The 288,358-nt window shown below is 32.8% G+C and overlaps 5 protein-coding genes across 6 annotated transcripts; 4 read left to right on the plus strand and 1 right to left on the minus strand.

Moving 5' to 3' along the window:
• Window positions 1-13,817: 13,817 nt before the first annotated feature.
• Window positions 13,818-40,254, plus strand: LOC118181406 (blastula protease 10-like). Its single transcript, XM_035350534.2, has 10 exons — window positions 13,818-13,971; window positions 17,966-18,155; window positions 22,690-22,816; window positions 22,908-22,983; window positions 25,032-25,226; window positions 27,345-27,477; window positions 30,609-30,761; window positions 33,888-33,991; window positions 35,270-35,412; window positions 40,049-40,254. The coding sequence occupies exons 1-10, from the start codon at window positions 13,864-13,866 to the stop codon at window positions 40,182-40,184; spliced, it is 1,365 nt and encodes a 454-aa protein (XP_035206425.1). The 5' UTR covers window positions 13,818-13,863; the 3' UTR covers window positions 40,185-40,254.
• A 12,443-nt stretch (window positions 40,255-52,697) lies between these two features.
• LOC118181403 (blastula protease 10-like) lies at window positions 52,698-84,334 on the plus strand. Its single transcript, XM_085812887.1, has 11 exons — window positions 52,698-52,854; window positions 56,645-56,692; window positions 58,850-59,018; window positions 60,844-60,970; window positions 61,817-61,886; window positions 63,602-63,796; window positions 66,159-66,291; window positions 70,080-70,223; window positions 73,279-73,379; window positions 78,707-78,849; window positions 84,144-84,334. The coding sequence occupies exons 1-11, from the start codon at window positions 52,804-52,806 to the stop codon at window positions 84,271-84,273; spliced, it is 1,311 nt and encodes a 436-aa protein (XP_085669013.1). The 5' UTR covers window positions 52,698-52,803; the 3' UTR covers window positions 84,274-84,334.
• An 8,896-nt stretch (window positions 84,335-93,230) lies between these two features.
• LOC118191496 (blastula protease 10-like) lies at window positions 93,231-143,097 on the plus strand. The gene is made up of 14 exons (XM_035362303.2): window positions 93,231-93,391; window positions 95,983-96,068; window positions 106,134-106,214; window positions 110,419-110,565; window positions 113,585-113,635; window positions 115,286-115,460; window positions 121,645-121,771; window positions 123,327-123,402; window positions 125,863-126,057; window positions 130,933-131,068; window positions 132,918-133,064; window positions 133,186-133,289; window positions 139,897-140,039; window positions 142,581-143,097. Exons 2-14 carry the CDS (start codon window positions 96,003-96,005, stop codon window positions 142,705-142,707), a joined length of 1,575 nt encoding a protein of 524 aa, XP_035218194.2. The 5' UTR covers window positions 93,231-93,391; window positions 95,983-96,002; the 3' UTR covers window positions 142,708-143,097.
• Window positions 143,098-153,216: 10,119 nt separating this feature from the next.
• On the minus strand, window positions 153,217-206,236 carry LOC118191499 (RCC1 and BTB domain-containing protein 1-like). Its single transcript, XM_085812888.1, has 15 exons — window positions 206,130-206,236; window positions 205,579-205,815; window positions 194,933-195,174; window positions 191,321-191,411; window positions 185,705-185,772; window positions 181,968-182,075; window positions 181,314-181,456; window positions 180,144-180,334; window positions 175,684-175,739; window positions 174,202-174,272; window positions 174,025-174,078; window positions 173,776-173,873; window positions 169,803-169,933; window positions 166,953-167,130; window positions 153,217-158,708 (listed from the first exon to the last, which is right to left on the minus strand). Exons 2-14 carry the CDS (start codon window positions 205,799-205,801, stop codon window positions 166,990-166,992), a joined length of 1,617 nt encoding a protein of 538 aa, XP_085669014.1. The 5' UTR covers window positions 205,802-205,815; window positions 206,130-206,236; the 3' UTR covers window positions 153,217-158,708; window positions 166,953-166,989.
• Window positions 206,237-206,512: 276 nt separating this feature from the next.
• On the plus strand, window positions 206,513-221,800 carry Aptx (aprataxin). 2 transcript variants are annotated; one of them, XM_035362306.2, is made up of 8 exons: window positions 206,513-206,647; window positions 209,390-209,553; window positions 212,097-212,248; window positions 213,375-213,493; window positions 217,049-217,102; window positions 217,195-217,298; window positions 221,414-221,498; window positions 221,613-221,800. In XM_035362306.2, exons 3-8 carry the CDS (start codon window positions 212,105-212,107, stop codon window positions 221,701-221,703), a joined length of 597 nt encoding a protein of 198 aa, XP_035218197.1. In that variant the 5' UTR covers window positions 206,513-206,647; window positions 209,390-209,553; window positions 212,097-212,104; the 3' UTR covers window positions 221,704-221,800. The 2 variants fall into 2 exon arrangements, with proteins under 2 accessions (XP_035218197.1, XP_085669015.1); XM_085812889.1 differs by having other exon boundaries at window positions 206,551-206,677.
• Window positions 221,801-288,358: the final 66,558 nt, after the last annotated feature.

Raw genomic sequence — 288,358 nt, forward strand, 5'->3', positions numbered from 1 at the left:
AATCATTTTTCAAATTGTTGCCACCAAATGCTATCGCTTTGTATTGTCTTTAAAGAAATTAAATAATGAAGAAGTTGCATAAATGTTCCTCGAATTGTAAAAAAAGCGAAGGTACCTAGAGCCATTAAATTTTGAATAACGTTCTCCTCCACTCGAACATGTGCACGTGGAAGCCCGAAATTTAAATTTCCGATTTTATATTTCATATTTTGTAAAACTTTAATGAATTTTTGATTGACAAACTTACCGATTTCAAAGCGATCAGTGGCAACACTGTACGGAATAAAACATTTTTATCTTCAGGGCGCGAGGCTGTACATAGAATTCTAAAGTATGTTATTTTTATCTATTTTGTGATTTTGCTGTTGATTTGAATTTGAAGAATATGAGATTTTATAAATAATGCTAACACAAAAATCATTATTAATAAAAATACAAAAAAGAAAAAAAATGTTTTACAAGTCGTCTTACCAAGAAAACTGAACATTGTTATGATGAATTGAGAAAATATTAAGAAAAATATAAAAAAGTACGCCAACAATTAACATTGCATTGGATATTCTAAACATACGTTATTATGCTGTTTTTAAAATTTTTGTCCTTTTTCTCGTTGAATTTCATATGGCATAAATTCGATGATGCTTACTAATAAAATGGTGCTTAATAATAAAGAGGCAAAAAACAAAAAAAAAGTGAGTTAGCAGGAGTGAGTACTATAGCAGACAGGTAGACAGTGAACTCAACAAGAGCATAAAAACCCTGAACAAGTTCTTTTGGACAATCGATAAAATCTGAACCCTTTCAGAATATTTTTTATTTTATTTTTTTGTATTGAATCTTCAATGAGTAGTAGCTTTATTAATTTTAATTAATACAATATGAATCACATATACTATTTATACTTTATTAACTTACAATATATAAACTAAACTATTTACAATTTAACCTTTAGGCTTCAAAGAAGAATTCTGGTCTCAGGTTTTACTAGTCTCAGCGAGCTGAATGTAGTATAAATTAGCATAAATTAGAATTTATTCTAATTTAATTAGAACAGTAGCATAAATTAGAATTTTTTCTAGACCACTTAATCTGCGAAACGAACTTAACACATATTTACTTTTACTGTTCCTGAAAATAACAGATAACACGTAGTTTCGTATTATATACAGTTCACAAATTAAATCTATCATAATAACTGCCTCGAAAAATTTGACGTATAAATTACCTGCCATGCAGTACGCAGAAAGAAAGACTCAGCAGATCAAAGGTTTCCTTCTCCGCATTAGATATACCCAGAGAAGTTGCTTTTAGGTTCGGCCGATGTTAGTCTCTTATTGCCTCTTACCTCAGAAATCGCACTTTTGCTGTCAAAGTTGGAAACACCCTCTCAACTACTAGAAATATTACTGCAGGTGTCCCTCAAGGCTTCATTCTCTCTCCTTTATTTTACAATATTTATACTTAAGACATTTGAAATGAATCTCATATTTCTATCGCCTTATTTGCCGACGATACCGCTATCCTATCTCAAGCTTCAACCATCAATACTATACAAATTTTTCTACAAAACTATTTGGAGCTTCTTGAAAACTGGATGACGATGTGGAGAATTGCCGTTAACACTGACAAAAACAAAGCCATTATTTTCAGAAATGGACAAACAAACTTCCTTTCGTCTAATCCCATCTTCTTTGACGACGAAATTCAGTGGACGGATCAAGTGAAGTATCTCGGAGTCACACTTGACAAAAAACTATCTTTTCGGAAACATTTACACGAAACTGTCAGGAAATTCAATATCTCAATAGCTACTATGCGTCCTCTCCTCGGCACACATAGCAATCTGACTATCAACAATAAGCTTATTTTATACAACTCCATCCTTAGACCTACTTTACTTTACGCCAATCCGGTATGGGGACACGCCGCTAAAACCCACATGAAAAAGATCCAAGTTATTCAAAATAAAACCCTTCGTGAAATTATTAATGCACCCTGGTTCATCCCAAATTCATATATTCACAGAGATTTTCAAATTGATACTATACAAAATTATATAAAAAAAACTTGCAAGAAATTTTTTCCTTTCTGAACTATTACATCCAAACAGCTTGCGATGCTCACCTTTTCCTAGAGCTCTTTGCGATCAGCTCTTTGCGATGCTCACCTTTTCCTAGAGCAAAACACAAATATCCTTCGGATATTCTAACCTAACATTTTGTTAATTATTTGAAGTACCTACTATCTTACTGATCCAACTTTTTTTCACATTGCTGGTCTATTTTCATTCATTTCATCTTTCTTCGCCGACTGATGGCGGCTAAGTGAAATATCTTATTCACCATCTTGATTCTTCATATTTTCTTTTTGTTGTTCCAGACATTCTTTTATCTGATACAGAGTAAAAGCGCGCTGTCACTCTCTTTGCATTCGACACAAGCCGATGCTAGTCCCTTCTTTCTTGACGGAGATACTTCTTTTTTTAAAACACGTTTCGTGTACATATTCTGGTGGAAGTAGAAACAGTAGAAATGTAGAACAGATTTAACATAATCACAATCGTGTTAATTAAAACAAGTCTTACATGTCTACCGTAAAAATGTGGATCATTATTTATGAGGAAAATACAAAATAGTATACCAAAATTTATCTTCATTCTATTAAATATGGTTTACGAGTTAGATGACTCTCGTATACGTTAATTAATGTTCCGTTTAATGGCAATGAAGAATTCGTTTCCTGCACTTGGCAATAAAAAATCTATAAAATGGCTTTCTCTGACAAGTAAACCTTCTTTCCTTTGATACCCGTTTTCCGGGAACCCAAACATTACATTTTATATCACAAGTAGAAAAACTGTGAAGTCTTAGTGGCAGAGGGACAAGCGTTTAGGATCTATGGAACCCACAAAATATCACTTAAGTGTGTATAGATGGACATGTTTCGGTAATGGCGTCTCTATTTCTTGTATGTTCATGCATTGTCTGCTTCCGAAGTACCTGATGGTAAAGTCCTACAGAAAGAACTGGTACCTGAAGAATTTACGGGAAAGATCCAGTCACAAGATATTCATTTTTCAGACACTACAAGTCTTTTGTTCGTTACATAACGGGCACAATTGTTATCGAGACACAGCAGCACATTTGGCATCGCGATAGTTTTCTGGCCCTGCAGTCCTTTTCACTATATCAATTCAGCGCTCCTCATTTTAAGAACTTGACTAAGTATGCTTTTTTATAAGGACAGATACTTGGACAACGAACCTGGAATGTGGATTGTGCCAATGGATTACTGCTTCGATTCGTTGACAAATAATGAGTGTGCGAAGTGTGCGGCTATCGCTTTTGTAAAATGTGCCCATTGTGAACTGTTTTCCTGCCTGTCTTCCTGTTTATTGGATGAAATGCACATTGATTGTTTCTTGTAATACAAGGTGTGTTCGAAAAGTTCGGTGATTGGTCTCATAATTAAAAAACCGCACTGGTTAGGATCTTGCACTCACGCAGACGCAGTGAGAGAAATGTCATCTAAAGCCATCTAACGGCCATTTTACGACAGATAAGAGGAAGAGCACGCTATGAGCAGTTTAACACAGTCAGTGTGAGAAAGATTGTCAGTGTGACATGGAGCAACGCATAAACATAAAGTTTTGCTTCAAGTTAGGCAAAACGGCGACGGAGACACATGACATGTTACTGAAAGTTTACGGTCAGGAAATCTGCTCCATGACAACACCCGGCCGCACACTGCGATCCATGTAATCCAATTCCTCGACAGGCACCAGGTTCCAGTTTTGGATCACCCTCCATATTCTCCAGATCTGGCTCCCGCGGACTTCTTCCTGTTTCCCCGCCTCAAAGGAGTTCTGAAAGGGCAACATTTTTCCGACATTACTGAGATCCAACAACGTGTGACAACGGTGCTTCGAGCCATACCGAAAGAAGCGTTTGCAGACAGTTTCCAACACCCGATGTCAAAAGTGTATTGTTGCTAATAGCGAATACTTTGAAGGCCAGTAAAGCTATTTTGCTTGTTTCTCTTGTTTCCTTTTTTTATGATAAAATTCATGGAACTTTTCGAACACACCTTGTAGATTTTATTTGAAGTCAATAACAAGTCACATTTTCGACATCCCAACGTATAATGTTTCTTTTCAACGAGTTGTTTCTTCCTTCATATTGAGATACCCACCTTCTTACCATATTTATTACTTCATATAAACAAGCGAAACGATCATTTTAGCGAATTTGTTGTCACGTTTCCAACATTTTTCTGATATTTTGTGGGCCCTTTAGCTCCTACACGCTTGCCCCTCTGTTCTTAAGATTTCATAGTCTTTCTGCTTGTGACATAAGCTTTCAGAAAATGTACGGTTTTCCGGGAAACCGGTGTCAAAGGAGAGAAGGTTTATTTGTGAGTATGACATCTTATGTCCTAAGTGATGGTAATTCTTGTTATTTGCACAGAAAATTTAGATTTATTTCTGAAAATAGTATTCTTTTCATTTATTAAATTTTCTTGTTTGTTTAATTGTTTATGGGAAAGAATACGAGCGCTTTGCTAAAGAGCAAGATTCCTTCGTGCAGAGCTTTGTAGAGGGAACGGCTGGCATTCACGTTACAAGTGCGGAAAACCGTGAAACCTTCATGCAATCACTTCGTTATCAGGGCTTCAAACTCAGGTTGAACTGGTAGTTCAACGGTCTCATCCATTAAGCTACTGGTAAACCTTAGTTAAGACTTGAAGAGAAAGGCGTCGTAGAAAAGGCATGCAAATGTCTACCTATTTTTGAGTTTTTTTCATAACAAGGTACCCTTTGATATTTGACAGGAAAACTATACCAAAACAGCATACATTTATTCTTTGAATGCAAGCAAAATAAATTCTGTAACTGTTCGTGTTTGGGTATTGGCAATGAAACGGAAGACCATTCCACAAATGTCTCTGATGTTAAGATTTTAACGCTGTTGGCTTCTATAGCTTTATTTATTTTAAATAATACAGTATGAAGCAGATGAAAACTCATAGTTGAAGTGAATAATAATTAATGTCCATGGTTTGTCCTTCTTCTTGTCCTATAATTTTAAAGACATGAGAGCAACGCAGACAACAGTACTACTGAATAATTACCAAGAAATTTAACTTCATGCACAAAATTTGCATAACTTAAACAATATATATAACAGAAGAATTTCGAGAGAGTTCTCTGAGGATTTCCGATAATCGCGTACTATTGAGATTAGCCAATAGTTTTGCCCGGTCACCAATCCGGGTGCCGCCAAAGGGGACTTCCTGATTTGCCCGTACACCGCTCGGGCAGTATATTTTGCTACACCAATCCGGTGATTTGCCCGGCTTTTTCACTTTTTTTACTTTGCATTATAGCTAATAGATGTCTGTAGCAGTTCAGGAGTGACTTGATTGGGAAACCATTTCAAGGACAGGTTTTACTGCTTTTCATAGGCTTTGTGTCTTTCCCGAAAAGGAATGATAGCGGAAAACGCGTCAGAAAACGAAGCAGATATATTTGTTCAGGTTGTGATATTGCATTCTGTTTATCTCCATGTTTTAAAATACACCATACCAGAGGTGAATTTTGGAAAGAAATAAAAATGTAAGCATTTTAATAATACATGTTTTTTTTTCCAACTTTTATCTCCTGTAAAGCGTTCTTTCCAATATCGCACTTTATGGAGAAAAAAAGCCAGCTTTAAGTAAAATACCTTACATTCACTGTAATTCAAATTAATCTTAAATTAATAAATGCAGGATTAGACTGTTGATCTGAATTCATGAAATCTATCTGAATACCAAATTGTTCATACGCTTACTTTCGGTCATAGTATGGCAGAAAAATGAAACTGCTAAATAGTTAAACCATCTCATACCGACAAGTGCATCTTATTAGCCCTTACAATTCTAGTCACACACACAGCTACCTTACCCACTATTTATCAGCCTTTGAAACAGAATAAGTTAATTACAATAGCAAAAGGCCGTTAATAAACTAAGACACAGTAAAAGTTTTTTGATAAGAGTAAGTAGAAGAATAAACGAAAAATATCTACGAAGCAGTGATAAACAGTATGTACATATACGTAATGAAAATATTCTAGTATTTAACTAAAATCCAGCCTGTTAAGCAAAATCTTAAAAATATATTACGTTTGATGAAGGATAAAAATAAGAAATATTTGATGAGTTCTGTCAGATGGGATATTACTCCTTCCCCTCCAGAAAATAATTAGTAATTATTTAAACTGGAAAATTTGGTAAGTGCAGAACAGATAAGTAAGAAAAGGAGCAACGCTCTGTTAAAAGAAGATTTCTTAAAGATAATTCTTTCACTAACATTAAAAAAGTTGCAATGTGTTTAAATTTTCTAACCACTGTTTACATGTAACGAAATTTTTTAAGAACTGTAGGGAAAATATTAAATATGAACCATGAGTGAATCTGCGGTAGAAAGTTGTCAGTCTGCATTGCAGATTTTGGTAAAGAAAAGGGTCAAATTTCGTACCATTTCTGCTGATAGAAGAGATAAAGTTCAGAAATCAAATAAAAAGTTCAAAGATTCCCGTTACACCACAGCAGACTGCAAACTTTTAATACTTTTTACATAAGTATTGTGTTACTGTTGTTATTACCAATCTCGCTTGTATTACAGTGGCAATGTTACTTGCACAAACCCACGAAATCTCGAATATAGGCATCTCGAATATAGAACTTTCTTCATAAAATCCTCGTCCTATCACCTAATGTTCCTTACTAATACCTTTTTAAGGAATAAGCTCTTTTCAATGCAAAATTTCTCACAAGCAGTACCAAAGTTTTTCATAATTACAGATGTAGGTGGTGCGGTGTATTTAATTATGGCAAAGCACACTAGGGCTATCTGCCTAAGAGGAGGGATGCCTTTCGTGGAGGACTTTTTAAGGGAAACTGGCTCGTATACACGTTACACATGGGGAAAACCACGAAAACACCCATGCAGCCAGCCCGTTCGCGGGATTCGAACCTCGGACCGAACTACCAGTGTTCAGCGACTTTACCGCTCGGCCGCTGGTGGGTTAATTACAGATGTAAGGGCATATAATAGGAACACTACACATATTTTCGAGGACTGTAATTGAAGATTAATTTTACAGTTTTTAAGACAAAAATCTCCAAATAATTTGAATGATTTTAATTCATTCAAATTTTCCTACGTCACATATTACCTAGTACAGAATACCCGCCTTAGAACAATTACCTTAACATAATATTAAGAACTAAATACGAAGTAAACCATGTTCCACTATTAAATTCCACCACAGAAAATTTACTGTTTTAACCCAAATCAGAATAAAACCTTTACTGAATTTAAATTATTTATTCAGAATTTCAAACAAGTTTTAGGAAATATGCTACAGAAAGCAATTATATTTGCCTAAAAAATGAGTATTAACAGATTCTTATCGACTTCAGATTTCCTATAACTGGGAAAACCTGAAGTTTACATGTAAAAGTCATGCGAACATCAGCCCACATGTAAAAGTCATGAATAATTTTATACTACAGTCAGCACTTCAAATACATTTAATACTGATTCAACTAACATTAATTAAATTTTAATCAAGATTTTTTAAAAGGTACGTATATTTATGCCGCATATTATCAGATTAGTACCAAGCATTATTGGAGGAAAATGCGATTAAGTATGCAATATCCGCATACACACTAAGGAAACACTAACATAACTTTACCCAAATTGCAATGAACTATAAAATCTTATAATACATTATTATAAACCCTGAGAAAGGTATTATCATCTATAAACAGTATAGGATAAAAAATAGTATTCTTGTGCTAAATTATCAACACTTAAAAAATAAGATTAGGGTAATGAACCAGTGTTTTTAGAAACTTTCCTTCATTTTTTAAATCTACCTCTTCATATGAAAGAGAAAATTCAGTGAAACTCTCATTTTTCCTAAGAAGGTATTTACATTTCCCTTAACATGAACATTGGAATATTTTACCCTTCCACAGATTTAGTTTTTGACATACTTTCATCAGAAAAGAAAACGATTTTACTTGAAAAATAGGATATCTCCTACTAAAAGATCTTAAAACATTCACGATCAGATATCTATTTATCGCTGAACAGTTCCGTTTTCAACCAAATATTGATACTTTTTCAATCATATATGCAATGATTTACAATTCCGACTTAAATTTTATGAATCTATTACAGATATTTCAGTGGTTTTCATAGTCATATACAGTAAAAACATTCTCGTTTCGACTATTTTAATTTATATTATTGAGAAATATATTGATTATTTTTAAAACTCATATTTCAGAATCATATTCTAAGACTCTGAAGCATATGAGTAAAACACTTTCTACTATAAAAACAACCAGCTGCTATATTATATTTAATAAAAACATGAAAATTTTACCCAATTCGTATTCTAGAGATATCAGTAAACTCCGGTACAGACAGAAAATTTAATTCACTTCATTACTTTAGACACTATTTGAGAAGAGGAAAAAAACTCTCCACATATGTACATTTCATTATATTATAAGGTATTTCTCCCGCCTTCTTAGCATGCCTTCGTGGTGCGATGGCCAGCACACTCGGCGCGTATTCGAGAGGTCTGTGGTTCGAGTCCCGGCGAGGGCATTGCTCATTTTTCACATCTCCTACTTCAGAATAACCTAATGCCTCTACAATATCATCCCATACATTTATTTAAAAATTTAAACCAGTTTTAATTACGCGAATTATCAGCCGAGTTTTAAAATAGGGATATATAGAAACTGCGTAACACGTGGTTCTTTTATTTCAGAATCGTTTAAATTATTTCATATTAATTTAATCAATTAATAAAATGCTTGACGTTTCATTGAAATTTAGTGCATTTATTTAATTTCTTAATTTATAAAATCAGAAATATTGAAAATAATAAGAGAACAAACATTGCTATTTCCCAATTTAGGAAGTGAATTTCACAAACGAGAGCGAAAATATACTGAACTCCATATATGATTTTTTACGGTTGTTTCATCGTTTTTACACAACATTTCAATATCCTGTAGAAAATATTCTAATCTTCTTTAAAGAATGTATACCATTTCATATTGTTTAAGGAACTTTAGAAGAATTTATACCGTTTCATATTATTATACCATTTCATCATATTATTCACGCGTTTTATTTCAGATATTTGCTTTAACAAACTAAAACTTTCAAGAAACTACTAAAATGATATGACACTAAAACTTTCGAGAAGAAATCAAGTATTTCTCATCTTCTCCCTTACAATGTTCCTCGGTACTTTGCCTATTCTGAGCATAGGGAAACCTAGTGAACTGGGTAGCGACTTAATGCTCATTTTCGAGTATCGAAAATGGCCCCTTCTTGGGCTTACAGGATAGCCTCCACTCGAGCATTTAAATCAAGGTAAGGAAATAAGAAATCAATCTAATACTAAACTAAACAGACTGAGCTAAACACAAATACCTAACATAGTTGGCCCTTAAATTCACCTAGTCGGCGATTATCAGCAAACATGTACAATCGGTTGAGTGTAGTAGATTTAAGAACGAAGTAGCCTGACAGCAAACACGCGCCACTAAAGACTAATAAGCTCTCTCTAATTGAAGTAAGCTGAGCCTTCCTCAAATATTCCATTCAACTCATAAAACGCGATACTAAAATCTCATTCTGATAGGAAACAGTAGTTGGGAAACGAGAATGTTTAAATTTAAAATAACTTATTAGAAACTTAAAGTAACCTCTACAACCTAACAGATTTATAAAAATTATGAAGTATTACAATATATCATAAACGTTTGAAGACTTCACATGCTAGGAAACAGCTTTTAAACCATTAAAATATTTCTTAAATCTGGATTTCCATAGAAAAATTTGGGTATTTTCATAATATTTCCGCCGTTATACCCCTCCAGTCAAACTTAAAGGCATCTTAACCCTTTCCGGCACGCTACCTTTTAAAGTCGGAGTTTTGATTTAAAAAAAAAAAAAAAAAAAAAAAAAAAATCTGAAATTTTTCAGATTTTAAATTACGTCCAAAGGGGCTTTTTTTAACGTTTTCAGTGTTACCTTTATTTATTAAATATCATGTTCTTTGCACTTAAACCATAAAATTCAGTTCAAGAGCAATATCGCAAAATAATGTTAAATTAAGCATATCTTTAGAATTTCCGATATACACAGTCTCGCGAGCTGGAGATAAAAGTATTTTTTTTCTATATAACGTTGCCATTTCTCGCTTTTAAAGCATTGAGTTTGTAAATCAAAAATTCGTTAAAGTTTTACAAAATATAAAATCTATAATAAAACAAATTCCAAATTTGGGATTTCAGATGCCCATATTCGCAGTAGGATTTCGTCATTCAAAATTCGATGGCTCTATGTACCATTGTTTTATCACAATGCCAGAAATAGACAATCATTTATGAAGATTTTTCATTATTTAATTTCTTCAAATATAATGCAGGACTCTAACATTTTGTGGCAACAGTTTGAAAAGTGAACCGACGTTTATGAGTCCGACGCAAAATGCCAAAACGAAAGCAATAGTCCTTCGGGACTGAAATCCCTTTGGACTAAAAAAAAAAAAAAAAAAAAAAAAAAAAAAAAAAAAAAAGTAGGCAGTCTAATTAGGCCTAGAAGAGTACACAAGAAAAATTTTGTGAACATAGCATTTATCGTTTTAATTCTGTGGGTGTCCCAAAGTGGCACACTGATTGCATAGAGCTTCGAAAAGAGTGCTGAAACGAGCATTGTTGTCAATCACCTGACCGATGAGATGCGGAGAAATAAAGAATACAGACTCTCAGTTGTATTAGATGATCGGTGAGCCCGGTCTGGGCACACCTAGGGTTAGCCGTTTGATTTTAGGCAAGATTTCAAAGTACAAATTTAAAACTAATATAGAATAAGGATATTAGTATACATCCCAAAAAATAACATAGAAATTTCTTTTCAAACAATTCCTTTTATACCCTAAAAAAATTCTGGAAGATTTCTTTGAAAAATGAGGGTCTTAAAAAACTAAACATGGCTAAAATATATGGACTGGTTTGTGTTGAGCTGCCATCTACTATAAATAAAGAAGGTTCAGAGTAACCTACAGTAACCTATAAATCCTTTTTCATTCAATTTTTCTGTGCTTACAGAAGGAAATTTTTAGGTGTGTCCAGACCGGACACACTGTGCCACAAAGGGTTAACCAGCTAGATTGATTGACTGATATGATTTGATACATTTCTCGTATTTTTTCCGAAAACAGAAGTTTGTACTTCGTATATGCAAACTATTTACATTAAATAAATTAAATTTTAAGCTCATATAACTTGGCACTTTTAGACTGCAAAAACTATTTTTTAAGTGCCACATTCGGTGTTCATATATACTCTTTATATCTACAAATCTCGCTTCATTGTACAGTTACACAACGCGAACTCGAAAAAAGAAAGCTGAATAACTTTTATCATATACAGACTACAAACTATAACTTTTAAGAATTACTTTAAATATACATTCAATTATAGAAAAGGTAACCATAGTTTATATAATCATACAGAAGTTTCTTATATTCAGCACACTTCTGAATATATAGTTACAATTGGTTCAGGATTTTTCTAAAGAAAATTAGTAAAGGCAATTACTATTCACATGATTTGTAACGTTATACTTATAGACTGTTAATTATTTTATCAAAGAGGATAATCTCTGTTCATACGTGGTAAATAAATATGATATTGCAATACACACCAGTCTTGGTGTAGAATTTTTAAATTGAAAGCAAGACTGAATGCGATGTTGCAATAGACATCAGTCTTGGTGTAGAATTATTTAAGAATTTAATTTGAGGTATTTGAATGAATATCCGTTAACAAGGATAAAAAGGTTTATTGTAATGCTGCAGCTTGATTTATATTTTTGTTTCATTTTTAGGTAGCAAATAATACACGGGAAATAATCGCTTACAAATTTTATGAAAGTGCCACGTATTACAAATTGTAGTAAATTAATTATCATTATTACATAGTGATGTATGCTTTGATTTCTTCAATAATGAACGAATAATATTTTAAGAAAACTTATTCGAAAAAAAAGAATAACTAATATTGAGAAACCATTTATAGTAAATGTTGGAGAAAGTATAATGTGGAACTAATTTGTTCCCTAAATATAAATATTAACTTGAAAAGCGTGTACGAAATCTTAAAAAATAGGGGGTAGGAAATGAATACTGCACCAATAAAATGTCTTGAATCTCCATATAGGTTTAATATTCTTGTTTACGTGTAGCAATCTTCTCATATGTAATACTTCTTTGTGCATGTTCACATGAAATCCTTCAATAAATGAAAAGGGGAAAATATTCATTTTTTTTTACTTCCTTGTACGAAGTATAGGAAATATTGTAATCGTGGAAATTTTCGGGTACCATATTTCAATGAATCTATTTTTATCACTATTGACTGCAATTAAGGATGTTTTTGCGTGATATCTGTATGTAAGGACAGAATAAATGCGTACGTATGTATGTATCTCGCATAGCTCAAAAACGAGTAGTTACAGAATGTTGAAATTTTTTATAGAGGACTACTATAATATGTAGATGTGCACCGCCCTTTTTGGTTGCAATCGGCAGCAGTTTTAAATATATATATATGTATATATATATATATATATATATATATATATACCCACTCTGTTACTCGGCTCCATGAGCTCAGTTCTTTTTATTCTTACATGTTGGTAAATAGCGCATTTTTTCCTTTAAAAATTATTGAATTATACTGTTCTTATCTTCTGGTTAAGGTTTTTATACCTTTAGTATAAATCTGCATGCAATAGTTGTAGAACTATCAACAATTTGAAAGTTGTTTAAGTGCGGCTAAACCTAATTTTTTACCATAGCAACCATATTTGTTTACATTTGAAACTTAGCAGAATAATGAATTACGTTCAGTTGCTGCACCTTCAGTGTTTTTGCCGAGTGGAACCTAAATGAAACTTTCAGTTTTGTGCACCAAAAACCCTCTGGCCGAACTGCTTGCTTTTGCGTAAAAACTCTAATTTTAAATGCAAAAATTGTTTTTTGATTTGTTTTAATTGTATTTGGTGTTTTATATTTTTCTAGATTTTCAATTTTTAATAAAGATATTCTGAGATTTTATGTATTTTTGCCTTGTCGCGAAGTGAGAACTGAATTTATTGAATGGAAAATATATCTCGATGAAATAAGTTTCGGAAATTCGAGGAAATAAGTTTAAATGAAATGCAGGGGAAAATGATTATAATTTTATGTTCCGTAGGAAGTCATGTGGTGTACACAACAGACCTTTTTTTTCTTTTCAGTAATTATTATTATTTTTTTTTTTTTTTTTTTTTGGCACAGATAAAAGCTTAAAAAAATCGAGTTTAAGAGAGAAACTGGATCTATGGATGTATAAATATACATAATTTCAAAAAAGCAGAACTAGCACATAAAACACATTGCATTGCACACATTTCCGTCCTAGCTTTTCGTTGTTTTCCCTCATGCTGTCAAAAATCGGAAGCCTTAAGGAAAGGTAAATTCTGACTTTGATAAATTGCGCGAACAGTGCACTGACAGCAAAGACATAAAAGCCGACCACCTCTTCCTTCGTGTATCATCTTCCCATAGCCCAATTACTGTCGATATAAACCACCCTGTTATCTCCTTAATGGTTCGAAGTCCTGATAAGAACCTTGAATTTTGCATTATGAGGGCTTTATGACGTCACTTGTTTAAGAGATTTGGGACTTAAATAATTACTTAGTCCCTTTTTTTAGGCAGATGCAGAAAGAATATGGACGCTGCGTGGATATTGGCCTTGTGGATTCTCGGAAAATCTGTTGGCGGCGTCTGGTTGCAACCCATTGATAGTTTAGACGATGAATTGCCTCTATCCGACATGGTAGGTAATTGCACTGTTATTTATATTTTTTTTTTATTTATGATTTTTGTCCTACAGAAACCTACGTGAGCAACATTTGATGAGTGATACTCAGTCACGTGCGTCCAAACGCGTATTATTTGGTTATCTTTAACTTAAAATGCAGACGCCATATTATTTATATCATACCAGCTTAGCTGTATCATTTTTAATTCAAACTTTCACACAGATATTTATTTCTATACACTTCTTTGTCAGCATTTTAGCCTGGATACTCAAGCAAATCTTGGAGTATCGACTTTCATGTATTTGTTGGTTTCGTTGCTGTTTTCCCGTAAATATATTTTCTTATGAAATACCTCAGAAGTGCCAGAAATCTTAAGAATACAGCAAGATGGTCGTGTCAATTTTTCGGAATTCTGATTCATTTGTAAAAAAACGTTTTTATTTGACATTGCTTCATTAAAAACACTCTGTATGCAGATAAACAGACACTAGTTTCTTCTGAGGTCTATAAAATGGATTATTAAAATTATCAGTTTCAGAGTTACAATTTTTTTTCAGAAACGGTAGTACATGGAAAGATGGGAATAATAATAATAACAATAAAACAATCTGAAAGCTTCCAGATTTTATATTACGCCCAAAAGGTTTTTTAACGTTTTATGTGTTATATTTATTTTTAAATACCATATTCTTCGCGAATTCTTCTTAAAAAAAGCATATCTTTAGAATTTCCGATACACAGTCTTGCGCGCTGGAGATAATTTTTTTTCGTACAGTGTTGCCATTGCCTTCTTTGAAATCGTTGAGTTTGTTGATCAAAAATTTGCTAAAGTTTTACAAAATATGAAATAGATAATGTAACAAATTCCAAATTCGGGCTTCCAGATGCCCATATTCAAGTGCAGGACAATTATTCAAAATTTGATGTCTTTAGATACCGCTGTTTGTTCACAGGACGAGAAACATACATACATTCATGCAGATCTTTTATTATTTAATTTTTTTAAATATAATGCCACGCTCTACTATTTAATGGCAACAATTTGAAAAGTACAACGTTTAAAGTTAATCAACGTAAAATGCCAAAACGAAATTATTAGCCCTTCTTGTCGAACATCCTTTGGGCTAAAAATAAAAATCTGAACGCTTTGAGATTTTATATTACGCCAAAAGGGACTTTTTTAATTTTTTTTCATTTTGTGTGTTATCTTTATTTATTAAATATCTTGTTCTTCGTACTTAAACCACATAAAATTCGATTCAACAACAACATCACAAATTATTTAAAAACAGCATATCTTTAGAATTTCCGAAAGACAGTCTCGCGCGCTGGCGACAAAATGTTTTATTATTAATAGTAGTAGTAACAGTGTTGTCAGTGCTCTATTTGAAATTGTTGAGTTGGTTACTTGAAAATTCGCTAAAGTTTTACACAATGTGAAATAGATAACACCGTTTTTTCACAGTACGAGAAATATACCTACATTCATCGACATTCTCCCTATTTAGTTTCTATTAAAATAATACAGGGCAATAATATTTGGTGTCAACAACTTGAAAAGTGATTCAGCCTTTTACAGTGATTCAACGCAATTCTTGTTTCGAGACTAATAACCCTTCTGAGATCACGCTCTTTTGAGCTAATAAAAATTCATTCACTCCTGTTCTTGAATGCTTTCTATATTTTTTTGATACGTATACATCTTTTCGGGGATTCAAATATTTCTTTAAATTTACAGCTTCACTGCATAAAAGGAACGATGGATTTGAAATTCTCAGTTCCTTCTATATGTCTAAAGCTAAATATTTTTCTTAATGTTTGCATTTCTATGCTCAATTGTCATTCGTTACTTTAAAAATACGACTTCCTGTAATAAATATACGGGTTTATTTTCTTAAAGAAAAGCTTTAACTAAAGATTTAAAATCGCTTTTTCCTAGTGAAGGTTCAGTAACATGTTTACAGGAAATAATATATTAAATATAATTTGTTTGATTGTAATTTGCCTTCAGTTAACCGGTTACGGTTTCATGTTCTTCTGCATTTTACTTTCTTGTTTCTTACAGCTCATCGGTCACTCAAGTGTTAGTATATAAATTAAGTAAGTATGTAACACGTAAGTAAGACACGTAAGTATATAACACGTAAGTATGTAACCGGTTAATGTTTTGTTCAGTACGAATAAATAAACTTTTATGTCAAGAAGAGTTTATTGAGTGAGACTTTACTACATCATATCTTAGGAATTGAGAAACGTTTTCAGTTGTACGTGGCATGAGCTTGCTAAATTCTAGATCCTTGTTTTAGAACAAAAATTACTAATCTAACCTCAGTAGAGCAACAGCCCGAGTGGACCATGGCCTGCAATGACCCGATATCTGCTTTCCTGACCGTGGGCCTCTGGTGCGCGCGCATATGCCTTGAACAAGTGGTCAGCTTTGTTGCAGGACACTGGACATGTGGTACTGCTGAGCGATGCGTTAGCTACTGCGCCACCGGACCTTAGAACAAAAACAAGAAGCAGTCATCATTTTTAGTTTTTAATGGTACTTAAGTATTATCCCAACTACCTTAGTATAAATCGCAATGCCTCAGAATACATCGAACTCTGGTAATCCTGCGGATTACAGTTATTCAGGCAACCCTGCGTGTGACAAATATTCAGTTTTCAACGTAACCATTTTCGTATGCGTTCTTTTTGCAGTACTCCAAGTTCCAACTTCTTTTATGGAAAATTTATGATTATTTTTCGTCTAGAACTCGATTTTAAAATTCGTGCTTGTAAGGTATTCCTATAATAGAAGAGGTGAAATTTCTCCAGAAATATATTATTTTGCCGCAAAATCGCTAAAGGATCAATACTTCCAATCCTTTATTAAAGCAAATTTCCACCACAACAAAAGCTCGTTTGCAACTAGGTTTGCTGCTTATCTTTCAGAATAAATATATATAGCTAAAACATAGAACTTGTATGTTATATGTTACCTAATTCTTTACAATAAAAGTAATTGTTCTTTTTCTTTTGTAAAATTCGCCAAAATGCACCAAGGTGGTTTCGATAATATGTAAATGTATACATAATTTTTTTTACAATAAAAATAATTGTTTTTATTCTTGAGTAAAATTCGCCAATGTGTTTGCGATAACAGGTAAATGTGCACATGATGTTTTACAATAAAAGTAATTGCACTTTTCTTCCGCAAAATTCACCAAACTTCGGCAAGGTTGTTGCGATAATACATAAGTAAACTAAGTGGCGCAACAGGCCTAGTGGGCCATGGCCTGCAGTGCCCCGAAACCTGCTTTCTTGACCTTTGGGTCCCGGAATGCATCAGCATATGTTCTGAACAAGTGGTCAGCTTGTCGTAGGACCTACCCGGTGTTTAGTACCCAAAGGAACTCGGTACTCATTTTATCGACCCACTGAAGATATGAAAGGCTGAGTCAACTTTACCCAGCCTGGCGATCGAACCCCGGACCTGCGGTGCAGCTGCGCCACGCGGTAGCCACTGCGCCACCGGGCGGTCAATATGCAAGTTGTATGTACATTTTTCATTATGTCCCCAAACAGTGACAGGCAATTGAAGGATATAAATTAAGGACTAGGGACTCCATAGGTTCCCCCGAAATATTATCTGAAAGGGTGCTATATCTGCAACCCTATCAGCACTCTTAGAGAACAGAGAACAGTGGATACGAAGTTTATGGGTTCAGGTTTAAATCGCAAATGAAATAAACGGCTGCAGCGTCTATGCAACATGGGATTCCGAAAGTCCTTTGCTGAGGTGGTGGTATAAGAAGAAAATTATCAAATATTTGATTCCATCGACAGGTGGCAACGAACTAATCTGGGATGGAGCTGATGCTGACAGCCCTCGTTGCTCCTTTTTCGGAATAACACAATTAGAAATTTAAATGTTTAAGGAATGACGCAGACAAAGACTAAATTCATTATATCAGAAAGGAACATTTTCTAACACTCTTCCTTTATTATGCATTTTCTTTTCAGGATATTCTTACCGAAAATAATCCTTTGGAAACTGATGAAGGAGACCCTCTGATTGAAGGAGATATGGTACTACCCAAGTTGCCCGAGGATGAAGAAAACGAAATTGAAGATGAATTACAAGAAAGAAAAGGACTGTTAAATATATTATCACTATGGCCTAGTGGACGGATATCATACAATTTTCATTCATGTAAGTATTTGCATTGTGTTTTTCCGCTTTTCGCTAAAAATTTTGAATCTTCATTGTTATATATATTGTCCTTTATTAACAATTTGAAAACAGTTTTTGTTGTACCAATAAGTATGTTGTTTTCTGAAATCTCCTGTTGTTACACCAATGAGTACAATTCTTATAAATATTCTTATTAAGTTTCGTTCATGAGAGATACGTTATTGCGATATCCCATTCATGGAGCCCATTAAGTTTTTTTTTCAAAAAATGAGGTGCACATTTGTATTTCCGTAAATAACCACTGATAAAAAATGGATAAATAAGATGGAGATAGTAATAATGGTTGAATTTAATTCCTCTTCTACAATGGTACTATAGTCAAAGACCTATAAAATGAAGAAAGTATATATAAAATAAGAACAGTTACTTTAACATATAGAGTAATTTTGAGGTAGTCTAGATTATGCTGCAGATTTTAATTAATTTCAGTATTTGTAGATTTAATTTAAAATATAGCTGATTTAGAAATTATTATGCGCATCCTTGAATATTAAGATAGCTTATCATATCTAACCTAGAGATAGGCCTTCTAAAAATAAGTTATTATCGCAAAAAATTGTTTCATCTCCAAACTCTATGCGTTTCTAACTATCAGCAAAAGAAAGACGTTTAACTGGCTTATAATCTTTTTAAATATTATTTTTGAATTTACCTGGTAGCATAAATTTACTTTATCGTCCATGACTTGATAGTATAACTTTACTTGACATCCTCTAGAATGCTGTTTAGTTATCTGGTAGTCGGTGTCTATATTCCCATTCACGTAATAAATCTTATTAGTATTAATAATAACTGGCCACTTCTAACTTTTAATAATAAGAACCATTTCTTTTTGTTAATGTATTTAATCATGTGAGGTGACAAAGAATTTTGAGATTTTACGTTTTCATCGATTTGTGTTACAATCGCTTATATTGCTGACACGTAGCTTTGAATGCTTGTAGAGACATTAGGTACAGTTTTGGAAGCAGGCAAGATGAAAAATAGCAAACGCCTTCACCGGGAATCGAACCACGGACCTCTGGAATACCGGACCAGCGTGCTGACCACTACACCACGAAGGCACGCTAGGGAAGTGGGAGAAATACCTTATATGCTTTACTGCGGCTTTCAACGTTTCTCTGCATCACACGCTTTTTAGCAGTTCCTACAACTCCTCTATCAAAGCAATACCTTCCGTATTATTCTTAACACTAGTTAGTAAACCGTCAACGTTAAAATCTCTTAAAACCACATTCTTTGCCTTTGAAGAATTCAACCATCCTCTCCTCTTCTTCATCAGTCGCTTGACTTATTCAAAACTTTTCTTCACAAAGTTTTTCTAACTTTTCACAAATATCAAACATCCTAAATATTTGGGCTACTTGCTTGATCAGGAGTTGATGAGTAATAAACGCGTTGAAAATCTGATTTTGAGTTCTAGGAAAAGACTTGACATCCTTAAGCATACACCTAGTACCGAGTAGGGGCGGATTCATCTACTCTCACATCTACATATATGTCACGAATAAGACCCATTTTGGAATATGTTTCGTAGATCTCCTGTGCTTCGCTTATCAATTTGGCCAAACTTGAGCGTGTTTAGATGAGTGCGTCCCTTCTAACTGCAGGTTTACGCAACAGCTGTCGGCTGAAATGGCCCTCTTCGAATGCGATATACAACCGTTGAATTTCAGACGCAAAACTAAACTGTCAAAATACTTTAATAAACTATACAGTTATGGTACTCATAAACAAACCTCCATACTTCTGCATGATTGGGCTTCTAATCAAAGATTAAAATCAAATACTTTCTGTAGTCTATTTTCATACAGACTTAACCCTTTGCGATACAGTGTGTCCAGTCTGGACACACCTAAAAATTTCCTTCTGTAAGCACAGAAAAATTGAATGAAAAAGGATTTATAGGTTACTGTAGGTTACTCTGAACCTTCTTTATTTATAGTAGATGGCAGCTCAACACAAACCAGTTCATATATTTTAGCCATGTTTAGTTTTTTAAGACCCTCATTTTTCAAAGAAATCTTCCAGATTTTTTTAGGGTATAAAAGGAATTGTTTGAAAAGAAATTTCTCTGTTATTTTTTTGGTTGTATGCTAATCTCCTTATTCTATATTAATTTTAAACTTTTACCTTGAAATCTTGCCTAAAATCAAACGGCGAATCCTAGGTGTGCCCAGACCGGGCTCACCGATCATCTAGAACAACTGAGAGTCTGTATTCTTTGTTTCTTCGCATCTCATCGGTCAGTTCATTGACAACAATGCTCGTTTCAGCACTGTTTTCGAAGCTCTATTCAATCAGTGTTCCACTTTGGGCACACCCACAGAATTAAAACGATAAATGCTATCTTCACAAAATTTTACTTGTGTACTCCTCTAGGCCTAATTAGACTGCCTACCTTTTTTTAATCAAAGCTCCGACTTTAAAAGGCAGCGTGCCGAAAAGGGTTAGCCTCTTATACCACAAAAAAAAACGAATTTACCAGATTATCTTTGGCAGATTGCTCTGGAAACTTTAAATAGCATTTTTTGTAATGCCCTTCAGATTTTCACCGATGGCAGTGAAAAAGAACATGGGAATTAAGGTAGTGGAATTTTCATTAGAATACCTATTAATAGCTTTAATATTAATACTAGAAACAATGATCACTGTTCTGTTTTTCATTATGATCTTATAGCAATTAAACCTTAAGGCTGCATGCATTTGCATTGCCTACAAAGATACCTGGATTTTGACCAATAGTCGCAGTTCTAGACAGCATCTGCAAAATCGGCCTCGTATTGGTGATAATATTTCACTGTCTATTTTGGTTTTGCTACAAAAACTCTCATCTTATCAAAATGTACATCTGAAATGGATCCCTTCATACATTGGCCTCAGTGGTAATAAAATGTTGATGCCCGTTCTAAGGAAGTTATTTCAATGACTCTCACCACTTGCATCTTTTTGAATCTGTCCATTCCCTAATGGACAGATCTTCAAAATCTACTGTTTCCTCTTCTTGGCAAAAGTTGTATCTACTGTTTCCTTTTCTTGGCAAAAGTTAAATCTACTGTTTCCTCTTCTTGGCAAAAGTTGTATCTACTGTTTCCTTTTCTTGGCAAAAGTTAAATCTACTGTTTCCTCTTCTTGGCATTATCCTTCGACACATGACTGGTACTTTAGCAAGCATCCGGCAGGTGCTATTGCTTTTGAGAGTAACTGAGCTCAGCAGACTATTTTGAGGAGTCTACTAAGTCGAATCCTGAAATGCCTTAAATTTGATTGGGGAAATGATATCTTATCCCTCTGTAGGATGATCATTTCACTCCTGAACCAATCCTCGACTGTTTGGGACTTCTAAAAGAGGACCTATTGAAGAGGCCTGCTTTCGTTTTGGATTTATTGATGATTCTTGGACTCATGGATTTGGTCTAGCTTAATAGCTAACCAAGAGAAGAGTTAGGTTAAGTAACAACAACAACGTTTATGATTGTTAAATTATGTCCTTATTATTCTTAAATACCCCATTTTTATGGGTAGCGTAAAATTAATGCAAATGTAAAAACAATTAAACATGGTGTAGAATCATTAGGTTATACCAATGCTAAAACGAGAAAGAAAGCGATCGCTGGGATTCGAGATCCAAACCTACAGAATACACGTCGAGCGTGCTTCCAGTTTCACTAGGAAGCCATGCGGAAAGAAGGCAGAAAATACCTTATATACTCTCCATTTAAAGGGCGACTGGGGATGAGGGGATCCAATAGTCCTTATAGTGACGAATTATTCTCCACCGCTTTTTTTCAGTTCGGTACACATGCAGAGTCTTAGAATTTTTCAGTATCGGGAAACTGAAGAAATCCGCAATGCCCTCGCCCGGATTCGAATTCGTGACTTCCCGATTACGCGTCGGGCATGCTTTCAGTTACACCACAAAAGCATGCGAAGAGAAGGAAGAAAATCCTTATAACGTATTAGCCGTTAACAACAAAAGCAGCACCAAAACTGGCAGTCCCAAACATCTAAAATAATCTAAACTGTCGAACCTGCTGACGTAATAACATTTGCTGTCACACGCATGTGCAATGTCGAGTCTCAATTTTAACGGTTTAAAAATTATTACATTTACCTTTCATAATTGCATATTATTACGGCATAGAACATGTTAACTATATTTTTATAGTTGCATATTATTAATAACCACCATTTATGTGATTATTTCGAACTAACTAATCACTTTAATGTTTTTAATTGGTTATTATTAATATGAGTGGTTATAATTAATACAGAATAAATCGATTAATCAATCGCTTTAATTGAACATCAGTATCATTGTTCCGATATATAACAATAACAAATGATAGCCTAATGGTATAATATAGAATTCAAAAGTGCGATATTCGTATTTTAATTTGAAGCTCATGACATGATATCAACAGCAAGAAAATCGTACTTCATTTTGAATATCATTTTCCGTCAACTCGTGAGGTTTGTTTTGTTCTTCCAGCTGTGAATAAGCAGACGAGAGAAAGCATTCGATCCGCGATGGACGACTGGGAAAATAAGACATGTCTGCGTTTTCATGAAACTCTGTTCGACTTTTCTTATATTAGATTTCGAACTGACACAAAAGGGTGAGTGCAAAAATAGTTTAATATGTTTTGAAAACGTAAATAATTATTCTGGTATAAAAATTTTTACTTCAAATTTTTTATCTCCTTTCAGGTGTTGGTCCTTAGTCGGAAGGCAAAACCAGCCTTTTAGAGGTCAAGATGTTTCAATAGGTCCCGGATGTGAAAGAGTTAGTTTTTATTAATTTAGATTTCTTTTAATTGATAAGCATAAAGTAACCAAAGCAACATGCATAAAGAAACTAAAAACCTTTCATATGATTAATACCTAACGCCAAAGCTTGAAACGTAAATACGAAATCCTTAAATATATGCTGCTTTTCTACTTTAATGAAACAAATGTGAAAGATAAATAACTACAAAGTGATATAGCACATTTATATGGATATGTTATATAAAATCTAGTGATTGTCAAAAACTATCATTTTCAAAATTAGGATAGAGGATCATGGTTTTGGACAGACAATATTTTAAATTTCGAACAGATTTTGCTGAAAGAATATCTGATATGTGGAAATCATTAGTTAAAATGAATCCAATTCGTGTGTCAATTATAAATTGGTCACTGAGCAGTGTTTATGAAATTGTTTATTTACGATATTAAATAAGCATATACAGGTTATCAAGGAAAGCTCCAACGCTTTGAAAAATATAGGAAGTTTTAATTTTCCCATGTAGCAGGAAACTCTTGTAGTGATATTTGATGAGAACCAGCTTTCTGGATTTATACACATTTTTAAGCATTAAATGCATTATGTCTTTTCCTAGAGGTAGCGGATAAATAGTAGTTTAAAATGTTGTAAAATACTTCAATACTACAGCAAAATTTCTAAATCGCTTTTCACAATAATGATTTTCAAGTCTAGAAAATTTTACAATATTATGAGTTTAAGTTCTTCTGTAACAGCAACATATTTATGACAAAATTGAACAAATTTACTGGTGAATAAAATTAGTGTTTCCACGCTTGCTTCTTAAGTTACGTTAAAATACTTAGATTTGAATTAACAACGTTATCCTAAGCAGATATATTTTCGGGTAAGGAAAATAGGAAAACTTAAATGTGTTCTCGAGATTTGTATTATGGTTCTTCCAATTTGTTAATTGGTCGTGTAATCAGAATAATACTGCGATAATTCTTTAAAACATAATGGTTTATACTGCATTTTCCTTCTAATAGGCCACACTAGTTGCTGAGTGGTTACGATCGCTGAATACTGGGAGTAGACCTGGGTTCGATCCCAGGCGAACGAGTTGGCTTATAGTTAATTTGTGATTTTCCTCGTGTGTAACACGAACACTAATCAGTTTCTCTTAGAAAGTTTTATATGAAAACATCCTTTCCCTTAGGTAGATAGCGCTTATAGGCTTTGAAATATTCATCTAACCTAACCTTCTAATAAAGAGGAAAATAGCTATCTATCCTTAAACAAAGATTGTCTCGTCTAGAATTGCCTTTTCATACATCGATACAGGAATTGACTGTTGACTCTGATAGCTAAACGAACTGTAACCTTCTCCAGATATTGTCTTGGTCCATGACCGTATCTTGACATTCTGCATGTTGCTGATTTGACCATTGTCTTCTAGTAATGCTATAATCATCATCTTCTCTAGAGTATTTTTGGCAGTTATAGATCATCTCTATTTTTCTTATAGTTAGCTTCTAAAAATTTTTTTAAACAGTACACTGCTGCCAGACCTAGGCTTAGAGAAACTCTTACATGTTAAAATGTCCCAACCCCTACAGGCGATCCAAGGAGGCAACCCAGGAGGACAATTTTGATGCACACAATCTGGGAATAAGAACACAAGTCAATGGGGGACGGCAAGCATCCACCAAAAACAAAATGACTGCTCCCTAGTGTTGACCAAGGGGAACCAAATCCCCAAGGACAACATTCGATATCAAACCATGTAACGTCCACACAACTATTGGACAGACCAGACAGTACCAGAGTACGGTCCCTACCGAGACTGAACCTACCACCGAATAAACGATATTTCTAGTCACTATAAAGACTGGTTATTTACCCCAGAAGTCGAGTGTGTCTAAGAACCAGGAATCCCGGTGTCTAAGAAAGCCGGAATCGCCCCCCGCCAATCGATCCCCAGAGGGGAATGATTTGAAACAGCAGCACCAATCATAAATTGTCTTTTTTTGCCTTTCTCATACCTATATGGAGCAAATATGTAAAGCCTTTCTATTTCTTTATAGATTCCTGTCGTAGTCCACGAGATAGGTCATGCTCTTGGCATGTTTCACGAACAGTCTCGCCTGGATAGAGATGGCTATGTCACAATTTTATGGAATAACATACCTCCAGGATTACAGTCGCAATTCTCAACTGGCCTCGATTATCCTCGTGGAGTGGAATATGACTACACATCAGTCATGCATTACAGTCCTATGGTAATTATAATTTAACTGCATTTACTAAATTTTAATGTTCTCTCGAAAGCTTTTAATTTATACAGTTATTAGGCTTGTCGACGCAGTTAAACTGAAAAATGGGCAGTGCCCTCTATGGAACTCGAACTCCGGACCATTCGATTACTAGTCGGACGTGCTTTCACCACGAAGACACGCGGTAAAAAGGCAGGAAAGCCTATTTCTTCACCACCCAAAAGATGACTGGGAAGGCCGCGACCCAAATGTCAGCCACGGTGGTGTCGAGCACTATTTATAGAGTCTTTAAGTTTGTCGAAGCAGGAAACGTGAAAAACATGCAATGTCCTCGCGGAGACTCGAACTCCGGATCTTCTAATTGCTAGTCGGACTTACTTCCCAATTACACCACGAATGCATTCAGTAAGGAGGGAAATAAACCTTACAAGCTAACTAAAATATTTCTACGCGAAAATATAGACATTTTATTACAATAGGTCTTCTTAGATATTAAAAGTATTCACAGCCAATTTATTACTTTTTTATATTTTAGGAACATTTAGAATTGTGAGATAGTTTTTATGCTTTTTATAGTATATCAATACTTTAATGTATATAAAACTGTGCATCGTATCTTCAAAGTTTTACGAATGGACATTTTGGACATTCAATCACTAACAAGAAAACGGTTACAGCCGAAAACATCGCGGCAAAAACATCGCGGACGAAAACGTCGCGGAGAAAACAACGCAAGGCGAAAACGTCGTGCTACAAAACATCGTGGGAGAAAACATCGCAAAGAGAAGACATCGCAGTTCTAAAACATCGTGGTACAAATCATCGTCGTCGAAAATAAAGCGGTTCAAAAACTTCGTCGTCGAAAATATCGTGGTACAAAATAAAGTATCTACAAATTATCGCATGACTATAACATCGCAGACATGCTTTATTCAGGCTTTAGCATGGCATTTTTACTTTCATATTTTTTATTAACTAATATTTTTTTTTCTGAGAAAATAAGAAGGAAACTTAAGCATAGAAAATTAATGCAACTTATAGCACTTAATGGAATTTTAAACTGACATAGTTAAGTAACAAAGACCATTAGCAAATCATTTTTTATAAAGTTTTTACTGGTAATGTTTCATGAGAAGTACAATCTATAAGTTGCATTTAATTTTCTATGCTTAAGTTTCCTTCTTACTTTTTCAGCAAAAATTTATTAGTTAATAAAAAAATGTGAAGGTAAAAATTATCCTTCTTTACATCTTGCCCTCCCAAATCATTATGGGAATAGCCATTTATAATTATTAAAATTTGAGAAAAGCATGTCTGCGATGTTATCGTCATGCGATGATTTGTAGATACTTTATTTTGTACCACGATATTTTCGACGACGATGTTTTTAAACTGCGAAGTTTTTGAACCGCTTTATTTTCGTCGACGATGTTTTGTGCCACGATGTTTTAGAACTGCGATGTTTTCTCTTTGCGATGTTTTCTCCCACGATGTTTTGTAGCACGACGTTTTCGCCTTGCGTTGTTTTCTCCGCGACGTTTTCGTCCCCGATGTTTTTGCCGCGATGTTATCGGCGGACACCCAAGAAAACAGTGGCAGTGATTAACAAATCTTAACTTTTATTCGTGAAAATAACCTTGAATAATGTTTATTAAGTTTAAGAAGAATTTTTCTTGATTGTATGAAGCTGTTGAATGTTATTTACTTATCACAGAGAGCAATGTAATTTTCTACGAGCAATTACAAGTACTATCATGTTGTTTACTGCAATGAAAAGTATAATCATTGCACAAAGTTTACAAATTTGGTTCCCAACATCTCTTTCCTACTCCCTGAACTAAAATGTCTCTTAAATATGGCGGTCTTTTATTTCAAGTAGAGAATAAATATAAGCATAGTTTCATAGTTAGAGAAAAGTAACGAGGAAACTAAACGTCATCCAACAGCCGACTCTTCTGAAGAACCTCAAAAAGATGATTCGAGTTAAAAATTACACTTGCAGAGGTCTTCCGATTTTTTTTTATGATTTTATTTTCTAAAATTTACAGACGCTATGCTGAAACTTTTATGATTAAATATAGATTGTACCTTTCCATACTGTGTATTAGCTATTATTCTTTTCAGGCCTTCAGCAGCAAGCTGTTTGAGAGGAATACTATCGTAACAAAGAATCCCCATTACCAACGCCTCTTAGGGACAGGGAGAGTTATTTCTTTTAGGGATGCAAAACTAGTCAACAAGATGTACTCCTGCAATGGTAAGATTTATTTATTTATATTTTTTTTTTATGAATGATGCTTTCGGACACAAATTTTGAGCATGTCAGAAGACTAATAATGAATTAATGACACCAAAGAATTCTAAGAATATCTGCGAATATGTATAAAACAATGAATAAACGTTAACATAAAATGCAACTTTTATTCACATTTATTAGTTTGGAAACCAGTAATAATCTATGCATTCCGTCTGTTTGTCCAGCAGTAATTCAATCAGGATAAAATAACATTGTTCCACAGATTTCGCAGTTTTCCTATTAATGAACTGTATGAATTATACTCTTATTATTGTAGACTGTATAAATTATATTCTTTAAAATTATCACAAGTTCATTGCTATCCCCATTTCCGATCGCAACTCGTGTCGCCATCGCCGCACAGCACCTATTTTCTCCACCTCATTTGGGGCTGCAGCTCATTTCAGCCTTCATTCCCGCGTTTTTAATGAAGCAATTGCTATGTTTCAGTTTGATTGTGGCTTATCTCAAGGTGTTGGTGTATTTAATTATGGCAAAGCACACGAGGGCTATCTGCCTAAGGGGAGGGATGCCTTCGTGGAGGACTTTCTAAGGGAAACTGGCTCGTATACACGTTACACATGGGGAAAACCACGAAAACGCCCATGCAGCCAGCCCGTTCACGGGATTCGAACCTCGGACCGAACTACCAGTGTTCAGCGACTTTACCGCTCGGCCGCTGGTGGGCGGCTTATCTCAAGCGATCGACAATAATATCACGTCGGGTATCTGATATCAGAGCAAGCCCATGAAATTCATCTCGCAAGGGGTCAAGATTGCGCCTGCCGTTGGAAAGAGCCTTAAAGCACCATCTAGGTGAGGGTTTCTTAAACTGTGGGTAGCGACTCTCTTGTCGCCAAACATTTTAGCAGTTTTTATATTCTTTAACTTATCTTAATAAATTTACAATTACGAAATATTTTTACACAATGTATTTGTAAATAGACAAAGATAAGACGAAAACGTTTCGACGCATTCTTTTTATAATATAAACGTTCATTTTCCTTGCTTTGCACGTGACGCTGTCATTTCGTCTGTTACTTATTTAAAATTTTCTTGTTGCTCTATATCAAAATTAGAGATTAAAGTTAGTGACCTAAAACTGCAAAAGTATATTACAGTACAAGTGAAAAAATTGACAGTTTCATTCACGCTATCAGGTTCAGTATTCCTCCTTACTTGCTTTGGGAACATTAAATGACCTGACTCGGAACAGGGAGCTTACTAAAGCTATGTTCAATAAATGTGGGAAGTAGACAAGATACACAGGAAGGGTATACGAAACCCTTTATTTTTCTCTCTTTACAATGATTTCCGGACTTCGTAATACAGAGACCACTTGTGGTCTGAACGTAAGAATATAAAAATATTAACTAAATTCTAACTAAACTAACTTTGGATTAATAAACAAGTGTCTACTTGAAGATTGGCCGTATATTAACAGAAAGGCCGTATGTAGTACAGAGAACTGTTAACACTATTTAAAAATTATCAAGAGGATTAAACCTCTGGCCTTGAAGGCAACCAGCAACCGACTAAAACTGCAATGGCAAGCGGCCTGCTCCTAATCACTCCTTCCTCTCTCTTGCTTGGCAAAAAGCCACAACTTAAGTACTTGGCGTTCGCATGACAAATTTGCATAAATAAGTTAACGCTTTTAATTCTGGCCGGAAGTAGAAAATAACAAGTGATAGTAAAGATTTAAAATAAAATAAACGTTAGTAAAACTTAAGATCCTTACAACGCGTGTGTCGGATTTACGCAATACTTATTGTTTGCCACAAAATTTTTGTAAATATTATGGGGTCCTGGATCTCACGAAAAAAATCTCAGTGATAAAAAGGAGTCGCGACTGAAAAAAATTTAAGAAACCGTGATCTAGGTCAAAATACGACTTTGCTCAGTCCCCCCCCCCAATTTTGAAGGAGAGCACGTGTCCGAGGGTCTCCCACCCCTCTTTTCCTACCACCAATCTGTCGAGAAGACTTGCGGCTAGCCGAATATTTAGAGCGCCGTCATGCCGCACAGACACTATACATTTACAAACATCCGTGTCATCTGCGGAATTTGAACCCAGGCTCTTCGGTATAGCTGTCAGCGTCGTTAACCACTATTCCGGTTAGGCGACTTTTCTTTCTGTTAATTTCATTATATTAAAAGAAATTGATATAATGATACAGGGCTATCTACCTATAGGTAGATAGCAAGGGCTCCGTCTACAGAATACCCTGTATCGTCGCAAGGGCTGTCGTTCTAAGAGGAGGGATACCTTCATTTTGTAATGGAAACTGGTATGTATCCACATTACACATGGGGAAAATCACAGAAACGCCAATCACGAAAAGCCCTGTTCGCTTGGAATCGAAGGTAAATCGAAGTCGAATCTGTCTAGATATTGACCTAGACAGAACGCCGGAATGGCTTTCAGTCGACCTCCCGAGAGGAATATTAAGATAAGTATAAAGTAGACCTCCAGAATACTCGTCGACTATTCTTCCAGTTATACTACGAAGTAATGTGGAAAAGAGCGGAAAAATACCTTGTAACATAAATAATGTATATTATTGATACCGAGAAGTTTCCGGTTACACATGTATACAGAATGTTGCAAAATAAAATCAAGCGCCAAAACTGCATTTTATGGCCAAAGGTAAATGGAAAAAAGAATCCCACAGTAATATAACGAAAAACGGATTACAGGATATTGAAGACAATAATAAGAAAATGCGGAGAGAAACTGGTTTCTCATTTTATTATCAATGAGTATCCTCGAACATAATTATTTTAAACATCCAGACACCTTCCCAGAATTCCAGAAGCTTTACTGAGGACTTCTCACATGTTTTGCATTTCTTCCAACAAGAAAGCAGCAAGCTTTTATATACGCTTTTACTGATGTATGACATCTCGCAAACCGTAAGTTATGCATTTTTGACTATATATTCACAATACTTTTTTTGCTTATCTCCGTCTACAGAATACACTGAAGATGTTCACATTTTATTCTCAACATTCCATGTGGAATGAACAGTGCCTTTTGTATTGGTTTCTTATATATTTTAGTAACACAGTTTTTTTCCCTTTAATTGCAGCTTTCTGTCCCAACTTATTCAATGATACGCAGCAATGTCAAAACGGAGGTTATCTTTCTCCGTACAGGGAAAACGGTAAGAACTGCCACTGCATCTGCCCACCTGGCTCTACAGGACAATACTGTGAGACAGTTTTCTCACGCAATTATTACGGTGAGCTCTAAAACACAACTGATATCTTTTTTCTTTCTTTTTCAAGAAATTAAATGTAAAATGTTTCTAAATGAGGAAGCATAAAACAGAACTATGTTAAGCAATTTTTAGAGTTGTGTTTGCTGTACAAAAGATGAAAATTCAGTTGGTGTTGGTGTATTTAATTATGGCAAAGCACACTAGGGCTATCTGCCTAAGGGGAGGGATGCCTTTGTGGAGGACTTTCTAAGGGAAACTGGCTCGTATACACTGAAAATTCAGAGTATAGAAATTCTGATTACCCTTTTTGAAAATAGTATTTTCGGCCTTAGAGACAACGAAGTTCCAAATATTTTATATCATCTTTTTCGCTGTACTTGTCTATTTACATACATGCCACGTAGAATTTACAAATGCGTGCGTTTACTACAGATATTTGTAAAACCTTAACTAAGTCTACCAGACGAACACTTTTCGGTTTAATTTTGGTTTTTTAATTTTTGCAATGAACTCAAGGGCTTTCTGCATAAGGGAAGGGATGACTTTTTGGAAGACTTTTTAAGAGAAATTGGCTAGTAAACACGTTACACATGGGAAAAACACAAAATCGCTCATGCATCCAGTCCATTCGCGGAAATTGGAACCATGGAACAAACTGTCAGTGTTCAGCAACTTAACTATTTGGTCGCTGGTCGACCACCAGCGAATACTTTTCGGAAATGTTTTGAAATGGAGACATGGCTATACCGCTTGGACAGACGACCACAGAAGAATTCTGCATCTCGTGACACCCAATTTTCCGCCAGATCCACCGATCTAAGGTGATCCCAATTTCTCCCTTTGAAGACACTTAAGGATAAGGAGTGGAAAATGTGAAAGAGCTAAAGAAAGGAATCAAGCGGGAAACTGAGCATATAACACCAGATATCTTTGATCGTGTCCGTAATCATCTTGTACAATGCGTTGCTGAAAGAGATGCTGCTTTGGCAGACGTATTATTTCACAAATACCTACAACAAATACTCACAAAAAGTAATAGTAAAATCTACCTGTCATGAATATAAATGGACAAATGTAACGAAAAACGTTTAAAATATTTCGAGTTTTCATTTTCCCTAGAGGCGAGTATAGTACTTTCAAAATGGGTAGTTAAAAATCCTCCATCTTGTATAAAGAAAACAGCGAAGGGGAAGAATTTAGTTAAAATGCATTAACTTATAAACCTGTATTTTAATAAAATTATTTTATTACATTATAACAAAAATTCTGCACTGTTTCAACTAAAACAACATAAAAATTTTCTTATCGGTTAAATAATTCACTTCTAAAAGAGAAGTTATGGTTATAGCTAATATTATATAATTCAAATCGAGTTTGATTGTTGCTTCTGCTTTCAATAATATTGTTGCGTGCGTACGGGTTCGCTATGAAATGAATGCACAAGTCCCATGAAAAATGAACAAAAATTTATTATTATCACAACAAAAATGCTTAAATTTTCTCAAATTATCATACAGTATTACAATATCTCACAGTAGTTATCTTTTAACTACTCAAATGTCCAATAGAATGTAATTCAAAACAGCTAAAGAAAGCTAATCCGCGAACTCGCTACAATCAACAAGAGCAGTTTTCTAAACAACAAACTAAGCAACTGCAACGAACTGAGAGGTTTTCCTCCTTTTATAAGATTTTTAAATTTTCTGGTACTTTCTCGAAATCAAAAAGACATATTTATTTAATATAAAACTGTGTTACTGTGTTACTGTTGTTAAAAAAAAAACTGTGTTACTGTTTTAAATGCACGCGCTCTTGTATTTTCAATTTTCCGGCTTAGCTTTCTTTTAATATTCGTCACGCGCTGCACTGCGCGGGAAATAAAACCGTTTAATTTATAATTGAACTAAAATTAGCTTTTTAAATACCAAATTCGTAACAATATCAACCGTAAAAATATGATCTTTCTATTCTAAAAGGTTAAACTTCATGGCTATTTGATAAAAAATGTTAGCATTATATTATACATTATAATTAATATAATTAAGTTTATTTATTGAAAGCTTTAAATCCACTGATTTATCTTTGGAAATACAGCTTTTAAGAAACATAGATATATATTTTACAGGTTCCAAGGTAGTCAAAATATCAAGATGTGCACTTTGATATTTTGTTTATTTGTAAATGTATTTTGGGCAGAAAAAAAACGAAACTTATTTACATTTTATCGCGTATCGATGGCTTGTAAAAGCTACACAAATACAATAATATAAACAACATTTTCTCTTTAAATTTTCCAAATAGAATTTTCTCTTTAAATACTTCAGAACATATTAAAAAAGAAAATTAAGAATCGAAAGTCAGAAGCGGAGTGACCCCCCCACAAAAAACAAAAAACAGAAAACAAAAAAAATTGAGTTGACTGAAAAATAAAAGTCATTTCTTTATTTTAATAAGATTAGACGTTTTAATGCTCATAAGTTGTTTATTACCAATTACTGATAAAATATGCTCGGTCTCAATTACAAGAAATAAAGCCTCAATAAATATATAGAGTCATTAGGTTATATTGATGCATGGAACATGAAAAATGCGCAATGCCCTCGCTGGGATTCGAACTCCGGGCCTACCGATTACTCATCGAGCGTACTTCCAGTTACACCCCGAAGGTATAAGCAAATGAAAGAAAAAAATACATTATATAATCTCCCTTTTAATTATATAACCTCCTTTTGGTGGCTGAGGGCACCGTCACCAAATCTTGATGGTGATAGACTATCGTCAATCACTTTTCAGTTCGGGCGCCACTACTTTTAGAATTTTTTTCGAATCAAGGAAACTGAAGATATCCGCATTGCTCTCGCAGGGATTCGAATTTTGGATCTCCAGAATATGTGTCGAGCGTGCAGGTGCACCATAAAGGCATGCAAAAAGGAGGGAGAAAATACTTAAGAAGTATTCATTTCATTTCTGGGGGAGGGGACCTAAATCTCTGCCATCAAAAAACAACAATTATTAATAATTTCTTCTGAAAGCAAGCAGTGCAAAATCGATCAGTAAGAAAAAAGAAAAAAGGATAACAAAGGTTAGCTGTAACGTTAACAAGAAGGATTTGAAAACTAATAGAATTTTATTTTCTTCCTGATATAGAGCCTCCCATTTGTGGTGGTAATGTAACGGAAGAGACAGAGATTGAAACACCAGGGTATCCAAAAAGAGAGCTTCCGAACGATTCTTGCAGCTGGTGGATACAGGTATCATTTCAGGATCTATTATCTTTAAACTGTACTGTTGCTTATTCGTTCAATTACCTTCATTTTATTTCCTAAACTCTTTAATTCAAAAAAAAAAAAAAAAAAAAAAAAAAAAAAAAAAAAAAACTATTTAAAAGAAAGTACGTTTTTTTAACCTGTGTTGTCTTTTACGGGAGCAGATTTTTCTCTTTTACTTAATTGCAGTTTTTATAAAATACCTTAAGCCTTTGAATGATTTTTTCTGAATGAAATATCAAGTTCTATTTAAATTTGATTATATGTCGTTACAAATATATCGTTACAAAATGTTAAGACGCGGTAAGACAGCTTCCCTGCAAGGCAGGTCTAGGGTTGCCATAAAATGGCAAGGAAAGACAGTGTTGCCATGCCACATTTGCGAGAAATCGCCCATTTGGCGATATGCTATGAACGAATGGAGAATCATCTGCAACGAATTCTTACTGGTCTAGCCCAGAATGTTCTCCAACACAAGTCAAATGCTATATAAACCCTGCTGGTATGTGGAGAGTCAGTCAGTTAGTGTCTTGCAGTCAGTTAGTCCTTGCGGAGTCGATCGAGTTGACAGTCGATCAGCGAGTGCCGAGTGGGTCGTCGAGTGCACCGAAATAGTCTCTTAGTGTATCGCGGTTAGTGCATCGTCGAGAGAATGTGTTGAGCTCCGGCAACGACTGAACCGAGGAGTCGGGAGCTGTACTCAAGTGTATCGTCGAGTGCATCGCGAGGTGTAGCATGGAAAGTCTCGAGAGTACGTGAAGTTCCGAGAACGACCGAGCAAGAGTCGAAAGCTGTACTCTGGTGCTTTGCAGTGAAGCTGTCTTCACCGTGATAGCCTGATAGACTGAAGGCTGTGTCGCTGACTGTTCCAGGGTGTTTATAGTAGATCTTCGAAGACTGTAAAACTTGATTTTGGAGCTGTCTTCAGAATACTGGCCAATAAAGTGTGTTTTGACGCTTCATCAAGTAGTGTTGTCATTATTCACTTCAAATCCGCACGGACGAACGTTGTTAATAACAAATATCGGTTAATTGTATAGGCAAAAATTTAGAGTACTGTGTATTCTGAACAGTCCACGTTATGTTCGTACCCACATTTTTACAATAAAGTTTAGTAAGAAAAAAAAATTGCACATCATTCGGGTCTATACGGTAAAGATTTTTGTGAAGATTTGAATAATTTTTCCTCAATATTTATAATTCCAACGACGTTAAAATGATTTGTATCATAAATAAAAACATATTATTGTTAACTAATTTCAGGCTCCTCCGAAAAAACGTGTGATGGTGACCTTTATGGACTTTAGTTTCTATCCCCGTTTGGTCTCGAGGTCAAGCAAGTACAGGGGGAGATGCCTACAGGAGAGAGTAGAAATCAGAACAAGGAATATGGCCGAAGGAAACATGTACGAGATTATTTACATTTCTGCTTTTTTTCTTGGCAAACTATCTCATTGCCCGTATTTTTCTCATTGGTATAATTGCATACATAATTAGACGGTGGCTTTTCTTCCTGGCATCCTTTCTTATCTATGAAGAGATATCATTCCTCAATGCATACGCTCTCGAAGAATAACAAACGAGATATACGCATTAAGTACAATGACATGCAAAAGGAATGATTCGGTCTAAAAGTACGACTGCTTTAGTGGGATGTTAGCTTGCCATATGCAAGGAATTCGAAGGAGGTTACTTACTATTTCGTTTACTTAAATATAGATTATCGCCATATACGTCCAGACATAAAAATTTTTAAAATAAGATTTCATGAGAACAGTTTTAAAATTAAATATGACAAAGTTTTAAAATTAAATCTAACATTTACTTGATTTAACATCAAATAAATCTAACATTTACTTGATTTCCATAAAGCAAAAATTTAAGGTAATTATATTCGTTATGTATTATTGGGGCTAAAAGCAAAACTTTCTATATTTTATAAGCAAACATCATAAAAGTATATGTAGTAAATATTTTCAAGGTTTCAGACACAAATTTAATAACAAATGCTTCAAATCAGTTTCTTTAGAAAGTCTTCTAATTAGGCGTACCTTCTCTTATGCAAATAGCTCTTGTCCACTTTACCATTTCGAATAACCTAACCGTGATTCTCCTTTTGGAATTGCTATATTCTGACAAGAGATTTGTATATATTCTCACATTGAGTGGATACAGAACCGAAAAGCATGTCACGTAAATCAGCTGTTCAGTTAATGGTACCAGAGAGGTTAATATTTACGAATGTAATGTCACAAAGTCCTAACTTCTTTAAATAGTTACGTAAAAATAACTTTAATCTATCAAAAAGTAATTAGCCCAAAAGGCGTTAGCACAGAAGGGCTATTAATTTCGTTTTGGCGTTGAAAACTGTAAATGGCCGTTTCAATTTTCAAACTGTTGCCACCAAATATCATTGCCCTGTGCTATATTTAAAGAAATTGAATAATGAAGAATCTGCATATATGTATGTTTCTCACATTGTGATAAAACAATGGCACCTAGAGACATCAAATTTTGAATAACGTAATCCTCCGTAGAATATGGGCATCTGGAAGCAATAATTTGGAAATTGTTTTATTATCGATTTCATATTTTGCAATACTTTAACGAATTTTAGATTAAGAAACTCAACGATTTAAAAGCGAGCAATGGCAAACCTGTACGGAAAAAAAAAAAAAATTTGATCTCCAGCGCGCGGGACTGTGTATCGGAAATTCTAAAGATAGGATCATTTTTAAATTATTTTGCGATATTGCTGTTGAATTGGTTTAAATGCGAAGAAGGTGATATTTAATAAATATAGGGATCACACATAACGTTAACAAAATTCTTCTTTGGACGTAATGTAATACCTGAATATTTCCAGATTTTTTTATTATTTTTTAGCTTAAAGGAGCAATTTCCTAGAAGGGCTATTAAATTCGTTTTGGCATTTTTCGTTGATTCACTATAAACGGCGAATTACTTTTTAAATTGTTGCCACCAAATATTATCGCCCTGTATTATAGCTGAAGAAATTAAATAATGAAGAATGTGCATAAATGTATGTATGTTTCTCGCATTGTGATAAAACAGAAATAACGTATGTCTCCATCCGAATATGGGCATCTGGAAGCCCAAATTTGGAATTTGGAATTAGTGTTAGTGTTATTATCTATTTCATATTTTGTAAAGCATTTATGAGTTTTTGGTAATCATGATACAACCAATAATCATGTTACAACATTATTAATTATCCAAACAACTGCGTTGAGAGCCGAAACTAATTCATTTTCAATTACAATTTCATCCTGAACGCAAGACACTTGCTTTCTGCACTTCGGCTTAGATAGAGTGCTGCTTGCTGCTTCTCTTTTCATCGCAAAGTTTTCCAAAATGTAAATGTTCTTGTAAAAGCACGAGTAGGGTGGCAATTTGTTTGTGGCCGCAAATATTTTCTGAAATAAAAATAAATATTTTATCTGCTTTGGCTACCAAGTTCCTCTTCATTATGGATCAACATTACAGCGTTTTACGCCATCAGCTTATCCTAGAACATTGCAGCTAAGCTTGCTTCATTACACGCACACATACCCACACATATATATATAAATACGTAATTAAGTGTGTGTGTAATAAAAATTATTTCGGAATTACTGATATAGAAGCATTAAGACGTGCAAACTCAAAAATACTAATTGAGTACAGCGTGGATCTTTAGTAAAGAGGACGAATTCTGATTACGTAAAGTGCTAAAATGTTGAATCCATGATGACTAGGAAATCTGGCAGGCGAATAAGGTTAAAATGTTCATTTTTATTTCAATTGACATTTGTGGCCCAATTCACTTGGTACTCTAATCGCACCTATTCAAGTATATTTACATTTTTGGTACTATTGCGATAGGAAAAGAGCAGAGTAAAATAACGTCCAAGCGACAACAGAAGATGAAGCAAAGTGCGCAATTTTCCAATATCGAAGCTCACCAGGAGAGTGTTTTGGTTTAGGTTACAAAGTTTCAGTTCTCAAAATTTTGAGTTTCAAGTTCTGAATTAGCTGCATCATCAGCGTTACGCAAGACATGTGACACATATTAATCTAGAAATGGCACAGTCCAGAAAAATTATTATTGCTTTTAGTATAGAGAGAGGAAATAACCAAAATTAAAACGAGGAATTAAGAGGATATTACTAAATTAAATTATACAATCACATTTTTATTATTTACATTATATATATATTAGTATTTTTCGTTTATGTAAATTATATTTGCTGAAACAGCACATATACTTTTTCTAAAGTTGTTTCCTTTTTTATTTATTTGCTTAACTTCTAATTCGATAGGCTACGTAAGGATATAAAACTGCACAAGCTAGGAGCTTTAGAATCTCGTTTGTGCTGAATATAGTCACAAACTATGAAACAGAATAAAGAAATTATTATATAGTTTGATAAGCCCGGTTGTACTGTTTGCTTTTCCCCATAAATGAATTTTACATGGAGATACTTTGGAATTTCTGGGTGGAGTTCTTATGCAATTAAAATTCTGGAAATATTTGAAAAATAAATTTATATTAAATTATTATCACGAATACAGTTTTCGTTAGTGGTGTTTAAAGTTCCTCATAGTACGCTGTAAATGTATTGGTAAATTTTCAAATGCATGTTGTGTGAAGTACTTTATTGTATGAAGCATCTAAGAGCAGATACTTGTGAGATGAAAATTTAAGCAATAATCTTTTAGTATGTTTGGCTAAGGCGTTCTTCGGTTAGATTTTTGAGTTACGCATAATTCTAGTACATTTTTATTGCAAAAGTAAGAAATGGCAATCTCAAGAATACGACACAAGAGAGCATCCACTGGATACATAAATAAGATTATATAACAATTGGAGACAAAAAGTTTTGTTTGTTCAATCCCAATACTTCTACATGAGGCTCACGATTGATGCGGATGGTATATGATCAATATTTGATTTCTCTCCAGGCATCCTTTGACATCTGAGATACTTTAGCGATGAAGAATGTCTTCGGTAAACATTGCAGGTTTGAGTTTATCGCCGAGTTTTACTTGCAAGTGCCTAAAGAAAAGATTCATGCATAGAACAACTGCAGTTCTATGCGTGAATCTTTAGGCACTTGCGTAGCACATTTTGTAGCACCAAGCTCACGTAACTTCATACAAACGAATTTCTTAAAACTTTTTGAAAACGAACCTGAAATGCAATTAACAGTCTCCTCTGATGTTCTTGATGATCCACCCACCATACCTTTTAACAACAGCTACTTTCTCTAGAAATGTTGGTTTCTATGCTATGTTTCTCTTAGCATCGGAGGCTTTTTATGATATTCCGCACGGAAACGTCTGGAACTGCAATAATAGACCCCATTTCCGCACACTACCACACGGTTTGTCCTTTTCAGCATTCGTTGCCATTTTTCAGGTTTTTTTTTTTTTTTTTTTTTTTCAAATTTTTTAGTTTTTTCGGTTTTTAGCATATTTAGTAAAAATGAAATAAAAATGAGTTACAAGTACAATCATCAAAGAAACCTGCTAGAACATTTTAAATACAAATTTCCACAGCTATTCTTTTATCTCACAGCTAAAAAAATTGTATGGGTTATTTATTATGTTTAGTATAAGTATTTCAAATTAATGTGTTTCGTCTCGGATACCATGTATATGCGTTAAAAAATTAAACAATCAAAATCATTCTTTGATTTTTTTAACATCTTATACAGAGAGATACAGAGAGAGAGAGATGTTGCCAAAGTAATGTTCCTCCTTCGCCAAAGGAATACAAATTGGCTCCGATTACAAATAGTATATATATGTTTTCATTGTAATGCATCTTCTTCGAATCAGAATTTCTGCACCAAACACACTAATTTGCCCATTTTTAACTGTTTAATCTATCTTCTGAGCATTCTTAACACCTTTTCATAACTAAAAATCATTAAAAAATTGTATATATACCAATGTCATTGAAAAATATTAGATGTAACTGTTTTTGCCATTTTACTCTAAAGCTCTGATTCCATGTTTAAAATATTTAACTCATAGGTACTGCGGAGAAGACATTAAGCAAGGAATGAATCTGGCATCCAGCGGCCGACAATTCATGATCATCATCACAACGAACAGCGGAATCAAGACGACAAGAGGTTTAAAAGCTAAAGTCTCCTTCATTGATCATTGAAGAATTGTAGAAGTTGTTGTTCACCTTCATCATTTGTCATTAGTCAATAAAAATAATTTCTTAATTATAATGTCGATACGCTTCTTTATTACCAATTTTTGATTGTTTTTACATATGTTTTGACAACTACTGGAAAAATATTAAAGAATGTACAAAAGATCCACGAAGATTTTATTAGAATCTTAAAATGACTTCTAGGTTTCAAGCGTTATAGAAGCTGAATATACAAAATTTAACTTATCACTGGAATTTCCTTGATTTTTATTTCTAATATCGTAGCAGATTACCTGTTTATATTTCATGCGCCTTTCGTTTTAAAAATATTTAAAACTGTGATAAAGATATACAGGGTTTGTCCGTAAAGTAGTAGGGTTGAATTTTTTTAAAAAAACTTTATTCACAGTTTTGACACATCGACTTAATAGTTTTCAAAATATGCCCCATGCCTCCTCTGCATCAACACAGCGTTTCAAGCGATTCTGCCAATCACTGAAGGCTTTCTGGAATGCAGAAACTAGAATGCTCTTTAGCTCTCTCGTTACGGCCTCTTGAATGGCCTGTACCGAGCCGTGGTGCCGTCCTTTCATGATCGTTTTCACTCGGAGGAAGAGGAAGAAGTCAGTTAGAGTGATATCTGAAGCCCAGTCTGAACGGCCCTTTTAGGCCCATATCACACGGCATTTGTTTCACACGAACAACTGTTTCGGACAATTTTTCTGCCTGGTTTAAAAGAAAGACACGCGACTTTTTCCTTCCTTTCCAAAAAAATTGCAGGTTGTTCGTTTTCAACCAATCAGCTATCAGCTTCGAATGCTATCAACTTGTTTGTAATGCGGAACCAGTTTCCCCTGCGTTAACCCCAAAGCGATCTGTGATGATTGGCTGTTGTGACAAATCGGAAAAATTGTTCCAAACAGTTGTGCTTCCAAAACAAACCGACGTGTGATAACAGCCTTAAGGGTCCTGATAGAACCCAGTCTGAACGGCCCTTTAAGAAGTTTGGAGAAGCTGGGTGATGCCATTGGTCAAGAAGTCCATGACAGCAAAGGCGATGTGACTCGGCGCATTGTCGCGATGGAGCCTCCATGATCTAGCGATGGCTCGACAAACGCGGTCAACTCAGAGTTCAAAAGATGTCCACACCTTTCACTAAGTTTTCGTCACTTTTTTGCCGTCGAAGGGCGTCCTGACCGTTGCTTATCTTCAGCTTGCTCTCTTCCTTCCCGAAACAATTTATGCCACTCAAAAACACTTGATCGACTCATGGCATCAATCCCATAAGCAGTCTTGATCATATAATTGGTCTCACTCGCAGTTTTACCCAGTTTCATGCAAAACTTCACCGCGTAACACTGCTCTAACAAACGATTCATTGTGGAGATGACAAGGCACTTTGAGAGGGGTTCACTCTAAACTCGATATACACTCCGTTAAGGCTTGGCGACGACTGGCATCTGGTGCGTTGGTAGCCAAAATCCAAGTCTTTCACCCAGTTCTAGCGAGAACAAAATCAGTCCTACTACAAACCCTGCATGTAATCTGTTGAAAGATATATAAAGAGGTATATTGAGAATCAAAAAATAACAAACAAAAAAGTCAATACATTTCATATATACAAAAGGAACGAAAACCGCGCATAAATATCTACAAAAAGACTCATCATTTGAACATTCAATCATTCGTAAAAAAATAATTACTGTCATATAAATAAGCAAAACAAAGTTGTAGGTATACCATGACATTCAAATCTGCATACTGAACGTATTAAGAGTGCTGTTTTGGACGTATTAATGCTTTTTACGTAACGCATTTTACTTGCGTAACGATAATGAACGTATTAACGTTGTTTTGACAGAGATGTCAGGTTAAAAACAAAAATATTATAGCTAGTTCATGTATTTTAAGAACAAATTCAGTCAAATTATAATCTAAAATGACTTTAAAATTAAAAATAAATATTGAAAATTGTGGGAATATAAAGACATTTTGAATAATAAAAATTAAAAAAAATCGAAATAAAACAGTTAATGTTTTTAAAGTATATTAGCATCATCATGAAGGACTGGATAATAATGATTTCTGTTTAAGCAATCGTTAGTTAAAAATAATAAAATAAAAATTTAAAATAAATTTAATTAAAATAAAACATAAATTTTTAACATTCCATCTTAATATAACATTCAAAATTTGAAAAACCGTTTTTTCAATAATACAGTACACATTAGTCCCATTTTATTTTGTATTTGTGAAGTATTTTTCCTTTAAACATTGATTGGGAGGGTATTTAGTTACTTTTTTCCTTTGCGCAATCATTACACTCAAATTTACATCACAAAATGCTTTGAAACTTGTAAAATGTTCTTTTAGCTAAAATATTATTAACTTACTACTATTAGCAAAAGACCTTAATACAGTAAATAAGTTTTGCTGTAGATTACTTGAAATCAGATTAATTCATGGTTTCAGAAATAATAAAATATACTTAATTGTGCTGCAATAACAGCTAAAAAAATTTTTTGCACCTTGCGAGATAACAAGAATCTTTATAAATTTAAATCATTATTTATTATAATCATATTAATAATTTACACTGAAGATACACATATTATTTGTTTTGTGGAAAAAACAGTATATATGTATACATGAGGCCTGCAGTACAATCAGAAGTCTCGCTTACATTAACTTAATTTTAAATTATTTTAATCTGAATTCTGCTCTTTTATGATGAACAGTAAATTTCTTTATAACATCTTCCTAAAATAAGAGTCATGCTTTAACTCTCAGATGAAGTTCTTTCTCGACAGATAATATACTGAGCGTATTTGTAACATAATTTATCTTGTGACTTATCTTGTCACAATTTATCTTGTGACTGCTTTGCTCTGGTCTAATACAATTATTAATTCTTCTCATTGCTGAAAATGATCATACTGCCGATGCAATTGGAGATGGTACTGATATAATGAGTGAAGATAATACGTAAGTTTCATTTAATTAATGCTACGAATATTTCTGGTATTTACATGTGAGCCCTAGGTTTATTTTTAAACTCCGCAGAAGAATATAAAGCTTTCAGCTGATTTCTAAGCTTTACAAAATCAAGAAATCTGCAACATGGACCAGCACTTTATATAGCAGTATTTCGGAAGTTAGAATTATAAGAAACCTGATAAAAAATAAAAGTTAGTTTTTTTGTAAAAAAAAGGTCATAAAAATTTCGCCTTATTCAGTAGAGTCATTAATTCAAGTTCACTAAAGGAACCAAACCTTTCGGATGTTTGATTTAATATGATATCTAAAATCTCAAAGTAACGTGATTATACATCTGTCAACATAATTCTGTTTGCTGACCATTCCTTTGTCTCTTTTTCCCTGGTATTTTCCCGTACTACTTCAAAATCATTTATTTCTCTATGACCCAAGCACTAAAGCACATATTGGAATTTCACGATCTCTTTTTCGCAGTAAACAATATTAAAGGCTTCTTTTATAAAATCTCAAGTTGTATATTTGAGTGATAAAACATCATTGCAAACACATCGAAGGGAAACTGATTCTTACATTCAGCCAAGAATTTAATGAATCCTAGCTTTCTATGTAGTTTCTCATATTTTTTGAGTCTGTAGACTCATCTCTTCTTCTGTAGACTTATCGCTTCTTTTGCTGAGAAGCATACACAATCTACCGGTCATTTTAAACTATACTTGCCTTTTGTTGCAATATTCGTTGTGAAGCTTTATTTATATTTGCCTCCATTGATTAAGCTGAGATCTACTCTTTACCGTTAGTGTGCGGAAAGTTTTAAACTTGTATGATATGAAAAATAGATTTTTGATATTTTGAGATGGATATGATAATGATTCAAATTAAAATATATATCCTTAGTCCACACACTTATTTTCTCAACACCGAGCACCAGACAAGGCCAGCAGAACAATCTTTCTTTAGCACCACAGCCAGCTATTCAACTAGTTTTCTTATACGGAGCAGCTTGGAAATGGTTTACAAATTCTTGTTTTTTATTCTAGAAATTCACGTTTTTTAACCAACATAAACTGATTAAAAAAGGACAAAATCTATCTTTTTTTAGTCCATAGGGATTTGAATCCCGAAGGACTATTAGTTTCGTTTTGGCATTTTGCGTCGGACTCATAAATGTCGGTTCACTTTTCAAACTGTTGCCACAAAATGTCAGAGTCCTGCATTATATTTGAAGAAATTAAATAATGAAAAATCTGCATAAATGTATGTATATTTCTCGTATTGTGATAAAACAACGGTACATAGAGTCATCGAATTTTGAATAACGTAATCCTCCAACGAATATGAGCATGTGGAAGACCAAATTTGAAATTTGTTTTATGATCGATTTCCTATTTTTTAAAACTTTGACGAATTTTTGATTAACAAACTCAAGGATTTCAAAGCGAGCAATGGCAACGTTGTGCAGAAAAAACATTTTTATCTCCAGCGCGTGAGTCTCTGTATCGGAAATTCTAAAGATATGCTCGTTTTAAAACTATTTTGCGATATTGCTGTTGCACTGGATCTTATGGTTTAAGCGCGAGGAACATGATATTTAATAAAGAAAGGTAACACACAAAATGTTAAAAAACGCCCCTTTGGACGTAATTTAAAATCTGAAACATTTCAGATTTTTTTTTTTTTTTTTAATATATATTTCTTTTTTTCTTAAAGAAAAACGAAGTCTAAATGGTTTTTGAAATTATATTTTATAACACACCTTCCGTTTCTTTTCCACCATTCTTGAAATGTTTTTTAGAAAAATTTAACTATTACAATTTTAAAACGCTCCGTTAAAGATAAAATAATAATGCAACCAGACGACTGCGCGTTTGCAGTCGTTTGAATTCTTTCTCCCGGCAGGCCTTGCGATAAATGTTCATAAAAAAAAATTTTTAGAATTCTAAAATATAACGAATATTTTTGCTTACTAGGTTAGCTTATTATTTCCTTTTTCTCGGATGAATTACACTTGGATTATTTCAATCTAGTATGCTTTTGTATAACATGTGATGTGAATAAAAATAAGAAAAAATTGGACAACATTCCAGAATCTCATTTATTTCTCTAGTGTAAAATATTATTTTTTATCACGCTGTTTTATGAAAATTCGAAGAATCCAAGTAATAAAAAAATTAACTGACTTGAATCAAATATTCATTATACTGTGATAATAAACTTTCAAGTAAAAAAAAATTGATAAACGTAACTAAAACGTAACGGTAACTTGCACTGAAGAGAACGAAATGACAATCAACTCTCTTATCTGTAGCTGCGGAGCTACAGCCTATACGTAAATCGAAATTTAAGGCTTCTTTTTAATAAAGTACTTATCTTTTCTAAATAATGATTTTTTCCGCCAACACTTAGAAGATAGGCAGTTTCAGGTGGTGAAATTTCCCGACGCTGATACTGCCCCGGCAACCCCATATAAAGTCTTCTTGAAAGGGGATAGAGTCCTCGAGCAAAAAGTACTTACTCAGTAATATGTTTATTTCGTGACTGATGCTGTGAATTTGGTTATTTTATCTTCAGTCCAAGCACTTGTTCTGTCACTACTAGACAACTGAAAAGACACCAAGAGGAAGATTTTTCTTTAACATAATTACTAACCGGCTAATTTTTACTTGTGTATTGTTGTTGTGTATGTGTATGTGTATGTTGCTTTAAATTTCTGGCAAAAATATTTCCCTTAGTCTTGAAGTATAATACTTTCTCGAACACTTGAAGTATGATATTTTCTTGATGTCTTCATGTATAATACTACTTCATATGAAGAATCATACTTCTTTCTTGAACTTTATAGTTTTCTTGATGAAATATAATACTTTTTCCTTGAACTTTATACTTTGCTTGAACTATAATGCTCTTTTTACTTCCTTGTACGAAGTAAAAAGGAAATATTATAATCGAGAAAAGTTTCAGGCAGCATATTTCAAATAAATCCATTTTGACCGCTATGGAATGCAATTTAACGATGTTTTTGCGTGATATCTGTACATAAAGACAGAAAAAAAAGACTCGTTTCCTCCAAAAAAAAATTACAAAACTACTTTAAAATTAATTCTGAAGAGAATTTTTCGTGGCGTCTGTACGAACGTATGTACGTACGTACGTATCTCGCATAACTCAAAAACGAGTAGCCTCAGAACGTTGAAATGTTGTTATATAGGACTGCTGTAACATTTAGATGTGCACCTAGTATTTTGTTTGCAATCGGCCGCACAAAACGTATATAAATATTTATATATATATATCCACTCTGTTACCCGGCTCAGTGATCTCAGTTTCCTTACTCTTATATGTTTGTAAATTGTACATTTTTTGCTTTAAAAATGATTGAATTATGTTGTTCTTATCTTCCTGTTAAGGTTTTTATGCCTTTAGTAAATCTGTATGCAATATTTTTAGAATTATCAACAATTTTAAAGTTGTTTAAGTGCCGCTAAGCCTCTTTTTTTAGGGCGGCCATTGATTGTTTACATTTGAAACAGCAGACTAGTGGATTTGTTGCCAATCTAGAGAAACTTAGCTCCGCAAGAATAAAGATAACGCCTTCATTTTTTATTGCCGATTAAATCATGCTTAATCCTTTCTGGAATTTTTTCGAGGAAATAAGTGTTTAAGATTTACTTCGTAATTTTTAATATAGATATTTTGAGTTTTTATATATTTTTGCCTTCTCGCGAAGAGAGAACTGAATTCATTGAATGTGAAATACTCAATCGTCTGTGAGAAACTGTTTCTTTTTTGTTTTGTTTGCTTAATTTCTTTTATACATCTTTCTAGCTTTATTATAGTATTTGAATAGAACATGTTGCAACGATTAGATAATTCTATTCTTTAAATGATATAAATTTTGTGCATTCTGAGTTATAATATGAACGAAATATAATACTGTTAAGTGAATCTAACTCCAGTGTGTCGCTATGGTAAACAAATACTAGAGTGAATTTTAAAGAATGCATTTATTCTATTGTGGTTTATGCGCTGTCGGCGAAGTAGATTTAATTCAATCCAATAAGTTTAAATGAAATGCAAGAAAAAATACGTATAATTTAATATTCTGTACCTGGAAGTCATGTGATGTACACATCATATTTTTTATATTTGAAATATAATACTTAATATGAAACTTTGAAAGAAGTATTGATTGAGATTTAAATTAAATGCATAATACAACGCAAACCCTGAAACAGAAAGTTTGATTCTGGCGTACTAAAAATCAATAATTAATTGCTTTAAATTCAATAAAAAGCTATGGAACATTCTCTGTTTGTAGTTATGTCGCGACAGTATGCTAGAGCGATAAATTTAGCCAATTTCTCCTATTGCGCGAAAAAAGAGGGAAATTCGCTCTTCAGAGGATGTGATTCCAGTTATACCACGAAGACGCGCAGTAAGAAGGGAGAAAATGCCTTACATATTGACTTGCCTTAATCATCAAGCTTACCGTTGTATAGCATTTTAATGCTCAGACCATCATTGTTTTTAAATATTTCTCGTTTTAAAAATCAATAAAAGCATAAATTACTATATTTTAAAATTGCTTATTATTTAATCATATTGTATAAAAATTCAGTTAAAATAAAATTAACTTAAATTCAGAATTTCACAATTTTAGTCTATTCTTTTAACTGTTAAATTGGCTGTAATAATTTTCATATGCTGTTTCACTATCTACACGTGAAAGGTGGGTATAATGGTTACTGACAAACTTTGGAAAATTTAAGAAATTTGCGAAGAGATCAGAATATATGAAATTTTATATATAAATTAATGGTTTCCAAAGTAATACTAAATTAATAAAAGCCTTTAAAAGCAAAGAACTCTGCGTGGATTCATTAATTCTTTAATTCAGTGTGGATTTGATTGCATAGCTCAATGCATGTTGAATTCGTTATAGAATTTGGGTTGCAGTTCTTAGACGCAGCTTTTTTGGCCATTTTCATGACTGATGACAGTATCAAAAGTAGCTCACAGTTACTTTCATTTTGTCCCTTTCATGAAGCATTTCCTGATCCCGCTATAGTTCCTTACATTCATAGGAGGCTTCTGTTGACTCAAGACTATTTCAGAATCAAGGGCCCCCTGTCCAAAAGCTGTCATCTCAGTACATTTTTTATATCTTTTATAAATCTTAAGAACCATTCTGGAATTTTAAAGCTATTCCAGCTACAAGATGAAAAAAGGTAAGTAATTAGTTAAATTTGACATCAAAAAAGTTATTAGTTTTTTATGTTTTTAACAATCAGTTTAATGCCTTTTGCCGCCCAGCCGGTACAGTGGTTAGTGACCCTGACTGCAGTAGCGATGGACCCGAGTTCGATTCTCGGAGAAGGCATGACTGTAAGTGTCCATCACTTCACAGAAGGCCACCACTTCTGACCCTTCTAGTGGTGCAAGGTTTATTAATCTATTAAATAAAACGCCTGGCCATTAAATAAAACGCCTGGCCATTAAAAAAAATAAATAAATAAAATCTGAAAGATTCAAGATTTCATATTACACCCAAGGGGGGTTCTTTTTAACGTATTGTGTGTTGTATTTATTAAACATCATGTTCTTCGCATTTAAACCTCATAAAATTCAATTCAACAGCAATATTACGAAATATTTAAAAACAGCATACCTTCAGAATTACCGATAGACAGCCTCGTGCCCTGTAGACAAAAATGTTATTTTCCGTACAGTGTTGCCATTTCTAGTTTTGAAATCATCGAGTTTATTAATCTGAAATTTTACAAAATATGAAACCAAAAGGTCCAAATTTTGGCTTCCAGATGCTCATTATTCAAAATTTTATGTCTCTAGGTATCGTTGTTTTCTCACAGTGAGAGAAACATACATATACTCAAGCAGGTTTTTTTATTATTTAAATTTCTTTAAATATAATACAGGGTGCTAACATTTGGTGGCAACAATTTGAAAAGTGAGACGGGCATTTTTAAACAACGCAAAATGCCTTTTCGAAAATGATAGCCCTTTTGGGCTACTGCCCCTTTGGACTAAAAGGAGTTTAATTCATTTCAAACTTTCTTATCAACAAGCGGAATTCAGACTTTCGATTGAAACCGCTTACAGCATTTTAATTATATTATTTAAGGATCTGTAAGATTAACAGCAAAAGAAGTAGAAAATAGAAATGGGTTTGACCATAATATCAATAGTTGATACTATATAGGATAATATAATATAGGAATAAATCACATAATTTTAGTTAACGTCGTAACATAAAAAGTAATATTCCCCATTCTTTAAATAGTCGTTACATTTCCTAGATGAGATACATCACTTCTTTTAGAGAACACTATTGAAAAGCTTTAAAAATACTGCACCTGTCTGCGTATAACATGTGCAAAAGCAATGGTTGCAGACTGCGGGTTTTGTTTCCTTAAAACAGTGATTATCCACATGCATGGTTGGTTACAAAGAATTCTCAAAATAAAATAAAGAAGTCTAAAAAACATCCTCAAACTAGTATACACAAAAGGTTACTACAGCTCTGGAAAAATGTTATTTTATAAATACAAAATTTAACTTTTTACATCACTTTCTTAGATAAACAGCCCAAACTGTAACATGCTCTAACAAGTAAAATGTAAAAATTTTCATAAATATACGTGCAGGTTTTGCTAAGATATTAAAGTAAAATTTACCAATTCACTATTTCAATTTCTAACAGATTTCGACCATACTAAAGGGATAAACTGCAAAACAAAAATTCCTCATTTTGGCGAGTAATGATTCCGCTTCAGAAAAAAAAGCACTCGTTCTTAACTTCGTAGCTGAATCTATAGCTGTAATATTTTTAAATTCCTCACATCTCTGTAAATTTTGGGTAGTTTTATTAAACTGTTAAAGAATACTAAACAGTTTACTGTTTGAACGCTTTTTGTATGGGAATACAAACGCTTTTGTATGGGGATACGAAAATCAAAATCTGTATTTACGAACCCCTCTTACAATCAGTAACGAATATGTTTTCATAAAAGTATCTGTACTATTTTTCGAAACATTCTGTACGGTGGTATATGTCTAGAATAAATATTTAAGGAAATGAAGTCTGTAGTTACTATTTTAGGAAACATAATATAACAATTAAATGTGCCGCCGAACCTAGATAGTAATTAGCGACTCTAACCGTCGTACCGAAGGACCCGGGTTCGAATCCCTGAGAAGCATGAGTGTTCGAAAATCATAGTGTCTGTGTGACATGGGGCGCTTAAAATATGCGGCGAGCCGAAAGTCCTCTCGAGAGATTGCTGGCAGGGAAGGAGAAACCCTCAGACCTGTGCCCCGAGATGCTCTCCTTCAAAATTGGTAACGGAACTTAGCAAAGTCATACTGTCTCCTGTATGCTGCTCAGGTTTCTTGCCAATGATAGGGGCATTATTGCTTGCTTGCCACGATGAATTTCATAGGCTTGGTCTCATATCAGACAAGACAGATTTGTTACAACAACAAAACCAATTAAATGTTATTTCACATTTTTACTTTCTTGTACGAAGTAAAAAGGAAGTTTTGTAATCGCGAAAAGTTTCAGGCAGCATATTTCAACGAATCCATTTTGACCGTTATCGGATGCAATTTAACGATGTTTTTGCGTGACATCTGTACGTAAGGACAGAATAAAAGACTCTTTTTCTCCAAAAAAAATTATAAAACTGCTTTAAAATTAATTCTGAAGAGAATTTTTCGTGCTGTCTGTACGTACGTAAGTACGTATCTCGCATAACTCAAAAACGAGTTGCCTCAGAACGTTGAAATTTTGTACATAGGGCTGCTATGACATGTAGATATGAACCTCGTATTTTGGTTGCAATCGGCCGCACCAAACGTATATAAATATATTTATATATATAGCCACTCTGTTACCCGGCTTAGTGATCTCAGTTTCTTTACTTTTATATGTTTGTAAATTGTGCATTCTTTGCTTTAAAAATGATTGAATTATGTTTTTCTTATCTTCCGGTTAGGCTTTTTATGCCTTTAGGAAATCTGCAAGCAATATTTGTAAAATTATCAACAATTAAAAGCTGTTAAGCCTAATTTTTAAAAAACAAAGTGCTGTTAAGCCTAATTTTTAAATAACATGGCGGACATGTTTGTTTACATTTGAAACAGCAGAATAGTAGATTTGTTGCCAATCTAGAGAGACTAAGCTACGCAACAACAAAGATAACGCCTTCATTTATTATAGCGAATTAAATCATGCTTAATGACTTTCTGGAATTTTTTCGAGGAAAGATTTACTTCGTAATTTTTAATATAGATATTTTGAGTTTTTATGCATTTTTCTTTGTCGCGAAGTGAGAACTGAATTAATTGAATGAGAAATACTGAATAGTCTGTGAAAAAATGTTTCTTTGTCGTTTTGTTTCCTTAATTTCTTTTACACATCGTTCTAGATTTATTATAGTATTTGAATAGAACATGTGGCAATGATTATATAATTCTTCAAATGATATAAATTTTGTGCATTCTAAGTTATAATATGAACGAAATATAACGCTGTGAAGTGAACCTAGCACCAGAGTCGCTACGGTAAACAAATATAGTGAATTTTAAAGAGTGCGCTTGTTCTATTGTGGTTTATGCGCTATCCTCGAAGTACATTTAATTAAATCGAGTAAGTTTAAATGAAATGCAAGAAAAAATGTATATAATTTAATATTCCGTCCAAGGAATCCTGTAGTGGTACACATCTGAGTTTTACATTCAATTTTAAGACATATTGAATGTAATAAACTAAATGTTCTATGCATCATATCAGAAAAGAGACATAGAGAAAGAATTATCAATCTTTATATTCTTGTTTGAAATATATGCCGACTTATTTCTGGATTTAGCTTAGAATCTTTATTTCACTATTTTTATTTTGTTTCTTTTGGCGGCATCTGTAAACAAATAAAAACAGCGAAGGCTCTCTAACGAAAAGCATCCACAATTCTAGTTAATTTAGGTCTTCCATGGAAGTCGGGGTCTTAGAAAAATAATTTTCAGTACAGGTGTTGGTTAATGATTTTCCGAAATACTGGTCACATTTAAAACCGAGCGTTTTAAGCTGATGGTCGTTATATGAAAGTGCAATGTATTTTCAATCAATAACGGAAACACTAAGCTACAAATCTTCAACCTATGTTCACGCTGTCTTTGAATTCCTATTTAAAACTGTATTTCTTACATTTTTATATGCAATATTCTTCATTACCCAAGTTATTGCCCTGTCTTACCATTATTTATTATGTTGTATCTACCGTACATACACGCAAGCAACCCATCCGTTAGTAATAATTTATGAGAGTCTTCCGTACTTGCTGACTAGACAATCAGTCATCATAATATGGGTAGTTACGATGGCTCCACTCCCTTCTGCCACAAAAGGAATAATGAACTTTTTTACCATTCAATAAGCATAAAAAGTGTAAAAACAAACCAATATTACAGACCCCTATATCTCCGAGATTTATAAATGAGAGATGTAGCCTTGAGAGATATCTTCAGAATTTGGTAGCCATCTGCAGGTGCTCCGTAGGTTGAAAACTCTTGTCTTTCGACGAGAACAACAAAAGAATTGACACTGCATAGAAAAATGGACAAACTGAAGCTTCTGGAGATAATATCCTGCTTAGTATTCTTGATGGTAATATTTGTTTGGATTTCCTTTTGTTTACATGAACCGGGTTCAGTTGATAAAATCTGCTATGAGCTGTTATTATTAGAATTTATTACTAAATGCATTAATATATGAACCCTTTTATTGCTGGTAACTCATAATTCAATTATTTCACATATGTAATTGGCCAATGGGCTTTTATTAGAAAAGAATTATATGTACACTGCACAAAAAAATGAGACAGTTCTATATCTCCCGTTCTACTGGGGCGATTGACAAAATTCAAATTGCGTTTTTCATATCTCGAAAGCGCGACTTAGGATATGTATTAGATTTACATATATATAGCACTGTTCTAACAAACATAGATATTTTGACACAAAATCAAACTTTTCCTGAAATAACATACCAATTTTTTTCCATATTTCGGTTCTACGACTCAAATTATGCCTAGGTATTAAATTTTGTAAAATTTGGTGTGAAACTTACGGAGAAATTCATAAACTTACCTCGGCACATTTTTTTTTCAGTTTGCGCCAAGAATAATTCACTTGGCGAACTTTTTAATTTATAGTAACTTATTTTCCTTTCCTTTTTTACATTGCAGACAAGCCGGAAAAAGTACAATAATTCAAATAATTTTAACAAAGTGCGTAAAACACATTTGGCATTATTATCGCTTATAACAAATATGCCAAGTTTCTAAATGCGCCAATATGTAAATTCATGTATATATTAGAAAAGTTTGAATAAAAAAATCTAATTCTTTGCAGGTGTGCCTAGAAATACATATACTTTAAGATGATGTTAAAAATTTTATAGGTTACAATAAAAAATATTTTTTGAAAAATCTATAAAAAATATTTTAAAATACAAATTTTAAAACTACATCATAAAAAATGAGCGAATTTTATTTGGAATGAACCTAAATATCGAAATTTGAAAGGAAGAATCAAAAAGGTTGAATAAAAAGAGAGATATTAATAAATATATATCAAATTCAATTAATACTGAGAAGCTAAAATTTGAGAGCTAATTTTTAAAAAACTACTCGTGCGAATTTTACAAAACTTCGCAGTCTGACATAATTTGAGTCGTGAAATCGAGGTATGGAAAAAAAACTGGCCTGTCATTTCAGAAAAAGTCCGATTTTGTATCAAAATACTTATATTGGAACAATGCTATATATAAGTCTAATGCATATCCTAAGTCGCACATTCGAGACATTAAAAACGCAAGTTGAATTTCGCCAATTGGCCCAGTAGAGCGAGAGATATAAAAGTGTCCTCTCCCCCTTTTTGCCCAGCGTACCTTAATTTGCATTGAAATTTGTTGCATACGAATTATAGTACATTTGTATTTGAAATATGTACTTTTTTCACATATAATAGAAATATTCATGGTCATGATGATCACCGCATAGCAAAGAAAACCATTTTAGAAAGAATTTTTTTTTTTTTTTTTTTACAATTTGTCGCGAAAGCTATGAAGAGGAATAGTTATTTGACGGCATAACAAGCTCTCGTAGCAAAATTATAACATCAAAAACGATTATGATTTTATCTAACTCTGGTGCCTCATATAAAAACTTCGTTTTTAGCTAAACATATTATTTAAATTCAAAATGAAGCTTAGGAGAAGGCGCCAAAGATGCTGACGTCACTACTGGGTAGCTGATCCTGTGTACAACTTGGAGAACAAAAAAAAAAAAAATGAATGTTGTTAATCAAAGTCATATCAATGTATTTTAGGACTACCAACGGCCGAGCGGTAAAGTCGTTGAACTCTGGTAGTTTTGTCCTAAGTTCAAATTCCGCTAACGGGCTGATTGCTTATAGCGGTTTCGTGTTTTTCCCCATGCATTACTTGTATACGAGCCAGTTTTTCTTAGAAAGATCCTGCACGAAGACACCCCTCCCCTTAGGCAGATAGCTGTCGAGTGTTTATCGTAATCACATAAATCAATCAATCAAGTACAATTATAAATACTTTTATGTTCTGGTAACGAAATTTCCTCTACATTATTATATTTATTTTGTTCAATGAAATTTCTCTTCAATGAAACATCTGTTACGAAATATGTTATAAAATACATCCAACGCTTATGTCTGTTGAGTTTCCGACTAAGATTCCATCCTAGTTTTAAACTACACTGCTTGCTATAAAATTTTCTGAAGTCCTTCTCTATGCTATGTGTAACGTGTTTACTAGCCATTCTCTCTCAGAAAATCCTCCACGATTCCTCAGAAAGCACTCGAGGGTTATCTGCTTAAAGGCATCCTTCCCTTTAAGCAGATAACCCTCGAGTGCTTTGCCATAAACAAATAAACCAAAGAAGATATTTTCTCGCCTGAGGCAAATAACTAAATGCGGATCTCTATATACAATCAAATCCATACACGTCTACATTCAGTAAAGGTAACTATGCAAAATCAAACTATAATAACTCGCATAATATTTTTAATAATAATTTTATGCATTACTGGAAATATTACTGGATGCCCATTGGTCAATCCTAGAAGCCACACCTTCGGTGGCTAAACAGATGTGCACTTGTGAAATATGCACCCCGAGGTGTTCCCTCAAAATTGATTGGGGGTAGAAGTAGAAGTTCAACCTCCTTGAGGTTATGGCAACCATTTTTCTATGGACAAAATAGAAACAACAACATTGCTTACAATGCGCTACTTCCAAATGGTGTTTCGCGATACGTTTGAAAAACTGAAAGCTAATAATCATAATTTATTTTTAAATGCATGCCTGTACTATCGCAGTTAATTTGGCGTCCCTCTCACCATTCACCTGAGGCAGCTTGCCCCAGCTCTGTTATGAATTAGTATTTCTTTTGGTGAAAAAACGACTGGTACGGAAAACAGTAGAGTATGAAATTATAACTCTTCGAAATGCATAAAGCTGTGGAGTAGCTTCAGATCAACTAACATTGCCGCGTTCTAGAGAAAGAACTGAGTCGCTGTTTCAAGGAACGGTTGTCAACAGTTGGAGGAATTTTGTTATATCTTAACCAACTGCATTCTTTATTATTTATGGTTTTTCTTAAAAATAAAATTGTGAAACTTAGCGAATGAGAATATTAACGTTAAATAACAAATTAATGGTAGGTAATATGACCTAAATTGTAGCTGCATTACTTCATAAGGACTCACGTGAATCGTTTTATTTGGTGCTGAATTTATTTCCGCGCATATGAGCAAAAGGATAGGAGATGACTCTCACAGAGCCTTGAATCAGACTCGATAACCTTGAACTCTTAAATGAACTCGTCCTCCGAAAATGCTTTCTTGCACGTGTCATTTTCTAGGTTATCGATCTCATTTGTTAAAATCTGGCAGGATACTCATTTTTTCGAGAATTCATTTATTGCGGCAGGATTGAGTAGCAGTTTCAGTCGCAATTTTTTTAAACTGTACAAATTTCATTAAAAATTTCCGCTGAATTTTTTCTTTCTTACACTCTTTCACGATAGTATTTTCACAAACGAATGAGTTAAAACCAAGAAATTTGTATCAACCGAGGAATTAACGACTCAAAGAATATTTCACTCAAACAGTTTTTGTAATGAGTAATTTGGTATTGTAATTTAAGTGCAATTTATCCTATTACTTATAGCAACCTCTTTTTACCGATTTTTTTTTTACTTTAAAATACTCATATTTAACTCTAAATACACACAACTTAATTAAAGTGTATAACATCGGAAAGCTCTAAAATTTGGATAAGCAATATCTTAATTAATAAAAAGAATATTCTTTTGTAAAAAATTTATGTTTTATAAGTAAAGAATTCCATCTTCTTACAGTTGAAGTCGTCTTTAGCTGGAAATGATCTGAATGACTTAGATGATGAGGTAAGTCTGTGATATTTTTACAACAGAACTTCTCTTCTTAAATTTAATATGTTCTTTTTCGGTTAAATGTGGAAAAGAAAACTATTTCAAAACATTATTTTTCTAGGTGTCAATAAAATATTATTTTAGCAAATAACTTCTAAATACAAAAATTTAATAAATAACAAACTCGTTGTTCAGTAAATTTTCTTCTTTCATTTTTTATATTGATGCTTACGTGCCTTTTTTTTAATGTCGTGTTCAATTAATTCAATGAAATTTCTTGCGGTTATTTAAACATTATTAAATGCATATGCTACAGTGAAAGATCGAAATTGGAGAAGATCGACATTCCCCGGTGAATGTCAACACGTACTAAATACGTCGGCTAAAGACCGAATATACATTTATATATTCTTATGCATCTGGTGACACCGACACGACCAAGCGTAGATATGTTCTGGTCGAGGTCGAAACGAGAAGCCGAGTAGACAGACAGGCGTTCTAAAAACAAGGAACTCTTGTGTAATTTAAAGTGTCATAATAGTTTAAGTTGTTGCAATAAATAAGATTACATAACGTTGAGTAATCAAGTGAATTTATTATTAGCCCAAAGGGCATTAGCCCAGAAGGGCTATTAGTAATTTCGCTTGGCATTATGCGTTGGTTCACTGTCAATGTCGGTTCATTTTTCAAATTATTGCCATCAAATGTTATCGCCCTGTATTATATTTAAACAAATTAAATAACGAAGAATCTGAACAAATGTATTGTGATAAAACGATGGAACCTAGAGACATCAAATTTTGAATAACGTAATCTTCCAACGAATATGGGCATCTGGAAGTCCTAATTTAGAATTTTGGAATTTGTTTTATTACCGATTTCATATCTTGTAAAACTTGACTAATTTTTGATTAACAAACTCAATGATTTCAAAGCGAGCAATGACAACACTGTACAAAAAAAAAAAAAAAAAAAAAAAACTTTTATCTCCAGCGCGTGAGATTGTGTATCAAAAATTCTAAAGATATGCTCATTTTAAAATCATTTTGCGATATTTCTGTTGAACTGAATTTTATGGTTTAAATGCGAAGAACATCATAATTAATAAATAAAGTTAACACGCAAAACGTTAAAAAAAAACCCTTTAGACGTAATTTAAAATCTGAAACCTTTCAGTTTTTTTTTTAATTGAGCATTAAATACATGTATATCACACTCGTATTAAAGGAAAATGGGTTAAAATTGTCTGGATCATCATTTTTTATATAAAGCTGGGTATGGGTCATTGAGACACATTCTGTGCCTTTAAGAAAACAAGAGAAACTAACAATCTTTACTGCAGTATCTATTTCTGCGTTTGAAGACATCAGATGGATTAAATCCGTGTGGTGTTACTATTAATTAGTAATTTAAATTAACAAAGCTTTCGCCGGGAATCGAACCACGGACCTCTGGAATACCGACCCAGCGTGCAGGAACACTACACCACGTACACCACGAAGGCACGCTAGGTAAGTGGGAGAAATACCTTATATGTTAATCAAAAATTCGTTACTGTCTAACACAATATGAAATAGATAATAAAACAAATTCCAAATTTGGACTTCCAGATGCCCATATTCTGGTGGATATGTACGTTATTCAAAATTCGATAATTCTAGGTACCGTTGTTTTATCCCAAAGCGAGAAACATACATACATTTATGGAGATTCCCCATTATTTAATTTCTTTAAATATAATACAGGGCTCTAATATATGGTGACAATAGTTTGAAAAGTGAATCAACGCAATATGCCAAAACAAAATTAATAGCTCTTCTGGGCTAATAACTATTAGTAAAAATAATAGAAAACTTATATCCGTTCCTGTTCCTAATGTACATTTTTTTCGATATGAAACCAATAGAAACTAAATTTCCTAGACTAAATTGTCTAAATGAAATATTTATAAAAACTCAATTTATATGTAGCATGAAAAGATACAAAATGTTTCTAGCACGGCTTCAGTATACATTTCAAGATTTTAAGCTATTTGGAAACGTAAAAAGACTCAAAATAAACAAAAGAATTTATAGCTTAATATAAAATATGATACTGATATTTTAAAATGCGGTTAAATATTTTTGCATTATACTCATATAAATGTAAATTTATAATTTTTTTTTTATCTAGCTTCTCCTCACACTTCTTACTCCGACTAAAACAGCCAGCGGTCAAACTCTTTTCGAAGGAGATATTGTACAGGATGTGCCAAAATACGACGAAACCCCTGCAATGAAAGCTCTGCCAAATAGAGGAGGATTGTGGACTGACAGAGTTATACCCTACGTTTTCCATCAAAGTAAGATATTATATAAATTACTCAAAGATGCTGAATAGTTAAGAGAATAATTAAGAGATATAATTTTCAGTAAAAAGCAGTTAATTGACATTTATAACAAATTTAGGAAAACCGACTTTTATGATTTTTTTTGTTAGATTCTTAAATTTGCCGCTTCTTTTTTGACTCTACCATTTTTGCGTCCTTGTACGAAGTAAACGAAATATTGAAATCACGAAAAATTTCCGGGTATCATATTTCAACGCAATATCCATTTCAACCATCCTCGAAACCATTTGAACGATGTTCTTGAGTGACATCTGTACGGACAGAATAAAAGACCCCAAACGGTTTGTAAAATGGATTTAAAATGAGTTCAGAAGAGATTTTTTTTTCGTGGCATCTGGTACGTACTAATGTACGTACGTACGGATGTATTTTCGCATAACCCAAAAACGAATAGCCTCAGAACGTTGAAATTTTGTATATGGGACTGCGATAACATGGAGTTGTGCAACTCCCATTTTGATTGCAAACGGCCGCACCAAATATAAATATGAATATAAATATACCCACATTGTTATATATATATTATCCTGTAGCTGTAGCGCAGGAAGGGTATAAAAATTTTGTTTTTAATTTTTAGCCTCTTATTATGTTTCTTCTTCTTATTATTATTATTATTATTATTATTGTTATTATTATTATTATTATATACACTCATAAAACAAGACAAAAAAAAAAAAAAAAAAAAGACGCACCACGACGCACCGAGAAGATATAAAGCAAACTGGACACAAATTGATATGCATACAGGTTTCGACGGAAAATGCAAAATTTTACATTTTGGCTGCCAATAAATGAACGATTGTCGCTACAGCGCATCTGATCTGTGCAACTGCCAGGATATTTAAGAGGAGAAATTATGATTCCAGGCCATAAATTCTTCACGAATTTCATTCCGTGTACTCTGGACAGCACTTATGCCTCGCATACAGGTGCGCGAACGATATGCTCTCATATCAGAATTTGAGAGAGGTCGTGTAGTTGAGCTCAAAGAAGCTGGTTGGTCTTATCGGCGAATATCTCGAAATTTGAGCAGGAGCGATGCAACTATTAGACGATGTTGGCAGGAATGGGTGAACCATGGCCGCACACAGCGTCAAGAAGGAAGCGGTAGACCTAGACAAACGACAGAACGTGAAGACCTAGCAATCGTCAGAGCGGCACTTACAGCCCAAGATGCATCATTATCATCGATTGTTCGTGCAACTAGTGCTTCAGTGACCGCAAGGACCATTCATAGATGGCTCACAGAAAGGGAGCTGAGGTCACGGCGCGAGGGGCGCCGACTACCGTTGACCTCTGTACAACGTCAAGCCTGCTTGCAATGGTGTCGGACTCATTCGCAACTGGAATGTTCCTATTATGGTTCTTATGTCTTTAGTTAATCTGTATGCAATAGCTGTAGAATTATCAACAATTTAAATGTATTAAGCCTAACAAAACCGCGTTTTGTTTAGTCTTCAGTGTCTTCTTGCGGAGTGGGACAAAAAGTAAATTTTCAGTTTTGTGCATCAAAAAAAATCTGCTTTCTTTACCGCTGGCCTATTTGTTTGTTTTTGCGTATGAACTCCAATCGTAGCTGTAAAAATTGTCTTTTAACTGTACCTTGGGTTTTATGTTCTGTATTTTACAATTTTCAATGAAGATATTTAAAGTTTTTTGTATTTTTATGGACTGAATTGATTGAATGAGAAAGATATCTGAAATGTACTGAAAATGCAAAAACAGTTGGATAACGTAGAAAATCTTATTTTTATGTTTAATTCATTTTTATTTTCAGCTGTCAATAAATCTACTGGTAATATGATTCGAGATGCCATGTCAGAATGGGAGAAACGAACTTGCCTCACTTTTGTTCCCAGGACATCAGAAAGGCAGTATCTTCGTTTTCGCACGGATGGCAATGGGTTTGTTCATCTTCTGTAACATTTTAGTACAGATTTATTGTCTTTCAGTCGCATTTATCTAATTAACTAAGTATCTGAAGCTTAATCTCACGTATAAAACGATTCTTAACTTCTTTTTATTTTTCTTAGAGCTAAATAAAGTAAATGCTTTGTTTTACATACTTTTATGGATCAATGATGATGCCTTCCTATTAACAGTGACTAACTTATAATGAATTACCAAAATAGCTTAATTTTCTTCAGTTATTAGTATAACACAATGCAGTAAACAAATAAGTTATTCAAACCATTAATTTTGTAATAATTATTAGTTCTGTTTGGCTGTTAATTAAGATATAGCTTTAATCCAGGAATCGACAAACATTGAAGATTTCATATTTTCTAGAGTCATTAGGTATACTGGAGACGTGAAAAATTACAGTGCCCTCGCCGGGAATCGAACATCGGACCTCTCGAATACGCGCCGAGCATGCTGACCATTACACCACGAAGGCATGCTAAGAAGGCGGGAGAACTACCTTATATACTCCCCCTTTTAAAGGGCGGCTGAGGATTAGGGAACCCAATCGCCAAATCCTGGTGGTGGAGAATCATCAGCTTCGTCTTTTTCTTCAGTTCGGGCGCCACTGTACAGTCATTAGATTAATTTTAATGCTGGAGATGTTAAAAATGAGCAATGCCCTCTCCGAAACTCGAACCTCTCAAACATGCGCCGAGTGTCTTGACCACCACGAAAGTATACTAAGAAGGGGGGGAATATCTTATAATTTTAGTGATAATCTTACTCTATTGCATTTTCTGAGTATTATTAAATTGTATTTATTGCATTTATCTATTTAAACGTAGGTGTTACACGTACGTTGGTCGAAAATACTCGGAAGGACAGGATGTTAATCTTGGGCCTGGATGCGAGCACGTAAGTTAGTGATTTCTTAAAACTTCTTCTCTTGTTTCTCTCGTTTAAAATGTGTGATATCAACCAATCTTATTGAGCTTACAGTTTATAAATTACATTTTCGTTTGCGTACTAGTCATATCCTGCACGAGATTTCCTTTTGCTTACATAGTTATATTGCAAGTCGAGGCAGTTTTAATTCCATTTTTATTTCCAATTGATATTTGTGGCCACAATCACTTGGCACTCTAGTCGTGCCTTTCCACACAAGATTTACATTTTTGATATTGTAGGGATAAAAAGCAAGCCAGCGAAATTACTTCTTAGCAGAGTAGAGGGCAAAAGCTGAAGTGCGTAGTTATGAAGGATGGAAGCATGCGAAGAGAAAAGTTTTGGTTTACAAGGACAGTTTCTGTTCCCAATGATTACGTCATCAGAGCTGCGCCGATCATAGAGTGATCTAGAAATGACGCAATGCAAAGAAGTTATTACGATTTTAGAATAGAGAGGAATAATTAATGTTTATAGTTTAATCTATAATTTTGATTCATATATTTTTATCTTACATATATATATGGACAATAACAGTTTTAAATATCAGATTTCCTTGTAAAATTACGAGACATTACGAATTTTGAAACCGCCTATGGAATGAATAAATGTTAACTTTGTAAAACGCTATATTTTAAAATGATATTCATACCTTTTTACTTCCTTGTACGAAATGAAAAGGAAGTATTGAAATCGCGAAAAATTTCGGGTATTATATTTCAACGAAAATATTAATTTTGACAGCTATCGAATATAATTTAATGATTTTTTACGTGATATCTGTACGCACAGACAGAATAAAGGACTCTTTTCCTCCAAAAAAATTATAAAACTGATTTAAAATGAACTCGGAAGAGAAATTTTCGTTGTATCCGTGCGTACGTACGGACACATGTGCGTATGTATCTCGCATAACTCAAAAACGAGTAGCCTCAGAACGTTAAAATTTTGTATATAGGACTGCTATAACATGTAGATGTGCACCTCCGAGTTTGATTGCAATTGGCCGCACCAAAAGTATATATATATCCACTTTGTTACTTGGCTCAATGATCTCAGTTTCTTTATTCTTATATGTTTGTAAATTGTGCATTTTTTGCTTTAAAAATGATTGAATTATGTTGTTCTTATCTTCAGGTTAAGGTTTTTATCCCTTTAGTCAATCTTCATGCAATATTTGTAGAATTATCAACAATTTAAAAGGTGTTTAAGTGAGACTAAGCCTAATATTTTTACGATAGCGGCCATATTTGCTTACATTACATTTTAAAGCTTAGCCAAATAGTGGATTTGTTGCCATTCTAGAAAAACTGAGCTTCGCAACAACAAGGATAACCCCTTCTTTAAATTTTGTGCATTTTGAGTTATAAAATGAAATGGGGAACTGGTAACGTCGCGCTTCGCGGTAATTCGATGAACCATTATTCATCTTGGTTTCAAGTAGTTATAAAATGAATGAAAGGCAAATATAGTGAATTTTAAAGAGTGCATTTTTTCTATTGCAATTTATGCGCTATCGACGAAGTAGATTTAATTCAATCCAATAAGCTTAAATGAAATGCAAAGAAAAAAATTCGTATAGGTTAATATTCCGTACAAAGAACTCACGTGGTGAACACATCAGATTCTTATCATTATTAATGTACAAAAATGTTTTATTTAAACTGACTATGCCGATTTTATAGTTGCAGATAGCAATGCACGAGATCGGACACTCCTTAGGATTCTTTCATGAGCACTCAAGACGAGACAGAAGCACGGTTTTAAAAATACTGTGGCATAACATTCAGAAGGGCATGGCTGGACAGTTTAGTCCTGGAAATGATGATCCACGAGGAGTGCCATATGACTTCACTTCCGTTATGCATTACAGCCCTATGGTAAGTGAAATAGCTTCTGCTTCCAGTCATTTTGATTCATCAGTATCGAGATTAGAAATGCGCAGTAAAAAAAAAAAAAGTCTTTCACAACATCTTCCTGCTCATCACAAATGCTTGGACAGATAATTCGACTTTCTCAAATATTCGGTAACATTTAGACTTCTGTCGTGGTGCTGGAGAAAATTTCTGATTAGCATTAAATACGTTTTTTTATGCGAGTGCGCGTTGATTTATCACATCATTGGATTTGTTTGTGCTATAATTAACTTGGGGTAAATTTGCAAAGCGCAATAGCACTGCTAGGGAAGTTATCTTTTGACACTCCAGAATGTGTAGCTAAAAGATATACAGTACAATTCCAATTATTCGAACCGCTGATTATCCGAATCACTTTTAGAATCTCAGACTTTTTTAGAATCAACTAAAGACGAGAAGGAAAAGGAGAAAAAGGAAAAAAAGAAGCTCAATAAAAGGAAAGGGGAGAGACAGGAGAAGATGAAGATGACGTGTCACGTGAGAAATTAAGAAACTTTCTTTTGAAAATTCCTGGATTCCTGGAAGTTAGTGCTGAGGATACAGCAGAATGGACGGTAAGTGATTCGTCAAGTCCTGGGTTTCAAATTCTAAACGATGATAAACGTATTGAAAGTGTTAGAGAAGAAAGTGACCTTAATAACAAAGTTGAAGCAGACACGGGACCATCAGCTACTGAAACGTTTGCCTGCCTTGAAGTGGATGGAGCGTCAGCCCGAGTGTGACCACATGCAACTTCTCATCGTCAAGCAGATGAAGAGAGTAAAACAGCTTACTTTGATCGAGACATTCAGCAAGCAATGACTTTCAGTATTTGTAAGTACTGTACAGTACGCTATATAACATGCACGTAAAAGTGTTGCCTTTTCATTTTAGTTGATTAAAACTTTTCTTTCTTTAAAAATAGTTTTTCTCCCATTTTCAACATACAGTATTTACAATAATTAATTAAAGTGTACGTTCCTTCGGAAAAAATCCAATTATCCGGATGTTTGATTATCTGAATAAGGTCTGGTCCCAATTGGTTCGAATAATTGGAGTTCTACTGTACTTGATTAAATATTTAAAAGGTGAATAATTACCAACAAAACTTTCAGTATCCTAGTATAGGAAAAAGGTTAAATTTCTTCAACTGAAATTCATTTCCAAAAATCAGTTATAATGACTATTTGATTTAATGCCTGCAAGCTGAATAAATTTCGTAACCTTCTAAATAGTTTAAGCTTTTAGACTGAAATTTCAAGTAAATTCTGAGTTTGAATAACCCTTGAAACTTGCGACTTATCTGTGCCCCATCTACCTGTTAGTCTCGTTCATAGTGGATTAATATTAATTCCGGTGATATATATACGTTCCGCTTTTTATTAATTTTAATGCACATATCCGTGTCAAATTTGAAAGATATCAATTAATAGGTAAAACAACTTTCCTAAAATTTAACATCAACTTTATTTAGACTTGAAATATTATTAATATGCTGTAAATCCTTGTGCTAGTGTTCTGAATGATTTTAAATAGATTTAAAATTAGCAAAGCGACAAACTTGTGTTGAGCGTAGATTTAGTCAAGAATTCTATTGATTTCGAGGGTAAACAGGTACAGGTCCCTCCTCATCAGGAGCAAAGAAATCTGAAAACGAAAAGATAGGAATAATGAGATCGAAGAGATTAAATCGATTACCTGTGAAAACCCTCAATCGACATAAATGACTGTGTTGCCAAATAATATTTCTAGCAATCACTGAAGTGAATTTGTAAGGAAGACATGCTGAAAATGATGGATATAATAATAAATTAATAAAAAAAATAATAAAATCGAGAAAAATTGTTGAAATAATGCAATATTTGATTTGTAAATGTAGGTAATGTACAGTCTGTCTATCATAATAAAAGCTCTCGCCAATTAGTCTGCAGCTGTCTGTTGCCATAGAAACGAGTCTCGACCCATTTTCCGTACGGGTGTCTTGAAGACGAATGATAAACTCTTTTTCCTTCAGCAAACAGGTGCCAAAAACAAAATAGCAATGAAGCAACCTTTGGTTCGGCCCTGTTTGAAATATACTAGCCCTGTTGCTATAGCGACCGCCACCCGCCAGACACTGTGGCGCTAGCTATTCTCGTAGATAGACAGTACTCACAACATAAATAAATTTCAATAAAATTAGCTCATTGGTAAAAACTACTGGCTATTTTACATTTTTCAAATAATTTTTAGTGACGTGAGTGAATTTTGTCACTACCAATTAGGTTAAATATATATATATATTTGACTTATTTTATCTGTTGATTCATATTTAATATAATTATTTATTAAAAATTATTTCTTACAGTCCTTCAGTAGCCAGTTATTTGAAAAGAATACAATGGTCAGCCTTGATCCGAGATTACAGCCTTATATAGGAAGAAGTCGTGGCATCACATTCAGAGACGCCAAATTAGCTAATCTTCTGTATTCCTGTGATGGTTGGCATTTAAAAACTCAATTATTATCTCTTTATTTTACTTATTCTCTTTTATTATCCTTATTATAGTAATTTGATAAAAATAAAATATTTTAAAGTACTGATATATATTTTTATCTTTGTTAATATTTATAAAATAATTTTAAAATTACTAGGTTTATCAAGATTAATTTCATAGAAAATTTTGAATTAAAAGAATACTTGCATTCATTTTGACTGAAATTTTTAATAAAAATTTAATTTTTAAATAAATTCACAAATTCTATTAAACTTCGATTTTCTCCAATTGACGAATTGACGACTCCAAATTTAAATATTATTGAAAATTTATACGTATGGCAGGGTTGTCAAAATTTTATACAAAGCTGCTAAATGAAAAGGATAAATACTACTATACTTTTTTAACGGAAGAAAATAATTTGCCTCCAAAATGATCCTTTCTTATGATTATGAGGCAATGTTATTCAAAATCCTGATATAAAAGAGCTAAAAAAAAGAAGAGAACAAAATAATTGTATTCTCTTAATTTTCTCAAAATTAAGAATTAATTCTTTTTTTTACTTATTTATTTATTTTTATAACCAAGGCGTCATTAATCTAAGATTTGTTAGGTTCTTAAATATTTTATTCCTATATTTTAAAACTAACATTACACTGGCGGCATGTGTAATGTTATTATGATAGAAAACTTCATGTGTAAAACGCATTCATATTTTATTATTCACATTATGAAAAGAAAGAATTACCAGTCATGTAAAAGCCTGAAGTCGGAGATAAAACATCCACAAATCTCCTGCCCCATCAATAACACTTATCTTTCGCAGTATCTTCAACATCTTTTCAAACGTTGTTTATCTTTATATATTTTGTCATTTACTGTTATTTTATTTTTTTCCTATTAAGCTTTTTATTACTGTTGCCATTTGCCATTTTCTGAACTCTGTCTTGCCGTGACCACGTGCTTGAAAGCCACTGGGTTACATTTATTATTTTTGGACATAATTACACTTTCCCTTCAAAATTATCTGCATCAGGAGCGAGTGGTTAAGGCCAGGATTCGATTCCTGACAAATAATCTGGCTGCATGGTTGATTTTCGTGGTTTTCCTAATGTGTTAGGAAATACCAGCCAGTTTCTCTTAAAACGATCTGTGCGAAGGTATTCCTCCCCTCAGGCAGGTAACACTCATAAACTTCGCCATAGTTATATAACTTAACTTTTCTTCCAATGTTTTGTTAGGCATCCTTGCATGATTTCTTTCTCTAAAAGCTAATTAAAATTTAAGAAGATTTTTAATTAAAAACAACAACTTAAGGGATATAAAAATATTATTGTTTTAAGATAGAATTAACTCAATCATTTTTCAGGTTTCAGGTGCTCACTCTAAAAATCAAAATACCTATTGTATTTCAATGCATTCAATTAAGAGACCCAGTCGCCATATCATGAGGATGACGAATTATCTTCCGCCACCTTTCTAGTTCGGGCGCCACTTGTTGAGTCATTAGGATTTATGAAGCAGGAGACGTGAAAAATATGCAGTGCCCTGGCCCGGACTCGAACCCTGGACCTGTCGAATACACACCGAATATGCTTCCAATTATGCCACGAAGTCATGCAGAAAGGAGAGAGAAAATAACTTATACCTTTTTTTTTCTGAATTCATTTATTTATGCAAATAATTATAACAATAATCACAAAGATATTTTTTCCCTTTCTTTTTAACTCCAAAACGTAAGTCGCGTACCCGTACTTCGCATTTTAGGCAATGAATAATATTCTCTTTGCGGTCTTCTTCACAAATATTACAGGGAGATGAACACGATGTGAAACAATATGGTTTCAATAACTCGCTTTGCCAGATAGGTGTAGTTGGCGTGCAGCTGCGACTTATGCGGTAGTACAACCTGCGCAATCTTACTCTATAATGATGCTAAGTCATCAACATTCCCTAGTAGGTGCAGACATGCTCGATGGGAGAGTGATCTGGCTGGCCAAGGAAGTGTTTGACAAGCTGTAAGCTAGTTCATAGCAACATGTGCCGTATGTGGCATTATCTTCTTACTGAAAAATAAGGCCAGGGTACTGTAAAAGCCTATAGTGATGCTGTTTGTATTTGTTAGTTTTCCATGTTAAAATCAGTCATGGCAGAAAAATATTCTATCTGTCTTCAAAAATATTCCTGAAAATTTATATTCTGCTCTGAAAAATTGACTTTAAAGAATTTATTTATCTTCTTGTGTATAGATTCTTCCTTGTACGATATCATGCATGATAAATATAGTTTAAACTTTGTTTCTTGTGTTAGGGCTATAACATAACAATGCTCTGTGTTATGTATACTTTTTTGTTGTTGTTTGTAAATGGGTCTGATTCTGCTTCTTTATAACAATTATCACTTACTGATGCATGAGACATCAAATTTCATAGCAATCAAATAGCCGTAACTCTGTATTGTTACGAATTTTGTACTTAAATAATTTTAGTTGAATTATAAGCAAATTTGTCGTATTTCTCTGTGTAAAGCAGCGCGAGACAAATTTTAAGAGAAAGCTATGCCGGAAATGTAAGAATACAGCAGCAAGTGCATTTAACATTGAGTAAATAGGTATCTCGGTAATTTGGCGAGATATCGCCAAGCTAACAATCATTTTGGCGACTTATTTTGTCACCAAAGATGACGAGAAATAAGCAAAAGTACACTAGGACTGCAGACCGGGCGACAGTTTGGCGACATTTTGGTCCGGTCCCTGCATAATCTTAACATGTACTGACACTGAATAAATGTAATAGACCACTGTGTTAGCTATAACCGTAATTCGCCCCTTGTATTGCTTTCCAGTAATTTCGAGAAGCAGAAAGTACTAGAAATATCTCGCGACCGGTTGAAAACTATTTAAGGCCGAAGAGAAAGCATCTTCTCTCAGTTGTTGAGTTAGCTGCTGTTTTTATTATTGTAAGTTCAGCGTCAGATCGGATTAGCTTTCTCCATAGATGCGCATTGCATTGCGTTGTGTTTAACGTTCTTGGTGGTTTGAAGTGTACCTACTGATTATAATGTATGATACTGTGAACACTGGTACGAATATTTCTATGGAAAATTCCAGAATTCTGAATTATTTCTTTTGATAAAAAAATAAATTTTTAATAACCTGTTACTTATTACGAACCCATACACACGCAATAGTATATAGATAGCGGTGAAGATTTTCATTTTGCATATGTTTGGACTTTTTTACAAAGTCAAAAAGACATTCTTTATTAAAAACACTGTGGGGATCTTTCCAATTTCCCTGATAGCGATGTGTAAAACATTGCTAAATTCCATTCCACTTTTTTCTATCGACCACATCTAAGAAGTCATTATAACGAGTCTAAATGCGCTTTATAGATTTTAGAAGTTAATTGGGATAGTTCAACACTGGAAGGAGGGAGTTGACTATATGATGTCTTCAGCTACATGCTGTAACTTTTCCATTCTTATTGCTTTATAACTCAGATAACAGGTATACGAAATAAAGTAAGAGAAAAAAGTTATTTATGCAATAATTTGTGCAGTAAAAGAAAAAAATGGTATAACATTGGAAACTAATTAATTACCCTGCTAAATATAAAGATTGTATTATTTTTCACGGTTATTTATTCTTTTTATCTTAGATACCTATTAGTTCTTTTCTTCATTCAAGAAAGGAATTATCCTGCTCTTAAGCGCATAATTATATTTTCGTCATGCTTATTTTTTTTTCACTCCAAACTAGTACTGTACAATAACTGTTTTCCTCCTTTTAGATGGCTGTCCCAACAGAGGTACTTTGCATTGTCAAAACGAAGGTTATTTGTCTCCGCACCGAGGTGGGTCTAAAGCATGTTCCTGTGTATGTCCTCCTAACACTAAAGGGGAAAAATGCGAAGTAGTAACAGGAGATTATTATGGTAATATTGACTTTTCTCATTTATGGTTATTAATTTACGCATAGCTCTTAAAAGCATACGAGAGTGAAATATCCAAAACTGTAACTGATGGCGCAAAATATAGTTTCATTTTGTTATTTCGAATACGTGGAAAGAAAGCCAACGAAATAAAAATGTTGGTGTTGATAACACAATAGGAAAATCCAAAATAGTTTGCTGAGGTAAAAATACAATTGCTTTAAATGAAGCCGCTTAATAATCTGCGACATGTCCACCAGCGACCAAGCGGTAAAGTCGCTGTACACTGGTAGTTTGGTCCAGGGTTTGAATCTCGATGAACGGGCTGACTGCATGGGCGTTTTCGTGTTTTTCTCATGTGTAACGTGAATACGAGTCAGTTCCTGCAGAAAGTCCTCCACAAAGGCATCCCTTTCCTTAGACAGAAAGCCCTTCATTGCTTTACCTTAAACTAATTAAACCAAACCAAATCTGTGACACTGTTTAGCATTAACTTTTTACCCTACTAGGTTCGAGTTCCAGCGATGGCATTGCACATTTTTTATATCTCCTGCTTCCCCCCCCCCAAAAAAAAAAAAAAAAACTAATGACTCTAAAAAGTTATATTCACTGCGAAAAAAAAAAAAAAAAAAAAAAGAGGAGGGGGACAGTTCTATATCTCCCGTTTTACTGGTCCGACTGACTAAATTCAGATTGCTTTTTCATGTCTCAAAAGCTCGATTTAGGATGTATATTAGATTTATATATATACAGCATTTTTCAAATATAAGTATTTTGACACAAAATCGGACTTTTTCTGAAATGACATCCCAATTTGTTCCCATATTTCGATTCTACGATTCAAATTACGCCTAAATATTAAGTTTTGTAAAATCTGGTGTGGAATTTATGGAGAAATTAAAAAATTTACCTTGCATTTTTTGCAGTTTGAGCCAAGATTAATTCACTTGGCAAACTTCTTAAATTATAGTAACTTATTTTCCTTTCCTTTTTTTTTTCCATTGCAGACGAGCGAAAAATAATGTCATCGTTCATACCTTTGAATCATATTAACGTAAATTAAGCGCGTAAACCACATTTGGCGTTATTATCGCTTAGAACAAATATGCCAAATTTCAAAATGCGCCAATATGTAAATTCACGTTATATCTTAGAAAATTTTGATTTAAAAAATTCTAATTTTTTGCAGGTGTGCCTAGAAATACATCTACTTTAAGGTGAAGTTAAAAATTTTATAAGTTACAATTCAAAATTGTTTTCGAAAAATGTATTAAAAGAATTCAAAAATACAAATTTTAAAAATAAATCATAAAAAGTAAACGGATTTTATTTGGAACGAAGCTAAATTTCGAAATATGAACGAAGAATCGAATAAGTTTAATAAAAAAGTTATATTAATAAATGCGTATCAAATTTAATTAACACTGAGAAGCGAAAATTTTGAGAACTAATTTTTTAAAAACTACTTGCGCGATTTTTACAAAACTTGGCAGTTTGGAATAATCTGAGTCGTAGAATCGAAATATGGAAAAAAATTGGCATGTCATTTCAGAAAAATACCGATTTTGTGTCAAAATACCTATATTAGAACAATGCTGTATATAAATCTAATACATATCTTAAGTCGCGCTTTCGAGACATAACGCAAGTTGAATTTCGTCAAGCGGCCCAGTAAAACGGGAGTACACAACTGTCCCACTTTTTTTTTTTTTCGTAGTGTACTTGAAATCAATAAAATGTATTTATATTGTTACGAAATGTACAGGCGCGGTAAGATGGCTTCCCCGCAAAGCAGTTTTAGGGTTGCCATAATGGCGAGTGAAGGCAGAGTTGCCACATTTGGCGAAAAAACGCCCATTTGGCGACAAGGGTCGATATGCCATGGACGGATGGAGAACCTTCTGGAAAGAATTCTTACTAGTTTAGCCCAGAATGTTTTCGAACATAAGCCGAAAGCTATATAAACCATGCTGGTCCGCAGTCAGTTAGTGTGTGCCTCGTCTAGCGAGCTGATAGTCAGTCATTGAGCGAGTATCTCGAAGTCTAGCGCCGAGTTGGTCGTCGAGTGCATCGAGAGAGTCTTTTAGTGTTTCGCGAATTAGTGCATCGTCGAATTTTGTCTTAGACTGTGCTGAGTCGAGAGCTATACTCTTGTGTATCGTCGAGTGCATCGCGAGTTGTAGCGTGGAAAGTCTCGAGAATACGTGGAGTTCTGAGAACGACCGAGCAGACGTTATTATCGTTTAATCTGGTGCTTTGCAGTGAAGCTGTTTCCACCGTTATTGCCCGACAGTGTGAAGGCTGTATCGCTGATTGTTTCAGCGTGTTTATTGTAGATCTTCGACGAATGTAAAAGTGTTTTGGAGCTGCCCTTGATTAATATATTGGTAAATAAAGTGTGTTTCGATACTTCATTAAGTGTCGTCGTTATTCACTTCAAATCCACACGAACACCGTACGAACGCGAAGGAAGAAAATAACGTAACGACTGGTGTCAGAAGAAAAAAAAACGTAACAATATATATATATATTGTTGATGAACTGATTATCAGTGTTATGATATTAATTTTTAGAGTGCATTTGTTTAATAATTAATTTCTGTCATTACAGTTGATAATTTTTCTATGTAAAAATATTTGTGTTTCTAAAAGAACCGTCTAGTTATTAAGACCCGTAAACTGTTGCGGCGAATCCCATTTTGCAGTAGAGAACTACTCAGCCTATAAAATTTCCTTCTTAAAAGCATAAAAAAAATCTTTTTCACTATTATTCGTTTCCAGTTAAGAAAGGGGGTAATTCTTTCGGAATACGGAATATTGTCAAAACTTCTAGTAAGCAATTTCAGGCTTTCTGAAGTTTGAAGTATATCTTACAATGTATAGAAGATTTCTAATATACAATATATACAAGATATTTACAATATATACAAGATACTTATACACAAGATTTCTGAAGTTTGTAGTATATCAGTTTTCTTGAATGTAAATAATTCATGTAAATAAATTACAGAATACAAATGATGATCATAGTCATAATAATAAACACTTTTAACGTTCAGGTGCTTTTTCCTGCGGTGGAGAAATTACTCAAGAAGGAAAAATAGAAACCCCTGGCTACCCATCTAGAACTCCTAATGAAAGCTGCACATGGCAAATAAAGGTAAATTTTGTGTTTCTGAGAGAAATAAGACATTCTAGACTTTTCGTAAACCAATTACTTTCAAGTCAATTTTGCCTAAATAAATGTCCATATTTTAGTAACTTTTTTTTTTTTTTTTTTTGCAAAACGTAACGTTATGTTTTGAAAAAAAGTGTCATCCGCTCAGCCTGGCAATTGGTCAAGGTATTGCCATTCCATAATGCATAAAATATTTTATTTATTATCGATGTGGCCTGGAAAACTGCTGTTTTAAGATGTGTTAATAGAGTATTCACATTTTCAATTTTTATTTCAAATTATAAATAATTACCGTCTTAATTTGGAAGATGAGTCAAATATTTGGTGACATAAAAGCTATAAGCGTACTCCTTAATTGTTAGATTATTGGAGACTATTGAACTACCAGAGCTCAACGATCTTATGCATTCGGCCACTAGCAGGCAGTTTCCAAAGAAATGCACGTAGATTAAGACTAAACGAAAAAGCATTAGCTGTATTTTTCATATTATTACGTTTATTTTTATTCGAAAGAGAAGCTGTTTTAGTTTATCCCTATTAAAATCATTTGGCAACTAACAGAAAATGAATTGAAAACAAAATGAAAATGGAATTAATATTTTATCTGAAATAATAACCACCACATTCTACAAGCATACAATATATCTCACATTCGCTTGTACAGTTGCGCGCCTCCAACCTATCTATCGTAATATATTTTTTGCCTATTTCTTGCCGTATCCGAGCTTTTAAGCGCCTTTTATGTAGCCATCCCAGCGCTTGTGATGTGTGCTAACGTAACTCCGAATTATTTTTACAATGTTTTTATTAACTCTTTCTGCTATGTTTGCCTGTGGTTTATACGGAACCATTTTGATATGGCGTATGCCAAGTCCAGTGCCCAGTGCATATGTTTTCAAATATTTGACTAATGAATTTTTTACCGTTATCGCTAATGACTTTTATCGGTGCACCGTATTTTAAAATGTATCTGTGTAAGAATGCATCTGCGACTGTTTTGGCTGACGCGCGTTTAAGTGGAACAATTTCTGTCCATTTTGAAAAATGATCTACAATTACTAAAAGAAAACGATTTTTATTTAATTCGCTCTGGGGGAAAGGACCAAGAAGATCTATGCCTAAAATTTCATTCGGAAATGTAGCGAGAATGCTATTTAAGTACCCGGCCGGGCTGTAATTAATATCATTTATTAACTGGCATTGATTGCAGGACCTGACATACGCAGTTACTATTTTGTATAATTGCGGGAAATATACCGCCTCGCATACCCTTTTTAAAGTCTTTCTGACCCCTAAATGACCCGCTGTTTTCGCGTCGTGTAATTCCTTCAAAATGCTTAATCGAAGCGAGGCTGGGATGACTGGCTTATACTCAAGATTTTCGTTTGTTGTTTTCGTATAAAAAAATAAATTATCTATTATTTCATAGTTTTCTGCTCTATTTCTTATCGCATCGATATCTGTGTGCTCAAAGCTTTCGGGGTCTTTCAAATATGCATAGATACTTCCAAATTCAGGATCAGCTTTCAGTTCAGCGATAATTGTATCTCTAGAATCTAAAATTTTTGAAGTAAACACAGCGCATTTAAGTTCATTACCTTCATCGTCCAGTTTTATACGAGAAAGAGCGTCAGCTACATTGTTTTCCTTACCCGGTTTATATTTTATTATTAGATTATATTCTTGGAGTTTCAAAGCCCATCTTATTAACCTGGGCGTTAGGTTTTTCCCCGAGTAAAGTCTACCAACAGCCGCATGATCCGAAAAGACTGTTACTGGCGCTTTGCCGAAATAAACTCGAAATCTGTGTACAGCCATTAATACGGCTAATGTTTCTCTCTCTGTAGCTGTATAATTCCTTTGTGTATGATTCAACGTTTTACTAAAAAATGCCAAAGGATGGCTATTTTGCATAAGAAACGCACCCACCGCATAGTCCGACGCATCTGCTGCAATTTCCAGGTTTTCGTCCCCCTCCGGGAATTTCAAAACAGGGGCATTGATGAGCGCTTCTTTTAATCTTTCAAATGCGGTATTTGCTTCCGCTGTCCACGTAAATTTACTTTTCTTTCTTTTAATTACTAACAGTGGTTCAACAATATTAGCGAAATCTTTTATGAATGACCGATAGTAAGAACATAACCCAAGGAAAGAAGAAAGTTTCTTGGCGGTGTTGGGCGGTGGGAAATTCTTGATTGCTTTTATTTTTGAATCTTGTGTTTCTATACCCTTTTGCGAAATTTTATAACCCAGATATTTAAGTTCTTTAGTTGCGAACTTGCATTTTGAGGCGTTAATTGTAAGACCGGCCTCTTTTAATAATTTAAACACTTCTTCTAGATCTTTAATATGTTGTTCCAACGTACTACTCGTTATAATTATATCATCTAGATAGATTAAAGTCGATTTTCCTAGGACAGGCTTTAGAACAATGTCCATAGCTCTCTGGAATGTTAATGGGGCCCCACACAACCCAAAGGGCATGCGTAAAAATGCATAAGTGCCCGATTTTGTTATAAACGCGGTTTTATGTATGTCTTCGGGTTTCATAGCTATTTGATAGTACCCAGACGTTAAGTCCAAAGTAGTCATGTATCTAGTAGATTTAATGTTTCTAATAATTTCCTCTATAACCGGCAAAGGGTAAACTGGGAATTTAGTAATACTATTCAGTTTTCTGTAATCGAAAGCAAACCTCCAAGCCCGTTTATCCGAAGGAGGAAACTCGTTCTTTTTCCTACATAGTACGACTGGACTCGCGTACTCACTATTTATGGGCGTTATTATTTTGTTCTTTAACATTTCCTGAATATGTTCTTCGATGATTAGGTCTTTTTGTTTACCATAACGATACGGTTTAGTCCTACAAGGTTTTTCGGCAGTTAACTGTATCTGATGCGTAACTATTTGACAGCTACCAGGCCTTTCTGAAAACAAGTTTGAAAAATTACTCACCACTTGCTGGATGGCTTGACTTTCATGGTCATTCAAATGGCTAAGGTCAACTTGCGGTTGTTCCACAGGTTCCACCACCCTCTGGTCCATCTCCAGCACAATAGAACTGTCCTGAAAATTCAATTTGGCCCTCGCGGCCCTTAAAAACTCCATACCTAAAATAAGAGGATTTTGCAAATGTTTTACTACAAAAATTAATACTTTGAGGCTTTCCTCTTTTACCTGTATATTTAATGATAATTTCCCGATATAATTTCTGTGTTTTTGTTTTTAAATAATCGTAACCTATAAAAATTCTTTTTGAAAAATGTCTCACTCATAAAATTACCTTCTGCTCCTGTATCGATGAGGGCTTGTACTGGTACATCGCCAACCAGGACTTGTATAATTGGTAGATGTGAGTTCTTTACGATGACCGTATTTAAATGTCTTTTTGAGGGTTTTTTTAAAACTTCCGGGGTCTGGACCCTCGCTTTCACAGGCCCCTCTACTCGTTTAAAGCTTTCCTTTCAACTTCTGCCTTCTGGGTACGCGGACGTTTGTTTTCGAATTTCCTTTTTGGGCCTTGACCTTCGAGGTTCGATGAGTTAGCTTGATAGCTCTTTCCCCCATAAGAGCGGTTTGCATTTCTGGTCTGCTCATTTGAAGATTGCCTTCGGGTACTTTGAGAATACGATGCGCCTCTAGCTTTTTCCGCTATTCTGCGATTGTGAAACTTCACCGTCAATTCGAAGAGCTCCTGCAATGTGCTTGGGTTTCTAATTTCGAAGTAGTCTTGAACAGCAGGTAACAATCTTGGTAAGATTATTTCAATAATCTCCGCGTCGGGTTTCTTCCCATACAGCATATCCGTCAGTTTAATTTTTCGCAGAATAAAGTCCGTCAACTCTTCTATATTCCGTTGATAGAAACTATATAGTTCGGCTTCTAGCCTTGCTCGATCTTTCACTATGGGGAAGGCCTTTAATAACGATTTTTTGAAATTTTCAAATGTATATGTCTGGCCTCCAAATTCCCCTAAAAAAAAATTTGCCTATATTCTTCCACCATAGCGCGGCCTGTCCTCTTAGTGCAGATGTGGCGATGGCAACTTTTTGTCTTTCAGGCACAGGGTAGAGCTGAAAGTGAATGTCGAGGCGTTCTAGAAATATCGCCACCGAATTTTTTCCGTCGAAATTGACGTTTGGCTTGATTGACGCTCTCAAAGTCTGGACCAGGTATCCAAATCCTTCCAATTGGCTTGCCATTTCTTGTTGTTGTCCCGCGGCTTCCATCCGATTTTCGGCCATTTCAGTTCGACAAGTGTTCGGGCGCCAATGTACAGTTGCGCGCCTCCAACCTGCACGCAACAAAGTGGTGACTGCTGAAACTGGATATTAGACAGAGTCTTGAGTAGGGTTTAAGTCCCTTTTTATTCAACTTTAGAAATTACAAATGCGTGCTCTTGACGCTCACAAACTACGCCGACCCGGCGGTAAAATAAAAATAAGAAACTAAAAAGAGAAAATAACAAGAGACTAACTACGAGGCTCTCTAAACGTAACTAACCTCGCCGCGTTCTAAAGTACCGCTGATAATTCAGCAAACTCTGAATACCACGTTGAAAGATTAACAAATTGCCGAGGCAAGCACACAGGCCGAAACGCGTGGTTCTTCAATTTCTGACTAACTACCTCCGCGCTCGTGAAGTAAGAAAAGCGCACTTCGAACTCGTTTCCTTTCTATTTAACTCAGAATATTTCCGCTGATAATTTGAATCCTTGCGCGTTCTACTAAAATTTACATACTCTGGCATTGGCAGTTCCAGGGGAAAGTAAGGCTTGACAGGAAGGATAGTTTAAACTTAAAATAAATGTTAGTTAAAATAAATATAAACCCTACACGCTTATCATAGATACATATTTTCCTGAATGCAGAGCAATAAGTTATTTATGTGTGTTTAAAAATAACCATATTTCCTAAACCCATCCTTGTTAATTTATAGCAAATATTTCTTTCTGTTAAAAAACTTCCGTTTACTTCTTTTAAATTAATAGAAGTTTCTTATTGCGACTTTTATCTGTTCCTGAATTCTAATTAAGTCTTCCTGGCTATTACAAACATGAAAGTTCGTCACCCTTGCTCTGCATTATGACTTCTCAGAAGAAAGTAATTTTTAGAATATCTTTATAATAAAGCTTACATTTAATTTTGTAAAATATATGGACTCAAATTTTAAGCTTAGAAACTTCACTTTCGTAATTGTTTCGAAAAATTAAATGAAAAATAAACAGTGAAAATCAAAAAATTTTTAACTTTCTTATTTCCCTCTCTTTCTGGGTTATTCTATTATAAATTAATGACATATTTTTCAGGCACCAGCAGGTCGACGAGTACGTGTGACGTTCGAAGACTTCAGTTTTCGGCAAAGAATGGATAAGCCTTCTAGCCCGTATAATGGAAAATGTGTTTACGAGCAAGTGGAAATTAGAATTACCAACATGGACGAAGGACAGATGTAAGATGATGAATTATTCAGAGGGATTTAAAATGATTGATTTCAAATGACTCTGTTTTTGAAAAACACGAATAAGTAATTTAGTGGATAAAAGAATTTTCTTCTATGTTATTTTCTATAATTGATTTAAAACTAGGTAGAACGCACTTTTTCTTTACTTTTTATTATTTATTTATTTATTTATTTATTTTTGGCTCTTGAAAGAAGAAGACCTTGTTTTGACCACCCTCGAAATTAACAGATTTTTTTATTCAAAACGTACACTAAAATTAGATTCCTGCTTTAAAATTTTACATTGGTGTACTTCTCATCTAATTTTATATAATTGTTTTAGCTAAAGTGTTTTGTGAGAGTTCTTTTAGTTATGCCATTAAAAAAAAAAAGATAATAGTCTTATTCTCGCCGCATTTTTTCTATGTTACTTTTATCTATGTTTAGTCTCTACAATAAAAGAAATGGGAGTTTGTTAACAACTTTAGCTAAGGAACAACAATAACATTTCCTGCCAAAAAAAATTGCCTGATATAAGATGACCAAGAAAAAGAGACCACCACTCTATTTTCAACAAAATTTGTATAAACTTAAAACCAAATTTAAAAATTTCAGTCCAATTTGATACTCCTATATTTTTCTTTCCATTTTTTAATATAATTTTCTCTTCTCTGTGTGTTGTTGCTGGCCGTGATCGTATAAAAGTAATTCTGTGTTCTCACACTCTGATAATTTAATAATTTCATTTTCTCATTTCTAAGATTTAACCCTCCTTTAACTAGTATAATATTTTCTTGTTTTAAATATTTACTGAATGTGAATTTTTTTAATTCGAAAATAGTATTATTTTATCAGATCCTGGTTTTAAACCAAAATCTGTTATCTCGTTGCCGAAATTCCAAATCGTCTGGAGGAATTATGTAACTAATTTCAATGCTAAAGTATTAGAGTATTATAACTACTGCCTAATTTCAATTAAAAGCCTAAAGTATTATAACTACTGCCTAATTTCAATGCTGAAGTATTAGAATGTATTACATTTAACTGAAATCTCAGTTTCGCATGCTTAGCATTTTGAAGTAAATTTTATTTTTGTGCATACCATAGCAACTATTCGAAAGCCCCCTTATTTTCTGAAAATTTAGATGATTGACTAAAACTTTTACGCTTCAAGTTTCACTGAATTTCTTAATCAAAACTTGGACGCAACTAAACAAATTCGTACTGTCACTGTTGCTGCTCAGTGTCGAAACATTAACGAAATGTCTTTATGATGCATCGAAGAATATTCATAAGACTAGACATAGTATTAATAATAATAATTATAATAATGATGATTCGACGGCAGATATTAGCCCGTTTTAAAAAGAGACTACGAAGTGATTTTGTAAAGAACGAAGATATGAATCAACGAAACTCAAAATCATTTTCAGATCTTTAGACATTTTCTAATCAAACAGGTTAAAGGTAACATTGCACCTTACTGAAAATCAAATGGTTATACGATGTAGGCATACCTCAGAAACAGTTCGTTTTCCAAGTACTTTCAAAATCACTTCTTGATCCTGAATGCTAATCTTTACTAACTGCAATAAAATAGACTTATTTAAGTATCATATAAATGCCTTTCGTATTCTTCAGCTACCATCCAAAACTTATTAAAATACACATTGCTCTTTTATACTGATATAAGTTCTTTCACATGGAAAATAAACAGTAATATAATATTCAGTTCTTAAATCCCTTGCTCGCTGTTTCAGATTCGTACGCAATATTACCAGGACTGTGGAGTCGGAGTCGGAATCGGAGTTAGTCAGAATTTTTGGGTAAAAGGATTCGGACCTGGAGTAGCTAAAAACAAGTCGACTCCGAATCCGACTCCAGCTTTTGATGGACAGTTTCAATTTGAAATTGAAATGAAATTGAATTGTGAATTGAAAAAAAAATGACAAACTGAGTTATTATTTTTTGGACTATATACATTAATAATATTTAGTTATTTTCCATTTGATTTACATATTAGTAAATAAATATAAGAGAAGAGGGTGGATGAGATATTCGCCATTATTCATTAAACTGAATCATTTAGTTAATTCTACAGCTCTTAAGTGGCATTACTGGTGCATAATTCACAATAAGAATGCATCACATGCTGCCATCGTGGCTGCAAAATGCATCACAACTGCAAATCTCATTGGTGCCTATGCTGCAAATCTCATTGTTAAATTTAGGAAGGCAGTGATAGCAACAAGGACTCCCAAAAGTGATGATATTGTTAGGAGGTGAGCAGAAAAAGGAGCAATTACTAATCAAGCAACGCGATGGAGAAGTATGTATATATTTGATGATAAAGAGGTTGTTAGGATTAAGAACTTTTTAGAAGATGTAGATAACCCTAATGTTTCACTAACAGAAAAACTGTGGAATGATCTTACAGAATTGGAAACTCTTCTTTCTACACCGTATATAGCAAAAAAAGTTACAATCTGAAGAATTAACAGGAGGCTTGTTTCTGCGAGAATTGAAAAATATGATGTTCTAAAATAGGACGGCTTATTGTAGAAGAAATCCTTTCCTCAATGAAGAAAAGAGAAACTAATTTGTTAGACAATGATATCTTGATGGGTTCAATATGTATAGATCCAGAACACCGAATTTTGTTGGATGACAAACAAATTAAATTCTCAGAACAACTGGAGTATCCATATCAAGACAGTTAGACTGCATACATTACAGCTGAGTCTCTATCATCCTCTTCCATTGATTAATTAGATTTGGGGAAATATTTGGATAATATTGAAAAGGCTAAGGCAAAGGCGAATGAAAATAAAGAACCAAGAGACTTTAGATATAAAAATGAAAAAATGAAAAAAAGATTTCTACACAGCCCTTAAAGAAATAGAGAAATGTGTTCGCTCTTGCAAGACACCTCTTTTAGAACTTATACAAATTTATCCTGAAAAGTTAAAAGAAGCAGCCCTAGCAGTAACAGCTCTTCCTCCTACTGAAGTTGATGTGGAAAGATTATTCTTAGCTCTGAAGTTTATCAAATCGGATTTACGGTCCTTTATCAAAGAAGTTCTTGCCGAAGCTACGCTATTTCTTAGAAATTACTAATGCCAGTTTTTCCATTTCATAATAAAGGCTCATTAATATAAATAATCTGCTGTGCCATAATTTTTTTCCTGTAGCATCTATTACTTCTTTTATATTTAACAAAAATAAGCTGTAACGCATGTGTATATGTTTATATATACACTGAAAAACCACTGAATTAGGGATAGCTAGTCAATAACGAGTTGGGCCTTTTCTGGGCTTTATAATGGCTGTCAAACGACATAGCATAGATTGAATAAGTTTCTGGAAGCGTTCTAAGGGAATGGCTTGCCACACATCGGATAGAGATGTCTATAATTTAGGAAGACTCGCTAGTGTTGTGTGATGAGGTTTTAAACCTTTCGCCAAAACGTCCGAAAGATGCTCAGTAGAACTTAAGTCATAGCTTTTAAGTATTCAATTTATGATAGAGAAGTCAGAAGAACGCTCATCCAACCAAGCAGTAGCCAACCGGGATCTGTGAGAGGTGAAGTTATCTTACTGAGATACTCTTTCCGTGTGAATGACAGGACAACATAAATGGATGGAGATGATCGCCCAGCAATTCTACGTACTGAATCATATTGAGGGAAGTTGGAACAAGTACCAAAGATCCCAAACACTGTCAAGAGAAAACACCTTAGACCATGATTAAGCCACCATGACTTTGTACAGTTCCAATCTGCCATACAGAATTCATGGCTTCTTGAATCTGACGCCATATTCTCAGCATCTCATCGGTATTAATTAGTCGGAATCGAGACTCATTACTCCTTGCTACTCATTTCAAGTCCATTAGAGTCTATTCTCTTGCCCAGGTAAGAAGTGCAGCTCGATGGCACGCATTCGGCAAAGGTACTCTCGTGAATCTACGGCTTCCGAAGCCCATATGGTGAAGCGAGCGTTGCACGATCCTTTTACTGACTGTACGACTGTCACCATATGGTGAAGCGAGCGTTGCACGATCCTTTTACTGACTGTACGACTGTCACCATATGGTGAAGCGAGCGTTGCACGATCCTTTTACTGACTGTACGACTGTCACAATATGGTGAAGCGAGCGTTGCACGATCCTTTTGCTGACTGTACGACTGTCACCATATGGTGAAGCGAGCGTTGCACGATCCTTTTACTGACTGTACGACTGTCACCTTGATTCAGCTGAGTGTTAATTTGAGATAATGTTTGGCTTCGTTGACTATGTACAATACGGCTGGGTCGTCTCACACTACACTTGTTCTGGGTTAATTGCCCTTTCCAATTTGCCCGATCGCAAGTTCTTTTCCCCACCACCCGTATAGTCTCGGTATACGCTTGACTCTGTCAACCTTGAAAATTCTAGACCGCTGAGGATTTTGGAAACTGAATGGTCCAAGCGTCGAGTGCCTACTATCTGTCCGGGATCGAAGCTGTTTAAATCAGAAGTTGTACTCATACTGGTTATTGAAAAGCCTGATTAACAACAACCAACATCTATATTTAAGCTATATCTGCATTTACCTCAAGTTCCTCACGTGAGCACAGATGCGGTTCAGCACTATAAAATTTGAATGGTCATGTCTATCCCTAATTCAGTGGCACTTCAGTATATGAGGAAATCGGAGTCTTTAAAGTTCTAGGTGTCAGAACCGGAGTCGTCATTTTCCCTACCGACTTCACAGTCCTGAATATTACTATGCATTTTCCTTAACACCAAGCAAAATTTGTTGAACCTATTTTTATGCATTTTTCATCATACCTAATAATTATTTCTACCCCCTATTCATTACAAACTTATAAGTATATTTACTAATACTTGTTATCTTTCAGCTACGCAAAATGCTCATGATATTCCTTATCCACCGTTTTTCAGTTTGTAACTGTAAGCTACGTATTATAAATATTAAATTTAAACTGTAACAGATGGTGTGAGTCATTTTTCAGGCAGAACATCTGCTCTAGGCTACGTGATGAGAGATTCACGCAAATATAAACCTTCTTTTCTTTTCACGTGTCATGTCACACAACGAGCTTTGGTTACAACTTGGAACACTCCAAGCGAGCAATGTAGCTAAAGTCTCTTGTTTTTTATTCTTTTGTGTGTGTTACTTCTTTAACAAATGGATGTTCCTTATGCTTAATTGTCTTAATTATTAGCCTGAGATATCTCAGTTATATTGAGAAGAAACGAGTGTTATAAAACATATTTATGAACATATTTTTTGCAGCTATTGTGGTGAAGATATTCAGAAAGGAACAATAATGGAATCATCCTCCAACACATTTCTCATTATTATCCGAGCAGACACAAAGGCACAAGGAAGGGGTCTCAAAGCATCCGTCAGATTCGTCAAATAATTTATTTTGAATTTTTTGTAATGTTTTTGTACTTTCATAATAAAATTATTTTGTATTTTTATATATTCGATTTTTTTATCATTATTAGTTGTAGCTTTCATGCTGGTAAATGAATCGAAAAAGCACATACTGAATTTCAAACATTCTGTTCTTGCAGTCCGATTAGAATGAGTAATAAAAAAAGCTGATGTGTACACCACATGACTTCCTTCTACGGAATATTAAATTATACTCATTTTTCTTGCATTTCATTTAAACTTTTTGTATTTAATTAAATCTACTTCGCCGACAGCGAAGACACAATAGAATAAATGCATTCTTTAAAATTCACTCTATTTGTTTACCATAGCGACGCTCTGGTGCTAGGTTCACTTAAGAGTATTATATTTCGTTCATATTATAACTCAGAATGCACAAAATTTATATCATTTAAAGAATTATCTAATCGTTGCCACATGTACTAATTAAAGATAAAGCTAGAACGATGTATAAAAGAAATTAAGCAAACAAAACGAAAAAGAACAGTTTTTCATAGACGATTGAGAATTTTTCATTCAATTAATTCAGTTCTCACTTCGCGACAAGGAAAAATACATAAAAACTCAAAATATCTATATTAAAAATTAAATTACTAATTATTAAAAATTAAGTAAATCTTAAACACTTATTTCCTCGACAAAATTCCAGAAAGGATTAAGCATGATTTAATTCGCAATAATAAATGAAGGCGTTATCTTTGTTGTTGTGAAGCTACGTTTCTCTAGATTGGCTGCAAATCCACTACTCTGCTGCTTCAAATGTAAACAAGTAATAACCGCCATCAAAAAAATTATTAGGCTTAGCGGCACTTAAACAAGTTTTAAATTGTGGATAATTCTAAAAATATTGCATTACTAAAGGCATAAAAACCTTAACCGGAAGATAAGAACAACATAATTCAATCATTTTTAAAGCAAAAAATGTACAAATTCAGAAGAACAACAAAAATCAGCGTTATATTTACAAAATTTTCACAGGACTAGTTTCGATGGTTTTACCGAACCATCATCTTCAGCTGCAAAACCGCAAATGAACAAGATAGGAAATAATGATTAGATAAGATAAGAAAGCCTGGACAAGAATAAGCAAGTGGCGCCATCTGTTGGCGAAACGAGAACTAAAACATAATTTCTCTAAAAGCCGAAGGCAAATTTGGATTGGAATTAGGATCGTTAACTAGAACAGAAAGATTTTTATGAATGTGAAATGCCTCTAGAAAATCCAGTTCTCCAATGGAAGATGTTTTTTGAATAATTTTGGCAGCAGAAAAATTGAAAGTGTGATTTTCGGACCAACAATGTTGAGCTACAGAAGACTTCTGTGTTTCCTTTTTTCTAACATATGCCTCATGTTCTTTGACGCGAAATTTTAAGGCTCTCTTAGTTTGGCCAATGTAAATTAAACCACACTGGCAAGGAATGCTATAAATACCCCAGGAATTCATATCTGGAATGGGATCCTTGAGTATAGAAGTTGGAATTTTATTGATGGGAGAATAAACAACCCGAAAGTTAAATTTCTGCAAAATATGTGCAACTTTATAGCTAATTGGTGGAAAGAAGGGAATGACAACAGAATTTTATAATCTCCTAAAATAAGAGTGTGGCTTTTAGTGTGTTGAGATGAGAATTTTTTAACTGCTTGATTAATAATGTTGGGTGAAAAGCCCCTGTCAATAGGTATTGCTTTTAAATAATTTAGTTCTTCATCAAGGGCTAGTTTGGAGGAGCAAACTTGAAGAGCACGGAAAACATAGGAATAAAATGAAGCTAACTTTTGTTTAGTCGGATGACATGATTTAAAGTGTGGTAGAAGGCAAACAGAATTCTGTTAAATTGCAAGCTTGCCTTACTTCGGTCCGTGATAAGGGATACACGTCAACAATTGTCCAAAATTGAACATGAACTCTATAAGCTTCATCTGGAACTCGCTAAATCATATCCAAAATTCACTGCCCTTGAAAAAAAGTCTTGGTCTAGAACGGAGAATGCAGTTAACCGTCATAAAAACACCCTTGCAGTTAAATTCTAAAAACTTCTTTTACAGTCTTCCAGTTCAAGTAGCTCAAAAAATCTTCCCATTGTAAACATCAAGCCAATAGTTAATATTTCTAATGTTACTCTTTCAGAAGAACAAGAGAGAATTCTAAAATATAATTTTAACTTCTCACAAACCTGTAAACCCTGGATTTCAAAGATTTTGGCTCCTATCGAAAAAGCTTTCAAGTTCAGTAAAGTTTCAGATTCACAGAAAGAAATGATTAGGCATCTTATCGCTCATAATGTGAAATTCAATAATAAACCTTTGAAACCAAATCTAACTGCGAGAGAAAGAGCTACAATGCGCGAAATTCATTCTAACCCGGATATTATCATTTCAAAGGCCGACAAAGGTGGCCAGATAGCCGTCATGGATCAGAACACTTACATCGATGGTGTCACTAAACTCTTAAACGAAGGACCATATAATCCGATCCCTAAAGATCCTTCACCTTCGGACTTATCCAAAATAAAAACTGCGATCAAATCTTCGCAAATCATTTCAAGCAACTTAAAACATTCGCTTATCCCATCTGTTGCGAATTGTGCCAGATTATATGCTCTTCCCAAAATTCATAAAAGTGGTATTCCTTTCCGCCCTATTGTATCAAATTTAGGTACTGCCTCGTATCTATTATCTAAATATTTAGTTTCTAGATTTTCCACTCTATTAGACAATAACATTTACACCATAAAAATTCAACAGAGTTTGTAAAAAAGGTTAAAAACATTTCTCCTAGTAATTTACTCATGGTTTCTTTTGATGTAAAATCATTATTCACGAATGTCCCAGTGGAGGGTGCATTAAGATGTCTAGAAACCAGACTTCGCGAATTTCATTTCTCTTGCATCGAAATTGATGAGCTAATTTCTCTCACTCAACTCTGTTTGAAACAAACACATTTTGTTTTCCAAAATAAATATTACAAGCAAACTGAGGGATTAGCCATGGGAAGCCCCCTCAGTCCCATCCTGGCTGATATCTACATGCATTATTATGAATCAAAATTGTTTGAAACTTTAAACTTCCCGGCATGGTTCCGCTACGTAGACGATACTTTTACCCTGTTTGAAGGTAATAAAGATGATTTAAATAAAGTTCTTTCAACAATGAATTCTATTGATCCTGCTATTCAGTTCACTTCTGAACTTGAGACTTGCAATTCTCTTCCGTTTCTCGACATTCTGGTCACACGTAACACATCCAACTTCAGTACTACAGTTTATCGTAAACCTTCATCGGTTTGCCTTCCACCACACTTTAAATCATGTCATCCGACTAAACAAAAGTTAGCTTCATTTTATTCCTATGTTTTCCGTGCTCTTCAAGTTTGCTCCTCCAAACTAGCCCTTGATGAAGAACTAAATTATTTAAAAGCAATAGCTATTGACAGGGGCTTTTCACCCAACATTATTAATCAAGCAGTTAAAAAATTCTCATCTCAACACACTAAAAGCCACACTCTTATTTTAGGAGATTATAAAAATTCTGTTGTCATTCCCTTCTTTCCATCAATTAGCTATAAAGTTGCACATATTTTGCAGAAATTTAACTTTCGGGTTGTTTATTCTCTCATCAATAAAATTCCAACTTCTATACTCAAGGATCCCATTCCAGATATGAATTCCTGGGGTATTTATAGAATTCCTTGCCAGTGTGGTTTAATTTACATTGGCCAAACTAAGAGAGCCTTAAAATTTCGCGTCAAAGAACATGAGGCATATGTTAGAAAAAAGGAAACACAGAAGTCTTCTGTTGCTCAACATTGTTGGTCCGAAAGTCACTTTCAATTTTTCTGCTGCCAAAATTATTCAAAAAACATCTTCCATTGGAGAACTGGATTTTCTAGAGGCATTTCACATTCATAAAAATCTTTCTGTTCTAGTTAACGATCCTAATTCCAATCCAAATTTGCCTTCGGCTTTTAGAGAAATTATGTTTTAGTTCTCGTTTCGCCAACAGATGGCGCCACTTGCTTATTCTTGTCCAGGCTTTCTTATCTTATCTAATCATTATTTCCTATCTTGTTCATTTGCGGTTTTGCAGCTGAAGATGATGGTTCGGGAAAACCATCGAAACTAGTCCTGTGAAAATTTTGTAAATATAACGCTGATTTTTGTTGTTTGACTTCTGAATTAGTATTTATTCGGCGTGTTATTGTTTCTTAAAAAATGTACAATTTACAAACATATAAGAGTAAAGAAGCTGAGATTACTGAGCCGGGTAACAGAGTGGATATATTTATAAATATATTTATATACGTTTGGCGCGGCCGATTGCAACCAAAATGCGAGGTGCACATCTACATGTTATAGCAGTCGTATATACAAAATTTCAACGTTCTAAGGCTACTCGTTTTTGAGTTATGCGAGATGCGTACGTACATACGTTCGTACAGACACCAGGAAAAATTCTCTTCAGAATTCATTTTAAAGCAGTTTTATAATTTTTTTGGAGATAAAGAGTCTTTTATTCTGTCCTTACGTACAGATATCACGCAGAAACATCGTTAAATTGCATTCGAAAGTGGTCAAAATGGATATTTTCGTTGAAATATGCTGTGTGAAACGTTTCGCGATTACAATACTTCCTTTTTACTTTGTACAAGCAAGTAAAAAGCGTGTTACTTCTGTTTCGAAAACTTAATAAAAAAAAGTATGATTTGAAATTTTTACAAATTTTCCGTAAAGGTGTAAGATTTAAGTACTAAATACAAAATAAAAGTCAAAAATAAAAAACACTGTTTATTTAAAATACACTACTACTCATATTTTTTAAGTACGCTTTAATCAGAATACCTGAAAGGCTTAGCTCTATCTCAAACAGCTATAAAAATCCCAAGAATTAATATACTTACTATGGTGTGTATTCATTAGGCAAAGCGATTTTTTTCACAAAATTTTAAGCTGGTGGCTAGCTAGCTTAGTAGGTTGCAGAATCGTTAGGTTAATTTGAAGAAGATGTGAAAAATGTCCAATGCCCTCGCCGGGGCTCTAACCTGGACCTCTCAAATACGTTCCTAGTGTGCTTACCGTTACACCACGAAGGCATGCTGGAAGGAGGAAGAAAATGTCCATAAGACAAACTTGTTTGGTTGGGTGGTTCGGGCTGTGCCGAGTTCTGTTACCTTCTATATTCCTCCTTTTAAACAGCGACTGGAGATTAGGGAACTCAGTCGCCAAATTATGGTGGTGAATAATCATCATCCGCCACCTTTTTTAGTTCGGGCGCCACTGTAGAGTCATTAGGCTTTTTTTGAAGGAGTACATGAAAAATGAGCAAAGCCCTGGCCTCGACTCGAACCTGGACCACTCGAATACGCGCCAAGTGTGCTTCCGTCGCACCATGAAGGCATGCAAAAAGAAGGGAGAAAATACCTAATAAGATGCATCAGAGTAGTTTTTCTGTCTTAATGTCATCTAGATGTCTGTTTTTGATTACTTACAACTGGTTTAGACAATATATTAGGATTATTGAACTAATTCTAAGCTTGTTTCTGCGAGATGAGGAAGTTACTTTTGCATCATTTTTAAGTACGTTTTACATTTCATCATTTACCTTACGAAAAATGGATATAACATCTAGTAAAGAGAGCAAAGATTATCGCACGTAACACATTCATGACTGTAACAAATATTGCTTTCCCGGCTGGTTTTGAAGAATTGAGTATTTCTCGAATTCTCTGGAGACACAACGAATCTGGATGATTTTCTTCCAAAAGGAAGGGCAAACGTAAGAGGAAATAGAAAACAACTCCAACATCTGATCGATTCCCACTCCCAAAGGGAATTATTAATACAATAAAAACTATTCAAGACCTTAAAGAGAAATCTATTAGCTAACTGGTATTCATATTCATGCTTCGGACATTCAACGTAGACTTCTCACTGCTGATTGGAAGGCTAGAAATCCTATTAAAAAGCAACTTTTGACACATCAAATGATGCAAAGTGGGCCGAAAAGATACAAATCTTGAACCACAATTGAATTGGGGAAAAGACATTTATTAAAATAAAACCGATTTATTTGTTCATGGTTACACACCTAACATTGTTAGACGAAGCAAGGGTGAATCAATAAGAACTCAACTTAACCGACAAACCGTAACATTTGAAACAAATCTCAAAATTATTCATTCTAAACATATTTTGATCACTTAAGTTTAGTTTAGTTTAGTGACGGAGGACGTGGGCACCACCCCTTTACCATTATGGTTAATTGGTTTAGCGCCACGTCCACCCTTATCTAAAGCTGACTCATGTTAGAGCCACACGAGATCCACTTATAGGGCACATTGAAATGTTGAAGTGACAGTTATCAAAATATATTTATGGTGAATAATTTTTTGAGATTTGCTTCAAATGTCAAAATTTGCCCTCACGGCTCTTGTGTTAAATAAATTAATTCAAATGCTATTTAATTAATTTCGGTTTAATTTTGCACTCTTTCTAATTTTGTTAATAGTGTTTATTCGTTCCAACCTTGTACAGCTCTGGTTTAAGTGCTGTACAGAGTGACTTTTATTTAGGAAGAAAATAAATCAAGAAATAAAATAAATTAGCAAATATTATACTCATTTCACTAGTTTTACTTTGGTTTGATTCCCACTGGATTTGTGCTCAACATGTGAATTGATAACATCAAGTGTTTTCTGAAACGAATGAGCGATAATGGTAAAAATTTTGCAAAATTATTAGGAATGGAACATTCGAATCCTCTTATTCTGAATATCTTAAAATATTCAAGACTTGTAAAATAAAACCTCCGTGCTTTTCTGATCCATCAAACTTTTCGTATTATACCTAAAAATCTTATGTGTGCACCACATGACTTCCTCATACGGAATATTAAATTATATACATTTTTTCTTGCATTTCATTTAAACTTATTGGATTGAATTAAATCCACTTCGTCGGTAGCGCATAAACCAGAATAGAATAAATGCACTCTTTAAAATTCACTATATTTGTTTACCATAGCGACACTCTGGCGCTAGGTTCACTTAACAGCGTTATATTCCGTCCATATTATAACTCAGAATGCACAAAATTTATACCATTTGAAGAATTATCTAATCGTTGCCATATGTTCTATTCAAATACTATAATAAATCTAAAACAATGTACAAAAGGAATTAAGCAAACAAAACAAAAAAGAAACAGTTTTTCACAGAAGATTCAGTATTTCTCATTCAATTAATTCAGTTCTCTCTTCGCAACAAGGCAAAGATACATAAAAACTCAAAATATCTATATTAAAAATTACGAAGTAAATCTGAAACACTTATTTCCTCGAAAAAATTCCAGAAAGGATTAAGCAGGATTTAATTCGTAATCATAAATGAAGGCGTCAATCTTTGTTTTTGCGAAGCTTAGTCTCTCTAGATTGGCAACAAATCTACTATTCTGCTGTTTCAAATGTAAACAAATATGTCCGCCATGTTATTTAAAAATTAGGCTTAACCGCACTTAAACAGCTTTTAAATTGTTGATAATTGTACAAATATTGCTTGCAGATTTACTAAACGCATAAAAACCTCAACCGGAAAACAAGAATAATATAATTCAATCATTTTTAAAGCAAAAACATGCACAGTTTACAAACATATAAGAGTAAAGAAATTGAGATCACTGAGCATGGTAACAAAGTAGATATATATATAAATATATATATATAGTTTGGCGCGGCAGATTGCAACCAAAATACGATTTGCACATCTACATGTTATAGCAGTCCAATATACAAAATTTCAGTGTTTTGAGGCTACTAGTTTTCGAGTTATGCGAGATACGTACGTGCGTACTTACTTACAAACGCCACGAAAAATTCTCTTCAGAATTCATTTTAAATCAGTTTTATAATTTTTTGGAGGAACAGAATCTTTCATTCTGTCCTTACGTACAAATGTCACGGAAAACCATCGTTAAATTGCATTCGATAGCGGTGAAAATGGGTATTTGCGTTGAAATATGATGCCTGAAACTTTTCGCAATTATATTAGTTTCTTTTTACTTCGTACAAGAAGTAAAAAACTGTTAAACCTTTTTTATTCAAAGCTTTCGAAAATTTTTCTTTATTGACTCTCAATAGAAGGGTTAATAAAAAAGAGCATGATTGTTACTATTTCACTGGTTCCCGAGTCACCTGGATTTCTATTATCTTTTAAATTTTACTCTTTCTTAAAATAAATAAGTTTTTTCCTTTCATTCTTGACGAAAATTTAGCGTTGCATAATTAGTGGTTACCTACATTAATTCTTGAAATAATCTTCTCACCCTATATGCTTGCTTTTTATTTTAATAAACTCCTAAGACATGTACAAAATTTGAACTGTTATTCTATTCTTTATCAAATCATATTGAGAAAATTAACTCATAAAAACATTTAACATTAAGTAAAAGATTTTCTCTCTTTTTATTATTATTATTATTATTATTATTATTATTATTATTATACAAAGGATTTGAGAAACTCAGTATTTGAGAAATACGGAGAGGATTTCGAGAATATTTCAGGATTCATACCATTTCTAAAAATATTTTTAATCTAAAATTCTTAAATATTATAAATACTTTTAATCTAAAATTCTTATAAAATTCTTAGCTAGTTAAATCCTGTTCTTAAGTACTTTCGTATCTGTTTTTCCTACCAAATGTACAATTTATGCATAGTAGTAGTACATGAAGAAAAGCATAATGAGTTATCAAATACTAAGTGGAGAATTTTATCAGCATTTTTGTTTTTCTTTTTTCTTCGAGCGCATGGTTTTGGAAGAAGAAAAAGAGTAACGACTTATGCCATTCAAGTTTTTATTTTTTATTTATGCGAGTATGAACTGGTATTGCTAGTTGGGCGCTTCTTTCAGAGGCCCCTTGGGCTGTAATATGTTTGCAACGAAAGTTCAGTGTTAACAAACTTCGTGAACTCACTGTAAATACTCCATGCTTGTCGGGCTTCTGTTGTGCATTGTAAATAAGTTATAACTTCCTACTCTTACTTTTATGGCATTTACCTCAGGATATATTGAATAATTTAGAAAGTACGTTATATTGTAAACTTTTTGTGTATTTTTATAAGTGTGTGTTTTTTGTGCCTTGATTTCTGTTAATATAAACTTTAAACTCAAAATTGAATATAGTTTTTAATGTCTTAAAATTTAGGAAAATAAGACCATATTATTAATTTTATTTTAATTTAATTCAGTTTTTATAAAAAATATTTACTGTTTAAATGCTTGCAATTTAGCAGCTTGCATAAGCAGCATATGGAATTTAAACAATTTTTTTGGAATAATTTCATTTATTACCGTCTGCTCTTAATACATAATTATGATACATGTGAACTATTTTAAGGATCTGGTTATATTGTATTGTTTCATTCTCTGAAGTCAAATAGTGGTATGCTGAAGATTAAATTTAATTCTGATACGTATCTTGATTGAAATTCCTGCAGACATATTTTTAAAAAAAATTCTGGTATTATGATATTTAAAATAAATTAGCTTTAATTTTAAATGCATATAAAAACTGATTGACTTTCCTTCTGTTTATAAAGACTGACCATTTAAAGCAAATGTTAAAAAGAAAATTACTTTCAGCTAAAATTGTTTTTACATTGAATCAGAACAGTTTATTTATTGTATGTTCTTAGTTTTTTTGGCCTTTGCTAATGAATAACTACTCACATTCAGAAAATTAATTTAACTTTCAAATCCTAATTTCTATGCAAATAAGTTCGCTATTTTACTTAACAAAGTGTAAACATCATTTATTTTTATACTTATCAAACTTTTTACTTTGAATCAGAGCAGTTTATCTGTGGTATGTTCTTCAGTTTTTTCCCTTATTATGTAAATTTTAAAAAAATAAATTGCTAATAAATAACTATTCACATTCAAAAAATTAATTTAACTTTCCAATCCAAATTCATATGCAAATAATTTCGTTGTTTTACTTAATTAAGTTGTGAAAATTATTTATCTTGATACTTATCAAACTTTTTATTCTACACATACTAAATTTCAGCATTTTTTATTGTAATAATAGTTTAATTTCGTTTCTTTTAACAAATAAATTGTTTCATAGTATGAAATGAAGAGTTTCAAATTTGCTACACTTCTAATAGCAGGGTAGCCAAATTAGATCTGTCATTTCTACTTAATATAATTAGATTTATTGTAATAATATATAGGCGCTTATGCTATAACATCAATTCCTTTGTGTAGAAAGCAGTTTTTGTTCAAGGGTAGAGTTTAGCAGTTTTTATAACATTATTTTACTTTAAAAGAGATATAATATTAGTTTTATGAGGCTGTAATAATAAGAAGAAAACACGTGTCTTTGTTTTATCTTTTAACCGGTATTGTATTCTGTTGAAAACTTATCCTTCAGTGCTTGAAGCATCGAGTCCTCCGTGGCCTGCCCTGCTATCGCTGATGGATGGCATGTTAGATTTACTGCTGACAAATCGTCTAGCTATTTCACCACTCTAATCTTCGAGCCTGACTATTCGGAGGTGTGATCACTCAGCTTCCCGGTAGGTGGTTATCCGTCCTTTCTAGAACTCCCTCAATTACCGGAGCTCTCGTTGGGTGGATCTCCGAGACATTCTTTTTGGCTACATTCAACAGTACTATCCTTGAGAAAAGGGTCCAAATTTACACTGCAGGCGAGTTCTGAGACTTTGATTTTTGCTGGCTTTTTCCTTTCCAGTGCACCGTACACAAGTTCTGGACATTCAGGCTGAAGTATATACATCTGAAGCGTCGTTACGTTTCACAGATGGTAGATTGGCGTTTATTACCAAACTGTTGAAGGCCTGAATTTTGGCTGGACTTCGAATGCTCAACTTCCTGTTTCACAAGCAGGTGGCATTCACTTGCTGAAATACCCAAAGCCAGAAAGCAGTTCAGATAAATCCTGCTTATGAAGGAACCTCAAAACTTCAGACTTGATAACACGACAGTCTGACATTAGTCCATTAAATCAGTAACTGGAAGAGTGTATGCTTTAGACACCTTTCTGTTTGGCACAAGAATGAAATAGATCCCACCCGGTTGCAGCGGCAATCCTTTCTTCAACGAGAGTTGTAACTTAAACGGTAGGTAGCGAAATAACTTGAACTGAGGCAGTAGGGGAATTTAAATTCGGAATTTTATTGATCCTCGGATAGAGTGATCTTACTTTTTAGATATGCGAAAATGGCAAGCTTTCAGCTATCCACTGAACTATCTGTCCATTACCACCAGTTTTCGTTATATTTTACTTAAAAATTATTGCAAAATGTCTTTTAAAAATATGTTAAACATTGCTTAAAGCTCTTATATTTACTAGTTTAAGAGTTGCAATATGATGTATTCAGAGTAATCAGTGTGATCAGTATCCATATATTAGTTAGCCATTACATCATCAAAAACAAGGTGAACTACACAGGCGAACGGCTTTTCACTCGCGAGAATTGCTGTCTTAAATATATTATATGTACTGAGATGGGGAATATTTTATGCGTAATTTACTTTAGAAAGGAGGAAACCATTTATATGTATGCTTGCATCTCGTTCATAATTACTTTTGCAAAGATATAATCATTCGTAATCTTTTAAATACTTCTTCTTCATTCTTTTTCCTCTAGAATCCTAAAATTTCTGCCTCATGGTTTTCATTATGGGAAGCATTCGGAGTAATGTTTTTCTTCTGCTGACTGTACTTTTATTTTGGGTAAGTTATAAAAATTCCTCAAAAACATTTATACATGTTTAAAAAAATATAAAGGCAAAAATTTACTTATAATATTTATTTTTTAATTTTTGAAATGATTTTGAGAAGAAAAATGTTTTAACAAAAAATTTTCATATAAAATTTTTTTAATATTTTTTAGTCCCTCCCATCCCAGGGGAATGTCTTATAAAATTTATTATTATTATTATTATTAAAAATAATATAACGTTAGATCTATGTAACGATCTTTTAAATCTGCGGAATAATTTTAAATATTCGAAGCAATACTAATTAACGTTATTTAAGATCAAATTAAATACAATAATGCATCGCTATATATTCATAAAAATCGCATATATTCTCTTGATTTATTTTCAGCCAAATTTTATTTTTTGTGTTCAATCTTACCTCCCAGGTTTACGAACTGTGAAAGGGAGAAAATGTCTCCAGAGGGCAGAACTATACCAAAAAAGAAAACTAGTAAGGGTGTTCTCGCTTTTGTGGCTTGAGTATTCGAAACTTATGAGGGTTATGATATAAATATTACAATCCTAACATTATAATGTGTTTAGACATTTTATTTAGTGAGTGTGAGTTATATTAAATTATCACATTGTTTGAAATATAAATTTAAAGAATAGTGGTTCTGTCTTCTCCATTCGATCAGTCATCCCAAAGAACTACCAAAGACTGGGTTCTAGGACTCTTTTAACAACTTTATGATTTTTGTTAAAATTATGCAGACATCGAAAGCAACTGTTTTGAAAAATACAAATGAAAAAGCATTTTGTTATGTTTTTATGAATGAAAAAATTTTGAAAGCTTTTCAATGATATTTTGAATGTAAATATCGTACAAACGAGTATATTATGTAGTATAAGTAGGTATAGTTCGACCCTCTCAAGCGCAACCCTGGTTGGCGTTCTGCCAAAAAACATAGACTCGCCCAAAAGGGGTGGTATTACTCGCTGCGACGTGAAAGGTCTTCTCTTCTCCGAAAAGAGCTATGCTGAAGGGAAAGAAATTCCCGATCCTTCCACTCTATTTTGAGAATAATTCGGTCCAAATGACGCATGCGTGTTTGCGCTCGTGGTCGCGGATGAGGCGGTCGAACTATATATCAACGTGTGCTAATTTCAAGCACGATGGTATAAATTTATTGATTATGTATAAAACCCATGATTCCTCCAAAGCATACTATTTTCTGACGATCAGCCAAACGTCATTATTCATGCACATTTTCCTTTTCGAAAAACAGCTATCTCATATATTTCAGAGACCAATCATTCTTACAGTTATCAGAGCGCCATTATTTTTCCAAAGGTAAAATGAATGGCTGCTTTAAGTTGTATTTGATAATTGTGCATGGAACCAAATGACTCTCTATTGACAAAGGATTGAAAGGACAGCTCAAAAATCTGTTTCAACTTTATGCCAGTGTCGATCCTATACATAGGCATCCTAAACGAATAATAATTTAATCAAATCATTTCCCTCTTGATTATGTGCTATTGCGAATTATAGTCTTCTACAACCTTATCTAATGGCTATTGCCTGCCCATGTCGTTCCTACGCCTTGTCGATCCTGCGCTGGTTCGACCATATGCAGTGTCCATTGTATATGTGTGACAACTCTGTGCGGGTGAAAAATGTGAATTAATCCTTTGACTCCTTACAACGTCTCTTTAAAATTTCTATTATACCGTGTTGCTCGTATGCCGGTAACTGTCGTTCATATGCCAGTGCCGATTCTATGGCGTGACTGACCTACGCAAAGTCTATGCAGTGTCGGTTCTAGACAGTATCTGTCATAAGTAAGGCTTAGAGTTATATAAATTAACTTCAAATTAAAAAATCAAACATATCAATCGGAAGATGAGAAAAGTCGTAAGCAGAAAATCAATATATATACGTATATATGCAGTGCACCGGGAACAACTCCAAGCGTCTGTGATAAAACATCTGGTAATTTAATGTAATGTAATATATTATAAAAGTCAAGATGAGTATCCAACCAATCAGTAAGATGACGTGAATTCCACCAAGTATTTTTGTTATACATTATAACAATAAAGTAAAAAACAAGAATACTAAAACAAATAGTGAACCTAATGCGTAAAGTATAAAAATAAAAAATAAGAAATCACAAATACATGGATTAATCTCCCTTGCCTGGAGCTTCACAACAGAACTCGTCAAGAGAAAAGTGTTTTGAAGCTCCATACCAGGTTGATCAACTAGATAGCTAAAACAAGTTTCGTTCCAACTAATTCACTGAGACCTGGAAGCGTAGAACTTAATCAAATAGTCAAAGAATTAGTAAAATTAAGAGTCTCATTGAATTGTCTCTTTCCCCTACCTGTTTTAGCTGTCTAACAACAAAAACAAGTGAATTGCGAAAGATATTTTTAAAAGACAAGTTATACGAACAGGCCTTTAAAAAAGAGTATCTATAAAACGTGAAAATCGGCGATACAAAGCCGAACCGCTAGAAACACTCAACGCCATTAAATCAAATCACTAATAATCACAGCACAACTGGCCTTGAATAGGTAGACACGTTCTAAAAATCAATTTCTGACACTCTTGTTTTTAAATAGCACTTCTTTCTATCTTAATATGAATAAACGCTCGCTGTCTCATTTGTATTCTGGCATGAAAAGCGTGGGTGAAAAGAGAGTAACAGAAAAGTAATCATATTAAAATGAAATATTAGATTACAATAAATAAATAAACCTCACATTCTCTTACGACGTGCTGTTACATGAAGTAATTTAATTCAGCTCTGTTAGTTTAAGAGATTGCTTGGAGAGATAATGTTGCAGTATAAGAACTAAACTTTAATTTATAAGTAAACTATTTTATAAAAATAGTATTGAAGTGTATTAAATGTTTTATCCTTTCTATTGATATGAATTCAAAAAGGATACACGAAAATAGAAGCGTATGTTTAGTGGTTTGAATTAACGCATTTGAGCACAGAGAATGGATAACAATTACCACTTTACGCTATTTTATCTTACTTACAGAGCAGCTGGTTCACTTGGAGATAGTGCTTATCAGACTGTTTAAACCAGTGGTTCTTAACCTTTTTGAGCCGCGACCCAAATTTGAGAAAAATGTTTATGTCGCGACCCAAAAATAGTCAATATTTTTTCATTGCTTTATTTTAGAGCATATTTGTAAAAACCTTTAATCTTACAATGATGACTTATTTAACTTACAATTTTTTTATTTTTTTATAATAATAAAGTTAAACAAAAGTACTTTTGATCCAACAAAAATTTAATAAATAATCAAGTGTTTTTAATATTTTTATTGACCAAACTAAATAAATTTAAAACTTTTTAAAAATAATTGAAATTTAATCTTATAATAATATTTTATACGCTTTTAATGAGAACCTTGTGCTTGAATACATTTTGAAAGATCTGCAAACCTGGGTTGAATGCTTGTCAAGGAGCACCTTAAATCTATTTCTGGATTTAACTTGTTCCGGTGGTTGTTTTTGATTACACAGAGAGCCGAAAAACCAGCCTCACACATATATGTTGTTGAAAAGGGCAATAATACTTTTAGGGCTTCTTTAACAATTATTGGCTTTTCGGTTTTTAGATTTAACCAGAAAGCACATAAAGATTGAGTGTTTTTGTAAAAATTGTATCGAAGTGCTTGGTCACTTTGAATTTCTATTAATTGTTCTGAAATTGATTAATATTAACAAATTCCTCATGCAAATCACTTACGTCAAAATCAAATAACATTCGAACCCAATTATAATAAAAAACATGGTCTGCAGGAAAATACCGATCAAAGTCTGCTATTAGTTTTTCTAAATGATTGATAATAATTTTCTGTATTTCAAAATCTGTGATATTAATATTCTTGTCTTCAACAAGTAAATTAAGAGTCGGAAATGAAGCAAGTTTCTTTACTTCAACCTTATTTCTCCATAATTTGAGTTTATTTTTAAAACATGTAATTTTTTCAGTTAATTCAATAATAGTATGATTACGTCCTTGCATAGACGTATTTAGATTATTTATTTCAAACAAAATATCTGCCAAATAAGCAACTTGAGTAATCCACTTCAACTCGGAGAATTTAGATGCTAATGGGTGTTTCTTTTCTCTCAAAAAAAAATTCGACTTCTGTCCGCAATGATAATACTCTTTGAACAACTTTGCCCCGAGACAGCCATCTAACTTCAAAGTAATATAATAAATGTTCGTATTCTGCACCAACTTCTGAACACAGTTCGCGGAAAATTCTACAGTTAAGAGCTCTTGATTTTATAAAATTGACTACCGTAACAATTTCATCCAAAACGATACTTAATTCGGGCGATAAATTTTTTGAAGCAAGATTTTGTCTATGTAAAAAACAATGAACCGATAAAATTTGTGAATTCATTTGTTTTGCTCTTGTCGAAAAACCCTTTTGAGATGCTGTCATGGCAGCTGCACCGTCGGTGCAAATACTGAAACACTGATTCCAATTTAATCCTTCTTCTTTAAAAAACGAATCGACAATGAGAACTTCACCTCTAGTTTTTGTTGACATTGATTTGCAAAATAAAAAATCCTCCTGTATATCTGTTAACCCTGGATACCGCACGTAAACCATTAGTTGAGCATCGTTACTTACATCTGTCGTTTCATCCAGTTGAATACTAAATAAACCAACAATTTTTATAGCAGAAATAAGTTGATTCTTAATATCAAACGACATATCATTAATTCGTAAACGAATTGTATCATTTGATAATGGTACCTTTTGTAATTTCTTTGAAATTTCATCTCCGCACATGATACGTGCCATGTCAATGGCAGCAGGTTTTATAAGTTTTTCAGCAATATTATGGGGTTTCTTTTGTCTTGCAATATGCCAAGCCACATAAAAAGAAGCAAGTGTAGCTTGTTTGCTAGAAATTAGAAAACTATTACTACTTGGTGCATCTAAACACTGTCTTTTTAAATCAGCTTCTTTTCTTTCGAAAAAAGTACGATCTTTTCCCTCAAAGGAAAAATTTTTATGTTTTGCATCAAAATGTCTTTTAAGTTTGTTCGGTTTCATCGATTCATTACTTAGTATTTTACTGCACAAGACGCGTTGCGGCTTGTTCATTCCTCCATCATAAATGCAAGTAAACCCTAATTCTAAAAATGCTTCCTTGTATTCACGTTTTGCCATTTTAGGGTGATTACAATTTTACAATACGCACTGCAGCTTGATCACTCCACTTTTAATAAACAGACAAAAATTGTTTCTAAAATGCTTGTATTCACGTTTCAGGATTATTACACATTCCACTGTTATTCACAACATAATACACAGAAACGAGTTTTTGACAAAGAACTTGCAGCGGAGTGCAACTTTTTTACGTAAATATCATTAATATGCAAACAGAAATTAACAGAATACAATTTTCCGTTATTACTTCTTTATTCACACGAGTTAAATCGATAATATCTGCTTACATGTTTACAACCAACGGAAATTCCCCGGTTTCTTAAAAGTCGAAGTAAAAGTAGCTGATTGAAAGCGCTTTTAATTTTTACCAAAAGGTGTCACTACCGGAGAATGACTATGTTACCTACAACCTTATTGTGTCTGCGCGCACGTAAAGCAATGGTGTGAGTATTACCAACACCTCATAGAAGAAAGCTATAAGACAGAAATTGGATGTCACTTCTAGAAGGCCATTCGCGAAGAGCGGTAAAACCAATGCATTGTTTTAGAGAATAACTTGTATTAGAAAAAAACTCTTCAAGTTTTCTCTTCTAGTAGGTGTTGGTATTACTTACTTTTGTATATTAAAAGTTTTTTTTTTAATTTGACTTAGCGCGACCCAAAAAATATGCTTCGCGACCCATAGGTTTAAGAGCCGCTGGTTTAAACCCTGCCAATGATTTTAATTTTGTTCGTTAAGTAAAAAACAAAACTTCGATTGCAAGATCATTACATATCTCGAAAAGGAAAGTAAATTGTGACTTCTAAATTGAGCTTATGGAAGCCCTAGTTGCCGTTAGAACTACGGTTATAAAATAAAAGTGGCCAATCAAAAATTTCCAATATTAAGGAAATAAACTTAGAGAAAAAAAAAAAAAAACAAATTTCGGAAATAACCATCAAGTTTCTTACGGAAAGCACAAATTGCTATTTCTTATTTTAAGTGAAAGCTATATATTTACCTGTTCTATGATGCATGTGTATCTATTAATATGCTTATTAAAAATTACAGGAAAGAAGAATTTAATAACACAATGATTATTCAAGACTGACTCGTTTATTTCTCTTTGTTCAGACTTTGAATTAATGCTTATTTATGCTTTAATTTATGCTTACTATTTAGTAAATATCGTTGGCAAATAAATTGAGTTTAAACTTCTTTCCTCAAACAAACACTGTTTTAAAGAAAGTTCGAAATCGAAATCGAGTGAATGGTTAGGCGGCATTTAGTAGCCTCTTCTACTTTAACAGTGTCTGTTGGAGATATGCCGTAAGGCGTTGGGAAGAATTAAAAATTAAGGTGATTTATACCGCACCGACAAAGGTGAAGCAGGAACATGTGCTAATGCACCTGAGTTGGTCAAGTAGACTTTGGAGAAGGAGAGTTCAAGCATCTTGGCCGCCGTACACGCTGTGATGTACCTTCACTAGTTAAAGAAAGATGATACGTCGAGGCCAGTCACGTGGGTGGTCATCCACCCAAGTACTGACTCCGAGCTCTGCTGCTGTAAACAGGGGAACCTGTGTGTTGAAAAACTGAAAAGAAATTGTAAACATAGTGAAATTCCCTCAAATGCTTCTAAGCTGGTGATTACTCTTCACTTTCAGCAAATCTCATCAGTGTCATTGCTGCTTTGAACTCGGCAGTAAACTTCTCAGCCGTGGTTTTTGCAGCGCGGATCTTCTCAACGTGCTCAGCCATACTGTTCAGAAATTTTTTGATTTTAGGATCTTGGATCCAGTTTATGATATCCTTGTACTCTGTGTGTGGGTTTTTCAATTTTTTCTTTACTCTATCACTGTAGAGAGGTTTCATCTGGGTTTTACTGCTGTCTTCCTCTGTTTCGATGAATTTCGGAAAATCTGCCGGCGTAGGGATCTTAGCTGCTGGCTTCGCCTGCTGCTTCTTTGCTTCATATCGCTTCTTGTACACGGGGCAACCCCTGTATGAACTTACATGCGGGAGTGAGCACTTAGGTTTTTCTTCTGGCTTTAGAGGGCATTCTTTACTTCTATGGTGCTGTCCACACTTGCAGCATCGCTCAGGATTTGAGCAAAGATGTTGCGAATGTCCATATATTCTTGACATCTATAGCATCGAATTACGCGTTTTTTCGGGGCAAACTTCTCGATCTTGACATTAACACTTAACATATTGTTGAGTCCATGAATTGCACGTCCTTCCTCCGTTTTCTTCAGCTCCAACAGGAAAATCGGAAGTTTCTCGATAGCGTCTCCTCTTCGTCTGGAAAACTGCTTGACTTTACTTATCGGGAATTTCCTTCTCTCCAGATCTGCCTTCATCGTGGATGGGAGGCCCTTAAGAACAACCTTAATAGGTTTTTCGCTGAATAACTGGAAAGCATGAAATGGTATATTTCTTTTCTGAAAAACCAGAGTTGCTTTTCTGTAATCGTCTACTGACTTTAAATTAACATATAGTAGTTTCATTTTCATATCGGCTTCGAATTCTTCACTGCAGGTATTGATGAGGATTTCATGAATTTTAGGCCAATCCACTTCGCTTTGCTGGAAAACTATTGGGGGTGGAGTTTCCTCTTTTTCGGCTCCTCCTTCTTCTTCCATACCTCAAATCGATTAGCTGCTCAAATCGATTTTCCGTCTTAACTTCCATTGGAGCTTCGTTTTCTGATACTTTCGCGGTTTTCTTAGGAGAAATCCATTCTTGTTCCCTGCTGTCTGTTCCTCTTTCAGTTATCTGCCCTGGATAAAATTTTTTCGTGAATGTCTCTACATCCATCTCACCAGAGTCGTAGCTAGGGTTTTCAGCGCCCAGGGACAACTGAAGATTTCGCGCCCCCTACTGCTTGCCAAGGATGGAAAACATTTAATTCTAACATGTCGTAGCATCAGTTTGGCGCCCCTTGGATTCTGCGCCCGGAGACAGATGCCCCCTTTGCTCCCCTCTAGCTACGCCCCTGCATCTCACCCTTAGTTCTTTTATGAAAGTAATTGCAAATTACGTCAAATCCAAATTCCGCAATCTGGTCCCGAATTTCTTCTTCAGAACATGACTTGAATTTTGGGATGTCCTCATCATTTCCCATTGATAAATCTTCTGGTGTCTGTTCATCAGTAGCTTCTTCATTCGGTGTTTGAATGTCTCTTTTTTCCTTACGAGGTTTAACATCTTTCTTCTTACTTGGTTGTTCGCTTTCCGTATCTGACATAGTTTTCGCCTTTTTCGCTTTACTTTTCTTTTCTTTGGCCATAAGGATGAAATCCTCTTTCTTCAATGGATAGGTCTTGTTGGTTTTGGACGAACGTTCGCTTCGGTAGTCCTCTTCATCAGAACTATCGAGTGGTGTCCTATAAAAGGACATTTTTGTTTTTCGGTTTCGCAAATCAATGACTTATTTATAGACACAAAATTTTTAACTACACATCGCAAAGGAAAAAGAATTCGTGTCTCACTACAATTCTTTCATTCCATGCACTTTAAAAAAGTTTAAAGAAAGTAAGCTGAAATATCTTTATATAGTATATAAGCGGCTAAAGTGTGTGTCGCCGATAGTTTATTGTTGCCACTCGGAAACATGAGCGCGGAAATTAACGTTTCCGCAGTTTTTAATTAATATCTCGGCCGATTAAAGTCGTACGAAGATGAGAACGGTATCGATGGGTTCGGAGAATTTTTCTGAAATCCGAGGATACGCGTCCCGAATTTCAACTCGGCGCCGTTCCGTAGATATTCTAGAAAAAAGAATTTGGCACGTAGCCAAATCCCTCTAATAGGGAAAACCCAAGAAAGAAAGTGAAAAATGTTGGGAAAACGTAGGGGAAAATTAGATTTTAATTATTATCTCGGCTAATTAATGTCCCAAGAAGACGCGAATGGTCAAAATGGCGTGCCGCGGACCTGCGGAATCCAACGGTGTGCTTCGCTAAGCCAGGGAGCCAGCCGTTTCGGAGGAGATGATGTCACTTCACCCCATGTTGTTACCATGCGGCTTAAGTGTCTGTTTGTCGCCGATAGTTTATTGGTTGCTTGCGTGACTGTACTAGCCAATGGGATGAAGTTGCCACGGCACAGTGTTGCCGTTTCAATTGAGACATAGACAATTTCCTGTAAAACTTGCCTTTGCTATGACCATCAATAAGTCTCAGGATTAAACGCTTAAGCGTGTTGCCATTTTTTTACCTGAGCCTACATTTGGAAACGGTCAACTTTATGTTGCCTGTTCAAGAGTTCGTGAAAGAACTCTAAATTAAACGTAAACTAACGTAAAATTTAAAACACTTTATGGTCCTCTGCAAGGCGAGCTTAGAAATGATGGAAAGATCTACACAAATGTTGTGTACAAAGAGATCTTTGACATGTGAATTAACATTTTATTATTTAAATCACCTTTATTTGTTGAGTTAGCAGTGGTTCTTAAGAAATGTACCGTCAGTGGTTTCCTTCATTGCCCTCTACTTCAAACAATTAAGCAAGTAGAAGGGGAAACCCCGTGGGGCAGTAAGCAAAGGGGCGTCCTCGCCGCCTACCCTGGGTAATTCAGTTTAAATTAGCAGACACCTTTCCACAAATCATTTTAATTACAATTTATAATATCTAGAACAGCGGTCATTTCGTGTGACCGCCGGGCTTTCTAGTACGTATATAAGTCATCACCGTTAGTTTCTATTCTTAACTCCACTGTGATTACTTTAAAAAAAAATAAGAACTTCTAGTAATCTTGTGCATATTTCTTATCTGACCTTTTTAAGGTCTTAATTTCGGTCTAATTGGTAGAGTCTATATAGTAATATTTAGTGTTATATATATATATATATATATATTATAAAATTAATCAAATTTGAATTTTCTAGACTATTCTAATGACGTCTGCTACACCTGTACTGAATAGCATGAATGAAGACGCACTGGAAGACGTAAAAGAAGAACCACCGGTAAGTCTAGTAAAAATATTTTAATTAGAATGTTCATTCCTTTGGAGAACAAGGATATTATCTAATTTCAGTGAGCATAGTTTGTAAAATTATTTATAAGGTATACAAAAAGGATAGTTACATGGTTTACAAAAATAATTATAAGATAATTTTTTAAGCTTTTCATGCTGATGCACAATTTTAAGTACAAAAGTAGAGAAATAGAAGTAATCTGTTGGTAAAACATTTTTTTCTACTCGTAGCTCTAAATTGTTTCTGTTAACTTGTAAAATAGGCAATTTAGATAATTTCAGATAAAATTTTAAATTCAGCAATCTTACTTCTACATGCATTAATAATAATGCTTAACCTGCAGTAATGCTGAATAGTATACTTGGAAATGGCATCGACTATTTACGTCTGAAAGAAAGAAGCGGAAGTTTACAAAATCTCTAATGTGAGTAGCAACAATGTATTTCAGGTCTTCATAAACCTGAAATCATGAAAAAAGAAAATTTAAAATTATACTTAAAGAATAAAAAGTGCAACTTAAAATTAAGGAGTACAACGATTTCCTTTAAAAATTTGGGCCCACCAGCGGTCGAGCGGTAAAGTCTCTGAACACTTGGTAGTACGGTTCGAGGTTTAAATCCTGAGAACGGGCTGGCTGCATAGGCGTTTTCGTGGTTTTCCCCATATGTAACGTTTATATGAGCCAGTTTTTCTTAGAAAGTCCTTGAGGAAAGCATCCCTTTCCTTAGGAAGACAGCCGTCGAGTGTTTTGCCATAACCAAATAAACTAAACCAAGCCTCCGAAATGTTGAAAATGCAATAATTTGTTGAGATTGTAAACTCCTACATTAGTACTTTAATTTAAAAATCAGTAGAAATTAAATGTACCTCCCTCAAAAAAAAACATACACCATGTAACCCGTTTCTGTTCATTACAACTCCTAAAACATGTGTTGATTCATCAAGAAACACGTAAAAGCATTAAATCTCTTCCTCTGCTTTTCGCCAAGTCTCCAAGAAGTAAAACAAGGCTACGACATACACCAATTGCTAGCTACTACATAAATCATTATCAAAGAGAAACGAACCTTTCGCACTAGCATATCTTTTTCCAAATAGAGATCATAAGATGACCAAAAGGTCTTACAAAGGAGAAAAAATCTATGCTTACTATTTAGCTAAACATTTTCTATTCAATTTTCATTTAATAAGTTTAATTTCATTCAGTTCTCTCCTAAATAAAATGTGTTTCGGAACTGAAAGAATTCAATTCGTAATTGAAAGAACCCATAGATGTCATATAATTAACTGAACACAAATAATGTATAATACAAATAAACCAAAAGTATCTTACAATCATACAGGAAATATGCCATTTACGAGTACGAGCAAAGGACGTCTGGTCCGACTGGAGGTCCGTAACATAAAATTCTTTTAATGAGGAACAGAACATAGTGAAATGAATGACATAACGCATATCTGTAAGGACATTACAGTATAAGCCGCGAGCAATACTGGTATAAAAAAAAAAGTACTTTACCATAAATTGGTGCTCAAAATGTCCAGGAAGTTGAGGATATAAACGACAGCATTTTCAATCCACTGCTTAAATTCGTTCGGTATAGCAACGAATAGAACACAAACCTCTGCCTTCAACGGAATGCGGCTTTGTCGGAATATCTGTCAGGATTATGTTCTCTGATAATATTCTTCCTTTTAAATGAAAATGGCTCCTTTGTAAATGAAACTTATATTAATATATTCCAAGTCTCAATAGAAAATGTATTATAACTATCTACCGACTCCTCACTATGACCTCCGGTATCTGCAGTTTAAAACAATTTATCCTGTATAGCATTCTCAATAATCCATAATTTTATACCCGTCGCTCTACTGAAAGCGGCACGCCGTTACGTTCTTTCCGTTTCAGTACCTTAACTGTCATACTCGTTGAAACTCGAAACGTTATAAACATTCTTGTTATCTCGTCTCTTTTTCTGTATAGTTAAACCATCTAACTTCCACATCATGATCGTATTAATATCCAATGTCCTGTATCTCGTAAACTAAGTGTTTCCGGTTATATGTAAATGAAATCAGGACCGGTGCCAGAGCGTGTGCAGCACCGGCTTGCAGAATTTAGGGGAGGCAAAACTTTTAGAATTTTGGAAGGAACTAAGCCTGTTAACCTTTTAAAAACCATCTACCTTTAGAACTTTTGGTTAATTTACTTTTGGTTTATTAGAAATATCAATAGCTTCCCACCTTTCGCAACACATTGTGCTTGTTCGATCGTTGATATTTAGTGGACTGTGTTCTGTAGACTTGCTGTAGCACACCTTCAGTAGAACTTAAATCTCGAAAGATTAATCTTGACTAAAATTCTTTTATTTGCTTCTTACAAACGTCATGTAGGCTGAAGGATAGTAACTCAACAAACACGGAGAAAACTTGAATTCTACCTTGCTTCATGAAGGCACGCCTCAAAAGCACATCTACGCCGTTGGAGCTACAGTAGCTACCAGCTGAAGCTCTAAGCGATAGCTCAAAAAAATCTAACTAATTTGTATTTGTGCCGCTTCTCAACTCAGTCACTAAATTTGCATAACATCGAACGTTATTACGTTCACGTCACATTATTCTAGAACAGCATTATTCATTGATGTTGTCTGATGAAATTTCAATTTGGAAATATGTTCTCAAACTAAGGCAAAACTTTAATTTACATTTCAAATTACAGCGAAAAATTGCCAGTCAGAATAACAAAATGGACGATTTAAAAAAATAGTACACTACTTAAATTGTATCTTTCTTTCTACATTTTTAATGACACAAAAATGTATATATTATTTGCAATATATACATATGTCTTGCTAAATTTTATAAATATTCACAAAATTTCAGTTAAAAGTCTAACTAAACCAACATCGTATATTATTCAGAGCACATCGTATCATTTAACATCGTATACTATGCAAAATGATATTTTAAATTTATCTTTCAAATTCTAATAATGTATTGTTCGTCGCAAAAATGCTTTGACAGATTTAGAAGCAATACACATACTTTTCTAATATCGTTTCATGCAGAGATTTTTTTCATTGTAATATTTTTGCACGATTCATCATTTGAAGTGCTTAACTGCAAAACTATACATCTCTATGACGTTAAGAACAAAATAATAGAGGCTTATATGTTATTGCAGCGCAAATAAAGAAGGCTTTTACATTTTTCTGTATGACAGCACATGTGTTAGGCATGTAGGGTTAGCATAAATGATTCATTCATTTTGAAAGGGCTATATTTTCAAAAGTATTACGGGTACGCACATTAAAAACATTTGAAAAGAACCACAAACTCACAATTTTTTTTTCAGTATTTCACCAAGTTTCCCGGATACGTGGAATGTTGCTTCATCGCTGAATATCATATTGGTCAAATCTTCGCCCTCCAATGTTGAAGCAAAAATCTATTCGACGGACGTAATCCTCCGGCTTTAATTGCTGCAGGAGCTACACATGGTACGGTTTTAAAATGCAACCGTTGACGCAAAAATCTTCCACACAGATTTTTGTGGTATTCCGAATATCGTCAATTGACAGGACGGGCATCTGGACAACACCCAAGGTACGATTTGAAATGCAACCGTTGATGAAAAAATCTTCCACACAGAATTTTGTGGTATTCCGAATATCGTCAATTGGCAGGACGGGCATCTGGACAACAAACATGGTTTGAAATGGAACCGTTGACGCAAAAATCTTCCACACAGATTTTTGTGGTATTCCGAATATTGCCAATTGACAGGACGGACATCTGGACAACAATGCTACAAAATGTATGGAGTGAGCCTGATTATCGTCTAGACGTGTGTCGTGTCATCAAAGGAGTACATACTGAATATTTGTAGAGGGTATATAAACTTGGTGAGTTTGTGGTTCTTTTCATTAATCTTTCATGTGTGTACGTAAAATACTGTTGAAAATATAGCCTTTTCAAAACGAATGAATCATTTAAGCTAACACTGTAAAATAAATTACTGGTGTCTATATTTAAATGAATTTAGTCTGTTCTTTTACTCGGAGCAATTATGCGTTATAACTCAGATACATTAATGTAATTATATCACAAAATTTTAGCAATTCGCTTACAGATTAAATGTCTGATTTCCATATATGAATTTAATCTGCATTATTCTGTTATGCAATCATAGATAAGACTTGATCTGCCTCCCGAAGTTTATTTACCACCAAGGCAAAGTAACAGCTGCAGTGATGCAGGACACCAACATTACAGTTCCTCCCAGGAAGACAGGGAAGATGATTATGTCATTTTAGATACAGAGGACAGAGAAGCAGAGGTAAAAATTTCAGTTTCCTGAAACAGTATACTCTTTTTTCCATTAAATTACTATGTTTGTTTCGTGATTCGAATGTAAAAGTCTACCAGGATCAGGAATTATGTAAGAGTAATGAATCGAAGAGAAATAATTCCCTTTGAATACTATAATTAATTAAAGCTGAACTTTGAATTAAATTGTGTTCATCTGCTACATTACATTTCATTAATGCGGTTATTATGATTAGAAAAATTATTTGCATTTAGAGAAACATGTAACAAATAAATAATTAATTGAGAAATTTGCAAAACAATTGCGGCGCCATTTAATGAATAAAATATAGAATGGAGTAACATTTTTTTAAACTAAGAATCTGTCCCTTCTTAAAAAAGACCCAGAGTGTATTTTGTAAGAATTTGAAAGGAAACAGGAAAAACTAAAAAATTTCAGTTTCAGTATATAACTGAAGTTCACCAAGCATAGTAATTCAAAAAGTCTAAAATATCTCCTCACATGATCAGGCAATTTAAAAATGAGACCGATACTAAATAAAAACAGAGAATTCCCGTAGAAAATTATTTAAAATGCTTACTTATAATCTATATCATGCGAAACATGAAAAACAAGACTGATGCTAATTTAAAAAAAAAAATCTGAAAGCTTTCAGATTTTGCATTACGCCCAAAGAGCGGCGATTTTTTAGCGTTTTTTGTATTATGTTTATTTATTAAATATCAAATTCTTTACACTTTAACCATAAAATTCAATTCAACACCAATATCGCAAAATAATTTTTTAAAAGAAGCATATCTTTAGAATTTCCGATACACAGTCTCGCGCGCTGGAAATGAATTCCCCCCGTACAGTGTTGCCATTGCTCGCTTTGCAATCGTTGAATTTATTAGTTAAAAATTCTTTAAAGTTTTACAAAATATAAACTAGATAATTAAAAAATTCCAAATTTGGACTTCCAGATGCCCATATCCAAGTGGAGGACTACGTTATTCAAAATTTGATGTCTCTAGGTGCCGTTGGTTTTTCAGAGGGCGAGAGCATACATTCATGCAGATTTTTCATTATTTAATTTCTTTAAATATAATGTAGGGTGATAATATTTGGTGGCAAAAATTTGAAAAATGAAACGCCTTTTATAATAAATCAACGCAAAATACCAAAACGAAATTAGTATCCTTTCTGGGCAAATTGCTCCTTTGGGCTAATAAGGAGTTACTATGGGAAATGATCAAAAATATGTCCTCAATGCGGAATTTTGTAAGTGACCTCCTTTCTTACCACATAGGGACAGTGCCCACGTCCACCGTCACTTATCATTTATCACTTTCTTACCACATGCCTTCGTGGTTAATAGAAAATTACGTACGTCCGGCTAGCAATTGGAAGGTCCAGAGTTCAAGTCGCGGCGATGACACTGCGGTATTTCTTTGGTTTTCTGACTTCAAAAAATTCTAAATTTCATTTACAGTTTTAAAACGAGACTGATGCTAAATAAAAATAATGACTTAAATCTAAATAATTTATTTGGAGCGATTATCTCTGAAACTTATGTGTTACTGCGTATGACTTCAAATTTTATGGAATGATTGCTGATATTCAATTAAAAACAATTCTACTTTCAAAACGTTCTTCGCAATTTTCTGCATTGCATATAAGTTATAAAAACCGCATATTTTTTTTAAGAAGTGGCTTTAATTTTGAGGAACAGTAAACTGTGATATGGTTACGACGAATAAACAAAATGTGATAAAAATTGTACATGCTTTTTGGACAAAAACTCTCGAATGACGAGCTCTGCGAAGAAGGATGTTACAACTGTTTTATTCCGTGTTTCACAGAAATGCACACTTTGCTCACTGCGCACAAATTCTCCATGCGCAATTATTTTGTAGTCGTACAGTACATTGAGCATTGTTTTTATTTTCTATTAATGAAGTTTTGAGCTTCAGGATATTTACCAAATTTTTCTTTTGGGCCTAGAGTTTTCCTTTTAACGTAAAATATTTTAAAAACCAATATTTTTAAGCTTTCCAGGGCATTATTTAAGAAATCTGGATATTTCTCAGTGCAAAAATTACGCATCTTGACAAGGCAATGTAACATAAATTCAATTTGATTTATTACATTCTAAAATAATCGACCAATGATATCATCTTTCCAATACACGCTCTCTAAAATTTATTTCCTTTCCAGTTAGATCGTAGATAAGATAACTATATTTCACTCCAATAAATCAATCAAGTTTTAAATTGCATATTATATTCTGTTTAAATTATTATAATAAAAATAATATCTATTAAAAAAACTGAAAGGTTTCAGATATTAAACTACTTCCAAAGGATCGGTTTTTTTTAACGTTTTGTGTGTTACCTTTATTTATTAAATACCATGTTCTTTGCACTTAAACCATAAAATTCAGTTCCTTAGCAATATCGCAAAATAATTCTTAAAATGAACCTATCTTTAGAATTTCCGATACATAGTTCCTCAAGCTGGAGACAAAAAGGTTTTTTTCCCCGTAGAGTGTTGCCACTGCTCGCTTTGAAATCCTTGAGTTTGTTAATGAAAAATTCGCTAAAGTTTTACAAATATGAAATCGATCATAAAACAAATTCCAAATTTCAAATTTGGTCTTCCACATGCCCATATTCGTAGGAGAATTACGTCATTCAAAATTCGATGGCTCTAGGTACCGTTGTTTTATCACAATGCGAGAAATATATATACATTTATGCATATTTTTCATTATTTAATTTCTTCAAATATAATGTAAGACTCTAACACTGGTGGCAACAGTTTGAAAAGTGAAACGGATATTTATAGTGATTCAACGCAAAATCGCAAAACGAAACTATAGTCCTTCAGGGACAAAGCCTCTTTTGACTAAAACTGCATTTTTTTAAGTTATGTTTTGCATTAAGCCTTTTACATCATAAATGTGCACATAATTTAAACTTTGATAAAATATGTAAGTCATTAATAGATATATCTAATGAAATGAGCCTTAAAAGGTTTTTTTGTTTAGTTTCAGAATACGAAAGCCAAAGAAGATCTCAGAGAGCTATCAATTGACAAGGTAAGAAAGAATTTAACTTTCCAATCAAATCAATAGCCGCCAAGAAATTAACAGGATAAATTAAAAATTTTCAATTCAAAATTTATGTGAATGACTAAATTAAAGCTCGATATTCCATCTCACAACACTGAATCAAAATGAAACTCGACTTTGGAAGATTAAATAAACATTACTCTAATTTCATTCATTTTTTTCACTTTTTTTTTTTTTTTTTTTTTTTTTTTTTTTGCGATTTTTTACTAATTGAAAATTAAAGTGAGAAAAACCGTTAGGTTTTTTACGTCAGTGTTATTCCCATACCATTTTTACAGGTTTTATTGATTAACAGAAGACGATTTTATAGAAGTGATGACTTTATAACTCAAGATAAATGTTTTAAAATAGAACATGCATGTTCTAGGTTCCATAATTCGGAATTGTTCTCAGTAATAATATGCAAAATTTTTTCGACGTTGCCTCTTCCTGACATTATCCTCCGACTGGTGATTGGTACTTTGGCAGGCAGCCTGGGGTTGCTATTGCTTTTGGGGGTTATCGGGTCCAGCAGTTTAACTTTGACAATGCCATTTAAGTGGACATCTGAAATGCCTTAAATTTGAACGGGGAATTAAACCCCATCTGTAGGAAATGTAATGCTGATCATTTCACTCCTGGACATCTTCTCACCTGCTTGGGACTTATTTCGTTTTGGATTTACTGACAATTCTTGGACTCATGGATCTGGTCTAGCCTAGCCCAATGGCTAACCAGTTAACATCAGTAACACCAAAAACAACAACAAAAATTTGTTTTCAGTAAAATGTTAATACTGTAAAACAATTTTTAAAAGTGCTGAAAGAATTCACGATTAACTCCTGGAATTATTAGTTGTTCTGTTCTATAAAATCAAAATATCAAAAATTATTAATTTTCTTGGCTTGTTGCTGTCATTGTACTCTTACATCTCACCATTTTTAGCTGCCTGTCAGATTAATCTTAATCAAAATCGTCTGTATCATTTTTGTTTCTCCTCTTCAATATCTTTTTATTATTGTTGGTGAAATTAATTTCCGTTCCTCCGTGATTTTTATTAACTCTTTTTTCCAAATTTGAATGCTACATCATCCCTCTGGGCATCAGGATATGATTATCTAAAGTTATAAGATATTTCTGCCGCTTTCTTAGCATGCCTTCGTGGTGTGGTGGTCTGCACGCTGGGTGCGCATTCCAGAGGTCTGTGGTTCGATTCCCGGCGAAGACGTTGCAAATTTTTCATCTTTCCAGCTTCCAAAAAAATACTTAATGTCTCTACAAAGTCATTCATTTTGTGTAAATCTTTTGAATCGCATCTTTGAAAGGCTAAGGCTTTTCAAATTAAAAGGTCAGATGGTTGCCAGATATCACAGTTATATCTGTTTGTTTTTCGCAGAAAAATGTGTGGACTTTTCCGTTTAAATGAACCTTGTTTAATAAACTTGTATTTTAATATTTTTGTATTTCGCATCCGGAAAATATGCGGACATTATTTATTTTTTTCAAAATATCTCATAGGGATTAGGATGTTACAGGTATGTTGGTAAAATTATGCATGCAATATTGCTATATTGAAGTCTTTGTAAAAGAAGAAAAGTTTTAAATATTAACTAAAGTTACGTAATTAACGTTTTTCAGTTACTTCTTTTCGGAGGAAATCCAAGCTTTACAGAGACAGGGGAGAGAATCGTGGAAGGAGACATAGTGGTTCCAAAATATGCAGATGACCACAAAGAACTTTCCCACCGGAAGGGGACCATCAATCTTCTCGCACTCTGGTCACGTGCTACCGTCTATTACACGCTACATTATTGTAAGTACATAATAAAATTATTATTAACTAATCTCTAATTCGCTTTTAGCCCTGATATTTGCAAGAAGGATAGAATTAAAATCGCAGTTATTCTTACACATGGGCGTCTAGGAAGTGTACCGCTCTTTGGCATCAGGTCAGAATCCATCCCTGTGATTTCAAGGTTTATAAAATAAGGAATGTTTTATAAGAAGTCTTTATCATACTAAGATGTTTGAAAAAGAATTTTTTTCGTGAAACCTTGCCATCGGCATATCTTTTAACCTCTTGGATAAAAAAATTTGCAAACTGTTCATTTTTTCATTTCATGTATGAGGCATTTTCTCCCTCCATTTTACATGCCTTCGTGCTGTAACGGTTATCACACTCGGCGCGTATTCGAGAGGTCCAGGATCGAGGGCATTGCACATTTTTCACATCTCCCTGCTTCAAAATAACCTAATGACTCTACAGTGGCGACCGAAGTAAAAAAGGCGGTGGATGATGATTCTCCACCACCAGGATTTGGCGATTGGGTCCCGTAATCTTCAGTCGCCATTTAAAAGTGGGAGTATATAAAGTATTTTCTTTCTCTTTCAAGCATGCTTTCGTGGTGTAACGGTTAACACACTCGGCGCGTATTCGAGAGGTCCAGATTTCTAGTACCGGTGAGGGCATTGCCCATTTTTCATTATTTCTGCTAAAATAACCTAATTTCTCCACACAGCTAAGATTAAGGTTGGCCTGTTTTGAGGTTTAGTAACCTATCTTCTATGAAATTAACACAGCGTATATTTCTCTAATCTTGATAATCTAATTACTACATAAGGTAGTAGACTGTTCACACATTTTGCTGGGGGGGGGATTTGAAAACCGTTCCAATGCTTCGCTATTCTTGGGAAGCTGGAAAAGACAATGAAATTCTTCCCACCAAGGCTACATAAATTTAGTTAACTGAACATGTCCAGAAGTAAATTACAAAATATATTGTTTACTAGTTTATAAAACAAGTGACAAAATAAATGTTAATGTATTTCACGCGAGACTTCAACACATGCGCACTAAAGTATGGACGAAGCAACTTCTCAGTAATACTTTTTATATATCCAGAAGACCTTTTCAAAGTTCCCTAAGCTCTACAGAAATAATCGATGTTCTTGCTTAATTTAACTAAGGAGTTAGAATACGACGAAAACTTCCATAACTCTCCACAGCTACTGAGAAAAACGTAGAAAGGCAAATCTCATACCGAAGACTAAGACAGTGCTAGCCTGTACATCAAGAGATTAGTAGTTTTTTGTATTCTTGACGTCTCCTCACTAGAGAATTTGATGTTTGCATAGGTGTAGTCACTTTTACTTTTTAAAGAGAGAACAAGAAATATGATATCATTCATCAAATATGAAAGAATGAGTTTTCTTTGTAGGCGATATATTAATAGTGTGTAGTGGTATAATATTAAATGGCTCATGTTCCTCCTCATATCCATGAGAGTCATATAAATCCGACACTCTACAGAAGATCGTATGTCCTTGTGTCAGGGAGACCCTGGGGAGTCCCTTGCCCCTGGGGAGAGTTACTGGTCCTGAATTTTCGTAAATGGATAACAACTTTCGCTCTTACAGGACTTGTCTTAAATTTATACAAATTGAAGATTTTCTTAGAAAGGTCTGACTGAATTTGAATCCTGCGAGTAATGTCTGATTTTCGCAGACAAGCAAGAACTGGCGCCCACCAGCGACCGAGCGGTAAAGTCGCTGAACACTGGTAGTTCGGTTCTGAGATTCGAATCCTGCGAACGGGCTGGCTGCATGGGCGTTTTCGTGGTTTTCCCCATGTGTAACGTGTATACGAGCCAGTTTTCCTTAGAAAGTCCTCCACGGAGGCATCCCTCCCCTTAGGCAGATAGCCCTAGTGTGCTGTGCCATAATTAAATAAACCAAACCAAAACCAAACGAAGCAAGAACTCTTTTCCTATACCAAACAGCTATAGCCCTCGACAAGATAAGAATAATTCTTCGAAGATGATTATTCTATGAATTTTAGTATAAGTAATTCCATATTTAAGGATGTTTTTATATTCTAAAGCTATTTTTGCCTTTTTCTTATATCATTTTGCATATAAAATGTATGCGCAGTTTTTTTTTTAAATTATGGTGCTCTGATTTCTTTCTTAATTAAATACATACACAAAAGTGTAGCAGTTTCGTAATTTACTTGCTTACCTTGGATAATAATCGATCTGAATTCGAAATTTTGAACTCGAAATTTGAACTCGAAATGTAAAAATGTTTTTTGCATTTCCATTTCTTTTTTCATTTTGTAAAATAAAATACACATAGTCTTTTATCTATGTAGATAAATTATTTTCAGCAAAATACGACTTATCTACAAAGTTATTTTCAGCAAAATACGATTTATCTACAAAGTTACTTTCAGCAAAATACGATTTATCTACAAAGTTACTTTCAGCAAAATACGATTTATCTACAAAGTTATTTTCAGAAAAATACGATTTATCTACAAAGTTACTTTCAGCAAAATACGATTTATCTACAAAGTTATTTTCAGCAAAATACGATTTATCTACAGTAATTGAAAAGAGTAAGTGAAGAAATCTAGCAGCAATTTCCGATAAATATATTTATCTGGATAACCGATGAATGGGCTTGTTTTCATAAAAGATACAGATGGCGCATTCCCGCTTACATTATTTTTTATCATTTATCATAACTGCATTTTTGAATACATTATAATGCATTCATAATGTAATTCAAATCTTAATTTAACATTATTATTTTAATGCATTTAAATAAATTAAAATAAACTGCGAAATTTTCATTACTTTAAATTAAAATTTTATTTAGATGTCATAATGGAGAACAATATGAATCTGCAACAGCATAATTCAAAAAAGATTCCTGAAAACTTTTTTAACATCATATTCGATAGCAATAAAACGGCAATTATCACAGAGGGATAAGATTTTTGTTATAATTTAATGATATCATTAAAGCTTCAATTTTCTCAGTTTGTTTTTTGCGGAGATCTTTGTTTTCTACGGTATAAATTCTAATCGAAATAATCCAGCAATGAACATAGGTACTCAAAAAGGATATTTTCAGGAAAATGATTTCACAGCCTACTATTCTCACATATAAATACATTTATAGCTCTTCTTTACATTACGTATAATGTAAAATAAGTCTTTACTTTGATTAGAGAAAATATAAGAAAAATATCATTTAACCGGACGGGTTTCGTGCCTATGATTCATTATTAGTTTTCATAACTGTTTCGGTTAAATGTTATTTCAGTTAAGAAAGTTTCGGTTAAGCAGCTTTTTTACTACATTTCTTTATAGCTTTCTTAATACACTCTTTTGCAAAAAAATCGAAGCAGCATGAAGGAAGTGGTTGTTTTTGATGAAATTGAATATGTGTATAACTCATACACATATTCAATTCAAACACAGATAATAAAATAATTACACAGATAATAAAATAATTAAAAAATCAAGGTCAGAGTACCTGTTCACGGATCACAATCACCCATTAAGTGTAGTTGGTCGAACCGGTGCTGGCGGCAATGCATGCTTAAATTCGCCGAAGCAAGGTGTGGTAGAGGTTCTTAATGTCATCCTGCAACACATTCTACCAGGCATTCATCAGTTGTCGCTCCAGATCTGCGATATTTTGTGGTGCCCGAATCTGGCGGCCTACCATGTCCCAAACATGCTCGATTGGTGAAAGGTTGGTAACCTTGCTGGCCAAGGAAGAGGATCAACCGCACGAATACAGTGCAGAGATATGCGAACGGTATGTGGTCTGGCATTATCTTGTTGGAAAATGGCACCAGGATGACGTGCCATGAAAGATAGTGCAACCGGTCGCAGGATGGTATCAACATATCGTTGAGTTGTTAAAGATGTACGGAGGATGAGTAAAGATGACCTGCCATCATAAGAAATAGCATGGCCTGGTGAACAATCACCCTATCTTGCCTCGCATCTGTGCTCCTTGGTCTTCCAGAGCCTTCATTTCGTCGGCAATTTCCTTCTAACAACCATTGCTGCCAACAACTTTGCACAGCAGTGTTTGTACGCTGCAGGTGGCGGCCTATTGCTCGGTATGACCACTCAGCTTCACGCAACCTACAATGCAACCATGTTTGAAGTCGTTTAGTTGTCTGTAAGGTCTTCGATATCATCGTAATGGCATCTTTAGTTGCTTCTTTACGGATTACAATGGCAGCAACAAAAAAAGATAAATTCCCCGCTTCTTTTAATGGTTTTATACTTTGCGAATTGCGCACTAGAAATGCTCGCTACGATCGCAATTCCTGCTCATTTGCATATTCAATCAAGATGTTTTTTTGCATACCAAATTTCATCACGATCGCAAAAGTCCTTCTTGGTGCTTCAATTTTTTTTACAAAAGAGTATATTATTGTATGCGGTAGTTTCATAGAGATCTCTTTAATATAGCCAGATGGACATCAAAAAATGGCTCTTCATTGAATGGCATACCATCTCGTACAGCAAAATAAATAACGATAAGCAGTCTAAAAGATAGAACAGATATACGGCAATGTCTCTTTAATACTCAAAGACTATCGCAGATCACTGAAATCACTCACAAAGCAATAATCATCGTAAAGCAATAATCACTGTAAAACAATAATCATCGAGTAGGGAGCTACGGTGACACGATTCTAAAACGAATAGCTGCACTAACTGAATCACGATTCCAACACAGTCGATACTGGTATTTAGCTACTATCGCAAACATCTTGGCGCAATAGGGCGACTTTTTATGGATGAAAATGTATAAGCTACTTAATATGTGCAAATTGGCGGTTTTCGCGCCTCCTTGTATAGAAAGATTACCAAAGTATTGATATTTCTAGTAAGTCTGGTAAACAATATCAACACAGAAAAAGAAAACATACTTTAGCAGTTTAAAATACAGATTTGAATTATTAAATTATTTTTATGTCATATATAAAAAAAGTAAAATACTTACATTCTTCTTCGAATCTTTCTGTATTTTTTTTTTCGTTATTCTTCTCCCGAAGTACACAGCGATCTGTTGTTTTTCACTTAAAAAAACATCAGAGAGAAACATCAGACCGACTTAGTGCATTCTTCGACAGCAGCGACTGTTTAGAAAATGCATTTCTTCGTTGTTCCCTTTAGAAAATTTTCAACAAAATTCTGCATTTACTGCCGAAATTTTACTGTAGTTCCATTGCTGGCGAATTCCCGAAGCTCATGTTTTAAAACTAAGGCAAAAAATATCACGATTTGCGTATAAAAACTGTTGGTTCATGGAATACAACAAAATAGAACTCATACAAAAATGGCGGCGTTACTTAACTGAAACGATTGCTATGAGCATGGTTGCCGGAAGAATGGCTATGCGCATGGTTGCCAGAGTTTGGGACTTTCTGAAAATTTGGCTACTTCTGTTAAGATGGTTGCGATAGTACTTAAGTACCCCGATATTTATAGGGTTTTCAAAAGGTAGAATAAGCACACCTGGGAATTTCGAGAAAAATCGTTCTTAAAGCTTCAAAAACTCATTTTGCAAAAACTTGCAGAATGTCGTCATGTTAGTTAAAATCGCCACTCAGGTAAAAATTGTTACTAAGTCCTAGTGGGAGAGTTTTTGCCCATAATAGCTTTCCTTCTCTTTGAATTATGCTTACATTTTAAATGCCGATCGATTCAGAAGTATAAGATTTACAACATTATATACATAATATAAACGCAATACGTGGCCACAAACTGGAAATTAAATGAAATAGGTAAAAAATATATTACACAAAATGCACTAAATATATAAATTTAAATAAAAACATCAGTATAAAAACACGATAAATCTAAAACAAATAAACACAAAAGTTTGTAGATATATTAGGTTAATTGGAAGTAGGCAAGATGAAAAATTAGCAACCGCCTTCGCCGGGAATCGAACCACGGACTTCTGGAATACCGGCCCAGCGTGCAGAACCACTACACCACGAAGGCACGCTAGGAAAGCGGGAGAATAACCTTATAAGTTTACAACAATATGCTTCAAGAAACAGTCAAGTTGAAATTGAGTTTCCTGTATTGTGGTAATGAAAGTTTAATCAATTTTACAGTGTGATAGCGAATTTAGATTTGTTATTATCTCATCGTAATGAATTATTTTCCATTCAGCCTTAAACCCCCTCGGGCGCCGAATGATAAGGGAAGCTATGGAACACTGGGAGAATATGACCTGTGTCAAGTTCCAGGAAAGAACTACACAGCTGTGGTATGTGCGCTTCAGAGGTGACAGGAATGGGTGAGTAGAGTTTATAATAAAAATCTTACAAGTATTTTAAGATTTAAAAATTTCTTAATTCATGAAACAATAAATTAATGTTGGCAAAAGTTAGCTAGCATAATTGTAGATTTATATAAATGTTGCATAACCACAACAGTATAACTGTTAACTGAAGAATGTCGCCGTTAAGATCAATGTTAAGTCTCAAATCTCGAATCATCAAATAGAAATTATTTACGGAAGTGTAGATGCTAAGAACAGTGCTTTCAGGAAAATTTTGTGTGAAAATTCCAGCCGTCAACCAAGCCGTTACATCTCCATTTTCCTTGACGAAGATATGATGACTTATATGCTATTGATATTCAATCATTTAAACAGATTTAAATTAACAGCAGTTCTCGATTTACCTGGCCAATACGGAGATAACATCCACAATTAACTGAAATCCGTTAATCCGAAAACTACTAAGAAATACAGGAAAGTGGCATAATGTATACTATCACTAATAGAAAAATACTATTAAATATTTATTTGTATTTTCAAGCAGTTTAATCTTATGAGTACATTCATTCGCTACATAAATTAAATCAGTATTCAAAGCAAAAAGAATACACTATGATAACATCAAAAAAACTATATAAAAAAACTGAACTGAACTTACTAGTACTACACGAGATTACCTGCATAAATATGTGGAGGCTTACCGGACGATAGTGTTACCTATAAGTTCTAATAACTGAACTAGACCTCAGTACTTAGAACTTTGGAAATATCCATGCTACATTTAAGAAAATTATCACACAAATTAAAGTTGGTATAGCTTACTAAAATTCAATCGTGGCTTCCAAGTACATAACTTTGTTCTTTTGTGCCTGCATTATTTTATGGCCTTATAAAAAACCACGTTTCCTGGCCGAAAGCTTAAAAGTCCTCATTTTACATAAGGGTTAATATTTGACTTGGGGAGGGCAACCTGTCATGACGGTCCTCCACTATCCACATACAACAACTCCCTGGAGCCGCACAAGGTGCTTTCTTGTGCGGCTCCAGGGAGTTGTTGCATCTGGATAGTGAAGGGAGTGGGACATATGCCTGCTTACCCCTGTTAAACACCAGGCGTCCTCGTCTTCCGTCACCTGCCATGATAACTTCTTACAGAAATGTTGGGTCCTTCTCCTTTATTTCATTAAGGACACCACACACATCCATCCCCTCATCTTTGACGTCATTAAACTCACGAGACGATACTGCGAAAACGTCTTCGACAGTTGCCACGAAAGAGTTCCAAATCATTTGAAACAATTGTTTTGAAAGATTCAGGATTTGTATTTTACTTGTCTGAGGTACATAACTGAGACATGATAGTTCATAACGGATGGCCATGCTGTATCAAATGAGCAAAATAGTGTAAATCCCAAACTTTGGGATAGACGATTAATCAATCAATGAGATAAATTAGCAAAAGTTATGTTTACACTGTCAAGCCTATCCTAACTTAATATTTAAACATTTATCAGTTAAACAATTCTTTTGTTACTTACTTTACAGCAAGATTACTGCTCTTCTGTTTCAGATGCTGGTCCTCAATGGGAAGAAGTTTATTGCCCCTTATAGGTCAAGATCTCTCGATCGGGAACAGATGCGAGAAGGTAATTCATATTTCATTTGTAATTACGTAATTATAAGTCAAGTATTGTTACATCTTGTGTGACAATAAGCTAAAATTGCTTTTAAAAAAGGATAAAGGCTAGTATAATTGATGACACAGCTCATCAGTAGATTTAACATAAGTAATGGTGGTCCTTTAACCAATGCATGGCATAAGAAAATTAAAAAAAAAACTATTAATCATATATCTATTACATGGCTGTCATTCTACTGCCGAACTATTTTTTGCCATTTATTCTTCACCACCGCGTGACTTCTACTTTTGAGCAACTGGAAACTGGCTCACGCAGTGATGTCACAAAAAAAAAATCTCTTAAATGTTGATAAATGAAGCTTAGTGCTTTTATTAGATTATGATATGCAATGCTGCTTTTGATACTTTACTTTTGCAGCCCTGAACTCAAAGTCTTAATGTCAAATTTTATAAAAATTAAAGCTGTAAGTTGGGTCACACAAGTATCAGGGCAAGTTTTCACCAGCACAAGAACATAAAGCTTACAAAAGTCCAGTACTTGTGGAATGAAATTTAATACAAATTACAGTACAAATTAAAAAGCCTCTATCTTGCGTATAATTACAGCTGACATAATTACGATTTAACTGCTTAGTCAGACAGACGCATATAGAGGAACTGTTTCAACATTTACTTACCAATCAAACAAAAAATTTCAGGCAGTTTACAGTGTTTAATATACAATCAGTCCCTTCAAAAGCAATGAAGGGAATGGCATGAGAGAAACATCAAAGCTACAAGTTAAGAGATTTGAAGCTTTCATTAGTGCTTGACAAGCAAGTCACTAAAGCGGAAAATAATTTTATGTAAGTACATGGTGGGGAGTAAAAAATCTTCCCCGGTATATTAACCAACAGTGGCCTATGCGTTCAACCAATCGAAATGAAATCTAAAATACTGTTATTTGAAGATATGCGCTCGATATTTTGATGATTTAAAACAACAGAACTCTCACGGTTGCAATTATAGTGAAAACATGTCTAAATTTTCGAATGACAGCACCCACATGTTTCCTGGGCAAATTGATCAACGCACTGAAAAACCATAAATGGCGCTAGAGCAATACTCATATGAAGAAAGTTTTCGGCATAAAACATTTGCAAAGAGCATTGTAAAGGACAAGTAACAACATAGGATAGGAGTTGGGGAGAAAACTTTTTCTGAAATTGCAAGTTTTCAACGTGTCCACTTTCGTAGACGATAACTTATTGCATACGGGAGATTGTTGACAATAGTGATGAACGTAAATTGAAGGTAGTATCTGTATAACTTCACTTTTATGGTATCATTCATTTCTGAGATATCTCGTTCATTTGATGTGTATTGTGACGCATTTCAGATAACACCAGAACCAGAAAGTCCATCGAATTGAGGCAGTAGATTGCAGTGGTCACAGAACTGCAGATGCTAGTTAACGGCAGATGACTGTATGTCTACAGTACGTTGCAAGACTTGCCGAACACATGGGGCGATAATGGAGGAGCACTATCTGGCATCTCTACAATGCCATTAACGACATCTTGCTGTTGCAAATCTGGAATTGCATAATCCTGCAACATTGTTACATACCTATTACTTGTGATGGAGCATGTTTTCATACCTGTGAAAGTAAATTTTTCGAAGAAGTATGGACAAAGAAGGAATGTCCTTCTGATACCACAACGCACAGTCCCTTTAGCTTCGTGTAAAGGCGCGGGTGCCACATTGTGAGGATTTTCAACAGGCCAGTGAAAGCTTCTACTGTGTGTGCTTGTGAATTACGCAAAGTGCATCGATGATCACCTGGCCTTTGATGTTATTGGTCCTTTACAAAGCTCTTCTTTGCAAATGCTTTATGCCGACGATTTTCATCACATGTAAATCGTTCCAACGTAATTCACGATTTTTCAATGCGCTGATCGTATTGCGCAGAAAAAAATTGTTATTATTCAAAAATTTTGAAATTCTTTCACTGTAATTATAACTACCAGAGCTCTATTACTTTAAGTCATCGCAATCTTGAGCAATACTGTCGAATAGCTATATTTGAAATATCATTTCGATTGGTTGAGAAGACAGGCCACGATATCGGGGAAGTTTTTTAATGAATGCCCCCATGTAAGTAGTTAAGAAATCGCACTATTTAAGCTTCATTCTCAAACTACTAAAATCTGCGTTGAAGGTAGCTTCCTATCGGATGAGTAAAGAAAACCTGTTCTGAATCTTAGTTTGTTTCTTTCAACAATTCACTACATTTTGTACTTTGAGCACTGTAACATCTCTTGCATTTACCATCGTAGCTGAACAACAAAATTAAATTGAGATCCACAAAGCTGCAATTAGCGATAAATTTTATTTATTTGTGTTAGTTGTTACACTGAACTTCATTTAATTAAATAATATTCACTTTGTTCTCTTTCTTACTGAAATCTGAATATTTTTATTTCAGCGTTATGTTGTTGTTCACGAAGTAGGTCATGCTTTGGGCCTTAATCATGAACAGTCCAGGCTTGACCGGGACAGGCATGTCAGAGTTCTCTGGCGCAATATAGCCCTAGGTGGCAGACCACAGTTTTGGAGAGGTCTTGACAATCCTCATGGTGTTGAATACGATCTTACATCTATCATGCATTATCATCCACAAGTAAGTGCATTTAATACTACCATTAGTTCCATAAATATAATAAAAATTATTTACAGAAAAAAATGAGTAAAATTTATAAGCTTTATATATGCAACAAAACTTTTAATTAATTCCCAAAAGATATTCCAACAAACGTTTTGAAGTATATATTTTCAGTGATTTATCTTTTTCACGATGTCATTTCCAAGACGCATTTGGAAGCAGTTTTCTTAGACTCGGTAATCTGTGTGATTATTAGCTTTAAATATTTACCTTTATTTTGACTTACAAGTAATTTTTACATTATTGAGCAACCCATTTTAAATTGCATAAAATTAAATGATTCCGAGATTTCAAGAGAGTCTAAGTATCTCAGTTAAATAAATAATTAACCGCAATTAAGACATATACGTATTGGCAGTTATGTAAGCACTATTTACATTTATTAAGTTTTACATTTATTAAATTACTTATTTATTAAATTTAATTTAAATTATTTATTTATTAAATTTCAACTTATTTTTTTAATTTCCTGTTTCGGTAAAAGATATTTTAGGCGAAACTTGGCGAGAGTTGGCGATTTTTGGCGGTACATGGAGGATACCGAGTTTCTGCTATTCATTTGTTTGTTTGGCAATTATTTTGGCTTGCATTTTCGGCCAAATATAGCCGCTACACAAAATCAAAATAACAAGAAAAAGAATTGCACAAACTCGGTATCATTGTACACATCCACCTATTTTCAATTTAAAAAAAATCCCCGAATTGCACAAAAATGTCATTGCGCACTCCCTTGCCTTTATCCACGTACACGTCGACACGACGATCCATGTACTTTTCACTGAACAAAAATCCAAGAATTGCAGAAATTTGCATTGCGCCCTGCCTTCACTTTGTCCATGTACACATCGATATATTTTCACTTAAAAAGTCAAAGGAGCACCCAATTCCACAATACAGGCAAACAAAAAATACATAATCTCAATAAACTCTACAGTTTAAACCAAACAATAAAATAACATAAAAAAGGCAAAACATGTTATACATTTAAGCACCACAAAAAGCAAATATCCACTTACCCTATTTAGAAGTTCCTTCGTCTTTAGTCTGTAGCACACAAAATTCCTTAAAAACATCCAAAAACTTCCTAAAATTATCTGAACTCGAATCCGCGTCGCATATATCGGCGTCGCCACATCTGAACCTTTCTTCCTCCAAACCCATTCAAATCCATCTAAACGGTTTTTACGTTCGACTAGATGCATATCCTTCCTACATACAGGACGCTTATAATGGTTACTAAGTAAACCTTCATTTACACACCAGTCAATTAACGCTCTTTTCCCCTTTCGTTCCAAATCGTACAGAAACCTCAAGTTAATCTAACTACATTTAGCCATTCTACCGTCTAAACAATAAAACCAACACACACCACAAAAGCGCTTACAAAACATCCCATAATTCAAAATTTCCCACAATCATGCACCTAATTACGTCACAATAGGGTTTCCATAACATTCAACTACTCAGGCTACCCTAAATGAAACAACAACTTGGCGATAAATGAAACAACAACTTCGCCATAATGCAAGGGGTACGTTAAAGTCTACTCTAACCCCTGTTTCTTAGAAACGGATTGCTATGAACCTATACCCTATGGTAAAGAGTTACAGGATCTGGTCTTCTTCGAGAGCGTGCAATTAAACCAGATCTCTAAAAGACAACTAATGACTTTCCGCTGTGCCTTATAAATACCACAGAGACAGAAGAAGGATGTAAAAGACCCATTTAGTAATCCAAACAAAGTTTAACAGACGGCACTAACTTGTGCTTACAGAAGCCAACACTTTTGGCTTAAAATCAAATATAACGGATAAACTTAAAATTAATGAAATTTAAGTAGATCCTAACAGCTTCACATTTAACATGCAAGCTGGCTCTGACCAGAGTCGGCGTAAATAAGCCTAATGGCAAAAATAACTTGCTATGAACGCCGCAGAATACTAAACGAGAGAACCAAAGTTAGTAACGTAGCCTTCAAGCAGGCAGAACATGCTCTGAACTGGTTTAAATATGATAAAATAGTCCTTCATTAAATAAAAATAAGTTTAAATACAGTGGGTACAAAAAGTATTTGCACATTTTTGTTCACAATTTATAAGAAAATGCATTAAGAAATACAAAAATTGGCATTTAAAAAATAGAATAAGCTTATTCGTTTAAATTAATTACAAAAAATACAATAATATTAATAAAAAACATTTTTTGCAACCATATTAAAATAGCTTATGTCAAAAAAGTATTTGCACACTCAACTCAACTATAGCAAATTTGCATTTTTATGCTATTATTTGACAGTCATCCCGCAGTAAATAACATACGTAAGACGACTATAAAAAGAGATGTTGTCGAAACGTTGGCAGTTGATTGTCGATTTCAAATTGTAATGGCACCTAAGAAATCTGAATTGCCGATTTCGTTGCGAGAAAAAATTGTTTCTCTACGTGAAAATGGCCTAAGTTATCGAGAAATAGGTAAAAAAGTAAATGTTTGCTTCTCTAGTGTTCGGTATATTATAAAACGTCATAAAGAAAGAGGATCTACATCAAATAACTTGCGCTCTGGACGCCCAAGGAAACTTTCACTGCGAATAAAGCGAAAAATCGTAAGAGAAGCATCGAAAAATCCATTTGTTAGTGCAATTACTTTAGCCAATGATGTCGCTTCAACATCTGGAGTTCAAATCTGTGCCCAAAGTGTTCGAAATGTCCTGCACGATGCACACATTTATGGGAGATCTCCAAGGAAAAAAACCTCTCATAACTGAACGAAATAGACTGAAGAGACTTGAATTCGCTAAGGAATATATAAATATGCCAATCGATTTCTGGAAAAATGGCATATTCTCCGACGAGAGTAAGTTCAATATCTTTAAATAGGATGGCAGGAAATTAGTTTGGAGAAAACCTTGTACTGCTTTTCATACCAAAAATATGTTACCTACAGTTAAACATGGAGGAGGTTCTGTTATGATTTGGGGGTGCATGGCTAGCAAAGGAGTTGGTAATTCGTGTTTCATTGATGGGAATATGACAGCTCGAACCTATATTGATGTGTTGCGAGATAACTTGCCACAAAGTGCAATAAAATTAGGTATCAGTAATTCGTACTATTTTCAGCAAGACAACGATCCCAAGCACACCGCCGGTATAACACGTATGTGGTTGCTTTATAATGTACCCAGAAAACTTGCCACTCCACCACAATCATCAGACTTAAATCCTTTGGAAAATTTGTGGAATTCTTTGGATTTAAAAATAAGAAAAATGAAGATTTCAAGAAAATCTGCCCTTAAACAAGCCCTTATTGAAGAATGGTCGAATACTGACCCTACTGTTACAGAAAATTTAATTAAATCAATGCCAGCAAGATTACAAGCAGTAATAGATGCTAAAGGAATGCATACTAAATATTAGTTATTTGAAATTTGCTTATATATTTTATTTCTTTTGTATTCATGCAGGTGTGCAAATACTTTTTTGATACGAGATATTTAAATTTTGTTACAAAAAAGCATTGTTATTTATATTATTGTAATTTTTCTGTTTGTTTTGGATGATTAAACTTATTCTGATTTGGCAATACAATTTTTTTTATTTCTCAATGCTTCTTTTTATGAATTGCAAACAAAAATGTAGGTGTGCAAATACTCTTTTTACCCACAGTATAATGTCCTCCCATATCCATTACCTTTGCCAAGCGTCGAAAAAGAGATGAATGCCACCAGTAGAGCTTTTTGAATGATGTCAACACATAACCACCCATAACTTCGAAATTTTTCTTCTTGAATTGCTTCTGGAATTTTTATTTGCGAGAAAAAACTAAAAACGCATGTTTTTATGCTTGGAGAATTTGAAGAATGATAGCGAAATTTCCACTGCTGCCATATGACGAAATCCCTAACCAACAGCACCAATAGTCAAGCAATGAGCATCATTTTTTCGGACTGTGCTGCTTCATGGGCAAAGCAGGCAAAAGATATCTTCCCGGAAACACTGCTAATAGTACCTTGTATTCACTGTAGTGCTCAGAACCTGAACGATGAAGAATCATATCCTGTACATCACTCATTATTACAAAATCATTTGGAGATTCTTGAGCTCTTGCCTCTAATTTTTAGCTGATGGATTACAAACATTATCCACTCATGGGTGTTGTCATTATCTGTGTATGTATTTCAATCTGTGTTATGCCAAAACTTTGAGCTCTGCCCCCAAACCGAAATAAATATTGAGAGAGAGAGATCGTTCCACCTAACACCGTAAACTCTGCTTGTTTTTAGTAGTCTCTCAGAAACCGACTTTAGTCTTAGAATCTAGGACCTTCCATTCACTTGGCAGATGGTCAAAAACACAGAAAGAAAGCACATTGAAAGGACTAAAATTCCTTCCTTTTTAAAGAAAAATAAAATATTCCAAATCAATTTTAAATATCCTAAATAAAGGAATATCTTAAATAAAAATATTTTCACTATTTATAGCAAATCTTCGAATAACAGCATAATATTGTTATATGAGCAAACTACGTTGTAAACTCTATCTTCTGAGAAGACAAAGAACTTCCTGAAAACGTACATTTACAAGTTGGAAAGACCTTTCTGATTCTTTCCGCAGAGTGAAAAAAAACCTGCGTACAAAAAAAAAAAAAAATTGGCAATTACTTTTTCAATATTAAATCTTCAATTTAGTTAAGGTAAAAGATAATAAACTGTAGTTGAGACAACTTTTATACAGAAAGATACTAATAACTGAAATTCCTTTTTCCAGTTTCTTCTGTAATTAACAGTTTATTTGAATAATCTTTACGAATTTTGTTCTTTCCTCTCCCCTTACGTAGGCATTCAGCAGTCGAATGTTTGAAAGGAATACTGTTGTAAGTCGTAATCCTCATCATCAAAGACTAGTTGGTAAACGGCGGAACGATTTGAGTTTCAGAGACGCGAAGGTTGTAAATTCTATGTATCGATGTGACGGTAAGTTGCCAATATTTTTGTATAACTTGTTGCGATTTAATTTTGATTATCACTGAATGTCAACTGCAATAAATATAAAAAGGCAAATTTAAAAAAAAAGAAACTACCTTTGTTGATTATTTCAGAAAGTTGCCTAAATCCTTGCATTTTCTCTCTCTCTCATTGATACATATATAAATAAGAAAAGGATAATTTCTTTCATGTATTTGATATATGAATTAATCAATTAAACTGAATGATTTGTTTGCGTTATACTCGTAAATGATTGAATTTCATCCAAACATACGAGAAGGACAGCACACGATCAGATCTTATCAATTGTTGGCGATCCTATCGAGAACGCTGATTCTTCTCACAAAGTCAGCTAGTTTTCGTGGAATTAGAATTAATTAAATTTGTTTTTATTACTTTTTAAATAATTTTTATAATTCTTAAGCAATTTTTCTCCAGAATGAAATGACAAATATTACTAAGTTTTAAAAATATAATAGTTCATTTGCTAAGAATTTACTCTTTATTAAATTTTGTACTACAAAAAATTATAATCATCTCTTTCCAAGGAGATAATCTCTTTTAATAATTTCATTAAAAATTAATAATCTTAGCAGCTTGAGCTCTAGATTTAGGCTTTGAAGGTCCATTCTTATTTATAGATAGATAGATAGATTTTTTTTTTTTTTTTTTTTTTTTTTTTTTTTTGTGTGTGTGTGTGTGTGTATAAGATAGAAAAATAGGAATCTCAAAATTCTAACTTAAATTAGCAACAGCCCTTTAATTCTCCATTTTAATATGGCTATTTCCCCCTATTCCAGAAATAGCAATTGCTTATAAGAACTTTTCTGTAATGCATCATTTCTAGATTTATCCATGTCATATGACTTTACATAACGCTGATGACGTAAATGGAACTAAAGCAGCCATCGTTAATTTTAAACCATTATTAATTATTCAATGGAATGCATTGATTAAGCTTTCGTTCTGAACACAGCAGGTTGTTTCTGCTTTTGTTGACGCTAAGGCGCTACCGCGTTGTTTTTTTCCTACAACGATAGTGTCAAAAATGTAAATGTTACGTTCTGGAAAAGCACGATTAGTGTATTTTGTTTGTCAAAATATTTAACTATCGCAAAATGCATAGCTAAAGCCATGGCTGCAAGCTTATGCTTTTTGTGCTTCAGTATCTATCTGCGTCACAAAATTAATGTAAATTCAAAAATTAATATTTACCTCAAATATATATATATATAAACCAATAATTTATAATAAGAAATATATATATGAAGTATTTGTAAAACGGGAAACACATCTTACATTGGTAATCTGTTTACTTATTTAGTTGAAAATCTTGCTGAAATTTGGTAGCCTGTTTGCTTAGGAACATGGCAACTTTTAAATACTGCAAATTCTAAATAGTCTTTTATGCAGATTAGCCTAATTCATATAAAAAAACCCACAAAAAATTCTTCAATTTCAGATTTAACACTTTTCTATTAATTTTTTAATTTATATTAATTTTGTGATCATTAAGTTTAAACTTTTTTCCAGACTTTTAATTTCCGATTTAAATTTAGACCAGTACCAAAACACATAAAATATTTGAAGACTTTACAAAATTTTCTAGATTTGCTCTTTAATCAGATACCCATTAATGGTGAGTGTAATGCAGTTATTAATATAGTATTAAAGTATTTTAAATATCTGAAACAATTAAACAAAATTAGTTATTTGAATATTTGTTAAATCTGAAAACATTCTATGTCATCTAGTTCAGTTCTGCTGTATAGCGCATGTTATGCGAACTATGATGTTCTTAAGTTCGTTTCATATGAAACCTCATATATTTTTGCAGCTAAGTGTCCAAACCGTGGCCAGTTGCATTGTGAGAACGGTGGATATCTTGGACCTTTCAAAGAAGGAGACGAAGGCCCCTGCCCATGTGTATGTCCCCCACACACACGTGGAGAAAGATGCCAAGAAATTGTGCGAGGATATTATGGTAAATATTAGTACACCGCGTTTTTTATAAATATTTGTTTAAAACTAGATTCAATGCATGTTTGATTATCATACTTTTATAAAATGCGAAGAGTGAAATTGAAGAGAAATTGGCTTTCTAGATGATCCTCCTTGTGGCGGAAATATAACTGATGAGGCCATTATTGAGACACCAGGTTTTCCGGAAAGAAAAGAACCTGAAATGAGTTGCAGCTGGATAATAACGGTGAGTTTTATAAATAATTTTACAGCATAAATGGTCACCATGTCATTTAAAAACATATCCCTACCATAAAGAATGGCATTTTCTCATTTGTGTGTTATATTGTCTTATTTGCTATTCTGCTATATTTTAATCAGAGATTATGATGTCAGAGAAGTTATTATATTTTAATATTAACATTTAATACATTATTTTTAAATCTATGTAATGTGTATCTATAAATTTAAACATACTTTGTAACCAACACGTATACAAACATCATCCGCTTTTCGAATAAAACTACGTAGAACTAAGTAACTGCCACACGTACCACTTTCTCAGCCAATTTCGTTTATTTCCGGGACCACATATTGTCTACAACCATACATTGTCCGCTCACTCGTAGATTCAAACTGAAGATTGGAAGAACGAGTTGGCCTTCCCAAGTTGGTGCAGTGCTTCGAAGAAAGTCCAAGATCTCACTGAGAACGGACCACATAATGTATGGTTATGCAATGTAAAATAAAATAAATGTATGGAAATGAAGCAAACTAATTAAATAAATAAAAAATTTATTGCATTGAAAAGTATATTAAAATAATAATATAATGTAAATTTATTACAATAATAGTCGAATTGATTAATAGATAACTGCTACCTGCCACTCATATCAAATAATCCGTTTTTCTCTGCCCTTTCCATCGCACTGGATTTAAGAAATGCTTCAGAAGGTTTGATACCGTTGTGGAGTCATTAGCTTATTTTGAAATAGGAGATGTGAAAAATGGGCAGTGTCCTCTCTGGAACTCCAACCTGGACCTTTCGAATGCGCGCCGAGTGTCCTAACGTTATACCACGAAAGCATGCTCGAAGGATTGAGAAAATACCTTATACCGTAATTAATTGGAATAAGAAGGTTGGACTATTACAGTCTATGTAGGAAAAAAAATTTGTATTTCATGCTTGGATTTTCAGTCCTTTATTTATCACATAGCGTATGGTATTTAATCTTCTATTGGTATTATTAATTGTTTTGTTTAAATTTTCTAAATTATATAAATTTTAAGTAGTGCACTCAAAAGTATCTGGGAATGGTTGATAATATGTCATGCGTTGCTCCCATCTTTCGGAGATACAGCGCATAATAGACAGTTTCTACTACCAAAAGTTTTTAATCTGTTGTTTAATATTTCAATTCTGCATTTTACAATTCGCCATTTCGTAAAAATATATTTACGGGTATCCCTTAGCGAAAATCGCCGGTTTTTAATTGTACATGGATACCGAGTTTGTGCAATTCTTTCACTTGTTATTTTGGCTTGTGTAACGGCTTTTGTGTGGCTTGTATAAAATCGCCGCTACATAAAGCCAAAATAACAAAACGAAGAATTGCAAAACTCAGTATCAGTATCCATGTACACATCGACTTATTTTTACCTGATAAAAAAGTCAGAGAATTTCACAAACTCGGCATTGCGGACTCCCTTGACTTTACCCATGTTAACATCGACCTATTTTCACATAAAAAAATCAGAGAATTGCACAAACTAGGCACTCGCACTCCCTTGACTTTGTCCATGTACACATCGAACTATATTCACTTAAAAAGTCAAAGGAGCAGCCAACAAAAAAAATAGATAATCTCAATAAACTACAGTTTAAATCAAACAATGAAGTAACATAAAAAAAGAAATTCATCTTTGCACTACACAAAGGAAATATCCACTTGCCTTATTTACATGTCATCGGTCAACAAAATTCCTTAACAGCATCCAAAAACTTCCTAAAATTATCTGAACTAAAATCTGTATACTGGCGTTGCCACATAAATTCACAAAATAAGAGCAAAAAATATCCTCCGTAGAGACATTCGAACATACGCATTTCCTTCCTACAAACAGGACACCTAATAATGGCTACTAAGTAAACCACCAGTCAAGTAATCTCTTTTCCCCTTTCTTTCCAAATCATACAGAAACTTCAAATTAATCTTACCACATTCAGCCATTTTACCGTCTAAACCACAAAACAAGCAACATACTTCCTAACCAACACGCACACCACAAGCCCTTACGAATTTACCGCAATCATGCAACCGATTACTTCATAATAGGTTTTCCATAACATTCAACTACTTAGGCTACCATAAATGAAACAACAACTTGGCGATAATACAAGGGGTACCCTTCTCTCCGCTCTAACCCGCCATTTGTCAGCATATCTTTCATTGTCTGGATGATTGTTGCAATGTCAACCAGTGCTTAAATTGTGAGGTAGCCCACCGGAACCTAGCTCCAATACTTCTCAGTTTTTAAGATAAATTGTAATTCTAGCTGGAGCACAGCGGAACCATAAATAAGGTGAGCTCCGGCACTTCATTTTCTTAAACTGAACTATAATTTCAGAAGAAAATTTTATTCAATACGTGAAATTTTATTTTAACAATAAGTAAAAACTTGCAGTCCTCTATTTCCTTACGATACAAACTCATGAGTAGAAGATAAGACGCTCAAGAAAACCAACACCCCGACAGAAACTTGCAAAAAAAAAAAATCGAAGTACCATGTAGGAAGTGGTTGTTTTTGATGAAATTGAATATGTGTATAGCTCATACACAGATAATAAAATTATTAAAACATCAAGGTCAGAGTACCTGTTCACGGCTCGCAATCACACATTGAGTGTTCGAATTACTAGTTGGGAGAACCGCCCCTAGCGATAATGCATGCTTGAATTCGTCGAGGCAAGGCGTGGCAGAGGTTCCTAATGTCATCCTACGAAACATTCTGCCAGGCATTCATCAGTTGTCGCTCCAGATCTGCGATATTTTGTGGTTACCGGATCTGGCGGCCTACCATGTCCCAAAAATGCTCGATTGGTGAAAAGTCTGGTGACCTTGCTGGCCGGGGAAGGGTATCAACCTCAGGGAGACAGTCCAGAGATACGCGAGCGGTATGTGGCCTGCATCATCTTGTTGGAAAATGGCCCCAGGATGACGTGTCATGAAGGGTAATGTAACTGGCCGCCAGGAGGATATCAACATATCGTTGAGCTGTTAAAGATGTACGGAGGATGACTAAAAATGACCTGCTGTCATAAGAAATAGACCCCCACACAATCACACCAGGGGTTATGTCTGTATGCCTTTGTAAAACAAAGGCTGATTGGAACCGCTGGCCCCGTCCTCTCCAGACACGAACACGGTGGTCATCTGCTTCAAGAGTGAAGCGGGGTTCATCACTGAACACAATACGATGCCAGTCTGATGGCAGCCATGATGATCGGCTGCGATACCACTCCAGACGACTCTGCCGATGTTGTGGCGTCAAAGGCAAAAGTCTTAAAGGCCTTTGTGAGCGTAATTCCGCCTCAGACAAGCGCCGTGAGATGGTGGACGGTACTACGGGAGGTATAGACGTGGCTGTAGTGCGTTGAATAGTCGACATTGATACCGTTGGGGCGGTTCTGGCCTGGCGAACAATCATCCTATCTTGCCTCGCATTCGTGATCCTTGGCTTTCCAGAGCCTTCATTTCGTCGGCAATTTCTTTATAGCAACTATTGCTGCCAACATCTTTGCACAGCAGTGTCTATACGCTGCAGGTGAAGGCCTGTTGTTCGGTATGACCACACAGCTTCACGCAACCCTACAATGCGACCACGTTTGAAGTCGTTTAGTTGTCTGTAAGGTCTTCGATATCGTCGTAATGGCAACTTTAGTTGCTTCTTTACGGAATTACCATGGCAGCAACAAAAAAAATAAATAAATTTTCCGCCTCTGTTACTGGTTTTATACTTTGCTAATTGCACTCTAGAAATGCGCGCTATGATTGCAATTCCTGTTCATGTGTCTCAAGACATTGATCATTTGTGTGTTCGATCAAGATGTTTTTGCGTACCAAATTACGTCACGCTCGCAAAAATCCTTCTTGGTGCTTCCATTTTTTCTTTTTTTCTTTTTAGTCCAAAGGGATTTCAGTTCCGAAGGACTATTGCTTTCGTTTTGCGATTTTGCGTCGGACTCATAACCGTCGGTTCACTTTTCAAACTGTTGCCACAAAATGTTAGAGTCCTGCATTATATTTGAAGAAATTAAATAATGAAAAATCTGCATAAATGATTGTCTATTTCTCGCATTGTGATAAAACAATGGTACATAGAGCCATCGAATTTTGAATGACGAAATCCTACTGCGAATATGGGCATCTGAAATCCCAAATTTGGAATTTGTTTTATTATAGATTTTATATTTTGTAAAACTTTAACGAATTTTTGATTTACAAACTCAATGCTTTAAAAGCGAGAAATGGCAACGTTATATAGAAAAAAAAATACTTTTATCTCCAGCTCGCGAGACTGTGTATATCGGAAATTCTAAAGATATGCTTAATTTAACATTATTTTGCGATATTGCTCTTGAACTGAATTTTATGGTTTAAGTGCAAAGGACATGATATTTAATAAAGAAAGGTAACACACAAAATGTTAAAAAACGCCCCTTTGGACGTAATTTAAAATCTAAAACATTTCAGATTTTTTTTTTTTTTTTTTTTTTTCAAAAGAGTGTATTTAAGGGATACTACTCTCATCCATATATCGAAAATTGTCTCTCCTAAGAAGGTAAACAAATTTACTGCAGCGTGAATTTCTCGTCGTGCCATCGTTTCTAATGTTATCGATGATTACTGTTAGTTATCCTCGCAGGAAAAGGAATGTATATTCTTAAAAGCGTTTTAAGTGACATCGAGCATGATAGAGTGAAATACTGAGATAAACTCCTCAAACACGTCCTAGACACGTTCTTTCCTCATTATTCCATTAATGTAACCAAGTATGTTGGACAGAAATTGTCACTTATGCAGAACTTTACGTTCGCTCTCATGAGTAAGATCCCAGTCACATTATGTTTCGGGTACGCGGGACTTGAGAATTAAGGGATAATTCTCAGAACCCGCACAATTCCAGGAAACACACGTAGCTAGGTTACTATTCTCACTTACTACAAAGACTTGAACGGCAAACAGTAATCGATTATCGCTCAAATTGGGATCACGTGATCCTACAGAAGCAGAACTTTCGTCTGATTGGTTGTCTCTAGCCGGGACCCGATGCATTTTCGGTGAGGTTTGAAAAAATCCCGCGTAGCCTCAACATTGCTTCCGTAACTAGGTGGGACTTCGCCTCCAGAGGGGCTCTTTTTTCTAGGAATCCTCCCATTTAAACCAATGCTACCAGAATCTCGTTTCTCAGAAAAGTCCCGTCTAGCAGGCACTGTAGCCATATGTGATAACCTCTTAAAGCGGAATGTTTGTCAGGGGTAAAACCACTCCTGAATCTTAAGAGGTTATCACACATGGCTACAGTCCCTGCTAGACGGGACTTTTCTGAGAAACGAGATTCTGGTAGCATTGGTTTAAATGGGAGCATTCCTAGAGAAAAAAACCCCGCTGGAGGCGAAGTCCCACCTAGTTACGGAAGCAATGTTGCGGCTACGCGGGATTTTTTCAAACCTCACCGAAAATGTATCGAGTCCCGGATAGAGACAAACAATCAGACGAAAGTTCTGCTTCTGAAGGATCACGTGATACCGATTTGAGCGATAATCGATTACTATTTGGGGTTCAAGTCTTTTTAGTAAGTGAGAATGATAACCTAGCTACGTGTATTTCCTGGAATGGTGCGGGTTCTGAAAATTGTCCCTTTCGACGTCAAGGTCCCGCGTAGCCGAAACATAATGTGATTGGGACTTCGCTTGATGGAGACATGGTCAAAGAAACGCTTTCTCTAACCACGATTCCTTGCAACTCCTGGCCCATCCCCGGCCGAGCTTTATTTTAGAGTCTTTTTTTTTTTTTTTTTTTTTAATTATTATTTTTCCCTGTCAGATTTTAACCATCATTCCTAGCGGTTTAACATTGGGCTCTGGAACATCTAATTTTAGAAATTAAGCCCTGATGTCAACTTGTATTTATATGTTTTAAGTAAAACTAAGATTCTAAGTAGTACTGTATATTCACATTCTTAGGCTTCTGTTTTTATGTAAATTTAAATTTTTATCAAGATGAACTTAAGATTTAAATGATGAACGAATTTAAATATGAACTTTAGATTTAAACTAGCATAACTAAGAAATTATTATATTAGTCTTAGATTTTCTCAAGACATCTTGCAGAGACATTAAGTTAATTGGAAAAGCCGGAGAGATGAAGAATGAGCAATCGTCTTCGCCGGGAATCGAACCACGGACCTCTGGAATACCAACCGCCCAGCGTACAGAACCACTACACCACGAAGGCACGCTAGGAAAGCGGGAGAAATACCTTATTATCTGACCATCTCCATAAAATTTTAATTAATTTTTTTCATCTTTTTAGACATTCCCAAAGCAGCTAGCAAAGCTAATTATAAATGTTACTGCTGCCATAGGTACAACACACATGTGCATGAGTAAGTGTGCTATTGCTTCCAATACGGATTCCATCTGAAAATTATTTTCAAACATGCTTTCAATCTATTGTTGCCTCCTCCCCGTAAGAAACAATAACACTTTTGAACTGATCAAAATGCATTTATTTATAAATTAATATATTTCTGATATGCTTAGAAATCTATTTTTGTGTATTCGAAAATAGGCTCCAAGCAGAAAAGAAGTGGAAGTAGAATTCTATGAATTTAGCTTTCGAGAAAGACTGCAACAGCAGTCAAGTTCATACTACGGCAGATGCGTTCATGAAAGAGTGGAAATAAGAAATACGGATTACTACTCTGGTACATTGTAAGTATTTTTGAATAAGATTTTGATTTTTTAGTTAGAATGTGAGAACCATGAAATATGCCTTATTATTAGCCCAAAAGGGACGTTGGTCCCGAACGATATATTAGTCCGCCATTTTGTATTTAATCACTATAAACGGTGTATCGCTTTTCAGATCGTTGCCACTAAATATTATCGTCTTGTATTACATTTAAAGAAATTAAATAATGAAAAATCTGCATGATTGTATGCATGTTTCTCGCACTGCGAAAAACCAACGGTACCTAGAGCCATCGGATTTCGAATAACGTAGTTCTCTACCCGAACATGAGCACCTGGAAGCCCGAATTTTGAAATTCGATTTTTTTTTTATTATTTATTTCATATTTTGTAAAACTTTAACGGATTTTTGATTAGCAAATTCAACAATTTCAAAGCGAGAAGTGGCAGCACTGTAAGGAAAAAAAAAAAAAAAACATGCAGCGAAGCTAGACTTTATCGCGAATTCTAAAGATATGCTGTTTTTAAATACTTTGTGATTTTGATGTTGAAGTGAGTTTTATGTAGCGTAAGCACCAAGAACGTGCCATTTAACAAATAAAGTAAATACACAAAATGTTAATAATTAAAAGATAGGAAAAACGGTTTTGTAAAGCCAATTTAGTAAGCAAACTGAACATTGATATGCTGAGCTGAGAAAAGATTGGGGGGGGGGGATAGAAAATGTATGCTAACGCTTAACACTACATCGGGAATTCTAAACGTATACTGCTATGCTGCTTTTAAAATTTTTGCAAATTTGCTGTTGAATTGTATATGGCGTAAGTGTGAAGAAAATGCTACTTAATAATAAAGCTGAAAAGACAAAAAAAAAAAAAAAAGGGTTAGTAGTTAGTTGTAACAGCAGACTAGTAGATTGCGAGCTGAGCGAGAACATAAAAAAACCTTAACAAAACCTTTTCGTTTACCTTTAAAACTTAAAACCTTCAGTTCTTTTTTTCTTTCTTAAATTTTCACGCGCGAGGTGTGTTTATGTGTAACAAGATTGTTGCTAAGAAAATTATTTGAAAGAAACTTATATACTCGTCACTTTCTAAGTAAATTATTTCTTCAGCCGTCAGTGTCTCGAGCAGTCCAAGTGTGGTCAACTTCTGTTAGTCCATCACAGTTGTTCTGACTGTATGCACACTGATTAAAGTAAAATCAACTCTCGGAGTAACGGTTATTAGAGATTCAAAATATATATTCCGTTGGCGAATTAGATTTTCTAGAGGCGTTTCATATTCATGAAAAGCTTTCAGTTCTAGTTAATAGTAGTCCAATTCCAATCCGACTTTACTTTCAGGTTTTAAATTAGTTACTTCCGAGCTGTTTTCATTTTTCATCAACAGATGGCAACAGTAGTTTTGTTTCCACTTTTTTATTAGAACTTTTTCGAATTTTCTCTTCACTGGTATCGCATGAGCACAGGCATCACCTTCATCACTTTCACTCCTGGGGGGGGGGCAGCTGAAAGACAAAATTCTATAGGCATACTTTCGAAATTAGTACTGAAAATTTATGAAAATTACTGCTGATTCCTTTACATCTCTAATAATACATGAACGCTGCCGTTTCGCAGTCATATTATATAACACAAGATTTGCCATCGGCTATCAGTCTTTGAAAACAGTTTCATCATTTTCCATGCTGCTGCAAAAAACCTTGACATTTATTTATTTGTTCTGTTTTTGCTACATGATGGCAAAAAGCTCATACACATCATCACCATGGCCAAATCTTCTCTCATGATCTCGTGAAGAATAAATAAAACGATTGAAATTCATTAGATATTAATAAGTGTACTAATCGTTCTCGATGTTAATTCCTGATCTGATCGTTAGTGTTCTAACCTTTCTACCTAAAGAAATCTTTTACTTTAATGTCCCACACTCTGTTGTTTCCAAAATAAATAAATATTTTTAGCCCAAAGGGCGTTAGCCCAGAAGAGCTATTGATTTCGTTTTGCGATTTTGCGTTGAATGACTATAAATGTCCGTTTCACTTTTCAAACTGTTGCCACCCAATGTTAGAGTCCTGCATTATATTTGAAGAATCTGCATAAATGTATGTATATTTCTTGCATTTTAATAAAACAACGGTACCTAGAGCAATCCAATTTTTAATAACGTAATCTTCCACCGAATATGGGCATCTAAAAGCCCTAATTTGGAATTTGGAATTTGTTTTACTATCGATTTCATATTTTGTAACACTTTAACGAATTCTTGATTAACAAACTCAACGATTTAAAAGCGACACTTACAACAACACTTGGCAACACTGTACGGGGGGGGGGGAATTATCTCCAGCATGGAATACTGTGTATCGGAAATTCTAAAGATAAGCTCATTTTAAAATTATTTTGCAATATTGCTGTTGAATTGAATTTTATGGTGTAAGTGCAAAGAACATGAAAGTTAACACAAAACGTTAAAAAAAATGTCCCTTTCGGCGTAATATAAAGTCTGAAAGCTCTCAGACTTTTTTTATAAGTTTTTTTTAATCTGTTTTGTTTTTCAGCTACTGCGGAACAGATATCGAACCAGGAACGAAAATGACTTCAAAAGGTGGAACATTTATTATTCTTATAACAGCAGACGATGAAATGGAAGGAAAAGGGCTTCGTGCAAGAGTTCGATTTGTGTAAGAACATATTACTTTTCAAAAAAGCGCTACACGAGGAGAATTACGAAACAATTCAGTAAATTGAACATCATATAACTGAAACAAGATCTGAAATGGGAATTTACACAGCAGATACCTAATCTGCGCTAAATGAAATCTTTTGTTACTATGAAGATTTCTACTCCTAGCAAGTCAAAGAGTGATAATTCCAAAATAATGGACATTTTAAGTAACAGTTAGTACAAAAGGAAATGTATTTATAAACAAATAACATTGTAAATAAAGTTGGAATTTCCACTATCAGTGCACTTATCGGCTTTTTCATGCATATATTATCTTTAGGGGTAAAGAAAAAAAGCACATTTTAGAATGTAATAACGAATGAATAAAAATAAACAATTATAATTAACAATTAATTATCAATAAATATGAAATTAACTTATGATAGCAGAACCACATTAAATAAATTTGAATAAAAAACTCCCAAAACTTTTTGCGTTGTGGAGTCACACAAAATTGACACAAAATTGACAGAACTAAGCTTTGGAACCAAGTTCAACTGTATCAGCAACTACACAGGAAAAGTGTAAAAATACTCTTTTATTCAACCGAAGAACAATATTTGCAGTTGGCACTGCAGCTGCTTACAGGTCCATGACAATACTTTTGGTGGCAACTCAGCCCTACCACCGGCGCAGAGTAATTGGCAGTTAATATGCAAGGACGTAAAATAGCAAGCTTAACTAACAAATAAACATCGTGGCCGAAAGGCAGAACACGCTCTGTCTGAAGTCACTCAGACACCCGCTTAAATAATAGCTCTTTCTACGTAATTTTACATAATGTGCGGAATTGAAATCTCATTCTGGCAAGAAAGCATGGTGAAAAACAAGAGCTATAGGAAAGATTGCTTCCAAAATAAAATTAATTGTTATGTTATAACACATATACAGGATGTTTATAAAGTCCTGGACCCATTTTGATGTTTAATAACTCATAAAATAATAAAGATAGACTAAAATTAATAACATAAAGGGTTAGACTCAAAAAGTTTCATGACCCTTGTCAATGAACCTCCACGTGTGCCCCCTTCGAATATCAAGAATATCAAGTCAAAATCACAAAGAATATCAAGTCGATATTCAATTTCATGCCAGGTACCGGCAAGCATGTCGGCATACATGTCGGCATACACATTGCTGTTGTAATTCTGGCTTTTAGGTCATCCATGTTCGACACTCTCCTCCTGTAAACGTTGTCCTTTACAAATCCCCAAAGGAAAAAGTCCAGCGGCGTTATATCAGGTGATCTGGGTGGCCAAGGAATTGGACCTCCTGGCCAAATCCATCTTCCTGTAAAATGGTCATTCAAAGAACTACGAACGATGGTACCTCAATGAGGTGGCACACCATCTTGTTGCAAAAAGACATACCAAGCTGAAGCTCTTCTAGTTGTGGAAATGCGAAGTTTTCCAACATGTCTAAGTATACGACTGATGAGACCGTCTTTCCTGTAAAAAAGGAAAGGCCCAATGACTCGGTCATGCATTAGTCCACACCACACATTAACCTTTGGGGAATCCCTTTGTGCCTCACGGTATTCATGGGGGTTTTCAGATCCCCATATGCGCATATTATGGCAATTAACAATGCCAGAAACACGAAAGGATGCTTCTTCTGAGAACATTATGCACTTTTAGATTATGCAGACGATATTTAGAAAAGTACAAATATTTAGACTGGAAAATGAAATTATCTGAAATTAACCACACGCGCAGACGATATTTACAAAAGTAAAGATATTCAAACCTGAAAAGGAAAATATATAAGTTATTCCATCAATAAATGCCAAAAGTTTGTTTATATCTTCATTATTTTATGAGTTATTAAACATCAAAATGGGTCTGGGACTTTATAAACACTCTATATTTCTTCTTATCCATTATTAAAGAATCTAGGGGCTAATAATGAAGACAATTAAGCATTTATTTATAAATGAACACGCAAAAGAAATAATAAAACTGAGAGAGTTAGTCTTAAACGTTTAACAAATGAAAGAAAACGCTAATTAAAATAAGCTCTACTAAAAGGGGGGGGCGGCTTGTGAGATAAACTACTTTCCTGGTACGTTGATAAACGTATTCTCTAAATTACATATTTTCTTTAAATACCTCTCTAAATTCCAGATTTTCTGGTTGTTTTGATTCCGCCCAAATTACAAATTTTCTTGCAATTTAAACTATATCTAATTTTCCTTCTGATACGATTAACAGCAGAAAGTTACAGGAAATAATTAGCATAAAATTAATGTGTAAAGCTCACACACACACACACACACACACAAAAAAAAAAAAAAAAAAAAAAAAAAAAAATTATCTTACCTTTCAAAAATGTCAAATTATATATACAACAGAAATTTGACATCTTTTGAAAATCTTTACATTTATTTCTAAAATTCTCCATTTCTGAAGTATGTATTACAATAATATACATTTCTTTGTAATGTGAAAAGCAAAATTCATTCTATTTGTTTCATAAATATATCTGATACATAAAAACCTTTTTTATGTATTTAATGTGAATATAGAGAAATCAAAAATTCTTTTACATGCATGTATATATATATATATATAAGTATGTACAAGGCATGAAAAATTTCGTAATTTATTTGCAGACTGAGGTCCTACACTGACTACCAATAAGTATTTGGACACCCTGTGATAGAAAAGAAAAACTAACTTTATTCAAAATCAATAGTTGCTAGAGCCTCCACGAGAGGTAATTACAGCGTGGACCCTCCGGGGCATACTTTCCACAAGTCTTTGTATGACAGCTAGTGGTATTTTCTTCCACTCGGCTTGGAGAAGACATAGAAGTTCCTTCACCGATTTTGCACGGGTAGTGCACCCCTGAATTCGGAGATGCAACTCGTCCCAGAGATTCTCCATAGCGTTCAGGTCTGGACTGGTCAGGCCAGTCCATTCGATGAACTCCATTGGCACCATACCAAGCCTTGGTTAACGTCGAAACAGGACAACTGGCATTGTCGTCCTGAAAGTAACAGGGGTCCAACCCGTAAAACTGCCACAACGTAGGAAGCACATTGTCATCCAAAATAGTGCAGTAGGCATCGGAATTGAGCTTACCATGAATGGGGACCAAGGGTTCCAGCCCATACCAGGAGAAACACCCCCAGACCATAATTCCACCTCCGCCGAACTTAACTGTTGGCACAATGCATTCTGGCAGGAGACGTTCTCCAGGTAGACGCCAGACCCAGACCCTGCCATCCGAACGGTAAAGGGTGAACCTTGATTCGTCCCTCCAAAGAACCCGTTTCCACTGATCTACGGTCCAATTTCGATGTGCTTTGCACCACATTATCCGAGCAGCGCGGTTGGACTTTGTGATCAAAGGCTTATGGGCAGCAGCACGACCATGAAAACCAAGCAGATGTGCTTCCTTACGGATGGTATTCATTGAAACAATAGTCCCGGATGTCTGTTGAAACTCCTCGCGGATGAGGGCCATCGGTTGGGTTTGGTTCTTCGAATTTCTCTGGACAGCACTCGTCGGTCTCTATCTCCGAGTGTCTTGGTCTGCCGACTCGGGGCACATTCCGACAATCACCGCTCACCTTCCACTTCTTAATCACATAGGCCACTGTCGATTTTGGGTACTTCAGATCGCTATATATGTCCCTTAAGGATCGGCCACATTTGTGATACCCGATAATTATACCTTTCTCGAAATCAGAGAGCTACGAACTGCGAGGCATCTTGCATGCAACGATAGCGGATGCTGTTTCCTACACGATATGTACCGGCGAAGTCCGTGACGTACCTTAGGACCGCATATATCGTCATTTGCATAGGTGTCCAAATACTTCTTGGTAGTCAGTGTATATCCACATGTATCCAAAAATGAAGCATCTGAAATGGGAATTTACACAATAGATGCTCAGTATCTCTGATAAATATAGCTTCTAAAATATTGGAAATACATAAAATTACTGGGTTAAAGGTTTATTAGTCTAAATGAAAAAGACTAACATCTTTTCTTCTATTTCGATTGGCATAAATTATTTCATAACTGTCGTCTAGAACTTTCAAAACTCTGCATATAATTAGTTAATTTCGTACTCCTGAAAAAGAATTCTAATAAATATTGTATTTCTCAGATTCAAGATACCAACAGAAAAAGAGATTTAGGCATATAAAATGCATAGAATAAAATATTAAAATACATCTAGTCAATATTTTTAATTTTAATTTGTTAAAAGAAATAGTTTGCATATTTATGTTAATAATTTGATAAAGATAATTACTTCGAAATAGTTAGTAATAAGGAAAAGTCTGTGAGACGCATCCTCTTATTTATTTACATGAAATGTAGAGGAGGAAAAAAGACGTGATCTCGAATTGTAAAAAAAAAATCATACTACATACATAAAATGTATGCTTAAAAAAAATGATTCCTGCTTACAACATTAGTTTGTCCATTCCCATTTTATGAATTCTTATATTCATATATTCTTAATAATTAAAATATTGCTACGTTAATAGAAAAATCATAAATGTGACAATCGTATATCATCATACAAGCATACATTCTTCGAAAAAAACCCAAATAAAAGATTTGTTAATATTGCTAATAAAAAAAAATAGTTTGTCACTACACACCCGAATGTTCCCATAAAACCGGCCAGTCTTTATCTGCATGGAAACTTGCAAGGAAAACAAGTAGTAACCTATAATAATATGACGAAATAATCTCAAAAATCAAGTTACACTGAGAATAATTGACTGACGTGCCCAGTTCTTTAGCAAATTAATTCTGCATAGGTGCATTATGTGCTATATCATCATAAGTATTACTATTATTAACGTATTCCGTCCCAAGGCACTACACGGAAGGGAGGATGCCTTCGTAGAGAACTTTCTAAGAGAACTGGTTCGTATTAACACGTGTTACACCTGGGAAAAACCACGAAAACGCCCATGCAACCGGCCAGTTTGCGGCATTGGAACCTCGGATCGAACTACCAGTGTTCAGGGATTTTACCGCTCTTCCGCTGGTGAGCCGTACTTATTTCATCGGTCGAAGATTCCCACATGGAAAATCGGAAGAAAGTTGGAAAGTGTGAGATAAATTAATTATCTGAGATTTTGAAAGCTCAAAAGAATTTCAGAATGAGAGGAAAATTAAATTGTGATAAGACTGAGCAGACTAAAAAAAGGGTCTTAAAATATTTCAAAACGGTACTACAATTTTAAAGCAATTTTGGCGTGAGAAAAGGCATTGGCTGAATTCCAGCTTAAGAAAATGTTTTTTTTTTTTTTTTTTTTTTTTGTTTTGTTATAAACAGCTCGGGCACTTTATTCAATATTTATATACTATTATTTATTTAATATATACATACAATTTAATATAAATTTATATTAATTTTTTTATTTAACAATTTCGTAAACAGTTTATTTAAAATAAACAAAATATATAAGCATACTCGAAAATCCAATTTTAACACACTTTCTGTTGTCACAGTTCAGTAATTGTTGTTAAGAATCCATCAAACATATTATCACTATCGACGTGATGCCTGAACATGAATTCTACTAAGTACGACTCTAAGTGACGTCGAAGCACATCCTATGTTTTTTTTTGCTTCGTCATTTTGTTAACTCACATTAGCTTTCTGCTTTCTGGCCATAACATCTTTTCTGTTGAGGGTATACTGAAAATAGAAAGCATATTAAACACTGTTGCAGTTTACGGGTTTGTGGATTTGGAATGATAACACTTGATGAAGAATCAAAACACAATTAATGCGTCGGTATTACACAGGAGGGTTCTAAAGACATGTTTACAGCCGTTGAAAAACTACGATAAACACGCTGAAACAATCAGCAACACAGCCTTCAGGCTATAAAAGTGAAGACAGCTTACCGGCAAAGTTTCCGACTCGGTCGATCGCTCTCGAGCTAATCTCTGAATTCAGCATACTATCCTACTCCACGTACAGGCAGGATATATATAGCTTTTGACCTACCTTCGGTAACATTCTTGGGAAAACCGGTAAGAATTTGTTCTAGAATGTTCTCGCTTAGTCTATGGAATAGTGCCAATTTTGTCGCCAAACATTGCTAAATGGGGGATTTCACACCAAATTTGGCAACCCTGCCTTTACTTGCCACTTTTTGGTAACCCTAAACCCGATTTGCAGGGAAGCTATCTTACCACAGCTCGCTATTTTGTAACATACTTAACAAAGAAAAACTGTTATATTTTAAATGGAAAAAAATTCCCTAGTTGAAGAAACAAAGGCAAATGCACATGCGCAAATCGGTAATCGTTTGTTCCTTGCAAGGTAGAAATGAGCTTATTAAGTACTTAACAACCACAAATCTCACAAATTACAGGCTTATCAGTCTGCTGTCTACTCAGGAAAACTATTTGAGAAACTTAGTCTCAAACAAATTAATAGCTTAATTAATAAGCACCAAATTATTACACCTGTGAAGTTTCGTTTTGGACATGACCATTATACTACTCATCAAATTTTGAGGATAGCTCAAACAATCTATGAAGCTTTGAACAATAAAAATGCTATTGCGTAATGTTTTCTAAACTTCGAGAAAGCCATCGATAAGATTTGGCATGCAGGTCTCATCCAAGAACTTATTGTTTATAATTTTCCAAATGCAGTAATTCATATAATAGCAAAAAAGACCTTACAATACTGCCTTATTTGCAGATTCAGTTACAACTAACCATGCATTAATGAAGACGCAAGAAAGCTTTGACAAATTGCGCAACATTATGGAGATTTAAAATAAACCCAGATCAAGGCTATTTTATGCTTTTCCACAACCACAGAATTCGACGCCCAGTTAACACTAACTTTGAAAACATCTTTGGATATTACTATGTTTGGGAAAAACATCACAAACTCATCTTCAGCCAAGTATTTAGGAGATGCCATGTATCACAACTTTTTAAAAACACATTAATGATGTTCTCAACAAAGCGATGCGACTCTCATGAGTAAAACTGCAGTGTCAAAAAAAAAAAAAAAAAAAAAAAATTCTGTTTTAACAATAGACTCCAAACTTCCACATAAAACAATTATGAAGCCTATTCCCACATATAACGCACTAGCCTGGACTACAGCTCGCGCAGCTCATCATAAAAGGCTTCGAGTCTTTCAAAATAAATGCCTACATATACTCTTTTTTTTGGGGGGGGGAAGAAATAGTATGAAATAAAACTGTTTTAATTGAAATTAAATATGTGTAAACAGGTAATAATATACAACAGGTAATGATATGACTAAAATTTCAAGGCCACAGAACACATCAGTGGCTCACAATTACTCACTGAATGTTCAAATCATTAATTAGCGATACATTTTGCTAGACATTCCTCAACTGTTCCTCCAAATCTGGGACATTTTGGGAGATGCTGGAATCTAGCAGCCTAATATATCACAAATATGTTCAATTGGTGAAAGGTATGATGATCTTGTTGGTCAAGGATATCAACAGCTTGGAAACCTACATACCCGACTAGTATCTCAAGACTGCAATATTCATGGCGCAAATTCAGCGAAAACAGTGCTCATCGAAAGGAGCCAGAGAAAAGAATTCTTCGAACCGTACCTCGGTTTTACGTGAGGCACTCTCAATGTTTCATTTGTGAACAGAAGGAATGAATACATAACTACAAAAGACAATGTGAATTTCTTTTTCTTACTAAAATCTCTTTAAATTAATCTTATTTTCTTTAATAAAATGCTGATTGTCATCATACAGGATTAGCCTCGGGAAAGTCCTTCAGTCGTATATTTGCTGACATTGAACAAATGCTATCTGCCTCCTTACCACAGCCTTTCACTCACTGTGATGATATGGAGAAAATTTTGCGAAATAATTCCATAAAAGGGAATTTTAAAATACTCAGTGAGTAACAATTTTTGATTGGAGAAATGAAAAACATATCGGCCGTATAAAATTAAATAATTTTGAAAAGCCGTAAACAGAGCTAATCGCAAATGAAATCAGATTCTAAAAAATACAGCAACAAAATAAAAGATAAATATATACATATATCTGAGGAAAGTTACTTGGTTACCGCAATAAATTCCTACAATTAAATTTTTCGCCTCGAAGGATTTTGTAATTTTTTAATCAGTTTTCATTTAACATTTGTTATTCATATTGTCGTCATCTAAGGCTAGATCATCATCATCTTGAAGTCATTTAAATTTTACTTAACTTTTGTCGGACGAAAAGGAGCTAAAAAATTTAAACACCCCCCCCCCAAAACCTATCTGCACCTTTTTTTTTTTTTCCTTAAAAGTCTCAACTGCATCTTTTTTATTGTACACAACTTATGGAAGCGCTTTTATACTTCTTTTCTTCAGATTCCTTAGATAGTTTTGCTTAGCCCCCCCCCAAACAGGAAATTGTACTATTAAAAAACATATGCAACATGCCGACTTCATAATTTTTTCAGCGGCCAGATCCTGTAATTTTCTGTGTTTCTGCTTCACTACTAAATAATAATATTGAAAATAATACTTTTCTTCTCGCATACGTTTTTAGCACAGCAATATTTATAATATAAGCAGATAAAACTTATTCTATGGTGATATCATGAGGTTAGTTTCCTCATACAGAATTTTAGCACACCTTTTCCTTTTTCTTGCTTCATCATCAAATTCCTTCAGTGAAAGCTTTTTATTTGGATTCTGGAGTCTTCTTCAACTTTAGAGTTTAGTTTCCCTTCTTTTGGTACTTCTGCATCAGTACCTACTAAGGTTGTGTTAATGGGATATTTAAATACTCCTTTCCCCAGGTCAGATTCGTCACATATTTTTTTTTTTTTTTTTTTTACTAAATTTTGTAATAAATTAGCTATTATGATGATTTGTTAGATTTCTTTTAAAATAATGAAATATTACAAACAGCATAAAATTAAAACAAACACAATAAGTTACAAAATGTTATTTTATTTTATTTACAAAACAGTAAAAACAAAATTTTAACTTTCGTATAAACTCATAACTTAATATACAAATAAAATATTATATACACTCTCAGAAGTAGACATAATACAAAAGGAAAAAAGTTAACAAAATTCATTCAGTTTATATGACACATCATTATGTACATTTTCCGGCACTAACCTCACTGGTAATATCCAAAAACTCAAAATATCAGAAGAAGTTAAGTAAATCTTCTTACTTAAAATATAAAATGTGAATGTTGTTATACAACAACTCAATAACATTCATACTTTATAACTCTTTTACTTTCTATACAATAAAAAATATTCTACACAATAATACATTTCCCACATATTTTTTAAACCGAACACATCTGATTTACATTTCCAGCAATTACTTGTGCAAATATGCTTGCAAAACTTATCTAAAAAGAGCAATACTTTTATTTTGCTTTTCATGTTTTATAGAAATACTTTCTAAAATGTAAAAATTATCAAATAGTTATATAGCACAAAATGTCTGCTGTGTGACCATTTTACATATTCTTAACCTACAGCACTTACAAAATATATATTATATAAAATAAATAAATAAAATATATTTATGTTGTTGTTTCAAACTGACCAGCTGCATCTATTCCATAGACAGCCTGTTTTAATACATTTAACAAGACTTTTTATACATTGATATTTACTATATAAGCATATTAAATTTTAAATCACACTTAATGTAATTGAGGTTATTTATTAAGGCAAACCATGCTTGATATAAAGCTACTTTATAAAAAACATGCTTGATATACAACTATTTTATAAAAATAACATGACTACTAATTATTTTCTACAACAGTTAGGGCCAATGTCATCAGAAATTAAAAAAAAAAAAAAAAAAAAAAAAAGAGTCAACTGTTACTAGTTCAATAAAACATTTCTAAAATCAAATTATGCCAAAATATTTCATATATTTTCCTTTAGGTTAAAGGGCCAAAAATCAGAATAATCAGTGTAAATTAAGGGAAAAACACTCTTCAGATACACAACCCACCAGTGATCATGCAAATAAATCGTTGATTGCTAGTTATTGGCCTAAACACAGTTTTTAACCAACAGGCTGATTACATAGAAGTTTTATTCCGTTCTTTTTTTATCATGAATATGAGCCAGTTTCTCTTGGAAAGTATTCCACAAAGGCAGCTTTCCTAAGGCAGATAACCTCGCATGCTTTGCCATAATGAATTAACCATTACACATGCATATTTCAACATTGAAAGCTCTGCCTATTTATTAAGTTCTTCAATACATACACCCTGTACAGATTATTTCAGAATTTTAAATGACTGCTCCATAAACCACAAACTACATTAAACATCAAGAATTTTAACTCTCAGCATAAAAAATAACCTGAACGGTATTGTGATACTGCGTTCTATTTTTGATAACAGGAAGAAGGGGGCGAAGACAAGAAGACTAGCTTATAGCCTTATAGCCTAGTTTTCCTGTTTTTCTCATCAAAACATTACATCATATTTTTATATCATCTTTTTTTTTTTTTTTTTTTTTTTGTCTTCACTTTACTCTTAAAGTTTTTAGCAAATTACTAATGTATCATAATATCTTCTGCTTAAGCATCACTTTATAATAACAACACATTTTAATAACATGTACACTAAGGTAAATGAAAATTAATAATAATAATAATATAATAAAATGATACCTTAATAAAAAGGTATTTCTAATGTGTATGTGCATATATATGTTTATATATATATATATATATGTATAAGATATATCAGTTATGGAATTTTATGAAGAAATTTTCTCTAACAACAAAACAAAGATAATATTAAACAAAGAAAAGATTTATATGTTCCTTCGTTTAAATTAATAGAAACAATTCATACATTAATTAATTTCAATTACATAAGTTTTCCTTATCAGACCACACACGTACGGTAAAATGGTTTTAAAGTAAAAATATTACGTAATATGATGAGTTATAAATAAAGAATTAAAACTAACATTTAATGAGCTGTTTCAAATCAAATATTGATTTCAAGCATTTAGTTATGTAAGTTCCTGCTTATAACTAAAATAAATTATGTAGTACATCTCTGTGAATATATTTACATATAAATTTATGACTGTTTCATCATTATCATTGATGCAACTCTATTCAAGCTACTAAAAGCAAAAATAAATTGTTTATTTCAAGTAAAATTAATTTAAAATAAGAAGGAGAAAAGGGAAATTAATTACAAAGAATTAAACACATATTTAATTAATAATAAGTATATTAATATGATATGTAAACAGAGAACACTGCATATTTTGCAATACTAATCCTCAAAGGAGATAATCCAAAGACCCTTCATCTGCTTTACTTTACTTAATTCAAGAACTGACCTTCAAGGAATGCCACTAATAATTCTTTGGTTGTATTATTTGTATAACAGACAAAAAGCACAGACAAAACAGCTTCACTTACACCATACAAAAAGCTTAGAAAAGCGGTTTTGTAATAAATGAAAAAATGTCAAAAATTAATAAATATGACAGGGATATAAAGAGCTTCTCCCTTTATTTAAGCTAAGATGAAACATTATGAGCTTACATCACTCACATATACTATTTACTAATCACTATTACAGTAAGCAAAAGCAATTATTTTGCATGTACAGTGCAAAGATATACAGAGTTGAAAATTTACTGTGCACCATATCAAATTACAAAATTAAATGCAGTGTAACAATAAAAATCACATAAATTAATAAAATTGCCTCATATAAAAATATTAAGTAATAAGAATACAGCTTCCAGCTGCATAGCACAAAAAATGATGAATGTCATCAAGCACCTGACAGACAATATGACATAAAAGACACATTAATTGTATTGCTCAAATAGAAAGTCACTTTATGTTGAGTTATCATAAACTGTATATCAATGTAGTAACATACAGGGTTTATTATTTACAAGCAATTTTTATCTTTTTCAAATCATCACAACTTTCTCTAATCCAGGTGATAGGAATAAATAAAATTATAAGATTTTTTTTGGGAGGGGGGGTAACTGCAGATTAAATTCTGCCTTTGAAAGACATGAAATACATATTCAATTATAAATTTATCAATCTTTAACTTATAAGAAAATGTTGTCATAACCTAAGTGATTATCATTTCATAATCTACAGCAGAGAATTTCACATTAAAAGCAGGGGGAAAAAACTCACATGAGATATGAATTGTAATTATCACACAGTTTATCAGACAATGTAACTTAACATGCAAATGAAATGCTACTGGCTTTTAACAATCTATAGTTTAAATGTCCACTTAGCATTAGAGAAAGTCTAAGGACAGCAGTGAATTTGGTCCCACAAAGTATATAACATTCATATTTAATTTACAGCATTTCTGATACAAGTTTTCAAGTCATATAAAGTCTGAATGCTAAGCATTATATAAATTATGTGAAATGTTAAACTTTCAACATATTTGTTGATACAAACAATATGATATTTAGATTATTTAGATTAGAACAATATGATTATTAAACAATATGATATAAATATTATGAGCTTTTATTAAACTCTAACCATAAACATTTTAAAGCCCTTTAAATGAATATTAATTTTTTATAAGATTAAGCATCAACTAAAATTATCCATACACTCTGCCCCCCCCAAGGTGACTGGATACTTCCTTATAAACATCTGTTAGAAATAGCCGAACCCATATGTCATTTAGCAAACTCACCTTCATGATACTACTACGGGTTCTTTGGGGATGGGGGGGACACCTACATACAGATAAGCCTTATGTGGGATTCAAACCCACATCTTGGTTTCAAACTAGCAAACATTCTACTAGCTACTATACTGTTCAGGATAAAACATCAGTCAAAAGTTAATTGTGCAAAAAGTAATGTTTCTTCTTAATTTCAACAAGCAAATGGAGTTAATATATTTTTAAAATAAATTATTTGAAACAAGCATCTCTGATTATACTATAAATAAGTTCCGAAGAATGATAAAAGTCTAAGAAAAAGTATAAGGCCAACAATATATTTTTGCAATCATATTCCTTGCTAGAACTGGAAGAATATCAAATTATTTTTTATATATTAATACCAAATTCATTATTCTATCATGTGCACTGTATCAATCAAATAATGTCATAATCATACATGAAGTTACAATAATAAATACTGTTGGTCACTTTTTTAATTTTTTTTCCTTAATTAATTCTGAATAAAGAAAATGAAAATATCTGAGATCATAATTTTTTAGAATAATAAAATAATAAGTTCATACAGAGAGATTTTAAGAATAAATAAATGTAAAATGCATAACAAACTGCAATCAAATATAAAATTTACATACACACATTTAACTCTATTATTTTTTGAAGTAACAAAATTTGCAGAAAATAGAAGGGACATATAACTGGCACTAGTGTGATATAGTCCAAAATTTGGCAAATGCAAAAGTTACTTAAGTATATCACACTAGGGAGAAACGGAAATCTAAATTTTATTATAGATTAAAAATACTTTTCTTAATTAACTAAAATAAAAAATTGCACTATTAATTACTAATAAAATATATTATTCTTACATATTTCAAACAACTGAAGATATGGCAATGAATTTCAAGACAGTCTTCAATATTCCTTATTCTTATTCAGTTTGCCTAATCATATTCAACTTAAATATAAAAATGAAAGTTACATAACCCCATTTTATTATAATTAAATAATTTCCTTGAATTTACTTTTAATTAATAATTTGGAGCACTTAGCAGTAAAACAAACACCTAAATCTACTAAAAAAATATATTATAACAATGATGGATTCAGAACAGATGTTAAACTGTAACTTAACTGTAATTACTTCAGGATTACTCTTAAACTGTAACTATTTCAGGAAATATTTATAAAAACTATATCTTGGGCAACAAATAAATATTTTCAGTACAAAATGCCATGCTTTCCTTCCTTTTGATTCAACTGCCTCATACATAATAGTACAAAAACTGAACTTCTTTTACGTTGAAATGTTGTTAAGTAATTAACAGACACATATAAATTCTAATTTACATCATGTGAGAAATTAGCAATAATTATCTCACAAAGCAGAACAGTAAATTGTATTATCCTGCCTTTCACAGGCTTAGAAATTAAACGATAATTCATAAAAATGGAAAACAATATCTATTACAAAAAGGAATGATTTCATTTGTATCAGAAATTTATCAGACATTTCATTCCCTGTTTATATATGTGCAAAAACCTATCATATCTATACTGCTCACATTTGTTTGATTCCTTCCAGGTATTTAATAATTTTTAAGATAGCCATATATAACACAAATTTTAATTAGAATGTGCAGTAGCTGCAGAATATAATTTACAATTTGCTACTCTGGGTATCTTTCTTGGCCTATATTTTTAATTTTGTCTTAATGAATACATAAAAAATTTTTAAATAAAATTAAACCTTGAAGTATAACTACAACTACGGATACCATACCATGGCCACCATACCATGGATTTTTTTTAAATGCAATAAACAAAGCTATGCAATCCATTTTGTGCAATGAAAGTGCAGTTTTTAATAATTAAATATATTAATTCACTGTAGCACACATTTTTTTGTACTTTGCCATTATGCTGCGTTATCAGAATTATTGTATTATAAGAATGTACATCTGAAGCAATGAATTAAATACTGATTCAGTGCTTCAGAAGATCAATGCTTCATTATTCAATGCAGAATTTACATATGCAGTATTGACATTAAAATACCTATTTAAAGCCTAGACTTGCAAAAGCATGTTTGTTTGAATTTCAAGAGCTTAAACATTACATACGAAACTGGCTTATAAGAAATGTAATTTTGAAATACTCTTCAGTTGTTCTTAATTGCTTTAAAAATGGCTGAAGGTTACTTTCAAAATGTCTTTAATTGCCAACTTTCAGCTGGAAGACAAACTAATTTTTTATACTAATTTTGACATTTTATACATCATATATGTGCCATTATAAATTCCTTTTCTCCTTATAAAATTTTATTCATAATATATAACAACTGTATGGTTATAAAACATTTGTATATAAATTATTACAAAACATTCTACTTTGTTCAAAAATTGCCATAACATAGAATAAAAATTGTGCTTCACATTCTCAATACCAAGGTGATTTTTCCCATTGAAAATGCCAAATTTTCATTACAAAAGTTTATCTTGGAATATCAGTGATAAACGCCAAGAGTTCTAGTGTAAGATTAATAATAATAACAAAAATAAGTCTTATGACAAACACACTCTTATTCCACAATCTATTCAAATAGAAATTTTTTAGCTTTTTAAATCTTAAACTCAGAAAACATCCTTTTTAAATATTTTTATAAACCAACAAAAAAAAAAAAAAAAAAAAACATGTGAAGACTAGCTTTAGAATAAAACAAATGTTTCGTTTGATTGCAAAATAAGATGTTATATGCCCCATGGACATTAGTGAAGATATTTCTAGTTCAATTATTAAGGCTCAATCTCAAAAAATATATTATACTTAATTATGTTAGCTTAAATTTATCAATCACCCATTTATTGTTAAAAAAATTAAAAGCACACAAAATATTTGAATAAAAAATGCATTAAAAATGGAAAAAAATGCATATTACAATCCAAAATAATAATAATTCACTACAATCATGCTTCACTGTTCATCTGTAAACATACATGTGCCATTATTATTTCCTTTTCAAATAAAATAATTTATAAAATATGAATCAGAGAATTTAAATGGTAATTTTCATAATTCAACTACTCTATTTTTATAAAGAAACAAATGGCAGAATACAATGAAGAGATTTAAAACATACTATTGCTTTTAACTTCACAAACCTAATTTGAGTCCACAGAGACATATTTACTACAATATCAAAATAACTATTGCTTTATGTTACATACTAAGTTACTGCAGGCAAGAACAGCTCTTGAAATGTCAACATGAATCTGAAAAATAACAAAATTTAAATACAACAAAAATAACTATAATAAAGAGTTTTTCCTTACAAAATAAACTAAACTGAAAAAGGGAAATTAATGAAAAATACATCAATACAATTATATTTAAGTTAATAAATGACACACAAAAAGAAAGGAATTTTTACAGTAGGAGATAATTCCATTGTTCTGTCAAGTTGCTATAGAAATTTACTAAATGTTGATGAAAAAAATCTACTTTGTGAATTTTCAGATTTAAGAAATAACTAATATTTTTGACAAATTCTTCATATCATAGGGTTTCAATACCATTTAATAAAAGAATATTATAATATGTTTTTATAAGTTTTTCCTTCTCTGTAACCTTAATTTGGGCTGGGCTAGGCTGAACACATGTATCATTTACTTTTTTGGGGGGGAAGGGTATGTACGACAATTACATGCTACTGACTTTTTCTGTCTTAATGAAGAACATGGCCGACTCTATCATGGCCTTGAAGCGAAATCAGTTTCGTAAGGTCATGTGATCAGAATAGATGATCTTTTTCTCTTCACTATAATTGCAAAGTTTAACTTGCTGAAAATAATAGTTTTCTCTTAAAATAAATATAAGTAAAATTAATAAACGTGAGTAGGTCATATGACTAGCATTAAATTTTTCATTGTGTAATATTTTCACAGGCGCTAAAATGCATATCTTCAATAATTTTTAAAACCAATTGTATTTTGTTTATATAACTAAAAATATCATTGAGAATCACCACATACAAACTTTATTTCTGCAATTTTAATAAAAATGGAATCCATTTATGTAATCTAAATAAAAAATTTTCATAAAATAATATAAAATCCACAAAAGGGGGAAAATTCAATAGATTTATGGATGTAAATTTAAATATTAAGAGCAGAATATTTCGTAAAAATCAATGCCGCTACCATCGCATCAGCTATATAAATTTTTAGAAGGCAAATATCCATAGTCATCTCTTATCACTTTATTTACTAATAAAAACTTGGATATCACAATTTTGTCAAAACAGCAAAATGAATTAAAAATTCCTTAAATGCTAGAAAATTTGTGTATGAAGATAAACTTATGCATGTATGAATGATATGAAGATATGCATGTTATGCTATAAATAAATCTTTCAAGAAAATTTCGAAAAATGAAATGCTAATTACATTCATAAAAAGGAGAGCCTTCTATTTGTGCCAGCTCCAATTTTATGTTGTATCACTTTTTCCAAACCACCTAAGAGGTTAGTGATTAAGTTTAGTTATTTATTTTTTTTTTAAAGTGGTATTCCCAAATTACAGGCCTATTCCACTATCAAAAATAAATTCATAAAACTTGCAACTGTACCATATACACGCATCCTACGTATTATACATAATTTATGCAGAAGCATACATAAAAGTAAACAGTTGCGACTTATTAACTGAAATCAATTGGTAAATTTTTTAACTTTTTCATATGAACATTTTATATTAATTTTGTCATTTTTATATTTTGTATAATTATTTAACAAGTTTTTACAAGTTGTCAAACAGATATTTTCTAACTGAGTTTGCAAAGTCATTCCCCAAGTGCAAGAATCTGTTAAGTTAAAGTTAATTTGACCTAACTGTATGCAAGATAACTTATATAAAATACCCAATTGCTTTCCTGATATAAGAAATGTATCTTCCATGTTTTTAAGAATTTCACCAAATAAGAAATGTACAATTGAAGATGTTAGTAAAGCAACTTCAAAATGTAAAATTAATTTTAGAAACTAGTTAAATTAAAAAATTTAAATTAAAAACTAAATTTCCCCCTATTTAATTCTTTAAGAAAACCAAAAATATCATCTGCTATATCTACCGAATGAACACTTTGCCACCAATTCTGGAAAATACTGCATTTTACCACCCTTAATCTTTCATAGAAGCATAACCTGAAACATAAACTAGCGCTGGTAAAATATCAGAAGGAACATTTTCTATAGAAAAATCATTAATTAGTAAATTTGAATAATCATCAATATTCACAAAGGTAAAGATTATATAATCCTTATCATAATCTGGTAAAAGAGACATGGTACTTTTCCGTTTTGCCGGCGCAAATCTCGCCAAGCAGGCTTTATTGGCGACAACATACAGTATACACATAAAAAATATTTAAAAAATTTTAGTTCTAAGAATTCTTTTTTTGAAGGCATAAACATTTTAATATCGCTTAAAACTTAGTAAAAAGACAATAAATAAAGACAATAAATTTGCAAAAAGACATTAATTTAAGAATTTACTATGCTTTCAATTTAAGAATTTACTATGCTTTCATGGTTCAACATCCTAATTCGCCGGTTCATATCACGTGACCCCAAGCGATCTCATCTCACGTAAACTACTCTACAAAAATCTAATGCTCTCAGTAATTATCTACATTAATTTCAAATTAAATCTTTATTTCAAACACAAGTTTAAATGCAAGAAATATTTCAATGCGTACGAATAGCTTACTCAGAAATTATGTAAAACTGCAGTGCTTTACTTCACTAATGCATTCTCATCAGAATTGATGAATTTAACCCTTGACTTTGCCTTTTCTATATTTTCGGCTTCCGGTAAGCGCTGTGATTGCATCCTATTTGACTTAATTACCGAAAATGGCCTTAGACATAAAACTGAACTATCTGATAAAAATTATACGTAATTGTATGCCAGTATTGAAAGAAACAATCAATCTGATAAGAAAAAGCTGCGACTTGTTTTGAAAATGAGGCGTAAAAGGTTACCAGTGAGAATATTCTGTTTGACATCGGTTGTACCATTATTGGCGACTTTATCGCTTGCGCCGGCAAAACGGAAAAGTACCAGAGACATTAAAGGGACATTGATATTTGATGATTAAATTATAATATTGCTTTTAAAACGAAGCTTCTTCTCACTTTCTAATAATTACCTGAGATTCATCAAAATGCTTTATACAAATTATGGGGTTTTTTAATTTACTTAAATCTTACGGAATTTTCCTTAACTATTCAGCTCTTCTTTTAGGTGATTTAGGTAAAGAATAAGTAGTGACATTCTCGTTTTTGTTGTAATTGGATTAATTTGCAACCAAATACACTGCAGTGTCGAGGCATTCTGTATTCAAATATGTTGTTAGAAAGACGTAATCAAAATAAAGAATTCCTAATGTAGTATACCAAACAAATATTCCAAACAATACTATGCAAAATGTTAAAACTAGAGTAAATGTGTTCGATGCTAAAACGAAACACCTGGATAAGCTTGAGAACAGCTATAAATTTTCCCAAACAAATCTAAAAATTAAAAAAATATAAACCGAAATATAGATAAAACTATTAAACTATTGCATAAAGCTTAAGTTATTAAAATCACTTAGAATAGCAAAATAATCTACTTACATAACACTATTGGCATAATATATATCCAAAAAATTCATGACCACGGATTTGCAATCACACACTACCACAAAAACACATCAACCATCTGGATCACGTGATTTTTGCACTTCAAGGCCATTATAGAGTGGGCTGTGATGAAGAACCACAAGGAAATCTGTAGAAGTTCTGCTTTTCTCATACTTTCCAAATTATATACCTTTGTAACTTATACAACTTCAATGGAAGCTGAGTATATTACCTTATTTAGACACACCATAAGAAACAAAATAGGTCCAGTCACAATTTGCCTGGAACCTGTGATTTCTTATGACTATTTTCTAACATTTACTCCATTTCATCTGTTTCATCTACTATTTACTTTCTTCTGTTTACTCTGCAATAATATGAAATAAAGTTCTACACAACACTTTTCCACTCAAGAATAGCAGAATAATTTCTTCATGCTTTACAATTTTAATAACAGGAAGGAATACACTTCAAAATGATGACCTACTGAAAAAAGAAACATAACAGAACTGATACAGTAGTAGCAACAATGCTGAAAGTAATCAAATCAGTCATGACTGATCATACAGATTCTTTTAGTAATGCCATAACCTACCTCATCTATTCTCCAATCTTCAGAAATGGAGCAAATTTGAAACTAAGAGAAATAAGATTAGCTTTGACATGATTTTCTTTAAACCATTCAAACTGCTTTACTTTTCTACTAAATATGATATTTACTGCAGGATAGCAGAAATCTCTCTGTGGGCAGAATATGGCTTACATGCTGTTAACGATAAAGTTCTGTTCAATGCTAATGATATTTGCAAGACTCTGCAATACATACCCAGAGATAGAAGCACCAAAGATGTGTAGTTGTTTTTAATAAAATAAATAAATAAATAAATAAAACCATGCAGTTTTTCATCACTTTTTTTTAATAATGTGTGCATTAAATATACGAGTCAAACTTATAAAATGCTTTTATTTGAGATATAATGAAATTCATATAATCATAATTAACAACTAGCTTCATCAAATAAACCAATAACTAGTTAAGTAATCCTTTACATGCATATATATTTTTCTCTTAATAAAACTCAAAATCATTACATGTTACAACATTAACACATTCTTTTTATTTCAGGGTAATCTTGAGTCGGATTTCTGCCATCTATGAGAGTTTACACATTCTCTTAAATTATTCCTAAATTTTTCATTGCTTTCAGTTTTAAGTCTTTAACTTCCAATATCTGTAACAGCATGAACCATCTTAGACTACAACAAACTCTTGAAATAATTTCCTTAAATACTACAAGTTTCCCATTGGCTGCTTTTTAATATTCTTTATTCCTTTTGTTTCCTGCTTTTTTTTAACCTTTGTATTTAGAATTATTAAATTGTATTTCATTACTATTAGGTATTTAATTATTATTACTATGTTTTATTAAACTGCATCATCTCCTATCCAATGTGACAATTTCCTCATTCTGCATCTTTAACAATCCTACGACATCTTATGGAGTCAACACTTATAAATGCTCTTTCAGATATTAGCATTCTGTTATTGATTAAAAACCTCTTTCATTTCAAGCCAGTCATTCTGAAAACGTTAAACAGCCATAACCAATATAATTCGAGACAGGTATTTGTGACACTGGACATTGATGCCAATTAAATTAAAGATACGATTCCAGTAACAGTTAGCAGATTCTATGGCTTTATTCATGATGGACCTTCTTCATAAAAAAACTATCACTAATACATTAAAACTTTACTTCCAACAAGTTTATTCACATATATATTTTTAATAGAACTAAAGGTAACAGATTTGCAAGGCATCTTACAAATGGCAATGTATTCTTTACTGATTCCTTCCTTATCACTGAATTTTAAATTTATACATATTGCAACTATTTACTTTTTAAAGACAGCTCTCTTCTTATGTAGTAAAATCTAGTATCAGCCAAGTATTTTGCTTTTAATTCAAAAAGCAATGAGGAGAAAAAGTTTTAAACATTACTCTAAATATCAACATTTTACATTAACAAATAAATCTGCCTTTATCTTCTTTTGGAAAATCATTTTATTAATAAAACACCTCATTAGTCTCATCAGTAGGTTTGGTAATTTGCCACCTAGTACATTATATAAAGTGTTGATTTTTTTTTTCAGCATTTTTAGAAACTACTCAAATATAAAACAAACATAAAATAAGAACAGAGTGTGTAAATACAATAATACTATGGGAATGATTAAAATTTTAACTATACTGAACAGTGGTTTTTTCCCCCCTTTTACTTAAAAAATCAAAAAATATATTTTTAAAAATGGCAAATCTAGAGTTCTTCACGTTTGATAGAAGAAAGCACAGCAGTATATTTTTTTAACAATAGATACCAACAACCTGAAAATCTTAATATTTTTCATGCAAAAATTTCTGATTTCTTCACCCATGATGGAAATTTAGCAAACCAATATACAAATACTTTCTAGAAATTTAACTGCATTTGTAAATGGTTTTAATTTCCCATCATTTCTGAAAAAAATCTGCAATAATAGTAAATTACAACTGTTAACATAAAGCAACCCAAAGCTTCCATTCAATTTTCTCTTCAAGTAATTAAAATACAGCTTAATCAACATTGGAATGTTCTAATCACAACACCAGCATATAATTCAAATCTATATCTTATGATGACAACATGGATTTTATGCTCACTGAGTGTCACACCAATTCATTACCAATACAACTAACTCTTTGAAATGCAGCTCTCTTTTGAATTTTAATGATACAAATATAAATTTAATTGCTTTAAGTTCTGCTCATTCAGTGGCCCACCATAACAACGAAAAATTGTACATTCCTTTCAGGATTCATCAGTCATTTTAAGAAAGTATGGGCCAAGTCCATGCAATGTTACATATGAAATCCTCAATGAACTTAACAACTTTCCTTGTGGCAAGGCCAAGTCTAGGAACTTTTTTTTGCAGAGTTTTAACAGAGTTACATAATGAAAAGAAATAATTATTTACTATTACACGGAGGATCCACAAAATTTCAGCTTGGTTCACTTTAACATTTTCATTTAACATCCAGGTATATATCTTATGTATATCTTAGAAAACTGCCAGAAACCATCATGGCCTTGCTACAGTCTATCAGTCGTCAAGTGGAAAAGACCACTATACACTGGTGTTCAATAAGGGTTCAGTTCTCAAGCACTGAACATGGCAGCTGCAAGGTGTTTTTATGGTTGTTTCCACATCTACAATAATTTAATTAAATGTCATTTAAAAAAATCTTCAACAAATGAATTCTTTTCCCAGTTGATAACTTTCAAGGGCTACACTATTTCCAATAACCACACAATCATAGTGGTTAAAAATACAAACACTTCTTGACTGATGTGTGTGAGTAAGATACAATTTTACTTCTAATTTTTAACATCCCCTAAAGCTTCTTTTATTCGGTTATCAATCCTGAAAATAATAAATACTTTTAAAAAATCCTTCTGAAGTGCATCATTTCAAAACTAATCCCTATAACATGATTTTTATATAATGAAAATGATGCATGCTACACAACAGCAAAAATAAGACCAAAGTCTTTTACCCAGAAATGATCTAATATACTGTTTGTCACTTCTCTTAATCATCACCTACACTTTAGAAAGGTAAAGCCAAAGACTAAAAAGCCAGTACACCAAGTAACCAGTCCTCTATTACTTCATTATATTTTATCTAACGAATTATGTCTAAAATAAAGATATGTTTTAAATGTCTATAAGCATTTTTCTTTAAAAGAAAAACTTATGATGTTAGCATCACCACCCTAAATTTTTGATTTATGCATGCATGTGATGATTTAGAAGTTAGCTAACTGAATGTATTTTATTTCTTCAGCAGCAGATTCTTAATTTGAATACACAGTGCAACACATGCAATGCATGCATTCATGAATGATCACATTTGAGACTTCTCAACACCTTACCTTTTATTACAATTACTTTTGATACAAAACACAGCAGTAAATTTGCAATAGTGAAGTAAGAGAAAATGCAATCCAACTAACACATATATGTATATATATTATATATAATGTAACAATACTCTTATTCTTTTCATTCCTTTATAAAGTAGTCACAGTTAATGAAATTCATTTGATCAATGCCATTATACCTTAAGCTAAATTTAAACTAGCTTTAATTTCTTTAAATTGCAATACTATGAAATATAATGATTTTTTTTTTTTTTTTTTTAATACTGAGTTACGATTACTATTTTTACTGCACTGGACATGATCATACACTTAAAGTTACAGAATTACAAAATTTTTCATTTTTAAAAGAAATTATTGTAATTCAAGACTTGTACAAAAATTAGATATCAAGGATAAAGATAGAAAAATCAGACACATTTCTCTTAAACAAATCATATTAGTCTAAACATACAATTAAGCAAAACACTAAATCTGATAAATTAAAAAGAATGCAATGTACTAAATAAGAAAATTATTTTATATCCAACCACTACTTATTTTATAATTAAATTGCTAATACAATTACACTTGAATTTCAGCAATGATGAAACTATTACTGCATTGTACTTAGTGAATTTCTTAATTAATGTTACCTGCTTTTTTTTTATGGACTTAATAAAAAATTAAATCTTTTTGCTCTAACTGTTAAATTATCAAAAATTCGTCTGAAGAACATTATAAAGCTGTTAAACTAGATGCAATTTAATGTTTAGATATAATTTTAGCAAATAGAAACTTTTTATTTACAACATGCAATATTATATGAGAACATGTTACTGAATATACAATTGTGAAAAAATTAAATACACATACTTCATAACATGCTGCAAGGTCTAAATTAAAATCTTTGTCAGTATTTAAAGGCTCCATGCCGTGCAGCTTTCAATATAAAATTCTTTACAGTAGGTTCATCTAACTTATTGAAAGCCTCTGTTTGGGCAACTGCAGTAAGATGGTTCAAGGCAAATCCAAAACAAAAGTCCTCAAGCTCCTGAAAGAAAACACAGACAACTTTCAGCTACTCTGTTTAATAAAGAAAAGTTAAACTATAATTGTCCATCTGAACAGCCAATTGGCATGAAAAAATGAACAAATATATCAATAAAAAAAATCTGAAAGGTTTCAGATTTAAATTACATACAAAGGGGCTTTTTTTTTTTTTTTTTTTACATTTTGTGTGTTACCTTTATTTATTAAATATCATCTTAGTTGCACTTAAACCATAAAATTCAGTTCAACAATGTCGCAAAATAATTTTTTAATGAGCATATCTTTAGAATTTCCGATACACAGTTTCGCGGCTGGAGATAAAAAGGCCCCCGTAGAGTGTCGCCATTGCTTGTTATTAAATCGTTGAGTTTGTTAATAAAAAATTCGTTAAGGTTTTACAAAATATGAAATCGATAATAAAACAAATTCCAAAATTCAAATTTGGGCTCTCAGATGCTCATATTCACAGTAGGATTATATCATTCAAAACTGGATAGCTCTAGGTACCGTTGTTTTATCACAATGTGAGAAACATACATACATTTATGCAGATCCTTCATTATTTAATGTCTTCAAATATAATACAGGGCGATAGTATTCGGTGGCAACGATTTGAAAAGTGATACAGCCTTTTAAGGTTTTCAATGCAAAATTGAAAAACGAAAACAATAGTCCTTCAGGGACAAAGCCTTTTGGACTAATAAATTTAATTTTAGAAATTTATCACTTGGGAATGGAAAAAAATAACATAAAAGACACGAAATATATGAATAATATAATAATTCATAATAAAATATATGAAATGAGAGCAAGTAATAATAAAAATGGATAACTTAATAGTCTACATACCATTTTTTATTGAAATTAGCTCCTCAAGCATACATTTACAATCTTTTTGGTTACATTGGTTACATTTTAAGCAAAAAAAAAAATTTGCTTAAAATTTTTTGCGAACTGAGATATAATAGCTACAAATCCTCCACAGATGTTGTCACCTTCCTTCCAACTATAAGAAGACCTCAGGGGTAATGTGTGTGTGTGTGTGTGATTATGGCAAAGCCTCGAGGGCTATCTGCCTAAGAGGAGGGATGCCTTTGTGGAGGACTTTCTAAGGGAAACTGGCTCGTATACACGTTACACATGGGGAAAACCACGAAAACGCCCACGCAGCCAGCCTGTTCGCGGGATTCGAACCTCGGACCGAACAACCAGTGTTCAGCGATTTTACCGCTCGGCCGCTGGTGGGCCCTCAGGGGTAATGAAGGAATGCCCAGTTCTTTGTTTGTCATCTATGCAGTTAGTTACCTGACGATAAGCAAATATTAAAGTAGAATGAAAATCTCCTACCTCATTAAGGGATAATTCAAACTGCTAAGACAAGAAACACAAATAGAATGTAGAAGCATATTTATTATTAGCTATAAAAATGAAAAAATAATGCACAGTGATATTATCAACTCTCTAACAGCATAGTGTAATAAGTTATGTAAGAGATAGTTTCTGCCGTTTATTTTCAGTTAAGGATGTGAAGGTAATGTCTGCTAGGGAGCTTCCTCGCTTTCGTATCCAGTACAATTCTACAAAGGGAAGTCGTTAAAACACATAACCTTAAGTGCTAAATCAGTTTTTCATGTAACATTCTCTTTTTCTCTTCTATTTTTAAAATCTTTTGTCTATTTCAAGACATTGGGTATATTTCAAGAATTTTAATTAAAATATTGGCTAAAATGTATGATAATTTCCCCCCTTAATGCTCTTATGAAAACTCATACTTGCACATACAGCTTAATTTTAAAAAGTTCATTAAGACCATTTAATTATTTCCTCTTTAAATTACAATAAAATAATAAGCATAACCAGAAAGCTCTTATATATTTGGGTCAATAGAGTAAATTATCCATAAGATGAATAAATAATGAATTAACAAAATCTATTAATTTTACAAATAAAATCATTCACAAATCAGTTCTTTCTACAGTCACAAATAAATTATTCCACAATTTACCAGCAATTTATAAATAAACTAACGCTCATGAACAGGAAACAATCATTACTGATACCTTTCAAGCTCAACCAAAATTTTGAGAATTTTTTCGTACTTCTTCCTTCCTTAAGAATGCATAACCATTTCATTCCACGCAAAGGAAGCATTATCTTATTTGATTTCCAATTAATTAGTCTGAAGAAAGTTATACGAACTTTGAGTGAAAATCAAAATCTGGCTAGGTAAAATAAATATAAAATACAGCAGAAAAGATTTTGTAAATGTCCTTCCACCCCCTTTTTTTTAAGCTTAAATTTTTATAAGGCAATTAATATAGTTCAAATTAATTGCACAATTTGATTTTCGTGAAATATTTTAAGCTACATATAATTACCAAATCACAAACACACACACTATCAAAAAAAATTTGCTTTAGGTGATTTGAAGCATAAAAAAACTTTGATGTATTTACATTGAAGTTAGAAAATGAATCAAATAAAATCACTATACAATCAATAAAATAAAATATATTTACATGATATGTTTTCTCATTGTAAGAAAATAATATCAGAAATGAAATAAACCTTTTCATTTCCAAATACTCAAATTTAATTGCACATAAGGATTTCCTAAATTCTGCAATTTACACTATTCATGTAACTATAATCTAAAATATTTATAATTATTACCTTTGCAGAATATTTAAGAGCAGCGGCATATAACATTGCTACATTTTCTACAGTTATTCCATGTTTAATGATGCACTCACAGTGCCTTTTCAGTTGCACTTCACAATAGGAGTTGGCCAGATCTAATAAACCTATAAAACATTCAAAAATTGTAAACTAAACACATTTACTAATAATAAAGTTATCATATTGTGGTTTAAAAAAAAATAATGTTGGCATTACCACAATAAGATTCAATACAAATTCATTAAATATCCACATACTTTACATAAAACAAATACATAAATACCACATATAAGCAGAAGATTATCAAATGACTATGTAAGAGAAAACATTGCATCATGTTTAAAACGACTAATAAATAAAAAAAAAACTACGTTAAAATACTAGCAAAAATATTAAAAACTTAACAAGATCATTTTACTGAATATCCTCAATGTAAGATGATTATGATAATAAATATTGAACAGTAATCTAAAAGTCATGGAAAACAGTGCCTTGCACTAAAAATCTATAACATGCATTGATATGGGCAGTTTTTAATAATACCTAAGTTATGCTTCTCTTTTCTTCTTTCTTCCCCCCACGAATATATATAAATTAATCCAAGAAGTCTGATCAGCTTTGCAAACAGAAATAATAATAAAAAAAAAACTTTTTAGTTATGCATCCTGAAACTTAAAAATCCAGTTTGAATATGAAATGATTCTGCCTTCATGTGAAATTAAGATTTCCCAATATATTTTTCTGAATGTTAGTGGAAAATGCATCCTAAATTATATGGGAGTAGATAAAATATCAGATTACAATATTATTCCTTTCTTATAATGCAGTACAAATTATTATTCGAGATATCATTTGCATCTATATTAACTGGTAATATGTATCCCATTTCCTCTTACTCTCCACGAACCATTTATACTATCTTTAAAATTCCCATTACCTGTGGTTTTTTTTTTAATATGAAAAACAAACAAGATATATGTAATAAGTTTGAACTCCTTAAGTGTAAAATCTTCTCTGAATATGTATTTTTAAAACAAGTCTAGTGCATTCACAAAGATTTGAATTATTCTTCTTCCGCTAGAAATCTTGTTGTTGTTTAATAAAATCTCAATTTTCAAAAGAAGTTACATTGTGAACTAACACTGATTTTGGCACATCAACTAATGAAACAGTTATTAAACAGATTTGAATCTGCCAGCCAATGCTCAACAAAATACTGTACTTTGAGAGATAAGACATTATTAGAACCAATCATTTGCCCCATTTAGAGGAAAGAGGAGGGCGGGAAGCAATCAACTTCTGTAATCACTGCATATATGTTGCAATATTGGGATCAGCTAAATGATTAGATTTTAAATAATCAAAACCATAATTGCCCAGTACTACACAAGATAAATGCAAGATTATTTTTTTAAGAATATACATTTGAATTTACATTTTATTGTTATAAAAGTGATAATTTATGATAAAAATTAAATTTATATAACCTTTTACAATCACCATTTTCATGGTGCTATTATGTATTCAAGACCATCTTCTTTGAGCACTACAGTTCTCAAACTATTCATATGTAAAGAATAATTCAGATTCGCTATCTAATAAGCCTTTCTGTCAATTTAAGCCAGTTAAGTACTTCTACATCCCCACATTTGTACCTCAATCTGGAATTACAAGTCTTTTGGCTAATTGTATAACACATTTATTTCTCCCAAATACTACTTGTTAATGATTGAATATGTCCATACTCTATTATAATACTACTGTAAAAATAGTCACTCACCATATGTAACCAGAATGGAAATCACTGTCATAGGTAAAAGCAAATAACAATGATTCTGGAAATTTCAGTTCCTATTTTAACATGCAAAACTTGCCCATCAATGCTTCATAATATGTTAGGCTTCATAACACTCTCATATTAATATCTTCATGTAGAAAATACTTACGTCTTTTTAAATGGAATATATTACATAATAATTTAGAATTAGCGTTTTTGATGAAATGGAGTATAAAGAAATGAAAAAACATAATGTCTGTTCTCTTACAGGATTCCTTTCATTTGTAACACACATATTCTTAAGATTTTATATAAACCTTAAGAATTCTTAAGGTCCTTAAGAAATCTTAAGGTTTTAAGAAACCTTAAGGTCTTACATTATATACAAGCTAATATTATATATTTAAGAAAAGTCTTTAAGTTTATGCAAATGTACAAGTTTCATGAAACCAATACATTTAGTAATTTATAGTTAAAATTCTATAATGTTTCAGAACTGCAAAATTGAACATAAAGTTTAGTTTTTAGTTTTAAGTTCACTATTTACAAATATGATCAACTTAAAAATGTTCAAACACTATTATCATGCAGTGGTGTCTTCCCCCCCCCCCCGTACAAAAAAAATTTCTTTTAATGTTTAAAATAAACTGGTGTTTCATTAACTCTTTGAAATCCAGACCCTTCGCTAAACTGTACCCTCAAAGTACCGAACTGCCCGAAAAACTTTTCTAGTTTCACAGCAATTTCCTCCCCTCCCCGTCCATTAACGCAGAAAATAGGTGTGAAGATTTCGAGTGACATCCTTTGTACTTTCTAACAGATTCCATTACCCTTTGACCTCATTCTTTATAAAACTATTCTGAAGGTCAGACCAACAAGCTTTCTGGCTTTGTTATGATCACATCTTAGATTTGGTTTATTTCCGTTATTTTTATAGGAAGGAATAAATTGATTAAAAATAAATATAATCCTTAAATTTTTAAACTGCAATTTTATTGCTGTTTAAAGCTTAAAAGCACACTGTACCACAAAAGAATCAACAACAAAATGACATGAACAAGCAAAAGATAAGAAACCTTTTAGGACAAGCTGTCTGCAGTAAACTGATTAAAAAGGCATTTGGGTAAACTGCACCTGCTACTGCATACCTTAGGAGGAGGGAAGAAAACAAGATTACAATCTCGGCCATTTTCGGACGGTTCTGGTTGTTTCAATGTAGGGCCGTATCGAGTGGATTGGTTGTGAAAGAGTTAACACTTACTATCAATCTCCATATTCAAAGTTTTTGTGATAAATTGGTTATATCCTACTGAATACTACAGAAATTCCTAGAAATTTTTTACCTCCCTTAACTTAAAATACCATGCATCTTACTTGCATTTTCATTTTGTAATTTCCTAAGCTGTTAATAACAAAATGTAAAAATTTCATCCTATTTACATTTCATGCTTCTACTTATTTGTAATTATCAAATATATGATAATTACAAATATTTCCCTGATGATGAAGCACTCTCTATATATGAATATAACAGTCTGATTTTTCTGGTTTACAACTTTCAGTTCACAATTAATAAGGAATTTATGCTAACTTTTAACTGAGAAATACATTTCATTTCTTGAAAGAAATAACACTGCATTTCAAAAGAAACACTGCAATAAACTCCCTTTCTTGGTAGCACATTCTTGGTAATACATTAAATCAGAATAAGTTTCTTGGTAACTTATTCTAATTTAATGTATAAGATAAAACTTCGTCATAACCAAAATTAAATATTATATGATATTTTATATTAAAAGTTTTTCTCCTGCCCCCCCCCCAAAAAAAAACATACAAATCATATATATACATATTCGCACAGCAAAATTATATACAAAATAAATTTCATAAATTAGATGTTAATTTAGTCAGAAAGTTTAATTCCTCATAAAAAGTAAAATAGTAACATAAAATTTAAAATTTTAGACCCAAAACATTTTAGAGGTCAAATTTCATTTGGTCAGTCAATTACTGATTACTTTTTTACTGAAGTTTCACTGAAGACTAAGTTTTCCTCACACTGCTCTCCAACAATTTAATTCCCAACAATGCCTAATAACATAAAATTTTGCACAGATATTTCACATATTTATTTAACAACTCAAAGCTTATTATACCAAACTTTGAAACAATTAACTCCAAAGCACATACCAATAGCATCCTCGGGAGGTAGATCTACTTCATCAGTGTATAAATACTTCAGGAATGCTCGATAAACAGGATATGAAAATTGAGTTATATCTATTGTGCTAAAAATTTAAAAGAAATGATAAGATATCAGTTCTATTTTAAAAAGAATATAAATTACAGATAAGCTAATACACATGCCCACTTGTTAATAAAAATATGAAACAATTGAAAATTGATAAATATAAGAAAAGGGGTACATAAACATCTTACTCTTTTTCATCTTCTCCCCAATGTGCTTGAAACATAGACCTAAAATGTTCACACCTAAAAGCAAAACCATAATTATTACTCATAAACTTACTGAGGTAACATAAAAGAAAATTAGTATTTCATTTAAAATTGCCATGCTATATCAGTGTAAATACATCAGTTTGTCTTATATCTTACCTGATTTTCAGTATAGCTTTATGAACATATATCAATTTGCCATCAACATTAAACTTCAAATCACTTGATTCCTAAAAAGAAACAAGAAAAATCTTATTTCCAAAGCATCTAAACAGAAAAATTATGTTAATGAAAGTAAAAGAGATAACAATTTTACTTCATTAAACTAAAAAGGTATAATAGCCATCACCAAATTTAATAAGTACATAAAAACCATTAGGAAAACAATCTGTAATTAACCAGTAAAATTATTTAGTAGCAAGATTATTTCATACATATTAGAAATTTCCTAGAGTATTTATTTTCTAATTATCTTACAAATACTTACACAAATAGTACTGAGTATATATATGTATCAATGTATAGAAGACAATGAAATGAAACTTAAATTCTGGCACTAGCCCAGAAGTTAGGTTGAAAAATAACTCCTTTTGTAGACTCCACATTAACTTGAATAGTGTGATTTTGCTTAATGTATCTTACAAAAAAGACAGCAACTTTTTAATCAATTGGTTCATTCTGAAATAGAAATAAGATGTAAGACACATACGATCATAAAATAAGAAAATGTGTCACTTGGCAAGAGTTTCGGATATTCTAAACCAGCGGTCGCCAACTGGTGATCCGCGAAAACTCTTTGAAGGTTTACAGAACAATTAGGACATTATTTATATTTTCATGAAGATTCAGTTTAAAAAATAACGAGTAACAAAACTTATTATAGGATATGGATTATACTTTTTTTTTTAAATTTTAGCTACTACTTTTAGTGAAATTCCTTTTGAATTTAGCGACTTTTTAGCTGCTTTTGCAGGTGTATCTAGCCACATTTGAAAATGAGAGTTGATATCCATGGATATGCTGCTGTTATCAAGTGCGAATTGGAATTCCCTTTCCTTCTGAATTACAAACATGTTGTAACCGCTATTCTAAACTAACTTACAGAACTCACTGTCCACCTCTACAGCTTTTGCTGCTGTCTGTATACTGGGTCCTTTACTGTCACTCAGTCCATTGTTGCTATCTACATGCTATTTACCGCTGAATGTCTAAGAATTCTCCTAAAATCTGTAAATTGCATAAGTCAACATCTCTGGACTCTATATGACATTTTTTTCACTCCCTTCTCTTGGCTGCATTTATAGTGTTTTCTATATTTATGAAGCATCAGCTACATACTGACTCACAAGGCTACCATTTAGGATACACAGTAGGACCACTTTAGGATATACAGTGATGAGCAATCTAATTAAACTCAGGTCATTCATGATAATGACTCAAATATGGCGCAACTAACCAGCCTGTATTCTACTGATTTACATAGTTTCATATCTGTAGAATGTTTTCTTCTTTGTGCCAAAATATTATTGTTCCATAACCAATTATTGTTCCATAAATAATGAATATAAAACAACAATTATTGTTCCATAAATAATTAATATAAAACAAGCAAATAATTAATAAAACAGACAAAAAAATTACCTCTTCATCAAATGATTGTCTCAGGCTATCACTTACTCGGTTTGTCAAAACCACATCTGAAAAGGAATAAAATTTTTCTTTTTTTTTCCAAATAATTACATACACATAAAGAGGTAATTTATACAACAATTAATTTTTAAAGAGAATTTAAATAGTCAATTGCAAGTTAGAAAAATTAGGAAATAAAATATAATAACTTAAGTATTCAATAACACAGAATAAAGGGAGTTATGAAAGTATGGTCTAAAAAAAGTATTTAATGAAAATACAGTATTAAATAACATAATGCAACAAACAACATTTGTGTAACCTTTTAAATTTTGGTTTGTTATCCATGGAATGTAAAAACTATCTGTTTTCGCTGGATAAAAACAAATATTTAAATGAATTTTATTTACTATATTCTATATAGTGGTTTCAGTTTATGTTATGCTGTATGCATTTTGAAAAGTCATATTTCTAATATACAGGTTATACATAGGTAGAAAAACATATTCTGTGCCACTTCGTCAAAATTTCATCACTTAAGATAAATAAAATAAGAATAAATAATTATGGTACCATCTATTGAGGAAAATGGGCAAATATTACACAAGGAAAGATACACAAGGATATACTTCTGAAAGAACAGAATCAGAATTAAAATCTTTAACTAAAGTTGATAGACTTTAATGAATGCTGCTTCAAGGATATTTAATTCAGCAATTGAAAAAGTACTATGGAAAAATTTAGAAGAAAATCGAGAACAAATAACTGAAGATAAAAAAGTGATCAGCAATGAAAGATATTTTTTATTTTTCTTCAAGAAAAGTTACAGAATTGCTGTCCAAATGTCACCATCTAAGTTATGTTTACTTTTATTAAAAACACTTACAGTTTAGTTCTTAAATTTTAGCATATCTTAAGTCTTGATCTTAAATCTTAGATTATGCATATCTTAGATTCAGTCCTTCCCACAACAGTTTAAGATAAATAGTCAAACAAATAGAAATTTAAAGTTTGCAATAATTTTAAAAGCAGAAATAAATTTTAAAAATTTGCAATAGCTACTTTAAAATAATGACTATTAAAAAATTTGTTAATTTAATATAAGTTCATATATGGATTTACTTCAATGACACATAATTAATATTATTTTATTTAATAAATAATACAGAGCGAATCCTCACATAGGAATTAATTACTACAGAAGACCACTTCAAAAATGACCAACAAGTCTAAGAATTCAAATTAACATCAACATTAATAATTATAATACACTTCTCTAAAAAAGAGAACTCTCTAACTTGAACATCAAATAAATTTATTTGCAACCACCAAAATGCTTTAGTTACAACATTAAATACTCAAATACAGTCAAATACCGAAAATCCGGCGACCTGAAATCCGCATTGCCTCTCAAAATATAAACATTCAGTTTATAGGTTCCGGAAACCGCAACATTGAGTACGAAATATCGAAGAAAAAATACTTACTGAATAATGACGTCATTATTACCGAATAATGATGAGTCATAACGGAAATACCAAATTATTGACATAAAAAAAGTTTAAAAAAATAAGATAAAAGTTTTTTCCCCTAATCTCTGCATCGAGGTAAAAAAGCAGATGATTCACTCAACTCTTCATTCAAGTTCACGATTCACGTTGTTGTATTTTCTGAGCTTAGTTATTTCACAAAATTGTTTAGTGCTGCCTATTTTTTAATGATGATATTTTGTGGATAAATTAAGAATATTTTAAATTTCAGCCCTTTTTAATACAGTGACAGATAAGAAACACACTCATGATTTTATTGCTTGCAATGTTGAAAAACGTAAACACGTTGCATTGACGGTAACGCAAAAAAGTGCAAATTCTGCAAAAGATGGAAGCAGGTGCTACTCCTCTATTTATAGCAGAATGGTATGCAATTGCAACACAATTGTGTATGATATACGGAAAAATAAAGAAAAGCTGTTGAAATTTTACCGCAACAGTGATTCTAACACCGGAATCCGAAACCAGAAATCTTTGCATGAGAATCGGCAAACTTCGAAGATGTGTACATATAATACAATGAATAATATAATCAATTTATATATGTAATAATACTATAATAAATTACTGCAATAATGTATATAATAATTTAATTAAATGTATCTAATACGCCTTATTTATTTTGCACTTTTAGTACGAATATTATGCTTTATCTTTTCTGTCCTGAAATCTGCAAAATCCTAAAATCCGCACAACCTCTGGTCCCAAGCTTTGCGGATTTCTGGACTTCAACTATACTACACAAAAAGGAAATGTATCTCTAAAAAGAAAAACTACTTTTCTATGATGATAGATATTTTATGCATTTCTTAGACATAAATTTATCCTTATCTCAATGAAAAATAATTTATTTTCATTTATAACACTCCAAAAGAGGGATTCTCACCCACGGAGCTTCTTAATTCAGTTTTAGTTAATGTATAAAACTACTTTTTTCAAGTTATGATACTCACCAACACTTTCTGTACTTTTTTGTCTAATTTATAAAACACTTTAGAAAATAAACTAAATATAGATAAATGCATATTTTTCAAGTTTGGAAAAGGAAGAAATGATTGATTTTCTAGCAATGGTAAAACGGATACATGCAGCAAAAAAAGCTGAAAACCATTGCTCTAAAAGATTCATTACATCATTGAAGTACTTTTTTATGTAGCAGACAAAGTAAAAGAAATCGGCATGTAATGGCAGTTCATTCTCTGCTTTCCAGATTACTGCAATTGGCCACTTTTGAAGTTGCAGTTTTATGAATGCATGTATACAGTAAATTTTAAGTAATCTTACATTAAAATACCTGCAAAACAAAAAGTAAAAATACTGAACTTGAAAACAAGATTAAAAGTCACTTTGGATGCTGTTGGGAAAGATAGCGAGCAGAAAATACCACTATAACAAAAATGCAAATCCAAAAAACTTTTAAAGAAAAGGAAATATTTAAGAACCTAGAATTATTATCTGAATAGTTAGCATTTTTCAAATTATTCATTAACAATATTTGAGAAAATTAAGTGTAAAATAAATTATTTCTATGGATTGCTTTTTGCCATATTATATTTTGTGATTAATGTGTAATTTTATTAAACATTATTAATATAACACACTTTTGCTACAGTATTTTGTTTAGTAGACTCTACAATTAGCTTTTAGTTCAGTGATTCTCAACCTCTCATGCATCCCTTTCACTACTGCTGGATGATCTTTTTTCCTCTCATCTTTCTAAAGCTAAAAAAATACATATACATTTATTTAAATTGGTTATTTTTAATGTGTTTCATTAAATTAAACAAAACAAAACAGAAAATATTGCTAAATATTGAAACCTACATAAAACATTTTTTTATATTCATAAACTAAATACTTCACAATTAAATAAAAGATTAACTGCATTCCTCCTTGAAGCTATGAAACTCCTCCCTGGTTGAGAACCCCTGTTCTCGTTTGCTTTTTTTTTTTTTTTTAACAGGCTATAACAGAGTAAATTACTATGCATATCAATAATTGTACCCATCATTAGACATCTTAATATCACGGATCAGCTCCACAGAAAAGCAAAATTCTCTGGAATCAATGATCTTCAAGAAGTTTCAATGCATTTGATTTTAAATATCAAACACAGTATTATTTTATTATATCAAAGTTCAGAAATGCTATCCACATACAAGGAAAAAAACAGGGTATGCCCGGGAAGTAACGAGCCCCACTTGACTCTGAAGCGACTGTACAGAGCCGAGTGGCGCTACCGATGAAAAGGAGTGGGAGGGGCCTTAAGCTTTCCAACAATAGTGGGGTTAGTAGCTCTCGTGCTCTCATCAGGTCAGGAAGTGCTGTAGCGTGAACTACTGTGTAGTGACCTTGTTATACTTACGATGCAGAAAAAGTTACAGCAGGGTCACCAAAGTCCAAAAAGCGCTCCAAGGGTCATGGAAACTGCATCATGATAATGCAACCTCTCACAACGACTTTGTTGTGATGTCCTACCTGACACGGATTGGCATAGCAATGGTTCCCCACTCATCCTAGAATCCCATCCTATCCCTACCCCCAGACTTTTTTCTCAATTGACACAGGTGATTAAAAGACATCATTTGGGCACTGTGGAGAGCATCCAAGCAAACACGACAGTTCTTTTAAAAGACATCCCAGCCAAGGACTTTCAAAAGACATACACAGAATGGGCATCGTGCTGCTAAAAATGTATTGATGCAGAAGGTATGTACTTTGAGGAATATTAAGTTTTTGTATGTGCACAATCAAGAAATTGTGATAGAAAAAATGAAGCTCATTACTTTCCAGATAAAAAAAAAAAAAAAAAAAAAAAAAAACTAAAACAAGTAATAAGTTATATGAAAATTAGAGTAAAATATTCTAACAGTTGGCACAAACACAAAACCTTTAAGAAAGTAGTATTAAAATAGTTTTTACCTAAATCCATAGGTTTCCATGTTACAGCAGGAGAAGCAAAACATGCAAAAACATCATGTAGAGAGTGGAATGGGGTTTCTGCTGCTGATGTAACAGCTTGGCCACGGCATTGGCCCCACATATAAACTTTTGATGTTTGTGTTAATGCAGCTGATATATGATTGTAATGAGAGGCAGCAATTTCCACAACCCTGGCAGAAAAACAGTCACAATAAATTTACTGCATCAGGAAACATAACAAATGTGCAAATATCAATATCTGGAACTTAAATTACCAATGATAACAAAATTTTCAGGATGAAATTAAAAACAACAAAAAAAATTAAATACCCTTTGCTTGCAAAAATATTTTCTCTAGACAATTAAAAGAAAGGAAAAAACATGATAATTTATAGACTTACAGCAAAGTAATAAATCAATATAAAATCAGCTTCAAAAGTCTCAACAGTTTAAAAGTCTTTTCAATATTTAGATGCCACAAGATTAATGTGATGATAAAAAATTTGAAGTTAAATTTCATTACATGATACTGAAATATCATAGTACTCCATACAAATTAAACAATATATTAAAAAGATTTCCAAATAAAATAAAAATGATATAATAATAAATGTTTAATAATTTCTACTTTATCACTTCATTGAAAGGTGGCACAGCAACATACTAATATGCCATAGCAAGTTTTGCTACAGTATACTGTTATTAATTTCTTCAAAAATATACAGAATAAAATACATCCTTTCAAACAATAATGGGGACATATTTCAAAATGCAGCGAGTCTGAAAATGAAAATCATGATTAAAAATGAGGTAGTTTCCAATCAATGTAGTAAATGATTTTTACAAGTGAACTCCACTAAAGTTAAAAAAGTAAATTTTTATTTTAAAAGAAATTATAAAAGCAAATACACTATTCAGTCATACATCTTTTAACTGAAATATCAATCTCAAATCTTTATACCATTCAATTGTATAGCAAAGAATATTAAAAACTGAAAAAGATTAATGATTGGGAAGGGACAAAAAAAAAACAGGCTGCACCTACGAATTTCTCTTTAAATTGACACACCTTATATTAAAAGTCACAAACAGTCACAACTAGTCACAAAATATGTATTCATTTAGATACATGGAAAAAGCAAATAAATATTGCAGAAAAGAAATAGCTACCTTCCTATTTCAGATGCTATTCTCACTGGTAATACTTGGTTAGCTTTGTTTCCAGTACCTAGTTGCCCGTATGAATTAGCACCCCATGCATACAACACACCTTCATCAGAGAGTGCCATTGTATGAGCATAACCACATACAACCTAAAATTTAGAAGAAAATGGAAAATACTTTATGTACTCAAAACTGAGCTCCATTTATTTTTCAAATTCAATCCTTTAACAAAGGATAAAATCAGAAAAGGGGGAAATACCATCACAGAAAGTAAGATTTCATAATTAATTTTTTAAATCATTTAAAATTAAATCTTTAATATATCTGAATAAACAATGTAAAGAGTTTAAATACTTATTATGCCTTATATCACTGGCTACTTAGCACTGATATCAAATCAAAGTGGTCATATTAATATAACTTGACCCTGTATATTTATGCCATTAAACACATATAATTTGTCAGAGGTGGCATGCCTTGATTACTAAACTAAAAAGTTAAGAAACATATCCCTTTACCAGATTTCAAAATTCATATATTGAGATATTAAATGTACGAAAGGAAAACTTTTAAATAATTTTTTATCATATACCAAATGAGAAATACTAATAACTTTTTTATATTTATGTATATATATTTTTAAGAAGCCAAAGTATTTACCTTCTGAATTACTACACCTTGAAGATTAGAAACACGATATGGATTAGCTTGATTGGCGTTACTTCCTATGCCAAGCTGTCCATTTCCGTTATATCCCCATCCATAAACCTAAAAATCAAGGCATAAATCAATAATCTGTCTAATGATTAAATGCAAATTATTAGACATTATTATAATTATACATAAAACAAAAACTTTCCAAATTTCTTTTTAAATACTACATTTAATAACTCAGATATTCTGTAGGAAAAAGCAAACAGATTTCATTCACGATTATCTTTAGAATCCAGATAACATAAGCTATTACTTCTGAATATAAAAACAGTAAATAATAAAAGTTGACATGTTAATAGAGAATGCTAAAAAATAAAGTAAATAATTATTGATGTATGCAATTTAAATACACAGATTTAATTTTTTTTTTCTTTTTTGTGCATAACAGTCCCAATTACAGACATAAACAAGACATTTATAAAGTTAAATATTTATATAGAAAATTCCTATGACAAAATTGAAATTTACATCTGTATAAATAATGTTTGGCCTTTACATATTTTCTGGTGGACAATTTTTGACAATCGAAAACTGTCACCAAATAGTGAAATTTAGTGCCCTTAATGGATAAGTGTGATGTCACAACATACTCATAAGATTTTCACTTCAGTTTTATGTAACCTTGATTACTCCTTGGTAAGCGAATTTCATCTTCATAACGGAGGACAGAAAATAATTGCTATTTCCTTGTTTTTCTCTTGCATTTAAAATAATAATAATTCAAATTAAAGCCTACCTTCCACAAAATAGCAAGAAATGAATCATTGATTAAATTTCAAGCTAATGAGAGTTTATGAGCTGCAAGATTTGAACATTTTAAAAACAACGGCTGATATAATTTTGTAGATCCTGATATTGATGCACATAGTCAAAACATTAAAAGACTTAGGTTCAGCAAAACAGCCCAACAAAAAAACACTGCAGAAATGTGTGACATAGTTCAGATTTTTATTTAAGCAAATGCATTTACCTATTTATGAAAAATAAAACCTTGACATCATTTTTATTTATAATTGAGCTATAAATGAATTCTGTTAATATATTATTCCATCTCATGTTGTCACAATCAACATGTGATAAAGCAAATTACAAAAATTTCTTGATAATTTATCTATCTTCATTTCTTCTAAAAACGTTTAGGTTTGCTGTTCTTTGATAAAGGTGAGGGAGAGAAGAGGAACTTGCTCCCTCTTTAAGTGAATTACAAATTTTCAAATAAAGTGAACAACAGTCAAAATAAATTATATCAAATTCTTATTTCATCAGGCACATAACAAGATATTCTAGTTCAGTCTCAAATTGATTTTAAATAAATGATAAATAGGTATCCTATTTTATATACATGAGTCACAAAAATGAAACCACTAGGATAAAAACAATTAAATAAATAAAAACATAGCTTTTATTCTCAACTAATAATAAAAAATCCATTTTTTAAATACTGAAGTAAAAGGCCACTAAATCAAAAGAAAGCACGAGAATGAGTTTAATATTTCATCTCAGACTTGAAAATCTCCATTTCATATATAAGATGAATATGTATAAAGGAAAACAAAAGCAATTTTTTTTTTTTCTTTTTTTTAACAGAGTCATATACTTTATATATGTGAAATGTGGTAATATTTCCAACAATTGATTAAAGGTATTTTTGTTGTGTAATACAGACCTTTCAAGTCATGTTGCATAATAGTGGTGCTTTCTGATTATCTGCATTTCATAGAAATGATAGGCACAAATTAAGTCACCAAAAGAATTATGTGACAACCCTTGATGTCATCAAAAAGTGTTTATTTTAGTAACCCAGATATATGCATAACACATATCTGTTAAAAGTATATGCGAATTTGCATCTTTGAATTTCAACCATCATTTTTATGATTAGTGGCACTTGTTTTTCTCATAACAATATATAACAGAATATATAACTGTGGAGTTTGTCGATCAATGAAAAAAACACATTTTTTCAGAATAGAGAATACAAAGATTCACATTCCATAAGTTATAAGGTATTTCTCCCACCCTCCTAGTGTGCCTTCGTGGTATAGTGGTTTCGCACTCTGGGCCGGTATTCCAGAGGTCCGTGGTTCGATTCCCAGCAAAGCCGTTGCTCATTTTTCATCTCTCTGGCTTCAAAAAAATCCTAATGTCTCTACAGTGGTCCCGAACTAAAAGGGTGTTGGATGAGGATTCTCTACACCTAGGATTTGGTGATTGGGTCCCCTAAAAACTCCAGTTGCCCTTTAAAAGGTGGAGAATATAAGGCATTTCTCCCACCTTCGTGGTGTAGTGGTTCTGCACGCTGTTCCAGTATTCCAGAGGTCCATGGTTCGATTCCCGGCGAAAGTGATTGCTAATTTTTCATCTTGCCTGCTTCCAAAAATAGCTAATGTCTCTACAAAGTTATATATCTTAAATGACCAAATTTTATGGAAATGCAATGCAAAAAATTGCAAGCAGTGTGTTAGAATATGGATTAGAAATTGGTGTGAAGATAGTTGTACCTCGTTTAGTGCTACTATTTGCTTTATTTATTGTTCACCAGTGTGAAATGCTCAAATTGTGCACGATGCTAAATCTGTGAAATTCTGCCTCCCCCCTTTTTAAGCGGAAACAGATTGTTATGTATATGGAGACAGCTGCTCAGGGAGAATAGTGGTTAGTGTCTCTGACCGCTGTACTGAAGGGCTCGGGTTTGAATCCCGGAGAAAGCATGAACATTTGTCAGCATACAGTGTCTGTGCAGCAAGGAAGCACTCAAAATACATGGCAATGGAAAATCTCTGACAGCTTGGTAGCAGGGAAAAGGGGTGGGGGACCACCTAATCCTATGGTTCTTCCTCAGAATTCCTTCCTTAATGAAACCTTAGTAATTACCACGGACGTCAATACCTAATATGCCTATTTGGATATACAGGTGCTGGCCTTGCTTTAACCTGTAGCTATATATGGATAAAATAACAGTACAGAAAATTACACAAGAATTTCTTAAAAAAGGTAGCCTATTCAATTTACTACCAATGTTCCTTGCTTTTTTAATTTTATTCCTTGACTGCTTTTTTACAGAATCCATACAGTAACCCAATTTTGTAAATGGCTCTTGACACTGGCACATTAAGCTTGGCATAAAATTAGTTGTCAATCAGTTTGTGAATGCTCTCCAAAGTTGCTAACAAGTATGCTACTTTTTGGTGGGCGTGTGGACACTCAGAACATACAAAAATTACTATGAAATATAAACTTTGATGCTAGTATAAACAACTTTTTCACACACTTATATTATGCCTTTTTAGCATGCCTTCATAGTGTGGTGGTCTGCACACTGGGTGCATATTCCAGTGTGCAGACCATTACATGGTTCGATTCCCGGCGGGAGCGTTGCTCATTTTTTATTTTTACGGCTTCCAAAAAATACCTAGTCTCTACACACTTAAGACAAAAAACATCAACATGAACTAGAACACAGAGTTTTCATGGTTTTTCCTATGCATAATGTGAATATGAGCCAGTTCCCCTAAGAAAGTCTTTTATGAAGGCCTCAATCTTAAAGTAGTTCACTATATGCTTGGCATAATCAATTAAAAAATCTAACTTTCAATACTGAAATTGCATTCATACATTACATCAAAATATTACTGAATATTATTCTACATATTATAAAATGTTATCTTATTAAATACACCTACCTCTCCATTATCTAAAACAGCCATGGAAGATGTCTGTCCACATGCTATAGATATACATTTTCTTGAACCTGGGGAAAATTATATCATTGAAAATTTTAACATACCTTCATTAAGTTACATGGTATTCACAGAAAACATTTATATATAGCAATCAAAGCAATAGCTTAAGGAAATATCAACAGTTGACATTTCAGATGAAAATAAAAACATTTTATTCAAATAATAGTCAATATAAAAAATAACAAATCTGGAGAGAGGCAAACAGAGTTTTAATATAATTTCATACCATAAAAAAATCAGTACATATAAAAATTCAAGTTTAAAGGAAAAAATATTCAATTCAGATTCTTCATGAGGCTCCTATTAAATATTTGTTTAGTCATTCAAAGACATTTAGATAAATTTTTGAGAATAGTAAAAACTTAATACAAAAACAAAGGAAAAAAATACGTAGTAAAAGCCTTAGCCAGGATTTAGCTAACTAAGAAAGCTCAAATAACAGGAATATTTTAGAAAGTTTTTTTTTTTTTTTTTTTTTTTTTTAATGAATAAGTGAGTAAATGAGACACTGAGAAAAGTCATCATAAAACCTATATATATATATATATATAAGACTATTATTTGGAACTCTGTTTGTAACTAAAATGTGAGCACAAATACACTGCTCTATTTTAAAAGATGTTGACTTATGAAGATGTGACTATAATGTAACTTCCACCATCTATAATGTAACTTCCACCATTGCATCATCATTTTGTTCACAGAACTCATCCTCTAAAACAAACACTCCTCTTCCCTTCTTGGACACAGAAATGCACAGTTAGTAAATAATGAGAACATACCCGAGATTTTAAAGTTCAGCCAGGCATTTACCAAGGTCACAGCATAGGGTGAAATTTGGATAAAGTGACTTTAACATTTCTACTTAGAAAATTGCTTTTAATACCATGCATTTGAATCAGTTGATTTTAAACTGAACATCATATTGGTAAAAATTTTTACACTTTTGGATATCTTTTTAATGTGAAAGAAAAGTTATCTTGCATGTATTTTAATTAATTTAATCAATTATCTATATGTAAAAGAAACTGATGATAAAAGATAAAAGGAAATTTCATTGACTTAAAATTTTCATCCAAATTTTATCAAATAAAAATGGAATATTCTTTAGCACCTAAAAGACGAAAGAATGTTGTTTTTATTAAGGTACCAGAAATTATTTACTGTCCTGAAAAAAGCAAAATTCAATAAAATTTAATGAGAGACTAATAGTAGGTCATTCACAATTTATGAAATTATATCTTGGGGAGAATTCATGAAATTTGTTCCCTCTGCAGAAAGTAACAAAGTTCCTGGTGAAAGGAAAACTTTGAGGCAGCCTAAAAATGGAAACACTGATAAAGTACTCTATGAGTGTTTTATACTAAAACAAAAAGAAAAGATTTCTGTTTCTAGATTGATGCTTATTTAAAAAGTTGGAGATTTCTCAGAAGAGATAAATATTTAGAAAGACTGAAAATTTTCACATGAATGGCTTGCTTATTAAAAAAAAATGTGTTGGAATTTGCAAGGGTTAAAAATTTTTTGACTGTAGCTTTGTCCAAAGAGTTCACGAACAAAAAGAAAAGAAAATGCGTGGTTAGAAAATGTTTGTGACTGTGATGAAACAGGTCTGCTATTTCCATGCCTCTTGACCTTAGCAGGTGCTAATGACATGTCTGCTCATGTTTTAACGAAAGGGAAAAAAAAAAAAAAAAAAAAAAGAGCAAGGAAAAACTGACAATTCTTACTTGTACCATTGCAACTGAACTGCATAAAATAAAAGTTATTGATAATCAGAAAATCCAAACATCCTTGAGCATTGGCCAGTATTACCTTCCTGTGGAATAAATAGAAAAATCGAAAGAATACTTTGGTATTTTCTTTATAGGTTCAAAAAAACTTTGGTGCCACTTGTTGTAAATGAATTGAAAATTGCTGTCTCATCGATTAAGAACTACTGAGCACATGCCAGCAAAAACAAAAATAGAATTATACTTCTTACCCTAAATGTAACCGTTTTAATTTAGCCAACAGATCAAAGAATTACCTTGAATTAAAAAATGATTTACCAAAACAGTTTTATGACTTCCTTATAACTGCTAAAAGTTTATTTGTATTTTACAGCCTAACAATGCAGGGCCATAGAAGATTTATTTGATTTCTTTTCTTGATCAAAAAATTAAGTTCCCCGATGTTAAATTTTACTGTTTGTTTTGTATGCCTAGTATATTCTAAGCTGCAATGATGAGGAATGTTACAAATTCCCTAAGCAACCATGTCAGGAATATAACTAACATAAAAATCTAGTACAATGTTTCTTAATCTTTTTGATAAGTGGAACCCTTTTTAATGCTCATTTTTATCATGGAAACCCTGGTTTGCCTCAAAAGACTAGTTTAAAAGCAAAATTTTGTAAATGGATTATTTGCTGCAAAAATGACAATTATTTTATATTTCATTTTTATAGTAGTTATTTCATATATTATTATTTCATATTATTTGCTTCGAAAACCATTTTAAAATCAACCAAAGGTTTTTAAAATAACATATTCAAACAGGACATTTAAATTTTAATGTGATACGTGGTCTTTTATTATCACACATATACTTAATTTTATGCTTTATGGCTGAAAGTCGAATTCTCGTGTCTAGTTCGGCATTACATCTCTTGCGGTATTTATTTTTCATCAATACATATCCTGAGAACCTCGCTTTGCACATACATGTAGTTGCAAATGGAAAAAGTGCCAGTACAAGATTCTGTGACAATTGAGAATATTCATCTTTTATTTTAAACTGCACCAGAATTTCACTGAAAGCATTAAATTATATTTTTCTTGCAAGGATGAATCAGACATGGTTGTGGCTGCTGACATGGTTGAAGGTCATGCATTGATAATAAATGAGTTTTTAATCAATGATTCATTTTGGTGTTTAGTTTACTGTTCATTTGGAAAATACCGATCAAAATCTTCAGACAAGCCTTTCAGCTGCTGAATAATTTTTTCAATAAATGTCCTCTATTTCAACCCCTTTCTCTTCTAAAAAGCCTTTTATTGTTGAGAAGCAATCAGAGTCATTGGGGTGCATACTAATTAGCAAAAATTCTAACTTTTTCTTGAAAGAATTTTTTTCACAAGCAATAAATACATTTGTGTGTTTGCCCTGAATGATTAAGTTCATCAAAAGACCAGGAGGGCTATTAGTCTCAAAATGGCCTTTTGTGTGATTTCATTATAAACGGAGTATAACTTTTTAAATTGTTGCCATCAAATATTATTACCGGTATTAAATTTAAAGAAATTAAATAATGAAGAATCTGCACGCACGTATGTATGTTTCTGGCACTATGAAAAAAATGACGCTACCTACAACGATCAAATTTTGAATAACTTAATCCTCCACCTGACAGCCAAATTTTGAATTTCAAATTTGTTTTATTATTTATTTCATATTTGTAAAACTGTAACAAATTTTTGGTAACAAACTCTATGATTGCAAAGCGAGCAATGGCAACAATGTAACGGAAAAACAGTTTTAGCTCCATCAGAAATTCTAAAGATATACTGTTTTTAAATATTTTGTGATGCTGCTGTTTGATTGAATTTTATGTGGCTTAAGTGTGAAGAACATACTATTTAATAAATAAAGATAACACACAAAACATTAAAAAATTTCTGCTTTGTCCATAATACAAAATCTGAAAGCTTTCAGATTTTTTTTATTAGCCCAAAGGGGCATAGTCTCGAAACGACATTTTGTGGTGTTTCATTATAAATGGCGAACCACTTTTTAATCCCCCCCCACAAGTGTGCCTGCTTATGGTTTATGGAATAGATACTAGAAAAGTTTTTGTTGATATTTTTAATAAGTATGTCATTCATGGCCTTTGTTCACGTTAATTACTTCATTAATGTCCTTTGCTCCATCTGTACAAATATCAATCCAGCTATCCCATAATATTTTATTCTTTTCAAGAAAGAAAAGAATTTAGGAGACCAAATATTTCCACTTCAGTAGTACATGTTGGTAGAGATTTCCATAACAGAAGATGCTCCAATAATGGGTTTTCATGCTCATACCTAATGATCATAATTCATACTGCAAGTCGAGCTACATCAGTAGTTTCATCCATTTTTAATGAAAATTTGCATGATTTCAGACAAAAAATAAGTTCATTCTTTATACTGGCTGCTAAATCTCTCATGCGTTGAGCTAACCTGTCATTATACATCATTATACACTGGGATCTTATTGCTTTTTTCATCTTATATTTAACCATCTCCACAACAGAAGGTTTAAAAAGATTTTTCACAATTGAGTAAGTTTTACCAGATTGAACTACATGACAACTGATTAAATAAGAAGTGTTAATTGCTTTTCCAGTCGCCTTTTTGTGGTTTGAAAAATATTTCATTTTAGGAGTTTGTGCCACTTTCGAATAAAAAATTCAAAATTTTTCCCTTAAACTCACCATTCACAGATTTCAAATGATGATGCATTTTGGCTATAGCCATAGACCTATTTGAGAGTACACCACTATAACACACTAAGGGTTACCATTACTGTTCATGAATCCTAAAACATACAACTTTCATAATGCTTCCTAAATTTTTTAGCAACTGATGAGTTGAATACTTCTAGAAGAATTAGCTGGTCTAACTTCTTTTGCAGCCATTTAATTTGAATCACTCTCTTTATCACCATTTCTTGATGGTAATAATGAGAGTAATAATCTTTAGTATAGAGTTCACTTTAGAAAGAGAGTAATAATCTTTAGTTGCTGAGTCCAAAGCAGGAACAATCAAGTTTTCCAGCAGAACGATTCACAGTTATGCCACCTCTCCATCCAGCAAAAAATACTACTGAAAATGATTTTAGTCAAAAATACAGTGATAGTTTTAAAGCCAAATAAAGTTTAAATGGTTTTTTACATTGTTAATATTGTCAACAGCTGGATATAAATATATAATAATACCATTTCTAGGTTTCTAAGATTTTAATGTCTTTAGTTAATTTGCATGCAACAGTTGTAGAATTATCAACAATTTAAAAGTTGTTTAAGTACAACCAAGTCTAATGAATCTGCCATTTGCTTACATATGAAACTCTTAGCAGAACAATGAATTGAGTCAGGTTCAGCACCAACTTTAGTCTTTTTGCTGAGTGGAACCAAAAGTAAATTTTCAGTTTTGTGCACCAAAAATCTGCCTTCTTGCCTGCTCGATGAATTGCTTGTTTTTGTGTAAAAACTCAAATTTTAAATGTAAATTTTTTTTAACTTGTTTTTAACTGTATTTGGTGTTTTATGTTTTCCTAAATTTTACAATTTTTAATGAAGATGTTTTGAGTTTTTATATATTTTTGCCTTGCCGCGAAGTGAAAAACGAATTGATTGAATAAGAAATATGTCTGTAACGAAATTTGAGGAAATAAGTTTAAATGAAATGAAGCAAAAAAATGTGTATAATTTAATAGGCCATACAAGAAAGTCATATGCTCATATTTTGTTTTAACTTAACAGTTAACTATAATTCCCATTCATTTCATTATAAAAATAAAAATGATTATTACCTATTCCAGCAGTAATTTTTCTTGGAGTTGGTTGGTTAGTTGTAGTACCAAGGCCTACTTGCCCACAGTTGTTTTGGCCCCAAGAATACACCTATAGATAGATATATACACAAAATTAATAAAATGTAGATTGCTAAAACATTCATGAAAAAGAAAACAACTACTTTGTAAACTTTGTAGCTTAAGACAATTAATATTAATGAAAATTATCATTCTTATGCTCAGTAATCACCATGCAGCTTTTGTACTAATCACCATGTTATGGTGATTGTTAAAAGTACACTTTAAATCCACCATCAAAAAAATTACTTAAATAATTTTTTTAATGAAAAACCTTCAGAAAATCAAGTATAACTCGGGAGAAAATTATGCCATCAGATTAAATAATTTTCAAGGAAAGAATGTGCTAAAAATTTTTAATTGAAAATATTCTTGACTAATTACAATTAATTTCTTGACTAATTACAATAAAATAAACTCAAAAGTATATATATTTTTAATTGCTCTGAATAACTATAACTTCTCAGAAAAAATAGCATTCTTCTAATGTGAAAAATTATCTGTGACTTATCTCACTTCTCTGATAGTAACATCAGATTACTGCTTTGAATAAACATATCTTTTCAGTAAAAACAGTATTTTTCTGATGTTCGAAAGTACTTATTGCAACTTATTTCAGTTTTCTGACAGTAACATCAGACTAGATTCATGAATTTTATTGTAGCCAAGAGTGCATGCTTGCACTATGATTGACTTACACCTTAGGTGATCAATAAAATCTGCCTAACTCCACTCTAATTTTGAAGGAGAATCCCTCAGGGAACAAGTGCAATGTTTCCTATCTCTCTTTCTCTTCCACCAACCTCTCAAAAAGCCTTTCAGTATGGCAGTTTTAAGTATCCTCATGCCATAAAGACAGTATACATTTACAAACATTCATGCTCTTTTCAAAATTTAAACCTGGGACCAAAGCTACGGTAGTTGGCTTCCCTACTGCCATGCTATCAGGATGGCTAAAAATTATCTAATTCACAATTCATGTTGATAGTTCTAGAGTTAAGTACCCAATGTCCTCCTACTGCAACCTCTTTCTGTTAAGAAAGATGCCTGATGAGTCTAAGTATGAAATGCAGATGTACTCAAAAAATATGCAACAAATGCTAAAAGAAAAGGTATGAATGTGAAATTAAAACATACAGTTTACATACAAGGTAGAGGTTGCATCACCAAATGCAAACAGGTAACCAAAAGTAGCATAAAATGCAATCCCACAGTCATACCACAATGCCTTAAAAAAAAAAGAAAAGAAAAAGAGAAGTGCTGTACTTAATGCAGTGATAGTTCAGTTCTTAAGCAGTGACAGTTCTGTGCAATCCGGGACAGCATTTAGAATGTGGAAAGCATGAGCCAAAGACACCATTTGCACGATGAAATGTGTTGGAGGGCTGTGAGGATGTTGCAAGCTGGTGCAAGACAATATGCTGTTGCAAGGGAACCGAATGTACATTGTAGCATCATCAATATGCTCACAGGAATAGTTACCAAAGGGATCAAAACACAAGTAAAAGACATGGATCTAGAAGCCAGAAGATATCCACAACGACAGACAATCAATTCCCGTTGCTATGTGCAAAACGTCACAGATCTTTAACAGCATGACAGATGGCACTGCATATTCTCTGCTGCTGCAGGACAGCCCATACTCCTCCTACTGTGCCATGTCAATTGCATAAAGGTGGACTGTACACCTGACAACCTGTGGTTTGTGTTCCTTTGTCCCTATCACATGACACAGCACAGTTGAACTGGGCCCGTGAACACCACGGTTGAACACCAGAGCAGTGAGGCCACTTTCTATGGATGAGTCAAATCGAGACTCTTTATGGACGAGTCTCAATTTAATATCTAGAACGATTCTCATAAGTGCAGTGACATGGAAAGAGCCAGGAACATGCTATCAGGCAACAAACATTGTCAAAAGAGACTATTACAGAGGAGGAGGCTTACTTGTATGGACTGGGATAGCAATGAACAAACACACTAACCTCTATGTAATTCCTGGTAGGTTCCATCACAGCCATCCAATATCATGACCAAATTCCACACCCTCTTGAGAGTCCTTTTACCCCTGCAATGGGTACTAATGCAATATTAATGGACACCTGCTCACATAGAGCTTGAGTGGTGTGGAGTTATCTGCAAATTGAAACCATTCCACTTCTGTCGTGGCTTACTATATCAATTGAGCTAAATTCCATACATTTTTTTCAGCCACAACCCCTTTTCATCACTGAGATTTTTATGCGATCCCAGGACCCCATAATATTTACAAAAATTTTGTAGAACCCCATAAGCATTGTGCAAATTCGACACACGTGTGAGTAAACTGTCAATTTTTTCACTTGTACTGTAATATACAATTGCCGTTTTAGGTCAATAACTTTAATTTCTAATTTTAAGACATAGAACAAAGTGAAAATTTTAAATAAGTAACAGACAAAATGACAGCGTCACATACAAAGCAAGTAAAATAAACGTTTGCATTATAAAAAGAATGCGTCGAAGCATTTTTGTTTTATTCTTTGTCTGTATTGTCTTATCTTTATCTATTTTCAGATACTTTGTGTAAAAATATTTGGTAATTGTAAAATTATTATAATAAGTTAAAGAAATATCAAAACTGCTAAAATTTTTTGGCGACGCACAATTTAAGAAACTCTGCCATACAGCATGACCTTGAGGCAAAAGTTTTGATTTAAGTCTATTCACTAAACAAAAAGATAGCATAAGAAGAATTTTCGGAAACAGTGAATATGGAGAGAGAATCGAACAGATGTTTCCTTGTCAAGTACTGGAGAGAGGCACCAAACCTCTATCCAGTACTTAACAAGGAACGAATAAAGAATTATCCTATTGTATGGGAAGTGCAATATTTTTGGGTTCTGGTGTGCTTATTAGAGTGACATATAAGAAAAGCTGATCCTCTACATTTTAGAGTGAATCACAAATAAAACTTTGTAGACTCATCATCTGGTGCAAATCTACAGAAAATTGAACAATTTTTTATTGTATTCTAGCAATTGCTGAATTATGAGTTCCACAAAGTGCAATAAATATTATTTCCTTCTACAACAATTTTTTATTGTATTCCAGCAATTGCTGAATTATGAGTTCCACAAAGTGCAATAAATATTATTTCCTTCTACATATTGTGGTTTTTAATTGTCTGAGAATTATCATAATGTTTTCTAATTTCACCAAATTAGCTTTAAATGTCAGCAAAATGTATGCACTGGCTGCTTTAACAAGGAACCATTGAAAAATGTTATAAAGTGCTACTGTCTAGGTACTCATTGGAAAACTGAAAAAAAATATGTATAAGCATAATAACTACAGTATATAGTTAGTATATTCTTTTAGTTACTTTCTATTTTCTACATAAAAAAAATTATACTAAAAGCAGTTTTTAAAATTGGTAAGATGTAATATTTGTTTTAAAAAGTTCAAAATATGTATTCATTTAGAATAAAATCACTCTAAAATGGAGCTATAAAATAATAATTTTGTCTGTGAATTGTTAAAGAAAAAAAAATATGTTGTATCATAACTAACCTCTCCTTCAGTTGTCAGTGCCATGGAATGATGACTACCACAGGCTACTTCTACGATTTTACGTCCAAGCAAATTTGTAGAAACAAGGCCTGGGCTTAGACCTTGATTAGTTCCTCCGTTTCCAAGTTGGCAGTAACCATTATGACCCCAACTGTAAAGTTCTCCCTCAGAAGTAATGGCCAATACATGTGGACCACTACCATATGCAAAACTCACAATCCCTTTCTTACACAAGCTTTCAACTGGAATAAAAGTAACAAAAATAGTCTAAAAAATTAAAGAATGCACGTTAAATATCAGATTGAAAGAAAGAAGATTTAGAACAAAAATCTGATATATTTAACTAGAGAATAATTAAATTATTTGCGCAATAATTATTTGTGCATCACAGCCAAAACTTTGATTAATATAAAATAGTTTGAGATGTTTATAATTTTCAATTTATGGATTTTGTGCACTAGAAAACAAAGAAAATCCTGTCAATTAAGAGAAATTGCAGTTTCATGCACAAGTGATTTGTTGAAATACAGCTGTAGTCTTGAAAACTAAGCCTTTTCTTTATCCTGAGTACCTATTTTTATCCTTTCCAATTAAGTCTAAGTGTGTCCCTGCGTGGCATTAGTTAATGATGAAATATTATGCAATTTTTTTTACTATTATTTGTTTTTCCATTTCAAACAGCTCATTTTAAATATAAAATTTTATGTTCTATATCTTTAATTTCTGGTAGACTAATTCTTAAACTAATAGACTTATTATAACTGCAAACTTAAAATTATTTCAGATGTTAAACTATTAACATCTGTCTAAATTATATAAAGTTCAAAATTTAGATGTCCAATATCTGGAATGATCTGGTCTCTTGGACAAATGGTAACATTTTTTATTTATTTATTTATTTTAGAATTCCCCCCCCCCTCAAGAATGCTTAGTAATCGAGAAAAAGGAGGTGTGCGATAAAAACAATTTTTCTTCAGATTGACTGAGATTCCACCACAGCACTTTTAAATACCGTAATTTCGCGCGTATAGTCCGCGGACTATCTGTGTTTAAAATGCGAATTTTTGAAGCTGCGGACTATCCACCAGTGCGGATAATACGCTGGTTGTTCACGGTTAAAATTGTTGAAATTTAAAAAACACGCTGTCGTGAACTGCCGATGATCAAATATAAAAAAAGCGTGAGATTCCAAGTATCCTTCGCACTGCTTTTAGCACAACTGCCGGGAGGGGGAAAAGTAGTGGATGCGTCAACTCGGTTTTTAGGAGCCATAGTAGCAAGTACCTGGAGTACGAAAAAAAAGCGTGATTCGTTTACTTTAGCGTGGTTTGGCAACACCGAGTGAGTGGGGTCGAAGGTCATATTTCATTACCACTTATCACGAGGATAGCACGTTGCACAGTATTTTGTTTTCGTATTTTGTCTTTCATCTTCGCTAACGTTGATGAAACATCGCCGGAGATTTACTGCTGAGAGGTAGTTGAGAAAACTGAAAAAGATGGAAATAGAGAAGCGGGCCGTTATTGGTTTAATCCTAGTATCCGGTGCACACGGGATTTGACTACTTTTGGCGACTTTATGATGAGCAGTAAAAACGGGACATATACGATGAGTAGTTAACGGGTCATTCAAAGAAAATATATAGTTAAACATAGTATATACTATGTATATAGTATATATACTATGCGTGTATAGTATATATATAGACGTTCTTTGGATCATTTTTGGTGTTGGCAAAGTCGCGCCAAGGCTGCACCGTATACTAGGATTTTACTCTATTATTTTGAAGTGGACAAGAAAGCGGTGAGAAATTTGCGCAAACTAAAGGATGTGTTTAAAAAGCATGGGAATATTGCCGTATTAAAAAAACGTAATTTCGGACGTATAGTCCGCGGACTATCTGACAATTTTAAAAATTTTTTTTTATATAAAATCGTGTCTGCGGACTATACGTGCGAAATTACGGCATCTACTAATAAGGGAATCACACCAAAAGCCAATGACAATACTTTAATTCATGTTGTACTGTAGACAGGAAAGTAGGGTCCAACTTTCTGCCTTAAGTGGTTGAGAAGTTTCCATTTTTTTGCTTGACCTAAACAATAAATAAAATCCCAAGACATATTTGGAGTGGGATGTTACTCATATCACTTTTCTTTTGCTGGCATAGGAATAGGAAAGGGAGAATTAGATTCTGAAGAACTCCAGTTCAGTGAACATAACAAATTGTGCTCTTCCTTTAATTTTCTGACTTGAAGGATCTTACTATTTTGTTCTGTCTATTATTAATATTATAAGAATTACCGTTTTAGCAAATGAAAATGTTTCTGTTTTAATCTTTTCTTGAAATTGCACATCCGTCAATTAAACAATGGATATCAAATTTTGTATGCACTGAAATGAAAATATAAAGCAGCTTTTAAAAAAAACCAATGCTGCAATAAGAGGATCTAAGAAGTCTAGAAAAATTGTAAGATAAAATTTGATATGTGAGACATTGCAATTTATGAGAAGACATGTATGCAGATGTTTTTTGAAATGCTTGGCATAATTTATAGACAGCAAACAAATTTCATGATGACAATGAAAATCGTGAAGGTGAAGGTTTTTGGATATCATAAAGGAAAAGCAAAATTTTCAGATTAATGGATATCAGAAGAAACAGTAAGTAAAGATGATATAACTGCAATCTTATGCTGTAATGACAATGCTTTTACCAACAATTAATACTGGTAGTATAGCTTTAAATCCAGAAAATATTGCCAATTCAGCTTCAAGTCACATTTTAATTTTTCATGGTCGTGATTTTGAAAAAATTGTTCTTTATCCAAATATCTCTTTTTTTAAAAAAAAAATAATGAAAAATATTTTATTATTGTTATTTTATAATTAATATTATACTATATAATCTTAATTGATTGAAACTTGTGATCTAAAAACTTGGAAAATTCTGAAATCTGCAATCGTCAAAGATCCGGTGATTCTGGATCTAAGGCTTTATACAAATTCATTGAATACTTCCTACCTCAAGAAAGACGGCTATGCTTCTGAAGAACCAACTATGATGAGTCATATGTAGGTGGTTTTGATTTGATTTTTAATCTATTAGCATTAGTACGCACTCGAAGTTTTAAATTAAGCTACTTTACTAAAATGTAATCTAGCTTAATAGATAGTCTGTGTGATCATAAATTTAATTTGAGGCAATCAAAAAGTTCTTATCTTACTGAGCCACAACATATATATATATAGAGAGAGAGAGATAGGTATACATACACACACACAGACACAAACACCCAAGAAAAACAAACTCCTTTGCATGAACCAGACAATGGTACTTTTGTATGAAAAAATTATAGAATATTTCAGTACATACAAATAGTTTTTAAAGATGAAAAATGTCACTTCTGTGCAGGTTAAATATATGCCAAGGTTAGAAAATCATGGCATTTATAAGAGAAATTGGTACTTTTCCATTTTGCCGGCGCAAATGATAAAGTCGCCAATAATGGTACAACTGATGCCAAACTGAATATCTTCACTGGTTACTTTTTATGCATCATTTTCAAAACAAATTGCAACCATTTCTTATCAAATTGATTGTTTCTTTCAATACTAGCATACAATTACATAGAATTTTTACAAGATATTTAAATTTTATGCCCTAAGATGATTCACTGTAATTAAGTCAATTAGAATGCAATTACACCACTCACCAGAAAGTGAAAATATAGAAAAGGCAAAGTCAAAGGTTAAATTCATCAATTCTAATGAGAATACACTAGCGAAGTAAAGCACTGGGGTTTTACATAATTTCTGAGTAAGCTATTCGTACGAATTGAAATAATTCTTGCATTTAAACTTGTATTCCAAATTAAAATTAAAATTAATACAGATAATTACTGAGAGAATTAGATTTTTGTAGCATAGTTTAAGTGAGATGAGATCATGTGGGGTCACATGATACGAACTGGCGAATCAGGATGTTGAACCATGAAAGCATAGTAATTTTTTAAATTAATGTCTTTTTACAAATTTATTGTCTTTATTTACTGGCATTTTACAAAATTTTAAATCATATTAAAATTTTTATGAAATAAAAAATTCTTAGAAGTAACATTCGTTAACATTTTTTATGTGTATACTGTATGTTGTCGCCAACAAAGTCTTCTTGGCGAGATTTGAACCGGCAAAACGGAAAAGTACCGAGAAATTTATAGTACTGACAAACTGCCACCACTAACAAAAATTAAATTTGCAGTATGGCCCATTACATTTTGAAGAATTTTTTTTTTTTTTAAAGTCTTAAATCAACATAATTTAAAAGAATTATAAAGACTTATACCACATCATCAACCTGCAAAGAAAATTCAATGATTTTATAAAAATGATTAGCTCTGAAATAATTTAGAACCAAACTAGCTAATAGTATATACTAAAGACTAGGGGTTCTCACGGAAGGGGGAGATATTTCTCTTGGGAGGGAAATGATGTCAACGTTTCATTTAGTTTTTCGGTATTTAATTTTAGTTTATGAATATAAAAATATTACTTTTGCTCAAGTTGTGGTATTTATCAAAATTTTCTATGTTTTTTGTTGTTTAATTAATAAATCACATTAAAAAAATCTGATGTGGACAATACATGACTTCTTTGTCTATCAAGTTATACAAATTTTCTTGATATAATCTTGGAAGCTCATAACTAGATGTTATAGTAGTTCCTTACACAAAATTTCAACATTCTACAGCTAATAGTTTTTGAATTATGCATGATACATATATACATCAAGCCAAAACTAATCAAAAGACCCAAATACAAAATTGCATCATTTTACCGCAAACCATTTTTGAGTTACGCAACACACGTATATATAAACATTGGAACATCTGGATAATATTAGAGAACTTACTGAGTAAGAATCATGGGGTCTGCCAAAATGGCCAGAAAGTTACCAAGGATAAAACTTGTCACACACATCCTTATGCGGTTTCCTTGAGATGCAAACAAAAAAGGTAAAAAAAAAGAGGGCTTTTGTCTAAAAAATGCCAGAGAGTAAGTCACATCACGCAATGAGAAAGCTGCTGCTTCCCCCTTTATGTAATTGAGCTGTACTTTTATTTTTATTTAACCAAGAAAACTAGTGCTAAGTTTCAACTTGGTCTAGGTATTTCCATCAGGGAAGTTCGGCAAACGTTAAAATGTCCTCATGGAATTTTTTTTTTCCTTTTCTTAATGGATGGCCACTTTATTTAATAGCCATTAGTCTTCGCCACTGGTTAAAATAAATTCAGCAATGATCAAAATTGATATTTCCATTGAAATCTGAAAACTCAAATTTTACGTGATTATAATACTTCCTTTACTTCATACAAAAAAATTATAATCGAAGTCTAATAAATGTACATGTAATTTTTCAAGTTTTGAAAATCACAGGGGAAATGGGCTGCTAGGAGTGGTGAAAAGGGTGTATGGGCCAAAAAAGGTTGAGATACCCTGCTATAGACTATACAGATCTTAAAATGATTTATGCTATTTAGCACTAAATTCAGTTACATTATTCTCAGAGTCATTTCAAAAAATATTTATTTATTATTTACAAAAGTAAAACATGATTTAAAATGCCAATAGTTATAAGCAATTATGTAAAATGTAGTACAAAACCCGAGATCTAGAATCATTGGGACTTCGGTGATTCTGGATTTGGGGTTTCTCCAGATATTAGATCATCAGTTGAAATCTAGTAAGATGTACTGTGTAAAATGCACTCACTACGTTAAAAATATGAAATCATGACTTACAATGAATAATTTATGATCTTAAGGAAATCAAAATTTACACAAACTAGCTGAATATTTATTTGTAAACATTTCTTTCAGTGTAAGTTGTTGCTTCTTTTTTTGGTGCTAATACTTTCTCATTAAGTCTATATACAGACTAATTTCTTGTTCAGTTATTAAGTTCCATTGTTCAGTCCTGTAGTTGACGAGTCGAGAGTTCCCACTAAATTGTCAATCAAAATGTTTTCATTGTCAGTAATCTGTCCGTCATTTTCTTCACTATTGGTAGCAATATTTTCTGGATTTAGAACTATACTATAGACTTTGCTGTCCATTAGTTGACTAATGACTGAGGCGTCACTGTTACGTCATTGGCTATACCTATGCAGCACAGCTCTCTAAGGGCAATTTTTTTCTATACTTGGGAAAATAAATTTGTATGTTCATTTGCAGAAAACGGTACAGCCATCACAATGAAAATTTCTGTTATGTCAACTTCATTTATTACCATTTCGCTCCATTAATTGGAAAATTTTGCATTTTATTTGCAACATATAAAAACCTTTAAATTCACGGCTGTCATCATAAAGTTTAACTAGCATCCAATACACCCTATTGGCGATAGATCATAAGATTGGCAACTAAAGATATGTTGTTCCACTAAATTTTATCTTGCTTCTACTATCCATTGGAAAAGTTAAGCCTGAATTACATTAAGGTTATTTATTATGTCTACCTCTATTTCCTGCACATGCTTGAATTTTATCAGAGTCTCAAATAAATAAATTCTCACATATATTTAAAGGTTGTTCAGAACCAGAACTAGGCATTTTACAGCCTGGGGCTGTCTCTGTGGGTTGAAATTCTATACACTATTATAAAAATTTTGTTGCCCCTGAATTTTGCATCCTAGCGCTTTCACTAAATTCTAAAGGTTTTGCCATCCTTTAATTTTGTTGCTCAGTACTTTTCTAAACTCTAAAATTTTTTTCTCTTCTAAATTCTGTTGTCTGATGCAGAAACAATAGCTCTATTAACAGCCCTGGGCTTATTTGAATAGCAAATCAGTTATTCTCAATTTAAACAGCACTAAATGCTATCTTTTAGCCTATTATCATTTACCAAAATCTATTTTTCACACACAGAAAGATATGTCTGTAAAATTTATCCTTGTCAACACAACACTTCGTAGCAAAGTCACCTGAAGTATCTAATCATCGCTAAGCATAATGTTAACATGAAAGGTCACCATGCTCTGGTATTCAATTACTAGTATTTAAAAAAAAAATGTTTAGACATCACTACATGATACATTTCTCAATCTGATCATCAGGTTTAGCATCAGGGATATAAATTATTCAGTTAGTGTAAAAGGAATGATGTTTTGGTTCGAGATGTATGCCAAGCAAAAAGACAGCTACAGAGCCGAATTATTGATCATACAGATTTATGCAAATAAATTACTGTTTCTTCAATATGGAGGTATTTTATTTAGTATGGAAATGAAATTAAGGATCTGGATTCTCCACATAATTTATAAAAGAATATCAAACTTACAAGTGTAAATCATACAAGAAAAATTCTAAACAAAGAAAAAAGGCTTCCAGCGATACGCATGTTCAAATTCTAGATCTTTTCGGATACTGGACATCCAAATTTTGAACTTTGTATATATTCTGATCATCAAAATTAAAGGCTAATGGCAGAAATAAAATGTAACTACATGAAAAATTATTAACAGAAATTTGTACTAAAACATTAGTTAACAAAAATTACAATGTTTCACAGTTGATTATTCGTAAAATATTAAAATTAAAACCAAATTTAAGAAAATTGGAAAATGATGGAAAAACTAACTAGCTTCTTGTGGAAAAAATTATTCTTTAATATGGTGTATGGTCACCCTGAACAGATATACATACCTCATATCTTGATTTCATAGACTTTATCAAAATGCTGATCAAATCTTGTGGAATTCAATGACACTCTTCTAAAAGTGCATTTTTCAGCTCCTGGAGGGTCCAAGGAGGAATTTTCCTAAGGCATCCCACACATGTTCAATTGGGTTCAAGTTAGGTGAATAAGGTGGCCAATCCATTCAAGTGATATCTTCTGTTTGTTAGTATTCTGACACCACATATGCTCGATGAGGCCAAGCATTCTAATCCATTATCAAAAACTCTGGGCCAACAGCACCCCTAAACAGTTTAACTTAGGGTTCCAATTCCTCATCCACATACCTCCGAGCAGTTACAGAACATTCTTGAAAGATATGCAGCTTCATGCAGTCATTTGTCATGATTCTTCCCCACACCATTATACTGCAGATGCAGAAACGGGACATTTCACAGACAAGGGATGGCAAGTTGTGTGTTCCTTCCCCTCTTTAGATCAAAACACATTTATAATCATTATTTAGACTATATCTGGACTCGGCTGCAAATAATACTTGGGCCCAGTCATCTTGGCTCCAATGAATATGATGACTGCACCAGTTTAAACGGCCCTTTGGAAGCTGGAGTAAATGAACATAAACCACTGATTTTTCTCACTTGCAATCCTACCTTGTTAAGCCTTCCTACAGCAGTAGAATGGCTAATTTGAGTCCTGTGGCAGCCTGAAGGTCTAAAACCAAATCTCTTGTAGTTGCTCTGCTGTTTCTTTAAGTCGACAATGACAGAAAATGGTTTTCTGATGCAATTGTTACTCCAGGCTATCTATCAACTGTTCCAGTACTTTAAAAGTGGCTCTAAACTCTTGATATGACACTCTGAGGAATACTTAAATGCTGGGTGACCTACATTTGTGTTTGACCTCCCTCAATTCTACCAATTATTCATCACTTTTGATCTTTACTGAAGTGATGCCTTTGAGCCATGACTACTGAATACTGATCACTCTCAGAAACTACATTCACTTTAAACAACACTACAGACCCAAATTCCAATAAGCATTCATAGTGACCATAGTCAATCACCAAATTTGCATATTTCTGACGCTAACGTATGTGCGGAAGTGTAATTTTGTGTTCAATTGTATTTAATTAATATAAATAATTACAACATTGGGCATTGGTCATAACATTAACTTAGTGAGCATATTTTTACTCATTATCCTTTAATTTCACTGACTACTGTAATAAACTTGAACAGTAAAATTATTACATTTTAAAGAACTTTAAATTTACTTCTAGAAAGCTGAATAAATAGTATAAGTTAATTTCCCGAATACTAATGATTTAGCTGCTAAATTACATTGACATGTAAGTGCAGGAAGCTTCAAGGTAATAAATAATACATATGAAGCTCAGCATGTAATAATATACATGAAATGCTGTCATGATCTCAAAAAAATAAAAATAAAACAGTAAATAATAAGAGAAGGATGAACAAATTATTTATAACTTAAGTAAAAGATATTATAGTACTTTTAACTATCCTCATCATCTGTTTCAGCAAGCAATAGAGTTGCCATGTTTACCATAGATGTGACAGCAGACAATTTTCAGATGCATGTATCGCACACATACTTGGGTACATACAGATTTACATTCTTTACAGTTAAACTTCATTTCATTGAATAATATCCGCTGACTATGAGAATGTAAATACTGGCCTTACATTTTTTTTTCCTTTTAAAATACTTTAAATAAATATACTTTTTAAAAACCATTTTATAAACAGAATAGTATCCGTGAGTCCTAAAATTAACCAAAGGAAGCATTTTCCATCAATTAATAAAACTGTCGATTAAATTCACAACTTTTCGTGGAAATGTGAATAATCAGAAACTACTGATATTTTCTTTCGGTAATGATAGCTTCTTAATTTATGAAATTAAAGAAATCTGAATAATTTAATAAGTTATTAGCTCAATATTTATATCACACATCTGAGAAAACAACTTTTAAAATACCTTAAGTTTACATTCTAGTAAAATGAATAAAAATACAGATTATGATGCAATATTTTTTCTTCTCATATTTAATGCTTGTTATTATAATATTATTACGATATAAATAACAGATTTTTTTTTAACCTTGAGAGGAGCATAACTTCATACATCAGTTTTATCAAAATTAATGGAGTGTAAAAGTAATACCAGCAACAGCAATAAAAAGGCAAATTATGTTGATTTAAATGACAAATGAGTGTCATTTTGCACATATATGTAAATATTTTATTCAAATTTTCAAATAAGTGATACATATATAAACACACAGTGATTTTAACTACAATAACAATAAAATACATAACATTTAAAATCTTGTAAAACTGTATGTGATTAAAAATATTTGGAATTAAAATAAAATTAAACATAATTAAAAAAAACATTTATTCTATACAATGCAATAAAATTCTGTTTTTTTTTTTTTTTTTTTTTTTAACTAAGCTAATTGGTTGTACTTCAGCATTAAATTATTCTTTTTAATTTTTCTTTTACCATTATAAATGACAAAATTTTTATGAAAACAATTCTTTTTAAATCAGCATCACTTTTATACATTACTTAAATGTGTTGTAGTTCCTGGGCAGCACTGAAGAATAAATCATACATACTTAATGGACCTTTTTAATGGAATTTTCTAAAGTAATTTTACAATTTTTTTCACCTTCATAAATACATAATGCTAAACACAAATTTAAACTCTAGCTGCAGTAGTGAAAAGACCATATATCCTAGTTTGTTTCAACAAATAATTAGCAATGATCACCAATGTAAACTGCCAAATATTAAATATATTACAATACTAAATATTTACTAGCAGAATACTTTTGTTACAAATTAAAATACACGGTTTAACTAGTTATACATAAAGATACTGGGATAATGCACTTCTGAAGAATTCTTATAATTTTATTTTACCTTTCCGTGGTTCTAAACTTCCATGAGAATCACCAAGCCCTAAACATCCACTGCAATTAGATCCTAAGGCATAAACGTCATCGTCTTTGTTTACAATTAGGGCTTCATTTCCAGAACTTCCGAATACACATGCTACTTTAATACTTGATATGAAATCTGGTTCTAGAATACTAAATATTAGCCATTTGTCTATGTTAGACATTTTCGTAACAAACCCAGGCATGGATATGGATATATCTGGAAGATAAAAATATACAAAGGCGGAATACTGTATAATTATTAATTGAAAGAAAACAAAAGTATTCACATACACTTCACTATTTAATCATTAACAGTACGTTAAAAAAAAGTAATGAGAAAGATTTAAAACTAAATACATTATATCCAATCATGCAAAACAAAAAAATCTCTCTACTGAGAACAATAGTACTTCTAAAAATGTCAAAAAGCTATCAAAAGTTAAGATTATAATAACTGACTCACATGTTTAACCTCCGTCTTATATGTTGCTACTTACTATTAGCAAAATTGTAATTGCCTTTACAACTTACCTTTTTGTATTCTTCGCGATAATATAAACAGAAATCTTATTGTGCAGCGAAGAGTCTTTTTACCCGCAAGGATAAAATCAAGTATTGTTGTGAAATTTGACTTTCTAGATGAGGGACCAGCGCTTATGTTACACATGTATGGAGACTTTTATAATAAATCCATTACAAACATTTTTCTTCTTAGATTTTCCATAAAAATGAACTCATCGTTTCGCTACCATTATTATTCAATCTAAGAATATATTGAAATAATAGATTTACAATTTTTCTGCAGAAAACTAAATTAAATATTTAGAATATTTCATATATTTGAAAAATAAATCTCTATAAAGAAGAGAACTTTCACATGAGATTAAAAAAAAATAGCAAATGTCAAAGTAAAAATGAAAAAAAAAAAAAATGTCATATCAACGTAATCAGATGTTGTCAGGATGTTAACCCCTGAACGCTTGTCAGAAACGAAACACTTGTACACGTGTTGGATGTTTACGTTCTTAACCTTAGTATAGCGAATAGAGGTTTATATAATATTTGATAAAGAATTGAAAGCTAGTGTTTTCTTAAATAATAATATCATTATTAGTTAATTGTATTATTAACATTATCTGTTTTTTCATTAACATAACATGCCAGGATTTTAAAAGAGTTCTTAATTTGTTAGGTTTCTAATGAAATTCCAAATATATCATAAGTATGATCTGAATCGCGTAGCTGTTTATGCAGTGGTTTTTGAAATAAGTGCAATTTCATTTTTTTTTTGTTCAAAATAGTTTCGATTTAATTAATTATTTAATTACGCTGCGATATTCGTTTCTCAATATTTTTATTTTCGTGTATCATAATTTTAATACGTTTTTCATACTAACCAATGAATGAAGTAGAAAGGAAATAGAAATCCTACTCTTTACAATTACAATGCACTTTTGAGTTTCTTCAGTCCCACTCCACCCATTTTTTGTATCACATAACTTATTTTACAGATATGATAATAGCAAGATTATTTAAAAAAAATTATTAATTAATTTCTCCACCTAAGTAACACTTATCGTATGCAAACTATTTCTAGGAAATACTATTGCGGACAGAATTTTTTTTTTCTACTGTTAGTTATACCAGATATAAAAATATGAAAGGGGTAAAGTGCAGAATCGCCCACTTGTTTGTTGGGCGCTGTTTACAAGAGTAAGAAGAATTGGATTTTTGTCAATTTTCTTTGACTTTTTAAGTGAAAATAGGTTGATGTGTACATGGATAAAGTTGAGTGAGTGCGCAATGCCATTTTTGTGCAATTCTGGGATGTTTTTGTAAGTGAAAACAGGCCGATGTGTACATGGATACCGAGTATATGCAATTCTTAAAAACGCACCAAGCAGTGGCTGATTCTGCACTTTCCCCTATAAAAGAATAAGTCAGAAAGAAAACGATTAATCTGTAATTTATTTTACTGGTGAAAATTTTTTGATCTACTTAAGAGATTAAAAATATTAATGAAAAATATAAATTATTATTGCTCAGTCATGGTTTAATTTCTAAAATTAGAAGTTCCAGATCCCTCTAGAAGCCATCAGAAAAGGTGAGGAAAGTAAATAACTGAAATAAACAAAATAAAATTAAATGTCAAGAGGTGAAGAAAAAATAAAAGAAAAAAATTGAACAGTTCATTAAAAAAAAAAAAAGCAAGTTCATCTTATATAGTAAATTTGAGAATTATAATTTTACTTAAAACTGAGGAATACTGGAGCGGGGCTGTGATTGAATTTAGGCTCTGTACCAGTCTCATTCTCAGTATTAAAACGCAGCACTGCTAAGGCCATACAGATGGCTGCCAGAGGCACTATGTGTCGTATAGCATCAAATATAACAAAAAATGGGTTGAAATAAGCTGTTTTCCTGATGCTAATAATGTGTTAAGGGCCGTTCCCACTAGGGTTTATCTGAGCTAACGAACACAATTGACATAGCCGACCCATATCTAAAACCAGTTTTTCCCGTAGGGCAGCAAGTTGAAAAATATGCACTGCAGGCACAGAGGAGCTAGTCAACACATGGAACTGACTCTGTTAGCTCAGATAAACAACAGTGGGAATGGCTCTTTAAAGTCATTAAAGATATCTTCTGTCCACTGTTAGAGAAATATTTTCATCTGGAACTGATGAAAAAGCAGAAATGAAAACAAATGGCAAAATTCTACATTTTATACATGTTAATATTTATCAATACCTAATAAAGGTAAAATTTTGTTAGTAATTAATTTATCAGTTAGTATCTTTGCTTCTCTTAATAATGGAACATTTTCCTGGCAGATAACAGCTTAAAATATTTTGTAATAAAAAGTACCTGTTTCATCCAGCTAAGCATTGACCAAAGTGCACAACTTGCTATTGTGTTGATTATACAAAATTTTGGTTAATCTTTGGATTATGGTAACTTGGCAAAACTTTGGCGACCAACCCTGCTACAGCAACCTGTTAGCTTTGTTTTGGACGCCATTTTGTTTTCACGAAGTAAAGTCATGTTTTTTTTTTTTTACTCAACATTTTTCCCAACAATCTGCTAGTCGAATTACGCTTATACTAGAACTTTTATGGAATAAAAATGCTTAATCATGAAGATTAGGTGCGAAATTGGGAGAAAGTGCACAATCGCAAACTGCTTGCCACGTTTTTAAGAATTGCACATACACGGTATCATCCATGTACACGTTGACCTATTTTCACTTTAAAAAACATCCCAGAATTGCACAAAAATGGCATTGCGCACACTCTTGACTTTATCCACGTATACTGCTAAAGTCCTAGCTAGTAACCTTTATCGCCTTACCAAAATGTCGCCAAACTACCTGTTACCATATTCCAAAGATTAGCTAAAATTTTTTATGCATTTCTATCAAATCTCTACACAGTTAATTAGAATGATCTCACTAACTTTTACTATTTTGATAGATTATATGCTATTTTTATTTTATAGGATTTTAGCTAGCATACTTTATTTATTATGTGATCAGAATTTTAAAACCCAGCATTTGTTATAATTTTAAGAGGAAACACTTTTGACCTTAAAATGGATCTGTGTATGAATACCACAGATTTGCAATAGATTATATATAAAAAGATTTTAAAAAAATGCATGTAATTTCACAGAAATAGTTTAAGTACTTAAAATAATTAGTTGTTATTATTATTGCCCTTTGAAAGCATAATTCTTCATACATTTTTCTAAATGATGAGTCCATTATTCTCACTTATAAATATTTTCTTTAGTTATTTAGTTGCTTCTGGGCTATCTTTTTAACTTCACCACCTTGGTCTTCATAACATTTTCCATGTGCAGGAATTTTAATGAAAGTTAGAGAATTCAGCTAGTTCACTAAGAATATAGTGGAGCTCGTCTTAGATTTATTATCATAGTTTCAGTGGACTTAAATGTGAGTATTACAAACAGTAAGTGTATCTTGTTAATTTAGCAGTATGATGAATATAACATGATGTAAGCAAAATGGTTTTTTAACTTTTAATTCCAAAAACTACAATGCAAGCACTTCTGTTATATAACTTTATTCCTGCAAAAAACTGTAATTTGAAAAATCTGGAGTCTAAATGTCTTTTAAATACACTGATATTGTCTTTTTTTATTGTATTTTTCAAATTTACATTCTTTTGTCAGACTGTTGCATTGATTCCAAAAATCTGTGTGGATATTTTAAGTTATTCTCAATTTCAAACTATCAGTTTTTTGAACTTGTATTTTTCATTTCATACTGGCTTTTTAAATTTGGATGTTGTACACTATAAATAGAATTCTTTTGCTTTTGCTGCAGTGTTACATATTTTCAAAAGAAATTTTAAAATTTCTGAATTTATGTACATTCAGAGCATGCTAGGAAATTACTACTGATAGAGAAAATTAAAGGATTAATCATAACTATCAATTTAGCATTAGTAATATGTGGGGCTAATTTTTTTTAATTAGAAGTACCAGAACCTTATGAAAAATCTCAATGATTGAAGAGCCCTGTGTCTAGTGGTGTAAATATTTCCATTAAGTATCTGCAGCTGAATACAAATTTGGACTTCTGCACACGAGATAGTGCATGAAATATGCAGATTAAGGGCTCAATAAACACATGTTGGAATTAAAGCATGTATTTTTATTTAAAGTTAATGTGGGTTCTTAATATTTATTAATTATAACTCAAAAGCAACATTTAAGTGAAGTGCAAAAAGTAGTAGTTCATTGGTAGACTCAGAGAGAAACAAACACAAATGGAGATCTGAAAATCCTTGAAAGTGCTGTATCAAAAGTTTGTAATTGCTTTTTAAACCATGAATCAAATAGTAGACAGCGTGCTCAAGAGTGGCCAGCAACAGCTCCATCCAAAGAGTATTTTCTGCATTCTTCATAGCTTGAAGAGATTATGAAGCAACTAGTTGGTTTTAGATCTTCAGGTTGTTACAAGAACTCTAATGAGCCATTATACTGTTGCATGAAGACTTCATGAAATTGGGCTTTATGCAAGAACAGTCAAGTTTGTGTCTTGTTCCCCTTCATCTTCTAAAAGAACCCATATAAGCTGGTATCATCGTCATATTTAATGGGGCTGTGTACTGTTTTCTGATATGTCTAGATATAGCCTGAGCTGCAATATACATACTAGATATGTTTTGACCTGGAAAGAGCAAGAAACTTGCAACTTATTTATGAAAGATCCTGTTTCTGTGGAAGAGGTTTCTATGTTTAGGATGGCTTCATTAAAAATAGCAGCAATATATCTTTTTAAGCAGTATATCTTTTGATGAATGTTCTGTAATCATTTACAGGTGCATAGTCGGGGAAGCCCACATAAGTCTGTTTAAGAATTAAGTTGTTGGCCCAGATTTTTTGCTAATAGTTGATAATGCTTATCTATATCTAACAGCTCTGCTATTAGAATGCTTGGAAACCAAAGATATAATTCAAATACACTGTTGTGCTTATTCACTAGGCTTGAACCTAAATAACCATAAGTAGGAGGCCTTGGCAAACATAGGACTGTATGTTAAATAATAATTGTTTTTAATCTCTCTATATATATAACAGTTAAATTTTATTTCTGTCAATATCTTTCAATTTTGCTAAGTAAGACTGACTGAAGTCAAAGGAATCTAGAGGATAATGTTGCCTGTGTAGTCTCCAAATTAAAATTTAATTGAACTTACAAGAAAAATGTTAGGAAGTCAACTTGCGTTGCTGCAACCTTCATCTCGTATTCCGCATAAACTTCAAAAAAACTATTTAGCATGACTGTATTTTTTTTTTACTGCTGGTACTTCTAGAGCATCTTATAAAAATTAGAAATATGAAGCTTAAATTTTCATTGGGAGTGTTTGCATGCCATATTTAATCTGTGCACAAATCTAAACAAAAAAAAATGGAATATCAAAAATTGTATTCTCTCAATTTGTATGTCTTCTGTTGCCTCAGATCTATGTTATAATTAAACATAATTAATTACAAAATTAAAAATAAATTATTATTACAAAATTATGCTTTGAGGAAATTTTTTAGACATGTTTAGACACATTTTCATTTTTTAATCTACAAAATAAAGTGAATTATTATTTACTTTATTACTCCTTTGATTGCCTGCTGATGTAATTATATATTGATATTATAATGATGTAATATATATATAAGTTACCAGAATACTGTATTGTATTCTGGAATAAAAAGAAAGTGTGATGTATGTAATAAGATATTGAATCTCTCATACCTATTTGTACTTCATAATTATTTTATTTGAATTAAAGCTTGCCTAGAAATTTTATATGTTTAGTTCCACAAGTATGCTCATCTAATACATAGATAAATCCTTTTAAATTGAAGAAAAAAGTTGAAATATTTATGTAAAAATAAGGCTAATAATTTGCTTTACATTCACTACTGAAAATTAATCTTTATATGTAGTATATTTATTTCTTTCTCTTTTAGTTCTTGCCATGGAATCCAAACTAGAACATCAACCAAGTAAAAAATTTAAATCTTGCCACTGGAGCCTAGGTTTGAAAGCATCAATTCAGGATCCTAATCTTTTAGTGGAATCTGATGAATTAATTACTATAATTAAGGATAAATATCCAAAAGTAATTAATATATACATCTTTTGTTGTCGTAATTGCTTTAAAATAGTTTATTCTTCCACCAGTTTTTATTTTCTGAAAGAGATCTCATTAATTAATTGGAATATAGGTCTGAAATTTTTTGAAAGTTATTAAAAATGTATTAATTATTTCATTAATACATATTAAATATTCAATTATTATTTAATTTTTATATAAATTATTTTTAATTATTTCATGATGAAATATGTGTTTTCTTCTGCTTTGAAGATTTGAAATATTAACAATTATGAACAGGAAAGTTAATTTTAATTCATTAGGTATAAGAGGATGTTATTGTGTTTGCCATAAAGGCTGCTAGTCAGTATTATACATTATTAAATGTTTGGGACTAATATGCTTTCCTGTGTTTTCTTATTGTTAATTTTTGTTTAACTGATCTATTGATAAGTGGTCCATTCTTCTCATGGATGCACATTCAGAATGCACAAGTGCATTATGAGAAGAATGGATTTGGAAGGAAGTAGATAATGTGCCTGAAATAAAGGAATTTACAAAAGTTCCAAATATAAATACTTTTTATCTTGCCCAAAATAGATGCTAATAAAAACTCATTAGCTGTTTTTGAAGAAGTACTGAATATGGATGTTTGGAAAACCTTATCAGCTGAAACAGTAGATAGCAAAACAAGAAATAAATAACATTTTCACGATAAAAAAAAGAGATACGGAATGGTTTCATATAACTATTTATGATTCATGTAAGAACTGTTTATGATTATTTTTATAATTGTTTATTTGATACTATTATTCTGTTATGGTGAGAAGGGTAAATGATATAAACAAGTTAATTTTGTGAATTATTTTTGTTCTCATGCCTGATTCCAAGCATAGGCAACATACACAATTGCCTAGGGTTCCAGCTAAGTAGTTCTCACCAGTGACAACGAATTAAAAATATATTTATGGCACGGAGTTTAAATGGCAAATGCATAGGGGTACAGCAAGACACCATTTGAAGTTGAATGTAGTTGGAATGCTTTTGCATTCTCTTTTTTAGAATAATTGAATTTATCAAATATTTTATTGTCATAAAAAAGATTTTTTATTTACATTTTTATGTGGTAATAAATTTATTTTTATAATTTTAGGCCAGGCATCATTACCTTGTGTTACCAAAAGACAATATCCCGAATTTAAAGGCATTAACAAAGGATCATGTTGCTCTGTTAGAGCATATGCATCGAAAGGCTGAGGATCTCGTTAACAGGTTCAATTTTTTTTCCCCTTTTAAGACTGCAATTTCCAAAATTTCTTGTTTGTTTGGAATGTATTTTTATGGTCTCAATATGGAATGTTTTGTAAATATTAAATATTATATGCACTAGCTTGATTAAAGAAATTATACTAATAAAAGTCACATACATGGTTTCTCTGAAAAAAAGTTTTAAAATTTAGTTATCATCAAATTAACAGAGAAAGTTTTGACACGGCTCATATGAATCTGTGACATATGATCATAGACACATACAATCATATGAATCTATGATCATATGACCTAGGCTGTCAGTGCCATTTTGAAATTGCCTAGAATAAAAAAGAAGCAAGCCCATTATGCCAAATACATTGGTTATTATTTCTTTATGGGTAAACATATCAAAAAAGTCACCGCTCTTCTGAAAAAATCTTAATTTATATTAGGTATTATAAACCTCTTTCTACATTTAAACATTAAAAACTTAATTGAAAATGACCACTCTTGAGTTGCTACCCATAATCCATGCACCTGGATGCAGTTGTGCGTTTTTATGTAATATATTGTTACGTTTTTTCTCTGACACCAGTTGTTACGTTATTTTCTTCCTTCACATTCATATGGGGTTCGCAGATTTGGAGTGAATAATGATGACAGCACTTGATAGAATATCGAAACACACTTTATTTAGCCAATATTAATCAGGACAGCTCCAAAATCACATTGAACAGTCTTCAAAGAACTACTGTACAGACGCTGACACAATCAGAGACACAGCCTTCACACTATCAGGGTATAACGGTGGAGACAGCTTCACTGCAAAGCATCAGAGTCCCGACTCTGCATGGTTGTTCTCGGAACTCCACGTACTCTCTAGACTCTCCACGTTACAACTCATGATGCACTCGATGACACAGCACAGCTCCTGACTCTTCGGTTCAGTCATTCCCGGAGCTTAACACACTCTCTCGACGATGCACTAACCACAATACACTTAAGAGACTCTTCGATGCACTCGACAACCCACTTGGCACTCGCTGCCCAGCTGTCAACTCCATCGACTCCGCACAGACTGACTAACTCGAGACGAACTATCTCGCACTCTAGACGAGGCACACTGTCTGACTGACTGCGGACCAGGAGGGTTTATATAGCTTTCGGCTTGTGTTCGAGAACATTCTGGGCTAAACAGGTAAGAATTCGTTCCAGAAGGTTCTCCACCCATCCATGGCATATCGCCAATTTTGTTGCCAACTGTTGCCAAATGTGGCAACCTGCCTTCCCTTGCCATTTTATGGCAACCCTAAAACTGCTTTGCGGGGATGCCATCTTACCGCGCCTGTTTATTTCGTAACAATATATAAGGGGTGACATAGGATCTGAGCCAAAGAGATACAAATCGTCATAGATGAACAGAACTATATGGGTAATGCACCATAAGCATGAGTACATGTGTAAAGAAATTACCCACATACATACACAAATATATATTTAAAAAAATCTTCTGTAAGAAGACTTTTGTTAAAAATTGAAAGTTGGGTTTCTAATAAAATAAAGTACTGAAACCTTTTTTTTAACCAATCCTTTCCAGAACTTCTTTTTCTCTTTCTGTTTGGCTTTCCTGTATTAGCTTTTGATGCACACAGAAAACATTCAGGTGAATCTTTATCGTTGGTTGGCACAATCAAGTTTTTATTTTACATAAGGCACTGAGAGTGGGTGCTCAATAATACTCTTGGTATATAATTGTGACAAATATGAAATTAAAAGATCAGTACTTATTTATCGGCAAAAGTGGGGGGAGGGGTGTTTTTCTCATCACCTCTTCCACTGCACTGTCAGTTTCTTCGTAGTATTTTTCTTTCCATTCTTCTGTATCTAAAATTTGTGTTGGAGGCCAAAGTTCTATCTCACTGTCAAAAATTTCTTTTTTGTAATATATGTAAATTCTTTAACTGACATATTTAGAATACATAATAATGGTTACTGTACTAGTAAAGAAAGTCTGGGTAAATTATCATTGGAAAATCTATTTTCCAGTGATGATATCAAAGATATTATAAAAAATTGTTATTGATCCTTTCCAAGTCTCATCACTTCTTAATGCTGAAGGGTTTACATAATGTAGTTCTAGCAATGGACTCATTTTTTAAGTAGTTCTTTGTAATATTTCTACTGCTTTGTGCCACTCATTTTGAGATATAGTTTTTATAGACTTTTTTTGTACATGCTTTGGTTGCATGTGAATGTCTTTGAATGATATTCGGATACCTAGCTATGATTTGGGAGCAACAGGAAAAAGAATGTAGTGTAAACATAATATTTCTTTCAGATGTTTTGAATGTATAAACTAAGGTGCAAAGCTGTGTAGTCGCTGATGCCTAAATTTTTATTTTTACTTAAAAAACCGTAATTTTGATCAGATATCTGGCAGAGTTTTATAATTTTCTTCTTTAAACTTATGTTGATTATTGATGAATGTGCTACTCATCTTCTCAAAATCACAGCATCCCTAGATAGAGATAATGCTTGAATCATTATCATGTGACACTGATAGATGCATAACTTTATGTAGAGAGATAGAAACAGTTGTCTTCATACCTTCTTTATTTTCACTTTCACCATTATTTTGTCATTCTTTCTTCTCCTTCATTTTTTAAATATGAGAACAAAATAAATTATTCATTTTAAAATTAATGTTATAAGTCATATTACAGATCTTCTGTCATTTTCATATGACAGAATTAAAGAATGTACTAAATTTGATAAACATTCCTTAAAAGCATTTAAAAATGCTGCAGAAAATGCACAGATATATATGTTAATTGAATCAATGAATCACTGTATCATGTGTAAAATAATTTTGAGTCTAATAAGTTTCAAAGTTATCTGAAAGGAATATTACAGTTAGTCACAAAATCAGTCACAAAATCTTAAAAAACTTCTCTTCAATTTTTTTTTTTTTTTTTAAATTTAGATTTATTTCTAACTCTGAAAAGCACCTAATCAGCCTAAACTTCTATAAATCACCAAACAACGCTTTATACTGATTACCCAAAGACTAAAGCAAGGAATCTTTCCTGACTTTTGAATCACCCTATATTTTCTAGTAGTACACAGTTTCAGACTGTGAAGAAACAAACTATATAATTAATTGCTGTAACATCGTAAATTATCCTAAAAATATGATCTATTATAATTTTAAAGAATGAGGCTGTAACCCATATCTAGATAATTTTTTTATAATTTCTGAGCATTTTTTTTTAATATATTAAGTTTGAACATAAAACTTTTCATAAGTATTCAATATGTTGTGGTAGATGTTTAAAATTGCTTATCATATTCATAGTAACCCTAACAGTTTTCTTTTGAGTCTGTATGGCTGCAATCAAATTTTTGAGTATTTTAATTTTTTTTTTTTTTTTTTTTTTTTTTTTTTTCTTCCACTTTTAAGAAATTTTTAAAGGTTTTTCATTCTTGATTATTTCAAATTCATAGCAGGTTTTCAATTACACTATTATGACAAAGTTTTTTGGGATATTAATTCATAAACATTGTGTTATTTTTTAGGATTGATAGTCAAAGTAAATTTAGAATTGGATACCATGCTGTTCCAAGTATGAGGTAATTACTTATGTTTTCCTTATTTAATAGTGAGTATTTTTTTTATTCTTAATATATTTATCCTTTATTCAGTATCTTTTTTCATTCTTTAGCCATCTCCATCTTCATGTCATAAGTCAAGATTTTGATAGTCCATGCTTAAAAACCAAAGTTCACTGGAATTCTTTCACTACACGATATTTTATAGAGTCTAAAGGTATGTACATTTTGGTGTTTTTCCTTTGTGCACCTGCCAAGCATTTTGATGGTACTGTTGTAATAACATGCATATGTGTGTTTAATTATTCTTGTTTACAGACATGATGATAGTCGCCAGATGATGATGATGATGATGCTGTTGGCTTTTGGCGTGTGTTTGGCTTCTCTTTCATAGGGCCAAAATGCGTGGCAGGTGCTAATGGAAAAGTACCAACAATTTTTGTTCTTTAATAATAGTCACATGTACAACATAATATATGGATGCTGCCTGAGGAGCTGCAAGTTTAAAGGCTTATAATTTGGCAGTTATTATTAGATTTAAGATGTTGGTGTACTTGAAGTTACTTGCACTACACAGGTATTCTGTTAAGATGGCCTTGCGCACATGAAATGTAATATATTTCCCTTGCCTTCTGTTATCAGAACCTTCTTGTCAATAAAAACAACTTTTCATGATATTTTTAATTAAACTTATTAATTAGCAGTGAGGTATTTTAATGTTAAAATTTAAACTATTTTAGGTATAATGCTATGAAAATGTTGTTGTACTTCAGAATACCATAGAAATCTTGCTTTCTAATTAAAGGGATCTTCATTATATTAAAGGTACACTGTGCAGAAAAAAAGGGGGACAGTTTTATATCTCATTTTACTGGGTCGATTGACAAAATTCAAATTGCATTTTTCATGTCTCGAAAGCGCGACTAAGGATATATATTAGATTTATATATAGCATTGTTCTAACATAGGTATTTTGTTACAAAATTGGACTTTTTCTGAAATAACATACCAGTTTTTTCCCATATTTCGATTCTATGATTCAAATTATGACTAGATATTAAATTTTCTAAAATTTATGGAAAAATTCAAAAATTTATCTTAGCGCAATTTTTTCAGTTTGCAGCAAGAATAATTCACTTGGTGAACTTCTTAATATATGACAACCAGTTTTCCTTTCCATTCCATTTTGCCGGAGTGGAAAAAAAAGGCACCTCATTCCTACTTTTTTACATTGTGCATGAGCGGAAAAAAAGGCACCTTATTCCTACTTTTTTACATTGTGCATGAGCGGAAAAAAGTGACATCATTCCTACTTTCAAATAATTTTAACAAAGTGCCTAAACCATATTTGATGTTTTATCACTTTCAACAAATATGCCAAATTTCAAAACGCGCCAATATATATAAATTCACGTAAATCTTCGGAAATTTGGAATAAAGAACTGTAATTTTTTGCAGGTATGCTTAGAAATACATTTATTTTAAGGTGATGGTAAAAATTGTATAGATTATAATTCAAAATATTTTTTAGAAAATTTAAAAAAATTATTTAAAAATACAAATTTTAATAATAAATCATAAAAAAGGTGAATTTTATTTGGAATGAACCTGAATTTCGAAATGTGAAAGGAAGAATCAAATAAGTTTAATAAAGAAAGAGAGATTAATAAATATATACCAACTGAATTAACATTGAGGAGCTAAAACATTGAGAGCTAATTTTTTAAAAACTACTTTTGCGATTTTTACAAAACTTGGTAGTTTGGTGTAATTTGAGGCATAGAATGGAAATATGGAAAAAAAAATTGGTATGTTATTTCAGAATAAGTCCCAATTTTTGTTAAAATACCTATATTAGAACAATGCTATATATAAATTTAATACATATCTGAAGGTGCACTTTCAAGAGATAAAAAAACACAAGTTGAATTTCGTCAATCGGCCCACTAGTACGGGAGATATAAAACTGTCCCCCCCCCCTTTTTTTGCATGGTGTACCTTGCCTTAGTATGAAAGAGCATCTATGGAGAACAGCAGCTGCACCAATCTCTCATGGCTCTGAAAGAATTTGGCTCATTCAACAACAGGAAGTACCCTCGTATTATGCTGTAAGGAACTAGAAAGAGAATGGATCGTTTGTTCTAAATGTTTTCACTTAATATTACAATCAAAATTATCAGTCTATCTTAAAAAAGTTCAAGTATGATTTTTGTTATAAATTATGAAATATTCCTTAATATAATATTATGCCTAAAGTACTAGATTGTTACTAGTTACACTTTACTAGCTTAAAATCACAGCTGTGTTGATGATAGGACAAGTAAAGCTCATTCCTCGGTGAAAAAAACGGCAAAGAGTACAAAATTAAAATGTAATAAAATAGCTAGTACAATAAACGCTAGAATATCTGGAAACTCAGGAAATGCTGAAAGCCGGATATTTGGATTGTTGAGCTTATAAAAAGTACATTTTCAAATTTTCCAGAAAAGCTAAATAAATAGAAGAATAAATTTAAATCTAAAATTATAAAATTAGATGTCTGATTTATTATTAGCTTGAATAACAAAAGCTTGCTTTTAATATTATGTAAGATTTTTTTAATGCATTTCAAATGTAAAGCTAGTATATTTTCATAGGTCTTGAACATATGAAAACACCTTATCTAATTATGAAATCCCATTGACCATGAAACCCCAAACTTGTGCCAATCATTCTGGCAGAAGTTTTAGAAAAACTGATTGCTCTTTATTTAGTTCATCAGCTCAGCCAAAAGATAAATTTACAGATATAGCATGTAAAATACTGTAAGATCCACATCGCATCACCATTGTTCATCTATTTTCAAATGAAGTCACATACCATGCTTAAATGATACTTTTCTTGATGCTAGGATCCCATTAGTTTCAAAATAACTCACTGCATGCTGTTCTATTTAAAGCAGGTCCCAAATTTTAATAATGTTTTGAAAGCAAGCGGACAAAAATAAATAGCAATAAAGTTAGTCCCTCTTAATGAAACTAAATCAGCTTATTAAGAGTTTATCATATTTACATAAATAACTTCACTAGAAATGGTAGTTGATGCCATCTAATTGAAAAAGAGGAAAGTAATAAGAACAGTATGAGTTGGTAAGTTTTTAATTGCAGTGGCACTATCTATTTACACAGAGAGATCTGTTTGTTATGGATCTTGTTTGTCAATAGCTGGCACCATGAGCAGAAGTTGATATGCCATGCTGTTGTGTTATTAATAGAGTGAACTTGCATTGTCTAAGAGCTTCATATAGTGCTTCAAAGTATCAAGCTTAAAAGCATGTTCCTATCTAACAGTCCATGAGATGTCATGGACTGTGTGCATGCTTCAACAAGTCTGAGAAGGCTAATACACAATGCAGTCACGCAGCAACTTGACATCTCAGTTAATAAGCCTTGCAAAGATAAAATTTTAAATTTTATGCAAAGTGAATGACTGGAGGTAAAAAGCAGTAGCTGAGTTTGAAAAAGATGTATGAAGGCTTGGAAGCATGGAAACCATAATTTCTAATGCCATGAAGGAATCCATTTCAGATTTAATCTAACATGCTAAAAAAGGATGATATCCATGAATTTACAATCTTAAACAGGAAGAGTAATGCATCATGTCAAAAAAGTTGGAATCCATTAATATTTTTATCTAATGTAATGATTTATTTATGCCGTATGCTGTTTTAATTATTATAGGCACCAGTAGCTAGTCATTAACTGAAAGTTCTTTTTAATTTTCAAGTACTAATACCAAGCAAAACTAGACTGCTCATATGTTAGTTTTTTTTTTTTTTTTTTTTTTTTTTTGAGAAAAATTTCAGATGTCTCATTATATGTATGTTAATTTTTAAACTACCAAATTTTTCTTCTGTTAAGACACCATGTAAAAATAAATACTAGTACAATCCTGTGTTCAATGTATATAATATATATATAGAGAGAGAGAGAATTTCATAGACAGATATGTTTTGCATCATAATGTTTTGTTAGCAAAAAATATGAAACATGTGAAAAATATATACACAGCTTTGATAATTGTGTTAGCTTATTTAAATAAAAAATTTTGTTAATTCTTGACAGGAGCAAATTTAGGTATAATTTGTTGACTTAAAAAATCATCTTTTAATCGATGCAAATTATTTTGAAACATTTGCAACAACGTACACAATTTGTGTGCTAACAATGACATAAGGTGTGATGCATTTCTGAGTTGTATAAAGTGTATCTGGTTATAGTTTTAGGATTATTGGAGCAATTGTAATATTTTTCCCTCTGTTGCTTCTTTTTATATTATAAAATTATTTTTTAGATATCATTAAACAACTCAAAACTGAAGGTTCTGTGCAGTTAGTAGATCCAGAAACTGCAAAGGAATTGCTAAAGCAACCTCTAAGGTGCAAATTCTTTTATTATCCATTCCATATGTTTCAGAATGTTTTAAATTTGAATCTTTATTTTTGTGCCTGGTAGTTGAAGCAAATTATTAAATTTTATTTTTATTCTTTCAGATGCCACATATGTCGTAAAGAATTACCAACCATTCCAAAGTTAAAAGATCACGTATTAGTTCATGTCAATAAAAGACTTTGTGACTCATAAATTAATGTATAGCATGATAAATTACAACTATTACTGCAACAGTTGTTGAGAAAGCATGAAGCATTTATTTAATTAATAAAACCATTTCTTTTCTGCAGTTGTAATTACTGTTTGAATCTATATGATTAATACATTTCATTAATAATTTTTCGGTATATGTAACTGATACAAAAGTTAAAACTGCTGAGAATACTAAAATTTGCTGATATGTATCTTCATGTAACAGCTTTGCGGTGACTATTTATATTTCTCAACATCATTCTTTTTTGTCATAACTTTTAAAGTAATGCTGGTAATTTTTATGTAAAACAATTTTGAATTTCCTAGATTTTTTTTCCAAAGTGGTGCATGCTTGGAATGAGCTTTATTTGTTAAAATGAATTCAAAGGCTCAGAGTAGCAAAATTCTGGCACAAGACGTATTTATAACTGCTGCATTGAAAATGCTCCACTGTGAACAGTCATGTTATATGGTTTGGTGCTGAAAGTTACTGAATTTTGTATTCCTTAAAAATATGTTGAGGATTTGCCTAAACCTGCTAATTAAGCAAATCCATTATCTTTATGATCATTTATATATAATTTATTAATAATGTTTTTAGTTACGAGGGGAAGTCAAATGAAAACCATAATTATGTTTTTAAATATTACTTATTGGTCACACAGGGTACAGAAGTAAATCACTTTTCAACATAGTCCCCTCCTCGTTCAATGCAAGTTCGCCAGCGCTTCAGAAGAGCCTGAATACCTGCAAAAAAAAGCGACGGCGCAACCACTCGTGCACCGCGTTGTGTGCGTTTTCATCATAGTGGAACTTCCTGCCGCCCATTGCTTCTTTGAGCGGACCAAACAGATGGAAATCGCTCGGTGCGAGGTCTGGCAAGTAAGGGGGATGTGGGAGGCATTCAAATTTCAGGTCTGTAATGGTCGCAACCATTGCACGTGCCATATGGGGCCGTGCATTGTCATGTTGCAGCAGCACACTGGCTGACAGCAATCCACATCGTTTCATTTTGATGGCAGGACGGAGATGATTTTTACTGAACCTTCATTTGCCTAAAAATGTCAATCGGTTTCACACCTTCACTTCGCAAAAACTGAATCACAGAACGCTGCTCCTCGCTGGTGCATGTGGCTAGTGGGGCTGCCATTTTGGAACTGTTGTTGCGACGGTGTTTGTGCATTTGCCGGCTGCTGCCACCTAGGAGACATCCGGAATACTATCGCAAACAGGCATGCCAACTTACAGCTTACTGGCACCATATGCAGATTTTTATTTCTACTTTTATGGTTTTCAGTTAACTTCCCTACGTATATTTAAAATCTTACAACTGTTTTATGATTAACCGTGTTTCAAATTTTACTATCTATCTTTACAATCAACATTATTTATATTAAATATATGCTGTTCTAAGTTATATCCTTCCTTTTCTGTAGTGGTGAGAGATAGCTTGGCTGCACCAGCCAATTGTACTCTGTAAAAAAATTTGCAGTTACAAAAATTATCTTATGATCTAAAAACTTAACATACGTATCTTTAAGTTAGATGTGCAAGTAATCAGTTGAAGGAAGAAGGGTAGCTAGTCTATAACTGTTAACTTCCTTGTGATTTTTTAAGTGGCTTCAGAAGGGAGGAAATGTTTTATTTCAAAATTTGCGATATAACTGTTGTAAAAATAGGTGTTATTGCTGCTCTTGCAACAGATTTGTTAGGAAGATTCTTAAAAATGTCAATGTTCATGTTATCAAAACTTTTTTATGCTTATTTGTGCTTTATTTTGTCTCAACTTCCTGATTATGTTCTTAATTTCTTATGGGCTAAAGAAATCAGGATGGTAATTAGATGTTGGAGCATTTAATCAGTCAAAAATCTGCTGAGTAATTATGCATTCATGTGTGATATAGGTGAAGAAGGAATTAGAAGAGAATTTGCTGCTGAATCAATGAAGGCTTTTATCTTTTCTTTATCGCTAGGTATGTAACTTGCTTGTGAATACTTACTTGCTTGGACGATTTTAATGCCTTTGTTTTTTTTTTTCAAATGTTTGATGAAATGCTAAAAAACTATACTTGGAGCTTAGATTTCCAATATTATGGCTGCAAATTTCTGATCTACGCTGAATCAGAAGTTCTTTGATTTTTCTTAGTAGTTGGTGGATTTCTATTTTGATATTTCTCAAGAACCTGTGAAAAATTTTGCTAGACTTTGTTCTAGTTCTTGATTAAATCTGAATTTCAGTAGGAAATTTATCTGAGGGGTGTTATCTTTTGAAGTCTTCCTGGCATTTTCATAAATGGTAAGAATTCAGCTGGTGAGATTTTTGAATGGCTGAATTAATATTTAAGGTAGATTTAAGAGAGCCAGTTCTGGAAGTATTCTTCAATTGGTAGATTCTTAGGGGTTGCAGCTTTCTTTTTGCGCATTCAAATTTAGTTTTGACAATACTGTATTAAGACACGGTAACATGCCGAGTAAATACTAATTCAGAAGTCAAACAACAAAAATCAGTGCTATATTTACAAAATCTTCACAGGACTAGTTTCGATGGTTTTATCGAACCACCATCCTCAGCTGCAAAACCGCAAATGAACAAGATAGGAAATAATGATTAGATAAGAAGCCTTGACAAGAATAAGCAAGTGGCGCCATCTGTTGGTGAAACCAGAACTAAAACATTATTTCTTTAAAGGCCGAAGGCAAATTTGGATTGGAATTAGGATCGTTAACTAGAGCAGAAAGATTTTTATGAATGTGAAATGCCTCTAGAAAATCCAGTTCTCCAATGGAAGATGTTTTTTGAATGTTGCTCATTGTTGGTCCGAAAATCACACTTTCAATTTTTCTGCTGCCAAAATTATTCAAAAAACATCTTCCATTGGAGAACTGGATTTTCTAGAGGCATTTCACATTCATAAAAATCTTTCTGTTCTAGTTAACGATCCTAATTCCAATACAAATTTGCCTTCGGCCTTTAAAGAAATTATGTTTTAGTTCTGGTTTCACCAACAGATGGCGCCACTTGCTTATTCTTGTCCAGGCTTTCTTACCGTATATACCCGCATATAAGTCGAGATATTTTGGACAAAAAAAGACTTCAAAGTGGGGGGTCGACTTATACGCGGGGCCATAAAAAATTAAAAGAATCGGAAGTTCAAAAATTTCTTTATATAATGCAGTTGTTTTCTTCCCGCACTCGAATTAGACACTTTTGGAAATTTTTATGTTTTTGCCCCTGAAAAATGCTAGTGCCTGCGAAATACCCTCTGAAATGATTATAAAATCATTTAAAAAATGTTGTATTAGCAACGAACTAGACGGCACGGAAGATGATGCTGTTTTTGAAAGTGAAAACGACGACGAAGGCTGTAGTAGTGATTGTAACAATACAGAGTTCGAGACTGAAAATATGTATGATGACGACAGAAGAGTTCTATGAAATGTTTCGCGAATCTGACCATGAATCAGACGTTGAAGGATTTTGATTTTGTTTATTTACCAAGGTATTTTTTATCGTATATTTACTTTTTTTCTCAGATGATTTTGAATAAATGTAGTACTTAAAAATTTTTTTTCGAAGTTTCTCGATCGGTTTCGGAAGTGGGGGGGGGGGTCGACTTATACGCGAGTATATACTGTATCTTATCTAATCATTATTTCCTATCTTGTTCATTTGCGGTTTTGCAGCTGAGGATGGTGGTTCGATAAAACCATCGAAACTAGTCCTGTGAAGATTTTGTAAATATAACACTGATTTTTGTTGTTTGACTTCTGAATTAACAATACAGTATGATATGATTCCATGACCACAAAATTATTATCGGACTACATTTATAAAATGTTAACTAAGAAAAATATGATCATATTCTGAATTGCCATCTATTTTATGGGATTAAATTATGCAGTTGCAATACATGTTGTGTGCCCATAGTTTCTGATCTGCCCATAATTCTTTAACGCGTGTTGGCATTTTTTTACCTGACCATTTGGATGGTCAACTTTATGCTGCCTGTTCAAGAGTTCGTGAAAAAACGGACGTAAAATTTAAGAAAAAAATGGATGGTCCTCTGCAAGGCGATCTTAAAAATGATGGAAAGATCAACACAAGAAATGTTGTGTACAAAGAGATCTTTGACATGTGAATTATCATTTTATTATTTAAATCATCTTTATTTATTGAGCTAGCGGTGGCTCTTAAGAAATGTACTGCCAGCGGTTTCCTTCGTTGTACTCTACTTTTAGCAAGTAGAAGAGGAAAACTCCGTGGGGCAGTAAGCAAAGGGGCGTCCTCGCCGCCTGCCCTAGGTAATTCAGTTTGAATTAGCAGACATCTTTGCACAAATAATTTTAATTGCAATTTATAATATCTAGAAAAGCGCTCATTTCGTATGACCGCCGGGCTTTCTAGTATGTGTATAACCGCCTGTCATACTGGGCATAAAAGTCCTTAACTGACCTTTATTTTTCCAATCAGTGGTCGTAGACATATACTCCCAATTACAGAAATGTTTTAAATGATGAAAACATTCATGTTTTACCAATTTCAAACAAAAAAAAATAAAATAAAATAAATAAATAAATAAAAATAATTTTGTACAAATAACAAAGTTTAACTTTTAATGTGGTCTCCCAGCTTGTACACTTACATTTGGAAAAGTTGTATACTCACTATGGAAAAAGTACAAGTTTGACTGCTTGCCACAAAAATTGAGCAAGATATATTAATTTCAAAATTTTGTAGTTTTTCATGTTATTTTCAACTTGCCTTGAGGAATTGGTTAATAAAGTTATAATTCGAGAAATAAGTTTAAATGAAGTGCAATAAAAAATGTGTATAATTTAATAGGCATACAAAAAAGTCACGTTCACAACCGAATTTTTTTTTAGTTGTAAAAATAATTTTATTATTTATTTCTTTAATTTTTTGCCCCCGCCCCGAAAAAAAAAAAATAGTGATTTGAACTTCCTATAACAAATTTTAGTAGATAACCGAGCCCCTCAAGTTTTAACAAATATGTTGTGTGTAATTTTTCCAATAGTAAAATTCTTAACAATACAACATACATTCAAAATCATGTAAATGTTTTAACATAGTGATAATATTATACTGTTATATGTATAATGCTATAGTTCTAATATTTTTTAGGATTCTGCCTCAATACTAGAATCGAGACACATAAATTCAAGTATTACCTTCCTAACTGGAGAACTATAAGCAAAAAAATAATCAATATTTTGCTTTTTAACTAGCAAGTATGTAACTTTAACTTTGCCTAGAATCAAGCAAATATAATTAGACATTTTTATTGGATAAAACGTTTGGAGGATATATTGGAAAACTGGAAAATGTGCTGAAATTTGACTTACAAGCATGAATAAGAGCAGGCAAATTAGTCATCACTTTCATTAGACAGGACGTGGAATATTATTCATCCATGTCTGAGATTTCCAAACTTTTAGCTTCCTTGGGCCACATTAAAAAAAGACGAGATGTTCTGGGGCATACAAATTATTCCTAATACCTGTGGCAGAGATTTCCAAATAAGCAAAACATAGAATTATGCAGGTTTCATTGAAAAATCTCAGGTTTGACCGCTGAAAGAAATTTTTGAATTTCACCTCTAGGAGAGAAATATGCGGGTTTGATCACATTAGTTCCTTGCTTAGTGTGTATTATACACTCATGTCCATAAATTAAGGATAATTCGGAGTCACGCGGAAATCGAACTCTAAAATAAATATATCACAAGTAAAATCACTACACACATCTTCAAGAATCATATGCAAATTTCAGGAAGTAATCAGATGACACCGATAGTACGTCACAATGACGAGAGTGATATATAAGGAATACAGACAAAGAAGTAAAATTGCTCGCAAACGCTTTATAAGCATTTCAGTGCAATAACTGAATAGTTATGACACAAAGGACGCATTTGGATGATTTTTTACGTGGTAGAATTATCAGCCGTCTGGAATGTGGGCGTACCCAACTGGAAGTATCAGACGAACTTGGAATTGCCCAGAGTGTCATCTCCAGGCTTTGGCAACGATTCTAAGATAATGGTAATGTGAGTAGACGTTACAGCAGAGGTCGCCCCAGAGTTACAACGCCGAATGAGGACCGGTATTTGGCAGTTACTGCCAAAAGAAACAGGCGGAGCACAGCCTCAGACCTGTCTCGTCAGCTCTCTTCAGCCACTGGTACGACAATTTCAAGGCAGACCGTGTACAGACGCTTAGGGCAGATTGGTCTATATGCTCGTAGACCTGTCAGATGCGTTCCACTTACTGCAACTCACTGTCGCCTGCGGTTAACCTGGAGTAGAGAGCATGCATTGTGGACACCGCAACAGTGGGTTTGTGTGATGTTTTCCGACGAGTCCAGGTTTAGCTTGCAGTCTGATTCTCGTCGGACTTTCATATGGAGAGCTCCAGGTACCCGTTACCACCAAGAAAACATCATTGAACGACACCGTTACGGTGGTGCAGGAGTGCTCGTTTGGGGTGTAATTATTTTGGGTTCCAGAACTGACCTGCATATTCAAATTGGAACCATGACAAGCCAAATCTATCGGGACCTCATTCTGTAACAACGTGTATGTATGTTTCGGGGCGCCATGGGCGCACAATTTGTGTTTATGGATGACAACGCCCGACCTCGCCGTGCAAACATCGTAAGCGACTGCCTTCAATCGGAGGATATCATCCGTATGGACTGGTCAGCATTCTCACCGGACTTGAATCCAGTAGAGCACGTATGGAGCATGCTTGTCCGACGAGTTGCAGCCCGTCAACCTCCTCCTACATGTCTACCGGAACTTTGGAGAGCATTGCTTTTTGAGTGGTGTAATATCCCTCAAGATCAGATCGATAATTTCATACTCAGCATGCCTAGGCGTTGTACGGACTGTATTGCATCGTCTGGGAGACATACAATGTATTAACAATTATACCAACCATGTAATATTGGTTTTTTGTAAATAGTTTTTTTTTTTTTTTTTTTTTTTTTTTTTTTTTTTGTAATTTGTTCCAGGGAGAAAAAATCGCTAATTTTTTTAATAATATCAAACATATAGCATCTTTTTCTGCTCTTTACCTTTTGTTTAATAAATAAGCCTTACAAATAAGTCAAATTTGGTTTGCTTCTAACTCTTCCTTTGCCTGATTTTGCATTATCCTTAATTTATAGACATGAGTGTATATAAGAAAGAACATATGCAGAAAAATTTTAAGTGAATCAGTGATTCACTTAATTCATAAACAAGCTGCCACTGCCTAACACTAATAATGGCTAGTAAGGAAAAAATATATATATATTTAGATAATTTAAGCATTATTAAGGTATTTTTTTTAAATGTAATGGGAGCAGCATAGAATTATTTTGATATTTTATGCGTAACATTTTATTATAAATTTTGTTTGTAATTATAAAGATAACAAGAAATTATAAAATTAATGTGAAACTAATTTATGAGTGTCTGGCTCGATTGAAGTGATAGGAGTTCTCAAAGTGCTATCCGATATTCTGGTTCTAATTTTGATGTTAGTGTGTTTCATTCTTGAAAATAATTGTTCAAAGATGGACGACATGCTGCTAAATAATGATGACATCAGTAACATACAAGGTGTGACGAAAAGAAAGAAAACGAGACTAAGAATGTAGCTTGAAAAAAAAGAGTGGAGTTGGCATCAACTGTTTTGGTGGACCTTCTCTATCCATGCGGCCAGTTTCGACTTAACCAATCACACCAGCTGGGAGTACTGCGTTACTGAGTGAAAAAAATGTCTAGTGTAAAAACCGAACAGTGAACCAACATCAAGAAATCAGCCACGGAAACATTTCAGATGTTAACTGAGGCTTATGGAAATGAAACTTTGTCTCGTGCACGTGTGTTTGAATGGCATGAGCGGTTTTCAGGAAAAAGAGGCAAAGCATGCATATCAAAATCAAAATTCAGAGCAATGTTAATTGTCATCTTCGACATTAATGGAATTGTAATGATTGAGTGGGTTCCCATTGGTCAGACTGCTAATCCACACTACTACACTAAAGTACTAAAAAGACTTTGTGAAAAAATTAGGTAAAAAAGGCCATAGTTGTGGAGTGATGGATGGCTGTTGCACCAGGACAATGTACCCGCTCACACAAACCCTATCTGTCAAGCAGTTTCTGACCAGCAAATACATTACAATGATGGAGTATCCTCCTTTTTCACCTGATTTGGCTTCATGCGACTTTTTATTTCCTAAAAGTGAACCTTGCTGTGAAGAAAGCCATTTTACCTTAGTTGAAGCGGTTCTGGTAAAAACGGAGAAACTCCTGAAGGGCCTTCCAAAAACCTCGTTCCAGAACTGTTGCCAGCAATGGCAGCACCGAATGCAGAAGTGTGTGAATGCTGAAGGGAGCTACTTTGAAGGCGATAATGTCACGGAGAACTGATTCTGTAAGTGCGATGATTTAGTGGACCAATCTCGTTTTTTTTTTTTTTTTTTTTTTTTTTTTTATGTGTGCTTGTGTGTCACACATCGTATATGATTATGCAGCGAGGCATATTTGTCTCTGAGAAGTGTGATTTATAAACGTCCACCGTAAAAAAATTAAAACAGTATCATTCACTATTGGATCCATATGAACTCAGTTTTGAAGCACCAAACAAATTTATCACCTGCATAATCAGTTAACATCTCGTAATTGCTCAAACGATATAATAAAATTTAGGAAACAATTCCGAACACGAAATAGAATTTGAGAAACGGCCACTTTCGACAGACCTTGACATACTTGAAAATATAACATCGCTGCTATCCACTGCAGCTTAAAGATGAGAAAGGCTGGAAATAGAAATCATGATATCCTCACCTTGGTGATACCTACAAACACGAGCAAAAAAATCAAAATGAAGAAAATCATTTCGCGCGCATCTTCAGAAAAAGATTTAGATATCCACTCAAAACACATTTTATTTTGCTCCAACTCGGAGTGTCAAATAACCCATTTGTCTATGTTGAAACTCTGATTGCAACATTAAAATGTATCATCGGAGGGGGTTTTCACAATTATTTCGCGGTCGCTTTCTTGGGCCGCATTGGTACTTGCTTTGGAATGCATACGGGAAACGAGTTGGACACTCCTGATCTAAAATAATTAATTGATTTTCTGGGAAATCTTTAGAACGAAGTTTTTCTATAGAATGCGGCTAAGTGTATAATTTCGTATATTAAAAGTTATCTCATGGCCAACATTTTCGTAACCTGCGGCCGGACTCTCGAGATAACCATGCCTAAATATTTTAAATTCATAGTAAGTACTTGTCATATGTAAGTACTTTTTATACAGTTTGTCATATGTAAGTACTTAGCGAGTATGAAATAAAAATTGTATTGATCATTGAGTATTTCTTTAAGATTTGGGGGCGGTAATCGCCTAGGAAACGGCCGTGCTGAAATTTACACTGTTTGAACCATTTCTGAAACTTGATTGATCATTCAAGCGATTTTGTTGTACCAACCTTTTTAAAATTTCCTACATTTTCATAATTCTGATCCCTTTTTAGTGGATGGCGAAGCTTTCTTACCTATGCAAGGGAAATGGCACGGGTTTAGGTTGCGTTATGAGGAGTGAGGGTGTGGTGGTGTATTTAATTATGGCAAAGCACACGAGGGCTATCTGCCTAAAGGGAGGGATGCCTTCGTGGAGGACTTTCTAAGATGAGGAGTGAGGGAAATGCAGCAAAGTTTTCCAGTTGCCAGGAGTGAAAGCTCGAAGTGATCTACAGTTGTTTCATGGCTGTGCCTGTTTTGCCACATTGTTCGGATCAAGTTTGTATGCTTAATATTATTCTTTATTAACTAATTCTCAGTTAGAGGGACGGGTTAAGAATTTTAGAGGCCCTTAAGCACTTGAAAGATTTTTGTGCTTCCACATATATTTATGGCACTTTTTTCTTCATTCGTTCTCTGTTTCGGTTTTCGTTTAGCTGCACCATACATTCCATGGTAAAAACTGGTATTGGAAAATATTTTTCGTGACCACTTTCCTGACTCCCTAAGGACCTTTTTACGGTGTCCCCTTTCCTTGATGCCCTAACACGTGCTTATGTTGCATAATGGTTAATCCAAGCCCTGCTCAGTTACTTGTTTCTATTAATTACTATACCATTGTCTTATTCGATTTTACCTTTTGAAAAATTACAGATTTACAATTAAACTTTAAAACGGATGTGATATTTGCTTTTATGAAAGTTATATAAAAAGTTTATGTGTATTACAGTTTTTTTATATTTGGCAGCAAGAGATAATAAACATACAGAAATTTCTTAGTACGTCAACAAATGTATTTTCAAATCATTCTGCATCCATTTTTGAGAATGCCTCGGTGAATCGTAAATGAAACTTTAAGGAAAGTAATGTTTTATGTTATTCGAAACTGCTGCCACCTAATTGAAAATTCAAGTCAACACGCTCGTTAGTAAATGTTAATAATCGATTTTATATAAAATGTTTGAGATTCATTCCCACTGCAGATGCAGTCAAACTTGCTATAGCGAACCTGGTTTATAATGAAAACTCAGGTATAACGAACTAACGTTTTGTTAACGTTAACTGTCCAATACCTAGAGGTTTTATGTTATTTTCTTTGGCTATAGCGAACTTCCTAATGTATAAAATTCGGATATAACGAACTTCATGGCTATTTTGGCTTGAAAATCTTTTGTATTTTTCAAAATTTTTCCAGAACTTCTGCAAAGTTCAACTGAAAAATTGCTGACCCTTAAATTCATCTCATTCAGGGTATTAGAATAACGAAAAATACCTTTACATTACTGTTCTTTCATTTTCATTTCCACTTTTCTGTGTGTTCTAAACAAAAGATGATTAGAGGCAGGTGTAGGTAGCTCTCAGTTCTTGAAAAACAAGGCGATACAGTAAATACATCTTAGGAAATTCTACTGTCTCACGCATTGAGTCAAAGAACCATTTATCCATTAAGACAAAGAGCTGAAATCAGTTCTTTGATTCCATTCGAGATCTTGGATTTAACTGTCAGTAAGCATTCTGTATCTGTATGGTAATTAGATACAAAAGTGTGATTGGGGGGAACAGATTTAAACCATGACTTTTATGATAAGTAATTTTATTTTATTTTTAGCCCAAAGAAGCGTTACCTCAGAAGGGCTATTAGTTTCGAAATGGGATTTTGCGTTGAATCACTATAAACGTCTGAATCACTTTTCAAATTGTTGCCAGTAAATATATCGCCCTGTATTATATTTGAAGAAATTAAATAATGAAGAGTCTACATGTATGTTTCTCGCATTGTCAAAAAAACGATGGTACGCAGAGAAAACAAGTTTTGAACAACGTAATCCTCCACCCGAACATGAGCACGAGCACCTGGAAGCCCTAATTTTGAATTTCGAATTTGTTTTATTAACTATTTCATTTTTTGTAAAACTTCAACGAATTTCTGATTAAGAAACTTAGCGATTTTATAGCGAGCAATGGCAACACTATATGGGATAAAAACATTTTTATGTCCAACGCCTTATACTAGCTATCGGAAATTCTAAAGCTATGCTGATTTTAAATTTTTTTTTAGGGGGGGGGAGTATTGATGTTGAATTGAAGTTTATGTAGTTTAAGTGCGAAGAACATGATATTTAATATATAAAGATAACACACAAAATGTTGAAAAAATGCCCCTCTGGGTATAATATAAAATCTTAAAGCTTTCCGTTTTTTTTTTTTTTTTTTTTTTTTTTTAAATTTTAGCCCAAAATTCGTAAGTCCAGAAGGGCTATTAATTTCGTTTTGGCACTTTGCATCGATTCACTTTGTGAGTTGATTGATTCACGTTTCAAACTGTTGCTACCAACTATTACAGTCCTGCATTATATTTAACGAAATTAAATAATGAAGAACAGATGTATATTCCTCGCATTGTGATAGAAAAACGGTACCTACAGCCAAAGAATACTTATTGAATTTATAATTATATTATTTTACAGATGAATTAGGCAAAGAATATTATAGACGTTTTTTGCTAGAGCCATCAAATTTTGAATAACGTAATCCTCCACCGAATATGGGCATCTGGAAGCCCTAATTTGGAATTTGTTTAATTATCTATTTCACATTTTCGCAGACATTAAAGAATTTTTGATTAAGATACTCAACGATTTCAAAGCAGGAATGCCAACGCTGTACAGGGGGGGGGGAGGGGATAATTATCTCCAGCACGCGAGACTGTGTATCGGAAATTGTAAAGATATGCTCACTTTAAAATTATTTTGCGATATTGCTGTTGAACTGAATTTTATGGTTTAAGTGAACATGATATTTAATAAATATATGTAACACACAAAACGTTAAAAAAACGCTCCTTTTATGCGTAGTGTAAAATCTGAAAGCTTTCAGATATTTATTTATTTAGTCTAAAGGGACTTGAGTCCCGAAGGACTATTACTTTCGTTTTGGCATTTTGCGTCGGACTCCTATTAAATGTCGGTTCACTTTTCAAACTGTTGCCACATAATGTTAGAGTCCTGCATTATATTTGAAGAAATTAAATAATGAAAAATCTGCATAAATGTATGTATATTTCTCGCATTGTGATAAAAGAACAGTACATAGAGCCATCGAATTTTGAATTACGTAATCCTCCAACGAATTTGAAATTTGGAATTTGTTTTATTATCGATTTCCTATTTCGTAAAACTTTAACGAATTTTTGATTAAAAAACTCAAGGATTTCAAAGCGAGCAATGGCAACGTTGTGCAGAAAAAACATTTTTATCTCCAGCGCGTGAGTATCTGTATCGGCAAGTCTAAAGATATGCTCATTTTAAAACTATTTTGCGATATTGCTATTTGCGATATTGTCTAAAATATCCTGTTGAACTGGATCTTATGGTTTACGTGCGAAGAACATGATATTTAATAAAGAAAGGTAACACGCAAAATGTTAAAAAAACGTCTCTTTGGACGTAATTTAAAATCTGAAACATTTCAGATTTTTTTTAGTCCAAAGGGATTTCAGTCCCGAAGGACTATTGCTTTCGTTTTGGCATTTTGCGTCGGACTCATAAACGTCGGTTCACTTTTCAAACTGTTGCCACAAAATTTTAGAGTCCTGCATTATATTTGAAGAAATTAAATAATGAAAAATCTGCATAAATGACTGTCTATTTCTCGCATTGTGATAAAACAATGGTACATAGAGCCATCGAATTTTGAATGACGAAATCCTACTGCGAATATGGGCATCTGAAATCCCAAATTTGGAATTTGTTTTATTATAGATTTTATATTTTGTAAAACTTTAACGAATTTTTGATTTACAAACTCAATGCTTTAAAAGCGAGAAATGGCAACGTTATATAGAAAAAAAATACTTTTATCTCCAGCTCGCGAGACTGTGTATATCGGAAATTCTAAAGATATGCTTAATTTAACATTATTTTGCGATATCGCTCTTGAACTGAATTTTATGGTTTAAGTGCAAAGAACATGATATTTAATAAAGAAAGGTAACACTCAAAACGTTAAAAAAACGCCCCTTTGGACGTAATTTAAAATCTGAAAAATTTCAGATTTTTTTTTTTTTTTTTTTTTAGTCCAAAGGGATTTGAATCCCGAAGGACTATTAGTTTCGTTTTGGCATTTTGCGTCGGACGGATAAATGTCGGTTCACTTTTCAAACTGTTGCCATAAAATGTTAGAGTCCTGCATTATATTTGAAGAAATTAAATAATGAAAATCTGCGTAAATGTATGTATATTTCTCACATTGTCATAAAATAACGGTACATAGAGTCATCGAATTTTGAATAACGTAATCCTCCAACGAATATGAGCATGTGGAAGACCAAATTTGAAATTTGAAATTTGTTTTATGATCGATTTCCTATTTTTTAAAACTTTGACGAATTTTTGATTAACAAACTCAAGGATTTCAAAGCGAGCAATGGCAACGTTGTGCAGAAAAAACATTTTTATCTCCAGCGCGTGAGTCTCTGTATCGGAAATTCTAAAGATATGCTCGTTTTAAAACTATTTTGCGATATTGCTGTTGCACTGGATCTTATGGTTTAAGTGCGAGGAACATGATATTTAATAAAGAAAGGTAACACACAAAATGTTAAAAAACGCCCCTTTGGACGTAATTTAAAATCTGAAACATTTCAGATTTTTTTTTTTTTTTTTTTTTTTTAATATTACGTTCTACGTACTCTAACCATAAAACTCAGTTCAACAACAATATCGCAAAATAATTTTTAAATTAGCATATCTTTAGAATTTCCGATATACAGTTCCTCGAGCTGGAGATATTTTTTATTGTATAAAATTAATAACGTGTGGTGAAACTGAAAACGACGAAAAAGAAATTTAGCTATTTCACGTAATAATAATTATAATTAATCTTTCTTAATAAAAGTTGTAATTAACATCTTTTGGGAGATGTGACAATACTTAGCACTCTTTCTGTGTGATTCATCAGTCAATTTTTACGCTGCTTGATGATTTTTTTTTTTTTTTTTTTTTCCCTTATCAGATCAGATATAGCGAACCAAATTTTCGGTCCCTTGAAGTTAGTTATAGCGAAATTCGACTGTATTTACTTTTATTGCAGGGTTTAATTTCTAACATTAGATGTGCCGGAACGCCATGGAAGACTCCCAGGAAGGAGGGAAAAAATAAATAAATAAGGTAACTAATAATTAAAATAATTGAATTAAAATTAAAAGTAATGTAAAGAGATAAATAAAAATCTAATAAATTATTAAATTAATGATAAATATTTCCGAATCACTAAAGATAAATACAGGCTAAATCTTTCTGATCACTGTGTCCCTGCTGATGTAATTCAAGCCATCAAGCAGAAAATTTCCCTGAATCCGACGCGATAACAACGTTAGCCTCCTCTGTACAAGTGACAATTTTCGCCCTCCGTGTTTGGTTACATAACTGCAAAAAATGTACAGGTGCAAGGGCAATCTGTAATGTTTCAGCGTGCATAGCAAAGTGATTATTTATTAGTAGTAGCACTTTCAAGAACGAAGAATCGAAGTTATCAGAAGTAAGAATCGAATTTTAAGTCATCTCTATTATTAACATGAAATTTGTATGTTGCAAATGAGATTCACGTACATAAAAGAAGTGCCGGAGCCCTTTTATTTAGGGCTCTGGCTCAGTTTAAGCTCTCTTTTGTTATATACTCATACTTGGAATGGCTATTAACTCTTTTGTTGGAATGAGTCTAGTTGGTACTATGTCTTTTATGAAGAGCGTAAAAAAATACTTGTCTAACGTATGATATGCTGTTAGAGGGGACATGTAATTTTAAAAATTTTGCATGTGCATTTTTTTCCCGCTTGCCTGTTCATTGTTATATTATTTTCACATATTTTGGAGTATTGCAGACATAAATGTTAGAATACAATATTTTTTGTACGTTTCTCACGAAGGCATCAATCTCCCTTTTAGAGTACCACTTACGATGACGTTTGACAAGTTTTGTTCGCAGCCGCGCAAGCTGTTCCCTAAATTTTAATAGCTTGTGAGGGTAGGAGTTGGAAAGTGTTGCCCTTTCGGGCTAAGAGCTGTCATGGGGTTGTGTTAAATTCGTTGTCGGAAATCGGATGAAGTAGCCTTTTGTTATGCTAAAAGACGTAATGCAAAAGGTGAATGTTAGTTAACGGTACTAAACAGATTTGAAACCATTTGAAATCGAATAAATTTAGTAAATTAGAGTAATTTTAGTTAGACATTTAATTGATTTTATTTCTGATTGATCAATGATTTAATCAAGAAATCAATTACATGAATGATTTCCTATACTGCAATTTTTCAAATTAAAATCGAATGCAGTACTAATTTATCTGACAACTGAAATGAAATCAATTGAGTGTCTAACAAAAGATTTCTAAAAATTATGCGACCAAAAGCTCATTATCAACAGAAATTTTTTTCTCAGACATTTAATTGATTTCATTTCAAATGTCAGATATAAATTAGTACTGCGTTCTTTTTGATTTGAAAAAATACAGTAAATAAATGCTGCAGTAAAAAGAATGATAAATTAGAATTTTTAATTAAAAAAAAAACTAGAAATTTAAACATATGTTTTGTTTGACAAATATTATTTAGGTGCTACACTAATCTATTTCCTCACTTTTGGAAATTTACCTCTTTTGCCAATACACCTGGTATCAAGTTCTACGTTTCCTTGAGATGATAATGTATTGCTTATAATACCCAAGTGATCGTGCCAGTTGTTTTCAGGAATTAATTTAATTCTTGCTGAATACATTTTTACTGATTTGGCAACAGCTAATTTTTGATTAATTTTCCTGAAAATCACAGCTCTAGCGACAGAAAAAATTATTGAGATGGTATAAGCAACATTCGGAGACACACATCCGGTGTATCCCGGGGGTAGATGATTTCGGGTGGGAATTACGAAAAAATGAATCAGCATATGAAAAAATATATTAAGACTGTAAACTATCATAACTAAGCTTTCAAAGGAATAAAAAAATTTAATCAAGCGTTGAAATTAATCTTAGAAAATTAGATGACTTTCTGAACCTTGGTACGTGGATGTATTACCAAAATTGACTAATTAGGAATTAAGATAAATATTACAGATGCATATTTTAATTAGTTTCTTAATAGTCTAAATGCATTAATGACTGCTTTTACAAATAAAAGGGCGTATATCGTTGCATCGCATGGATATATGTCTCACTTGATGATCACTGTGTTTTGGCTGTGTTATTCAATTCACATAGTTGTTTTTTTATAATTATATTTATTTCAGATGCTAATAAAGATTTCAGTTAAAGACGTGTCAAAAATACATGTTTAGTTGATTGAACTTGTTACACAATAACCAGCCATATTTTAGTACGGAGGGTTTTTTTTTTTTTTTTCCTTCATTTATATACATACATGTTTCGAGAACATTTGGGCTAACTCCACTTTGGGCTGAAAATATTTAAAAACAGCATATCTTTAGAATTTCCGATAGACAGTATCGTGCGCTGGATATAAAAATGATTTATTCCCTACACTGTTGCCACTGCTCGATTTGAAATCATTGAGTTTTTTAACCAAAATTAAAGTTTTACAAAATAGGAAATAGGCGATAAAACAAATTCCAAATTCAGACTTCCAGGTGCTCATATTCGAATGGAGGACTACATTAATCCAAATTCCATGGCTGTAGGTACCGTTGTTTTTTCAAAATGCGAGAAACATATATACATTCATGCGAATTCTTTATAATTTAATTTCCTTAAATATAATACAGGGCGATAAAATTTGGTGGCAACAATTTGAAAAGTGGTTCAACGCAAAATCCCCTTTTGAGATTAATAGTCCTTCTTGGCTAACGATATTTTGGGCTAAAAAATGTATCTAATAGGGTAAAAGTATAAAATTTTTTAATCCAGATGCAAATTCTTATTCAAAATGTAAATTTTAAAAGCTTTTCGACTGAGAGTAGAATCCTTATTTTAAAGGTGAAATAATTTACGAAAACTTTCGCACTTCTGAATTGCATATTTTATCCGAGAAATGCGTAAAAATTTGACAAAATTCATATGTGGATGATCAGACTTTCTTGATCCACTTGAGGAGAATGTTGCAATTGGAAAAATATTTAAAATCACTTCAATAAGAACACCGTATATGATTCTTATTTATAATCATAATAATTTCTTTAAATGAAACCATCTGTCCTTTTAAATAATCTTTTAACCAACATTATCAGTTTATTTCGCTTTGTTCATAATATTCATGAAACTTGAATGAAATTCCAAAACTTACCGACACCTTTTAACGGATTTAAAACGAGTTGCTACATGCTACATATGAAATTTAATTTGTCACGTGACTGCAACAATTAATAAAATAACTAAGAATGAGCTCTCGTATTCGTTTCTGCTGGAATTTCTGATTCTGCAGTGGCAACAACGTCGTATACTTTATCAAACTAAAAACTTCTTTTCTTGGATCAAATTCTTTTACACTGATCTTTGAACAATCTGAGATAGTAACTAAAATAGAAAGAAGTCTGTCGCAATATTCTTCCTTTTTGCCAACGTTTTAAATTTAAGCAGCTAATTAGATTTATTAATAGCAGTCGTTATTTCATCAAATTAGAATAAGCAGATTTATTAAAAGCAATTGTCATTTTGTCAGCCATAAGTAAAACGAAATGGCAACGAACAATTTCTTCTTTAAGAGTAGTCAGAAGAATACCATATAATGCATTGAATCAGATCATTCCTTAAAAGTAGGCTTCCACAAATCACTGTACTGATTTTGAGATGAACTGGCAGCATGATGTCATATTCGTCAGAAAATTTAAGCAATAAGGTAGTAATTTTACTTGCAAGTAATTATTCTTAATCCTGAATTCATCGTAGCTTCTAAATTTAGACTTTTGTTTTTTCAAAACCCAGTCAATCAGCCTTTTCAAGATATCCCTGTTTTATTATGGTTTGATAGTAATGATGATAATTAGTGCCCAAGGTCTATGACCAACAACAAGTGCACCCATTCTTCCCACCTATGAATTTTCAAGGCATTTGGGTTGCACAAAAAACAACAGCAACGTGAAAATGATTAGAATTTTCATTTAATCTCATTTCAGTCCGTGAATTTTGTTGTATAGCAAAATGAAGGCAGGAAAAAAAAAAAAAATTGTTCCATGCCTTTGAGAGTCATGAGTAAAGCGAATTTTCGTTTCATGCTACAACAGCTGGTAGCAAATGGAAGTTGTCATGAAGATCTTTTGTTCAGATGACGTCAACAGTAACAATTTCGATTCATTGAGCACCGTGTTTACAAAACAAATATTTTTAATTATTGGGTAGCTCGAGAAGGCTGTCATTTTGTGCCGATTCTAAAGAAATGCTATTTGGTCTGCATCTAGAAAGAGTAATGAAAAGCTGGGTAATTTTTTTAACAAGTTTTTTTTCGGGGGGGGGGGGCTTTAAGTAGAGAGTTGAATTGCCATTTCGCAAAATTGTCTGCTAAACCTTCTGTGGTTTTTAGGTCAAAGAAGCGTTAGCTCAAAAGGTCTATTAATCTCGATACGGAATTTTGTGCTGAATCACTACAAACGCCTGAATTACTTTTCAAATTGTTGCCACCAAATATTACCACCCTGTATTATATTTGAAGAAATTAAATAACGAAGAATCTACGTGAATGCATGTACAGTGTCTCACAAAAGTGATGGGACACTTGTGCTTTACAAAAGGAAACTGTTGTAAAATAAATTTTAAAAACATGTAAAATTTTTTGTGGGTGTGTTTCATACTTAAATTTAGTAACAATTATTACATAACATACATTTTCCCAAAATATTAAAATATTAATTTAATAAAAATGCAATTGTTTAGAACGGAGCAAAAAAATGGCTCACATAAGTGATGGGACACTTACTTTTCCATCAAATATTTATCCAAAAATTTTACTTTTTAAATGGTTTTAATATTTTGTTCGATTTCCTTTTACTTTTAAAACATGATTTAATCTTCTTCGGATAGATTCGACTAATTTTTTTATGATTTCTGGAGCGATTTTACCCCATTCTTCTTGAAGCACCGATTTTAATTGTTGTTTTGAAGAAATGGTGTGTTTGCGAATTCTTGATTCCAATTTTTGCCAAATATTCTCTATGGGATTTAAGTCTGGAGATTGTGGTGGTGTTTTTATTATTTCAGGACAGTTATACAGCAGCCAGAGTCTAACGTTCAAAGCACTGTGCTTGGAGTCATTGTCCTGGTATAATTTAAAATCGTTATGAAGGTTCAATTTTTGTGCTGAAGATTTCAAATTTTGATTTAAAATGTCAATATGCATGTACTGATCCATTATACTGTCAATAAAAACAAAATTACCAACTTCAGCGGACGACATACACCCCCATACCATAACTCCTCCTCCACAATGTTTTACTGTTGGCACCAAGTTCTGTTTGCGAAATTCTTCCCTGGGTTTTCTCCACATGAAGATTCTACCGTCAGAACCAAATATATTAAATTTACTCTCATCAGCAAATATAACTTCATTCCAGTAATCAGAATTCTTACTTATGTTGGATTTTGCAAAAGTCAGTCTGAGTTTTCTATTCTTTTCACTTACGAAGAATTTTTTCCTGGCTGCTCTACCGTGATATCCAGCAAATCGAATTACTCTTCTAATAGTCTCAGGATTAACAATTACTCCATATAATGCTTGTAAATCAACAGCAACTTTAGGAGCACTCATTCTTGGATTTTTTTTTAATATTTCGAACGATAATTCGCTCTATTCCATTGGATAGCTTTGATGGTCGGCCAGGTCTTCTTTTATCCTGAATCATAGGATTCTTTTTATATCGTTTAATGATATTGAAAACTGTTGAATGACTCAAGTTAACTGTTTCAGAAGTTTCTCTAATAGATTTTCCACGTTCAATATGCAAATTAATAACTAATTTTTCGAATTTCAAGCAAAGTGTCTTTTCGTTTAGCATTCATGGCTGCACAGAGCTAAAAAACACAAAAATTCCAAAACAAACTGGAGAGAAATACTGCAGACGATTTTGTAAATTATTGTCAATTGCCTTTGAGTAAAAATAAAACCCCCAAAAAATATTTTTATTGTAGTACGTAGTAGTATCTAATGGTGTCCCATCACTTATGTGAGTCATTTTTTGCTCTGTTTTAAACAATTGTATTTTTATTAAATAATATTTTAATATTTTGAGAAAATATATGTTATGTAATAATTGTTACTAAATTTAAGTATGAAACACACCCACAAAAATATTTTACATGTTTTTTAAATTTATTTTATTACAGTTTCCTTTTGTAAAGCACAAGTGTCCCATCACTTTTGTGAGACACTGTATGTTTCTCGCATTGTGAAAAAACAACGCTACCTAGAGCCATAAAATTCTGAATAACGTAATCCTTCACCCAAACGTGCGTACCTGGAAGCCTGAATTTTGAATTTCGAATTTTTTTGTTATCTATTTCATGTATTTTAAAACTTTAACGAATTTTTAATTAAATTAACACACAAAACGTTAAAAAAGAAAAAAACGCCTATTTGGGCATTTTTATTTTTATGTTCCCTCTTTTTTATTTATTTATTTATTTATTTATTTATTTATAGCATTTTTTTCTAAAAATGTGTGTGATTTTTCCATAACCAATTTCAGGTTAGAGTAATATTGCACGTGTTTTGTTTAGTTTTATATACTGCATGCATTTCTCATCAGATCTTTTTTTTTTTTTTTTTCTTTTTTTTTTTTTTTGTCCTGCTTGTACAGAGTAAAACTGGATTATTTTGCTTTGGAATTTTCGCCCATATATATATCATGTAAGTTTTTATGAATGTTTTCAACATACTTATTCGAAATATCAAAATATGAATGGAGAAAATTAGTCCTTAATAACATTTAAAGAAGTAGAAGTAATTTTGGAGAAGACATACTAAAATACTGTTGTGCAGTGCAATTACGATAACGCTACACCTGAGTTACAAGATGAAACTTAAGTTAATAAACAATATGTTTGTGTGTTACATATATGGCTTTTTTGGAACGATCAATCCAAACATATAAAACAGCTCAAGTACGTATCACACAAGAAAATTGATAAATAATAAAAAAGAACAGACATTTATAAAGTAAGAATCATAACGATTGAACATGGGAACAAAAGTAAAAAGTTGAGAATTTATAAACAACAAGGAAAGGAACATAAGAGATGTAGTCTTTATAAGGAGTTCACGAAAATTCTGGCATTCCAATACAGTTTACTTTCTATCACAACATTTCTGAGACACTTTATCTAGTTCGGGGCATATAAGAAGACGCTCTGCATTTATGATGCCCGAGTTGCAAATCTTCTTTTATCCTGAATCATAGGATTCTTTTTATATCGTTTAATGATATTGAAAACTGTTGAATGACTCAAGTTAACTGTTTCAGAAGTTTCTCTAATAGATTTTCCACGTTCAATATGCAAATTAATAACTAATTTTTCGAATTTCAAGCAAAGTGTCTTTTCGTACTAATACTAGATGGAAGGATGCCAATTTTATTAAGATGGTGTGCCGTGCAATCGTGGCCTGTTTGCAGTCTGAAGTTTGCCACAGCCTGATTACCGAGTTTTTGACGAAACGTTTTCCATGTGTCTTGAATGTTAGCCTAGGATTTGCTGGTTAATTTTGCAATATTATGAAAGCTAATTCGCTGCATAAAAAGCACAAAAATTGTAACCAAATATTGAAAGATATTTATTTTATTTGTAGGTTATTCTAAGTATTTATTCTATTTACAGTTTTGCTTTCTTCTTCCTGAATCCACCAGTGGGTGGGCGGTAAAGCTGCTGAACACTGGTAGTTCGACCTGGGTTCGATTCCACGTGAACTAATTGGTTGCATGGGATTTTCGCGGTTTTCTGAATGTGTAACATGGATACGAACCAGTTTCCCTTAGAAAGTCCTCCACCATGGCATCTCTCCCCTCAGGCATATAGCCTTCTAGAGCTTTGCTGTAATAAGCCAAACCAAACCTTCCCTCTCCTATGAAATGCACTTGCTATGTGACTTAATTTGGCTTGGATAGTAACCAATAAAATACAAAAACATATTTGTTAAAATATACTTTTCCTCAATATTCTTAGTAGTGAAAAACGGGTGACTAGGAAAGTACAGATGGATTCGAGCTCAGCCTTTCCAGGTATTCTAGATTTTTAGTTTGTTCTGGACTTACTATAGGATCAATCCACTCATACTGAATTGTAAAAGAAATTAAAATACATATTCAAAAATTATTTTTACAGGACTTTTAAAAAGTCGTAAAATTCTGGTTTCCTACCTGGGTTTTCAAAGTCCAATATATAGAAAGGAACAGGCGACTTGAAGCCCACTCCTTGTCATGGCCTTGTAATTATGGGACTGTAAACAAAAATTCTCGTCGGCCCTCTATCAAAGAAATTATAAAATCTCTTTGTTTAAAAAAGTAGATAAATAAGGGGGAAGTTTCATTAATTCAATATAAAACTTATCTATTGCACCAAAAAAGCATTAAAAAGAATTCCTTTTGTATTAATGTGCTAGTTCAATAATTAATAGTAAATTTTATATAAATTGCAGTTACTAATCTCATAAATTCTTAATCAGTAAAATATTTACTGACAATTTTTACATGCTTTTAATTTTTAATACATAATATAAAATGTTAGCATGAAGTAATAATTAATTACACAGTAATATAATTATACCAGTTAATCAAGCAATTAATAATATATAATTACACCAGGTAATTAATAAATCATTATGTCTAAATTACTAACAATTATATTTAATTCAGTATTACTCTTTGACCATATTAAAAGTAAACGCTAAGTGTAATTTGTGTCCCCATACTTTTAATATCTTGCGTATGTCCGTATGTGTTTTTAAATATACATATATATACATAGATATGCATTTCGGACATGTGTTGGCATTGCCAAATACGTTTAAAAAAATGGAAATTATTGGATTCAATTTCTCTTCTAACAGATGGCATTTGCAGTTTTGACTTCTTCGTGTTTATAACTTTCTACATTTATAACGTTCACGCATAATGAACATATATTTCGATCTCTCGTAAATTTAATATTTCATACCAGTTTTAAAAAGGTATCTTTTAAAATTGATATTTCATACCAACATCTGCAATCCCCCCCCGGATGGGGAAAAAATATTATGAGTACACTTGTCACCCCTGTTAAAAAAAAAAAAACCTTAATATATTTGCTGTAAGTCGACGTCATGCAGTTTTATTAACCGTTAACTGTGGTTGACGAGTATACTCGCTATGGAGAAGCGACGCGATTTTATGTATTGACGATTATACTCGTCATGCGTATATTATGCTAATGAAATGGAAAGATAAGAGGGAGGTTATTTAGTAAGTACTGTACATAATGACAACGTAATAGAAACAGAGAAAAGAAAAATGATAACAAAGAAACCGGAGCTAGATTATAATAAAAAAATGGGTGGAGTGGATATGAGCGATGGAATTTTCATAGTGTACTCCACAGCAAGAAAACGACTCTAAAAGTATTACAAAAAGATATTTCTCCATTTCTTAGACATCATGTGTCTGAATGCATTCACATGATATAAAAAAATAATGGAACATTACCGCGTATTAACTTTTTGCTCAAATTTATTGAAGACACTTTTGCGACGTATCCAGTTGAAAGAAATAAATCGACACAAACTGGACCATTTAGACCTACTATAAGCCTACTATAAGGCGGGAATCATGTTCCGGATTATGTACTCGGAACATCGAAAAAAAAAAAAAAAAAAAAAAAACCCTACGCGAAGGTGTTCGCATTGCTACAAACGTAAGATCAGGAAGGAATCGCGTTACTGGTGTTCCATTTGCAAAGTCCCATAGTGTGTAGTACCCTGTTTCGCTGAATATCACTCCACAGCAGGAATTTAAATTCTTACTTTTATATGTATAATATTTAATTTAATTTATTGCGTTTTTAGTTTAATATGTATGTAATATATGCTTATGTTAACCAAATAAGTAAATATTAATAATAAAATTTTCAGTTTTATAAAATGAACCCATCTTTTTCATCCAATATCTTACCAGCTGAACTTTGTGATTGACGAATATGCTCGTCATGGCTCGATTGTGGCGACACAAAACGGTGCGCACTCTTAAACGAGAGCGCCACAGTTAACTGGTTAACTTGTGGGGATTCATTTAACTTATTTAACAGTTAATTTTTATGTTGAAGCAACATTCCTTTGATTTTCTTTTCCAACCCACGCTTTCTTGCGAGAATGTTAATAAGCTAATGCGCGTGTATTTAAATGAGTTAGAAAATAGTAGTATATAAGGGAAGATAATTTTAGAGCGTGTATGCCTGTTTGAAGGCCACGTTTCTACCTTGAATTTCTATCAAATACATTCCTGTGGTGTTGAGCGCTTCTAGCCATTCCGCTTGTTTACGCCGACTTTTGCGAGTCAAAAGTACTTTTCAGTGTTGAATGAAATTGTAATTCTAGCCAAAGCTCCAAATAAGATGAGCTCCGTTTTTTAACTTAATTATATTTCATTAATTTAACAATGAAAAAAAGTTTTAATTTAATTTTAAAAAATTGCAATTGTTTGTTTTTTATTCAATTTCTACCAGAAGAATTGGTTGGTTGGTCAGTTGAAAGTTGTGGAGACATTAGGTTATTTGGTAGCAGGAGATGTGAAAAAGGAGCAATGCCCTGGTCGGGACTCGAACCACGGGCCTCTCGAATATGCGTCGAGTGTGCTGGCTGGCCATTACACCATGAAGACATGCTAAGAATGCGGGAGAAATATTTTATATATTCCTTCTTTTAAAGGGTGGCTGGGGTTTAGAGGACCCACTCGCCAAATCCTGGTGGTGGAGAATCATCATCCATCACCTTTTTTGAGTTCGGTCGCCATTGAAGAGTCATTAGGTTAATTTGAAGCAGGAAGACGTGAAAAATGAGAAATGCTGTCCCCAAAACTCGAACTACGGACCTCTCGAATACGCGTCGAGTGTGCTGGCCACCACGAAGACATGCTAAGAAGGCGGGAGAAATACCTTATAAGGTAACACAAAGACTACCAGCTTTTCGGAATTTCTGCGAGAAGAGTTGGCTGGTTAGTTGAAACAAAGAATTTGTAGAGAATCTCCCTACATATTCTTTGTTTGAAGGGAACACAAAAACTACCAGCCTTTTGGAAATATCTTCATGGAGATTCTACGGGAAATTGAAACTGGCTTACACTGAAATTACCTATAGGATGCCCATGTGGGAAACCAGTAGAACTTTATTCATAATACCTGCTTGTGTAACTGGCTTTAGAAAGAACTTTAAAAAGTGTCAAACGTGAGGTCTAAACATATAGCCGCAAAGAGGAGATTGTGGTTAGTGACTGACTGCCGTACCGAAGGACCCGGGCTCGAATCCCACAGAAAGCAGGAATGATTGTGAATGCATAGTCTTTCCGGCACAGGGGAACTCCAAATATATGACGACCCGAAAGTCCTGGCGTGTGCCTTGGTGGTAGAGAAGAGGGATGGGAGATTCCCAGAAAACTGGAATAGAAGTCTAACATCCTTGAGGCTCTGACAACCATGAAATAGGGACTCGACAACAAACCACATAAGGTCTTGTCGATCGTCAGGCCTGTCCTGTTGTGTACTTTCTCATTTTTTGTAATTTCTTTTAGTCCCTATTAGTTCTTTCAAGAGTTTTTTTTTTTTTTTTAATTGGCAGCTAATTATCTTATTTTGGCATCGCATCAATTTCTACAAGTTCTAAAAATTCTTTCAGCAATGTACGAGTATTCGAAGTTTTCGGAAATACCGAGAAGGGGAACTCTTTTCCTAAATGCCATTTCCTCGTAATTCGTATACTTGGACAACAATCGGTCTAATTCGTAGAAGTAGATGGCTATCGCCCCTTGTTTGAAGGATGACAAAGTGTGGTAGGGGAAAGTTTTGTTAACAAACGAAGTTTGACAGCAGTCAATTACAAGATAAGACTAGGAAGATAAACTAGTATCTTTTTCCGTTTTCTTGTTAGGGGAACGGGGAAGAAACACGTATATCTTGGATTCGCCAGAAAAGAAACATCAAAGAAATATGTTAGGTGGTTGTGTAGGACTTAAAAAGAAGCTCTAAAATTTTAAAGAAATTTTGGCTATTATTTGTTAAATACTTGATTAGTTTTCGTAAGTTAAGGCACTCAATCGAAAAATCAAAGAAAATTTAGATTCAGTTTTCTATCTCTCTTTACTTTAGTAAGATTTTTAAAGTTTAATTAATAACTAATTGAAAACCTTTTGTAGGAAGAGAAAATGCGTCATTGCCAAATTTTCTCCAAAATAGTTGCGTTATCGCATGTTTATTATCGTTATTATTTAAACATCAAGTTACGCTACTGATTTAATCTATTAATGAGATAAATTCTTCTTATTCTACTGTAATTTTCTTGTTTTTTCTAATATAATCAGAAACTATAGCTCTGAGTGTTAATCCAATAGCAGACAGCAACCTTTCAAACAGATTTTTACTGTCACTTGCGAGTTGAAACGAGAATTTAAAATTTGATAACAGGATAAAAAAGAACAATACTTTTGAAGTTTATTAGCAAATTCCCTGAGGTTATATAACCAAAAATGAAGCTCATGCAATAAGGTTTATTACAGACTTTTCGAAATTAGCAGTACAATAGCGACTTTTTAGAATTACAAAAGCATTCCGTTGTTTTGAAGCGACGCCTGTGAATTTTCATTGTTTTTAATCTTAAAATAATTTAACAAGAAAAGCTATTGGATTTCCCGACGACAATCGCCACGAAACTTAAGGAGTGGTGAACCCAAAGCAAATCAATTTTCAAGAGTGAACAAAACACTAAATGCAAAAACGTGGCATTTCTCAGTCGCTCCAACTCCCAAAACGGACGTATATAATATCAATGCGCTTACAGTTTTTTCAGCCATAATTAGGGGGACATCAGAAGCGGCTCTAACAGGGAACGAGGTAAAGCCAAAGAACGTCAATACATATTTTTTGATAAGGCATCTGCTCAGTCAGCTGAACGTAAAGGGACGGCGCTCCCAGTAACCCAAGAATTTTTTTGGAATATCGAAAAATATCTGTTCAGACATTTGCTGTTTTCATCGATTCATCCCTCCCTCCTTGACTACGACTACGACTAGTTTTCCTTTAACTACGACTACTTTTTCGTGCCATTAAAAGAAATACAAATGAAGCTAGTTCCATTCATTCTATATAGAATTTTCTTTCAACTTCATCAAACGATATAATAAGCTGACGTAATTTATAAATACTCTCTGAAAATAATTTCGAATGACTACGAAACCCGACGAATGCTCGATTAGTTCTCTCTTCAGAAAGAGGAATTAAAATAAATGAAAGGCCTACGAGCTGCCCTAGCGGTAATAGCCGCTAAACTCTGGTAGTTCGGTCTGGGGCTCGAATCCCAGCGAACAGGCTGGCTGCATAGGCGTTTTCGTGAGTTTCCCCGTATGTAACATGGATACGAGCCAGTTTCCCTTAAAGAGTCCTCCCCGGAGCATACCTTCCCTTCCGTGTAGTGCTTAACAGTGGAGCACGTATTAATATAGAAACAGATAAAATTATCAACCATTTTTGTGTACAAGTGACTGAGTATTTGAAACGTATTCTCAAAAGTTCAAATTTTATGATATATAAATAATTTATATCTAAAATAATATTAATTCTATATATATGTAATTTTTATTGTATGTAAATCCCGACGTATCTAAATCATGTTTTCGAGACTTGAAAAACACTAGCTGATTTACGTCGATCGGAAGAAACTGAAACGGAAGATATAGAATTCCACCCCACCCCCCTCTTTTTTTTTTTTTTTTCTTTTTTCTTTTTGTTCCTCCTTGTATAAAGAAAAAGAAGTATTGTAATCATTAAAATTTTCGGTTTTGTATTTCAACGAAAATATCCATTTTGATTGCTCTCGAATCCACATGAATGATTTTTTTTTTTTTTTTTTTTTTTTTTTTGCTTGACATCTGTACGTACAAACAGAGTATAAGACCCTTTTTTCGAAAACGAATAGTAAAATGAATTTAAAATGGATTCTTCTTTGTGACATCTATACGTACGTGCATACGTATGTATGTATCTTGCATAACTCATAAACGATTCACCGTAGAACATCGAAATTGTATAATTTAATCGTAGCCATAAAAAAAATAAAAAAAGAACCATACGCTATTGGCAGCGGGATGCCTTCACAGAGCGGCCTATTCGTAAAGGTGTAAATGGCCATAAAAGAAAGCCATCTGGTGACCGCATCAGACTTTTTTTTTTCATACCTTCACAACAGTACTCTACCCAAAGGAGCCTTTAAGAACAATTTTCAGTTTGAGAAAGACGGCTCTGGTAAACCATTTTGCCAAGACATTGTTATATGTAAGTATAATTTTCATCTGTTTTAAACATCAGAACAGGAAACTATGTTTACAGCAGCACCTTTTCAGTACCTTGACGTGAAGTGATATGAAGCATATGAAGACTGCTTTTCGTGTTAGAGATCTTTTTGAAATGCAGATATTTTTATAACGGCGCCTTGGCATTAAAGTGCTGGAACCTTTATGCTCCTACACCATTATGAAAGTCTGTGTCTTCGCGAATATTGACCAATACAAAGGTGCCTCCCCATCTTTACGAATAGGCCGCTCTGTGAAGGCATCCCGCTGCCAATAGCGTATGGTTCTTTTCTGAATGACAGTTCTCAAGCGCCTGGTGAGCTTACACACGGCTTTGTTGTGATGTAACTTGCACTGGAGAGCAAACAAGAGATTCCAGGGAAGATTGAGGTGATGGTGTGTAATATACGAATACTTTCTTCTTCCTTTTATTGCCTAAACCCCTAACCCCCCGCAGAAACGGGCGAGTGACGGCAAAGGGAATATAAGGAAGTTTTGGATTCCCTCCTGTCACACGGTGCGTACGCTTTTGGGTGTCGCGTTGGTACCCAAAGTCAAGTGCCCGGATGTTTACCTTTTCCGCCCTCCCTTTATTTTTCGAGAGAAATCTTAAGAAGGAAAATAAGTTGAAATATAATCTGACAGGTTTTTGAAGCTAAGTCCGGGTTTTCAAGCAAAACAATTGTATGACACTTCTGATCAGGAGAAAAAGACCTTGGACATAAAATAAGATCTTATCTTTGATAAATGTCAAGGAAATTCATACCCATCATAGGATGATGTACGTAAATTGCAAATTGATGTTTCTGACAGGATCAGTTTTATGGCTTCACAGTTCTCGTAACATAAATTGATGAGTTGTTAAGTGTCTGGAGAACAGATCTTTCTGACATTGCTACGATCTCAGAAATGAGTAAAATATGCAAATTTTAGTACCAACGGTAAGAAAATGAAGCGAATGCAGTGTTACGCACAATATTCGCTAAGAGTTGTTGTTTATTAAAGCTATGTAACCACTTTTCTTATATAAATTTAAAAATTTTCGTATTTGTTTAAGCTACTACTAGTTTAAGTCCATGTTTGTCCATCTGGAAGACATTTTTACTTAAATTTGGGAAACGAAATTTTCTCTGAATAATTTTCAAATACGTAAATCTGTTTCTGTCGTCTGCCGTGTTTATTAGCATAATAGTCACACTCTTTTTGCCATAAAAGTCTAGGTGCGACTATTATGCGACTACTACATGATATTGTACACTTTTGACCTTTTCTTTTTTTTTGGCTTCAAAACGGGGGTGAGGGCGATAATTACGCGAGTAAAAACGGTAAATACCTATGGAGAAATATTTTCATTTTTGCTTTCTTGTGCGGAGTAAAGGAAGTATTGTAATCGCGAAAATTTTCTCGTATGATATTTCAACGAAAACCTCCATTTTGACTGTTCTCGAATCTAAGGAACGCCTGTGGTGTCCACACCAGAATTTTTTTCTTTTTTTTTTTTTTTCAGTAGGAGATAGTATTTATACTTATTTATTTCCTAACATAAACATGAAGTATAGAACAAGCAAAAGACATTTATAAATACAAAAACGTAAGTGATGCCATTCACAAAAAGGGTAATGTTATTTTTAATAGTTCGCTGGCTTTGCCGCAACACCAGTACTACTACTTATGCCAAACTATCAAGATGTTTATCATCCACAATACATAAAATTTAAGGGAGACTAGCAAGACAGCACATAAGATCAAGCGACATGAGATCTTTAATTTATCCTTATGCGGCTTATAAACAAACAGTTTCTGGTGGATACGTCTCTTTGAAGGTGAGAACATGCTTTTCCGCATTACTGCTGCAAATAGCTGGTTACCGCAGTATATCAACATGGCGTAATATCTTTATTTTTATTTTCTAAATTATAAATATAGTTTCATAAAAAACTGAGAGATTTAAAAGCAATAACAGTACTTCTTAATTAGTTAAATCTTAATTTTACATTTCTGACCGTTTACCTACTTAATACAATGTATAGAACATATTATTAACAATGATTAAAGTAATATGTGTCATAACATATTCATTAGGTAACTTTTATGACTGTTTACACCATAATAATAGATAAATGACAATTTTAATGCTATACATTACGTACTCGGCACAGAATAAAGCATTTTTTTTTTATTTTTCTCTACTTTAATTTAAATTATTGAAAAGATATACCTTAGCTTGTGATTAGAATTGGGGAAACTATGGATATTGTTTCATACAATTCTGATTTCTTTTATAATTATGGTTTTTTGGAAACTGAAGAAATAAAAAAGCAGTTTTGGCTTAAATAATTTAAAATATTTAAAAACAGCATATCTTTAGAATTTCCAATGCACAGTCTCGCGTGCTGGAGATAAAAATGTCTTTTTTTCGCACAGTGCTGCCATTTCTCGCTTCGAAATTGTCGAGTTTGTTAATCAAAAATTCGTTAAAATTTTACAAAATACGAAATAGATAATAAAAGAAATTCCAAATTCGGGCTTCCAGACGCCCATATTCGAGTGGAGGAATACGTTATTCGGACTTTGTCTCTAGGTACCGTTGTTTGTTCACAGCGCGAGAAACATACATACATTCGTACAGATTCTTCATTATTTAATTTCTTTCAATATAATGCAGGACTCTAATATTTGGTGGCAACAACAATTTGAAAAGTGAAACAACGCTTATCGTGAATCGACGCAAAATGCCAAAACAGGAATTGATAGCCCCTCTGGGCAAATTGTCCCTTTGGGCTAAAATTATAAAAAAAAGGGGGAAAATTTTAATAGAAAGATTTTAATAGAAAATTAAATGATAAACTAAACGTTTTCTTTAAGATGTCAAGTAAGCAAAACTGTCTGTTTCTAAAAAAGAAGTTAAACTTTCATTGCAGTAATCTTTAAAATATATTGCTTCTTAGGTAGAAACGAAAGCACACTTTTTTTGGCTTAAGAGAGAAACAGACCGAAGCATTTTTATAAAATGAAATACTGCGTGTCTTTTAAGAGATTTACATTTTTTGATGTCACATTTGATTTTATTATGTACTACATATTTACACATTTCTTGATGCGCTGTATTTCTTCAAACTATGGATATGTAAATGACAATTCTTATATTCAGTATTTTAAATACTGAATATATTTATTCAGCAGAGAGGTTGTATTGAGCATTCGTTATTCTTTCTTTAAAGAGGTTGCGAATATTCAATATTAAGAATTTATCAGAATTATGTTTAAACGTACACAGTGTTATTAATTATATATAATTTAATAATAAAGCAAAATAAAATTATTACACATTACCTTCAATAGAAAGTAAATAAATAGAAGATTTTTCTTTCTTTGTCACCATATCGCAGTAAGGATGATATAATCTTCCTTAACATTTGAGTTGGATATTAAATTTGTTAAAATTTTAATCCATATAAATAAAGAGAAAATAAACTTTTTATGCATATAAAGATATAAAAGTAGTAGACAGTAAATAATAGAAAGTTAAAGAAAAAAAATTATGTTTAAAATATCCTAAAATACTTGAAATATCTCTAAGTAATTTCGAAATCGCACGTTTTTAGAAATTCGTCTGGTACCACTTCATTCGAACATTTCTCAACATTGAGAAATTGACGTCAACATTCATTTCATGGCAATTAAATAAGAGTGGCGTCATGATAAAAATTCGGATGACATAACCGCTTTCAGCGCACTTTTTATTCAGAAATTTCGGAGAGAAAACAAGTGGTGCTTAAACCAATTGTCTCGGTTCTTGTCGAAGTTGCGATTCGATGAAGCTTGACCAAAAATAAAAAACTAGATGCCTCTGTTTCCCAATATAGAAATTTCTTCTTCTTTTAAAAAATGATACTTGGCATGGCATGATGTGAACTGCTTCTCCGCACTGATCCATATAGTGAAACGTACTAAATGGCACTACTCACACAGCTAGATTTGTCTTTTGACTATATAAAGACCTTAGTGAAAAGGTGAACTTCATCCTGACTTAGTCCAACCAGTCTTTAAAAGAAGACATTATTCCAAGTTTTCTCTTACTTTCAAAGATAAAAGATGAAACCAGTAACTGTTGTAATTCTTGCAGCAATGTGCGTCATTATCTTCTGTTCGCTAGCATCTAGTACCCCTGCCCTTGAAGAAGCAAGACATCACCATCATCATGATCACCATGATCACCATCACGACCATCATGACCACCATCATCATGATCACCACGATCATCACCACCATGACCATCACCATCATGATCACCATGACCATGACCATCACCATCATGATCACCATGACCATCACCATCATGACCACCATGACCATCATCATCATGGCCATCATCATTGATACACTGGCATGTCTGCATTGGAACTCCAAAGAAGAAGTATTTAGCAGCTTCAGAAAATTTATTAAGTATTATTCAAATAAATTCTACGATTAGTTTAATTTTCAATTCAAAATAAAATAATTAAATTTCTTGTGTATGACTTTGCATTATTTTCCTAATAAATGAAGTGAAAATAATTTAGCTAATGCATCATAATATTTAAAACCTGGATGATTTTTAAAATTGAACCTGAATGATTTTAACACAGAAACAGTGTAGTAATGAAGAATAGATTCAGATTCAAACTTTTATTTATTTCTATGGCAAAACATGAGGCCTGTCTGCCTTGTTGTTTTTTGTTGATGTTTTCCTTCCAATCTAAAATAAACTAATATTCAATTTAGTCGGTTGGGAGAAGGCCGCGAAAATGATTCTGGAATTATATTTCATTTCGTTAGGAATGGAAACTTCGAGGAACAACAGTTGTCCAGCATTCTTACCTGCTTGGCTGTCTTGAAACAACATGTCTCAGACATCCATTACAGCTCTAATATTTTAAATTATTTTCTGTACAGTAGTTTAACATGGGATCAGTTCTTAAAGGTTTATCTCATTATAAAATATGTTACTAATAAATCATTTGTGATTACATTTAAGATTCGATGATTTTCTGTTAATCATTGTTCCAAGAAAATGCTTAAGAAATTCGAGCGAAAAAAAAATGGCTTTTTAATTAGCGTTAAATTCTATGCAAATACTTTAGAAATTCGAGTACTTCCTAATTATTTCCATGGAGGTTGATGCTAGTTAACCTCCCTTTATTATTGCTGTCTTCAACAAAACAAAACCTTGTTGATGTGTTGCCAAGTAAATAGAAACAAGGTGCAAATAATTATTTGGTTCACAGTTTTCATTAATGATTATTTAAGTACTTCGATTATTAAACTAACCATTTGCATTCCAATTTCACATTTGCTGCTGTGTTCATATAACATGGAAGAATGATTGCCAGAGCCTACTCCAAAGAGAGGTTGGAGTTCTGTTTTCCACCCCAGTTTTGAAGAAGAGCATCCTGGGGGGGGGGGCTATGAGGTTCTCCTACCACTCTCCCCCTCCAGAAAACCACATATGAGGACTTTTGGCTCGATGCATATTTAGAGTGCCCTGTGCCACACGGACACTATACATTTATAAACATCCATGTCTTCTCCGGGATTCGAACCCGGGCCCTTCGGTACAGCAGTAGGCTCCTGTAACCACTATACCGTCTGCACGACAATCTTACATTTAGAAATATGTTTAAACCTACATGTCTAACAGCATTTTATATGCGCGAATCCTTTTAAATAATTTAAAGTTGCAATTTTAGAAAATTTGCAAAAGCCTATTGCTGTTAAATAGCGTCTCAGACAGTACAACTGATTTAAATGATTTAAAGACAGCACCTTTCGTATTTTGTATCTAATGAGTTAGCTGTAGATAGTCTAACACACACGTACATCAGTCAACTTTTAATAATAGATACATTTGGTTTCATATAGCCGACGTTTGACATAATGCAAAATAAAGGATAATTTTAACCCTTTGCACTCGTTTGTCCTTTCTAAGTCTAGTATACTATTCGTATCTCCTCTTTCAAAGAGATATTAAAGTTTATTAGCGATTACACACTACCGTAACTCTTTGAAAAATCTATGTTTCCTTAGAGTTTTTTGTTGGAATGGCATAATAATGAAACTAAATATGGCTTATGTAGCAAGATATATAAACAGATATTAGACAATATTATGCCAGAAAAGAAATCCTAAAATTTATCCACGGATAGGTGTAAATTCTATTCTAAAGAAAGGGATAAAGAGCGTTTGTATAGTTATCACAAAATGATAATACAGTAAGTGGATTTCTTCATACGTTTCGTAAGGTTTATATAGTTTCAAAAAATAAAAAAATAAAAAAATAAAGCAATAAGTTGGGTTTATCTGATTATGACAAACCACTCGAGGGCTATCTGCCTAAGAAGAGAGATGCCTTTGTGGAAGACTTTTTGAGGAAAAGTGGCCCGTGGGAGAAACCATGAAAACACCCATGCAGCCAAGCCAGCCCATTTGCTTGGAATCGAACCCAAGGTTGAACTACCACTACTCAACGATTTTACCGTTCTGCCGCTGATGAGCTCCAATAAGTCTAATATGTAGTTAAAAAGAAATTGATTTTGAAAGCTAAATGTAGTTTTTGTTCAGATATTGAACAGTACAGATGGAGACTTTACATGTAAGCTGAATGTTTTTTGATAAACTTCATTCTGTAGTTTCGTAATACGTAATCTACATTTTCCCGAAAAAGTGTCGTCGAGTTGCTGGTAAGTAGATCAGAAGCGAGAAGGCTCCGAGTAGAAAGGGTTAATGTAATGTACTCTACAATTTGTAAAAGTCATTGCATTAAAAGTTAGACCATCTTTCTGGCACCATTCAGCACGTAAATTAGCATTGTATCTCTGAGATGTAGATGTGCTATTATTACCGCATTTTTTTAAATTCTATATTACTGTAAGGATCAGATACTTTTTAATAAACGTGATTTTTGTCAGTAACAAGAACGTGGAAATTTTACATTTAGAAGAATATTGCCACAGCGAAATTTTTAATTTGCTGATAATAATGATAGATCTTTGAAAAAAATTTAGTGAGTGTAAAGACTACAAATAAGTGTGGGAAAATATATTATTCTAGTGAAATTATTTGGTTCCTTCTTGTAGCATAATATATGACATAACAAAATGATAAGTATCGTATTTCTGATTAATACAGTATCGTATTTCTGATTAAGTCTCAGAAGTAATGAAGCGATTCTGTTACATTGTGAATGAGTATTTTTTGTATGCTAATATGGCGTATGCACTGTCTCAGATTTAGCTTTTTTTGGAAAATAAGACAGATTTTAAAAAGAAAACAAGAATGAGAAGCAAGAAGTATTTAATGAGACTTCTGCCTGCTAAAGGACAGGAATGGTTTCGTAGGGGGTTTTCTAATAGGACTGAGTTTGTGTTTACGTCATGCTGAACGAAAGTCCGCAATCACTCCATTGTTCGTTTATTTAGGGTTTAGTTTGGTTTATTTGATTATAATACAGCAATCGAAGGCTATCTACTTAATATTAGGGATGGATGTCTTCGTGGAGGACTTCCATGGAAAGGGAAGGGATGCATTCCTTGAGGACTTTCTAAGGGAGACTGGCTTAGTATACACGTTACGCATGGAGAAAACCTCGAAAACGCTCATTCAGCCAGCCCTTTCGCCGGGATTTGAACCTGGAACCAAACTACCAGTGTTCAGCGATTTTGCCGCTCGGCCGCTGGTGGTCTTCAGTCGTTTCAGAGATTTAGTCACGCGGGCAATCCAGAGTTTGTTTGTTTTACTTACATGAGGTAAAATACACAAAAGCTATCTCTGTAAGAAAGAGATATTTTTATAGAGGACTTTATAAGCAAAACTGGCTTATGTTTATATTACATTTAGGAAGAAGCAGGACCTAACAGAGGCAGGAAATTAAAATTATTGAAATTTTTCTAAAAACATAATTATAAACAAGAATTAATAATCTAATTCCTGCTGATCGTGGGTCTGAAAAGCATAAATCCTTCTCATTTAACTTTTAAAAAATTATCTCAATTGCTTGATTTCAAACAATAGAGCAAACAAGAAAGAGAAGAGGCAAGAAAATACTCGAGAAACCTAAAGAATGCAGATAATTCTAGCATGTGCATATTGAAAATTAGAAATTTCAGGAGCCTCGGCTATAGGTTTTCTAAGAGGTCACCTTCAGAGTAGATGGTAGATAATTGATCAAATTAAATCTTATCATTTAAATTTATTGATTCATTCTTGTTTAGCGGGTATCCGCAAGAGTCCAGTTCCACTGCTTCTTGTTTCTTTTTTGAAAAATAGTGATTTCAGTCGGATAAGTGTCCGGCTTCTGTTGAACAAGTGATACTGATAGGCAACCTATAATTAATGCAACGGTTATTTTAGAAGCTAGTAAAATTCGCTTTGGTATAAGCTACGAAATGTATGCACCATTTTGCTCCGTAAGAGGGAATTATGCGGGAAAAAACTCAAAATTTGTTTAGTGTGATTTATTTGATTACGGCAAAGTACATGAGGGCTATCTGCCTAAGGGAAGGGATGTCTTCTTTCAGGACTTTGTAAAGGAAACTGGCTCGTAAACACGTTACACATGGGAAAAACCACGTAAACGCCCATACAGCTAGCCCGTTCGTCAGGATTCGAAATCGGGGACCAAACTATTACTGTTCAGCGACTTTGTCCTCTCGGTTGCCGGTGGGTTCGGGAAAACTTGAGATATACAAAATAAATTCTTCACGAAGGGATTCCTCTTCTTGCGTAGATAACTCTCGAGTGTTTTGTCATAATCTGATATAAATAAATGAAATCTCTCATCTGGAAAAATCGATCTGTTAAAGAAGCGAAATCTCACTTATAGGCTTTAACAGTACTTCCTGAATCACTTCCTGATAAAGCTACAATGAGCTAGAATATAAATAATAGAAGTAAGGTGAAATTACATGTTTGGAAAGTTAAGTGCTTAATGAACAATATGAACAAGATACTATGTTTCAAATAATAAATGCAAGGAAAAACAAAATGGATGCATTGCTAATACAAAAATGCAAATACAAACTGCATACAAATGAATAAAAATAATCAAGGGAATATAATTTACCGAAAAATTAGTTCTTAGAGAGGAAAACTGTGTACAGCAGACGAAAAGGAAAATTATGCGAATATTTTTTTAACTTCCAAAATCTAGCGCTAAAAAGCTGGGGGGGGGAATAGGAGAGCAAATATGTTTCCTTTTATAAATCGTTTGCACGATGTATTGTCGTCATTCATTTTCTTACCTTGCATTTGTTTATTATTTCATTAAACTTTTGCGATATGTTCTTTTAAATGTATTTAGCATTTTATTTACCTATATTTATCATTTGTTTAGTTAAATTTTTAATACTTTTATTTATCTTTTCCAATTTATTTAATTTTAATTATTAGTTACTTTTTGTTTTATTTTTATTCGCCGTTCTTGACAGCCTTCCATAGGGCTCTGGCATTTCTAATTTTAAAAATTAAGCTCTTGCAGTCATACCTAACTTTCTTAGATATAACGATCCATCTCGATAACCTAATGAGAAGCTTACCCCTGCACTAGTGAATTTTGTTTATACTTTTCTGCTGAAGTTTATAACTGTCTTTTCATTCCCCTCGCTCGGAAAGAAGTATCGTAGCTTCGGACAACTATTAGCTGGAGGTCGAAGGTCATACCTGAGACCTTCACCAACATATATATTCTCGCATCGTAATTGCACTAAGGTACCAGAACACTTCAGTTATCCTAAGTTTGGCGAAATATTGGATTGGATATCTTCCTAATATGACTGCAACCCTTCATTGTGAAGTTTATTCTTTCAGTTTAAAGAAAATACGAAGTATACAGGCATACATACATAACTTCTCGCTTTAGCGAAAGAAGTTTTACGAAGCAGTTTAAACTGTGTGATAGCAATTAGAATATGCTAAAACTGTTAAAATCTGTGCGCTTGCAATGCGAATAAATCTCTATAATGCAGTTAATCGTTTCCATTATTCTAATTAATTCATCGTGAGACCTTTATAAAAGTCTTAATAAACAGAAATTATCTCTGTTGCTGATACAATGACCATGCTTAGTTTGAATGATATGCTTAGTTTAGTTGTCGTGTTAAAAAAAAAAAAAAAAAAAAAAAAAAAACAGCAATTGTACATGTAATGAGTGTAAAAAATGATAAAAATTAATATATATCTGTACTGTTGTCTAAGTAGAAATAATGCATGATTATAAAATAAATATTAGAATCTAGTGATTGCATATGTATGATTTAAAATAATAATTACATATGGCAGAACACATGAGGAAAAGAATCATTGAATTTTATTTATTTATTCGCAATCGATAAACAACGCCCACTTGCTTATCGATGATACAAGTCTGTCTATCGATGGTGAAAGATAGTCTGTGCCATCCGAAAAAGCGGCGACCTAAAAAATCTGCTTTATTTCGAAAAGTGTTGCCACTGATCGTTTTGAAATTGCAGAGTTTGTTAACAAAAAATTAAAAGTTTTACAAAGTATGAAATAAAAATAGCATTGCCAAACATTAAATATATTATTATTATATAAGGTTATGTTCTGACGTTGAACAAAGCACGCGATTTCATGTGACGTCATTGTATGTCGGAATTTTTTCGTTAATGTCAGCATTTTAAATAAATAACTGCTATTGGCAACTTTTTGTTTCAGATTAAGACACTTGACACGGTATGTTATTCTCTTATTGATATTGAGAATAGTTGTTATATTACATTAAAATTAAATCATGACATCATACGTATACGTATTATCCTAAACTGTCCAAAGGTTTTGTTTTCTGGTTTGGCAACAAAAAAAAATTTCAGTTTTTCAGTACATAGAACTTACAAATATTGCTTTGAATGTAGCCCGCTAGTTCATGATTATTATTCGATGACTGACGGAATAGCTGGCTTGTGCAGAAAAATGCTTTTATTCTTTTATGTATTGTTTTCTGTGTTTGCTGTTCTGGATTGATTTCCTGGTTACTCATTCGTCCTACAATCGATGATAAAATTTAACAAAATCCGCTTTTTTTCATTCTTTCATGTTTTGTAATTTCAAGCTGCAATCCAATTTTACTAAAAAATCTAGGTTTGGGAATATTTTAATCAAAAGAGCAAAAGGGGGAGGAGGAAGATCCAATTTTAAAAGTGCCGCCTATGAATCTAGGCAATACTCTTCTGTTTGTATTCAGAAATTAATGCAAGATGCTATTAAAAGTTTTGTTTATATCTTTAATAGTATCCGACGTATATATGCATCGAAGAATAAGAAAGAAAATTTGCAGTTCGTTGTAATGAGCTTCAGATTACTTAGAAATGTTTGGATAATGCATTAGCATAGTCTATAGGGAATGTTTAAATTTTTGGTTTTGTAATCTCATAGATTAATGCTTTATGAAATTTTTAAGAGGTTAAGGTTAGGATTAATCCATTAAGGCAAAGCAATTCGAGAGATATCTTCCTGTAGGAAGGGATGCCTTCGTGGAAGACTTTATAAGAAAAACTACCTTTTATCAACACTGCACATAGGAAAAATCATGAAAATAATCATGCACCGAGCCGTTTCACCAGGAATTAAATCCGAGTCGAGCGACCAGTCTTTACCAGAAGACTTTATCGCTCGATCGCAGGTGAACCTGAAATTCTTCTAAAGTTTTACTTCTCATCTGATTTATTGAGCTTATGTGAGCATTTCAATAAGTCATTTATGAAATTTTTTCTAAAAGTTCCGACCAGCGGCCGAGCGATAAAAGTGGCTGAACACTAGTAATTCGGTCCAGGATTCCAATCCCGGGAAACGGGCTGGCAACGGGCAACATTTCCATTAGAACAACCGCATATGCAACTAGTTTCCCTTAGAAATGCGTCCCCGCAGGCATACTTTCACTTAGATAGATAGCCTTCGAATGCTTGCCATAATCTTAACACGTTGACCCACCGGCGACTCGACCAATAGTAAAAATACGTATTTAGAGTAAATATCAATACTGATAATTTTGTCAAGCCGAAGTCAGCTGAGAGCCTGCCAGTAAAAAAAAAAAAAAAAAAAAAAATGAATAACTGGTAAAATCCATCTTTTGCTTGAAGGTTTGAAATTCGTTAGATTTTTCATAATTATGTTATTCAAGTTAAGATGTATGCAGAGCATTTCATTTGTAATTAATATTTGTAATTGTGAAAGTAAAATTTGCATTTCGTTTACATTATTGTCTCAATTTTACACTTTACAGATTGCAAATAGGTAACCTTGACGAGAAAAGTTACAGATAAATTGAAACTGAATTTAATTTGTGCAGTTTAATAGAAAAAATGTAGGGGAGGCAATGACTTTTATGTATCACCCTTCTCCTGCCACATGCAAAAATTATCTGAATGAAACGATAACATTGTTTAACAATTAATGTAAATAATTTTTATTTAAATATTTTTATTAGCTCAAAAAGACAAATTGCTGAGAAAGGCTATTAATTTCGTTTCGTCATTTTGCATCGGTTTACTATAAATGTGGGTTCACTTTTCAAATTGTTGCCACCAAATATTAGAGCCCTGTATTATATTTAAATTAAACAATGAAGAATTTGGATAAATGTATGTATGTTTCTTACATTTTTAAAACAACGGTACCTAGAACCATCCAATTTTGAATAACGTACATTTCCACCCGACTATGGGCTAAAGCCCACATTTGAAATTTGTTTTGTTATCTATTTAATATTTTGTAAAAGCATTAACGAATTTTTTATTACCAAAGTCAACGATTTCAAAGCGATTAATGGCAACACTGTACGGGGGGGGGAACATTTTTATATCCAGCGCGTGAGATTGCGTATTGGAAATTCTAAAAATGCTCCTTGCTCTTTTAAATATTTTGTGATATTGCTGTTGAATTGAATTTTATAGTTAAAGTGCGAAGAACTAAACCGATAAAACAACGGTACCTAGAGCCATCAAAATTTGAATAATGTAATCTTCCATAGAATATGGGCACGTGGAAGCCCTAATTTAAATTTGAAATTAGTTTTATTATCGGTTTCAGATTTTGTAACACTTCAACGAATTTTTGATTAAGAAATTAAACGATTTCAATGCGAGCAATGGCAAGACTATACGAAAAAAAAAAAAAAAAAAAAAATTATCTCCAGCGCACGAGACTCTATATCGGAAATTCTAAAGAGATGCTCCTTTTAAAATTAATCTGCGATATTGCTGTTGAATTGATCGATTTTAATATTCTGTAATCATAATTGACTTTTGTGACTGATTATTCTTTACGTTTTGATGATTTTTTAGTTATTCCTTGATTATTCTTTATGTTTTGATTATTTTTTAGTAATTCCTTGGTTATTATTTATGTTTGATTATTTTCCAGTTATTCCTTCAATTCTCTCAATTCATTGACAAAAGGGAATTGAACATTTGATCCAAAAATTAGAAAATTAAAGGAAAAAAAAAAATTCAACCATTTGAAAATAAATCAAGTACAGATATTGAAAACTAACAAAGAAATAAAATTATGGAGCTTCATCAGCAATGTTAAACACTAATTAATGCATATTCTTTTTTTAGTTTAGTAAATTGGCAGCGGGTTATTTGGCAACCATTGGCGCTTTTTTTGGCGAATCTGAACGCTTCAGCAGTCCTAAAAAGAATGCCTGTTTTCCATGTTATTGTTGCTGTCAACTGCCCAGCAATGTAATTCTCTTCCCCCACAAAAAAATCCGTTTAAACACTAGACGAAAAAGTACGGAATATTTGACCTTTGGGGTTGAGGCGTAGAGAGAGTGGGACATTTTAAATCTGTCTAGGGAAACTTAGCGCATTTCGAAAATAAAATGTCAAACTGAATTCTGATGATTAATCGCCGTATAGAATGTGAAGCATGTTTATTACACTAGTCGGCAGGGTCAAGTGCACGGATCTGATGGGAAATGGAATATTTAATGTCTTTTATCTGTCAATAAAGCTTCATTTGCATAATATTTGGCCTTTTGTTAGAGAATTTTTAATGCGCCTTTTTTTTTTTTTTTTAGTTGCTTAACTTCTATTATATTCAGAACAGGATTTTCTCTATCCATCCATGACTTTACAAATGGTCGATCTGCAGGGGTGAGCTACCAGTATAAAATCAAAAAATGTTTTGCCGTTAAAATTTCAACAATAAGAGAAATAAATTATAGTCTGGCCTCTTGTTTTTTTTTTTAATTTTCTTTTTCTTTTTTTCATTTTGACAGGAATGGTATACAAAGCCACAAAAAGCAAAAACTTTTTAACACTTTTTAACTGTTAACTTAAAAAACATTACATTTTTTTTAAGTACGTTACATTTTACTTACATTGTGTTCCTAACTGCGAAAATTTGAGATACATTCCTATAAAAATTAGGTTAGATTTTATAGTTATTCCTATAAAATAGGTCCTATAAATGGTATACTCTGCGGCAGTGATCTCAAACTTAAACTGCACATGGGCCAAATGTACAATCTGAAAAAAGGTGAAGGCCAGAATTATTTTTTTTTTAATGTTTGATTTTTTTAAATGTTTTTGTTTGGTTTTTTAGCAAAATGAAATTTTTTTAACAACAAAAAGTATTTTAATTAATTTTTTTAAAATTTTTCTTTGCTAAATATTTATCAAAGCATATATATAAACAATAAAATTAAAAAAATTTTTAAATCTGAAAGCTTTCAAATTTCATATTACGTCCAAAGGTGCGTTTTTTTAACATTTTGTGTTTTACCTTTATTTATTAAATATCATATTCTTCGCATTTAAACTATAAAATTCAATTCAACAACAATATCGCAAAATAATTTTAAAAGAGAGTATCTTTAGAATTTCGATACACAGTCTCGCGCACTGGAGATAAAAATAATTTTTCCCCGTACAGTGCTCGCATTGAAATCGTTGAGTTTGTTATCAAAAATTTGTTAAAGTTTTACAAAATATGAAATAGCAAATAAAACGAATTCCAGATTCCAAATTCAGGCATCCAGAATATGGATATGGATTCGAGTGGATGACTACGTTATTCAAAATTTGCTGTCTCTAGGTACTGTTGTTTTTTCACAGTGCGGTGGCAACAATTTGAAAAGTGAAGCGCCGTTTATAGTGAACCAACGCAAAATGGCAAAATGAAATTAATAGCCTTCTGGGTAAATTGCCCCTTTGAGCTAATGATAACAACGCGCAGGGTAAAAAAGAAAAAGAATCAAATTTATTTTTTATCTGAAAATCTAAAGTTTGATACCTGTAAGACTGTAAGGGCATTGTTCGTCACACTTTGTAGTTCAAGAACAGCACACCAGGATTCTCTCTTAGAGATGACTTCGTAGAGGATTTATTTCTAAATGAAAATAGTTCACATTTATGCTAAGGAGAAAATAACAAAAACTAGCCCGTTCACCGGGTTGTTTTGATTTATGTTATGATTATGGTAAAGCCTAGAGGAGGGATGCCTTCAGGGAGGACTTTCTGAGGGAAACTGGCTCGTGTACACGTTACGCATGGGTAAAACCACGAAAACGCCCAAGCACTCAGCCCGTTCATCGGATTCGAACCTCAAGCCGAACTACCAATTTTCAGCGACTTTACCGCTCTGGCGTTTCTTGGGCGTCCCCGAGATGGAATCTATCTTCATAGATCTTGTCATCATTATTTATTTAAATTTTTGTATAAAATTGCTGTGCATTGATAACAGAAAGAGGAAAGTTTAAATTTGTTAATGCAATAAGCGTTTCATTTCCTAATATGAGATTTAATTTTCGTTATTATGTATTACAAAATTACTTTTAAAATACAAAAATTTATTTGAGTGTTTATTACGAATATGGTACAGCATGCGAGGGCTTCCTGAGAGAAGAGATGCCTTAGTGCAGGATTTTCCGAGAGAAGCTGCTCTTACCCACGTTTCACGTGGAGAAAATTATGAAAACGCATATGCATCCAACTCGTTCGCTTAGAATCGAGCCCAGGCCGAACTACCAGTGTTCAGCGACTTTACTATTCGGCCAATAGTTGGACTTCTATGAGGATACGAAAATAAATCTAAGGGTGTCTAGCAATTAAACATAAAAATATTAAAATTAACAAATTAACAATCTTGTGTTTGGCACTGAGTTTAGTCAAGACTGTCGCTTAGGTCTCTCTTCATCAAGAGCAAAGAAGTCCAAATAAATAAATAAATAAATAAATAAATAAATAAAGCGAACAAGAAGGTAGCGTTATCAGATGGCGAATTGCGGCTTTCCGTTCGTTGCAGATTCCTTTGCTCCTGATGAAGAGGGACCTGCACTTGTTTACCTTCAAAATCGATAGACTCTTGACTAAAATCTACGCCCAAAACAAAATTTCTTGTTTTGTTAATTTTATATTTTACTTTGGCGTGTTTCTCTTCTCCCTTGATGCAAATAATATTTAAATTACAAAACATTTATATGCTGAATTTTAATGGCAATATAATAGAGCTGACGTATTAGATTTTGATTGACTTCTCATTTCACCTAATTATGACTACTGAAGTTATTTTAATTAAGACTCTTTTATCCGAATGCTTTAGGAGAAATTATGTACTGGTTTCTTTTTACATTACTAAAAGATTAAAAATTAATCATACGTTTTGGTATAAGACATAATAACAAATGCAACTGAAAGTAATAATGTATTTCTTCGTTAAAAGAATTAGACTTGGCTTTTGCTTGCATGGAATTGGAAATAATGCGTGAGTGCCGATTTTCTTAGAAGCACTTTGCTGAAGGATCGTTAAATGAGACATTGATTATAAAACACTGAAAATCCCCTCCCTTTTGTCATTACGAAAATGCTCCAAGCGATTTAATAAGTAGCTGTAATATCCTAGCTAAATTTGGGGTTTTTAAGAGCTAGAATGTTGAAGAACTGTATAACGACTATTCGCTGAGTTCTGTTAGTAAGAATTGTTAGTTAGAAGAAGGGTTAAATTACTCTTTATTCTAGCTCAAAATAAATGAAAAGATGGCTCTTTCTCGGGCTTACACTAAGCCTCCACTTGAGGTTTAACTCAAGATAGAAAATATACAACGAATTTAATGCTAAACTAAAATAAACCAACGGAAGCTGCACAGAATTGTCTAACCGAGTTGGCCCTTATTTAAGGTGACCAGCTAATACTAGCAGGCACATAACAATACGGCCGAATAACAGAAATCTTAAACTAGCAGCAACAAAGTGGTCGAAAGGCAGAACACGCTGTTCTCTTGAAGTTTGATACTTTTGTATCAAACTGATCCATAGCAGGAGATTTCTTATCCTGATTTTATCAGTTCGTTAGTGAGTTCCAAACGAGTCTGGCGGAAGTGGGAAAACATCAGCAACATTTTCTCCAGGGAAGGCAGAAATAGATGGAGCAAAGAGTGTGAAGCACCTTACTTCTTTTTGAGAAGAAAGGTACTTCTCCCGCCTTCCTAGCATGCCTTCGTGGCGTAGTAGTCTGCACGCTAGGCGCGTATTCCAGAGTCCGTGGTTCGATTCCCGGTGAAGGCGTTGCTTATTTTTCATGTCTCCTTCCAAAAAATACCTAATGTCTCTACAGCCTGACTGGAGTGCCAGGTACGGAGAGGTCCAGAAAGCAGTCTGCTAGTCACGCGATGAGTGACGAATTCGGAACATTAGATCACAAAATTACAGTCCGGATCACAATATTACAGTCTGTGTGTTGAAGTACTTAATGAATTCCCAGAATGAGTAGAAAATGAAATCTACGTTTGAGGGAACTCACTTCGTGAGGTTCCGCTTTCTGAGTGGTTGGCCTGGTCACAGAGGTCCTGATTTTTATATACTTTGGTAAAATTTCGTAGGCTAGAACATTCGCAAAATTTGCAGGGTTATTACTCATGGTCCTGTTGTAAAACTTTCGGTTCAATCTATTGTTGAAATCTTGTATTGTTTCCATTTTAAGGTCCGAGTGAAGACTTCTATTCCTGACAAAGTAGGAAGAATTAGTGATGAAACGTATAACCTTGTTTTGTAGAGTCTGAAGTTGTTTAATTTCGTTTTAACTGGTGTTTGCCCATACGGGGACGCGCAAGTAATAATCGAACGGATGATGGAAGTATACAATCTCTTTCTCAAGTTGAGAGAAAAAAGTTCGCTTTTTAATGGTGGAAAAAGCCTGAATGCAATGCCATAAGCTTTGCCACACACTCTGTTCTAGTAGAATTCACCCTCGGACTTCGGCTCCGAAGAGCTTAACTTCCGACGCGACAGTGTTCCTTTTCTTATACGAGTATTTCCTTATTTGCAGTATGTCTTTTATGGATGCATGTCTTCCACTTGCTACATCATCTATCGATTTGTGGAATTTTTTCCTGCATTTTTGCTAAAGCTCTTCTCGATTTGACAACGAGAGCCGTATCGTCGGCATAACAGCCCAGAAGGGTATTAACATCTTCACTAAAATCAGGAATGTCACTTGTGTAAATAATATAAAAAAAAAGGTCTAATATATGACCCCTGCGGAATTCTCGCGTAACGCTTGACACTAGAGATTTCTCTCCCGTACTTACCCGTAAATGTCGTTTTTTCTGGAAATGATTTTGATCGTTAAAATGAGTTCCCGGGGGAATCTGAGATGATCTCTTGAAGTGACTCAGACTTCAGGTTAAATATTCGTATCTACCTCATTTACAAAAATCGAACTCCTGAAAACTCATTCTGGAGAGAAACGTAGGTGGGAAGCGAGAAAGTAAAGGAAAGGCTCGTTCCAAAATTTAAAAAAACTATTAGGAAAATAAAATAAACCCTACATAGTATGAACTGAAATAAAGCAAAATAATTCAACTCATGGCCACGCATTCTATAGCTTTAGGAGTTTCAGCTGCACTGCATTCTTTGAATGCTTCAGTAATCAGACAGTAGCTGAAACTGCAAGAAACACCTTTTTGCGCGTATGATGGTTAATGTCAATTTTCGTTGTTTTGCTTTTTCGTTGTTTTATTAGGATTTTATATATCCTACTGATTTTGTCCGAAATGCTAATCTTAGCCAACTATTTGATGAGCAGTTCTCAGATTTTCATATAATACCAAAAACTGCTAATGATGAGGTATAGTTATGAAATAATTCAAATATGAAAATTCTTCTACCATGATATGTGTAGAAAGATTCATTTGGGAATTTAGAAGGTACATCATTGGAATAAAAATGAAATTTATAATTTTTAATACTTCATAAACAATTTGTAATGGTTCGCTCTGTCATTTGTAATGGTTTGTAATGGTTCGCCCTCTGATAAACAAAGAGATATGTGGAAGATTCCCACATATATCAGATAAAAATAATTGGTTCCGATACTACCAACTATTAAAAAGGAACTTATTGAAAAAATGTCGTTTTATCGTAATATAAAATCGCTTTTTCATGTGGAATTTACAGATTAAGCTGGAATTTAAAACAAAAAAATAATTTACTCATTAAAGCACTAAAAAATCGGTTTAAATTGTTGGATTCTTGTAAGGTTTTTCTAGCAAAAATCGCAACTGTTTTCAAGTAAAACAATTTCAGGTTAATTCATTTTCTTTCTTTTTTTTTTTTTTTTTTTTTTTTTTTTTTTTTAATTTCCTTGTACGAAGTAAAGGAAGTATTGTAATCACGAAAAATTCTGGGTACGATATTTCAACGAAAACATCCATTTTGACCGCTATCGGATGCAATTTAACGGTGTTTTTACTTGACATCTGTGCGCAAGGACAGAATAAAGGACTCTTTTCCCCAAACGAACTATAAAACTGATTTAAAATGGATTCAGAAGAGATTTTTTCGTGGCGTCTCTACGTACGTACGTATGTACGTATATATGTATGTATCTAGCATAACTCAAAAATGAGTAGTCTCAGAACGGTGAAATTTTGTATGCAGGACTGCTATAATATGTAGGACTCCCTTTTGGGTTGCAATCGGTCCGCCCAAAAGTACCTTGGACTACCAATAAGTATTTGGACACCTATGCAAATGACGATATCTGCGGTCCTAAGGTGCGTCACGGACTCTGCCGGTATATATCGTGTAGGAAACAGCATCGGCTATAGTCGCATGCAAGATGCCTCGCAGTTAGGAGCTCTCTGATTTCAAGAAAGGTATAATTATCCGATCCTGATTCAAGAAAGGTATAATTATCCAAATTTGACCGATCCTTAAGGGACATATCTAGCGATCTGAAGTACCCAAAATCGACAGTGGCTTATGTGATTAAGAAGTGGAAGGTGAGCGGTGATTGTCGGAATGTGCCCCGAGTCGGCAGACCAACGAAACTGGGACATAGAGACCGACGAGTGCTGTCCAGAGAAATTCGAAAGAACCGCACCCAACCGATGGCCCTCATCCGCGAGGAGTTTCAACAGGCATCCGGGAGTATTGTTTCAATGAATACCATCCATAAAGAAGCACATCTGCTTGGTTTTCACGGTCGTGCTGCTGCCCATAAGCCTTTGATCACAAAGTCCAACCGCGCTGCTCTATTAATGTGGTGAAAAGCACATCGAAATTGGACCCTAGAGATCAGTGGAAACGGGTTCTTTGGAGTGACAAATCAAGGTTCACCCTTTACCGCTCTGATAGCAGGATCTTGTGTCTGGCGTCTACCTGGAGAACGTCTCCTGCCAGAATGCATTGTGCCAACAGTCAAGTTCGGCGGAGGTGGAATTTTGGTCTGGGGGTGTTTCTCCTGGTATGGGCTGCGAGCCTTGGCAGTGCCTCCTAGATTATAAAGCCAATGGACAGGTTGTAGAAACAAGTGTGACGTCAAAGTTAGTAGGCCCACGTGATGTTCTCGAGGTTTGGATTCTCAATTGGGAAGCCATTGCTTTGCGGTGTACATAGACTGGAATATTAGCACCTGCTGTCGGAGAGAAGAAATACTTGGTAAGTTCGTATTTATTGAAATGTAAATGTAACTTTATATTTTGTTTATTGAAATAAACGCTTGCTATTACTAATGTTGAATTAAATTAAGTATTAATTGCTTAATTATTAGTAACACACGTATACTTATTATGTTTATCTTCGTATTAATTAGCCATTATTATTATTATTAATCTTATTTCTGAATTTACTTAATATATTTTGTTTAAGTGCATCACCAAAGTTTTAATTTTATGTGTGCAGTATCTAATGTTACGTATTTTCTTTTATAAAAGTTTTTTATTATTTCATTACTGTTTTACGAATTTTTAACCTAATCATTTATATAAAGCTTAAAAGTTTTTAAAAATGTAATTGAAAGTAAACCTATACAATAAATCTAGTTAAATTAATAATTACGTATATCAGTTAAACGTATGTACGCTAATATGTGAGTGTGTAGAATAAATGTGAGTGCATTGTATAATGAGTGTAAGTATAAGTGAGAATGGCAAACTTTTAAAGTTATGTAATCAAAGCGTTCAGTATTTGAAGAACAGTCTAGTAAAAACGTTTGTTTTATTGTGAGTTTAATTATATATTAACTTATCACTATTGAAAGATGTATTTTATGTGGTTTCTAAATTTATACTGTGTATTTGCATACAATGTATTTAAATATTAAAGCAGTAAATTCATCTTAACATTCCATAAATAGTGTTTAGTTTACCAAACAAAGTCTTTCTTCAGATTTCACGTATATATTTTACTGTTCAATATTCTAAATATTCTAAACATGATTCGCCTGAAGTTTGATATTATTTTCATTTGACTGTTTCAGCATGTTTTAAATATCAAAATTATCATCATTGATGCAAGTAATAATTTCAGTATAATAATAGATATCTTAATAGAAGCTTAGGTGTTCTTCAGATACGAATTTCTTAAAGTCTCATTTATTCAAATGTTTGAATGACATTTGAAATTCTCCGCCGTTGGTTTATGGTGTATCGAATTTCAATGTATAATTATGCAAATTTAAATTGTTATAACATTTAGTATTTATATAACTGATTTTTGTACTGTTTTTACAGAAAATATGCCATTTAAATGCTGTGTAACTGGTTGTCGGGGAAATTATAAAGGTACTGAAAAGGTGCATACATTTTCCTTTCCCAAAAATGATGCTCTTAGAGAGAGGTGGCTAAGAAATATACCTAGGAAGGACTTCTCAGCAACTCCATATTCTCGGGTAGGTGTAATTCTAATTAATTTATTAAAATTCAATAAATTGTTGGTAGAATATTCTTAGTCTGCTATGGAAACTTTCTGCAAGCTATAATTTTTTACCTCCCGCCAACATGTATAAATAGGTTTCTGTCTATAGTTTTCTATTTGATGAATCAACAAATTACATTTAATTTACAAACAATCAAGGGCAAATGATACTTCGAAGCTCGTTGCTGTATAAGCCATAGATTAGGCGGGAGGTCGTATGCTGTCATGATCAGATTTTTTATATGTAGTGTTAACTGATCCTTAAATATTTGAAAGAAAATTTTAATTTGCATATATGCATTTAAAATTTAACCTGCCCAAAGCATTACCAAAACTTGAATGTTTTTATTTATAAGGAAAGTGATCCGATCTTGCTTTACAGTTGCTTGTTTTAAGAAGTTAGTTACATGATGTCTTCCTTTTACTTAATAGGTGTGCCATAAACATTTTCAACCTGATGACCTCATCTGAGAAACATCAGCTTTCGATGAAAAAAATGGGAAAATCATTAAAGCTTCACTGCAGAGACCAAAACTAAAAGAAGGCGCTTTTCCTAGCATATTTGATGGCTGTCTATCGTATTTATCTTTACAAGCTGGTAGTTCGAGAAAAAGTCCGAATGAGAAAAAAATGGAACGAGAAGCAAACCTCATGATGAAAGCTATTGCTCATAGTAAATTATCAGCTGCTGAGTATTATAAATCGAGGACATTTTCAGACTTTAATGAACTTTTAACCTGTTGTACGCAATATACATTTTCTACATTTTGGAACGTTGTGCACAAAGACAATATCTTGATGTTTTTGAATTTAAAATGCACTGATGGATGTGTAAAATTGCTTTATGCAGTCCACATTACTGCAGATCTTTTATTATCTGTATCGTTTCAAAATAAGTTATTGACTCATATCAGTAGTAAGTATAATGAGTTACCTATAAAAGTAAGTAATATTAATGAAATTCATGAAATACTTGATCATAATGAAATGTTAGAAACTAAAGACTTAATGAATTGGATTGAAATTATAATCAACCTGATGAAATCTTTTAAGTTTCACAAATGAAGGTGATAAAATTTTATTTGAGTTCATGATTGAACAACTTTCTCTTGTAAAATGTAAGCCTCAAAATCGTCAATATTCATCCAATACCTTAATTTTAGCTTCTATGTTTTATTTGTTATCGCCCCAAGCATATAAATTTGTCCGACAATCTGGTAATTTAATTTTGCCTCATCCAAGTACTATACATAAAATAAGTTCTAAATTAAATGTAAATCCCCAAAAGGAAACAGATGATATGTTGTTTTTGGCACATGCTAAGCAAAAGGTTTGCTATCTGAAAAAGTATATTTTTCATTAATGATGGATGAAATTCACATCAGACCTTTTCTTGACTACAAAAGTGAAGATATTGTTGGAATTGGCCAGGAAGTTGATAACTTAGCTTCTAGTGCACATGTATTTATGATACAGAGTATTTTGTGCTGCTTTAAAGATGTTGTCCATGTATTACCATCGAAGAAAATGACAGCTGAAGTTTTGTTCACTGTTTTGAAAAAAATAATTGTTGGTCTTGAAGCAATAGGTTTCAAAGTAATTGTTGTTGTTAGTGACAATAATTCCATTAATAGAAGATGTATATCTCTGTTTAATAATCCATTATCAAATTTTGTATTTCCTCATCCTGTTGATGCAACTCGTCCATTGTTTTATGCAGTTGATTCTGTTCGTATTATTAAAAGTGTTTGTAACAACTGGTTAAACCAGAAAAACCCTGAACAAGCTATGTATTTTCCAAATTTTGACTTGTCTTCAAATAATGTATGTACCTCTTCATTTCTTACTTTAAAAAATATGTATGAAGCTGAAAGTGGTAATTTGTTAAAATATGGATATACAATATCTCGCAAAGCTCTGTGGCCTACAAATTTAGAACGTCAAAGTGTGAAACTGGCTTTACAAATTTTCAACGATCAAACATCACAAGGCCTGAAAGAATTAGGAGTAAAGCATAATTTGTTAAATTTTCACGAAACATCTGCATATATTAAAATATTTTCGTCGTGGTTTTCAATAATGAATGTTAAAACACCAAACAAGGGGGTACATTCTTGTGATGACTTCTGTAAACCATTAGTATGGAATGAATCAGACAAGAAGTTTGTATTTTTAAATAATTTTCTTGATTGGTTGATGAAATCGAAAGAAATGAAGAGTGATACGGGTAGGTTGACAAAAGAGACACTTTCTGCTCTTATATTAACAACAACGTGTATGATAGAAATGTGTAGGTATTATCCAGGTGAACTCAACATGTCGTATTTTTTGCCCGGTAAAATTCAGACAGATGAATTGGAACATCGTTTTAGTTTATATCGCAGGATGGCTGGAACAAAGTATCATATATCACTTCGACAGGTTTTTGAAGTAGAAAACAAACTACGTGCATGTTCTGTATTAAATCTAACTATGATATCGAAAAGTAAAGGGACAATTGTTATCGATGATTTTTCTAACTCTTTTGATTTGATTAATGATAGTTTCCATGAATCTATTGTAAAATATTTTCATAATTTCAAGCATATTAATGTCACAGATAATGATCTTGAAACTATGGTTGATAAATTACCTTTAATTGCATACTTGGCTGGATATTGTTGCCACTCGGTTATGAATAGGCTAAAATGTGATGACTGTGGAGGTAATTTAGTTATTGAAAAACCACTAATAATTCCTCCCAATTTCAAACATATTCATAATTGTGATAGAGGTGGGTTAAAGTACCCATCTGCTGATGTCATTAATGTAATACTGCATAATTTTATTGTCATACAGAAGCTCATAAGTTCTTAATATGAAAATAGTTTCCTCCAAGTATGTAACCAACGTAAATTAATATCCACTATGACATTAGAAATTCTTATGTGTAAGGAAATTAAAATTATTTCCTGTAAAAACCATTTGTCACGTAAAATTATGCAACTGCTTATATACTCATGCACAAATACTCTTTTAAACAATTATTGTAAATTCAAAAATGACAGCTTTTCTAAATATTCAGATAAAAGAAAACTAAAAACACTTGCTATGTAAGCATAACTAACAAAGAATATATTAGAAATGTACCAATATAATTTTTTGGCTTGAAAATAATTTTAGTGCATTTCACTTTTTAAATTTTAATTGCTCTCTAAACATGCATTAGTAAATATATGTGTAATTTTATTATTTTTGTAATTAAATTTCTTGTTTCTGTATTAAAATATTAAAAATTATGGAATTGTGTTTAAATATGTTATATAAATCAATAATTTTGAAGACTTCATTTGTTGTACTGTATTATTTTATATAGGTAACAGCAATAGTTGTCCATTACATACCAGCAATTAATTTAGATTTATATTAATGTTTTTCACATCAAAATATTTTTTCATTTAAAATATAAACTGTATGCTTGAATGTTACTTTTAAGTAATCATTGTATATTATTTAGAAGTTTGTACGATGAGAAAACGTAGTAGGTACTATGTGTATATATTTACATGCATAATATTTTAATCACAGGGTTAGAAATATGGATGCGTAAATCCAGAAATTCGGAAATATAATTGAATAATTTGGAAAGATCTTGAATTTGGGAGAACAGATGAACTTGGGGAGGGGGGAGAAAATAAAATTTAGGATAGTCAATTTTAAGGTCGCCAATTATTTCTTAACATAGCCATCATATTTTATTATATCTTACATATGTAATTATGTGTTTGTAGATGCATCTGAAGAAGCTGTTGGAAGCACCAGGATGGGAACCTACATCCAAATTGGTTTTCATTCTAGAAAATTAAGGTCTTATGAGCAAAATTATGCAATTACTGAATTAGAATGTTTTGTATTGGTGATGCAGATAAATTTTATTAATACTTACTCAGTAATTATTTTACTGTACACACTGATCACGCTGCTTTAGTTTGGCTTAAGAACATTAAAGATCTTACAGGTAGGTTATTTAGATGGTCTTTAAAATTATCTATGCATGATTTTGATATAAAATACGCAAATAGTTCTACTAATATTGAAGCTGATATGTTAACTAGAAATCCTATTTGTCAACATTTAAGTTTGGAAGTTAATTTATTCTCATTAGAAGAAATTAAAGAGCATCAAAATTTAGATAATGTATATAATCCTAAGTATAAAGAAATTAATGATGTGTTAACTATTAAAAAGCAAGGATTATACAAAATCATAATAGCAATCTCTTTTTGTACTAAATTACTTTAAAAGGCTCATATTAATCTTGTCAATATTATTGGTCAGGAATTGTCTGTCCAAGATGCTAAAATTTTTTGTAAACATTGCGAAGTATGTCAGTTTAATAAGAAAAGTAAACAAAAGAGATTTGGTTTAATGTGAACCTTTTGAATTATTATCTATTGATACTGTTGGTGGTTTAAACTATTATAATTATATTAAAATGTATATTCACTTAATTATTGATCATGCTACTCATTAAATATGGATTTTTTGCTTCTAAAAGTGCAACTACAGATAGTTACATAAATAGTTTAAGACAAATTTTTCAAATTCAAGTACCAAAGAAAATTTTAAGTGATAGAAATGCTGCTTCTTCCAAATTTAAGCACTTTTTAAGAAATCATAATGTAAAACAATTATTAATTACTAACGGGCCTCAAACTAATGGTAAAGTTGAACGAGTTACTCAAACAAATATAATTAAACTGTAAATTAAATTCTTATCAGGCTAATAGTGCATGGACAAAATTGTTACCTCAAGTTACTGAATAATATAATAATACACCTCATTGTGTTGAAAAATTCCCGCAATCTTATTTAATGTATGGAAAATTGCCTTATAATCCTCTACTTGAAAATCAAGAAGTCTGTCCACCAATCCTTTCTTAACATAGCCAGAGTATTTAATTATATCATTAGATATATATATATATATATGTTATAATTTCCACACATTTGAGAGTATATTTAAGACTAATAAATGTAAATTTTCCTTGCTGAAATTTTAAATTCTGATTTTCAAGGAATATGATTTTATGAAAACATGATATTATGTCTATAGATGAGATAAAAACAACATATCAGAAATTTTTAAGATGTTGAGGAGTTTTGGTTTTCAGAACTAATTTTTAATTGAATGATTTGAAAATTCAGCTTCTACTAATCATTTTATAAAGCCAAATTCGATATTCAAGATCAAGTTTTGCTGGACTAAGTATCAAATCTTATTACATTACATATGAAATTTTAATGCATCTTTAATGAGTTTATTGCTCTTGCATTGTAATGTTCAAAGATATTCCGATAGTAAAATAAATTTTTTATTGCGGAAATATAGTTTCTGGATTATTCTGAGAGTTCATTATTTAACGCAAATTCATACTCGTATGCACGGAGAAATCGCTATCGGAAGTTCCGTCGTTTCATATTCTACGGCCTAGTGCTCGTGACGTCACAGACCAGTCCGACGGCTTTATATCTAGGAGGCACTGGCCTTGGTCGCCATTCATGGTAAGCTCACCTCCGATGCCTACTGCACTATTTTGGATGACAATGTGCTTCCTACGTTGTGGCAGTTTTACGGGTTGTACCCGTCCTGGTAACAGGACGACAATGCCAATTGTCATGTTTCGACGTTAACCAAGGCTTGGTATGGTGCCAATGGAAGTTCATCGAATGGACTGGCCTGCCCAGAGTCCAGACCTGAACCCTATCGAGAACCTCTGGGACGAGTTGCATCGCCGAATTCAGGGGTGCACTACCCGTGCAAAATCGGTGAAGGAACTTCTGTCTTCTCCAAGAAGAGTGGAAGAAAATACCACTAGCTGTCATACAAAGACTTGTGGAAAGTATTCCCTAGAGGGTCCACGCTGTAATTAGCTCTCGTGGAGGCTCTACCAACTACTGATTTTGAATAAAGTTAGTTTTTCTTTTCTATCACAGGTGTCCAAATACTTATTGGTAGTCAGTGTATATCTCGGTGAGCTTCGTTTTGTTATTCTTATATGTTGGCAAATTACGCATTTTTTTGCTTTACAAATGATTGAATCATATTGTTCTTACTTCCGGTTAAGTTTTCATGCGTTTAGTTAACCTGCATGCAATAATTACAGAATTATCAACAATTTAAAAGTTGTTTAAGAGCGTCTAAGCCTAATTTTTGTTTATCATAGCAGCCATATTTGTTTACATTTGAAACTTAGCAGAATAGTGGATTTGTTGCCAATCTAAAGAAACTAAATTTCGAAACAATAAAGATAACGTTTTCTTTTATTATTGTAAATTAAATCATGCTTAATCCATTCTGGAATTAACATTCCAGTCATTAAATTATCCCATATATTGACTCGGCATAGCGTTCACCAATTAAGTCACTTTCTACGTCTTTAGTGTTTTTTTGCCGAGTAAGACCAAAAGTAAATTTTCAGTTTTGTGCACCGAAGAATCTGCCTTCTTGCCCGCTGGCCGAATTGCTTGTTTCTTCATAGAAAATCTAATTTTAATTGTAAAAGTAAATTCTTTTAACTGTATTTATGTTTTATATTTTTCAATTATTAATAGAAATATTTTGAGGTTTTATATATTTTCGCCTTGTCGCGAAGTGAGAACTGAATTAATTGAATGATAAATATATCTCGAATAAAATTAGTTTAAATGAAATGCAGGTAAAAATGTGTATAATTTAATATTGCGTACAAGGAAGTCATGTAGTGAACACATGAGATTTTTTAATTTCAGAGTGTCCATATTCAGATAATAAATAAGAAAATTTCTTTAAGTTAAAAATACTTAAAATGAAATTTATATCTTTTATGCATTTTTTTTTTCAAGAAATGAAAAGAATAAGAATGAGAAGGGAACTAAAAAACTGTTCACTATTTACGTAGCTGATCTAAACACTTGGGATCTACGGAAATAGAATATATCCCGATAAAATTATATTATATTTTTATAACATTTATGTCATTGTGATATTTAGAAAACTTTGTGTTTGACTGATAAGTATAATTTATTGATAGGTAAAAAGTGAATGCCTTTTTACCTATCAATAAATTGTACTTATCAAATTGTATTAATCAGTATTATTGCAATTGTATTAATGTCAAAGTCAAAATTGTATTGGGTAGATAGTGGCGACATCTGTTGTGTTTATGAAGAAATAAGATGACAGTCAAATTTAAACATCGATACTTTTGTCAAAATACTTATCGCAGTATTCATCCAAGAATTCCTTAGACAAAATTCTTTTATTCATTCCTTACTGTATGATTATAATCATATTTTATACTAATTTGCGTAAAAATTCTATATTCATTCAGCTCTTTACATGTAGTCGCGCATTTTTCGTAGTAGAATTTTTAACGTATGATTTAGAAATTTGTGATTTACGGTTGGCAACACTTAATTGTGATCACGTTTGTCCACAGCTATTTTAATAACATTAAATTATGAGGAAAAATATCCTTCAAATGAACAGTAGAATTTAACTAATTTAATACAAATATATGTAGAAATATATAAATATTTATTTATAATAAATGTAATAATTTATATAAATCAATATATTATTCATATAAATTATAAAAAAATAATTTCTTTGTTAAAACTACGAAAAAAGTCGTTACTAATGGATAGTCTGCAAGCGTTACGCAAAAGTTCATTTATGAATTGTGTCTAGTGTTTTTCTCCAAATTATTTTTTGACCAATTTTGTACCCCTAATCTTAACACTCAGAGGGCGTTTCTTATATCAGCATTTATAGGAAATTCACCGATATCATCTTTACATTCTTCAGGATTTTATTATATGTTGTGCTTGGAATTGTTTCAGAAAGCCACTGGCAGCTATATCTCCTGTCATCTTCTTCTGTCTGAAGAAGAGAGGTCTGTATCTGATTCTCGAAACCAACAGAGTTATTCAGAATTTGAGCCAAACTAAACAAGTCGACCTGGGCAAGTTACTTTTTTTGCCTCAATTTAAATGGATGAGTAAAATAAAAACAAATAGTTTGTTGACTTAATCCCTTACTTAGTGACATTTTCCAGTCATTTAGCAATTTTCAAAGCTTATATTTACCTAATGTAGAAGGTTTACTTCAGTTTGAAAATTGTATTCTATATCATTTTGATAATAATAACTAAATTGTTGTTTACAATAAGAGATACATTTTCTATGTTTTGGCGCACAAACGGACGGGACTTCAGCAATTCGATAACAATATGCAATGACAACGTTAACCACGATCATACCAAGCGGTCTCTACTGTACTGGCATAAAGTTTTCCTTCTACAAGAATGTTCAGTTTTTGGAATTTCTCATACAGATATTTTTCGCCCAATTCAAGATTATTCATTCAAGCTTCAGACTTTTAAAAAAGGGCATCATTTTTCCCTGTAGACGAAAATGTAAACGGAGCTTCGGTGACAGTATATATCGAATTGGCACCTGGACAAAAATTGGTCTTATCTGTGGTCCGGTCTCTCTCAATATATCTTCCAGTCAGGTAAATTAGATGGTAAAGGAACAATGTCCGTATTCCGCAGAATGGCTGAAAATAGTAAGAAGAGCAGCGTACATTACAAAACAGTAAGGACTAGGGAGAAGGGGCTCCTAAATTTTAAATGCCCCAATCCATAGAGGCGATCCAAGGAGGCGCCAGTCCCTATAGGCGATCCAGTCCGCCTGGGTAACCAGCTCGGTTAACCCAGGCGGACTTATATGATACGCATAATCTAAAAGTATGTTTCTCAAGTCAAAGGTGGACAGCTAGCATCCACCAACAAAGTAAAAATAACGCATTGTTGTCCGTCCCCAAATGTTGACCAAGAGGAGTCAAACCGTGGCCTTCGAGATAACATGGCCTGGTTAGCTACGAGTGACGTCACGAAAGGCGTCTGATCCTTCCGTGACTTTCTTTGCTTCAGATTTGAATACGAGCGTTTCGTTCGATGTTTAGAGTGTTTTGTTTTTAATAATGCATAATAATTAAATTTCCAGAGACTTGACTGGAAAGCGTATATAAAAGGTCGTATATTCATTTGCAGTTAAGATTTATAACTTTATAAATATTATTTTTTAAGAAATATTAACGAAATTTTCTATGCCATGTTTTTAGGTTATCTTGTGCATTTTTTTTACACTGTATTGTAATAATTTGTTAGGATACACTCAAAAAAGAAAGTTTTGAAATAAGTAAATAAAAAGGCTGTTATTTATTAACATAAAAATGTCTTTACAGTTTGAGAAGGAGAGGAATGAAAGGAATAAAAAGATTTAGAAATATAAATAATTCACTAACAAAAGTAAATATAATTTAGCAAATTAAAAGACGTAAAAAATTATTTTTCCTTAAAACTATAAATATTTCAGAGCTTCCAAACATTATGCAAATGCATTTTTAATTCATTTAAATTACTATCTAATAAAATGAATAGCAGTTAAAATGCCACAGAAAAAATTTAAATCCCCAATTTTTAAATTAAATAAATTACAATTTTGCTGCACCATTACAGAAAACGAATAACTTTCACATATTTATATGTTATCTATAGCAATAATTATAATAATATTTACATTATTACTTATATGTAGCTGCATAATAAATAATATATTTACAAATAAAAGCCATCCATATAATGTTTCACAAAAGCGTAAAATCAATAAATTTGCCAACGAAAACCGCAAAACAACTATACATAGAACAAACCATCATTTCTGTCTAATTAGCAAATACTGTGCAAGTTGTACTAGTATACTGAAGCAATAATTAATCGCAATTGATAATTTATTTTGAAAAATTATGAAGTATTATCAAATAATAAGGAAACAGCAAAAGGATTAATAAATTTAAATGTAAAAGATACATTATTGAAAATATATTTGAACTGCATCATATTTAGTACACTATTTTTAAAAAATAAAACAATGTCATTTACATACTCATATCTTTTCATCACGTATTCTTGACTTTTTTAAGTTTCCTTTCATCGATTTTTGTATGCATATTATTTTGAAGAACTTTAGTATAATTGTTTAAACAAATATTTGAAATGGTGCTCATTATTTTTTTAATCTGCTAGAAAAGGAAATTCCACACATTAAACAAGTTTCATGAACATCAAACATGTTAATGTTTTGTACATATATCTCGGTAAGTTTGACCAGTAAAGAATGTTGTTGTTATCTTCTTTACTGGTTCTTCTTTACTTTCAACTGGAACAACTTCATCTCCTAGATAAACTGCTATATCCATATGAAGCGATACAAAGACACTTTTCTCAATTTTAGGATGTGAATGAAAACTGAGTAATAAATAAATAATAATAAAATATAAATACCAGCAGCAAATTTGTGTAAAATAATATTTGAAGTATCTGAAATATTTAACTTATTCGGTAACATAGAAGAAAAATCCTCAAATGATGCTATTTTGTCCTTTCTCAAAAATTCATTAAAAATATGCTTCTCCATCTTAGTTCTTTTTTCCTCCCTGCTCATCCTCTGAGGGGTTGGACTTTCAGATAATATTTTGGACAACCAGAAAAACTGCATGGGTAAGCATTGTTATTTAATTTAGGATGCCCTCTGGACGTCTGAATAAAAGTACCTTCGTTTGTTGGTAAATAATCATAGCGAATAATATCATCTTTTCGAAAATGTTTTTCACACACAACGCTGCGATCATTTGGAATAAAAATTTTCCTTGGAATTTTTTTTATCCATAAATCCCGTTTTACCGTATCTTTTTGAAATTTGAATACTTATTCATTGGCGAAATCGTAATTGGATTTGCATGCTGGAACGCAACATCGTGCAGGTATGGTGAAGACAACTCTACATAGACGTCGATCGTTACTCTTGTTAACAAATAAGTTAACTAGTAATCTCAATTTAAAAACGAAAATATCCTTAACAACATTACTTAAATTTAGCAATAAAAAGACACGAATAATAAAAAAAAAATACAGCACAGCACGCAATCAACGTAATAAGAAGTCTTCGCTTGCAGTGTCCACACAATGCAGTGCGAAGGGTGAAAGTTCAGACTCCTTACGTGACGTCAAATCACGTGATTCTGCAGCTGACCAGGCCATCTAATCTCGAAGGCCACGGTCAAACCCTCAACGACAACCTTCGATGTCAAGCCATGTAACGTCCCAATACCCAAAAGGCAGACAAGACAGTACCAATACGGTTCCTGCTGAGCCTGAACCTACCAAAGAATAAACGATGGTTCTAGTAACTGTGAAGATTATTTACCTCAGAAGGCGAGTCTATCTAGGTACAGGTCCTAACCAGAACACCAGGAGTTGACCCCTGGTCGACTCTCGGGGGGGGATAGTGAGGACGATAGTATATAGGGCAATGGTATTAAAACTTTACGGCAGCGTGACTACATAAATATGCAAACAACCTTGTGATAAGGTCGCATAGATGTTCTTTGTCTGTATGTTATGGACATAAGGTTTGCCCAGGATGACTGATTTCCAAATGCAATGGTACCTTTTTCCCACCAGAGGAGAGATATCCTGTTTGAATACTTGCATTTCAATTTGTTTAACTGATTTTAAAGTACATATATATTTTGATTAATGCGTAGAGAAATGAGGAAAAGTGGCACCGAGTAGTTCGTACTGCGTCTTTTCTTAAGAATATAGCCGGTTAAAAGAGAAATGTGTTTCGGACTTTGTGAAATGTATTTTATTTTCTTATTATATGTCATGCTCATGATAAATAAAAATATTATATATGTGCGCAGGATTGTGTGGCTCTAATGTTTAATTAAGATAATGCTTTTTTGAAAGTGTGCTCTTTCTTATCTTAAGTCATGCTAAAATGCGTTAAAATTTAGTAGATCATTATATGGGGTTTCTGGCATTATTACCTATTATGTATGATTATTTGTGTGTAATTTTATTTACTATCTATGAGCAGTTTAATGTCAAAAATACTGTAAGAGTTCATTATTAAGCACTGTCAGTTCGAAATTTCTATCTTAAAATGACTGTGTTAGATATTTTACGTTAATTACTATGTTGGATCGTTATTTGGAACTCTACTCAATATTTCGTGCAATGTATCATAACTAGGATTTATTTGTCAGGTATGATAAATTAAATTTTGTTCTCAAAAGGCTGTAAGAGATCAGTGCTAAATAAATTATTGTCAATGTGTCAATGTACAATGACATGTCATTGTTTGTGTCTTTATGCCATGAAAATTTATTACTCCTTCGAAGTCAGTAGGTCTTGCAATAACGAAATTTGTGTAAGTCTGTATTTAATTTTTTAGGAAGACGGAATCAGAAATACAGCATGAATATGTTTTAAAAGTAGGATAAAAGTTAAATATAAGGAGAAATGCATAAATAGAAATTGTAAAAATTACATTTGTCAGACATAGTTTGGTGTATAAAGGAAAGATGTGTAAAAGAGAATCCGTGAAGTTTTGTATAGTTAGCCAAAAAGTTAATACAGTCATTAATAGTTAGTACAATACATTAGAAGTGAAAGTTCTCAGTATCTCCAACTTAGTGGTATAAAAAGTAAGAAATGTAGTATTCCAGTTAAATTATATGGAATGAACATTGTGCGTATTGGTTTAAAGTTACAGAAAATATTATCCGTCCAGAGTGAAGTTATATGCATGTAAATTCCAGCTTAAAATTTCGTAGACAGAGAAATGTACGTAAGTTTACTTTTGGAGAAATGGAAATACGATATCATGTTAAGATATCATGTTATACTTTTCCTCCTTGATAAAACAAGGGGGAAAAGTTAAGGGTAAAATAAAAATGTAACAAGAAAAAAAAATTTAAAGGAAAGGGAAAAAATTAAAATTTACTTTTGGAAGTAAAATATAAAAGGGAAAAAATAAAAACAAAAACTGCATTTATGTAAACAAAACATTTATGTAAACAAAACTGCATTTATTTAAACAAAAACTGAAAAAAAAAAATAAATAAACTTGTGAAAATAAATATTACTTTTGAAAAAAAAATTAAGTTAAAAATGTAGTAACAACTTTTTTTAAAGAAAAAAGCGAAAAGGAAAAATTAAATTTGTAAAAATAAATATTACTTTTGTAAAACAAACAAAGAAAAGAAGTTAAATGAAAAAATAAATAAAGTAAAAATACGAAAAGGAATAAATTTGGAAAAAAACTTTTGCAAAATAAAAAGTGAAAAGGAAAAATTAAATTCATAAAAATAAATACTACTTTTTTAAAACCAAAAAGAAAGTTAAATATAAAAAAAATTAATGTAAAAATACGAAAAGGAATAAATTTGAAAAAAAAAAAAAAAAACTTTTGTAAAATAAAAAGTAAAAAGAAAATGTAAATTCTTTTTTGTAGAAATAAACGTCAATTTGCGAAAGTTAAATATAAAATTTATGTGTGGAAAAGGAAAAAAAAAAGGGGGGAATGAAAAAATTAATAAATTAACTTTAGTAAGAATAAGAAGAAAATAGAAAACAATTAGAAATGTCCTAATAATAATAAAAAAAATTAAACTGTGAGAAAATCTTACATTACATCAAAGAACAGAGTGATTTAGAAAGCCGAAAGAAATCCTAGTCCGTTTCAAGAAATAAACATGCTCATTCGTGGTTACAGAAAGGATATTAGCAAGAATCTGATTGGTTATTACGATTGTATTCGTTCGCCGTCGCGGAAGCACAAAATGTGAAGCAGTTTTCATGTCAAAGCAGGTTCGCGCATGCGCAATCCTTAATAGTTACATCATGGTGCTCAATGTGAAATGCACAAAGATAGAGGACTAGGTGAAATAACAAGGTTGATAAGACGAAGGGGTAGCTTAGAGGTAACGCTCTTTTCTTCCATGCAAGAGATGGCAAGTTCAAATCCCACTCGTGGAGTTATTTTTAAAATTCAGGGAAAATAATATTAAAATTAATTAAAGATAATAATTAAAATAATGACTTACTAAAAAATTAAAATACTTATTAAAAGAGTAAATAATTAAAATTAATGACGTACTAAATAATTAATAATTAATCACGTGTCAAATAATTAAAAATAATAAATTAAAAGTGCGTTGCCATAGAATAACAACGAAACTTTGATGACGGCATTCCGTCTACGTCATTTCACCCACCTACGTCCCTTCCGGGTGACACGTGATCCAAGTTGGGGGAAACCACACCCCCTTTTCTGTGAAGTCACTTCCGACGGCCGGCTAAGGCCGCTTACTGTCACTTCAGGTGTTCACGTGATCCAAGAGGGCGGAAACCACGCCCCGTTTCTGTGACGTCACTTTCGTCTACCGAGTACCCCTGCCTACTACTACGACGGTTCTAATCACTGTTAATTGACTGTTAATTGGAGACTGTTAATTTTTCCCCAGAAGTCGAGTCTGTCTAGATATTGATTTAACCAAAACGCCGGGATTACTCCCAGTTGACTCCCCCGGGTGTAAGCTGCAAAAGCACAGCCATGCCGCATTAATGCATGCAGATAATACTCTCCAACAAAGCCTGTCGGAAAGAAATCAAACCTGGTGGATGTCGTACTAAGCCACTAGGTCCAGCTTTCGAGAAATGTGGTCAAAACCAGTGCTTTTAGTGTTACACTTTTTTGCACCACATGCACATAATATATGACCCTTAAAAAAAGAATTTTCTGTAGTTTACCAGCAAAGCCATGCCGCGCATTTTCGGTCCTATTATTGGTGCATTTTGGCTTATTTCTTTCCCCACGCCTTTACCTCGATATTAGACGGAGCAAAACGATCAAGAACAGCAAAAAGAAAACATACCCTACTTTCACGACAAAATTCTCAGCTGCAGTTGGCCTACAATAAGCTTCCATTAAGTTTCCACAATTTTGTTGAAGCCATCCATCACTTTTAATGTTAGGACACAATAACAAGGAATTGGCGAAAATTTCTTTTACGTAATTTTTGCAATGAACCACTGTTGTGATTCATTTGAAGAAAGCTTCGTTTCGCAGAATGCAATCGGCGCATGAATAAAAACGTACTCATGAAAAGAATATGTGATTCAAACAAGCCATTTGTATTCGGAACTTCTTTTTTCTTCCTGCCATGAACAAAACCTGAGTAACTATTTCGGCATTTAGTTGCATTTAAATTTCATTTTGAACAGAATTTTCCTTTGTAAAGGATATCTCTTTCTTGAAGAAACACCATGATCCTTTGTCACTTAGCAAATACCAAGACGATAAATCTATTGCAGTGAAAACAATTGATTAGATTAAGTATATGATTGCGTGAACGATTGTTATAAAGGTGGTTATGGCCAGGAAAGAAGTTAAATCAAACTAGTAACACCTGCCGCCAAAGTAATATACCAAGAATAGAAAAAAAAGGGGGGAGAGAGACGTCAAATGATTTAAAC

Source organism: Stegodyphus dumicola, chromosome 3 (assembly GCF_044657685.1).
Source record: "Stegodyphus dumicola isolate Sdum_Otavi_A_Nest chromosome 3, ASM4465768v1".
In the NCBI taxonomy this organism is placed as follows: domain Eukaryota; kingdom Metazoa; phylum Arthropoda; class Arachnida; order Araneae; family Eresidae; genus Stegodyphus; species Stegodyphus dumicola.

Excerpts from the sequence above, each read along its gene's own strand:
- LOC118181406 (XM_035350534.2), top strand. The coding sequence starts at position 13,864 with ATGGACGCTGCGTGGATATTGGCCTTGTGGATTCTCGGAAAATCTGTT. Across the intron at positions 22,984-25,031 it reads TAGGTCCCGGATGTGAAAGA|ATTCCTGTCGTAGTCCACGA; the intron begins GTTAGTTTTTAT and ends ATTTCTTTATAG. Across the intron at positions 27,478-30,608 it reads CAAGATGTACTCCTGCAATG|CTTTCTGTCCCAACTTATTC; the intron begins GTAAGATTTATT and ends CTTTAATTGCAG.
- Aptx (XM_035362306.2), top strand. The coding sequence starts at position 212,105 with ATGGAATCCAAACTAGAACATCAACCAAGTAAAAAATTTAAATCTTGC. Across the intron at positions 213,494-217,048 it reads GCTGAGGATCTCGTTAACAG|GATTGATAGTCAAAGTAAAT; the intron begins GTTCAATTTTTT and ends GTTATTTTTTAG. Across the intron at positions 217,103-217,194 it reads CATGCTGTTCCAAGTATGAG|CCATCTCCATCTTCATGTCA; the intron begins GTAATTACTTAT and ends TTCATTCTTTAG.
- LOC118181403 (XM_085812887.1), top strand. The coding sequence starts at position 52,804 with ATGGACAAACTGAAGCTTCTGGAGATAATATCCTGCTTAGTATTCTTG. Across the intron at positions 63,797-66,158 it reads TTATGCATTACAGCCCTATG|TCCTTCAGTAGCCAGTTATT; the intron begins GTAAGTGAAATA and ends TATTTCTTACAG. Across the intron at positions 66,292-70,079 it reads TCTTCTGTATTCCTGTGATG|ATGGCTGTCCCAACAGAGGT; the intron begins GTTGGCATTTAA and ends TCCTCCTTTTAG.
- LOC118191496 (XM_035362303.2), top strand. The coding sequence starts at position 96,003 with ATGGTTTTCATTATGGGAAGCATTCGGAGTAATGTTTTTCTTCTGCTG. Across the intron at positions 126,058-130,932 it reads TCATGCATTATCATCCACAA|GCATTCAGCAGTCGAATGTT; the intron begins GTAAGTGCATTT and ends CCCCTTACGTAG. Across the intron at positions 133,290-139,896 it reads GTTGCAGCTGGATAATAACG|GCTCCAAGCAGAAAAGAAGT; the intron begins GTGAGTTTTATA and ends ATTCGAAAATAG.
- LOC118191499 (XM_085812888.1), bottom strand. The coding sequence starts at position 205,801 with ATGCCTGGGTTTGTTACGAAAATGTCTAACATAGACAAATGGCTAATA. Across the intron at positions 191,412-194,932 it reads CACTGACAACTGAAGGAGAG|GTGTATTCTTGGGGCCAAAA; the intron begins GTTAGTTATGAT and ends ATCTATCTATAG. Across the intron at positions 174,273-175,683 it reads GACAATCATTTGATGAAGAG|GAATCAAGTGATTTGAAGTT; the intron begins GTAATTTTTTTG and ends GTTTCTTTTTAG.